At 36.3% G+C, this 288,358-nt stretch overlaps 1 protein-coding gene across 1 annotated transcript; it reads right to left on the reverse strand.

Annotated features, from left to right (window-relative positions):
- Positions 1–14,420: 14,420 nt before the first annotated feature.
- Positions 14,421–205,334, reverse strand: LOC135083359 (zwei Ig domain protein zig-8-like). The gene is made up of 8 exons (XM_063978096.1): positions 205,082–205,334; positions 69,720–69,906; positions 48,315–48,448; positions 34,961–35,038; positions 33,801–33,933; positions 21,707–21,826; positions 17,841–18,038; positions 14,421–15,251 (listed from the first exon to the last, which is right to left on the reverse strand). Exons 2-8 carry the CDS (start codon positions 69,835–69,837, stop codon positions 15,118–15,120), a joined length of 915 nt encoding a protein of 304 aa, XP_063834166.1. The 5' UTR covers positions 69,838–69,906; positions 205,082–205,334; the 3' UTR covers positions 14,421–15,117.
- Between the last annotated feature and the right edge of the window lie 83,024 nt (positions 205,335–288,358).

A 288,358-nucleotide genomic window follows, 5' to 3' on the forward strand; every position in this document is an offset into this window, starting at 1 on the left:
TTAAATCTAATTGCCTCTAAACTGTGAAAAATTCTAAATCAACGCAAAAATTCAAAACGCTGAGGTAGGTACCTACCTATAAATCATACCGCATAATTTTGAAATTCGCCACTACTCGCAACGGAATCAAAACTTAAAGACTACTTCCCGCTGACATTGAATCTTGAATTTTGGTATGAAACAATAGCTTAAGGTAACCTAACAGAAAAACACGAAACCTTTTAAAATTTTAATCACAGTAACTAGTTAAACCAAAACAAAGACCAACACAATCGTCATTCAATCTAAATATTTTGGTGATTAAAATGTGTCCCCTCTCTGTAAGTTCCAAAATAAGATAATATTAAAACTAAAAAAAATATAATATGATGTGCATTACGCATTACCATGCATTTGGTTTGAACGATATCTAGTAAGTAATTTGATTTAATACGTCATAAATTGTAAACCGCTACGTTTGTACGGCGGAACCCTCGGTATGCGAGTCCGACACGCACTTGGCCGGTTTTTTTTATATTGTACTAATATTGGAAAGAAAGGTTTGTATGTTTGTAACTTAAAAACTACTGTACCGATTTTAAGAATTCTATCATTATTAGAGTGTATTATTATTCCAGTCATATTATAGGTTAAAGTAAACCGAAATTCACGCGTTTGAAACTGGGATTTAAGCTAGTAAATAGTTTTAACAAAAAGGATTCCTGTAAAAATGCTAAGACTAGCACGGACTACAATATTATGAAATAAAACAAAGTAACTAAAAAAACGTAATTTTACCTTAACTATTGCCATAAACCCTATTTTTGAAGGTGTTCCATAAAAGTCCTTTCAAAATACAAGCAACAATGTAATTTTATTTTCAAAGCTTAGCAACTAAGTAACATTGCTTATTCAAAGAGTGAAATACTCGTGCTTTTAACAAATAAAACTGGTTTTAATTTTAGTCTTCATTTCAAGGATTTCGTGGAATGTTCTCAATGTTAGAGTTTTGGCATCAAATATATTCAAATGGGATTATTACATCTCCAATATGTAAATAAGTAGGTACTCTGATGTTATGTAAAATTTACTGTTGAGTGGACTGTATAAAACTATGAAGATATATAAGAAAAAATATTGCAAAATGGAAATATTATTCAAACTATTTTCACGCGTACAGAGTCGCGGGCACAGCTAGTATTTGTATTTTTTTCCGTTCACTTTGCTACCTACGTTAACATTAGTGTAAAGCAGAATCTATTTGAAAAGCCTACCTATGTAACCCAAGCCTAAACACAACTTCTATCTCAACTCCCGTGTGTACGTGGTCTAATGCAAAAAGTTTTATTAAAACTACGCCGGGCAATTACAATGAGCTGAAATTCTTGGGCACAAAGAATACCCTAGAGCAATAAAGGTAGGGTAAACACTATATTTTCTGATAAACATGGAAAGTTACACGACTGTTTGGAATAGTATTTATACGAAATATCTTTTGGTTTTCGGATTTTGTAGTCGTTACACTAACCACCAGCTAGATAGCCGGTACGATTTATCATTCCACCAGCTTCTATCCCCGGGGAACCAAACGCGGTTGCTTACCATCCCTATATTGTCAACATTCCACCAGCTCGCACTAAGCGATTCGATATCTCTTTTATAATGCGAACAGCTAGGGACTGGAATTTGTTGCCTGATGCTGTCCTTACATTATAATTCGGACCTTTCCAAGGCGAGAGTGAATAAGCACTTACAGGGCAGATGTACTATCCTAGAGAGCATCTTACTTAACATCAGGTGCGATTGCGGTCAAGTACTGGACTTGTTCCGCATACAATTTTTACTAAGAACTAAGACTAAATAAGACTCCACTTTTAATTATGCTAACAGAAGTCTAAGTATTGTACAGTGGCATGAAAGTACGATGGGGCAACAAGGTTCTGGAGTGAAGGCCACGTACCGGAAAGCGCAGCGTAGGACGTCCACCCACAAGATGGGCCGACGACCTCATAAAGCACTAAGGCGCAGGATGCTGCCACTACCAACCGGCTTTTGTGGAAATCATTGGGGGAGGCCTATGTTCAGCAGTGGACTATGATGATGGTGATAGAACTACCAACACCCCCAAACAATTAGTTATGTAACTTTACTCACTTATACAAAATCATTTGCACTTACCTTACTACAGCACAGCACACACCTTGAACTCCTTTTGCCAAAAGTAGGGTTATTCTTCTGATTCATTGGACTTCTCATTGTTTTTATAATATATTTATCACTTCACTGCACTTTCATACAAATTAACACCAGATTTGTATACTAAAGTCCATTAAATAATAAAACCATTAAAACTGATCACCAGTGTTATGTTTTGATGGTTTAATCACTACACTACACTTTCCACAAAATATCATCTGACGTCCACTCAATAGGCAAGCTTTCCCTTCAACCATTCTGCATAGAATTAGACATAGATTATGATAACGTCAGTAAGTCCACGAAGTCAATTCTAAATAAAACACTGGTATGAGCTAACTGTATGAGCTAGCAGCAAACACGTCCGTACCGTGCGGCGGCCCGACTAAGACTGACCCCCACCGCGCCGTACTAGTCAGTGTTGCCATAGCATACACCCCTTATTTTTGTGTTAATTATTTTATTTTAAAATTGTATTGCAAACACAAAAAAAAAATCAGCACAAAAAGTGAATTTAATGCCTTAAGATATTCTCTCCCAGTTGACTTTTGATCAATTTAAAAGCTACTTTTTTTTTCAAGCAAATTTATCTATTTTCATCTTAGAATAAGGTTAATGGTGTCAGTCAACCACCCTATGAACGCTTTTTAGTGTACATCACGGGTTTTAAAGCTTATAAATACCTTCAAATAAAGTAATTTACGCTACTAACTACCAAAGAAATCATTAAATACCTACCTCTCGCCAGGTTACAAATCCTCTTTAGTATAGAATTAAACGTAGACGTTAAAATAGATAAAATATCCAGACAGACGTTACATTTCGTGATTAAGTTGTCTGTGTTTAATCTTGTTAAGGTGCCGTTAAACTAGCTTAGCTCGTTTAATTTATCGACACTTTCGATTCGAAACGGTATCGCAGTGATTTCAAAAGCTTTGCTTGTCACTGTCAAAGGATTTACTTACCATCAACACCTGTCAACACGCGTACTTGAGCCGTAAAAATATGACACAATTTTTGTATGTAGCTTTGTATGATGGTAGCTGTCATCAAAATACGTAGGTACGACATTGCTAATGTTTATCAAATACAGAAATTTATTTCACCATATTTAATTTTATATTTATTTCTTTCATCCTTAACTAAGAACTTTTATAGAATCCCTAATAGTTAAGCACTTTTATTTCTATCAAAACTATGAATAGTTAATTAAAAAAATGCGTAACTGAAAAATCTAAACCTATAAAAACGAACTTTCCTTTATTTTATAAATTGATGATTTTTTTCAAAAACAATAATTCACTAAATCAGGCAGGTGTATCGCCACCTTTTCTTTACTTCATTACAAGATTTAATATTACCAGAAAATGTACCAAAATAAAGCAGTTGCAGCAAAATGAACGCTAAGACAATATAAGTACCTTGGTGGAGTCTTCAAAATTAAAGTATACGCACTGTAGGAGGATTTGGTAGGCCCTCGATTATCCTTCTGTGAAATCATGATAGTTTGATGACTGTATTTAATTAAAAAACTTCATCATTAGGACTCCCAATAATTTACATATTGACCATTTGGTTGCGGCCTGCATTCTGCATTCTGTGCACCTTATGAGTAGAGATTTGCTCTGACAATATCAAATAAATAGTTAAGTATCTTCTGAGTTCAATAAAAAAAGTAATTATATCAAGCCCCGCGAATCGAGACACAATAGAAATTAATTGTTACGCGGTCATAATTAGGTATTATGCGACCACTTGGGGTTTGATTTTACACTTTTTACTATACCATATTCGTCACATTTTTAAAAATATGTAAAGTTTAAATCTTTTTTCATCCAAATACTCGTGAGACAGGTCAGTCTTTTATTTCTCCAAGATTCTTCAGGAACAATAGAGCAGGAACAATAAACCGTGTCCTAGATTTCCTTAAAAATGCATTTATTACCGCCACTTTCAGTGTAAAAAACGAGCAGGTGCGCAAAGAATCCGGAATCCCCACTCTTTAAAGAGCAATTTTTTAACATCTCGGTTGAAACTGACTTATTAGGCTAAGAACTCACGGCGCGATTTTCACCCACGCCCGCGGCGGTTGCGGGCCCGCAGCTTCTGTAGAAATAAAAAAAAATGCCCAACTCACGACGCGGTTTGCGCTCATAGCGTGCGCGGTTGTATGCGGGTCCCGCGGCACCGGCGGGCAACTACTTAGTAGAATCGCGCGGGCCGCGGTAACCGCAGTCTCGGCGGTTTCTGCCCGTGCACTCTGCGATCGATCGGCGGGCGAACATTTTGTACCAGTGACTTAGCAAGACGCGATTTTTAGGCCCGCAGCCGCCGTGATAATGAAAATCGCGCCGTGAGTTCTTAGAATAACCGGACAAATAACCCCGTGAGTTTTGAAATTAAACCGCAATTCCACAACCGCCGCGGGTGCGGGTGAAAATCGCGCCGTGAGTTCTTGGCCTAACGGAGAACAAAAACGGAGTAGCAAGCTTGTGAACTTCTTATCGCTGGAACCTCTCCCGTATAGTTTTTAGGTCTTATACAAAGTGCTTACACGGCTTTGTGCTTTTTAATTCCTTGCAACAGTGTACTGTTTGCCTTCCTTTTATCATCTAGCCCGCTTTGTGAGCCTTGTTATTATACAAAAAATTTAACACTGTAGTACAGATCTAGAATTGTAGGTAGGAAAAGCCTTGTTCAATTCGAAATAAAAGGTATTTGCCAGAATTTTGGACGGGAATCTTCGGAGATTTCAATCAATCAAGACTAGGTTCCTTTTAGTCATAAAGCCAATCTTTTAAGACCTCAAAGAGGTCGCACAAAAACTCGGAAACACCTAATAGTGAAAAGTTGTACTTGCCCAAATTTGTAAGAAAATTGCGGTACAAAATATAAAGGGCAAGGCCTGTTTAATTCGAAATGAGCGCGGAACGAGGAGTTGGCGCTACATTTTTTTTTAATATTGACAAAACGTCTTTTACATTCTTCCAATTTGGGAAAGTAATTTGCTCTTTTGAGGCAACCCCTCTTTTGTACCTGAACCATTGTGATATTAGTACTGAAATTTATTTGGTCGAATATTGAATAAGGACTTGAGGAGTCAAAGTTGGACGTTTTATTTTTGTTTTGTCCAGTCTTGCGACGTAATTAGAATGAGAAGTGCCAAATGACAAAGTTGAAGGGTCTTTTGTTTGGGTTGATCTACTAGATTGGGGTTTGTTTCATTGTGAGATGTTTAATTGTTTTTATATTTTTAGGTTTTCAACCCTTTTACGTTATATAATGTTTAGTCATATAAGCGGACGCTTTTTGGCGACACGACATTGAAAAAGCTCCATTGTTTTTTCTATCATTGTTATTATCTTTGGTGCTCAAATTGGTGCTTTGGTGGTTTGTTGTTTTATACTAAAAATAATATGTCAGATATTACATTCCCATATTTGGAGGATATCTCTCAAAATGAATAAGGCATTACAAATGCCTTGACTCCGCGTTTTTCATAATTATCTCGTGCTGTTTCATCTTTCATAGCCTATAAATACATATTTGAGCTATAAAGAATAAATAATTTTCCGTAGAGATTCACCATCATCATCATTTCAGGCATAGACGTCCACATAGGCCTCCCCCAATACCTTCCACATCGCCCGGTTGGTAGCGGCCTGTATCCAGCGCCTTCCTGCTATATTTATGAGGTCGTCGGTCTACCTTGGTTCCGTAGAGTTTGGTTATACTATACCTTATTTTTTACAATATTGTCTCATTTTAGTGACCATAACATTTACTACTATTTCAATTTAATATTTTAGACATACCATTTATTGCTCATTGAAGCAGCATATCGCGTAATATCTACACCTTTCCCCAGTTTAATGTTCGGATATCGGAATTATTACGGAATTCCCAACCCAGGCCTACTGCCGCCTGATTTATGGGCTAAACAGTTATTATTATATTGTGGGGCACATAACGCGTGCACTAATGTGCGCCCGCATACCTACGGGTAAATTTATAACCGTAACGGGATGAAACTTCGAAAATAATAATACGCCTAAGGCTGTAGTCCGTGGGACTTTCATTCAAAGTAAAGATTGAAAAAGTAGTTTGAAGAACTAATGGACTTAGGTCATCATCAGCATCATACTAAGTCATTAATATCTTGAGACTACTCATTTTTTCCAAGTTCATGAGTGTGACTATCTCAATTGAGATTTTAACTCTAGCTAAAAATCTCAATTCACAAACCGAGGGTGAGACTTCTAGCAAAAACTGATGATTTTGAAGTTCAGTATCATACTTACTCAGATTTCTATCATAACCAGATTAGGTACCTTCTAATTAGCAAAAACTCATAGCATTTTCTCTGTCTATAATAGGTAGTCATTGGGGATCTGAGAAGCAACTAGCGTACGGAATTTGTAAGTATTTCTTAAAGCCAAAGTTGTTTCCTACAACTCATTTTTTTTTACACGTACTAACTACCAATAGAGCCATTAACTTATAATAGTTAGTGAGAATTAGCTTAATTGCTTAAAGCTAAAAACATAACAAGCCATGCTTAGAAAAGTTAGAAAGTAAACAACATGTAATTTTTACGGTAGCTTTCTTGTTAAGTTCTCTATGAGAAAAAGATTAAGAAGGCTCTTAAAGATATTTGAAGACATTAAATTCCGAAGTGCAAAAACGCTCTTAATGAAGCCATGCGTATTTTAAAAGATTTAGAACTAAAATACCTAGCATTGTAGCAATACCCAGGAACAGTTTTGAAATTCATCATCATCATCATCATTTCAGCCTAGGACGTCAACTGCTGAACATAGGCCTCCCCCAATGCTTTACACGTTGATCGATTGGTAGCGGCCTGCGTCCAGCGTTTCCCTGCTACCTTTACGATGTCGTCGGTCCACCTTGTAGGTGTTTTGAAATTGCTGCGGACTAAAAAATCATGTAGGAACTTTTTGTCTTTAGCAATTTCTGTACAAGCTCAAATTCTGTAAGAACCGCCTTTTCAATACACTAAGGCTGAGTTGCACTCCACTTATACGCGGATGATAGTCAATTATATGTTCATACTGCGCCATCCGAAAATGAAGTCAGGGTCGCTATTGCCAAGTTGAACAAAGACCTAAAAGCTATTACGGATTGGTCAATAAACCATGGGCTTTTTCTTAATCCAAAAAAAAGTATAACTAGGTATTACTCTGGGTACAAAACATCAAGTTCAAAAAATCAAGAGTATCAACCCGGATATTGTGGTGCGTGATACTGTTGTTCCTGGTGAGGGCTGTGTTCGCAATCTTGGGTTATTACTTGATGAAAATTTAAAGTTTGAACAGCACATCCGTAATAAAATGGCTAAATGTTTTGGAGCTCTTAAAAAAATGTACCAATTCAGAGCATATCTTAATAAAAGTATCAGGCTTTTGGTATGTAATAGCTTGGTTTTATCGCACCTTTCATACTGTGACATTGTTTACACTCCTTGCTTGTATAAAAAAACTGCTAAGAACGTGCAGAGGGTGCAGAACGCATGCATGCGGTTTTGTTTTTCTATCCCTAGAAGACATCATATTACACCTACTTTAATCGAAAAAAACATTCTCAGTATGTCCAAACAAGCCACATTAAAGTATGCATGTTTTCTGCACACTTTGCATCATACAAAAATGCCAATTTACTTATGGAGTAAACTGTTTCCTAAACACGTAAATAGATTGCTTAGAGACAGGGGGCATCAGCTACTTATACCAAAAATAAAGTTGGCTAGTGCTAGGGGCTGCTTTAGATTTGCCGCTGCAAAAATTTGGAATGACCTGCCACCACCGGTTCGCGCCGCATTGGATCTTACGCTACCGACCTTCCGCAAAAGATGTCGCAACTGGCTGCTTCAAGAGCAATCTCTGGCACTGGCTAATTATAAGTTCACATAGCAATTTGTAATTTTAGGAAATTGTAATTTTAAGTACCTATAAATTAATATTTATTTACTTATGTATATCTTGGCTATGGCAGAATAACAGGGTTTGTGGGTCTCCTGCAATCACTGAGTCATAGACCTTTTTGTCTCTTATGATTTTTTGTATCTGTGAAAAACTGTAAATGAAACCTGTTTTGAGACAAATAAATACTTTCTATTCTATTCTATTCTATTCTATTCTAACTTTGACCGTAACTGTGACGATAACCGGTGTTTTTTGTATGGAGTTTGACAGATTTTTGACGTTTGTCAAAGTTAAAATGGTGCAACCCAGCCTAACAACGACAAAGAACAAAAGAAATAAGCTACTGGGTGCTTCTGAATAATTAAGAATGTCATTTACCTACCTCTCTTACGAAACTTATTGACTGAAGACTTGTCAACTAAGGCTTTAGTACTAAGTCAGCTTAGTTCATGTCATATAAGTAAACTCACTGTATAAAAGTATATTGTACCATGCAGCTCGGTTTCTAGGAAATGCAATTGTATTGATCAAAGCAAGGAAATTGTAGCGTTCAGTCAGCGAATAAGTGACTTCCTTGAAAAACCAGGACTGGGTATCAGGTAGAAAGCACTTTAACAGGAACGTCTTTATGTAAAGAAATATAACACCTATAAAATATAACGTCCACCCATAAGGTGGACCGACGACATTGTCAAGGACAGGGTTTAAAAAGAAATTAAAAAACAAATAAAGATGTCACTTTCGAACAAATGCAACGCAATACTTTTTTTAATTTTTGCTCTCTTCGTATTAACAAATTATGTAGAGAATCAAACATCATAAAGGTAGCAGGAAGGCGCTGGACGCAGGCCGCTACCAACGCAACCGCGCAACATGGGAGGCCTATGTTCAGAAGTGGACGTCCTATGGCTGAGATGATGATGATGATGATGAAAATATAATAGCAGATACTTATCTGTATATCAAATACTAATGGTTTTCAGTGAAGTTAACTTGTATTTATTGTGAGCCTTCCAGTGACTTGACCCATTTTAAGCTTGGTCCACGGGGCAAGTCGCTGGTTTTTTCCTTAAAAAGAAACCAGGACTGTGTATCACGTTGAAAGCAGATTAACAGGAACGACTTTATGGAAAGAAATATAACACCTATGAAATATAACAGCAGATACATAACTGTTTATCAAATACTGAGGGTTTTCAGTGAAGTTAACTTGTATTTATTGTGAATATTTCAGTGCCTTGGCCCACTTTTAGCTTGGTCCACGGGTCAAGTCGCCGGTTTGAATTTTAAAATAGTTTTCCTACCAGTGACTGGGCCCATTTTCAATATTTTATTAATAAATTAAACACCAAATCAACAAAAATCTACTGTATTATCTTAGAGGCGGGTAAAATCCGAAACAGCGACTTGGCCCGTGGACCAAGCTAAAAGTGGGCCAAGTCACTGGAAGACTCTTATTGTGATTGGCAATCAAAGATTGTTGTTTTTTAACTCTTTAGATAAGTTGGTTTGATGTTTGATGCATTATCTTTTCTTGATTGATGACAGTGTTGATTTATGAGTCGAAGTTTGATGTTAATGTTTCACAAGAAAAAACGAAGAAAGAGGGAATTGTGACCTAAGCAGTGCCCTGATACCTATTGTAATGGGATCCCTCATATTATTGTTGTTGGCTTACAGTGACAAAGGCCGTGACGTTAGTTTTTAGTGACAATAGGATATTAAATTTTGAGCCAAGCTTGGACCGTACTTGGACCAAAATCCAATATTCGTACGTGATACTGAATTATAAAATTTCTCTTGTCCTTCCAAACAAACGAAAGCGGGTTGGGTTACCTATAACGTAGACTTTCTAATTCGTTTAATCCCTAAAACCTGAAACGCATACGAAATTCAATATCTAAAACCGTTTTTGTATCAATTCCGTTCGCCAACAATGAACTCGGATATTCAAACAGAAATCTAACTAAACAATTTGCGATAGTAAACAGAACGGGACGTTTTACAAAATCCCGGGATTCCGAATCAAATCACGCGGAATCCCGGTTGCGTGGCAACACTAATCGTAACGAAAATTGTTTAGCAAGCATGTGGGCTGCATAGTGCTGCGAAAATGGAACTGCGAAGACAAAATAGTCGTAGCATTTTCAATTTTGAGACAGAAGTATTTTGATATGGAAATTCTTATTACTAGATTATTGCTGTTATGAACTAACCTTAACTATTTTAAACGCTATTGACACGTCACATGTAGGTAAGTACTTACGTAATTTTCCAAGAGCATTTTATAATATTGCTCCTGTTATATTTTCAGTGCCTGGCTCGCTTGAATCAACTCTGCCGTCGTTGGTACAAACACTGCATCCTTATTTACCCATAGCACACACGAGTACCTACTCCATTTCACTATTGACACGAAATCCCGGATTACCAATTAGGCAATAATTCTGGAAAGTTAGAAAGTTCCAGATAGTACCGAAATAGTCGAGTTCCATGAAATCTCCGTGACCTTCCAAAGCTTAATCGAACATTTAGTGACATTTGACAACTTTCTGGAAAAGTCCTCACGGGAATTATGTCTGGGATAACGGGACTAGTCCCACCACTTTTTTCCACCCCCGCAAATTCTGCATACTTAGTTAGGATCTACTTACTTAAGTACTTGATCTCTAATGAAATCCAACCAATGAAGGTTGAATAGTTCTTAAGGATAGCTGACTGTCTTAAATTGGAACAAGCAACGAATGTAATCAGAAAAATATAGGAGGAGTTCAAAAATAAATACTCGTATAACGTAAGAGGTCCCCTTAATCTTTAACCCATTTTCCGTGGTGTTACACGTTGGATGCCACACGGCTCACCGGTGACCCTCAAACAATATACCCTCACCACCCTCAATACAATATATTTTATATTGTATCTAGTATCTCGGCAGTCAACGACTTAACTTATTCTTAAAAGGCTTAATACCTTTACAGTCATTTGTCTCCCGCTTTGTAACGGAGGGAAGTCGTTAATATATTTCGAACCATAGAGATATAGAGAGATGCCAACTAATGCGCTGAGTTCGAAACTCAGTGTCGCATTATAAATTCACACTCACAAAGTAATCATACTACATAATCCAATGCGGTATTAGTACTCAACGTTCAAATAATATTTAGTACTACCGTGGTACTACGCAAGCAATGTAAACTGTTTACGTTATGACATCGCTGCTGTCATCATTACTTTGCTTTCACGAGCAATGTGTTCAGTTTTTGGGCATATTGCTGCGACACCGGCCCCGTCCCCTTGTCACATCTCGCTTTAGTTTCTGTGATCTGTGTTTGGAACTAATAAGAAGTCCTAAAATATTATTCTTCTGAATTTCGCCTGGATTTTAGTCTGTCGCCACAATATTCTATAACCCGACGTTTCTAGAGGACTTCCGTGTTCCGGATCTTTACTTCAGCGAAACTCCGGTTACTGCCCTCTTTATGCGGGACTTTATAGGTCGTCTCTTTTAGTGAAACATACTATAAAGTTTTGGCACAAAATACTTTTATTTACCGACCCTATACATTTTGTTTAAGATTCACTCGATTTTACTGATATAAATGGTATTGAAATGTTATTTAAACATCATAAAACTACTAAAATGTAGGTAGTTGTTGATTACTACAATCTTCACGGGCGTCGATTGAGGCAATTCTGCTTCTGTCGCTCGTTCGTAATCAATTTTGAATTTCAAAATTTTGATAGCATTCACCAAGTTTTACAAAGCAATTCTTAGCTCTATTTAAAACAAGTGCACTGGAAAAATGAGTCTGTAGTACGAGTATTATCATTCGATTTTAAAAGAATAGGGGAGGCCGACATATCGAATTACAAATGATCGAAAATTAAAATATCGAACACCTTTCATCGAACGATCAAAATATCGAACGATCAAGATATCGAATGATCAAAATATCGAACGTTCAGAATATCGAATTTACAAATGACCGAACGATCAAAATATCGAAAGATTAAAATATCGATATGGTGGAGGTAACCCGATATGGTGGAGGTATTTAACCCGTTGCAAGCTGATAGTTAATAGGTTTTTAAAAAATCGACAATACTATACAAAATCTCCTCTATTACAACCTCGGTCTCCCCTACATACTATAAACTTAAACGATAAACAAGTTAGATACCTACTGCCACTGCTAAGGCAAAATTTCTCGAACGAGCCAAATAACATTTCACTTAGCCTCGGTTCTTTCAAACAAATGTAATACTAGGTTTTTACTCAAATCCTTTTAGGTATGTTCTGGACAACAGTCGTAAACGGCATACGTCCTATTTTACTTTACGACTAGTTTTATTGCATTACATTTATCTTTCTGAATATAAATGTGCATTTGCGCCTTTATAGTTTCCATGGATTGCCTTGGAAGTGTTACAATGGTTGATGCTTTCATAGTTTGTGATTCATGTAGGTACACATCAAGCTTTACTGTATCGTAATGCGCATCAATATTATTAATGCGAAAGTAACTCTGTCTGTTACTTTATCACGTCTAGACCACTAAAACAGTTTTAGATTATTTAGATAGGTAGTTCAAGACCCAGGTACAAATAGAAGTTTTATTCCAGTTTTGGGATGCCAAAAACGGGCTCAATGGTCTTTCTGTGACAGTGAAATTTACGCGAGCAAAGCTACGGGAAAATGCTAGTCTTGTATAGTTTTAATTTACTTGCTTCAGCTGGATAAACCATAAAAAATGTTTTGATTGCTGCCATTTGACAACAAAAACATTGAGTCGGATATTGCTGTGAACTTTATGATCTAAACAGAATTTTACTCAACTACAAAATATTTAATCTACAAGGAATCAATAAAAGTCCGTTTTAGTGTTACTATCTTTATTTGTCAAAGTTTATCTTAACCCCATAGAATTAGTTACATAACCATTCTGTATTGCATGTCTACTTCAATTTATTCCATAAAATAAATTCTCAGTAATAACTCTCACCATTAGTATAAACTCTATTAAATCTCATTGTATTCTCAACTAAATTGGTTTAGTCATATCCCATAGAAATTACATTAAAATTATTTACAAGTTATTTATTTACAAGTGTACATTTTATATGTTAACAAATTCATATTTATAAATTGTATCTAAAAATCAACATAATTATTTAATTTTCTATTTCAATCTCTTCTGGTGTAGTCATAACAAATTTGTGTGTAAATAATACCTTTTTAAATAAATTAATCCGTATTTAATTCTACAGAAATTATAAATGTAACGTGCATTCAATTGACAAAGTTTGTAACTACCTATTTTTATAGTATAATTTTAGGAAAGATTATACATCAGAAAAATAGGTGAGAAGAAGCCCTGAATCATTTATTATATTAGAAGGCACTAACTCTACCAGAAATTATTATAAAATAATTAATTTTCAACTTTGTCAACGAATGCAATATCAAATTATACCTACTGATAACAATTTTCTACAGTAAAACAAGTGACTTATCAAATACAAAGTGTATTTTATTTTTTAATTAGAATTCGGTGCAATTGTGTGGAAAGAAGTCAAATGCCATAATCTCTATTTAAATTAAATTCTGAAGAAAGCTCTCGTAAATAGAATGAAAGATTTTAATACGTAGCCAAGTCAAGAGCGACGAGCGACTGTTTATTTTTTACTTACCCAAACACATAAATTATTTTGTTAATATTTTTTTTCATAAGAAAATCTATCTTCGCTAAATAATGTCTATTTTTCTCTTTTGCTTTAATGAGATGAAAATTATAAGGTTTTTTTTTAATTACTTTTGATATATTGAAAGTTAATTTAATAAATTGTTAATCATTTCAGTTTATATTATGACATCCACTGTTCAACTTAGGCCACCCCCAATCAAAATCAAATTAATTAAATTAATTTCCGCTATCGCTCGTCACTCACTTCTATCCTATCTAAATTTAATTTAGTTTTTATTTACATTCCTTCCCATTGTATAGACCATTCGACGTAGGTACAGTTTCTGACACATAAAACGTTTTTCTCGAATTTAAGTAGGTTTTTAATACTTAGAGCGCTTTCATATTAGGACGTTAGTAGCGCGACAACAGCGCGGCAGCGGCGTTTTTATAATGTGAAGGCACGCATCCGCTGTCACATAGTATGAAATTTTCGGCAGCGCGTCTGTCGCGCGTTTGACGCGCTGCTAAATCGCTATAGCGCTCTACGCTATTATCCCAATTTTATTTTTTTCTGTTCATTTAAAATAAATTGATCTACTTTATGGTGAACTTAAACTCGAAACTATACCCATGTCTTCATTTGACTAAAAAGTAATTTCGTTTTAAAATATAACATACAATAGAACAGAGTGAGAACTTCATTAATTTAATTTATTTCTAATTAATTAACACAAATCTTAGTAATATCATTTTCACATTAAGCCATTGGCGTGTTGAGGCTAAGATTATGGAATTGGGAAATACATTTTCATTTTTCATAAAATAAATGTATATTAAAATGAAATCAATCCGGGTATTACTTATTAAAATTGGTATTATTAAAATTGGTAACATTGTATACCTACGTATTTGTCTTGACATAAAAAAATCGTACTAATAAGAAACTGTATACTTAATGAAGCCGTCTCGGGAAAAACGTCCCATTATTTTATACAATTCTTTATAATTTAGAAAAACTACTTACTATGGTCAGCTGTACCTAATACATAGTTCAATTTGAATGTGTATAATATGGGTAATCTTGCAGTGAATTGAAATAAAACTAACATAATAAGGAATATCAACAAAAAAAATCTTTGTTCTGAGGAGTCTTCCCAAACCTACTTCTATTTCTTCCAATCGCAATTATTTACAAAACTCTTATACCATGACATAACCTAACCCTCACCACGCCAACCGCATCTTATTGCACCATAAAAAATTCACCTACATTTATACATCTAACCCTCAAATGCCGGCGGGCGTTGTAACTTTCACCTAAACCCGTCTACTGTACTGGTGTACAGCGTAGCGAGAGTACAGTACAAGGAGATGAGGAGGTTGACCGACAGCGCCGTGGGTGATGCTGTGTTTGCATTCCCGTGCTGCATCGCTGCTGGGTGCTCACCTGTTGGAAGAAAGAATGCTTATAAGATACGAATCTATAAATAAATAAAGCTTATAAAGACGAAATATATAAAAGGAGAAACTGACTGACTGATATATCAACGCACAGCCTAAACGGCTAAACGTAGGCACTTGAAATTTGAAAGGGACGTAGCTTAGGTACCGTAGAGGTGCACTAAGAAAGGAATTCCCGAAATTTCCACGGGAACGGGAATTAGCGGGAAAATCCTTTCGTATGAAAAATCTAAACCGCTTGAGTTAGACGCTTGAAATTTGCCATGCAAGTAGGTACCATAGTAAATTTAAAGCTTAGTTACAACAGGATATTGCAAAATTCCCACGGGAACGGGAGTTAGCGGGAAAAAACATTTGTATGAAAAAATCTAAGCCGCGTAAGATAGATAAAGACGGGATCCACGCGAAATCTAAATTCCTATTGTGTGGGTTGTAATGACAAAAGTCATAATCCTGTGGGCTGAGTGTGAGTTTACACTAAACGTCCTCACTAGTGAGCGCGTAAAAAAATGCATGAAAATTTTAGTTCTTGAACGTATCCGCTATGGGCGCTGTACAATCCGTCATACATTTAATGTCATTTTTTTAGGAGCTCAATTGTGACGTTTGACTCAGCCCTCTGGTGTCAGACTTGAATCGCCGTAGTTGAGAAATCAAAATGTAAGAGTTGATCATTAAAATCCAAGATTTTTTTGACATTATGATAGGAATTTTATGGTATGGACTCAATATAAATCAAAGAAATAAATGCCCGTAATCACAAACATGACTATGAGGTCTAACAGTGCGCGTAGACGCACAGTGTCACACACGAACCAATCACAGAGCTCTATTCAACGCTGTGCGTTCGATTTGCTGCTTCACTTATGGTAGTATCGTTTGTGAATACGGGCGAAAACCTTGGCAAAATAAGAGTATTTTCTAAGACAGATTTTATTTCTCTTCAATTAGGATCTAACGGATCACTCAGATTCGTGAAACTCTAAAAATAGTCTGTGACTATAAAAAGGTTAGCAATCCCGACTCCAGACATCGTAACATTACAAAGATCTAATAAAATTACGCTATCTTTTTTTTTGTCGACAAGTGCTACGTTATTGGGGAATGTAAAATGTTTTATTTTATTTTTAGTCCTTAATTGGTACTAAATAAACGTTATTCTTTCTTTTAATACAAGCACTAGGTTAACAGCTATCAAACAGCGATTTATCTTTACTAAGCACATTATTTAGGTACCTACTTATGGTAAACATTTGATCTGAAATTCCTCAGATTCTTTGATTGCCAGCTCTTGCTTCTAAAATTGGATCTGACTAAACGTCTAAAATATTCACTATGCTTATTTCTAAACTTTAATTATTGATACTTTCATTTTAATGCAAACTCATCATTCTTTACATAAAAAATATTGATAATAACTTTGCGTTTTTATCTTAGCAGCAGAAGAGTGGAGAAGTTAGTGTCGGGCCATCAAATTCTACAGACTTTGACAGTCGCGTCGAAACATTAAAATCTGATTGGTTATTCAAAACACTTCTCCGCTCTGCTCCTCTCCGCTCCGCCTTAATGGAAACCGGGCCTTAGTTACAAGAATTGAGACTAAGGTCCCCTTTAACATGCCCTCACTGTAAATACTATCATCAAATGGTGATCAAAGGTTACTTCAGCAACGTTTTTTCTGAACAAAGTAAATCGCTCAATTAGGTTTGTCATCCAGTTCACTAAATTGGGAACACACAAAGAAAAACGAAAGTAAAAAGAAAAAGAATCCCCAATACAGAGAACTGTAGAGAAAGGTATAAACATGTGAATTAAGAGTTTCTTTCTCGGAAAATACAGAATTTTTCGTTCCAGACTAATAATTTGTGATTTTCTAGTAAACTAAACATAAATATTTTCATTTTCGTCGTATTTTGAGAGAATAGTCAGATCAATGATATTATTTGTCGCTCCGACGCGACGCGTTGGTATTTAATTGCCTTGAGCTTCACTTCGAAATATATCTTTCAAATCAAATCAAATTAAATATATTTATTTTGCGAACATGGGTATTACACATAGGTGTTACAAGTATTTTAGTATCTCCATCTTTTATTTCTTTATCAGAATTAATGTCAGATTCAGGTTATTTAATCTCTACTGCAGGAGCACGACCTTCTTTAATTTACCAAAGGCAAATGTAAGATTTGGTCTATACTCCCCCGCTGGCCAAATGAGTTGGGAGCCTTGATGTTTCCATAATACGTTTAGTTAGGCGCAGAATTTCCAATTCGCAGTATCCAGCGCTCGCATATTTGTATCTTAGTCGCCTTGAACGACATCCACAGAAAGAGTGGGGACAGTCTTATTCTATTCTACCAGAGTCGAGATGCCGTTGATTCAAAACGAATCTTTTTGTTTTCCTATAAACTGTTGCTTATTAAGGCTGAATTGCATCACCTAACTTTAACGGTAACTCTAACGATACCCGGTGGTTTTTGTATGGTAGATTTGTCAGTTTGGCAGATTTTTTACTTTTGTCAAAGTTAAAGTAAGATGGTGCAACCCAGCCTAAGTGATATTACCATGAACTTACCATTTATAACATGAACGTTGACCGACGCGGCCTCCGCCATAGTGGGCACGCAGCTGTAGTTCCCACTGTCACTCGGCAGCAGCTTCTCTATAGTCAGCCGTGACGTCAGCTGCTCCGTCCACTCCGTCCTCAACCGGACCCTCGGCTCCTCTGCTATCTCGTTCTCTTCTACTTCCTTATACTCTATTAGTTTTGATCCTGTGGACAAGGGAGTATAATTTACTATCTTTAATGGTTCAAAAACTTGACCTTAATTGGTTGGGTTTGTGGCGGTCAAGCTGTAGATCCTGGCTACACAGGAGTTGCAGTGGTGGGAACGAGAGGTGGGAATAGTCCCGTTATCTTTAATGGTCTAGTTGCTAAGCCTACTGGTTCTGGATAATAGGAGTCAGCAAATGGTCACAAATATGGAAAAAAGGGACTTGACATACGCTGCTGTCATTCCCATTGCAGTTGGAAAGTATTCTTAAAACATAACCTTAGAATTACAGTTGTGATGGGAACATCATCACTATCAGTCGATATTTTTGTCCACTTCTCTGGACATAGATTATCCCCATTTTTATCCTTATTTTATCATGTTTTCAGTTTCTCGCAACTAGAGATGGAAACCTAAGGTGAAATCTGTCATTTGATTTCAAATTTCGAGCTGGGACTTGGAACACGTGTAAAATAATTTATTCTTTATCACAATGCGATTAAAGTAGAGTTTCTGCCCATTGCTTGTATTTTCTACATATTAATAGCTCGAACCTCCCATTTACTCTTGTCCAAAATATTTCATGATAGTCACGTACGATACACATTGTTTTTTTTTAATATTCCGACAATCACGAACAACAAATCTGCGATATTAAATGAAAAAAATACCAAAGCAATGATTGAAGTTTAACTTGTTGTGACACGCAAACTGGTATTTAACTTAAAAAGTATAGGAAACGATCGAATTAGCATTTTTATTCGGAAAAGTAAATTAGTTGGGGTCCACTTAGAATTGGAGTTTTCTCCGAAATGGAAACATGTTCGTTTGATGGCCACCATTTAGGTTACTATGAACATTAATTAAATCCTTCAGAAGGAGTAAGATTTATTTACATTTTTGAATTAATTGCGAATTTTCATAATTCTTCATCCACCCGAGATTGGGCGAGATTTTCATTTTTTTTTTTTTTTTTTTTTTTTTTTTTTTTATGTGATAGGAGGCAAACGAGCAGACGGATCACCTGATGGTAAGCAATTGCCGTCGCCCATGTACACCCGCAACATCAGTGAAGTCACAAGTGCGCTGCCAACCTTTTAAATCATGCATAAATTAACCGTTATTTTTTTAATTTCGTCAGACGATAATATAAAGTTTCTCATGGTGAAAGAGTTATTGTCTATCTGAATTAGATACCTTTACGTAACTAAGGTATTATAAAAAGTCTCTTAAGTTTAGTCTCACTGTGAATCAAGTAAAACAGTATTTTTGGTGCTGTTAATCGATCTTACTTCATTAAAATGTCACACTGTATTTTTAAGACTATGTAGATCTGGCTTGGTATAGCTTGTGACGCCATTAAGTGCTCTTTCAAATTGGATATTTTGATCCCTAAAGCTTGAATCTCGCTAGGCTAATTTTCCAGCCTCATTCACGTTTGCTTCTAAGTAATTTACGCACAATTGCCGAAATATCGTCCATTCGTGACGCTAATCGTTGAGTAGGAAATCGAATTAGTCCAATTGATCGAGTTGTCCGAAACTCGATTTATTATTGATTGGATCACGTCCCGGCTTAGGACCTCGATGAATAATGCCAGCGTCCGTTGACTAAGTGCCTCGAATTTGGTTATTATTATAATAATGATGCCAATGTTCTTTGACTAAGTGCTTCGAATTTGGTTGTTATTATAATAATAGATGAGACAGACAGACATCAGTACATCACTGCTTTTATGGGTGACATTTTATCAGAATTGTTTATTATTTTTCCAAAGTCCTTAATAATGTCTCTTTTTTGTCAGGAAAAATACTGCAATAGAGGTACTCAGTTAATATCATTTCAATTGGATTGTACTGTCAAGACAACATTAACATTAATCGAGTCGTTTTGATTTTAAGTCTATGCCTAATGATTATTTTACGCGACACAACTACTAAACACATAATCTCACAGACAAAATCTAAATATTATGTAGAAAACATTTCACAATCTTCAATTACAATCAAACTCAGGACTGTCGAATGGAGTATAAATATCATAAATGACATTAATGTCGGCTTACTTTTCTCTAATAATAGCAATAGCAGCTAGACTCGCGTCTAGACGGTAAATTGTTAATACTTGATGTCGCTTTCTAAGAAATCATAATACGTTCCTGGTAAGGACATAAGAGGCTTTGTACACAAGCTACAAATCGTTGTGGGTTGGAATTAATAAATTAAATCCATGCACGTTTACGGGACTATCAACCCTATTTACGGAGCTATCCTGCAAACAAATTAGGATTATTGATACTCGACTGTTTATGACCCAGTGTTTGTTCTATCATAGATTACGTAATAAATATGTATTATTATGTAGGTATCTCGCTTCTGCTGAGTTTGTAATCAATAAGCAATTACAAAACTGATAACACCTGGATGCTCATAGGTCATTGTCACAAACATCTAGTTTCTTATTCTGAATCTCAATGAGTATTGTCATTTTATGATGATTAATCAAAATATTGAAATTCAACTAATAATTTTTCAATTGATGTTTGAATTCTAAACAAGTTTTGAGAGTCCATACTATGCATAATAGATTTTGACTAATGATTATGTGTTGATCTAAATTAGAGCTCAGTTTGACATTTCATTTAAGACTGAACTTTACATCGAAAGGTCCAACCAATACAAGTGTATCAATCGTGAAATAAAGAACCTGACTAGTATAAAAGCCCTCTTAGCAACATGTCATATAAAAATATCAACGAAGTCAATAAGTAATATGAAAAGGTGCGCAAACACTTCGTGACCTCATTTCCTTGGGATTAGTCAGTTCACACACGATATTCTGAACCCAATATTTGGATAAGCTGTTTACTATCCCAGGTACTTGTGGTTTGGCAACAAAAATTGAAGGTCTACGAAGAAATATTACTGTTTACGTGTTAAGAAGATCTTTCTTTTCGAAATCAAATCAGAAAGTCGTTGATACAGTCCGACGCATTACCAAGCTGAAGTGGCAATGAACAGGGCACATAGTACGCAGAACTGACGGTCGATAGGGCAGCAAGATTGTGTAGACCACGTACCGGAAAGAGAAGCGTGTGCAAGGTGGACCGACGACCTCATAAAGGGAGGGAGGAGCAGCTGGATGCAGGCCGCTACCAACTGGTCGGTATGAAAATCATTGGGCGAGGCCTATGTTCAGCAGGGACTTCCTGTGACTAAAACAATAATGATGATGATGAAGAAATATTTTCCAATCCAAATACATTTCCCATTAAAAACTAGAAAAAAACTAGGTACGTCAATTCCCGAAGAGGCAACCAATAAAGTTGTTTCTTCTTTTACAAAATGCAGGTGGATTATTCAAACCAATATAGCTCCCAGTTACTATTATCTGGGTCAGTACCTTCATTTGCCTATAAATCGATGTTTCATTTGTTTTCTAACCAATACATTTTGCTTTCCAGTTGCATTTTATGTACTAAATTATTTTGAAATAAGGTTTGCTCATAATGTACGAAACTATGAATTGATAAAAATGTAGTCAAAAATCGACTCAAAAAGTGAATCCAATCGATCAACATGGAAATCATTGGGGGAGGCCTATGTTCAGCAGTGGACGTCCTATGGCTGAAATGATGATGTTGATGTATTTATTTAAATATACTTACCCTTATACCAAAATATGGTGCCCAGGTCATGCGGGCCCTGGCTCAGGATACAGGTTAGCGACAGCGAGCTGCCCGTCTTCACGTACAGGTCTACTGGACCCAGGATGTGCGCCTTCGCTTCTGTTGGCAAGAGAGGGTTACATTGGGTTAGGTGGTTACGTTTGTGCTTCTTTTAGATGATGATAATTTGACTTAATCAAATCTAAGCGAAAGGTCACCGACTGACTTACTCATCACGAAATCTCAGTAACAAGTGCTAGGATTCTCAAATTTTGCATTGGGGTTTCTTTTAGAACGTAGGTGCTCACTAAGAAGCTACACACGAAATCTAATCACCATCGCAATAGCGCACGCAGGCTGCACGCGCTGGTTTGGCCAAACCAACGCGATCACACGCGATCAACCGGCGTGCAGCGATGGCGACCAGACTTAAATGCATTGATCGCTATCGCTGCACGCCGGCTGATCGCGTGTGATCGCGTTGGTTTGGCCGAACCTTAAGAGATGGAGGACAATTGGCTCATTTTTTATTTGGATTCTTTTTGATACCTTGTGGCGAAGCAATGTGTATTATGTATCCTAAAATGTGTATAGGTGCAACATTAGGTCATTCAGCCCCCACTGTAGGATGACAAACCTCTATAATTTTCCAGAGATAAATTAATAATTTGACATACACTTCCCTAGCTGTCAGGCTGATTAAAAATGGGTGAAGAAGGCCCGATATGCGAATACATTGTAATAGCTAAAATATTATTGTCAATTGCTTCCTTTTTGGCACAAAAATATGCGTGTATAGTTTTAAGTCCCATTGTTCTGTTTTTTGTTTTTTTTCTTTTTGTGTCAAATAAAGTTTTTCTTATTCTTTTTTTTTATTCTTATTCAATTAACATCCTTATGAAACTTAACTTTTTTTAAACTTATAAGTTTAGTTAGAACAGTGAAAAATACGACGTGTATCTATTTAGCTTATTTGTCTAAAATTTGTTTTTAAATACACCATAATAGGTAAAATATTTCCCCATTAAATCCCAAAAAAATCAGTGTAAAGAAAATTTGAAAAATTGCACGGCTTCCGAGCATTATATTTTGTTAACAAGGGTATTTGGAAATTAATAATGGGTTCCGTATTTTCGGATCGCATTACAAAGGTCGGAGAAATTCCTTTTTTGGTCCTAAGCAAAGAAGGTATAAGGAATTCAAAGGAAAATATTTTATTATGAAGCCCCATAGACATTCTTTTAAAAGTTGACTTTTCTCTCTTCAAAATAGCTATGTCAATATTTTTGGGAGGATTTCTGTCTGGGAAATCTAAGGCTGAGTTGCACCATCTTACTTTAACTTTGAAAAACGCCAAAAATCTGTCAAACTCCATACAAAAAACATCGGTTATGTTAAGTCACGGTTATAGTAAGTTGGTGCAAATCAGCCTTAGGCTGAGTTGCACCACCTAACTTTATAGTTACGGTCATTACCGATTATCGTTATAGTTACGGACAAAGTAAATGTAACTAATGCAAATTGTAATTCCCTTATTGATAAATAAAAATTGGTGGTCCTCTTCCAAGTTTTTTTTTGTATTTCATCAAAATTGATTCAGTGGTTTACGTGACAAAACCAACAAGAAAATAAGTAGAGAGATATAGTTTTTTTCTGTAAGTATAGGATCAGTAAAATGATAAAAGAAATAAAATTAAAATCACAAAAAGGTACCTACAGATACGGCACATATAAAATCTAAATAATTATGTATAATACAAACTCGAAGGTGACTGACTGACTGACATAGTGATCTATCAACGCACAGCCCAAACCACTGGAAAGATCGGGCTGAAATTTGGCATGCAGGTAGATGTTATGACGCAGGCATCCGCTAAGAAAGAATTTTACAAAACCACCCCTAAGGGGGTAAACGGGATCCACGCGTACGAAGTCGCGGGCGGCCGCTAGTTAATGATAAAAACAAATCAATTGATGTTCAAACTAATTTCTAAGATTTCATTATTCGATTTAATGAATTGATATACTCAATAATTAATTAGATTAGATGAAAATACTGTAAATCAAAGGCAAGAAAATAAATTGCAAATGTGGACTGGTCTATAGTATTTTAGGTTTTATACAAAACTTAGTTAATTACTTACAGGCTTAAGTAATTGATATTATAACCTTAATGATAAGTTATTGGTTGCAAACAAAGTTATGATATCGCAAAATTTCATATTACGACGCTGATATTTTGAAAGACGACTGAAGCTACATACTATAGGTGCTCCGTGTGACGCAGTACCTACGTAGAAAATATATTACCTAACTTTATTTAGTGGCAGCATTTTTACGTATCATTACATTATTATTTATTTAGCGTTGCTGCCGTTACTCATTTGTAAAATTGGATCAAAATTACAGCGTAGTAAGTAGCAAAAGAATATACGAGTACTTACATACAATGTTAGTTCAAATATAATGAATGTTGTCTGACAACGTGGTAAAGTTAAATCTTTGATTATTATAAATTAAGTACCTTCATTATCATTTCAGTCATAGGCCTCCTCCGATGATTTTCATAATGATAATTTGGTAACGGCCTGTATCCAGCGCCTTCTGCCGTTATGTGATCGTTGGTCCACCTTGTGGGTGGTGTGAGCCCTACGCTACATTAAGTACATTATTAGAATAAAAAGCCTTTTTACAAAGCAATCTATGTAATGTCAAAAACTACCCATCCAAAAATCCGTTCAGACCGTAATCACTTTGAGCAAACATCCCAAATAATCCAAAAATGTAACCTAAGAAAAACGTGCAGTGTAAAAACGCCTTTTATCGTCCTAATTCTGTAAGATGTGCTTGTTAAGATATTAAAGACAAGAAAACACCCATGGAATGTGTTCTCGACGATGATACAGCACGTCTCATAGCTATACAGTCACCTACAAAGATCCGACGGTATGTCCCTTGATACAACGGCACAAAGTCCAAAATGCTGTGGTTTTAACACAACTGCGGTAGATTCTCGTTCAGAGGTACTCAAGAAAAAGTGGGGCCAAGATTAAATCTGCAGGGCTCCGCAACCTTGGAGAAGTTTAGCGATTTTTAAACCGTTCAGGGGTTGTGAAGTGGCGTTATCCAATTGTTTAAAAGTAAGACAATTAACGCGCTTATAATCGCAATCAAGGGATTTGAAATCTGTTAGATTAAAGTCCGTCAAGAGTTTGATCAGAATTCAGAATTAACTCAATAAAATTGTGTAAAACCCTGTCCTAATTTTTTTCGTCTACAACCTTCTCACGATGTATCGTCTACTTTTAGATACCTGATTTTCAGTAATACAAGCCTATTTTAGCTTTCTGCTTTCAAAATAGAAATAGAGCAACCGCTGCTCTCAGGATTTTGAGTTATTTAAGTACATTACCACATTCAGAAATTTCTAAACAAGTAGTGCAAGGGCTCGTTCCCACGGCAACCAGATTTGCAGGATCCAGTAATGAAGGATGCCGCAAAGCTGGACTGTAGTGCCACATTGTCATGGTGTGTTTAAGATTCAAATTACAAATTCGGACTAATCGATTTTTTGCGGGACACTGCACACGGAATATCCATGTGAACGCTAATATTAAAACACGTTACTATTAAACGATACCCTGCAAAAAAAATCCTTCAAAAAACGGGATATCTCCGTGGGAACAAGCCCCACGAGCCATTACAGAACATTATAAAAAAAAATAAAACCGACTCCAAAAAACCTACACTAAAACGTAGAAAAATAATTACTAATTACCTACTTATTTATTAGGACGAATTATTAATATTTATGTAGGTATACCATGATTGATACTTCTGGAGTCGGTGCCAAGATTATGAAACATGTAAAGTTTGCCTGCACCGACTCCAAAAGTATCAATCATGGTATACCTACATAAATATTAATAATTCGTCCTAATAAATAAGGTAATTAGTAATTATTTTTCTACGTTTTAGTGTAGGTTTTTTGGAGTCGGTTTTATTTTTTTTTATAAAATTTTACTTATTTCTTGCTTTTTAGTTAACTAATTATTACCTTGATGTTACCACTGAAGGTAGGCAGTACACTGAGACCAAAAAAAAATTGGTTCATAATCGGCGGAGATATTGCGTATAAAAAAGTTCATCCCCAATTTTCCACCCTTGGGGGTGAAATATTTTCTTCAAATTCGCATGAAACCACCCTTTTGATAATACCTATTCAACAAAAAAAAAATCGTTCAAATTGGTTTATAATCGGCGGAGATATTGCGTATAAAAAAGTTCATCCCCTATTTTCCACCCTTGGGGGTTGTTTTTTTATTATTAAATTTAAATGGGACCACCCTTGAGGTATTACCTATACGCCGAAAAAAGATTTGTTCAAATCGGTTCATAATTGGCGGAGTTATCGCGTAACAAACATAGAAAAAAAAAAAAAAAAAAAAAAACATACGGGTCGAATTGAGAACCTCCTCCTTTTTTGAAGTCGGTTGAAAATATACCCCGATTCTGTTGAATGTACTACATTATATTGGCAGGTGGCCGTAAATATCTCACGGGTAGACCTTGTCTGCCCTTGAGATCTAGTATAGGCCCTAGATTTTTAATACTGATACAGCTAGACTTCGGGGTGACATTTATAGCGAGGTAAATCGAAGCAAGATACCCCAAGCTTGGTGGCTCAAAAAATAATGCGGCGATTTGCTATTTTGTTAGGATCGTCTTGAAACAACCTAAAGTTACTGTAAAAGCCTAAGTTTCTGTATTAGCCAAATAGTATCTTGCTACCTATTAGCAGTAACAGTACCTATTAGCTAAAATCAGTATGTGTTGTGATTTTCTATTTAGTAAGGACTGTCTTAAATCTACCTAATTTTCGTACAAGATAAAATTTTTGTTCCTTTAAAGGAACATTAGGGTTTCTTTTGAATTGGATCATAATGCTTACAGCGTTCTGTGGTAAATTAAAGCTTTTAAAGTACCTACTTTTAATGTTTGTGGCTATTCGTAGTAAAATAAAGCTTCTTTAAGTACTATTAAAGGAACATCAAGGCGTTGATCGACTCGAGTCACATTAAATGCGGCAGTTCCTAACTTTTTAAGCGAACAAACGACTGTCGCATTGTGCAACTACCCTAATTATAACCACTCAACCGCATCCTACGTCATCCGCATTCTAACAAAACTCCAATAATCAAGTTCTGAAATCCCCTCTCATTAAACAGAACTTAACTGCAAGTTGCAACTTGCAAGACGGCGCGCGTGGTTTGACATTGTAATTTTGCATGCCTCCGTCTAGTTAATACTTAGGCATAGAACAAACTGATGAGTTAGCACAGTTGACGGTTTGTGGCAGTTTGGAAGTTAGAGAATAAAGGATTTGGCACACTGAATGCGGTCTGCGGTCAGGTCAAATTGAAAGCAGCCCGTATCATTGTCAGTCTCCATACATTTTGTATTGATGCGATCTGATAGTGCAGGCACGAGCAAAGTCAAGTCAAAGTTTTTATTCAGTAATTAGTACGTTCCCAGGGCGCTTATACATGTTCCAAAAAAGCTTGCTACCACCACTTCGGGACAACATTATGAGCTGGTGCTGAGAAAAAATTGGCGTAAGAAAGTCAGTCACTTTTGTCAGCCCCTTTTTAATCGAATACAGCAAATACATTAAACAAGTTAAGTAATAAGTGCGAGCTAGGAAAAGAACTCAAACTAACAGCTGCGAGTTCATTTGACCTGGACCGCATAACGCATTTAGTTTTACAAATGCTTGAACGTCATGAACGTGTAGTTGCGCACTTTTACATTACGCCAGCCGCGCGAAAGCGCTTTAGAAGATGGCGTCACGTCACGTTACAGCGGTTGCAGCGCTAATAACGGGTAACGGTAACGTTGCTACGTTAACATTTTACCGCCACGTACAACGGCTGCAGTGGTACTTAGCCGTTACGTCGGGTAGGGGAGACCGAGGAGAGTTGTATGTGACAGATTAGAATTATGACATTGTTGAATTTTTGGAATTTATTAACTACTATCGAGCTCGTAACAGTGCGAAATTCTTAGGCTGGGTTGCAACCATCTTAATTTAACTTTGACAAACGTCAAAAATCTGTCAAACTCCATACAAAAACACCGGTTATCGTTATAGCATGCATATACGGTCAAAGTTAGGTGGTGCAACTCAGCCTTAGTTAAAATCTCGAGTTAACAAATACGCGCTGTTGCGTGCTTGCTGATAGTTAATAGTTTTACAAAAATCGACAATGTCACATTTCTCCTCTGTCACAGTTTCCTCAATCTCCCCTAGCGTTGCTACAAGGATAAAATTTTTACTAATCCCAAGTTCCTTTAACTTTGGAGCCAGCTGATTCATGTGATCGTATTAGGAACAATATGTTAAACCCGTTTTCACCATCAATCCATAATTTTAAATGACCCCTATGTAAACGAAATTTCTGTTATCCCTCAGGGATCACTTAAAAAATAGGGATTGATGGTGAAAACAGGCACTGGTCTGATAAATGAAAGTAAGCCATAAATTATGAGAATAAAATTACATCACTTGCTTAGATAAATTGTAGATAGATGGTTAAATAGAAAGGCTAATTAATATTGTAGGCTAATTTAAACTGTCAGAGTACGTTAAATTAATAAAGGCAAAATGTTTTAGTCTAAAGGTAAGTTTCCTTCTTTAATTAAACTTTGCAAATTAGAAATGACAAAAAATTTAATGTTGACATAATACCTTTTTTGGTTCCTTCCGTCTTTAAACAAAAACTTTTTAATAGGAAAAACTAGTTTACGAAGGTATATCTTATACATCATCATCATTTCAACCGCAAGACGTCCACCGTTGAAAATAGGCCTCCCCCAATGATTTCCATATCGCCCGGTTACAAGTAGTTATACTTGTTACTCCACTGAATAATCAATCAACATATTTTTTAAGAAGTCATAGTAAAAAAAATGCTTAAAAGTATTTTTCATTTAACAAATTGAGCATTTTAGTCAAGTGTCTGCGGGTTCGCTGACATAAAATGTTTTCGCCGCAGACGATTTATTTGAAGTGGCTGATAAATTTGAACTATAACTTAGTGCCGGGGTAATGACATGGAAAACATTAGCGGAGACAAGTTAGCAACGGCTTTCAAACTGCAGAACGAGGATAGACTGGGGAATTTTGAAATCACTGGAGTGCATTACGTTGATAAAATAGATGGCGCTGTAGGTCGATTGCATCGCGCTTGCGTATTGTTTAAAAATCTGTATACTTGAAACAGATTGAAATATATTGGTACTCTACTTACTACAAGTTTACATTAGTAAGGGTAGTGGCCATTTATTTATTTATTTATTTTATTTGGTTTACCAGAAATTGTTATGTTGATGCTTACACAGTATACTACTACAGCCATAGTGGTAATAACTAAATGCACAATTAATTTAACACGTTGGACGCCACGCGGCTCACCGGTGAGCCTCGAACAATACAATTTCCATTGTGTCTAGCGTCTCGGCGTTCAATGACTTAAGGTAAACACCACATGCAATTGCAATACTTATATTATTAGTAACATCAATTATAAATAATTGAAAAGAAAAAGAAAGTTACAGAAATGGTAAGACTGTTGACAATGAAAACCTATAAACACTCCGAGTGCTGTTAAAGATTAATTGAGCTCTCATAGTTTTCAGGTTCGATTTCTCAATGAAACTAAAATATAGGTCACATTGATAGCTCAGTAGCCTAAAAGCAACCTAATTGACTAAAAGAATGAATGATCCATGATCCATTAGCTTTTGGTAGAATTTATTAGATAATGTCTATGCCCTATTCGCCCTTTAGTTTACAACCTTTTAGGCTCATTATTATGCTTCGGTACCCCTTGCGACCTTGTCATAATACCCGAACTTAAGTGCCCAGACTACTTATTAACTAATTGACACTTGATGAGGTATCACTATCGCGAAATAACAGAAAATGAAATACCACTTAGAATTTGGTATTCTATTAGAATAAGAAGTAAGTAGGTCTCTATCTCTCTCTTTCTTCTGCAAGTTATAAAAATATAATACGTCGATTAAGAAAAAGCTTACTACTAGGTATAACGCTAAAGTCAAGATTTATATCAGTGGTTGCAGCACTTTTAAATTCATTATATCTTGCTTGGCCTTAACTTTTAAGAAAATGACATCACATTTATTAGATTATCGCCCGTATTCACAAACATTACTATGAAGTCTCACAGTGCGGACGCACAAGGTGACACACGAACCAATCACAGAGCTCTATCTCTCAATTTGCTGCTTCAATTAAGCAAGTATGTTTTTTATGTTTTCATACTAACTACTTAGCTAATATTAAAACTAATTACGAGTACCATTCTAATAACTGAAGGTTTATGCCATCATTAGGTAATCATTATCATCACAGTGGTGTGCTTATTTAGGTAACATTTCCATAGCACAGAGTGGTCTGATTTTCTCTGTAACTTTTCCACAAAGAACTGCGTTTAAAATGGTTATCAAAGATAATCTGATATTGATTAGTTCCCAGTGGATTTCGAACACCAACCAGAAACAAAACAGAAACTCGAGAGCTAAGACATTCATCATAAAATATTTCTCACTATTTCGCAGATCCTCATGAAGTAGAACCCCATTTAAACTCCGTACATTTTATACGAGACACTTTATAGAGTAAATAAAACTGAAACGGTTAATTCTACAATTTTATTCTTCTCATTTCTTCTAGCTGTAGCTTCTTTAATACTTACATTGCCATGTTAATTACTTCCTCCGTTATAAATCAAACTTTGAAAAATAATTTCAGCAACTTCAAAAGAAAATTTGAATCCGTAAAAACATCTCATGAAGTAATTTACGAAAGAAAAATCCTCACGATCCTTATTAGAAAAGTTAGAAAAATTCCAAAGAAACGGCCCTAAAATCTGAATCCAGAATTTCCAACTTGTATAACCTCTAAATCATACTGTGTAGCAATTTATAATAAGTTGTGGTAACTTTATCTATATGGGTTCATAGGTAAACCTTGTTTTCAGTTTATGACCTATTTTTTGGGAACATTTAATATTTCAACGCGGTTATAAAAGTTAGTTCGTTCGTGTGAATTTCGGGTAAAGTAATATGTAAAATAGTTTTGAAATATTTTCACCAACTAGCGTCTCGTATATTCTACGAGTATTTCGTATAAAATGAGATTTCGTGGGTTCAATTCCTACAAAAGGTAGGTAATTGATTTTTTCCAAGTTTTAATTTATGAGGAGTTTAACCACCAATACAAACAGGTAGGACCCCAATGGACAAAACTTTTCACTTAAAAATTAGGGATTGTTGGTGAAAACGGGCATAATAATATCATAGAAGAATAATCAATTACTAAGAAGTGCGATGATAAAAATATCCCATAAAAAATATTTTGTCAACACCCAGAAGTTTCCTTAGTCACTCCGTGACTATGGCGCTTGCAAAGTGCCGAAATATCGGAAACTCAAAATTAAGGTACATGGTTAGTAGCAATTCCGTCAATAATAATAATAATTATGATAGTGACCATGAAAGTTTAAAACAATAAACTGAACACTATTTTGAGCCATTAAAGTTTGAACACTCATCAATTAGTAGCAAACATGTGAATCCAAGCTTTGTATATTGCTAAATGCATGACTTAGGCCTGGTTTCCACGAAATTGAAGAGGAGAGATATTGTGTTTGAATAACCAATCAGATTTCTGAAGCTGAGTGGATAGGTGATGTGGAAATAACTAAATCTGCTTCTTAATAAACACATCTCCTCTTCAGTGGAAGCCAGACTTAAAGTAGCTTTATTAGCACCCTAATTTAATGTAGCCATAATATCCACTTTGACTTCGAACAAGTTCGCGATACGGCGAAAAAGTTGATCGACTCGAACTTTGAAATTCGATGTGACGTCACCTCCATGTTTGGAGCCAACATTGAAATATGCTTCAGGGTTGTCAACTATCAAACTATTCAAATGTGAATAAAGATTTTTTATAGTTTTAGTAGAATATACGCACAATGGGTATGGAGAGGAAAAAAACTTAGTAAGTCCTAGTACCTAACATGCAATAAATAATTTGAATTTAACAATTTATTATTTTGTTTCCCCTCTGCAATTTAACTGAAGTCAGTTTCCTTGTATTATTCCAAAACTTTTTAGAAATGAAGCTAGATTGGTTTTGTTTTCCATTTTTTATATTGCTAGTAGTTTTATTAGTTAGCTTTCCTTTATTCTTCAATGTAGGTTAAATATCAAGTAAAGCTTCAACCACACCAACGCGTGCAGATCGTCGCGCGACTTGTCATTGGCCTATGATCGCGCCGGCGATGGCGATCTGCACGCGTTGGTGTGGTAGAAACTCAAAGACCATTTTCAAAGTTAAGGTATTTTTTTACTTAAGACTCGCATTATATGCAGTTTGTTTGAAGTCTGTTCTAATTCAAAACACATTTCCAGTATGGTTTTCAACTAGTTCGCGATACGGGGAAAAAGTTAATTCGAACTTCGATGTGACAGCACCCTCGTTTTGGGCCAACATAGAAATATGCTTTAGGGTTGTCATATGAGTACTCAAGACACGTTTATGAAATGACATTCCCAAGAAATGCTACACTTTTTGAGCAAGTACAAACTTTATCGGGAATTCTTGTTTAGATTGGGAGTAACAATACTGAACGTGTCAGTTTTCTACCTCTTTTTTCTAAACTGTATTTTTGAAACGGATTCACATAATAGGGACTTGCTGCTATTGCATGTGGAAATCAAAATCATTAACATCATCAGTATTTTTCACTGGATGAACAAACTGTCAATGGCTGGAGTGATCAATGAGAGTGAAGTGAAACAATGAACAGATGTAAAATAGAAAACTTACCTACCTACCCTAGAATTTGCAACGAACGACAGCACTACAGGCTACATTTTTTTATATAGCAATCTAACGTCACCGTAGCCAGTGCAAGCTGTCGTCTCTATTAAGTTCAAAAAACCTCGAGCAGACAACCCTGCATAATACGCTCTGAGTTCGAGCGTCTGGTATCGACATAAATCTGTCGTGCGAATGTAGAAGCATTGCCTTAAGTCGCTTTGAGTCTGTCAGTTATGTATTCGGGTTATCGCTTATACTTCTGGAAGAGTTAAATCAGTTTGGGATCGAATTTATTGTGGAGCTATCAATTTCTATTGGCCCTAAAGTTGATCCTTGCGGGATACCATGTAAGGAGATGGAACTATGAAGTCGAAGGCATAAAGTTGGTATAGTTATTGGAAAACTGCAGTAAATAAAAAAGGCAGTATAAAACGCCAAGAAAAACTACTGCTATCTAACCTTGAATTGGTCGTATTATTTTTGTGAGATGTTCCTTTTTTTATGAATTATTTTAGGGTGTACTTCAGCCTAAGTACAAAGTTTATTATGACATACATAGCTACATAAGTTACATGTAATGAGATGGATATACCGTCGTCTGCAAATACCCAGAAATAGATAAGATGGTCGGTATTAGCAATGCCTATCCAGGCAACAGTTTTGTCGATAAAAATCAGTTCTTTTTTGCTTGCAGTGCACCTACCTACTACATATCAGCAGCCTTATTCCAAATGCCAAATTCTCTTGTTGAATAGTGGAAATGAATCAACTGATTTATCAAGGTAAACAGTAGAAACTGAAAATTGAGACGAAGTCAAAGATGATTGAGATTGAGAATCTTGACATTACTCTAAATTAGTTGACAATCGATCAATTCTAGTATTACTATTTATTACTACTAATATAAATCCACTTTGAAGTTTGTGAAGTGTTAATTTATTATCCAAACAAGAAAAACTATTCCCACCTCTCATTCCCACTGCTGCAACTCGTGTGTAGCCAGGATCTACAGCTTGACCGCCAATAAAAACCCAACCAATGAAGGTCAAGTTTGTCCCGGGGGAAAGTTAAGTCATTGGACCCGCAACGAAATTAATCAGAAGAACATAGGAGGAGTTCGAAGTTAAGGTTCAATATAATATAAGGTAAAATCCAAACAAGTCAACATTAATGACTCACCGACAACGTTTAGTTGGAAGGCTAGCGACATCTTGGGCTCCGTGTTGACTTGGCACTCGTATATGCCCGCGTCCCTCTCCTGGGGAAACTTGATCTGCAGCGTCCAGTTCTCTGACTTGTCCGGCCTTATGACCTGTGGGATAAGGGTCTTTATTATCAATGCTTACATAATCATCATCATTAGGTCATTTAGTCTCAACTGTAGGAGCACGACCCTCAGATTTATCAGAGTCAAATGGAGGATTTGGCCTGCGCTTGCAATAATACCTATTTCAAGTAGTGTGTACAAATATCGATATGTTTTTTTTTTTGTATTTAGCTGAATTATGGTGAAAATTTAAGGAAAAGGCCAAGAGCATGGTAGCAATTGGAAAATAATAGCTGAAATAATGTTGCCAAGAAGTAGTGGTAGGGCAAGCTATATTTGGGACGAGTAAAAGTGCTCTGAAAAGGACTTAGATACTGAGGAAAGATATCAGGAATTCAACAATCAATGGACACTTGCAAGATTTGAATCCGTAACTTTCAATTTTATAACACAAAGCAACCAACGATTTATTCGCGAATCTTCACAGAACTGGATTAATTCAACCATCAATTCATATGTAATCTAATACAGCCAGTAAAACGGTTTAAATGCAAAGCTTAACCTTCAAAATAGATTGATGGTTCCGCCATCCAATCCGCCCGTCCCTTTGATGGTTACCGACTTGAACAACAGATCTCCTAAGCTATGGAAATGCCTGTCAAACAGCGAAATCAGACTTGGAGAGGGTATATTACGGTCCTTAATGGGCCTGGGGGCAACGCTTCAATATTTGGGTCAGAGGGTCTAACATGCCATGTATATTTACCCAACTTAGATTAAACTTAGTTCTGTGTTGTGTTGCGACATCGTACATGATTAATAGATAGTCCTTGGCAGGAGATTAAGGACATTGGTCTTTACAACGTTGTAAACAACCACTGTTTTAAGTAACAGGACTCAGTTTACAGGATCTGTCATATTTTTATTTGTATCTGGCCAAACATAATTATTTTTTCTGCTCCTTAATCATTCGTAAACAGTACACGATATCCATCGGCGAAAGAGTTTTTTTATGATCAGCCAAGTTAAGATTAAATCTCTTAGAAAAGTTGGAAGCAGAAGCAATATTTACCTGAAATCTTTGATCCGATGTGTATGTCAAAATCCCAGCTGTTAGTATGTGAAGATCTCTTTTTCTGATCCAGGATACCTAAAACAAAACCAAATTATAATAAAGTTTCATGTTACTATAAGTCATTTTTTTGCTTGAAGATTTGAGTTTGAAAAAATATTCAGAATTCTGGCCCACCACTAGGTGGACCGACGATCTGGTGAAGGTTGCAGGAGGTGACTAGATTCGGGCGGCACAGGACCGGTTGTTGTGGAAATCCTTGAGGGAGGCCTTTGTCCAGCACTGGACATCATTTAGCTTGAACGAACGAATAAACAATAATATGAAAGACTAGCGGCCGCCCGCTTTTGTGAAAAATATTATTGGCAGGTAGTTGCTAATTGCTCATAAGATAGGCCCCCTTAATTTAATTTATTGTCCGTGGTGCATAATCTTTTTCTTAAAGGTTTTAAACCTTTGTTTGTCACCTGTCATCCGCTTTGCAATGGAGGGAAGTCGAACCTTAATTTCGAACTCCTCCTATGTTCTTCTGATTAATTTCGTTGCGGGTCCAATGACAGTTTAACTTTCCCCCGGGACAAACTTGACCTTCATTGGTTGGGTTTTTGTGGCGGTCAAGCTGTAGATCCTGGCTACACAGGAGTTGCAGTGGTGGGAACGAGAGGTGGGAATAGTCCCGTAGCGGCCGCCCGCGACTTCGTACGCGTGGATTCCGTTTTACTCCATTAGGGGTGGATTTTCATAAAATTCCTTCTTAGGGGATGCCTACGTCATCTACCTGCATGCCAAATTTCAGCCCGATCTGTCCAGTGGTTTGAGCTGTGCGTTGATAGATCACTATGTCAGTCAGTCAGTCAGTCAGCTTTGAGTTATATGTATATACATAATACTTAGATTGTCCCAAACACTCACGAACGTTATCACCAATCGTAAGATATTTATGTTCATCTACATTCTACATCGTACCTATAAACAATGACATACATTTTCCTTCATCATCATCACCAATTATTTCAGCCATAGGACGTCACTGCTGAACAATAGGCCTACCCTATGATTTCCAGATTCTTTTCCTGTATTAAGTTACTATTTATTATCCTTGAAGGTATAATAACCTTTACTACTTTAGCAAAAGTGTAGGCAGCACTAAGAACCTCTAACCACAGTTAATTTACTTTCCATTAGAGAGTAATTTAATATTCATGAACGATACATCTAAAAACTATTAGCAGAGCATTAACCGTGTAATTTATTTACGTTTATTTACTTTAAGTGGCTAAGAAAACATCTTTAAAGTAAATTAGCACGTACTTCATTACGAAAACATTACACTAAAATCGGTCCACAATTGACGGAGTAATCGGTGACCAAACATACATAGAAAAAAAAATCATACAGCCAAACATAGTAACCTCCACCTTTTTTGAAGTTGGTTAATTAATTAAAGAAATGAACTTAGCTTGTATTGAAATGATAAGGATACTAATGAATAAATTTAAATAAATTTTAAAAATAATCATAAAATCTACATATCGTCACCGTCGTGGCAGAATTAAATAACTGACACTTTTGGCAAAAATCACTTTTTCCACTTTTTGTATAGTAGAAAGTGTTACCTATATTTTGGTCTTACTCTCGTGGCAATATCTATGATATTTCCAAAGATATCTTCAGTTTAGTGAAACTATTGACCATAAATTACAACTCTGTTTGTTGTAAAATTTACGTGGCAAAACTCAATAAGTGACTTTATTTAATTCTGCCACAACTCACTGCAAAACATTGCTTCAAAATACTTGTACTAAGAAAGTCAATAAGTGACTTTATTTAATTCTGCCACAACTCAATCCGAAATATTGCTTCAAAATACTCGTACAATTGTGTTTTTGATTTATTTCATTTTTGTAACATTACTTTAAATGTTACTTTTAATTTTAATGTTCATTACTTAGATGTTGAATCTGGATAGTTACCTTCATCATCATCATCATTTCAGCCATATAGGACGTCCACTGCCGAACATAGGCCTCCCCCAATGATTTCCAATATGACCGGCTGGTAGCGGTCTGCATCCAGTGCTTTCCTGCTACCTTTATGAAGTCCACGTTGTGCTTTCCGGTACGTGCCCTCCACTCCAAAACCTTGCTACCCCATCGTCTGTCAGTTCTGCGTACTATGTGCCCTGTCTCTTGTACAGAAAAACTGAGCATAGCACTCTTCAAAGCACGCTGTGCAACTTTGAGCTTATTTATAAGGCCTATAGTAAGAGGCCACGTTCCCGAGCCGTCATCAGTGGTAACACATACAGATTGTAGATTTTCGTCTTTAGGCACTGAGATATTTTGGACGAAAGGATGTTGTGTAGTTTCGCGAATGCTGCCCAGCCGAGTTGGATTCGACCTTTTTCTCTACCTAGCTGAAACGTTTGTCCGAGGTAGACATACTTGTCAACAATCTCGAGATTCGAGCTCCTAACCGAAACTGGGTAGGGCGCAACATAGACATTCGACAAAAGCTTCGTTTTTCCATGTTGTTCACCCGAAGGCCTACCTTTTGGGAGATTAAGGTCTTCGAGCATTGTGCCGAGGTCTTCCAGTGATTTTGCCATGACCACACAATATCGTCGGTAAACCGAAGGTGAATGATGTACTCGTCGTTGATGTTTGTGCCGAATCCTTTCTATTCCAGGAGTTTGAAAGCGTCTTCCAATGCAGCGGTGAATAGTTTCGGAGATCTGGAGATATAACATCTCCCTCATGCCTCGCTGCAGAGGAATCGCCCTCGTACTCCACTCCTGTACTCGGACCAACATGGTGGCGTTTCTGTACAAGCACTTCAGCACCTCGATATGTACCGATACTTTTTAGAAACCGGCTTGTTCGGGAGGCAAGAAGTCATCGAACCTACGCGCGAGATCATTCGTGATAACTTTCGAAAACAGCTTGTAGACATGACTCAGAAGCGAGATGGGTCAGTAATTCTTCAGCAAGGTTTTATCCCCTTTCTTGAAGAAGAGTACCACCACGCTTCTGTCCCATGCCTCTGGCGTTGTTCCCTGGAGTAAGACGAAGTTAAATAGTCTCTGAAGGACTTGACTTCAATGTTCAGAAGGTTATCCCGTCATGACCTGGTGCCTTGTTGTTCTTTAGGTGTTTGAGAGCCATCCTAATCTCGTATAGGCTGATAATGCTGATATCCACAATATCTTCGTCGAGGTACATAGCTGTCCATAAAACTTTTCAATCTCACCCAGAACCTCGGCTTTTGTTGACGTTACACCACCTTCCACAGTCTTCAGCTTCGTCAGCTAGTTTCGCTCAATAGAGTTGTCTCTAGCGAACACTTTCGGGCCTTGGTTCCGCTCTATCGCCTCTTTAATACTATTTGTATTAAAGTTGCGAACATCATGTCGCAAGGACTTCCATATCTGTCTATTGAGCTGCGGATGTGCCTTAGCGTCAACGGAGATCTGCAGTGACATTGAACGTCGTTCTGCCATGACGTTGAGGGTAAGGGATCCCTATGGATCCCTAGGGAGAGATCCCTATTACAGTATTATTGTTTTTGGATTATTTTAATTTTGATATTCATTTTGATGTTGGTTCTTTCAATTTAATTTCAATGTTATAGGAATCTGATGTTGATGGTTACCATACCAATTTGTTAAACATTTATAAGTATTTAATAAGTAGGTATATTCTAGTATTATTTACAATATAATAACAATTTTACAGATTTTGACTAAAATCGCATTAACAAAACAAATAAAATAAAATGAATAAATCAACATTTAGGTCAATAAAAGTGTGGCAAAATTAAACAAGTCGATGGGTGCCTGGAATAAAGCCGCAATCGACAAAACACAATTTTACAGGAGAAGAGATTTAGTGAAATTTTTGAATAATAACTAAACTACGAGGCGTATCCAAATGGTTTGTATATCAAACGATGCGTTATTTTTTCTGGAGTAACATATAATGTGCATAAGGTTATAGTACTTAGAATATACCTTAAAAAAGGTAGAAATACATATTGCCGCTTCATACTTTGAAAGTCGGTTCCGTAAGAGTCCATTGTGGTTTTATTCCGGTAAAAAGTGCAAAAGTAATCATACAGCAATAGTGCATTGCAGCGTTGTGCGCTGATCTGAAGGATGTATGGCGAATACAGTAATAGCGGTTTGCTTGAATTTAATGATCGACTTGGAAAATGTACTGGTGAATGCTGTGTACATTATATGTTCATATGGTCCGTATCGAAATGAGTACAAAGTTGAATATCTAGAGTGTTTCGTTAATATCTTTATATAAAGTAGTGGAATTCATTAGTACATAATGATAATATTATAATATTACACGCTTTTGCCCGCGGCTTTTTCGTAGTTTAGAAGTTATCAATAATTTTGTAACTTTTTTTCAATTTCATGACCTAGTAGGCTTTAAAACAACTTATCTTTATTTCGGGTTGACTTATCTCAGATTTCTTTATTTTGACAATATCGCTATTAATTGCAAATGTTTGAAAAAAATATTCACCTTCCTATCTTTGATGCAAGATTCAAAATTTTTGCTAGAAACATAAAAAAAATGCTTTTAGCAGAACATTCTCAAAATTTCAACTTAAATGTTTAAATAATAAAAAATGAGAACTTTCATAGGTCTAAAATAATTTTAAAAACTGCGCAGTTTTCTGGACATTCATAATAATACAAAAAAAACATGTACTTAATAGGGCACTATTTTTGTAATCGCTCCACTAAAGTGGTAAGTCGCTAAATGTTTTTGACTTTCTTAAAGTGAATTAATATGGGCAATCTTCTAAGTTTACATTACGTAGAACAGATTTAGAGACAATAACTGAACAGAACATGTTTTTATTCTCAGCAAGGAAGCTTTTGCCCTTTATCACACCTGGTGGAAACTGTGATCAGGCTCAAGGTAGAAGGAAACTTCAACTACAGAGAAACTATGGCTTCCTACCTCCAATGCCGAAACATATTGTTATTATAAATAAGCTTTAATGAATATAAACCAAATATCCCTCCTTCTTCTCTTCCTAAGTCCCCTTTATCTTCCTAAGTCTGTCGCCATAACAATAATGTTGACAGCATTACTGTGTTCCAGTCCAGCAGTTGTCAGGTAGGTACACAGCATTGCTTAATGTAAATCCAATCAACATATTTTTATTGCATAGAAGAACACCATGAAGTATTATTACTTAAGAAAGTTTAAAGAAATTGTACAAGTAGGTAATGTTTATTGTGACTTGGTACACATAGTTTGTTTCGGGGAACAAAGCCGCAATGGCCGTTACTTGTAGAAGTTTGAAATAAAACTTTTAACATTGAACATGCCACGATTATTCTGGTAAACAAATTTCCGGGAATAACGATTCAATATCCATAGTGCTTTTGGTAAATCAGCCAGTTTCAAAGATAAAATTCTGAAAAAAAATCACAAGGTGTATAGGGACCCCCAGATTACGAAAATCGCTTAATCGGAAAACTGCTGCTATGGCTATTGCGGCTTTATTCCAGGCACCCATCGAAGTGTACTTATTCAATGGAAATATTCGTTTTTGTAATACCTTGGTTGTGGCAAAACTAAATAAGTGACATGCAAAAACTAAATAACTGCAACTTAGTTGTAAAAGGGTAGTATTTAAACGAGTGACTGTAAATTTATGTTGTAAGTGTCAAAAATAATTAATGTGGGCTAAAGAATTACTAAGTGAGCGACTGAGTGCGAGTGACGAAAAATCAAAAGAATAGCAACTTACTAAAAAAAAATGAGTTCCTTAAAATACAAAATGAGAAGCTTCATAATATTTGAGCGACCTAATATTTGATTGAGTGTCAACGTTAGGTCCTGCATTTTTTTCAATATTTGGCAAATGCTTTTTTTATACTGAGCGGTATTTTGAACTTTAATGAAATGTTTCGAATGCAAAAACTACTTTGAAAAATACTTTTATGAGCAGCGTATTATGAGCCCACATTTAAATAAAAAATGATCTTATGAAATAAATATTTGACGGAACACTATTCTAGTAGCGAAAAAAATAAATCATTAAAATTCAAGGGTAGGTAATCAAATGAAACAATGTATTACGAAAAATGAAATAAATTTGTATTTTCTTAAATCGAATCAACAAAAAAAAAACAAAATAAAATAAGTCGCTTCTGTCGACCCAAAAAAAAGTAATCTTATTAATAAGGTTCATTGGTACCTATGAGGATTGAGGAGCTCTACCTACTCATCGTCACTGTATGATAAGTGCTGGGTTGGACTTAGCGGGCCGGCCTCGTTTTCTTTTTTGTCCAATAGGTATCAGTTTTGCTTCCAGTGGCGTTGTTGTTAGTTTGAGCCGAATTGCTAGACCCAAAACGTGTTTGCATACATATTTTGTTAAAAATTCGGGACAGTCGCCCCGCCCCCATTCGAATTCGCGCGCTGTAACAATCTGTAGTTTTCATTAATAAAGCGTATCAAAATAAAAAACATGAGACTCAAATATAATATCAGTAACCAATAATCATTAATAAAGCAGCTCACAAAACTTTGCTTAGAATTAACTTTTTTGTAGTTCGTTCAGTAAAACCTCAATTAGAAAAATCTAATGTATCTTCATATTAAAGTTGCCCTCTCTGTATTTCTAGTCGCTCACTTAGTAATTTAGTCGCCCGGATAGTATTTTTATGTCTGAAATGTAATAATCAAAACCCACATTTTGTAAGCTCGTTCTGGATTTTATTATTGATCAATATTCGTCGTTAGTTTGGTAAATTTTTCGCTTACTCAAATTCATACCGCTCAAGGTATTAAAACAGTATGCCATCATCAGTCGCAAAGTTTTTTTTTAGTCGCTCGTTTTATAATTCCCCGTTGTAAAATACGGTTGTGGCAAAACTAAATAATTACATTTTTATTTTTTTATTTAAAATAATACAAAGTAACATCATCGAAGAATATTGAATTAATAAAGGTAAATTTTGCTGTATAAAATATCAAAAGACCGACAGTAAAATATTGTCACCCTTAAAAGTTATCGCCATTTTTAACGAAAAAAAACACAAAAACGTGAATATCTCGCAACTTTGGTTTTGTCAGTTATTTAATTCTGCCACGACGGTGACGATATACAGTGTGAGTCACGTTAAAGTGTACATATGAAAATAGATGAAACTAGACCTATTTTTATCGACAAAAAAGAGGTCAAAAAATTTTTGAGATTTTTTTTAAATTTTTTATAGCATTTTTTTTCTTCCAATTAATAATAATAATATGGAGATATGACGTCTCCCTGTCTTACCCCTCGCTGCAACTGGATAGGTTTCGTCGAACTGGTCGAATACTTTCGACTTGAGGCACTGCGGTATTTCGGACGTGAGTATATGGCGAAGCTTCCCGAACGCTGCCCATCCGAGTTGGATTCGACGATTGACCTCTTTCTCGAAGTTGGATCTACCTAACTGGACTGTTTGTCCCAGGTATACATAATTATCAACAACTTCGAGTGTAGAGTCTCCAACCTTCAGAGGAGTGGGTGCAACACGGACATTAGACATGATTTTTGTCTTGTCCATGTTCATTCTGAGGCCCACCGCCTTAGTTTTTTCTGTATTCATGATTAATCCAACTTTACGACTCTCTGTATCCAAATCATTCAGCATAGTCTGTAACCCTGCCCCTGATTGCGAGATGATAATCAAATCATCTGCAAATCTCAAGTGCGACAGGTATTCACCATTGATATTTAGTCCACATTTCTCCCAATCTAATTTTTGGAACACCTCTTCCAGAACAGCAGTGAACAGTTTAGGTGATACTGGGTCGCCCTGACGTACACCTCTTTCTATTCTTATTTCCTTACCTTGCTTTTCTAGCTTGATTTTGGCTTTGCTGTTTTCATAAATGTGTTTAAGAATTCTGATGTATTTACATTCTACACCTTGGTTTTTAAGTGCTTGCCAAATCGCTTCGTGTTCCAATGATTCCAATTAGGTACTTATTGTAAAAAAAAACGTAATAACTTTTAAACTAAGTGGTATATCCTGATAAAATAAAAACAGTAATAATGCTAAATAACAGGCGATACTAAAAAAATACATAAAATACACAAAAAATGCCAACAAATAATAAAAAAATTAGAAAAGACAAATAAACATAATGAAAAAAAAATCCATATTTGCTGAACTAACGAAGACATTTTTTTACCGACACCGAGTTGATACTAATATCTGTGCTAATATCTACACTAAAAAGCAAAGATTTCATTATTTTGTTCGTATTTAATAAGCTCCAAAACTACTGGGCCAATTATTTGAAAAAATATTTCACCGTGAAAATTCTACCAGATGAGCGGCTTGAGTGGCTTGTATTGCATATGCATATTGTATTGCACTAGACATAAAAGTGACTAAATTTTAAACAATAAATGAATTTTAAGCAATAAGAAGAAGATAGTGAAACGGAAATTTCACAGGTACCTAAGAGCCTATTTTTGGGGAAAAACAAAATAGTATTAATGTTTTTGGGGAAAAACAAAATAGTATTAATGTTTTTGGGGAAAAACAAAATAGTATTAACGAGATGGAGGACTGTTGTGGACGCCCTCTGCCCCATCTAGGGGACATAGGACCATAAGTCAAGTAAGTCATTAATGTTTATCCCAGCACAACTTTATAAACTAGACTATTCCCACCTCTCGTTCCTACCACTGCAACTTCTGTGTAGCCAGGATCTACAGCTTGACCGCCATAAAAACCCAACCAATAAAGGTCAAGTTTGTCCCGGGGGAAAGTTTATAAAGTGAGAACCATTGAGGGAACAATGCCCCACACAAGTGGATGGATCAAAGAAACGATAGCAGAAAAGCATCCAATTGCGGTAACAGTGCAATAATGAGTCTCATAGCTCATTGACGAGAAAAATGGCGTGGTTTATTTTGAAATGTAATTTTTCCAATACCGCCTGGAGGTCTGCCAATAAACGTTAGTTTAGTGTTGCTTTTCGATAGTACACTATCGATAGTAAAGGCAAATAATAGTATCGATATGGTAGTGTACCAGTCAAATTGTCGCTACGAGTTATTAGACAAAACACTCCTTGACGATCCTTAGGAAAATTACTTAGCAATAAACATGCTTGTTTAAAGCATAATCATAAATAAGCATGCTCAAAACCCAATCAGATGCGCTCTACCCGTGCCTCGGGAAGCATGCTCGAAAATCAAACGTCGGTAGATTTTTCAGCACGCTGAAAATAAGCATGCTTACTGGCAATTTTTCGACACACGTTTACTAATTTGTCTCAAGAGTTGCAGTGGTGGGAACGAGAGGTGGGAATAGTCCCGTACACGTTTACTAATGAGTACTTTGCTCAATAAAAGCATGCTTTCGTACCAGTAATGAGCGAGCAGGTCTGTCTGTACTAACCTGCCGTTATCAATAGTTTTGCTCAGAATGCCCTATCGATAGTAAGTATTGCATTTAGCGATACTATCGATATCCTGAATATTTTCCGAAATCAACATACCGCAACGCTACGTCATACCGTTCCTTTTGACAGTTATTAGTGTTTTCTGTGGGTCTAGACAAAGTGCAAATTATAATCGCAAACCAGTCGAAAAGTGGTCGAAAAGCCCCTTTTTTGTATGGAGTTTTGACGGATTCGATTTTCGATTCGATCAAAAAGTGCGTTTTGTCTAAGGGGGCTGAACGTCTACGATTGGATTTAGAACGAGTTTTTCAAACATGGCTGCATTTTATTGCAGTTGGTCATGAACTGTGGAAATATTGTCTTGGAGACGGTGCGATTTGAATTTGAAATTTTGTTTTTGTTTATAACCAGCGTTATTTTAGAATTTAGGTTATCGTGAAAACACTGAGATTTCAATTCGAATAATTTTATTGCTCGTTTATGTCAATTGTCTATTATTGTTTGTATCTTTATGGTGAAGAACCTTTAGCCTAGGCGCAGACTATCAATTTTTCGTCGGCCGATAGTTTAGTCGGGCAGTTGATCAGTATGGCCATGGAAGAGCGCACATTAACCCGATTTGATATGGCCGATTCTTCATACAAAAATTAAAATCGGGCACACTATCGGCCAACTAAAAATCAATGGTCTGCGCCTAGTCTTACATCTAATTGTATTATTGAGTTACTGATACAAATAACCAATTTAATATGATTACTGGACTACGCTAGAGTTCGTGGGTTCAATGATCGATCTTTGTTTAATATAGTACACACGTTTGTGTACGAATTTATTTCTATTATCCTTATTTCTATGTTTGTTGACATCTACTCCTTAGATACAAACCGTGCTTGATTTGGGACTAATTGGCATTGTGTAACATTTTACGCATTTCCATTTTTTCTTAGATATAAAATCAGTCAACATTTTCAGTATCTGCTTAAAATTGAACGAAACCTTTATAGCCTATTTGGTTTCTATTCAAATTAGAGGATCTAGAATTAGATTCATGTATCCAAACTAGGGCAAGAGCTCTGTCATTCACGGAGTCCGTTTCACGATCGCGAAGGGTCGAAATGGGCCCTTTTGAAGGAAAACCCTCCTCAATGGGCCTCAAAGGTTTCGATAAGATGAGATACAATCATTGTATACTCTAGGAAAGTAGGTAGTTCGGTAATAAAGTGTTTTCTAGAAATCACTTTGGTTGGAAGTGGTAATTTGGACTTTAAAACTAAAGCAGGTGGACCTAGATTGGAAGAAAATTACTTGTGCTTAAGGGAGATTACTACTATTTAATTTGTATTTCTGTCCTTACATGGTTACTGAAATGGTTGAAGTATTCATTCGTATACTGTAAATACCACAAATCTTTTAAGTGTAGATTTGTGGCATTAAAGCCTGTATATATTTGACCAACAGCCTTAGAAAATTAGGCCAATAGAAACGGGCGCTTTGGTAAACATACGCCCGTATTCACAAACATTACTATGAGGTCTCACAGTGCGTGTGGAGGCAAAAGGTCACACGCGAACCAATCATAGAGCTTGATTCAACGCTGTGCGTTCGATTTGCTGCGTCACTTAAGCAAGCATCGTTTGTGAATACGGGTGATAGTATGCTACAAATGACTTAAGTACTTAGTGAAGCTGTCTGAATTATTGTGATGAGGTTTTATTTGTGAGGAAAATTCAATGGTACTCATTGGAATAGGTACTGTTTGTTTATAGCACTGATTCCAATATTTTTGGTGCCATTCAGATATACAACTTCAAAAGAGTAAGTCACTGGAAAATCTATACAACTATAAAAGCGAAAGGTAGGTAGGTAGACTCACTCACTCATCACGAAATCTCAAAGACTACAAGTGCTAGGAGTCTCAAATCTTGCATGTGAGTTCCTTTTAGAACGTAAGTGCTCACTGAGACGGGATTTTCTAAAATTCAACTCCTAAGTGGGTAATGGGGGTCCACGCGTACGAAGTCGTGGGCGGCCGCTAGTATCAAATAAAGATTCAGCTACTATCCACGTTAGCTACCAGAACTATTTTATTGCAAAGTAGCACGTAATAAAACTGCATAAGATGCGTTGTATTTTGACGTGCCGTGTGCCAGGCCAATGAATCCCAGACTTAACAGTGCAGGTCTCAAAGTATTTGCATAACATCCAATGTAAATGGCTCGGATCTAGGGTTACCAACTTCTGAGTATCCAAAAACATACAAAATCTTTCCATAGAACCTAAACCTTTCCATATTGTATGCCCATGCGGTAGAACACAGCTGATTTATTAAAAAATCTTTATGACCTTACTTACCTACTTATGTACCTGTGATTTCACAATAAAGACAATTTTAATTTGAATACATTAAATATTGTGAATATTTTACTCAAATTAAAAAAAGAATTCCTGCCAACATGTCATAGTATCCCTACGTACAGTAAATTAATAATTCCTGTATTAAATTCATCTATCATTTTTATTTTCACGACCATAAAGTTTATTAGTCATTAAGTTTAAATTTCTGAGAACGCTCATCTTTTTCTTGAATTCTGAGTATTTTTTAAAGTTACTTTTTTGCATTTGACGTTAGTAATGAACGTAATTCAATTTGGAAAAGCTATACTAGTTATCATCATACTTCTCCAATGTAGGTAGTCTGAAATTCCTCCATCCTTTTGAAGTACCTCAGAAAGGATGGTATCAATGAGGAAAATTCGTTAGAAAATCTGTCAATCGGTAAAAGTCTTCAGAAGGGCTTTTTAAATAAATAAACAAAACTGTTCAACTGATGCCATAAAAATCTTCATAAATGGAAATAAACTTTCTGCTAAATGTTGAATAGATTTATAAAATAAAAAAATATCAATATCATATAAATATCATTGGACATTTTACACTGCGCCTCTAGTCCCAAACTATGCAAAGCTTGTACTATGGGTATTAGACAACGGATACAAACATACTTAAATACTTTTTTTTTGTAAATACATACATAAATTATACATAAATAACTGATGTTGGCAGCCCTACTGGACTCAAAGCCTTGATCTATTTTCACCAGTCGAGATCCGTTGTTCTAAAATAGACTAATCGATAGACTGTAATGCCTGTTTTCTCACGGCCTATATTACGAGGCACCAGGTCTTTGTTCCAAATAAATAAGGCATATTTCGTTCGTTCGTTTCAGTCAAATGACGTCCACTGCTGCACAAAGACCTCGGCCAAAGATTTCCTTGACAATATGTCCTGCGCTGCCCGCATTCTTTCTGCGACCGTTACTAGATCGTCGGTTCATAGAGAAGGAGGCCTATCTACGAGCACACTAACGCTCGTATTCAGAAAAGATGCTTGCTTAAGTGAAGCAGCAAATTAAACGCACAGCGTTGAATAGAGCTCTGTGATTGGTTCGTGTGTTACCCTGTGCCACGCGCACTGTAAGACCTCATAGTAATGTTTTGTGAACACGGGCGTAAGTCTTCCGATCTGTGGTGGCCACTCGAGAAAATTTCCGCCTCAAGGGCCATCAGGTCTATGACATTTTAATCCGCCTACTGCCATTGAAGTTTGGCAATTTAGTGGGTTTTAGACTATTTTACCGTTTATCTCTTAGCTTTTCGATTCTGCAGTGCAAGAAGAGTATTCTTTACCTACTAGGAAACTAAGTGTCATCATCATAATTTTCAGCCACAGGACGTCCACTGCTGAACATAGGCCTCCCAATGATTTCCACATCGCTTGGTTGGTAGCTGCTTGCATCCAGCGCCTTCCTGTTACCTGTTTAAGGCCGCTGTTTCCCAGTACGTGGCCTCCACACCAGAACCTTGCTGCCCCATCAAAAGTGTACTCTATTGCTAATGTACTAAAGGCTAACTTACCGCTTTATCTCCTAGCTGTTCCACTCTGCAGTGCAGGAAGGCGGTCTGACCCACCACTGTGGTCACATTCCTGGGGACGTTGTACTCGAAGTATGGAAACGAGCCCACGCTGTCCTCGCCGTAGTGGGCACTCCCTGTAACAAGAGAGAAGGAAATAAGTTAGAAGTTTCTAATCTTCTATCTTCTATATAAATAAAAATGAATTGATGTTCGTTAGTCTGATTAAAACTCGAGAGCGGCTGGCTATCATCCTATCCCATCTGGTGAAAACTCAGATTTCTATGATATAGAAGTTTTCGTTATAACAACGTATACCTGAAATCCAAAGTCCTATTTACATTCAAAATAATACTAAGTTAGTTTGTCATAAAGGTATGCGTTTGCACTAATCCAATTTCAATAAAACTTTAGTAGGTATTCTTTAAAGTTATTGAATTAATCAAAGGAATAAAATTCAATGACTACGAAGTCGTAGAAAGAACTAGTAAAAACGAGAACTATATTATTTCAAATGGTTTTCCAGAATATACTAAAGTAAGTGCTTTTAAACGTTTATACGTTAAATTAAAATAATAAGTTCATTAAAAGTTACGACTATCTTAGAATTCGTATTTCTCGCTGTAAATGCAGATAGGTACCCTCTTTTTATTATGGTCTATTTATTTTTACGTTTTTTTTCCTTGAATATGACTGTGTTATGTATAATCAGAAGAAAGAATGCCATGATAAAATCAAATAACGCCAGGTTTTTAGCGATGGCGTTTTCCCTATCTCTTCATACTGGAATACATTTCCAGCTTGCTATAATAAACGTGTGTATTTTTATGAAAAAATACATTTTTATGTCAAGTAAATGTAGCTGTCATTTTGCTTGCCTCATTTTGCTTTTAAGTTATTTAGGTTGTCAGGTACAACAAGCTCTTTTTAACCGACTTCAAAAAGGAGGAGCTTCTCAATGTAGTTGGTATTTTGTTGTATCTATCTGCTTAAGACAGTCGCGGTTGCAGCAACGCAGTCGAAAGGTCCTACTGACTGAAAAAAACACGAAAATAAATTTAAAAACACAGGTTTGTTTTTAAAACAGCTGTTAAAACAAAAGGGGTTCAACTAAAGAGAATGAACAACTTTTATTAAAGGTAAAATCCATCGTGAGAGCAGGCCTGGCTCACTCCGCGCGGTACATCCGATAATTACCTACAGCGAAGCGCCCCGCCGGCGGGTATTATATCAGTCGAGTGTCACGCGCGCGCCCGTCAGGACGCTGGCACAAAATATACGCTGGCGTGCGTTGTGGATGTTGTAGTACCTAATTCTATGATCGAAGTATTATTTAAAAATGGACATAAAGAGAAAGAAATATTGTGCGGCGTTCGGGTGTTTAAATTCGAAAAGAAATCTACCGGATTTATCTTTTTTTTCGCTTCCCAAAGATGCTGAAAGGTATGTTGGCCATGTAGGTAATCAATAATTCTTAGGATAGTATAGGAACCTAACCTACCATGACTACTGCTCAGAATGCGTTCGTTCGTTTCAGCCAAATGACGTCGACTGCTGGACAAAGGCCTCTCCCAAGGTTTTCCATAATGAATGCGTACTTACATACATACGTGTCATGAGGTACGTACCTCATGACATGTAAGTAGATTAATTATTTTTTTCACTAGACAGCAACCCTAACAGCGTAAGAAGAGTTCAGAGGCACGCGATAGAAAGAGACAAAACTTGTAGGTGAATAAAATTGTAGGTACGTAGTGCTGTGCGAGCTGAATTCCACTGTATCGCGTCGCAGCAAGACTCGCATTTATTTAAATCGTCTTGCGGAGTAATCCTTCTGTACCTGTACTATTACTTATTCTGTGGTGAGAGTGAGAAAAGAAAATATCTATTATAATATTAAACACAGTGATGCTATGGTTTAAACCAAAGTGTAGGTCACACAGTCGCAGTATCTCGAACACAGAGCAAGTTTTATTAAATTAACCCATCTATAAAGTAAGCATTATTCCATTACAAGGCATTAACTTGCTAACAGGATTTTTCTGTTTACAACGCAATCCGAAGCCAACAGCTTTAATATCATTTTCAAACACGCATTCAGAGCCCAGTGAAGCGCGAACTTATTTTATGTGCAGACTAGCGGCTGCCCGCGACTGCGTAGGTACGCGTAGATAGCATTTTACTGTGGTTTTATCCCCTTAGGGGTGGAGTTTCGTAAAATCCTTTCTTAGCGGATGTCTACGTCATAACATCTACCTGCATGCTAAATTTCAGCCCGATCCGTCCAGTGGTTTGGACTGTGCGTTGATAGATCACTATGTCAGTCAGTCAGTCACCTTTGAATTTATATATTTTAGGCTATACAATATTTGTTGCAAAATGAATGATATGAAATGTTATGTTCATAAATGTTAATCATAAGAGTATAATAGATATGTTGTTGGTATGCCATATAAATAAATAAATAAAAAAAAAACAACTCCATTACTAAGTATATAAGGTGTCAATGTCCTGTAGTGCTATCATCTGTACAAGGTAATGTCGCTATATCAACCTACCACAAAACTCAAATGATTTGAAACTCTATTTTGTACTTAATTAATAAAGTAAAAAAAATATCAAGTTCATAAATAAAATCATAAGTTGCTTTAGATAAAAAAAAATGTTATACTCGTAGCTCAAGGCCACACATCGTCATCATAATAGGGCAAATCTTCGGGTAATCGCAATGTGTGTGGTGTTTATTTTAATGATCGATTTGACTTATGTAAGTCGTTTCAGCCGAATTACGTCCACTGCTGGATAAAAGCCTCCTCCAAGGATTTCCATAACGACCGGTCCTGCGCCGCCCGCGACCTTCACCAGATCGTCGCGAACTTATTTAACTTATTTAATTTGTATAAATTATTCTTAAAAGCACATTAATAAATTAATTTTAAGCGTTTTATCGGTAGCTTATCTTATCATCCATCAAGAGATTATACACCTAAGAGTTAATTGTCCCAAATGACTTAAACAGATTAACAACACATCTCACGGGTAAATAAGCGAGCACAAGCAAAATAAATTAGTGACTACATGCAAATGTAATGAACGTTCCCCATAGACTAATTATGTGTATAGACGTCACAAAATATTGAGACTCTACTGAGCTTTTAAGTAAAAAAAAAATTATTTTATGGATATTAAGTAATATTTTGTATTGCACAAATTAGTAATTATTATTGTCCCGTTAGCCCCTAGTGCGTTTGTTTCAGCCGAAAGACGTCCACTGCTGGACAAAGGCCTCCGCTAAGGATTTCCACAAAGACCGGTCTTGCGCCACTCGCATCCAGGCACCTCCCGCGACCTTCACCAGATCGTCGGTCTATCAGTTAGCCCTCATACTAAGTAATATGCTTGCGTCACGAGTGGGCTCACCACAATAGTCGAGCTTCAGCGGGGTTCAAATCTGCGTTCCTCGGATAACGAGTCGGCCAGTTCGACCCCTTCACCTTTCGGCTATCGTGGCTATATTGACTTTGACAATTCATCATCATCATCATCTCAGAAATAGAACGTCAACTGCTGAACATAAGCCTCCCCCAATGCTTTCCATGTTGCCTAGTTGATAGCGGCCTGCGTCCAGCGCCTTCCTGCTTTAACAATAAATTCATTGTCATCAAAATACACTAGAATACAGTTATAGTATTTCTACTCATCGCACCAGCTAAAGAATTTACTCAAGCACAAACGGAGCATCTACTAACAAATTGGTCTGTGTATCTTATTCATCCCAACTGGAGTGCTAACAGTATAGGATACGTCGCCCTTAAACTTCTGCTTTTAGAAACGGGTTCAAATAGAATGTTAAATGATACAATTAACGAAAACAAAGGATGGTTAAGAATTATTTAGAGAGTACGAATCCCGAAATGCAAAATGCTTCGCGGAATTTTGCCCTTTATTTATGTTTATTCATAAGGCGTTGACAGAAAAAGTGTCATGGCTTTCTCTGGTTTATAAAGTAAAAAATAAATCTACAAAATACAATGTATTTTCATGTCATGTTACCTAACGTGACCCTCCACTAAATTTAAACTTAAAAGGCAAAAAGATTTCATTATTTTCCAAATAGGTAAATATAAAAATTAGGATGTAAGGATAGTGGAAAATGAACCAAACGCATAGTATGAAATTTAAACACTAATAAGTAATAAAAAAATAAAGAAGTCTTTTGTCCTAACGACAGGCTTTTTTTAAGTAACACATTAGGTTTTTTTGATGAACATCTAAAACACCTGCCAGCTTAGCTAAATGCACATCCTTGGGCTAGGATTGTGTTTTAGTTTACCACAATTGATGTGAATCGAACTAGCGAACTTCGAATCGGCAGTCCAACTGCAAAATCGTTAGGCTATTACAGCCACGACTTTCGGTCATTTCATCTCGAATTGAGGTCACGGCTGAAAAATCCCTATGCGCCATGACATGACCTTGTTATACCTTGATTTCGGGGGTTGCTCGCCCTTTTCACCCGTTTAATGGAGGGCAAATTTGATTCGGATATGACATTTGGGGGGAAGCACTCGGGTCCGTTAAACTTTTGAGGATTGACACTGGCTTTGTGTATGACAGTGTCTAAATTGAGTTGAGATAGGCCAGTTACAATAGACTCCGCGCCCGTAGTGAAGCAGTTTTGTAATTGAAAAAACAAAATATCTAAATATATAACTCACAGGTGACTGACTGACTGACTGACTGACATAGTGATCTATCAACGCAGAGCCCAAACCACTGGACGGATCGGGCTGAAAGAAGAACGGTCATCTGTGACCCAGGCCCGACAGAAACGAGACATACCTCAGTTTTTTTGTCATGTCTTAATTAGTTAAATTATATATTTTTTATATTCGAAATCTATGTATAACACCAAATTATTACCCTTTGTTTTTGTTCAGGCGTCATACAAAAACTAATACAAAATGCCTATTTATCACCAAAATTGGTAAATGTATGTACCTAAATAGCTGCTATGGAATGTATCTAGGTGACCTGGAGATACAGCCGGATTATACAGGGTGGAAACTAGAAGTTACAAAATCCAAAAATTCAATGTTACCAACTTCCATAATCTGTAACCTATTATTGGTACTATTTGAAAGAGCTCGTGAAGCACGTTCAGAATCAGTAACTAGTTTTTCGATATCTTGTATAGTTTAGAAATAATCGAGTGAGATCACTTATCGTTCCATATGTATAACCACCCTGTATAATCCGGCTGTATCTCCAGGTCACCTAGATACATTCCATAGCAGCTGTAATAGACATTTAAGTACATACATTTACCAATTTTGGTGACAAATAGGCATTTTGTATTAGTTTTTGTATAACGCCTGAACAAAAACAAAGGGTAATATTTTGGTGTTATACATAGATTTCGAATATAAAAAATATATAATTTAACTAATTAAGACATGACAAAAAAACTGAGGTATGTCTCGTTTCTGTCGGGTCTGGGTTTTTTTTGTATGGGGCGTGACCGTTCTTCTTTGGCATGCAGGTAGATGTTATGACGTGGGCATCCGCTAAGAAAGGATTTTACGAAACTCCACCCCTAAGGGGGTAAAACGGTATCCACGCGTACGAAGTCGCGGGCGGCTAGTTCATATTAATACCACTCGCGAGCAAAAATATGGAATCAACCTTATTTATTCCGAGCGATCATAAGAACTCAATGACTACGTACTAGAAGATCAATGAAATGGTACCATTTTAAAGGTGATATTATAAACTTAAAATTGATACCATAGATACATACATACAATACATTTGAATGCTGTAGTTCTTAAGACCGCTAGGAACACAAGGGGGTGATTCCATACTTTTGCTCTAAGTATAGTTTTGCTTAGTTTGGGACTAGAGGTGCAGTGTAAAATGTCCATGGATATACACACAGAACAAGAACAAAAAAATAAATACACAGGGACAGTACAATTAATCAATATTTTATTAGTAAGTTTGTGCACATTATTAGAGCATAAAATTTTGCTGTCACTATTAAATTTCTTTTCACTCATGAATTATCTATACTTATAATAAATCTGTAGAGAGGTCAATTGTGTACATGAAATATATTTTCAAAATAACTATCAGGGGGTGATTAGTGATCGATACTGATGCCAAAAATGCAATCAGTAAAATTTTTGTCTGTCTGTCTGTCTGTCTGTATGTTCCTTATAGAAACAAAAACTACTAGACGGATTTTAACGAAACTTGGTACAATTATTCTTCATACTCCTGGGCAGGTTATAGGATACTTAGGAATTCCCACGGGAACGGGAATTAGCGGGAAAATCCTTTTGTATGAAAAATCTAAACCGCTTAAGTTAGACGCTTGAAATTTGGCATGCAGGTACCTTAGTAAACTTAAAGCTTAGTTACAACAGGATATTGCAAAATTCCCACGGGAACGGGAGTTAGAAAAAACATTTGTATGAAAAAATCTAAACCGCGTAAGATAGACTCTTGAAATTTGGCATGCAAGTACCTTAGTAAACTTAAAGCTTACTTACAACAGGATATTGCAAAATTCCCATGGGAACGGGAGTTAGCGGGAAAAAAACATTTGTATGAAAAAATCTGAACCACGTAAGATAGATGAAGGGGGGGTAAAACGAGATCCACGCGTACGAAGTCGCGGGCGGCCGCTAGTAAGTAATAAAAATAAAGTAATACTGAGACATGTAAAAGAGCTTACTTGCAAAATAAATGAATTTGGATTTACGTAGAATACATTTTGATAAGTAAGTGAATTTACTCGTATTTCGTATTAGGATAGTGGAGGTAATACAAATGTACTTCTTTTTGCTGTTTAATAGATCGGAAAACATGTAAAAAGATTAATCACTGTAAAATTGCTTCATTCCATCAATTTCAATAGCGCGTTCAACTAAAACAAATAAAATACAGCGCTGACAGTAAAATTGTGATTCATGCGAAACCTCGTGGATTACCATTATTTATGTATCCGGGGGTTATGTCACCATAAAAATAAGGTCTTGTACAACATTACGCAGAAATTTGTTATACCCCAACATGATATCTCAATTAGGGTTGGCACGTCCACAATAACTTTCGCCATTTTTACATCCCTGCTCACCCTTTAAAATGAAGCTACCATCATTTAGCCAAATTGCTAGACTTAAATCGCCTGGTTCACATCTCATTTACCCCGTTTTTACGAGTTTGGGGGATGTTTTTAAAAGACTAGCACTCTTCAGGCTATTTTGGATCTCGTTGACACACCTTAAGGTTGGTTTTTGGATGGCGTTTGTGCCATTGTCAGGTGTATGACAATGGGAGTAGATGCTCAACACAATTGCGGTTCGCTATTTTGCTCCGCCATTTTCTTCTTTATTTAATTAAAGCTGTATAGTTTTGGACCCCAAATTTGGTTGGCAATAAAAAGTTATGCGTTGATTATAATTAGCTCCGGTAATTGTGTTCACACGCCGTGTTATGATAATTTTAGATGGAAACTCTAGGTAGGAACGGTTCCTGATTAAAGAACTTTCTACGAGTTAGCGGATTAGCAGTTAAAACTGACTACCTGTTTCGGGAATGGAGGCCACGTGCCTACCGAAAAGCGCAGCGAAGGACGTCCATCCACAAGGTGGACCGACGACCTCATAAAGATAGCGGGAAAGCACTGGATGCAGCACCAACTGACCATTGTGGAAATCATTGAGGGAGGCCTATGTTCAGCAGTAGACGTCCTATGACTGAAATGATGATGATGATGTTATCTGTTGATGATGTCTGATGACCAAATTATAGTGAAAATTTGATGTCGATGAATTTGTCACAGACTTTTTATAAGATTAATTTTATAATAAGATGAATGATACTCATCGTTATCATCATTTAGTCTCCACTGCAGGAGCATGACCCTTTCTAATTCACAGAGGCAAATTAAGGATATGGCCTACACTCACCACTCTGGCCAGAAGGGTAAAGGTCTGATGTTCGCATATAATAAGTTCCTTATACGCCTTTTACGACATCCACGGGAAGAGTAGTGGTGGATCTATTCTTCTTCTTGTCGTGTCAACAACAAACCTACACAGCGTGAGCGAACTGGTTGGACTTCGGTTTGTCATCGTGGTGCAGTAATTCGTTTCACGGCTCTGCCGCTACTCACTTACTGGATCTATTTATGTAGAATCTAACCTAATTGAGGAAAAACTTTTATCTCACTCACGTTCTCAAATAATAATAATAATAATCTTTGGACCATTTCACACAGCGCCAGCTAGCCCCAAAGTAAGCAACTTAATGCTTGTGTTATGGGTGCTAGCTTAACGGATATACTACTTATATACTTTTGTTTTTAAATACATACATATTATACATAGTCACACCCAGACCCGTCACAGAAATTAAAATTAATCATTTCAATTTCTGCCCGGCCGGGAATCGAACCCGGGACCTCTCGGCATAGTAGTCCGTTCTGAACCACTACACCAAACGGCCGACAAATATCCGAAACCTGTTAAATACAATAAGTATCTATTTCCTTCAGTATTGTACTAAGGATTACATTAATTCTAAGTACTGCATTAAATATCCGGATTTTTTCACAACTAACCGGTTATGTCTAGTCTTTACCAGTTACCGGCACAGGCTTAGCACAGAAGCCCTCTTGCCACTTGACCTAATACTTTTACACTAAGCAGCTTAGTGCTAAAAGGAAGAAATCTGTAAGGTGCGGTTCACAGTATGTTCTTGGCGCGGTTACGAAGATATACTTTACTTACGCAAAATTTACTTTTGGGGAGTATGTGGGGCGTTAGATATTTTTAGAGGGCTTTGAGAAAATTATTGGCTATTGCAAATTTTATTACTAAGTATGTAGGTAATTATCATTATTCAGAAATTGCTTCTTTCTACGAACAGGTAGGTAATGTCAATGAGGTCAATGAGGGAAATCGTTTTAGCAATCACCAGTTGGCGCTACTATACAGTAAGGTCACTGTCACTTGCTAGCAGCGAAGACAGTGGTGCCAACGGTTATGTATGTATAAAAAAACGATAGTCCTTATTGGCGTGACGCTTTACATGCGAGGCTACAACGTCAGCAGAAGTTCCAAGGTCTTATTAGGAGCAGGACGAATTGCCATAAGATTCTGGATCACCTGAACGATCAGTTTTGTCGCTTTATCTAAATGTTAAACTACTATCCTCAGTCCAAGCTCAAGCCACAAACCAAGTCCTAGTGCATTTAGTGTGAACTCACGCTTAGAGTAATATATCGGTGGTCAGATGACCTAGTAAACGTGTCAGAGGTGTTTTAATTAAATTTTATAGAAAAGATGAGGAGAAAATATTATGTAAGTATGAAGTAACGAACGGGTTCGAAGGAAGTAAACGAGGAGAATGACAACGAGTAGGTATTTTCTATATTGAAAATCTGCCTTTTACCAATTTATTTTTTCAAAATGGTAAAACGTCATCATCATCAAATTAGTTAGGGTTTAGAAGCTCATACAGTCAAAGGCACAGCAGATTTCAAATTCTTATTGCAAAATAACCACAAGTCACGATAGCCGAAAGGTGAAGATCGGACTCATCGACAACTGAGGAACCCTCTGGTTCGAACTCCGCCGCCGCTCGGTAATTGTGGTAAACCCACTTGTAACATAACCATATTTAGCTTAGTACGAAGGGTAAACAGGACTATTAGTCGCGTATATAGTACGCTTTATCAATAAGTAAATAGAACACCATTTGATGTACTAATAAGCAAGTCTTTTCAAAACAGGATGGGTAATGTTACAACTACAAAAGACGCCAGTATTTAGCTCGATGATATTTGTGCGTACACGCGTCTTTATTAATTAATCTAAAATACGCTATACCCATAAGTAAATAGAACACAATTTGGCGTACCAATAAGCGAGCCTTCTCAATACTGGGTGGTAATGTTTTTCGGTCAAGTGAAACGGCCGCGGTTGCGATACCCTCTTTGAATACAGATAACCTTTTTTGGAGAAACTCAAACTTTCTTTCGCTATGAAGACCGGGTATATGAGGGGAGTGGAAAGCTGGCAACACACGTGCGAGGAAAAAAGGTGTTAATCATCATCTTGAAGCCACGATAGCAGAACGGTGAAGGGGGCGGACTGGCCGACTCGTCATCCGGGTTTGAATCTCGCTGACGCTCGACTATTGTGGTGAACTGGTGAGTCCATTTATGACACAAGCATATAAGCTTAGTTAAAGAGGCCAACGGGACTACAAGTAATTTGTGCAAAAACAAATAACTAATATTCTTTTAATATCAATTTAAGCCACAGGACATCTACTGCTAATATAGGCCTCCTCGAATGATTTTAGATCCATAGGCAGATTGGAAATGGAAAATTATACGGCGAATTCAAGACTAGGACATAAATAAGGTAGGTAACAAGAGGTAATTTAATATAACTAAATAAAATCTTCGTAACCTATTGTCAAACACCAAATCAAATCAAAAATCTGTTATGATCCTTTGGGTTCTTTTTATACTTCTTCACTTTGGATATAAACATCAACTTCAATGGGAATTTAATTTTACCGTCAACTACATCAAAGTGCTTCCACTCTTTAATCACAGTCTCAATTAACTTCAGTTGCTTCTATACCTCCGATTAAAGCACCTCCGACCATAACTTCATGCAACATAAACTTATTATATTTCCAGGCTAAAGAAGCACTCAAGGGCTCTGAAACAAATTGTCCATTCTCAGCCGACAAAGAAACTGCTTACAGGCGATTAATCCAGCAAATGGACGATGATATAATGTTGCACTGAACGAACGATCGGAAGAAAAGAGGTTTTGTGAATATTGTACAGAGCGAAGAATAGGTGGACAAGTTACTCATTAATAATAATAAGGTTAGTATAACTGCTAAATTTAATAAAGTTGATAATTATCATCATCCGCTTTGCAAAGGAGAGAAGTCGAACCTTAACTTCGAACTCCTCCTATGTTCTTCTGATTAATTTCGATGCGGGTCCAATGACAGTTTAACTTTCCCCCGGGACAAACATGACCTTCACTGGTTGGGTTTTTATTGGCTGTCAAGCTGTAGATCCTGGCTACACAGGAGTTGCAGCGATGGGAACGAGATGTGGAAATAGTCCCGATAATAAAGTTGACACAGATAGAATTCATCATCATCATCATTTCAGCCTCTGGACGTCCACTGCTGAAAATAGGCCTCGCCCAATGATTTCCACATCGCCGATATGTGGCGGCCTGCATCCAACGCTTTCCTGCAACCTTTAAGAGGTCGTCGTTGCACCATAAGGATGACCGTCTCACGCTACGTTTTTCGGTACGTGGCCTCCATTCCAGATAGTATAATAAAAATATTTGGAAACTACTTACGTATGAAAATACTTGAAATTAGGCTTTATTCAACAGTTTTGATTAACCTGATAGAAAGTAATGGTCAAATTGATTAAGTTCAAAAAACAGTCCTTTGAAAAAACTCATGAATAATATTCACAATTCAACGGTCTTTGTGGAAATCCTTGGGGGAGGCCTTTGTCCAGCAGTGCACGTCTTTCGGCTGAAACGAACGAAAGAACGAATATTCACAGTATGCCAGTTTATACCCTGCCTCTCACCTGATGGAAATCATCATCATCATCATCTCAGCCATAGGCCTTCCCCAATGCTTTCCATGTTTCCCGGTTGGTAGCGGCCTGCGCCCAGTGCTTTCCTGCTACTTTTATGATGACCTGCTACCTGATGGAAAGTGGAGTTCAAATTTTGACAATCCTTTAAAAATTCTAACGAAATGAGCACTAAAGTTTTTACATCGGTTTTTTCCCGTCAACGAGTTGTCAACTTATTGATTTCTAGCAAATAAAAAATATTTTTAATGGTTTTCAGGCCTAAAACGGAGTTTTTTTCCAACATAAGCTGTGCCTTGGAATTTTGTTTATCTACCCAATCCCTCAAATTAAAATCTAAAATGCGCGTCACGTGTACCCAGCCTTACACCGCATCCCGCGGGTGCGAAATTTGCCTTTATTGGACGAGCTAACTTTTTATCATGGAGCTTCCTCCAGGTAAGTGGTAATGGTAGCAAATACACACCTAAAACTTTGTTGGGGAATTGGCAAAAGCGATTTGGATACATAGCTGTTTGCTGATATTAGAGGAAAAATTTCTGAGTGTGGAAAAATGAAATTATATTTTGGTCATTAGGTGAAAATTTAAGTTACCTACCTATAATTATGGGTATGAGGACACACGATTGTGTATTTACTTAACGTATCTTTATAATTTAGCTCTAAAATTGAGGCCCGGTTTCGGAGACAAGATATATGATCTGTCCAATCCCAGAATCTGTCCTGTACCGAACAAAGAGTAGAAAAGACCGAGGGGAGTCGATAAAGTCACATTATAGATTTTTGGAATCATAATAATTATTAACTATCTATCAGCGAGCTCGCAACAGCTAGAATTTGTTAGATGAATGCGCACTAACTAAAATACGAACAAGTTCCAAAATTGGCAATGTCACAACTATCCTTTGTTACAATTTACCTAAGTGACTACTGATGGTAGCTTAGTCTGCTATAACCCGCAAAAGCATTTAGCAAACTGAAAAATTGATCTTTTGTGTCGCACTCTAGAACTGAACTACGGACCTTGGGAAAGGCATCATTAGGTATCCAAATTATCACTTAGATAAAAGAGATAACTTAAACGTTTTCCCATAATCTAGACAATATTATTCCTTAGAATATTCCACAGTTAAAAGCAAGTTCGCTCCCCTTTTGCTGAGCAAATCTACACTAGCAGCTAAATTACATTTGAGGGTTAATAAACCTTTGTAAAGATCCAATATTGGTACAAGCGTTAATAAAAAATGCATAAAGAAATGGCTCGTATATTGGCCCAATCTTCTATCTCATCAGTGTACTGAAGCAAGCTTTAATATATTATTAATGAAAGGATATATCATAGTCACAGTGTAATTAGATACAGTAAGCTTACTCCGCATTATTATTGCAAACAATGAAATGAATTTGGTTGTACAATTGTACATGCCTTATCAGAAAGTACATTAGCTTACCTCATTAATTATTACAAAAGATAAGTTAGAATTTAAAATGTTACTACTTATGATTTCTAAACTAACATTCTTTAAAGGTCATAAACAATTTTATATGGACTAGTACAGTCAGCTTCAAATATTTAGTGACATCCAAAAGTAGCCAAAAAGTTCATAACACATCTTTGATATTATAAGGTTGTGTTGTCAACTTTTTAAGAACTTTAATAGCATCGATTTTTCCCAGAGTTCCTCAAGATTTAAAAAGCATATTTTAGACACTCTGCAAAGTGACCAAATTAAAATTAAGATAAATTAAATGAAAAAAAAAAAACAAAACTAAATTAATAATTAAAAGTCTGAACATAATATTAATTACTTCTTGGTGTTGAGCTACACCGCGTTTATAAGGTGTACCTTAATTGTAATTGCCTCGCTCTATATTACATGGTTTCATTATCAATATGTGGATTACGTAGTGGGATGTGTTACCACATAAATAATACATAAGTCTAGTAGATAAGTTAATTTTTGTAACACATTTGTTTGTAATTCCTAAAATAAATAAATAAATAAATAAATTTTTGGCCACATTGGATGTTACGAACTATTTCACTCTGACTTTACCTCTGATTCAGACTTGAAACTGAGGGTTTTGAAATTACAACGATTTAAAACCCTCAGTTTCAACACAAAAAAACTTAAACTGAACCAGATTCGTTTACTTTGATGGAACCCTGTATTAAATTAGCTTCAAAGTTCTAAATCTGTAACTCAAACCATAGAATCTATATCGAAAATATAGCTTTTAACAAATGAAATACTTATTAAGTAAGTACATTTAACTCATCTCAGGGGGGTGAACCTACTTACTTTATCTTGCCTGTGGCTAAAATTTTGCACCGAGGCATTATTTTGATTTAATGTAATTGAATTATCTGTATCTATATCATAGGTAATAACGGCGTAGTATATTAGTCGTAGAATTAGTAGTTTTGATAAAAAAGTACTGAACAGTTTGTTTTATATACCTTTACCCAATCATTATCCACAACAAAGAGAAAGAAAGAATACCTATACATTTTCTGAAAAAAATTGTGAAGCTAAATTGTTTCATAATAAATTTTATTAATAATTATCTTCTACTTATCCTCTCTCTTTTCATAATTTAAAATAGTCTTCTTGGTTTAGGTCCAGCTTATTTCTTTGTCTTTACTCTCAAAATAAAAATAATTAAGAAAGTTTTATTTTATGCAAAAGTTATCAAAGGATTGCAAGACACATTTCTAGTCAATAAACCGAAGATTATTTAATAATAATAAAGCCTAATTGCTAAAATAAAGTGGCAATGGGTGGGGCACATAGCTTGCAGAGCTGATGGCCGCTGGGGCAGAAAAGTTCTCGAATGGCGACCATGGGCTGGAAGACGTAGTGTGGGCAGGCCCCCCACTAGGTAGACCGACGATCTGGTGAGGGTCGCGGGACCGGTCGTTGTGGAAATCCTTGGGGAAATCTTTGTCCAGCAGTGGACGTCATTTGGCTGAAATGAACGAATAAAACCAAATCTGTTATAGAAATTGTAGCAATGAATTCAAAATAGGCGACTAGTACAGTCCACCGGACTTAATTACGTAATTAGTATGGTCTTCGTCAACGGTACAATGGGTCTTTTCATTTTCGTGATTATTGCTATGACGAAGATATAAATTAATGGATGTGACTTTATTAGCTAAGTTTAAAATAACAAAAAAGGTTACGCAGATAGTGTCTGAAAACAATGTGCCACTTTTTAATGAGAGATTGTAATCGTGTTCCCTATTAAGTTTGGGGATGACAGCAACTAATTTATTTTTTATCTGCCGAACAAAACCTAGAATTACAGACTTGAAAAACTAAGCACTAATTTCGCCAACACCGCTGTCACTAAAACGTTAATTTTGACATCTCCAGCAGGGTTGCCAACAGTGATATGCTAAAATTTCCCACATTTGGGGAAAGAAAAATTTGACAAACTAATACCACATTTAAATGAAACTGGCTATCTATAAAAATAAATTCCTGTTTTGAGTAATGAATTGTAAGAAATAAATCAAGACTAGCAGAAATTTGATGTTATATTGCATTGTTTTCAGGATATAACGTCCACTGATGGACAAAGGCCTCCCCCAAGAACTTCCACAAAGACCGGTCCTGTGCCGCCCGCATCCAGGCACCTCCCGCGACCTTCACCAGACCAATTCTATTGCTATTGTGTTCATACTTAAAATCCCCCAATTTTCCCCAGTCAGCGTCACTTTGCCCGCATCATCGTCATCATCATCATCTCAGCCATAGGATGTCCACTGCTGAACATAGGCCACCCCCAATGCTTTCCATGTTGCCCAGTTGGTTGCGGCCTGCGTGCAGCGCCTTCCTGTACCATTATGATGTCGTCGGTCCACCTCGTGGCTGACGTCAAACGCTGCGTTTTCCGGTACGCGGCCTGCACTCCAGAACCTTGCTGCCCCATTGGCCGTCAGTAAATACTTTCCCCACAGATTGGCAACCCTGCTCCAGACACTTCCAGCGTTCATAATCTTGGCGTGCCTTAATGAAACACATTAATAACATCTGCGCACACTAAAATGTCTTTTGTTTCTTGTGATTTCGGAATTGTACTCTTTGTTGGTAGTTCGTTAATATCCTTTCTTCCGTGTCAATATAATTGTGAAGTTTGCCGGGAAGTGAGTCGGTGTTCATGAAATTGCAGTATTGAGTTGTACCGCTTTTGCTCTTTGAGATACTAGTTCTTTGTGATCGGTTTGTCATGGCTTCGCAGTGATTTTACTCAGAAACTTAAGTTTCTTCTGTTGTTCATTGTTTGATTTTTTATTTCGTTCGTTTCAGTCAATAATGACGTCCACTACTGGACAAAGTCCTTCTAAGGGTTTACATAAGTTTATTCGTCCCAAATGTTTGACTACCATTTTCAATTATGTTTTACTGACTGTAAAACTTTACCACGAAGTTTTACGCCCGTAAACATTACTATGAGGTCTCACAGTGCGTGTGGACGCACAGGGGACACGTGAACTAATCACAAAGCTCTATTCAACGCTGTGGTTTCGATTTGCTGCTTCACTTTAGCAAGTATCGTTTGTGAATACGAGCGATAGACTAATTTCTATAGCATTTAAAGAGTGTGACATTTTCTAGAACTTTCTTTGAATTAAAAGCAATAAATTCGTTTAGTATTGTTTGCAAATTAAAATTGTTTCTTTTATCAACTCAATTAATTCCATTGGTCAAAATAATTCTTAATGCAGATATCAGTTTTTTTCTGTTTCAAACTTTTGACGCTGCCCCTATAAGGAAACAATAATACAAACTCAGCAGTACTTCGCAAAAACAGTCGTTATTCGAAATGAAATCATTAAAATTTACGCTCTCGAATCCTGTACTGTTTAATTTTATATCCAAACAGTGCGGACGTAAATTCCATTTTCAAATACGGCAAACATTGGCACCAACAATGTATTCGGGGCAGACAACTTATTCGAGCAAAATCTATTTGCCTCGATATAATCACATTAGTTGACCAAACATTTGTCGTGTTTGGGCAAATAAACAAATAATGTACCGATATGTTGTTTGCTGATCGAAGGGTTCTTTGTATTGGTCAAATGTTTTGTATCGACTGCAACTGACATGTTATTGGGTTTAGTTTATTATGTAAATTAGTTTTATAGGCTGGATGAATATTTTGGTATAATTCCAATGTTCATTAACATTCGAATTTACTTTTTTGCGAGGCAATTTTCAAATTTTATAATATTGCTACCGTTTTCATTATTTAAAAATATAGGTATTATTAAATGCACAGAGTTATTTTCAACAGTTGAGTGTGACGTCACAATTATTGCGCTCACCAGTATGGCGCCACTGGCGAATGTTCAGCCTTTATTCATGTGCGAGTTAAGGAGGAACGTGACGTCACAAGATATTAAAAATTTACAAAAAAAAGAAAATCACTGGATGAATCCAAGAACAGACAACACAAAAACAAAAGAATCCCTGTTACAAGTTGCATAGAAAAATCTTTTAAAACAGGCTTTCGAAACACTAATCCTAAAAACTGATGAACTCGTTTCCCAGTGGACATCAGCTGGATGCAACCAATCTGGCGGATGGTCCATTTACAAATGAACAGTAAAAAACATTATTAAAATACTGCCGTATAAACTTACACTGGACCTCATAAAGGTAGCGGGAAGGCGCTGAATGCAAGCCGTCACCAACCGGCCATTGTGAAAATAATTGGGGAAGGCCTATGTTCGTGCTATGGCTGAAAATGATGATGATGATGAACTTACACTAGTTACATACAGGACACTAGTCCAGTTTTTCGGGATCCAGTAATGCAGAATCCCGCAAAACTGGATTGTTTGGGAAAAGGCTCAAAGAAAAATCTTTTAAAACAGGCTTTCCAAGCGCTAATCCTAAAAACTGATGAACTCGTTTCCCAGTGGACATCAGCTGGATGCAACCAATCTGGCGGATGGTCCATTTACAAATGAACAGTGCGCAAAAAGAATTGAGCCTCCAATTTGGACTGTCTGTGGTAAAACATAGTGGTTTCTTTATTGGTATAAAAGTTGCATTCTAAAAATGGTGTAGAGAATTTTTGTGAAAGTTTTGGCAGTTTTAACTTAACGATTTTTTTCTATATTTATAAAAGCGAAAGGTCACTGACTCACTCACTCATCACGAAATCTCAGAAATTACAAATGCTAGATGGCTCAAATTTTACATGGGGGTTTTTTAGAACGTATGTGTAAAATTCAATCCCTGAGAAGGTAAAATGGGGTCCACGCGTACGAAGTCGCGGGCGGCCGCTAGTTCTTTTATATCGTTGTCAGGCCTGCCTGAGTTAAAAGCTAGACATATAGCTATAAAATTGACAAACTTTGCAAATTACTACGACTCAAGTAAAATACATTAATCTTATTATTTGCTTTTAGTGGGCTTTTACATAACTACAGTTTTTACATTTTCTTCAAATTAACTAAGTTTTAAAATGCGAAGATACAAACTATGTCACGGAAGAAATAAAGGAATTATTTATGCAAGCAAAGTAAGCGAATAGCAATTAAAAGGGATTCAAACCATCTCCGAGTAGATTCTCGCATTTTAAATCAAAACTTTTGCTGACAATAATGGAATAACGGAGACTCTACTTTAGTTTCCCTTTGTCGGAGGAATAGAAACAGTGTTTTTATTAGACGCTTCTTTTGAAATAACAGATAATGCAGTTAGGTTCACTACGGGCATAGTAGAACCAAATAGGTAAGTATACGCCATCTTCATACATACGCATCGAGCGCGGTTTTTTGTGAGAGCGCTCGTAACTACTGACACTGACAAAATTTATCGCTGCTAAAAGTGCAACAGTCGTGGTTGCGCCGCACTTAATAATACCGTCCGCGCCCGCGGAGCACATAATGCGGAGCGTAATTATTATTATAAATCAAATGCGTTAGGCCCAGAACGTCGTGGATGTCTTGGTGGTTCGGGTACCAGACTACTATCCCGAATGCAAACATACAATGTTTCGGATATTTTTGGAGTAGGTGCCAGTATATTTAGTACGTTTCTTGAGCTTGGCCTTTGGCAGACTGGCACCGACTCAATAACAATCATGGATGACCATGATCGGTGTCTCTAGGATTTGTCCTAATTTAATAATTAACGTAAATATTTTTTAATTTTTAGTGGACTTTTTTTTGAGGCGACTTAGTTTTTGAAGTCGGTTTTTGTATGTTTGAAAGTATAATTATTGAAATAACTGTCATCGTCATCATCATTTTTTATACTACCATCAGTACCTACGACCTCATCTTAATCGAAAATATATCAGATGGGTGGCTCTTGATTGTGTTTGCATTTCTTTTTCTAAGTCGTCATAAATATCCACCGAAAGAGTATGCGTGGTGATGGACCATCTCATTGTATTAAATATTATTAAGTAGATAATAAATAGAAAAAGCTTTGCTTAGTTCGAGACAAGAAGGCGCAGTGTAAAATGTCCAAAGTAATAATATTTATTATTCAAATGTCGCTATACCCCCGAAATACCTTAAGGCGTTTAAACACCAAACCCGCCGACATGCTGACAGCCTTTTGCTTTAACGTTTGAATTTTTGACTCAAACGACATACATAATATACCTACAAACTCTTGGCAAGGACACATAGAAATGCGTCGGAAGTTGTGGCGGGCAAGTTTGATGTACCTAAACTCATACTCAGCCCTCTGCTAACTCCTAGTGCCAAAAATTTTACAGTTTTTCGATCACCATGAGTAGCACAGGGATTTCAGAGTTGCAAGCTTGCAAATAAATTTTAAAAACAAATCGTAAGAAAAAGAATCCTAGGTATTATTTTGTTTAAATAAACGTCCTTAAGTATACGATTGAAAGTAAACTTCTTCCTCCGTGGTTGAGGATTCCGGGTGAAGCTCGCTTCCACCTTCGGCCTAATCGTCACTTACCATCAGGTGAGATACAGGCCAAGAGCTTCCTCGTAGTGGATAAAAAAAAACTTAATCTTATTTTATCTAAATTAACTACGCACTTATTAGAGATTGAACAAATTCTACATAAATACTAGATTTTCTTCGAAAGAATACCGATTTCCACTGCCAAGAAATGTTATTACTTATAATTCCATTGATAAAAACTATACCATCGTTAGTTATTGAACAAGAAGTGAAGTCTAACTTCCTATCACGTATGAGATAAATGAATTGCCACAGATAACGCCCACGTAGTTCAAACCAGAAACTTGGAGGAACTATGTTTAATTGAGGGTAGTATGTAAGTTAGTTATCGGAGGCGGCCAAACCAATTTGTGGGTAGGTTCATAGACGTGTTTCGGTATCCAGATACTGTTTCAATTATAGGTGTTTCTGATCATATCTATTTGTAAGTCGTATTGCACGATCGCCTGAGTTCTTGCTTAGAGTTAGGCCCAGAATACACGGTGAAACGCAATTGCAACGAAACTGCAACTTCTAGTTACTTTTATTACCAGTTTGAAACCGGTTTGAAATGGTCGCGTCATCTGTGGTCTCTCAACGGAATCTATGGCAGAAACTTAGATGCAATTCAAAAGTAATTAGAAGTTGTAGTTTCGTTGCAGTTGCGTTTCACCGTGTGTTCTGGGCCTTAGACCAGGCCTGTTCATCTCCGCGAGTTTACATCGAAAACAAAACACGCACGATGGCCCACCTACAGGATACTATTCGACAAGGCCTCACATACGAGCGAACATTGACTCACGCACGCGTATTCTTGTGTATGATGGAAGAAAATAAAGAAAATGGTGTACTAAATACTGTGCAGTATTTAACTGCCTAAATAATAATAAAAACACAGAATGTACTTTTTTAAGTTGCCTCAAGACACTGAGAGGTTCATAAGTAGTTAATATTATTCATGATAATTCATGCTAAATCATGTATTTCCTCCGCCATTTTCCGCAGTTTGGCACCTCACGTCACATCATTTTACCGAAGTCAGCCCTATAGCTTCGGCGCAGTGCCGATCACTGACGTTTGTCAACAAAATGGTGCTTGACTCTTGAGACAGGCTAAATTACACCATATTGTTACTGACATTGAGCATACATTTTTTTAAATACCTTCGCGAAGTAAAACTTCTGTACGTAGTACTTATTATTATTCTGTGCTTAGACTACAAATTCTACTAGATCGAATATCTCAATGTATTCCGTAATACATGCTTGCTTGAATTCAGTTATCAGACAGTTACTACCAGTAAACCTGATTCAAAAAGAGAGCTCAGTAAGCTAGGTATCAAGTGCTATATTATCGTATCTATCAATACATGTCTCTATTGACAAGCTTTGTTCATTATGAGACTGACTATCCAGTCATCCAGATATTGAAGCTCGTCGCTTTAGTGTCTGTAGCTTTATTGAGGGACAATGTTATCAACTATGGCGTCAGTGTCGCCGACAGATGCGAGATTAAAGTAGACTTAACATTAAAGGTATGCTTAAGCTGGTGATTGTGCGGGCACATCTTCGGTACTTGTAGATGGCATAGCTCAGCCATTGCGCCGGCATGGCTCAGCCACTGCGCCGGCATGGTTCAACCAATGCGTTAGCATGGCTCAGCCATTCAAATTTGACTCAACACAATGATCTAGATACTTTTAATCATCTTGGCTCTTATTAAAGAAGCCTTGCTCCATAAAAAATGTAACCCTAACATAGTACACGCAAAATTCAAAGTTAAAAATCCAGAACTCACCTTGGCTCTCGTTAAAGAATCCCAGCACCATAACCACGATGACGACGAGCCCTGCCTTAAGCTGGTGGCCGAGCGGGCACATCGTCTGCGCTCGTAGGCTCCACACCAGCGCAGGCATGGCTCAGCCATTCATCCATTCGCTGTATGGCTCGGTGGCGGTGGACCGAAATGGATGCGGATGCATTATCTGAGGACAAAAGAGAGTTTATAATGGCTGAAAGGAAACTTCAGATTTATTGCGAAATTATACGCGCATTTATCCAGGCAACTTCAAACTTTAACGAAAGATATACAGAGTACCTATGCATTTATGCAGAAGGCGTAGAGCAAAGTGCAGAACGTAATGGTAGTTTTTGCGCCTATTTTCTATGGTACAGTCAACGTCAAACACATAGTTCGTGACACCCAAAGTAACCAAAAAGTTAATAACTCAACCTTACTTCAATCTCAAAAATCTCAATTCTCTGATTTAGAACTCGAAACATATAAATCTAATGCCAAAATTATATGGACACTATCCAAACACACCTTAACGAAACCAATTATTGCTTTCATAGGAATGTAGGAATCTTAGGGCCCTCACCCACTGCGACTTTTTGTAGCGATGCAGTCGCGCTACTGTAGCGTGTTAGTAGCGCGTTGGCATCACTTCTGTAGTGCGTTGCAAATGCGACTAACGCGCGTTAGTAGCGATGCTAGAAAAAGTCATAAAAGTCGCCGTGAGCGAGGGCCCTTAAACGATGTAGAGCAAAAACATGAAACATAATAATTAACTGCCTCAAAATAAATTTGTGTATCTACGCTTAACTTCTAATTTTTTAGAGATAATTAGAGAAGGGAATAAATTATGTCACAGAAGCATTACGTCATCATATTTATTGATCTATTGGTACTTTTTTATTATTGACCTTGAAGTTCTAATAAATAAAGCCCAATTTTCTCTACCCTCTTAATTATGTTTACCTACGCATAAACATAATATTCAAAACGTCGGACGCTCATTTTTTGGTCGGTTATCCATGAAACTTTCCAATTAGAGAGTTTACCGCTCACAAAGAAAGTTGCGAACTTCCCTTCCCATTAAGACTGTCTCTTAGAATCACCGGAGTTGGGCCTGCAAGTTTTAATGTCTTTGAGAAATTTTCTTTATACGCCAGAATGTTTTATGTGCTGTGCAAAAGGTATAAACAAGGTCGTGGGGAGATATTTTTCTGATTATAATTTGATGATGATTATAATTTGTCATCTTTGAGAAGATAGCCATCAATAGTCGTCATGTTCTTCGCAAAGATTTTTTACGAAGAGCCATCACAGGCCAATAAAAAGAATCGTGTACGTACAAACAATAAAATATGTTTTGTAGCATTTTCAGCCATTGGTTAGTTCAAAATATTAGTGCTAAAATATTAAATTTCAGTAAAATCCTCAGATTATCGGGATTCTGCCGAATTCTAACAAACGTTGAATTTTTTCATATCATGCAAATTAAAACTAGGTATTTATACTAAATAGCTGACCCGGCGAACATCGTACCGCCTATATTGATTAGAAATAATGTAGGATTCTAAAGGTGAAATAAATTTTAGATCGGTCCAGTAGTTTCAGAGCCTATCCAATACAAACAATCAAATATTCTTATATTAGTGTATACAACAGTTTTTGAGTATCAGAATTAAAGGCAAGTAAGTCCAGTTATTCATAAGTCCTGCCTAACCTAATCGGTCATCTATACGAAGATACTCATGACAAGTCCCCAACACTTTGACGTTGAGTGATCCCCTAAACTTATTGTTTTAGAATTATGTATTCCGAAGACAAAAGAAGTAAAACTTTGTACGCAAAGCGGAAAATATTTTATTCACGAGTATTCCCTTTATGTGAGTCGGTAAAAACATCAACCTTTTGGGAATTGTAACCATATACATTGAACTAATCCGTCAGATACAATTTTTCCCAGCCTCCGCAAAAATTGTCTTGGGGATCCGTAGTTAACAGAATTGGGATAGAAAATCTAAATATACATATACCTTTAACTCAAAGGTGACTGACTGACTGACATAGTGATCTATCAACGCACAACCCAAACCACTGGACGGATCGGGCTGAAAGTCATGCAGGTAGATGTTATGACGTAGGCATCTGATAAGAAATGATTTTACGAAACTCCACCCCTAAGGGAGTAAAACGGGATCCACTTGTACGAAGTTGCGGGCGGCCGCTAGTGTACTATATTTTTAAATATAGTGACCCTAATCTTTATTTAATTGTGTGTGGGATTTTTTCCTCATTGAAAATGTTACAAATCACAGAATGAAAGATGGTACCTACTAGGTGAACAAATATTACCTACATTTTTTTTGCCCGATTTGCCTGGACCTCCGTTTTAAGGATCTCTCATTAGATACATTCATTAACTTTAATTAGTATATTTCATTAGTTATAAATCTAAGTACAACACAACAAAGGCCTTCGCGTCCAATCACCTTGTGGGAGCAATAGTTAGTAAAGTTTCATGTTCATAATTATTATTGCACTGAAGGTTAGATGAAGGGAATTATTAACATTTTTATTTGGCTATCTAAGGTTGGGAGGCACCATTTTAATTTGACTTTAATAAACGTCAAAAATCTGTCAAACTCCATACACAAAACACCGGTTATCGTTATTGTTACGGTCAAAGTTAGGTGGTGCAACTCAGCCTAATACTATTTATTAATAATGTAGTACGAGTAAAAATATCAATTTTATAAAACTTTACCTACACACAAAATAACTCGTGCTGACACTTATCGAGTAAGACGGATAGATTACTTTCTCAGAATCAATTTTATTTCGTCTTCTATTTTCGCAATGTCGTTTCTAAAAATAGGTCCTCCTTTTCCTCAGACAAAAGTCTGATTTTGTCGACAGCCGTTTTTATCTCTAAGGGTTGAATAAAAATAAATAAAGGTATTGTCTATGACCTTATTTGCCTTTGGTGAACAACCTATTACGGTATTAGCTTATTAAGCTTCCTTGTCCCTTGAGGCCTATTCATAATACCCTAACTACGCTGAAAGCCTTACTGTTTATTCACTAATTGATCCTTAATAGTTGATGGATATTTGCCATAAAATAGAGCAGTAAAAGTAATTATACTAACTTTTTAGTCCGAATATATCGTCAGTTGCAGGTTCACTTGGGGTAACTGACAAAATACGGTTTTTGAGTTAAATATACAGTTTTTCTTAGTTTTTTCTGCTCTTTCGAATGGTGTACGTAAAAAAATTCTAGCTTTAAAAAAATTACAATTACACGGACATTTTCAGGTGTGAACTTTTCAGATTTCCTTCACAATTTTGGTGTAACTGACATTGTAATAATTTTACCAGGTTGAATTGGTGTATCTGTAATAATGTAAAAATTTTGCTATAAAACTTTGCAATTACACTGATTTGCTAAGGTTTATAACATGAAATAAAATAGGAATTTAGAAAGTTTTAAGGCATATTACATTATTATTATACCAGCAGTATCAGTTAAAGAAGTTAAAGTTAACTCAACAAAAAAAAATATCGAAATTGAGCAAACTATCCAGCCAACTAGGCGTCACTGCGCGTTGCTAACATTAACCTGTTGTTACTCTGTTACTTTTACTGTTGTAGTACACATGACCTTAATTCAACATTGCTATAAAGAGGGGAAATTAGATCCATTTAGTTTTCAGTATAAGTTGCCCCGTAGAGCTAAATACGATATTGGTAAGTCAAAGCTTAAAAAAATATTTAAATTACTTAGTTTCACAGTAATACTTTAGTTATTTCAATAGTTCTGTCTTAAAAAAATTAAATACACATATTTTCTTGATTTTCGTGGCTTTTTTTAACATTTTTTAATGAATAAATAAAAATTATAAAAATTAAAAAAAATAAAGAAAACGACAAAATGTAATTTTTTTCATGAATTCTCTTATTTTTTAATACTTTTACATAAATTATACAGCAACTAAGTAAACAAAACCCAGCAAATACATCAAATTATTTTAAATTTGGCAGTACTTACACCAATTTGACCTATGTTTTTTCCAAAAGTTTGGTGTAAAATTAGTGTAACTGTCAAAAGTACAAAAGTACATTGGTGTAACTGCAATTTATTTCCTTAACTAAGACATATTAGATAATTCTTTTTATTTAATCTAAAACCGCGTAGAATTCTAAGCATTTCTGTAAAAACAGATCTAAAAAAGGTTAAAAAGAAAAAAAGTTATGTCCGATTTAAGACGAAAAAAAACTTTAAACGGCTCTACTGAAAAACTGTATTTTGTCAGTTACCCCAAGTGAACCTGCAACTGACGATATTACGTTTTTTTTTCTTTTGGATTTGTTTATTCTTTAAAAGTAAGGACAAAAAAAGGTGAAACTGTCACCTTTTTTCGCATTAGTTAAATTCTGTTTAGTAGTACGTAATCAATTTGTCTCTAAATTATATTTTTCTTGATCACTGATAGTTTAGACACTACTCTACCGCTGTGGCTTTATCATGAGTTTATTACACCAAATGCTCACTAATGAGTGTGGTAACACTAAAATGATTTAAGTTTTTAAAAGTAACCGCTAGGGGCGCTGTATTATCCCAACTAATCTACACTAATATTATAAAGAGGAAAACTTTGTTTGTTTGTTTGTTTGTTTGTTTAGTTGTAATGGATAGGCTCAAAAACTACTGGACCGATTTTAAAAATTCTTTCACCATTCGAAAGCTACATAACTCACGAGTAACATAGGCTAAGTTTTATTCTGGAAAAAAATAGGGTCCCGTAAAATATTTAGGATTTTCATAAGACGTGGAAAAGCGCCATCTATCGTCATTGGTTAAAATCTTCTTGCGCCTGAAAAACATTTTTGAGGTACGTAAATATTCATGAAGGCAAAGCTGTCAAACGCCATCTATCGACATCATAGTAAATTAGTAACTAAATATTACATGTACTATGAATAGCGCTGTTCGTAAATAATATTGAAAATTTAATAAATAAATATATTTTATGTAATTGAACCATTCACTGTATGTACCTATTTGAATCATTCACTGGGTTTAAACGAGCAAATCAAAGTGTTAATTAGTGACTTTTTACAAACTTCCTTGCAAATTCTTACTATGTGCCGCCATCTACCGAGATGAATATTAGGGTACGGTTCAGCGGCGGACAAATGGGATGGGCGCGTGGGCGATTGTAGTTAAATAGGATAAGAATTACTTCGTTTTTATTTTCTGTATGTAATTTGTAAATTTTTTGATAGGGTCTTTATTTTAATTACTTAGGTTGGTAGGTACTTACTTATTTGATTTGAATGATATTTACTATAAGTACATGTAATTTTAGTAGAAAGAAAGGTCATTGAATGACTAAGTGACTCACTCACTCATCACGAAGTCTCGGAAACTACAAGCACAGTAGATAAATCAAACTTTAGCTCATATATATACTGTGCTACAAGTCTCAAAAGAGTTCTCATAGGGGTTAATGGTCTATCTATTCCACTTTGATCACCTGGCTTTGATCACCAAGATGATCAAAGTGGACTCCAGTTAAATGATTTTTTTAGTGTTCTTTGAAGTATACTGATTTATTAGTTGTACTGTAACATTTATATTCTAATTAGTGACTGCAACATGGTGTCACATTCAATGTGTTGAGTTAGCTATATTTTAGTTTTAAGTAAATTTGTACTTTTCGAATTATTAAAGATTGGACATTCAAACCTTACGCATGTCTTTCACTTAACATACCACATGGCGACCCTGCCTAAAGAAACTGAAGATTCAAGAACAACTGGCGAAAATCAACCGGCAAGACTCTAGAAACTACAAGAAAATTGAACAAATTATTGAAGAACATTATTAGCTGCATTTCAAAATGGGACACAAGCAAAGCAAAGAAGAAGTTATCATCGCCAAACTGCCAGCGGCGACGCCAACACGCAAAAAACTTCGGGTCTACAACTTGCTGAAATTCTGGTGATCGCAGTACTCATCATTTTGGTGGTTTCACTCGCATACTACCTCTTCAAAAAATGCCGTCACCAAGCTATGAAAGCATTGCGCCGTGAGTTGACACGTCTTAATTTGGCCAACAATGCCACGTCAACTCTTGAGCTAACGGCCACACCTTAAAGAAGAATTGAAGGAGCGGAGTCCAGGGATATCCCGGCCCACGGAGTCCAGGGTATAGCCCGGCCCATGTTCGAGCGGAGTCCAGGGAAATCCCGGCCCACGGAGTCCAGGGTATAGCCCGGCCCACCCATCACTGCTGCCAAGGTCTTCGAGCACCAGCCTACCCGTCCTGCAGCGAGCCAACCAGGTCAGCCAGCCCGCCAGCTACGATGACCACAACGGCCAGCTATCGTATTCCTTGCGTTTAAGATGTTATTAAGTAAGTGCTATTTTTAAATATTGTTTCTTTATTTTATTTTCGTGACATAAATGTATAAAAATACACTCATTGTAAGTGCTCTTTGTACGGAAATAATTACTTAATTATTATGAGTGATGATTTAATTAGATTGCGAGATACGTTGAAGTATTATAAAGATTATTTGATCAAACTAGGTCCTGAAAGAAGGAAATCAGACCTAGCCTTGAAAAAGTTATATGAAGTAAAAGTTGAGTATAATAAATTGGGGTGTATTTTGTCTCAAGTGTGTCAGCAAATAGAAAGTTCAGAGATTAGTTCTAAAGGCACTGTTTTTATTAACCAATTAGTAGAGGAAATTAATGAATATTATAATAAAATTGTTTCATTAGTCAGTGTACAAGATACAAATCTTTCAAAAATGGCGAATGAACAATTACCTAATTTTGACATTAAAACAGCCATATCCTTGTTACCTGTGATGACGGGACAGGAGTCAGTTACTAAACAACTAATAGATGGCATTGAACTTTACAGTACTATGATAAATGAACAGTCAAAATTGCAATTAATTACATTTGTACAAAAAACTAGACTGTCCCAAAGCGCTAAATTACGCATGGACTCTAGTTATGACAATGTATCTGATTTAGTGAAAGATATGAAGTTAAAATTACTGCCGAAACTCTCATCTGTTGCTATCCAAAGCCAATTGCTGCATTCGAAACAAGGCCAAAGGTCTATAGAATCATTTGGTAGGGAGTTAGAGAATTTATTTGTGAAATTGACGTTAGCACAAGCCGAAGGCGATGACAGTAAGTTCAAAATATTACGTCCAATTAACGAAAAAATTGCCATAAAAAGATTTTCGGACGGTCTGTCAGACTCTCGACTTAGTACAATTATAGCATCCCGACAATTTTCGTCACTGTCAGAAGCAATAACTACAGCTATTGACGAAAATTCAATGTCAACCGAACACGAGGTCATGAAAGTTAGACATTTTCAAAATTCAAATCGCGGATATCGTGGAAATCGTGGTAATTTCAATAGAGGTAATAGCCGAAATTCTTATCAAAATAATTATAATAGGCAAAATTCGAATGTACGCACAAATAATTTTAATTCGCAGAATTACAGTTACAACAACAACTCAAACTTTCGTAATAATTTCAACCGATCAAATAACTATAATCGTCAATATGTGAATAACAATTGGCGGAACACTTTAGGTAATTCGAATCAAAGCATGAACGCCGGCCGCGGTCGTGGCTATGATGACGCACGATCGCAAGGCGCGCCGCGCGTGCACCTCGCTCAGCAGTCTTCGGACGGAAATGAACCCGAAACCGTTTCCAATAACATAGAGTTTTTTCGAGGCCAATGAAAAAAGTAATTTCATTTTGAGTTACAATAATAATAGCGTAATCTCAAGCTTAATAGATAAGGATATACAAGTTAAGTTACTAGTAGATACTGGCGCCAGTCTTTGTGTAATTAAGTATGAATGGATTAAACACTATCCGAATATAGTAGATAAAATAATTAGAGATAGAATAACCATTAAAGGCATAAGTGGTAATTTAGTTTCAATAGGATATATTTTTCTAGATTTATATTTTGATGGGAGAGTATTTACTCAAAAATTCTATATTTTTGAAAATATGTCATGTTCGGCCGATGGAATATTAGGCCAAGATTTTTTCTTAAAATATGACGCAGTAGTGAACTATAAAGATTGCACCTTAACTTTATCATATAAAGGGTGTTCAATCACAACCGAGATAATTGGTAATAATGGTTATGTTCACACTATACCGCCGCGTTGCGAGATTATTAAATACATTCCTACTAACTACTGTAGTGATTGTGTAGTGTTAGCAAGCGAAATCCCTTCGCATCCCGGAATATTCATAGCGGGAATTATTGCAAAACCAAAAAATGGTAAAATTGCAATACGTATCTTAAATACGACCGATAAAGAACAACTTATTGACTTTTCATATTTAGAAGTGCACAGTTTGAATTCTTTTGAGATGTGTAACTTTAGTGAAAATAACTTATCTGTTAAACGAGTTAAAACATTGTTTGAATTACTTGATTTGAGTTCATATTTAAATAAAGAGGAGCAGATCAGTATTGAAAACATTTGTGCGAAGTACGCCGATGTGTTTCAATTACCAGGAGATAAACTATCAGTTACCAACTTGATGGAACATTCTATTAAATTAAAGGATAATACCACTCCCATTTATAAAAAGCCATACAGAATACCACACGCTCTTAAGTCAGAACTACAAAGACAAATACAAGACATGTTAGATAACGACATTATTGAGGAATCGACATCTGAATGGTCTAGCCCCGTTCTACTTGTTCCCAAAAAATCTGATAAAACCGGTGAGAAAAAATGGCGACTAGTGATTGATTATCGACAATTAAATAATGTTATTCAAGACGACAAATTTCCATTACCAAATATTACTGAAATCCTAGATTCTCTTTCAGGTAGTGTTTACTTTTCAAAATTAGACTTATCACAATCTTACTATCAATTATCCTTAGATGAAAATAGCAGAAAATACACAGCTTTCACAGTCGATAAAATGTACCAACTTTCACTAGATAAAGAATCAAGGAAAATGACAGCTTTTACAACAGATAAGACTTATCAGATGAAAAGATGTCCTATGGGATTGAAAACCAGTCCTAGCGTATTTTCCAGACTTATGACAATAGCCATGTCAGGGTTAAATTATAAGCAGGCATTTGTTTACTTAGATGACTGCATAATAATTGGAAATTCATTAGAATGTCACAACAAAAACCTAATTAGCGTCCTAGAACGATTTCGCAAAGTCAACTTGAAACTTAATCCACTCAAGTGTGAATTCTTACGTAATGAAATTATGTATTTAGGCCATAAAATAACTTCTAAAGGCATTTTTCCCGATCCATCAAAAATTGAGGTTTTACACAATTATCCCATGCCCTTAAACACCGACGACGTAAAGCGATTTGTCGCCTTTGCAAATTATTATAGAAGATTTATCCCACGTTTCGCTAGTATAGCATATCCATTAAATAAACTTTGTAAGAAAAATGTACCATTTATTTGGTCATCCGAGTGCGAAACAGCCTTTCACACTTTAAAACAGGCGCTTTGTAACCCACCTGTACTACAATATCCCGATTTCTCTGAGAGTAATATATTTGTATTACAAACAGATGCTTCAAAAACTGGCTTAGGCGCTATCTTATCAAATAAAAATGGAACAGTTGTTTCATACGCTAGCCGCAACTTGAACCCTGCTGAAACAAGATATCCCGTAATTGAATTGGAATTGCTTGCAATAGTATGGGCTATAAGACATTTTAGACCTTATTTATATGGTAAAAAGTTTAAAATTTTGACCGACCATAAACCTCTTATTTATCTTTTTAGCATGACCGATCCGTCAAGTAGATTAACAAAATTTCGTTTATATTTGGAAGAGTACGATTTTGTCATTGAACATGTCCCGGGAAAGGATAATGCTGCTGCAGACGCATTAAGCCGTTTACCGATGACTTGTACAGAATTAAAGCAATTAAATTGTAATATCGTATCGGTCATTACTAGAGCACAACAGCGACAAATTAATAAAAATAAAAATATCACGGATCTGACAAACCAGAACTCTACGATTTCAAGGCCTGATCAACCTAAAATTGTAGAAATTCTGAAAAAACCTTGTAATGGAATAGAACTTATTATTTGTTCAACAAAAAATGAGTTAGATTTGATGAATTTTAAAAATGATGATAGTATAATTAAAAGCCAATCAGGCAATTGTATTTATGTGACCTCTAAATGTTGTATTTACCTATTTTCTCGATCGTCATCTACTTTCAAAGTGCTGACGAGAGAATTAGTGTTATTATGTAAACAATTTAATATTCACGAGCTCGTTATTGTGAAAAGTAAAGACAATGAAAAATATATTCAATTTTTATTGAAAGAAATGGATACTGTGGAGATGCCACGTATCGTCGTAATTAAAGATGTATTACGTGTTACTAATAGAGAAGATAAAATATTAATTTTGAACGACTTTCATCTGTTACCTACGAGTGGCCACGCAGGCGTTAACAGAATGATAAATAATATTAAAAAGTATTATTTTTGGACAGGATTAACAAATGACGTCATTGACTATGTTAAAAAATGTAAACAATGTCAAATTAATAAGTTTACTAATAAACAAATTAAGGAGCCCATGGTCATTACGACAACGGCTAACACCGCTTTTGAAGTTGTAAGTTTAGATTTAATAGGACCTTTAGATGTAGATAATTTTAACCATAAGTATGCATTGACGCTTCAATGTAATTTAACAAAATTTGTTGAAGCTTATCCATTGCAGAGAAAGGATGCTGAAAGTGTTGCTAAGAGTTTTGTAGATAATTTTATCTTAAGATTTGGCTTACCACATTCAATTATTACAGACCAAGGAACAGAATTTACTTCATCAATAATGACCAATATTTGCAGAATTCTAAAAATAAATAAACTACAGTCAACTGCATACCATCACGAAACAATAGGTGCATTAGAGAACACACATAAAAATTTAGGAGCTTTTCTCAGAATTCAGTGCGAGTCCAATAAACAAGACTGGAGTGCATGGTTACCCTACTGGTGCTTTGCATTCAATACCACCGTACACACTGAAACGAAGTACACACCATACGAACTAGTATTTGGAAAATTATGCTCATTACCTAGTAATTTCAATTTACCAATTGAACCCTTGTATAACTATGATGATTACCCTTTACAAATGAAGTACCGTTTACAGAGAGCACAAATGGAAGCCAAGCAAAATCTTTTAGTTAGTAAGGAAACAAGAAAAATGTATTATGATAAGAATTGTAATTCCATTAGTTATAAGAAAGGAGATTTGATATTGTTAAAAAATCAAGTGGGAAATAAGCTTGATAATGTTTACAGTGGTCCATATGTTGTAATCAAGGACATTTCACCTAATGTCATAATATTAAAAAATAATAAAGAATTTATAACACATAAAAATAATACAAAAATGTTATATACATAAAAAACTGTAATGTATTTTAATTTCATATTGCTTAGACAAAAAAAAAGTAATTAATGCCATTGCATTACTTTTTTTTTTCTTTTAAGAGCCATTTTACATTTTCGTGCGAATTTCTAAGATTTTGGAAGCATGAATTACTATCTTAAGCAACACCCAGAGATTATTTAATAACTGCGAAAGATAGGTCAATCCTTGTTGTTGACCATTAATGAAACGGATTTACTAAAACTCTTTTGCTTAATTCACAGTGCCCCATCTCCTACAACCATTTTACGAAAAAATTGCCGCAGACTCATTTTCAAAGTCCTGTATCTATTATTTATGCTCATATAATAAGCTTAAAAATATATAGTAATCATCGGACATACATTCTTGTAGTCCATTAATGAAATAGATTCTTGAATTTCATTACCATTATTGAGTAAAATCTAAAAATAATTTGGCAAATTTGAAGATTAACGTCACATTTTGATCGTGGTTTTTGGTTTAAAAACACAGCATAAACTGCAATAAAAGTATCCCAAAATAAAGAATATTCATTGTAGAATTAATTTCTACAGTTATTGTTTAAATATTAGTAACCACTTTGTCAAAATATTGATGTGAATATCAGTATAAATTACAATGCGCAAGCCGACATCGATTAGTATGGCGCGAGCGCCCGTCAAGGCAGGACCTGTGTCATTTTTCCCGCCGTGACGTTTACGTGCGTTCGTGTCGTAAAGCGGTGATTTGTACGGCGACCAAATACATTTGATACTATGCCGAGAGGCTGTTTCGAGTCGGCCGGCCGAGCAGAAATTGAAATGATGAATTTTAATTTCTTTGACGGATCTGGGTGTAACTATGTATAATATGTAGGTACCATGTATTTAATTTAATAAATAAATTATAAAAAAGTATATCCATTATGATAGCACCCTTAACACAAGCATATTGGTTGCCTACTTTTGGACTAGATGGCGCTGTGAAATTGTCCAAAGATTTGTTTATTTATTTATCCGCTTTGAGTTTTGTTTCGTGAAGAAGAAAAAGAAGCGTTTTGTTTTGTTGTTAAATCTATACTAATAAAAGAGGAAAGATTTAATTGTTTGTTTGTTTGTTTGTTTGTTTGGAGGCAATAGGCTCCGAAAAAAATTTCTTTCACGATTTAGAATCCTAATTTTTTTCTATGTAGGCTATAAAATATTTTCAAAAACTTTAGTCCAAAATCTTTGATAAAATTCGACGTTTAATAAATAAATTAGATAACATGTTAATACTTTTTTTTTCAGTACGATTTTAGTACTTGTTTTTCAGAAATTCTACGATTTAACTAAACTTCTAAAGTGTTTATATTTTATGCATAATTTATTAACTTCTAAAATATACATTATAAATATCCTATTGATAGATGACGTGCTTCGTATTTTATTAAAATTATTACCTGACTAGGTTAAAAAGGTGTGGAATGTTATTTTGGAGATAACTTGGTTCCATAGAAATATAGAGAGATGCTAAGTAATACGCTGAGTTCGAAACTCAGTGTCGTATTAGAAATTCACACACACAAAGAAATCAAATTATGTGCTCATTATCCATTGCGGTATCAGTATTCAACGTTCGAATAATCTTTAGTACTATGCAAGCAATATAAACTGTTTACATAATGACGTCGCTACTGTCATCATTGCTTTCACAAGCAATATGTTCCAATTTGTCCCTTGTCACATTTCCCTTTAGTTTCTGTGATCTGTGCTTGTTTCTAAGTTGATATCAATGAAATATTCCTTAGTACTTTTGATTTAAATTATTTTTTTTATTTTGACACGTGTTTGAAAAATCAAGGTCAGATTACAATAAAATAACAAGTGAAAACGTAACATTGCATTGCAACTCGCAATTTCGCAATATTGATGAGGAGATTCCATTGGAAAGTCTGTATTCATTCCTAGGATTCCCCTAACACCATCAAATTCAAGAGAATTCAAGAGAGTGCAGTTTCCCATCTCATGCTTAGGGACCACGGTTTAAAATAGTGTGGTTGCATAGAGCCTGCAACGGGCAACCGCGTGCGCAGCTGCTCATACTAATTTTCGATACAAAAGCAAGTGTTGGCACCCTCACGAGTTTTAGCGGAGTTCCATATGGTAGCGGGAGTAGACTTAATGGAAATCTATGCTTCTCCGACGACCAGTTGTATGTGGAATACTCCAGAGTATGCGCACACAATAGCCTGGTGATTTTAGCACCTGAAGGAAAAACAAAAAAACATTGTTTACAAAGAAATCTGCGGCAGGTGTAGTGTTTTGATTTTGTTTTAGAAAGATCTCATAATTTTGTAAGTATTCAAATATTTAAACATAATGATGTGTAGATTTTATATCAAAAAATATAATCATTTAACAAAATTAATTTTCTTAGAATATTTTAATTCTATTAGAACCATTTTCCACTTCATCGCAGAAGAAGTCGCGGGCAAAAAGCTAGTATGAAATATGTAGTATTGCCCGCGGCTTCACCCGCTTGAAATTTAGTTTGTCACAGATCGTCATAAATTATAGCCTATACATTGTTATTCTGGTCGACGCCAGGGATGGATGAGCGTCGCTGTCGCTGGCGACAGGGTCTTCTGGTTCAGGGTTCATGGCGTAGGTCTCAGGCAAAATGAAATCCACTCGTAGAAATTAATAAACTCAGTGTATTAACGAAAATAATTACACACAGCACTAGAGTCGTATCGGAACTGAGTGAACCAAAGGTCTTGCGATAGGAACGTCCGACCCGAGTGATAGTTGAACACAGACTGCCTAGTACTGCTGTACTGTACTGTAAAGTTTCATCAAAATCTGTTCAGTAGTTTTTGCGTGAAAGTGTAACAAACATCCAGACATCCACACAAACTTTCGTATTTATAATATTAGTAAGACTAGTAAAAAGTAAGATAGTAAGATGAATTATTTTAGTTATTTGTTTACTTATAATAATATTTATTTATTTATTTCTTAGCACTGTCTGATAATGGATCTGGAGGAGATGCAATGGCCACCTCCGTAACAAAACAATAGAACTATATGGAGTTTGGGCTTGTGTGATTCGCCTTGACGAATATTTCGTATCCAGGGTCCGATGATGGAGCTGTAAGGGGGCAGATTTTTTTTTCACTATGTGACTGTCTTTATTTTGTACTTAATATATTTTACATATTATACCTATTCGTGTTTCATTATTCGTATCCAGGGTCCGATGATGGAGCTGTAAGGGGGCAGATTTATTTTTCACTATGTGACTGTCTTTATTTTGTACTTAATATATATTTTACATATTATACCTATTCGTGTTTCATTATGAATCGAAATATAAAAGACTTAATAAACTCTATTAAAAATTTAAATTAATTAATCAAGTTTGAATACCTCATTCTACCTTAAAATTAATAACTTAAATCAAGTCTTAATACGGTCACGGCTCAAGATTTTTTTGTCCATTTCAGCGTTCTTTTTACTCTTTTGACGTTGCGTTGACAGCTTTTACCTAAATTCGCGCGGAATATTTTTGTGAAATGGCTCTTAATAGCGGGGGTGTAATATGTACTTTTCGGGGAGGTGAAGTATACTGATTTATTAGTTGTACTGTAACATTTATATTCTAATTAGTGACTGCAACATGGTGTCACATTCAATGTGTTGAGTTAGCTATATTTTAGTTTTAAGTAAATTTGTACTTTTCGAATTATTAAAGATTGGACATTCAAACCCTACGCATGTCTTTCACTTAACATACCACATCTTTGATCACCTATAAATAAATCATACCTCTGAATTGTCACATTACATGTCCAATTTGTTTATTGTGGTTTTTAGAAAATATCAAAAATGTTGCAAAACAAAATATTATGTAGTACAACAATTGGACATGTGACTATTCAGAGGTGTGATTTGTTTGTAGATGATCAAAGGACACTAATTTCAGTCCTCGAGTTTTAAAGTAAGAGACTTGAAAGTTAAAATGTATGCTCACTATGATCTCTAGATATTTTGGAGGTGTACATATACTGTTCGGTACTGTGTACACATCGGTTTGCCGATGATCGTGGTCATGCCAGAATCGTTGGAAGATCTTCGCACAATGCTCGAAGACCTTAATCGATTTTCCTAACAGGTAGGCCTGAGGATGAACATGGACAAAACGAAGCTTATGTCGAATGTCATTGTTGCGCCCTACCCAGTTTCAGTTGGGAGCTCAATTCTCGAGATTGTCGACAAGTAGGTATATCTACCTCGGACAAACGATCCAGCTAGGTAGGTCCAATTTCGAGAAGGAGGTCAATCGTCGAATCCAACTCGGCTGGGCAGCGTTCAGGAAACTACGCAACATCTTTTCGTCCAAAATACCTCAATGCCTGAAGACTAGAGTGTATAACCAATGTGTGTTAACTTATGGCTCGGAAACGTGGCCTCTCACTATAGGATACAGAAGCTCAGTTGCACAGCGTGCTATGGAGAGGGCTATGCTTGGTGTTTCTTTGCGAGATCGAATCAGAAACGAGGAGATCTGTAAACGAACCAAAGTCGCTGACATAGCCCGACGGACTAGCAAGCTGAAGTGGCAATGGGCAGGGCACTTAGTACGCAGAACTGATGGCCGATGGCGCAGAATGGTTCTGGAATGGAGGCCGCGTACCGGAAAACGTAGCGTGGGACTTCCACCTACAAGGTGGACCGACGACATCGTAAAGGGAAGCGCTGGACGCAGGCCGCTTCCAATCGATCAACATGGAAAGCATTGGGGGAGGCCGATGTTCAGCAGTGGACGTCCTATGGCTGAAATGGTGGTGGTGGTGGTGGTACATATACTGAAAATGTATCATTAGAAATCAACTACGGGGGCTAAGGAGATAAAAGGAGGGTTGGAAGTTTATATTATGAAAGTCCTATGTGTTTAAAGTAAGAGAGTTGAAATTTAAAATGTATGCGCTATAGATGCTAAAAGTGGATTTTACGAAACTCCACCCTTAATGGAGTAAAACGAGGTCCACGCGTACGAAGTCGCGGGCGGCCGCTAGTAATATTATAAATGCGAAAGTAACTCTGTCTGTCTGTCTGTCTGTTACGCTTTCCCGCTTAAACCTCGCAACCGATTTTGATGAAATTTGGCATAGAGATAGTTTGAGTCCCGGGAAAGAACATAGGATAGTTTTTATCCCGGTTTTTGAAACAGGGACGCGCGCGATAAAGTTTTTCTGTGACAGACAAAATTCCACGCGGGCGAAGCCGCGGGCGGAAAGCTAGTTTGTCATATTCGTGGGCTGAGTGTGACTTTACATCAAACGTCCTCACCAGTGAGCGCGTAAAAAATGAAATTAAATGTATGAAGTACTGTACGTACAGCTCCCCTAGCGGAGACTTTCAAGAACCAAAATTTTCATATATTATTTTAACGCGCTCTCTACCTAGTGAGGACGTTTAACGTAAACTCACATTTAGCCCATTAATGGCTTTTTTTACGCAGCACAGTGTTTTAGAAACCCTCAAAATCGGACATGATTATGTTAATGCCATGAGTGGATGGCGTCTTATGTTTCAATCACAAGAGTGAAATTTTACTTGGTTTTTGAGAAAAAAATTGTGAAAGTTGTCCGTTTTTAAAATTCCTAAAAATGAAAAAAAAATTTTTTTTTAATAATTAAGAGGGTTAGTAAACTTGTGATATAGCTGATTCGATTGATCATTAAAAGACGCATGTATTGTACTTCATTTCATTTCTACAAGTCAAGTAGTTCCAGAGATTTTAATTATTTTATATTATTTAGACTATTTTTTTTCGGGTAGTATTTAAACGAGTGACTGTAAATTTATGTTGTAAGTGTCAAAAATAATTAATGTGGGCTAAAGAATTACTAAGTGAGCGACTGAGTGCGAGTGACGAAAAATCAAAAGAATAGCAACTTACAAAAAAAAATTGAGTTCCTTAAAATACAAAATGAGAAGCTTCATAATATTTGAGCGACCTAATATTTGATTGAGTGTCAACGTTAGGTCCTGCATTTTTTTTAATATTTGGCAAATGCTTTTTTTATACTGAGTGGTATTTTGAACTTTAATGAAGTGTTTCGAATGCAAAAACTACTTTGAAAAATACTATTATGAGCAGCGTATTATGAGCCCACATTTAAATAAAAAATGATCTTATGAAATAAATATTTGACGGAACACTATTCTAGTAGCGAAAAAAATAAATCATTAAAATTTAAGGGTAGGTAATCAAATGAAACAATGTATTATTAAAAATGAAATAAATTTGTATTTTCTTAAATCGAATCAACAAAAAAAAAACAAAATAAAATAAGTCGCTTCTGTCGACCCAAAAAAAAAGTAATTTTATTAATAAGGCTCATTGGTACCTATGAGGATTGAGGAGCTCTACCTACTCATCGTCACTGTATGATAAGTGCTGGCTTGGACTTAGCGGGCCAGCCTCGTTTTCTTTTTTGTCCAATAGGTATCAGTTTTGCTTCCAGTGGCGGTGTTGTTAGTTTGAGCCGAATTGCTAGACCCAAAACGTGTTTGCATACATATTTTGTTAAAAATTCGGGACAGTCACCCGCCCCGATTCGAATTCGCGCGCTGTAACAATCTGTAGTTTTCATTAATAAAGCGTATCAAAATAAAAAAACATGAGACCTCAAATATAATATCAGTAACCAATAATCATTAATAAAGCAGCTCACAAAACTTTGCTTAGAATTAACTTTTTTGTAGTTCGTTCAGTAAAACCTCAATTAGAAAAATCTAATGTATCTTCATATTAAAGTTGCCCTCTCTGTATTTCTAGTCGCTCACTTAGTAATTTAGTCGCCCGGATAGTATTTTTATGTCTGAAATGTAATAATCAAAACCCACATTTTGTAAGCTCGTTCTGGATTTTATTATTGATCAATATTCGTCGTTAGTTTGGTAAATTTTTCGCTTACTCAAATTCATACCGCTCAAGGTATTAAAACAGTATGCCATCATCAGTCGCAAAGTTGTTTTTTAGTCGCTCGTTTTATAATTCCCCTTTTTTTTCTTCCATCCTAAATGGAATCCGCAATTTTATTTCATACTAAACAATACTTTGGTATAGAATTTTTTTTTCTCAAAAACCAAGTAAAATTTCACTCTTGTGATTGAAACATAAGACGCTATCGACTCATGGCATTAACTTAATCATGTCCGATTTTGACGGTTTCTAAAACATTGTGCGCAGTCGTTTAGCGAGTTCACATAATGTAGCTCATGAAGCATACTGAAGTATAAACGTCAAAATCCCTATATGAAACTATTCAATATTCAAACAACTACCCACACAAATCCTGCCGCTTGAAATGATCACTAAAGATGAGAGTGATGATTAAGCAAATCTTCAAGGAAAATGCCTTTAGCAATACCCAAGGGATGGTACTACGAACCTCACCACTATGACTTGCGAGTTTCTTTGGCGCTTATAAACCACCTTAATGACGTCACTTACAACGTGAGGGTTACCTGATTACACATCTAATGTATTATTTACCCATGTTATATTGATTACGGTGTTCTTTTTTTCTCTGTAAAAGATTGATTGCCAGTTTTGTTCCGCCAATTTCGGGGCATATGAGGAACGTGTAAAATAATAATGTTTGATTGCCGATGTTGTTTTCATAATTGGCATAATATGATGAACGCGAGTTCGAGTTCTAATATTTAGTTAACCACGAGGGGTTAACGGGACTATTAGTAATTTGTGAATACAAGCTCTTAAAGAAAATACTTAATTTTAGTATGAAAATTTTTGAGTACCGCTTTTGTCCTGCAATGGACGTCGTTTGATACCGAAACAAGAATACTAATTTCTTTATTCTTTTCTGTATTGTATTTTATCATATTCTTTTTGATTATGTTAAAAATAACATTGTTAGTCATGGAAAAACCTGCTTAAAATCCTTTTATTAAAATATATTTTTGTACTCAAGGTTTTGAGAAGGAAACACAACAATCGTATTTTCTTACGTCTTCATAAAATAACTGCCTACAATCCACCACTTGTAAGTTGTTCCTTATTCCTATCACTTTTAGAGCTGTTTTAGCTCTTAACTGTTTCTTATGTGACACGATATTTTCTCGAGTGTTACCTTCACGGATGAAATGTGTTACAAAAATGCCTCAGCTTCTGCATAATGCTTTTTCCCGGGATATTTTTTCTCCCGTCAGTACAAAACGGATGTTTTTATGCCAGAGCGAGGAGATCTCGTTTGTATGTAATTTTTCAACTCTATGATAATGGAGGAAGCGCATTGCCGCGTCAAATATTTGGAAATTCCATCCACTTTCCTTAGTTGACACAAATATTTTGTTGTGACGTAATAATAGAACATGACATAAAAAAAAACACATTTGCAAAATTAGGCACTACCTATTTACCTATTTTTAGGGGATAGAGATTTTACATTATTGGTTTAATAGATTAGACCAGGGGTGGCCAACTTGATTAGACATAAGATGTACTGTTTACTAACGAAACCCTGGGCGATCTATCACTTACATACTTCTTGAAATCTTAAATGAAACAGCGTAATTTAGTACACAATCATGTAGTATTTTTTGCCTTGCCACGATCGACTGGACTAATATTCGCGATCGACCGGTTGGCAACCCCTGGATAAGACAAACACAAAAAAACCGAACTGAGAACCTCCTCTTTTTTGAAGTCGGTCAAAAATAGAAGGGCAAAGCTGTACGAATTAATTTTAAAATTGTTTGACGAAAAAAGGTAAATAATTTAAATCAATTTGACTCTGATTGTTTAGTAATACAATAAAATAAGTAAATCGTACATAAATTGCAAATGGCCACCTAATTCGGGCTTTATTCCGTTTCACTACATACTAATTTTAAGTCCACTAAATCTCATTGACTTTATTGCCAATTAACTAAAACCTAATGCTCACACTAAATAAATCGGGGTTGCCATTTTGCACCCATTAATTAACAAAATCATGTATTTCTATGTGAGCCATATAGAGGCTACTTTACGTCATATTTCTGTACTAGCGGCCGCCCGCGACTTCGTACGCGTGGATCCCATTTTACCCCCTTCATCTATCTTACGCGGTTTAGATTTTTTCATACAAATGTTTTTTCCCGCTAACTCCCGTTCCCGTGGGAATTTTGCAATATCCTGTTGTAACCAAACTTAAAGTTTACTATGGTACCTGCATGCCAAATTTCAAGCGTCTAACTTAAGCGGTTTCGATTTTTCATACAAATGGATTTTCCGCTAATTCCCATTCCCGAGGAAATTCCTAAGTATACTATAACCTGCCCAGGAGTATGAAGAATAATTGTACCAAGTTTCGTTAAAATCCGTCGAGTAGTTTTTGTTTCTATAAGGAACATACAGACAGTAAAAAAATTAACTCATGATATAAATAAACTCATAGCTAAGCGCTATGAGTTTATTTATACATATTTAAACGTACAGTAATAACCAAGTTTTTTTAGTTCCTTCTTCAAAGCACTGGCCCCTAGTCTACGTTATTTTCAAGATCTGGCGAAGGTCACGGAAAGTACCTGTCTTGTTGTGTAAATTCTTTATCCAGAATTGGAGGGCATTTGGTTTTAAACAGTCGAACAGAATTGTATATATTTTTTTCTGAAATTAGTTATTTTGATACCAAGCTGAACAAGAAATGGATGAATGTGAAAATGTGTGTATTTATTTGCCAGAATCTCCTACAAAAGTGTTTCAAAGAACGTTATTTGCTCTCTAAATATCGCGTTCAAAGACAATACCTTAAACTCGAATCTCTTCGAATATTGGAAAGAGTTCCCCGGGCCGATCTTACAAAATTTGCGGAATTTATTCATGATGTATACCCAACAGAGCCCTGGGAAATATTCTCTGTAGCAGTGACGGACATGGGATAAGGGGGGATAAAAAGGGGGATAGATAACCTTTCGATAACAATATACGCGGATTCGGCGCTTCTATACATAATTCATTGGCATTTTATGCATTTGGATTCCATCTTGGCCTGTCTGTTGGACGTAAACTGTTGGAATAATATCTAACAGGGTACATATGCGTTAAAAGTAAAGTATCTTATGCCTGCTAGAGAGAGAGAGATAATTTATTTTGTTTTGTGTACGTACAGACGACAGCATCCCAAACTAAATCATATGCTTATAAAAGAGAAAGGTAGACTGACTCATCACGAAACCTCAGAAACTACAAGTGCTAGGAGTCTCACATGTTGCATGGGGGTTCCTTTTAGAACGTAAGTGCTCACTAAGACAAGATTTTGCAAAATTCAACCCCTAAAGGGTCAAAACGGGATCCACGCGTACGAAGTCGCGGGCGGATCTTATGAAGTCGTAATTACTGATATTTTTGCGACCAAAATTATACTTAAATGTGTTGTGGACTGTACCTAAAACGTTGCACGTATTAATGGGCTGCAATTTATGCAAGTTATTTTTTAGTAAACTTTTGAGGTACGTACTAGAGGCTCTATAGCCGTCTATTCAAGTAATTTGGTTATATTCCACGAACCAACGTAACAAATAATATTTTATTCACTTTAAATTACCAATCTAAAAAATGTATAATATCTGAATACTCCATATTTGTCACATGTTCTGTACATTATTATAGTAAGTTTAACTTTATTTATCCATATTTGGATTGAATCCAAATTGCGAACGAGTTTATGGAAGGCACCGAATAATTTAGCTGCCAATGAGTTTTAACGGCCTAAAAGTATTGAAGATTTTTCGATAACTTTGGTTAACGGTGTGTTATTATTTCAATATTTATTTATTAAGGTACAGCAACAGATTGCAAATCATGGCTTAAAATAAAGTACATTGAACAAAGATAACAATTAGTTTGCACTCCGATTGTAGCTGAACACAACATTCGTTTTAGTCTAGCTTTGATTAGTGATACAGTACAGTACAATATTGTATATTGATCTACGATGAGAAAACAATCATTTGTGTAGTTATGTAATGACCCAAATATTTTTTATGCCCGGATTTGACATTCTGTAAAGACAAGATGAAAAATTCGGTCGCAAGATTAAATAAAATAATAAAATTATCCTTGAACATTATAAGTATACCACACTAATCTAGCCACTAAGAGCTTATCCAGATAGACATTCTGAATAAGGCAAAATTTACTGTCACAAAATTAATGGCCTCTGTGTGCGCTTAAATACTTTTAAATATCAATATACTACATAACAGCCTTATTGAAAACTTTTTACGACTTCAGTAGAATCTACAAAACACCAAAATTGAGCTAACTTGCTAATCTGATAGGAGCATTTATTCATAAAGTGTGTAGGTATCGGTAATTCCGAACAGTATTGTCAGTAGGTATGGTGATAAATTTCTTACTGGCAACGTCGCCGTAAGTTCATTCCGAGTAAGCCACGTCTACCCGCATGGGATTCAGTCTGTCACGGACTTTATCGCGCCTCCTGAGGGAGCAACGAATTTAATCGGGAAGAAAAGTATTCCCCGTCCCTCCAGAGATTTCAACATGTCACTCCACTGACTTTTATCAAAATTGATTTCGTGGAGGACTAGGAAGAAAAGGAAAGAAACTAGACTTATCTGTCTACAAGTGCATGATAAAAAGAGATGCTATGTAAGTAGTAGATTTTAAATCCACAACGACGAATCACTTGGGCTGCATATTACCTGATGGAACATTATGATCAGGCTGAAGGTGGAAGCGACTTATCAATGACTAGGCTGTGCCCGAGACTTCGTACGCGTGAAAATCCATTTTCACAACATTTTTCATTGTTGCTCTGCTCTTTTTGATCGTAGCATGATGTTGTATAGCCTATAAGCCTTCCTCGATAAATGGGCTATCTAACACTGAAATAATTTTTCAAATCGGACAAATAGTTCCGGAGATTAGCGCTTTCAAGTGAACAAACAAACAAACTCTTCAACTTTATAATATCAGTATAGATCAATCCTCTAGCTAGGTATCATCATCATCATTTCAGGTACAGGACGCCCACTGCTAAATAAAAATTGATACCTGAAATATTCCGCAATGACAACTCTGCGAGGACATTTCCATTCATTCCGTTTGCGTTTCAATATTCGATCCTTTCAACGTGTATCAACAACTGTCGTACATTCGTAGTATTACGTAGGTATATTTTTCGATTAAAACTTCAGCTCTCTAATTCAGGCTAAACTCGCTCATGGTATGATCATCCGTAGGCCTATTGCAAACGGATACCTAAATATACCATTAATGTACCTAAATTAATAGATAGTGAAATTAATTAGTTGCAAAAATACGAGCTTATAACCCAGTGTGACAGTGGATGCCTTCCTGTCAATATCACATCTGGGACACTGAAGTATTTTACACTGGTATTATGCTTAACGGTTGTTGGCTGGTGATGAGACACCCGCTGATTGTCTCGATTAACCTCTCCTATGCTTTGTCTCAGATCTGTGCAACCTCTGTCAACTGCTATGTCTCAGATCTAAGACAAGACTACTTTGTCATTTTGAAACATCATTTGAAAACCGTAGCAGTTGGGGGGTGCAGTTTTGCGCGGCTCAATAGCACGCCAAAGGTTAATGCTGAGCGGAAACATTTTTAGCACAAAAATACCATAACTATGTTTTTTTTTTCTTTGTTGACTTGTAGGTATTTTCATTTGAAATATTGATTTTCTATTACTACTTATCATCAGTAAAATGAGTCTCCTGTCAGACTAACTTTTCACCTGACTGCGCCAGAGGAGGGTATAAAAAATTTACTGTAAACAAAATGTATAAAATATAAATAGGTACCTACATACATTCAGGCAACAAACTCATCTATCTATTTAAATAAAACTCAAAGGTGATTGACTGACTGACTGACTGACATAATGATCTATCAACGCACAGCCCAAACCACTGGACATATTGGGCTGAAATTTGGCATGCACTAAAAAAGGATTTTACGAAACTCGGGTGGAGTTTCGTAAAATAAGGGGGTAAAAAGAAGTCCACGCGTACGAAGTCGCGGCGGCCGCTAGTAGAGTATTAAATTTTGTTGTAGCTTCATATTATATTACCACTAAATATTGCATGCATCATAAAAGCTATCAGAAGTGGAACACAGTACTTATTCTCTGAAGCGTCTGTATTGGTTTTGTGTAAAATAGGCCACTGGTCTTTAAAATATACCACCTTGGAGTATGCCAATAGTTTGGCAATGCATAACACTACACATTTACTTATGTTAACTAAGCTAATAGATTTACTAATTTATGAAGATTTTCGATCTTCAATATCAAGAAATATTGGCTGTTAAATAAAAGTCACGTAATTTTTTTCCTCCAATATTTCTGGCCTAAAACGCCCAACCCTTTTATTTTTTTTTTAATCTTTAAAAAAAAACGTTGATAAGGTTTATACATATTTCGTGACGTCACAAAATACGTAGCATGTCATAATATTACTATGACGTGTGACATCATGTCTAGCTATATTAGTTTAAACGCTATCTTTTATAATTCTAGTCCCATTTGATTGGAATACCTAAAACACTAATAATTGCTAGAAAGGACTGGAAAATCAACAAATAAAACTCGTTTGCGCCTCCCCTAATGATTCAAAGGGATTGGCTGTGCGGTCGCTAAACAACTATCAACCTGTCATGGCAGTTGATTAAAACCTGAAACGTTGGTCGACGCTAATTGGGCGTTTGTCTTTAACAAATCAGTTTGTTTTATTGTAAATGCTGGCACTGATGAGCGGAATTAGCTGAGTTAGACGAATTAAATACAAGTTTTTCACTGCGGCTTTCCTCGCGTGAATTTTTTGTAAAAGAATATTTTAACGCGTGCACCTCCGTAGATTTCACACTCCTAAACAAATATATTATATCAAGGTAGATACATCTATATCTGTCTGTCTGTCGGTCTGTCTGTCTGTCTGTCTGTCTGTCTGTCTGTCTGTATGTCTGTCTGTATGTGTGTCTGTATGTCTGTCTGTCTGTCTGTCTGTCTGTCTTGCTTTCATGCCTAAACCACTGAACCGATTTTGATGAAATTTGGCAAGAGATAGCTTGAGTCCCGGGAAAGGACATAGGATAGTTTTTATCCCAGTTTTTGAAACAGGAACGTCCGCGATAAAGTTTTTCTGTGACAGACAAAATTCCACGATGGACAAAAAAGCTAGTTACCTATACTTAAAACTCACAAAATAATGATCGTCTCTCCTTACCTTCATCCCTTACAGACAGGTTTCCACCCACTACAAGTTTTATTTCTAGGAAAAGGCAGATATCCTTTTTTCGGAAAAAATGCATTAAATTGCATACCTTCCCTGCGGTAACACGGTAGGCTATGTGGGGCTCACGAAGTCATAAGGACAAGGTAAATATGCCTTGTCCTTTTGACCTCGTGAGCCGAGAAAGACTCCGGTGCTCCGTAATTCGTCTTAAGTAGGAAGGAACTGTGGGATTCCGGACAAAGCTTTAACTACCACAGTCCTTCCCGGAACCTAGGCTTTCCTACAATAAAATAAATTCTGTGGTTTATGCGTACAAGACAGACAATCAGAAATACTTTCGCATATCTAACTTATATATATCACTTACATGTCATTTGTACAACAATGCTACAAATACGTGTGCTAATAAACTCAAGATTCTTATCATAATTTAGTACTAAAATAATTTAATTAACCTAAAGCCTTTCTACTTGAACCAGAGCGTTTGATTCCGATAAAAGGACGTCCCAGGCCATCGAATCGCTTGTATTTGATAGGACTTTACGGGAAGTTCTTGCGTAAGTTCTAAAGACTTATCGGCATACAGAACTAGTGCATGCCTGAACAGGTTAAAGTTAAGCCATTCACCACCAGACTCGCCTATTTATTGCTGATCTACTTTCTGAAAGTGGGTCATTATCTATGAAAAATATTTACAGCTATAACCCAGACGGTTCTCTATTGTCTTCATCTTAAAATTGAAGAATAGACTTACAAAATAATTATAAACTTTCTATATTTTATTTTCAAAGAGCATCGTTAACAAAAGGTCGAATTTAGTCAAGTAATGTTCAAGAATTTTTTATACAATCTCGTAATAAGTAATTCAAAACCTAAAATGAATATTTTAATCAAAAGAATAATATTACAGACTGAATTTCATTTATTTTCATATAAATATGAGTAGGGTAGGATTTTCTTTGAAAGGTAAGACATTTTAACGGTAAAATTTTGTCAATTTGATGCTAAAATTCGATTAAAATGACATCTAAGCGATCCTGAGGCAGAAAAGTGTCTCGTGTGGCAACTACGGGGCGGAAGACGTAGTATGAACAGGGTAGGCCTCCCACTTGGTGTACGGACGATTTGGTGAAGGTCGCAGTAAGTACCTGGATACGTGAAAAGCAGTACCGATCGTTGTGGAAAGGGGAGACTTTTGAAACAAAACGGAATCGATGCTGGGAATAGTAATAACACAGTTAAAAATGACCAAATGCACAATTGAACTGCCCCAAGGAAACTTAGACAAAACAAATATCGAAATAGCTTCTGGCTTTCAAAACGTTAAAAACAAATCAAAACTTTTTCGAACCGAAATATTTCCGAGGGAAAAACATTACGCAGTTTGTTGGAAGCTCGGTCCGTTCAGCAGGGCTATTCCGCTGTTTACGTAGTTTCGGTCTATCTGTCACTGTCACTCATGCTGGCATTTCGCTTTGCGTGAGAGAGACGGCACATTCGAAACTTCGGATGACGTTTTTGGGAGTAGCTCCGCTGATCCATCACTGCCGCTACCGACACTGACGACAGAAAAATTAAGCATCCAAATCGGTTTTTAAACACAACACCTCCTCCATCAATCATTGGACCTAAACCATTTTTCACTGTCTGTTTAAAAATGAACCCGACAACATCTAACGTGTTGCATTGAGATATTTGAGTCTGGGGAAACAATATTAAGTTGCTGATGTGTAACGTGTATATCTTTATTACTTTCTATAATGGATCGATGGATAGTCTTAATTAACAAGATATGTTTATCGAACGTAAGACCTTTTTAGGTTTTTAATACAATTTTATTATTTATTAAACATTGTTGTTCATTTTAGCCAGAAATATCAATAAAGCTGCCAAACTGTGAATAATTTCCTCGATTTCATGATAGTAGTAAACCAACGATACTAAATATATCAAAACATTCAAACACAGAACTCCAATTCTGGTTGTTTTGTCAAAAACGTCATGCTCCAATAAAGGCTCTAACAATGGATTATTTCCTATTACATCGTACGAAAAGTCAAATAAAAAAGCACTGATATTTTTCACGGGGATGCAAAACGACGATCAAAAATCAAACGAATATGCTATTCTGTTGAATGGCAACATTTATGAACGAATGATTGGAGAACGAATGGAACGGAACGAATCGAATCAAAAGCTCAAGTGGGGGTTAGGGCTGGTGATGTTAGAGCGATTAATTTGACTTATCTTAAAATCAGTAATAACGGAAATGAAGCAGGCAGTCCAAATAAAAATATTAACGTATTTCGTTATGTTTTGTGTCAGAACAACCTCAAGTCAATTTGATAAAATTAAGGCCAGCTAAGATTTTGGATTCAAATTTTACCAAAAGCATATTATTTTCACGTTATGAGTTGGTTTTCTGGGAAAAGTCAGTCTTAATTTCGACATCGCTTCATGGAGCCTGAAAACGCCTGGGCGAAGGGATTTCTCTATTACAACTATCTCGTTTGTAACTTTGTTTGGGGGGGGGGGGGGGGGCTGTTATACTAAAAATCATGGTCATTTGTAATAAAATAATTTAATTTTCACTACGTCTCTCAGCATTTTACCAAATTTTGTCACCATTATGCAATTATTCCAGTTGATCAATGTTCGATCCATTTGAAGATGCGAAATATATTTGTTCAGATTCGACAGCCCTAGATCGAGTTGTTTCGTGAAAACTGAATGCCACTTGAGATTTTTGCTGGGTGTTTACTTGCTTGATTCAAAGGCACAATGGATCTGCCCTCAAAATTCTAGATGTCCAACCCTTTTGTGGGAAAAACCGTTTTTCATTATGGAAAGGGAACTTTGAATATGTAAATGACTTCTTTTCACTTATCTCCAGAGGGTCCCAGTTCTGTTTACAGGTAGGATACTTGTAGTGCAAAATAGTTTGTTTAGTTTGATAAGATTTTCTAATGGTTCGAAAGCAATAAATACTATGGATCGAACTTTTTTTTAATCCGCATTTCTAAAACAATCGGTTCTAATTGTTGTAACTCTAACGCTTCGGCCAAACCAACGATGGAAATCATTGCGTGTGCATAGATCGCCGCGACCAATGACAGGATGCGTTGAAGTGAACTCATTGCTACAAATTCATACACGACAATCATCTAAATCGCTATCGTGAGCGCAGGCTGCACGCGTTGGTTTGGCTGAACCTTTTAAGTACGACCGAAGATAGGCGTCTCTAAGGAGACTAGAAAGAGGAGGCTTGGTGATTTAAGCACAAGGGATAGCAGGTGTAAGTCCTAAACATACATAAGGAAGGGGCTCAGGGAATTTTTTATAATGTGGGGTACTATAGATCTATGGAGATCCGTAGGAGAACCAGAGTGACTGACATAGCCCGCAGAATCGCTAAAATCAAGTGGCAGTGGGCGGGGCACATAGCTCGAAGAGCTGATGGCCGCTGGGGCAGGAAAGTTCTTGAGTGGCGACCACGAACTGGAAGACGTAGCGTGGGCAGGCCTCCCACTAGGTGGCTTATTCATTGGCTACATTCAATAATTTTTTAATTTTTTTTATTCTCATTTTAAAGAGCTTTATCATAATTGACAATGTCGCTCCGTTCTTACCAAACTTTAGAATCTAACTTAACCCACTTGTTACTAGCGTTTGATATACGGATCAACATAAAAATTAAATTATTATAAACAATGAGGGTGGTTTCTGATAACATTGTTTGTGTTAAACGATTCCTGTGGGGTCCCTTTGTCCATCAAAAGTGTTCTGTTCTCCATTGGGTGTCACATTTCAATCGTAAGCGTTTTGTTGTTTTCGTAAATTTTATGATGACTTTTTCAAGGTGAATACAAACATGATAAGTATTTATTCTAAAGTATTTCTTGCCGAAATATGAAAGTTTGTAGCCCACTTTTTGTAAATCGATAACATAATAAATTATAAACATTTTTATAGTAACTGTTACTAATTCAACGTTAAACTTAGTGATCCGTATAAGGAACGCTAGTAATATGAACTGCGGTATTTTGTGGTTTTAGCGCCTGCCTTCGAGGCCCTTTCCTTTAAATGAAATCATTGAAGAATTGAAGAAAAATGAAGATGAGTGTATCCCTAACTCACTGACAATTTTCCCGCCGGAAAATCCGGAAAATTGTAATGGTGACTTAACCCAAGAAGAACTCTGGTGATGAAAATAAAGTGCCAATAGATTTGCCTGGATTACAAATAGAAAATGCCCACATAGAAATCACTAGAGAATTCTTCATCCAGTGATGATGAAGAAGACTGCATCCCGTTAGCTGAGATTGCCAATTATGCCCTAGACAGGGTCAGTCATGTTTGAAGATATGAAGAAATTATTGTTTGTAAATGAGATGATTTAGTGTGGATACAATTGCTTCAAATGCATTGAAAATTGCGCCAACTGTCATAACCAAGAGATTTTCTCCGCCACAAAAACAGAGGAGAAGAGATTATTTTCACATCTCAAATTCAGTCACAACACACAGTTTTTATAAAACTCACGCTTTGATACAAATGCAATGTTTTTTGCAAGAAATATAATATTCCCCTTTATCCCAGAAAATGTTTTGGACATAATTATACAGTTCACATTACTGGAATTAAATTTGAAAAATAATCAATTTAACTCTGATTATTATTTTATTAATGAATATTCCATATTTTATGCAAATACTTTAATAACTTACCCAAGTCGCAAAGAGTAGGTATTATCTCTAAGTTCATACAAGTGGCCGTACATATTACTAGCGTTCCGTATATCAAACACCATTTTCCAGCGTTTCCGTAAGACCAATATTTTTTATTTTATTTTTCCTGTTGCTTTGATGCATTAAATAGCCGATATATGCGAAATCACAGGAATCGTAAGAAAAAAGGGATATCCGTAACAACTGGGTTAATTACTATCATGTGACTAATGTGGCTACATTCAATTATAAGAAATGGTTTCTCAAATATGTAAAGCTGTTCTTTTTTTCTCAATTTATTACGATGGTAAATAAATGAGGAGTTGAATGTGAAAAAGTGCTTTACATTAAGGTTTTCAAAATGTTGTCAAGATTTTCCTTATGCGAAAAGATAAATACAACCAAAGGGTTTCTATGGTGAGTATAGAAAAGAGATCAGATATCAACCGCATGGAGAAAAAGAAACGTTTTCTGCGAAAACCATTAGGGGAAGTTCAGTGAAATCTTGCTTGTCAATCAGTATCAATGTCCTTACAAACCAAACACGGAATATCTTTGCAAATATAAAGAAGCAGGAAGTCAGCGGCAAAACAAGTACGAATGATCATTAGTAGAAGAGACCGAGGTGAATAACAGAGGAAAATTTTGACATTGTCGATTTTTGGAAACCTATTAACTAACAGTGAACTTGCAACAACGCACATTTTTTAGCTCGAGACTAAAAACTAAAATAAACTAAAAACGTGTACTGTTAAGAGCTCGATAGTAGTCAATAAGTTACAAAACCGACAATTTCCTCTTTTACAACTCACCTATTTTTTTTTTCATCCTAAGTATGTAAAGAAAAGTCCACTCTTGATGAGAATGATTAATTGGTTCACCTCCAAGTTAAGTGCACTACATCACTCTTTTGATTGAATGCTCTCCTATTTATAAAGTTATCTGTTGCAGTAGCATCTTTTTCCCTATTCACTTTCAATGGATTCAATTTCATTACATTTATTTACTCAGTTACTTTTATACACAACATTGCACACATAAAAAATACTCCCTACCTATGTAGCTTTTTGCCCGCGACTTACCTCGCGTGAATTTCGGTATATTACTAAAAACCTATAGATATACGACACTGTACCGTACACCACACAAGACAACCTAAATCACTTTATTTATTGGCTAAAATCGCATCAAGATACTCTAAGTAGTTTTGCATTTATTGCGAATAGACAGACACGATAGAGTTTATTTTATATGTAGTAATTTGGGCCTCGCGTAGTCAATTTAACGCGGAAAACGTCGGAAAATCTCAAACACATCGTAATGAATCGTATAACCTTTACCCTTGTCGTTTTTAATATCACGAAGGTCGCGTATTTTTAACCTATTCACACCCGAGTCCGTCCTCTTCCATCCATCGTTAAAAAACATGAAATATCGTGATTAAAATTGACGGCACATGTTTACCCCGAGAGATCAAACAGAATAAAAGCCCTAATAAATTTGCATAAATCCACAAAATATTTGGTTCTGCCTTCTGAATTTTACAGGTGACAGAACTTATTAACAAATTATGTTCTGTTGAGTACAGTCACGGAATGAAAAGGTTCGTCAGTTTTCAAATTGATTCCTTCAACGAATCGCGAGCACATATTACCTTTTGAAACTATGTTACAGAATAATCTCGAGTTAGAGAAAATAATCTTTAACTGTTCGTCAGTAAAGTTCAAAATTATTCAGATCAAAGTTTTTTGACGATTTAACTTGTCAAGAAGATTATTATGATTGATAAACTAAAACCTTCTTGTTGGTTTAACCTGCCATTAACTATTAAATAAAAAAACTACATTTTGTAACATTGCACTGATGGGACAGAAAAATAAACAAGCAAAACCTTATTCGTTAGCAAAAGTCATATTTATTTAAATGTTAGCAGCACTGTTTCTTGCACGGTTATGTTGGCAGGTTTGACTCTTACAGTACCTATACCTTAGTTCTTTAGAAATTTCCCTAAATGTAAACAAATATGGCCAACTGACATTGACGAATTTTTAGTCTATGTCAGTTGGTCTACTAGTGATGCGACAAAATCTCTCGTTAATCGCAATTCTGTAAATGTCATTTATACGGACTGCAACAGACGATTATTAGATTTTTAAAGATCGTTTGTATATTATTAAGATCATTCCCTCTTCTGATTGATATTGAGATCAGTAATGTGATCGTCAAAATATGATCTTCTTAATCAAAGAAAATTTAATTTTCCCTTTTTAATTTGTTTAGGAAATATAATTTAAATTATACTGTGGGTTTAGACAAAGTGCACAATAAAATCGTAAACCAGTCGAAAAGTGGTCGAAAGGCCTTTTTTTCGTCTGTATAATAAAGCTGAATTCAAAGACTTCTTCGCAAAGTGTGTTGTTGCATTCATATTCAATGAAGAAAAAATACATTGTTGAATATAACCTCGTCTATATTTTATTTTAATTTAATATTATCAAAGTAATTGGTAATTGAAATAATTGAATACTTGAAATAAAATCGATAAAATTTACAGATTATTATCTATGAATATTGTCTATGACTTACAGATTTTCCAGAGATAGGACCTAAATTTAAACGTCAAATGTCGATTTGACATTTTAACATGAAGCACAAATTTTCACCATCCAAATATTTTGTTAAAATATTTTGTTTTTAATGTTAGATTTCATATTTGTTTCATCATGAGAATAAAGTTGGTTTCATGAGCTTGTGAAATAATGTGTATGATATTAAGAAAACGTGAGTATTATAGTGTAATTGTGTGCACAAGTGTTTGTTTACATCGATGGAAATTTCTAAAGAATTTAGGATTAGTGCATGCGAAAACCGACACTAAGGTGACGAACCTTTTCATTCCGCGACTGTACATCGGAATGTAGAATGAAATGTACCAAAAAAATTATCAGAGTAAATATTTTGATGACCTTTAATACATTTGGAAAAATAGCGTGGATTTTTAGTGAGATATGCAAGTGCAATATTACCTAGATGATGTATGAAATTAATATGCGCAATAAAGTTACCTACGAGTAGATACCCGAAAATTGACACTTATAAGAAATACAAAAGTTTAAACTTCAATAAACCGAGTCATGTAGTTTACTCCGTGAAGTCGGTGTCAGGGCTTTTTCTCATCCGTTTTTGCAGAAACTGTTTTTTGCAAGATTTTAAAACTCACATACACATGAACATCTCGTCTGCAGTGTTCAAACACACACCTTGTGTGTTCACACGACAGTCATCCAGTAATGCAGGATCCCACAGAACTGGATTGCTACGGGAACGAGCCCTAACATGTTTCACAAATTCTCGTATACCTGTCAAATATGTCTTTGCATCATAAATAAATTAAGCTAATACCCAATGAGCTCTTGGCGTTGGCATCAGTATCGGAGTAACACTTGGCACCGCCTCGTGCTTTGAGAAGGCAGTGTGGACTAGTTACTTTCTAGGACACGCTTATTTGTGTGTTGTTTGTTCTATAAAAATGAGAGGTCTCGGCGCCCTAAATGATACATGACTGGACGTCGAAAAAACGTATGTTTAACATAATGGAAATTGCATTTGCAATCAATCAAGTTAATAAAACCAATCGGAAATCGATCTCACTAAAGGAAATACTTGAGACGAATACTAAACTTTTCGGAATAACATTTTTGTCATACGAAATTATTTTGTTATACCTAATGATAATGTAATTATTTAACATTTTCTTAGTAGTCACAGAGAAGAAAGGGAGTACCCTAACTGGTACCATGGATGTTTTTAAAGTCTGTCGAGAGGTCTGACCATAAAAAACTAATAAAACTCATTTATTTCTGCAAATGGGCTTTCAAAAAGCACTTTTACACGTCCCAGTATGAACCCTACCACTGCTTTGGGACAATAAATGGACCAGTGCTAAACGCAACGTAAGAAACTTAGTCACTATTGTCCATCCAAATCCTCCATCTACTTAGCTGTTAAATTAGAGATGATTCTTCTCTTGGACAGTAAATTAACTTGATAACGATGCCGTGATGATTAGATAAGAAATAATTCGTATTATTGTTATAGTCATAATTTTTGTACATCAACATTTCAACGAATGAACGCCAGTCAGTAGGGTAATTCAAGTGCAATCTGTCATTTCAATCTATTCTATTTGTCATTTAGCTTGTTTAATCTGTGCTCAATAAAGTGCACAATATTTAAGCAGGATATGGTTGCACGCGGATTTTTAGAGAGTTAAATCTTTTGGCCAATAGAAAACGTCATAATAGTTATTATATGAACTGGGATTGGTCAATGACTTTTGAAATTAAAATCCGATGGCCTGAAAAAATCGGTTTTCCAACAAACGTCAGTTACGCGCAAGGAGGTTTAGCTATTTATCCATCGAAGTTAATAAGGGAGAAGACATAAGACTAATTTTATTATTTGCCTGCCGCGACCCGGTTTTTACAAACAATGACGATGACGACCGATGAACCAGTAACGAGGAGCACACTTAGCAATGCTTCCAGGTTGCGCCTCGGTATCAATTAAGTAACATTTTTCGTTAAGTTTACTTTATGGTCAACTAAAGGACTTTTGCCGTCTCCATGTACAAACTCGAAGTATGATAACTACAGTCATTGTCAAAATTTTGCACTGCCATTGCCGCTGGATACCATATATCGCTACTATATTCATAGATAATAGACTTTCAGTTAATCGTCAAAATTGACATTGTTTTTTAAATAACAACAAATGGTATGAATTTTTAAATGTGATATTTTTATAAAGGTAAGTCCCCAAAACAACATTTGATAGCCTATTTTCTTTCGTTGGCATCTAAGTTCCTGTTTTCTACATATATGTTACTACTACCTATTTGATAAGTAACTAAAAACTTTGTCATTTTTTCCGTGTGAACAAAAGCCCTACAATAAATCACCTATTTTTACCTAGTAGGTATACCCTTCATATTTATGCTAGACGTTTTGCAAAGACAACAATAATTATTATTAGCATAGCATGCCATAGGTACTACTCGTACCTATGTACGTGTGGAATGGCTCACATAGGTACTACCCGTTCGCGCTAAGTTTGCCGCCCTTCTGACCGACCGCACCAACAAACCACACTACCAGTAGTGTCGTGGGGAATATTTTTTCCCTTCTACACTACCAAGCCAGTAGTGTCGTGGGTTATTTATAAAGACCATACATCTTCATTCCCATCGACACTACTCCATAACTAAACGCGCGTCCCCTCCCCCAACCGCGATTGAAGGCAATCGGTTAGTGATTAAACGCAATTAATGTGTCTTATTTTATGCAAATACACAATTCTTATCAATATTAATAAATAAAAAACATTCTAAATATAGTTTGTTATAGTTATAGACGTTTCCCTTCGAGTGACATCATATCGCCAGCGGCAAACTTAAAGCGAACGGATAGTACCTAATTAAGCTGTAAATACCTATACCCTTGAGCCATGTGCGTGTGGACTGAGTTACTTAGGGCTGTTATGGATATGTAGTTTCGGTTATGGATACGGTTACGGATATAGGAATAATATTATACCGGTTTCGGTTACGGATATTTTTTTCGGTTCATTCATGGCCGCACACTTTACATCGAATAAAAAGTAATAAATAATATAAATTTATACTAGATGGCATTATAAAGGTAAATCAGACTGTTTTGCCTTTACATATAATGCTATACAAAAACAATTAAAACTGCCTACATCCGAAACTTTTTAATCGGTTACGGTTTCGGATAACCGAAAGTTTCGATTACGGATATCCCTGGACAGAGTGATCTTTTCAAAAAACTCATCCAACACAACCAAATTTTGAGAGGATTTAGGATATAACTGTGATAACTTCATAGTAAGGTATTCAATTTGTGAAACCTAAACATAGAAAGCTATAACTAATTTAATAAATCTACTGTCTGGGCAGCGCAGTTCTTTCACAATTATTCAAGTTTTATTTATTCATTCATTCATTTAATTTAAAGCAAGAAGTTATGAAGAAACAAATTTTATGGCTTAACTGCTCTAACTTGCTCAAAACTAAACAAATGTACATTATAGAGCTGCTTCAATAAAACAAGGAGGTATGAATTTTTTAATATTTTCATTTTTTTTGGCAGCCTTTACTAGGCAGATTCAGTGGAGAACCTTCTGTTCTCTATTAAACAAAATCTTTTAATTAATATTATACACACTGATTGCTTCCCTTCTTGCCAGTCTGGTGAATGCATGCGCATTAAGTAAATCAAATAAATTGTTAAAATGCTCCAGAAAAGTGGCTGTTGCAACAGATCCTGCAGGCAGCTCATCTAAAACAATATTACAAGTTTTAGTTAAGTAATCAGATATTTTGACAGCATTTCTTAAAATAAAGAAAAGGGAGAAGAAACTAAAACGATAATAATTTGATAGATAAGTTATCCAAACAATATATTGGGCACTAGCGGCCGCCCGCGACTTTGTATGCGTGGACCCTGTTTTACCCCTATAGCCTATAATGTTATTCTGTGTTATAAAAAATAATACTGTAAGGTTTCATTAAAATCCGTTCAGTAGTTTTTGCGTGAAAGAGTAACAAACTCAAACATCCATACGGACATCCAGACATCCAAACTTTCGCATTTATAATATTAGTACCTAGGATGTTATTATGACGTTTATACAATAATACTATAAAGTTTCAACAAAATCCCTTCAGTAGTAGGTATTTGCGTGAAAGAGTAACATTCATAATACTCTTTTAATTTAATTTTAATTTGTACACCGCAAAGGTAAGACAAATGTTGATACCATTTTAAATGCTGACTTAACACCTTATGTAGGTACCTACACATGTTTGAACAAATAAATGTATCTTTATCTTTATACTCGCATAAACATACATTCACACACACTTTCGCATTTAAATAATATTATGTAAGATATTAAACCTTGGATTCCAGAGAAATTATTGTATTTCCCCGCAAAGAGGTTTCTTGTTTCAATAAATGACAAAGCTCCCGAAATTGGCCTTTGTTAAGCCTGTAACGTTGCCTGAACAGAAGCTCTGGCATATCTTCAAAATTTTCTTCATATCTTCTGGCTAATTCTCGCATTTTCCGCCTTCTCCGCAATTCTTCTCTGTGGGCAGCCCACAAGAAATGTAAAGTATTCATTTCGTTCTCAGAATACAGAACAAACCAGAAGGAGTGTTCGATAACATTTTTACGCGGCAACTTTTTTTTTTTTTTTTTTGGCTTTCGCGGTTTGCGTTTAGCCACAACGGTGTGGGCACGGTAATACTATCTATACAGTATTCCAACTCGGCCATATTTTTGAAAAAAATGTCAAAAGCCCCGCGGTACGTCACGGTATGACAACATGCGATAGGGCTGCTTACCTATAGTACCCATTCTAATAAAATTACATCTGTCTACTGAGAATTTCTATCTAGTTTTGTGATTGTAATTTTTTTTTATTTAGACAAACAAAATACTTTGTGAATGGAATAGCATAAAAATGCGTGTTGTTTTGTGATTAGTAGATTTAATTTAAAAAAATATACTAATATAATTTTAAATCTACTAATCATAATTATAATAAGTACTTAATGACCTGTTACTTTAATTTCAGGCGGACGAAATCGTTGGCAAAAGCTGGTTTTATACAATATATAATTTTCATTTCAAATCAAACAGACTGAAAATGACAATATCTGACAGTTAATGACTAGTTTTTGACAAAGATCGTAAATGACGGTCAGTCAAATTCAATCACCTTAGTCATTTTCAACACTAGGCCATCGACGTCCGTTCGGCACATTCGCGACACCCCTAACTTTTGGATTTCGACCACGTCCCTAGATTTGAAATTCGAAGGAAAGCTCGCGTTTCGTCGGTTTATATGAAGTTACAATACTGTATGATATTATTACCGTGGTGTGGGAGAAAAGGTAGGAAACGTTGTGTCCAAAATACTTCCCCTCCCGCGCCCCTCTACCCCCTTTAGTGTTACTAGCGCCGTGTGACACCCCCATTTTTGGGGTAATATTATGTAATTTTTTAAAGAGATGTTAAACAAGTAAAAAATAAGTAAGTGAAATAAGTACACACGGCCACAGTGTTAACTATCCATTTCCGTTTTTGCTCTCGCTCTCATCAAATGGTGATTCTTTGCGATAGAACGAGACGACATGACTGGCCATAGGCATAGATAGTACCTACCTACCTATGAATTTAATTTTTACTCCGAAGTAACTAAGTGTAGATGATTATTTATTTCTATTAAATAGTGTAATATACTACATGTAGGTATAATATGTTATTTAAAAGTAAATTACAAAAGTCGAATATAAATTTTAGAATGCCAAGTAAAACAAAAAAGAAACTTAAGGTTCTTTATTATGTAAACATATCGACAACAAAACATTTGTTTACGGCGCAGTAGTGCTTTTAGTTTAACTTTTCTTGGAGTCAAAAACAGAATCCAAATCAAAAACATCACCAATACTTGAATTTGATTGCGAGGCAACTCTGGCTGTGTATCCTGAAAGAAAATCAGAGTAAGTATGTAAGCAATAATTAATTACTTAAAATTATTATTAAATATACAAATATTGCTGCTGCTGATCTGTTGATACCAATGCCTTACTTTTGAATAAATGGGAAAGTATGAAATTCACGATAGTAATTTATTATCTCCTCATTATTTAGGGAGTAATATTATAAATTAATTCAAATATTAAAATCAAATCAAAATCAAAAATATTTATTCAGTTTAGACCACAAGTGGCACTTATAATTTAATTAATCAGGTTGTCATGTCATGGATGAAATTACACTAAAAACTAATTAAAACAAAAAGGATGGGGAAAATATTCCATTATTCTGTGGTAACGCTAACAAAATTAACGCGTGAATTTTTTATAGACAAATGTAATTCAATATAAAAAAGTAGGGTAAAATATTCCGTTGACCTGTGGCAACACTTACAAAATACAACCGTGATTTTTTTTGAAAATTATTATTTAATTAAAATGAATTGGAAATGTGCTACTTACGGATAAAACATGATCCCATGCACTTTCTTCGTAATTCCAGTAGCATTCTTACATGTTGGAACGGCACAAGACGGCATAATATAATTATAAAGTGTCAATCTGACGGATATGTAAACAATGCGCGCGCCGGCCATTGACTAATTGCTCTAAAGTCAAATTAGTGCGATTCGGAGTAATTTATATGAATACACATTTACACCGTGCATTTACGCCCGTTGACGGTTTCTGGTTTGTTCCGTATTCTGAGATTTCGTTAGATTTTGTATCAAATAGTAGGATAGGGCTATTTGAAAAATAGCATCTGACAGTTTTGGTGGTAAAAAAAATATGATAGAAATATAACCTTGACATTGGCAGCGGGGCGCCACCGTCAATACCGGATCGCTGGTTCCGATTTTTGCCATGTTGGAAACTATATAGTTGAACGACGGTAGCGCCCCCTTGTCAATGAGTTTGGTGGGACAGTTCAGTTTAGGCATAGAGTTTAGGTCATCTTTAAGATGTTTTTATATGTCATTGGATTGGAGGGAGGAATGATTGATGAAAGTTTACATTAGAGCTATAAAATAATAATTTAGATAAGTAAAGACAGCCTAATATAAGTCCCTCTGTTAAAATTACATAATATATTTACTTTAATGAAGACATTTTTATATATAGGTATATTTAATAAATAACACTGTGATTAAATCAGGATTTATCTTTAATTTACTATAAAGTGAATTTTAAAAACAAACTAATACAAAAACCATAAAGAAAATCGTATCATTTTCGGTCTTAATTAAAACATTACACTAATTGTCAAATGTGACAAATAAAAAAAACTGTACGAATTCGAGCTAATTATTGTCATTGTAAATGGTTAAATCTTTAAATGGTTTTCAGATTATGCACCAAATCAAATGAACACAGTAAATAATGTCAATAATTTAATCTAGGTGGAGAGATGTGGGTGTGCGAGGGAAGGGGTCAATCTTAATGTTAGATTTTATCAAATACTCAATACTCAATACGTTTATTGCTTCCATAATAGTAAGATAGGTGTTACAATGTGATAATACAGTTAAAAACTGTTGTAAAGCCTTTGAAAATGACGAAAAGAGATATTAGCCCAGACCAACATTTATCGTGCCTTTCTAAGCATTAAAAATCATTAAGCTACAAGCACATCAAACAAAGGGTTATAATACTTATACTAGCTTTCCGCCCGCGGCTTCGCCCACGTGGAATTTTGTCTGTCACCGAAATACATTACCGTGCGCGTCCCTGTTTCAAAAACCGGGATAAAAACTATCTATGTCCTTTCCCGGGAGTTAAACTATCTCTATGCCAAATTTCATCAAAATCGGTTGAAAGCAAGACAGACAGAGTTCCTTTTGCATTTATAATATTGGTATGCGTAGTATAAATTTATAGCAGTAAAACTAAGACACAAATCATTTTAGGCACTCTTACACAATTACGACAGCTTCTAGCTGCAACTGCATACTGACAACTGTTTTCTACATACACACATACACGGTACTGCTCGAGCAGTTGTGACTACTTCGGCACGGTGAAATTTCAGTTGCCAGGTATATTTTATACTGACTGCTCGAGCAAATATTACAAAGTAGCAGTGGTTCCTCTTCCTCAAAATCAATGTTGCTACTGATTTGAATGAAAATGAAATTGTGACCTGTTGAGCAGTTTCACTACCAACTACTCCAGCAGTTACCTATCAATGGTAGATTCAAGCTGTTGACTGGCTGCAAAAGCGGTCCGTGCCTTTATGTTGACCACTGGCTAATTGCTCGAACTGTCCGTGTATGGCGGGCCCAAACAGACTAATTTTTGCGCATGATAATTTATTATATGAAAGTTCTGTAGCTCTACCATAAGTTTAACCTTACCAAGTGCGTACAAAATGTATGGCAGATTGCACAGCGCCCCTAGCGGTGAACGGCAGAAGTTTGTGTAAGTTACAGTTAGTAGCAGCTAGTGGTAAAGTTTTTTTGCAGTTTTACAAAACACTCCATCCACTATGTCATCCACTCCATCCAGTAGGTACCTATCCATATTTCTGCTTACAAATCCAGACATAAGTGTAATAAGTTATATTATGGTAAATTTATATTCAAATTTAAGCAAAAAGCATTCTGTGTTTATAAAATATGTTTATTTGCACCTAGTTTATCAATCACCATGTTATTTCCATGCTTTCTATCCAGTCGACTGCTCTAACGACAAGGGTGGGCAGTCGTTGAGATGACAGCGCGAAAATCGTCGGCATCCACTAATTATGACCCTTATGTACCACTATATTGACAAAGTTCTCCGTCTTCGTACGCGATATTGGAAATTTGGCATCTACCATCGGCTGAATGACATTAGGCGTAGTCTGGCTTTGATATTCAATTTTCAACTGTATTACCTTGACAATCAGTTCAAAATTGATTACTAGAAAATTATTTGACAGACGATTTCTACTCTCGACAAATGCATTTGAATTAGCCCACAGTTTTGCTTAGAATCATCCATTCCATTTCCACAATTATTTATTACACCGAAACGCTTCACTAACCTTTAACTACTGACTTTGGGGCCTCTCAGGCCCTGAAAAAGTCAAATTGTTGAATTTCTCCTCTCCCACGTGCACGACACACGCGAATCTTTTAGTACCTTCGAGTTTCATTGCGCCGAGGCTGTCAACAACTGTGCACGTGATTGCACGCGCAATTTCAGTAGGTAAATTAATTTTAAAGTTTCTTGTGGGCCTCTCAGGCCCCCACCTCAGTATTGGCGTAACTTTTTTTGTCTATAGTTTTCATTTAGTTGTCGTCTTTTCTTGAAATAATTTGAAAAACTCTATAATATGGAGCCCATAGTATGTCGTCCGTGAGAAAGCGGTATCTCGGAAGTAAAATTAACCAGCATTTAACGAAAAATAGAAGAACAGTATTTTTTGGCACGTATGTTAGGAAATGATATGCCTGTACCAGTCTATCAAGATTTAAACGATGAAACCAAGTCCCATACATGTCTTTTGAAGATTCAAATGAAATCTTCATTTTAAAAACATGTATGGCTTCCTTCACTGAGCAAAGCAAGTTTATCCAGACTGTGTTTAATTCGCACTATTTGATGTGTGTAATTTTTTCCCCCTTTTTCATATAAGGATTAACTGATTAAATCATTAGCTAAAAAGACTATTGAAAATTAAGATTCTAAGTTCATTTGTTGAATTTATGAATATTTTTTATGATAACTTTGTGAATCATGATTTCATGAGATTTTTGCCAAAAAATGCTACATGTTTTCTAAATATTGAAATAATACGTACTTATTAACAAATAATTTACATAGAAATCGTTTTATTGTATTTAAATATAACCACTATTAATAATTATTAAACATAAAACCCTAAAAAGATTATATATTTTTAAATATAAGCACACATATGTACGGGTCTCTCAGGCCCCCACGTCAGTGTTTACGTGAAATTAAATCCACCTCAGTAGCTAAAGGTTAAACCGTTCGTCTACCATCCGTCCAAATTAGTTGGCCGCAAATTTTAAGCGTTTGATTTGGATCTATTTGATAACAAACATTTGGCGAAACATGCCTCGCGTACATGTTGGCTGCATTAATGATCATAATGCTGTTGTTACATAATATTCACTTGGTATTCGATAATACACAGGCTAATGATACTTGTACTGCTTTATTAACCTCAATGACGTCAGAGAGATGAATTCTGGCTTCATTTCAATATGTAACATATTGTGTTACATTATGGCTTAAGTGAATGTTTGAGGCAAAATCCAGACTATTTATTGTGTAGAATTATTACTAGCTTTCCGCCCGCGGCTTCGCCCGCGTGGAATTTTTTCTGTCACAAAAACTTCATCGCGCGCGTCCCTGTTTCAAAAACCGGGATAAAAACTATCCTATGTCCTTTCCCGGGAATCAAACTATCTCTGTGCCAAATTTCATTAAAATCGGTTCAGTGGTTTAGGCGTGAAAGCAAGACAGACAGAGTTACTTTCGCATTTATAATATTAGTGTAGATTTATAGACCGTGCTAACAGATATTCGTACCTACTGTCATTTTGTAAATTGTATGACAAAATACGGCAACAATTTATTTTTTGTTATTAAGCTATCTTTCTATTCTCTATCTAGATTATGTATTTCACTTTCCAATAAAATGTATGTATACCTACTTTTAGATACCGTCAAATTCATATTTACATGAGCCAGTGTCAAGGTAATTTGGCTTATTATTTTGATAGAAACATTCCAACAAATAAAGCCGATCCAAGTTCCTGTTCATTTAGCATTTCATTATTGTTAATTTAGCCATCTCGCCATTTTTAATACTCATTTAATGCAACATGACTGCCAAAAGATTGTGTCAATTAATTATATCAGAAACATACAACTGGAAGTTTAATTAATGATTTTTTCAGCCAATCATTAACATTTCAAAGAACAGTAACATAAGCTTTTATTGTTTTCTCAAAAAAAAGAACCATTTTCTAAAATAATATGTGATTAAAAATCTTTTTTGTTTGATATTTTTATAAATAAAATACAATTTTAATTCGGTTGAATCTTGGATAATAGTTTGAAAGTCAGCACTTAAGGTATTAAACAATTCTAAGGCTAGGTTGCACCATCTTACTTTGACTGTAACGAACGTCAAAAATCTATCAAACTTCATACAAAAATCGCCGGTTACAGTAACGGTCAAAGTTTGGTGGTGCAACTCAGCCTAAGTGAGTCATAAATTCATTGGATCAAAGTAGCCGCTCAAGCTAAAAGTAAACAAGAAATGAACATCCCTTCGGATTAGTTCAAACAAAATACTGGCAACTCAAACAAAGTCCTTTAATCAAGGAATAAAATGCTTATAATTAAAATCATTCAGGCAAACTGACTTAATTATACAGAGCCAGCCTCCATAATAATTATATTGCTTTAGCGAGATCGTTGACTTTGCCATGTGACTGATCCCAAATTATGCTAAAACATAGTTGTATCATTGTTGTATGACACGTGGCAAAGCGTTTCCAATTTCAATTCCATTTGAAACTCGCTATTGTTGAAAAGCGACAAATCACGTTTTGCGGTTTTTAAACGATACTCACAGTTCCTTTCATGCGTTTTCACTAAAGCCTTCGACACAAAAGCAGCGGTGACAATAGTGGGGTTGGGATAGGTATGCCTCAAGGTTTTGCTTTCGGTCCATTGTTGTACAGCGTAAGTATAAAATGTTTATCTTCAAGAAAGAAATAGTGCGTTTATCTGGTCACTAGCTTTCCGCCCGCAGCTTCGCCCGAAGAAGATTTTTTTTTGTCACAGGAAAAGTTAATCGCGCGGCGCGCGTCCCTGTTTCTAAAACTGAGATAAAAACTATCCTATGTCCTTTCCCGGGACTCAAACTATCTCTATGCCTTTCATAAAAATCGGCTCAGTGGTTTAGGCGTGAAAGCAAGACAGACAGACAGGCAGGCAGTTATTTTCGCATTTATAATATTAGTATAGATAGTAGATTATAAAGATATAGTGAAAACATACACAGTGAATTTAGATTACATTTTAAGCTGAAAATCAGTAGCATCAATTCTTAGAAAACATAACCGTTTTTGGTTCATCTAAAATGTTCTTTTATTTAATAATGAAAATTATAAAACGAACCAGAATCTGTGCAAAGCCACAATAATATTGAACTATGAAACTAGACTCTCGTATTATAAAGTGACACTCCTATTCTGCCAATCCATCCAATTACAGTATTGAATCTAAGCTTAAATTCGAATAGAACTCTGAGCTATGTTTCATAATACAAGCCTTCAGTTATCCTGGAAACTGTATGCTGACTATTACACTAATGCGAGGATATTGGAGAATTCAATATTATCATGTACTTCCTAGACGTAGAATTCGTAATATCTCTGATTGACTGATGTATCGATATTTGAATAAATGATTACACTAATACTAATAGCTTTATTGCTATAATAATAGTCCGTAATAGGTTAAGAATGGTTTACCCCATCAACACATTAAGATATTAACATTATCGAATACAATAGGCCATTGTTTCAGCCATCTCATATTAATTAAGGACAATCATTCTTATTAGAGCACCTCAATTACTTAATTATGTTCAATTACAATCACGTGCACAGTTAAAATAATTTGCACTGTAAATACAAAATTGTATCACTAAAAACTCAAATTCTTAAAATCAAAAACTATCTTTATTTGCATAGACTAATAAAATTATTGAATTAGTAGTTACAAATCGTCAATAATACTCTTAAAAAGCTTATACAATACAAGTCTCATTCGCTTTTTGCCCTACCCGCTTCCAGACAAATTTTTGGCAAGTGTTAAAAAAAAGTGCCGCAACAAACTCAGTCACTACACCACTGCATGCCTGTTTAAAAATGGTAAAATTGGTATTACTAGTACCTATTCCTATCAATTTCATTTTTATAATATGTTTACTTACGCGTACGTAATCAGAAATTATGAATCAATATTAACAGCTTTAGCAATAATGCTAGCAAAGTATCTACACATGCCTCTGAATACATTAGGAAGGCTTGGGACTTGTACATCAATTTAACGTGCTTTGCCTGTGTAGAAGGCCTTATGAATTCAAATTAGCTCCGAAACAGAATACCAATGTTCATGTTTATTGCATTAGTAACGTACACGCAAGATATCCATGACAAATGTTTGTACAGCAATGTCGTCGTTTGCAAAAATGTCGAGATAACATCTTAAGTATTTATGTGGCACACATTACGGTCCATAAGGCGCATTTGTCTTAATAGTTTTATGGCGTGTTCAGTACAACGAGATTTATGGTGCAGCATATGTGTATGGCTATCTGGTAGTATGTAAATTATGTTTTACCATTATACAGTTTATTCGGAATTTGTTCATTTGGTAGTATGATGATTTTCTTTTGTTTAAACTATAAAATATATCGCCATGTAGATCAGGTAAAATAATAAAGTTGCCTACAAGGCAAAAAAGGAAGGCATTTTGAATAAAAAAATCTAATCAGCCATTACAAGCCCAAGATAAATCAAATGATGTGGAAGTAAGCGCGGGCCCAACAAAAAATACTTGAACGAGGGCCTCTCCTGAAAAAGGGCAACGTGAAAAATTTACAAGCAGATGAATTCACTCAATTTGGCACAAAAAATCTGAGAGCCTGTTCAACAAGCACTTATCAAAATAATAACGGCGTAAGAAGTGAAACGAACAAAACAGGTCGATGTCGATTTAAGCAGGAGTCGGTAAGCCGCAAACATCATAAATAATTTGTTATAAAATTCGGAGCTTTTTCGTAACGAAAATGCGTAAAACATCGCCGTGTTTGAACAATAAAACAGCGGGGTAGAAAAATAAACATTTCTCGCTGACATTTCCCACGCAGAACTATTTCGAGTGCTGGAGATAGAAAATGTATACTGATACGTCTAACCATAGATACTCCATCTAATGGAACGTCAGTTCTATAAAAACATAGATATTTGATAAAGGTGAACACGTGAAATATTATCCCCGAATGTTTCTGACAATCCTTTCTAGGTTCGTGTACGATTTGCCTGCAATATTCAATGTTCCTTTGTTTTCTTTGAAGCGTGATACAAAGTGAACCGGGATCCTTTTGTACTATCTTTGATGATTATTTTATTGTTTGATCGTGGATGGTTTCGATGAAATTGACATCTACAATAAATATATTCTATCTATAAACGTTCGGTACTCACCTTTAGAGAAGTGACAGAGTATTTCGATGATATCTTTGTATTATCAAAATTCACGTTTCGTCGAAGTAATTTACGAACGTATTCTCTTTCGATTCTCGTTCGCGTCATATCTCATATTCCTAACAATGTATTGGTAAAACGTTTTTTGTTTTATTCTCATAGTTACAAGAATATGATAAAAGATTTTGTTTGTTAGATAACGCACGATACAATTATGACTTGTCGCGTTTAGTTCAACAATGTTACTGTTTATCTTCAACAAAACTACTAACACAAAGATGAATTATTATTTATAAGTAGAGTTCGCCACTAGTATTTTTCAAATTGTAATCATTTTTACCATTGTAATAGAATCAGATGTTAAGAGAATATGTAGTGCTGGCCAAGGATATACATGTAGATTAATTAATTTAGAATATTATAACATTATTATCAGAATGTTAAGTGAATTGCTTTCAACATTGTAAGTCTCGAGTTTGGTTACCAGCTCTGTTTGTTTTAACAAGCTTACAGTGAGATATGCCTCTGCAAAGATCCGTACATAATACAGTTGAATATTTATTATTTTAGACAAATCTACCTAGATTTTATCTTACGCAAGTCTGAAATTAACTCCAGGCAACAAACACCAAAGTAACAGCTAGAACTAAGAAATCTAGATTGATATGAAGACACAACTTCAAAAGTTCGAACTAAAACTTTGTTGGTTAATATGTGACAAAACTTTCAAACATATCCTTCCTTACTTAGAAAATACAAAACAAACAACAAATCCCACAGTCTAGACGTAATTTGTCAAAGTGCTGATAGGAGCTGTGTCACTAAATTTTGTTACACACTAAAGTTTCAGAAAAACTTCATACCGTCTAAGCTTTTATGACTGATAACCCAGGGTTTAGTTACTGGATCATAGCTGATTCAGACCAGCCAGCACAGTGAAGCTCAAATGCGAATATTGTTCTAAGTTAGAGCAATAATTAATGATGGCTTAAAAGGATAAACTAATGAATAGCTACTGCACATGATTTGTGATAGCTTAAACGTTGATTGATTACAATTTAATTTAAATATTATTGGAATTCAAGACATTGCATAGATCAATCACTCCACGAGTGTACAAGAAAGGCTGCAACGCGGGACGGATTGCGGTGGATAGTAAAGCTTGCAACCAAACCAGGTGTGACGACCACGACCAAAGTGTAGCGACGATTAATGAGTAATAGTACAAAACCATCTATGTATATCTATAAATGCGAAAGGTCACTGATTGACTGACTCACTCATCACGAAATCTCAGAAACTACAAGTGCTAGTCTTAAATTTTGCATGGGGGTTCCTTTTAGAACGTGACTAAGGCAGGATTTTTCAAAATTAAACTCCTAAGGGGGTAAAACGGGATCCACGCGTACGTAGTCCCGGGCGGCTGCTAGTCTGGACTTTTCTCTTTGTTATTTATAGCAATTAAAAATAACAATCGCTGTTTTCTTGAAGATTTCCATCCAACGTCATCCTAAAATACATTTCATTTCAGCTGTTCTCTCTGTACTATTAAGCCAGAAGGACCAACGGCCGGGCTAATTCTGGTAAGCCTGGGCCACCTTTATTAAAAAAGCAAAATCTTATAATCTGCCCTAATCAGTCCAGGCGGCTGATTAAAAATTCAGTTCCTCGGAAACTTAATCACTGAAGACTGAAATTAATCATTGTAGACTGAGGAAGGGTTTTCTGAGTTCCTAAAGCCTTTTATCTTTAGTTTTAGTGAGGTAAGATTAGTTCGTGATGAGGATAATCTTTTGGTGGAAAAAAATGTTAGGGTAAATTGGGCTTAAAGAACAAGTAGTGTCTAATGAAAAAAGTTTTTTTTAATATTTAAGACTTGTTTTTTAATATAAAGAATTGTATCACTAGAAATTGTCAGTAAATGGAGCTACTGACTATTTATAATATCTATCTTTTCATTCTTTACGTACTTATTGTGATAAAATACCTAAAAATCTCCTCCCGACTTAATAAACCTAGGGCATTACAATTTTTTATTTCAAAAATGTCAAATACTCGTAAAAATTAATGATAAAAGAAAAATAGTAGCAAAAGATATTATCACTAGGCATCTTTCTTGCCTATTGTGAAAATAATCTTACAAAAGTCTTAGCTATAAAAAGAAAACTTACGGCAGCAAGAAGACCTTGTACAGATAAAAGCCCTAATCAGAATAATCAGATTATTTAGCCAAAAATAGAAACTACGAAAAAAGAAATCATTGTCAGACTTTTGTTTCAAAGACAACTTGAGCAATCAATCTCTATTATTCTATTAGTTTATATTCAGCACTCCACCTCTTCACTTTCAAGGTATCAACAAACAAACAATGGTAATTAAATTCCCAAACAAACTTCATCACCTTGTGCCAACACGATCAGCATGGTACCAAGTCCCGAATCTATTACAATATCAATCCCAGTTTAATCTAAGACAAGCAATGTGTAATTTAGCTTATGATGGGGTGTATTACCAGAGTAAATACAAATGAGTAGGTCATCTTCATAGAAACGCCCGAGCGCGGTTTGTATGTGAGCGCGCCAATACGTATGCGGCGCCTACGCACACACTGACAAAATTTTGCGTTGATTATTAGCGGTGAGTTGCCCCGAATTTTGTCTGTGTGTGCGTGCGCGCCGCATACGTATTGGCGCGCGCTCACATACAAACCGCGCTCGGTGCGTTTCTATGAAGATGACATACTCATTTGTATTTACTCTGGTATTACGGAGATCATACGGCCAGTGGTTAGAGTGAAACTATCACAGTTCGAAGTTCTGGGTTTGTGTCTATTTTGGTCACAATCATCGTCATTAACAACATTAACGTCATCATTATTAACATCATCACCGTTATTATCATCATCAGTGCAGGAGTAGGTACCACTCTTGCAATTTGCCAGATTCAAATGTAGGATTTTACGAGTAGGGGAGGCCTGTTATTCGCATATTTGTCCCCTAATCGCCTTTTCGACATCGGGAATATTAAGGGGGTGATATCTTACTCAATGGATACTACACTACTTAAATTATTTAGTTATAATTTAATGTAAGGTTTCAAAGCAATCATATTCTTAACATAACCGTTTTATAAAAACTTTTGAACCATTTAGGTACATTAAATTTATTGTATAATATTCCAATATTGAATGTCACTGAGATAAAACAGTGTATGTGTTGTGGTGTAGATCACACAGATTCTACGATCATACATTATTTATAAGTTGCTGGGTCCAATGCGTTGATATTTATGAGTTCTAGATATCATATTTGGAACTAAGCATAGTCAGAATCCAGATAAATGGGTCTATTATGCAGCGAATTACATTTTAGGCTAGATACTGAAAAAATATTTCAGCTTATTTGAAACTCGTGGGCGGGGCACATAGCTCGTAGAGACGACGGCCATTGGGGCAGAAAAGTTCTCGACCACGGGCTGGAAGACGTAGCGTGGGCAGGCCTCTTACTAGGTGAACCGACGATCCGGTGAAGGTCACGGGAAGAGCCTGCTGGATGCGGGCAGCGCAGGACCGTTCATTGTGGAATACCTTGGAGGAGGAATTTGTCCAGCAGTGGACGTCATTTGGCTGAAACGAACGAACGAATGAACCTTGTTGTCGTATCTTATGTACCTAATGCATACAATGGTTATAAGTTCCTCATCATCATCATTTCAGCCATAGGACGTCCACTTCTGAACATAGGCCTCCCCCAATGATTTCCATAGATGACTGGTTGGTACCGGCCTGCATCCAGCGTTTTCCTGCTACCTTTATAAGTTAGAAAACATTATTAAAGATGATGACGGTTGGTGTGGCGTGTAAATAGCCACACCAGGAATAAAAATTGCGGGGAAGAAAGATGATGCGGGGGTCGGCTGGTGACTCCAAACAACTCAAAAATACAGCTGCATAAAACGGAAACCACCAACCTGCGGATCAGAAGACGGAGACCAGGCTTCGAGGGTCGACCCGTCGATATTTCTTGCGGTTTTGATTAATTCAATTTATTCAGCAAATATTCAGCGGATTTTTCACATTGACTTCATTGACAGACGTTCCAAGACAACATAGAGTTTTTTCTTAATTTTCCATAGAGGTTTTTCGCGAAGGTTGGCTCCTGCGAAGGTGCTGGCCCCGAATCCGATAAACAGATTAGTGGGAAACCATCTCATGCAGCTAGATAATTTGAGAGTTGGAGCCACCGAAGAAAAGGAAGAGAAGAAAGTTGGACATAGGCCCAACCATGCTCCCCGCCTTGAAGTTCATTAGGACTTCAATAAAGAAATTTTAATAAGAAAAGAAAGAAAAGGGGGAACATGACGTATTATTGTAATTTGCTAAGTATAAACAAAAACTTCAAAATACATCCAGGAAACCGTATAAGAATCAATTCCCTAAAGAAAACAAAATGTATAAAGTCCTCACATCGAAGAGCTTTAAAGTATTTAAATTAATGCATAATAATAATGCGAATAATATTCAAGAAATAAAATAATAGTTAATGTAATAAATAAATGCGTTATAAGTTGTTATTGTGTAGGTAACGGATATAATTTAGTTACTGGGCGCTTATAGACACCAGTACTGGTTCTAACAGAAGCGACTCTGACCACACCATCGGAACCGGGAAAAACTTCGGTAATTACACCAAGTACCCAATGCAAAGGCGGTACATTATCATTGCCTATTATTACAACCGTACCTAGTTCGATTGAACGTTCAGGTGTGCACCATTTCTGACGAACTTGCAGCGTGTGCAAATATTCGAGGCGCCATTTATTCCAATATGATAAAACAAGCTGGTCTAAAAGTTTCTTGCGGTTGGTTAAAGTTAATTTTTCATCTTTCAGTTCTGTTGAAGGCAAGTAACGCAAAGGAGTGGACATTAAAAAATGTGCTGGTGTCAAGACGTCCGGATGTGGATCAGCTGATATCGCTACAAGCGGTCGAGAATTTAAAATGCATTCAATTTGCACAAGAACTGTTAGAAGTTCTTCATAAGTAAAAAGTTGTTTACCTACAACACGGTACATAATTATGCGTTTTTATACTTTTTATATTCGATTCCCATATACCACCAAAGTGTGGGGCGCGGGGAGGGATCATTTTCCACTCTATGTGATGATCAATTAGCATTCGCTTAATCTCATCTTGAAATTCAGTATTATTTAATACGTTATATATTTCGTCGAGCTGGGCTTTAGCACCGACGAAATTGGTGCCATTATCTGAATACATAACAGATACTGGACCGCGGCGAGATATAAATCTTTTAAAGGCGGAAAGGAACGCATCTGTGCTAAGATTAGAAACTAATTCTATATGAATAGCTTTCGTAACTAGACAAATAAAAAGACATATGTATGCCTTTTGAGAATGTTGTCCCCTTCGTCTAGTGGGAATGAAGCTAATAGGACCTGCAAAATCAGTACCAGTATGTACGAAAGCTTTAGCATCTTGAATGCGAAATGCGGGTAAATCTGCCATTTTGGGAGATGGATGCTGCGGGTTCAAGCGGAAACAAACATTACATTGTCTACAGCGGGCGCGTATAATAGATCTGGCATTTAATATCCAATAGCGTTGACGAAGAATAGACATGAGCAATCCAGGTCCAGTATGACAATTAGCGGTATGATAATGATCGATAAGAAGTTCAACGACGCGGTCACGTTTGGGTAGAAGCGCAGGATGTTTGGCTTCATAGGGAAGGTCTGATTTAGACAGTCTTCCTCCAATGCGAATTACACCGTGAGGGTCTAAGAAAAGTGATAAGCCACGGAGATGCTTTGAAGGCAACTCACCAGCCTTTAACAGTTCAATTTCTTTGTTGAAATGAACGCTCTGAATGCTTTTGAGTATAAAAATCTCCGACTCATTTCTATTGGCTACGAGCTCATTACTCGGCAACCTTTTTGTGAATTTCAGAATATAATAAAACGTGTTTAGAAGCTTATTCCAGGAATTAACGTGGTTCGATATTTCATCAATTAAAGAAGGCTCAGAAGGAGCAGCAACAATAAGCGTATTGCTTTTATCTTTAAACTCTGGCAGAGTTTCACTCTCTAATGGAGTAAATATATCGATAGGCCATTCATTGACAGGTCTTTGAAGCCAGACTCGACCATCCCACCATAATGAATGAGAAATCAGCTGAGAAGGTAACATCCCTTTAGATATACAATCACTGGGGTTCTCTTTGCCCGACACGTGATGAAAACAATGAGGCGGTAAATTTTCTTGGATTTTGGCTACTCTGTTACTAACGAAAATAGACCATCTATGAGGAGACGAATGTATCCAAGAAAGTGCTATCGTGGAGTCAGAAAAAGCATAGATTCCTACAATTGGAATGCGCTCGGATATTCTCTCTCGGACTACTCGCACAAGTTTCGAAAGAAGTAAAGCAGCGACGAGTTCCAAGCGTGCTAGCGTTTGGATTTTACTTGGTGAGACTTTAGATTTAGCACATAGAAGCCTGACAACAATATTACCTGCAGGGTCAGTTATGTGTAAATAAATACAGGAACCATAGCCATTGAGACTAGCATCGCAGAAAGCAACAATGTTTACTGCGCAATCCAAGTTAACACCTATATGACGCGGAATACTCATGGTCGAAAGAGCGGGCAAATCCAATAGGAAAGCAGCAAAACGATTTTGAATGGATTCCGGAGGCACTTCATCCCAGTCTATCTTGCTTAACCAAAGTTCCTTAACCAAAATCTTGGCAAACAGGACGACGGGAGCAACTAAGCCGAGAACGTCAAATAAGCGAGCAACCAGAGAAAGAATACTGCGTTTTGTACATTTACTGTCGACTGCGACAGTAGTGAAGGAAAAATTATCATCAGCAGGTTCCCAGGACAATCCCAGTATTTTAAAATTATTATTACCTGTATCAGAGAAACTGACAGGTGAGCGGTGTGAGTCTGGAAGAGCCTCAAGCAGTGCGGGAGAATTACTTGTCCATTTGATAAGATCAAAGGACCCTAACTTGAACAAATCAATTAAATCGCGGGATAAATTAATTGCGGTCGGTACATCGGGTAACGAATAGACAAAGTCGTCCATGAAAAATTGAGTATTTACTACTTTAGCAGCATCAGGGAAGCGGTCGCTATGGTCGTGCGCTAACTTGCGTATCGTACGCATAGCTATATAAGGACTTGGTTTGAGTCCAAAGGGTAGACTACTAAATTGATAAGTGCGTATAGGTTCTTGAGGATCGAAACGGAAGAGAATTTTCAAATATTTGCGATGGTGTTCATTCACACTTACGCGAAGAAACATTTGTTTTACATCAGCAGTGACTGCAACAGGAAATATTCTGAAGTCTATTAGCAGTAAGAATAGGTCAGACTGTAAGTTCGGCCCAACGTAAAGAATATCGTTAAGTGACAAACCAGATTGAGTTTTACAGCTGGCGTCCAACACGGCGCGAGCGCTGTCCTTTCCAGCTTTAAATACAGCGTGGTGCGGAATGTAGTAACCCTCATCTGAGTCTGCCTCGGGGGCTTCAGATAAATAACCTTGTTGAATATATTCATTTATGGTTTTATTATAGTTTTGACGTAAGCCATCCACTTTGTCAAACTTTCGTTCAAGCATTTGAAAACGTCTATTAGCTACGGAACGGGAATCTCCCAATACAGATGGGTCTTTGCAGAACGGTAAGTCGACACTAAAGTGTTTATCCTGGTAAATCACCGAGGAGGTAAAAATATTTTCGCATTCTGCCTCATCTGGGCTAAGAAAGCTTTTAGAAGGAACCTCTTCTAATTCAAAGAATTTATGTAAACTTGATTCTATTTCAGTGTGCGGAAGTGCGGTAAAAAATGCAGTCGAGTGCGTCGGCAATTGACTAGAGCGAGCCGGTACGTCACCCATAAGCACATAGCCAAAACTAGTAAGTATAGCAGTAGGCGCGCGTGAACCTGATTCCACCTTATTCCCCAAATAAATATAAGGGAATAATTGAACACCCAATACTATATCAATTTCACTAGGAATGTTCCAAGATAACATAGAGTTTTTTCTTAATTTTCCATAGAGGTTTTTCGCGAAGGTTGGCTCCTGCGAAGGTGCTGGCCCCGAATCCGATAAACAGATTAGTGGGAAACCATCTCATGCAGCTAGATAATTTGAGAGTTGGAGCCACCGAAGAAAAGGAAGAGAAGAAAGTTGGACATAGGCCCAAATCAGCAAGCGGTAAGTTATTGAGGTAAGTCATATCCTCTGTTATATCAACATAATTCGCGGGAAGACGATCTGTGATGCAGTCGATCACAAGAGCGTAAATATGATATTTATTATTCGGATCAGTACGAGATTCGATATCAAAATAAGTAAAACCATGAAAAGGTCTCGAAGACTTGCCAACGCCTTGCAGGTAAGAGTCATGCAATTTGTTAACGGGCAAGTTCAATTTATTACAACAATCTAAAGTTATCAAATGATTTTGTGAACCATTGTCTATCAAACAGCGTACAATCTGTTTATTTTTATTAGCGCGGTGCGATGCAAATACTTGAGCGGTGGATAATAATATGGCAGAACTCGGTCTCACCTCCGAAGTGAGAGTAATAGAAGCATCATTCATATTTCGTTGAGTTGGAGTAGTACTACTGCACTTCTCTGTGCACTGTGGCGCGGTGTTTACGGCTGACATTGTTTGTGACGCGGCAGAGGTAGCGGGCGAATATTTTCGCGGTGCGGGCACGTCAAAATGAAGCAGCGAATGATGTTGCTTGCCACAGTTATTGCAAGTGTGTTGTGAATTGCATTTACTTGCAGTATGAGAAACACTAAGACAGTTAACGCAACCGCCCTTAGATTTTATAAATTCGAAGCGTTTTTGCGGGTTAAAATTGTCTCGAAATTGAGAACAAGAATACAACCTATGGTCAGCTTTGCATAGAATACACTGACTGGTCGTTTGAGTTCGCGGGTGCGGATTGTTACTAGAAACGAAAGATTTATAAGTATTATTATTTTGCGGCGCGTCCCGATTATTATTATAATAATTATTTTTACGGGGCTCAGAGGCAGCGGTAGTGTTGGAACTACTATTATTGCGAGTTCTCTCTAATATTTTAACGCGGTCTTGAATAAAAGATATGAACTGATCACACGTAGGTATTTCTTTATCACCTACAGAAATCTCGAAACTCTGAAGCGTTTGAGAATCAATTTTCCTCAAACTACATTGCAAAATAATAAAATCTGCTAAGTTTTCAATATCTAATTGTTTGAGAGCTGCAATAGATGAAGATAACTTCTCAACAAATGGATTAAGACTCGCAGCGGTACCTACACATGTTTTAATGTCCAGGATGTTATTGACGTAGTGAACACCTAGACTACGCTTATCTTGGTACTTTTTGACGAGACTATCCCACAAGATATTATAAGTATCGCCGGTAGGAACGATACCTGCGGTCATTTTTAGGGCGCTGTGTGTCAATTTGCTCATCAAATATTGCACACGTTGTGAATCCGTCAGCTGTTTATTAGAATGTACGTTAGTGCGGAAGATTTCATAGAAAATAGGCCAATTTTCAGCCTTGCCGTCGAACGAAGGCAGTTCGATTGGTGGCAGTTTAATATGAAAGGAACCATTTTGCGTATTACTAGAAGGCGATTTCAATAACAACTTATTGCGCGCGTATTTAACGCTTGAATATAAATCTTCAAACGCGCTGAGCGAACTATAAGTTACGGTAAAATTGGGGTTAATTTCAAGTTGAATTTCATTTATTTCATCCAGTATGTGTTCAAACTTTTCATGTAATTCAGAAATGCTTTCTGATTCCTCTAAAAACTTCTGATTCAATCTTGAATCAAAATTGGAAATATTCTTCGATGAATTGAATAAAGTATTTATTCTTTCGAATATTGATTCTTTTTTGGAAAGCAATAATTTTAATTTCGAATTTAATTTCGTATTTGCCATGATGTCAAAACCGCAAAATACTATGAAAAAATTAGTGCGAAAATAAACAAATTGCAGAAAAATATGGCCGGCGGTGTATGAACGTCACGTTATTTGAAACGAAAATAAATAAGTAAAATATTTGAAAAATAAATAAGCTGGAATATCCGGCTCGAAGGACCAACAAATGGTGTGGCGTGTAAATAGCCACACCAGGAATAAAAATTGCGGGGAAGAAAGATGATGCGGGGGTCGGCTGGTGACTCCAAACAACTCAAAAATACAGCTGCATAAAACGGAAACCACCAACCTGCGGATCAGAAGACGGAGACCAGGCTTCGAGGGTCGACCCGTCGATATTTCTTGCGGTTTTGATTAATTCAATTTATTCAGCAAATATTCAGCGGATTTTTCACATTGACTTCATTGACAGACGTTCCAAGACAACATAGAGTTTTTTCTTAATTTTCCATAGAGGTTTTTCGCGAAGGTTGGCTCCTGCGAAGGTGCTGGCCCCGAATCCGATAAACAGATTAGTGGGAAACCATCTCATGCAGCTAGATAATTTGAGAGTTGGAGCCACCGAAGAAAAGGAAGAGAAGAAAGTTGGACATAGGCCCAACCAACGGTATTGAGATTGAGGTAATATTTTTAAGCAGTTGTTTATCATCACAAAATTTTAAAAATGGTATTTGTAGAGTCATCAAGTCAGTTCATAATTTTATCGAATCTTCTATTTTATTTACAATCTTGATAATACCGCATACTCGACTTCAACGATACAATCCTACGCTCAAGTGTGATACATTTGCATGTGACAAAGTAACAAATCACTTGAACATACCCTCAGAACTAGGGATGTTATGAATATGTAGTTTCGGTTATGGATATGGTTACGGATATAGGAATAATATTATACCGGTTTTGGTTACGGTTACGGATATTTTTTTATTTCGGATATCCGAAAGTTTCGGTTACGGTTACGGATATCTGCTTTAGAATGCAATTTGTAATAGTTTTCCAACACGGTTCATTCATGGCCGCACACTTAATAAAAAGTGATAAAAGAATAAAAAAATATACTATAGGGCATTATAAAGGTAAATTAGGCTGTTGTGCCTTTACATAATGCTATACAAAAAACAATTTAAGCTGCCTACATCCGAAACTATTCTACACTTTTCAATCGGTTACGGTTTCGGATATTTTTTTATTTCGGATATCCGAAAGTTTCGGTTACGGTTACGGATATCCATAACATCTCTGCTCAGAACATAGCGTCTTATGATTTATGCCCATTGTACGATAAATCTGACCGCTCCATGCCCAATGTAACCGTTACATAACGTTACCATTAGTTCTTATTCAGACTACTTAAAGTCCAATATAGAATGGCAAGAAGTTTAAAAGAAAGAGATATTGTTGTTTTTACACGTACGAAATTAATTATGTGACGCTAATATAAAGAAAATTTTAATATGAAAAGGGCCTTATTTTAATTTGTGCGTGTCAAAGCTGGAAGATAATCTTATCAAATTTTTATGTTCTACTGAGGGATGATGTTAAACAGAAATGAGTCATTGTTGATCAAATTAACTTTTTGTGTTCATATTTTATTGTTTTCGATTATCCTTGTCCTTGTTACTTTTGAAGTTTTAAGGTGTCTTGTATTTTTATCATGTGAGCTGTAACAGTATCACACATAAGGTTTAGCTAAGCCGACGCTCCTGAAAAAATCTTTTTCACCAAACTGGGATCAAATTCATCATCATCATCATCAAATTTTAATTCACCATCATTATCAAATCATTTCGTCCCTACTGTAGGAGCACAACTTGGCGCACTGTGGCAGACGGGGCGAAGAAGATCGGCAAGACTTGGAGCGAGATCAAACGCGAAGCTCAAGACCGAATGCGATGGAGGACTGTTGTGGACGCCCTCTGTCCCATCTAGGGGACATTAGGACCTTAAGTCAAGTAAGTCAGTAGGAGCACAACCGTGTCTCTAAGTTACCAAAAGGAAATGGAGGATTACGCTCTTCTCATTGTCTTAAGTTGTTTCTTAATAAGTCCAGTTTTGCGAGATCCTGCACTACTAAGTACCAACTGGATTGCAATAGGAAAGGGCCGTTAGAATCTAAATAGTACAATAAAATACCTTCTCTATATTCACGTAAAAAGTTTTATGACAAAAAGTCCGCACTTCACATGTAATACAAAACAACACCCTGCCTAACAACTGAAACTTAATATTCCCAACTATTTAGTTGTACATGCACATCAAACGTAACACTGTTGCTCTTATGTAGTCGTGATAAAAGCGAATTTGCAACAAAATTGTATGTGCTTTGCTGCCCTTTGAGACCTTTGACATTCCATACCCTTTCTTAGTTGACCTAAGGGTTGTCCCGAAAGGGGTATTACATAAACACATCCTGCTTATAGTTGGTAACAACTTTTTGTGTTGTGGGATTAGTATTACATTTTTATTGTTTTTTAGTCTTTTGGACAACGGCTGTCAAAAAGCATTACTTTTGTTATCCGATTTCAACAAAAGGAGGAGGTTCTCAATTCGATTGGTATGTTTTTTTAATGTAAGTTTTGATACTAAAAAGTGTTGTTTGTAAGTAGGCATTTAAACTATTTTACTTTGTTCTTACCTATACGAAAATGATTCATTCCCTAAAATTTCATCATCATCATTTCAGCCATAGGACGTCCACTGCTGAACATAGGCCTCCCCCAATGCTTTCCATGTTGATCGATTGGTTGCGGCCTGCGTCCAGCGCTTCCTGCTACCTTTACGATGTCAATTTTCCTTATTTTATTCAATTTTAATTTCCGGGTAAAAAGGGTAGCTAATCTTATCTAAATATCATAAAGAGAAATGTATTTAGGTATAGTAATCTTAGAAACAAAGATAAAAACTGTCAAACTTAATATAATGAAGAAGAAGTACCTGTCATTCGCAGTTAAAATAAGTTTCTGGGATCAACAAAGAATACTATAGTGTAAAGGACATCATCCACGTTTCATATATTTTTGGTCCAAAATCAAAAGTGCCGGCCAACAAAAAAAAGTGCTGTATTCTGACAGAATACGTCTGGCTTAGCATTTGTTACTATGGCACCAAAGCCGTAGCTCCACTGTGCGTCGATAGTCCAGTCATTTAAGCTTAAATTAGGTAAGAATCTCGGAATTAGAGATACCCAGCTGTAAGTCTGTAAATACTTGTATATTGACACCCTAAAAGTTGTCTCAAAACCTACATATGGTAGGGTGTAAGCAACTATTAAATTTTAAGGTCAAAGGTCACAAAAATCGGTTTTTTGCGCTTTTTTTGGAAATATCTCATTTCCTATGGGTTTTTTGCTATTTGTATTTATTATCAATATTGTAGAATACTAAATTCTCTACAAATTTTGTTTAAAAAATTTTTTTATACGGTGAACCGTTTTCGAGATAGAGGGCGGAGAGCGCGCGGTCACTGCATCACTTCAGGTCAACTTAAGCGGTTTAGGTTTTTCATACAAAAGGATTTTCCCGCTAATTCCCGTGGGAATTTCGGTAATTACTTGTTGTAAATAAGCTTTAAGTTTACTAAGGTACCTACATGCCAAATTTCAAGCGTCTAAAACTTCCGTTAAGCGTTTAGATTTTTCATACAAAAGGATTTTCCCGCTAATTCCTGTTCCCGTGGGAATTCCTAAGTATACTATAACCTGCCCAGGTGTATGAAGAATAATTGTACCAAGTTTCGTTAAAATCCGTCGAGTAGTTTTTGTTTCTATAAGGAACATACAGACGGACAGACAGACAGACAAAAATTTTACTGATTGCATTTTTGGCATCAGTATCGATCACTAATCACCCCCTGATAGTTATTTTGAAAATATATTTCATGTATAGAATTCTGTCCGTCTGTATGTTCCTTATAGAAACAAAAACTACTCGACGGATTTTAACGAAACTTGGTACAATTATTCTTCATACACCTGGGCAGGTTATAGTATACTTAGGAATTCCCACGGGAACAGGAATTAGCGGGAAAATCCTTTTGTATGAAAAATCTAAACGCTTAACGGAAGTTAGACGCTTGAAATTTGGCATGTAGGTACCTTAGTAAACTCAAAGCTTAGTTACAACAAGGAATTCCCGAAATTCCCACAGGAATTAGCGGGAAAATCCTTTTGTATGAAAAATCTAAACCGCTTAAGTAGACCTGAAGTGATGCAGTGACCGCGCGCTCTCCGCCCTCTATCTCGAAAACGGTTCACCGTATAAAAAAAGTTTTTAAACAAAATTTGTAGAGAATTTAGTATTCTACAATATTGATAATAAATACAAATAGCAAAAAACCCACAGGAAATGAGATATTTCTAAAAAAAGCGCAAAAAACCGATTTTTGTGACCGTTGACCTTGAAATTTAATAGTTGCTTACACCCTACCATATGTAGGTTTTGAGACAACTTTTAGGGTGTCAATATACACGTATTTACAGACTTACAGCTGGGTATCTCGAATTCCGAGGTGAACTTACTATAATGACTGGACTACGAGTATTTGAGATCTAAAAGTCATCGACTATTCATACATTTTTTATTCAAAATCAAAAGTGTCGGCCAATAAAAATAAAAGTGCTGTGTTCTGACAGAATACGTCCGCCTTAGCATTTGTTACTATGGCACCAAAGCTGTAGCACCACTGTGCGTCGAGTATTTGAGATCTAAAATTCATCGACGATTCATACATTTTTTGTTCAAAATCAAAAATGTCGGCCAATAAAAAAAAAGTGCTGTATTCTGACAGAATACGTCCGCCTTAGCATTTGTTACTATGACACCAAAGCTGTAGCACCACTGTGCGTCGTAGTATTTGAGATCAAAGTCAGTCGTTTCATATATTTTTAGAACTCAAATACTACGATGCACAGTGGTGCTACAGCTTTGGTGCCATAGTAATAAATGCTAAGGCGGACGTATTCTATCAGAATACAGCACTTTAATTTTTTGGCCGGCACTTTTGATTTTGGACCAAAATGGATGATGTCCTTTAGGAATTTACACTATAGTATTCTTTGTTGATCCTATCTCACTGTCATATAAATGGAAATCCTTGAACCGAGAGTGTCAAATTTACACCAAAAATCAAGATTGCGACCTTGTTCCTCGCAAGTGTATCGATCGACACTAAATAGAACCCCGTATTAATCAACTGTTGCTAAATTAATATTGACATTTGTATAAAGCACTCTAGAGGATTCATCTACACCATAGCTAAACAGGAAAAGACACTACAATAAAAACAAAACACTAGCAGTTGGCCTCCCCTATGTTTAGGGGCTGTGGTAGAGAAGGCTGTGTAAGGAAACCCACAGTTTCCTCCTACTTATGGCGAGTGATGAGCACTGAGGTATTTTTAGTGGGTATGCCTCGTCCTACTGACTTGGTGAGCCCCACATAACCTACCCTGTCCCCGCAGGGTAGGTATGCAATTCAACACATTTTTTCGTCGTAAAAAAGGCCTATGTTTAGCAGTGGGCGTTGAGGGCCTAACGAAGGATCTCCTAATAATATTCTAATCGAACCAGCAACGATAAATCTAATAACCAATTAAAGTTTATTAACATTACGTCTTGTAAAGAAAACATTTAATTAATTATGTTCTATTTGGTCCGTTATATTTAACAGTCAAAGATTTTTCTCTGTACTGTGTGACATGAAATTTCCATCAAGTTTGGTTAAAATGAGCTGGCTGCTTTACTCAGGCTGTGTTACATCATTCGGAATATTGTTTGTTTGTCTAATTATTGACTTAATAACAGCCCTTTGTAGAGAACCCTCGACAGATGCGGGTCGACACTTTTGGGCACAAATCACTTTAACTATTGATCGTGTTAAGGTTTAAAATAAGAGTTTGTTTGTTACGTAAATCGAACTTATTGTTTGTCCTGAGTTGTTTGTCTATGGTCACGTTTTTGTTGCCAAATAGCACCTATCACAACTACATAGGGTTCTATAGTTTTTAGCTTGATGTAGGTACATTGGGTAAAATAATCTAAAATAGAGAAATTTTCGTTTTTTTTATTCCTGTATGTTAATAGAGGGAGGCGACAGTATCACACTAAGTTCATGCCATGTAGGTACTATTACTACAATGGCAATAATAATAGTTAGGTGAAAAAATAATAAGACCGCAAGCTCTAGAGTTAACAGACCTCCCACTTGGTAGACCGACGATCTAGTGAAAGTCGCGGGAATCACCTATTTGCGGGCAGCAACCGGGCGTTTTTAAAATCTTTGGAGGGTACCCTTGTCCAACATTGGACGTCTTAATCTTTCGAATATAAAGAACCGAATTCATTCCAAAGTTCATAACTTGATCAAGATAAAACGCATAAACTCCCAAGTTTAATAAGTTAGAAAACTGTGTTCTAACAATTCTGCATTGTATCTACCAAAATAGTTGGAAACTTCACCTTATCGAGGAAACTTTGATTTTCCCATGAGTTTGGTTGCGATCATAATTTGGACGGTTTGGGACAGGGGTTCCCAAAGTGTGCGCTGTGGCGCCCTGTGTGCTTACCATGAGTTTACGTTAGGTGTGCACTGTGCATGCTCGCTAGCGACTACGTAAAAAAATGACAATAAATTAATGACAAATTGTACAGCGCCCCTAGCGACTAGGTACTTTCAAGAACTTTAATCTTCATAGATTTTTTGATGCAGTCGCTAGCGAGCTCACCTAACGTCTCATGGTAAGCACACTGGTGCCCCGTAGAAAGTACAAAGGGGCACAGTGAGTCTATCCTTTACGTCACGTTGACGCTTAAAAACCGTTGACACCCTACCACTCTCACGTCTTTATCCGCCCGTCTTTCTACTGTATCTTTTTCAGAGGGTAGGGCGACGTGATAAAATACTAAAGTAACTGCGGGATCAAAAAGATTGGGAACCCCTGGTTTAGGATATAGCTGTGTTCTAAACTGAAGGGTTTAGGGGTTGCTTGTTGTTTCAAATTTTCAGCATCAGCTTTCAGTTTGCTGATTTTGCTTTGGGAAAATGATACATTTTGCATCCTTTGCTGAAAATCTACTTCTACACTACGTTTACATGTTCAATTGAAATATTTAGTCAGGGCAGGGCCAATGATTAAAAAACTCACACAAGGATTGAACTTTTCAATCAAATTAATATTTCAGTACATTAGAGACGGATAGTCCATTTCAACATTATTCAGTTTTATTTATTTACAAATAAAGATCTATTCACTCAAAAAAAATGTGTCTTAGCATATTTTTTTGCACTGAGAATTCAAATGGATGAACTGAAATCTTCTTTCTACATTTTCTCCCTTACTTTATGAGATGAGATTTATAGGGTTATGGTAAATAAGATCGGCGGAGTGCATGACAGAGTAAAAGTAAATCCTCTGTGTAAGATTTTACTGTATTCAGCCAATAGAAGAGAAGGTTTATGTGAACGAACATAGGACTCTTTGATTGGTGATCAACACCTTACATCAAGGACTTCCCTTACTAAGTACATAATAACAATCAGATCAATTCCCCTAAAAGTGGTGTAGCCGCATCAATTGTGTTGAAATGTTTCCCAATTCATTGCACCATAAATTGTTGCCGCCATTAAAAATATCCACAGACCAAAAACCCAAACATTACTAATTCATTACGCAGAGCCATCTGGCGGGTGATTGGGCGATTCATTAATTTTATTACTTGTTACCCCGAACATAAAACACGTTCACACCGTTTTATTGTTCCCATGAATTAAACATACGAATACAAACAAAGTGGGACGGTTGTTGCTTTTTTACGTTTATGTTGGGTCTTGAAGTGGGTAACTAGTACAGTCATAGCTGAGTAAATTACAGAAGATACGGACGAATGTGAACTTTATCTTTAGTGGAAATTCGTTTTTATGTCTTCTTAAACCTTAGGTAGGTCCCCAAAACCAAGATTTTGCTAAAAAGGAAGAAGAAAAAAAAGACATTAGTAGATATGTCACACACAGATGACACAGATAACTTTAAAAACATAATTGACAAGGATGAAAGTGATTCACCAAATGTGTTGCTAAGCGAAGAAGTCACGACTTTCTCCGAAAATTGTTATAAGAATAGACCAAAAAAAGTTATAGCAAACAAAAAGAGACTAGCCAAACAACAAATGAAAAAACACGACGACAGAAGCAATCATAACAAAACAAAAGTTCTTATCTGAAATCACATTCCGAATGAAACTTACGAAACTTGCCCCACAATCGATTACGCAAAGAACACAATGGGGCAATCAGCAAAAAATGATAATAATCTCAAGTAGCTTCCGTCGGAAAAACAACAATGGTCCCAATCTTCGGGAAATCATGCTAATGTAAAGTAAAGAGTAGTACACAAACTCAAAGGTCAAATGCTTGACCCGTTAGGAATTTTGTTAAGTTTTTCCTTTAGACTTACCGCTGGAATTTGTAGTGGTATTTTATTTATGAGGAACAAATTGAGGCACATTTTATTGGCGATTTGTTTCGACCAATTCTATTTATAAGTGGTTAAAATCTTTAGCGAATACTTTTCCAAGAAAAACCTTAAGAATAAGTAAGGCACATTAATTAGTCAACGACTGTGATCTTATGAATTTAGCAATTTTGGAACAAAACTATTTTTTCTGGTTAGTTATTGGCAGTAATTACAAGAATGATATTGATGACTATTCTTACGATGATGAAAGAATCATTTTTCTGTCTCTGTTCAATCATTATTAAAATATTATGAGACAAGTTTGTGTATTCTCTTAATATTGTAAATTTATGTTGGCTCCTCTTCATTTTCACACCATTCCCTTTCACGACCTTTATCATCATATCTCCAGTTGTGTGCATCACCCTTATTATTATAGAAAATAGCCCTGTTTGTTTGTTTACCTTGAGAGCTTCCCGCAGAATACTTAAATTCAGCGAAAAAGTTTCAAGGCTCTAATTTTCCTAGGGTTCCGTTGTGTATTGAGTGTTTTTCCCAGTTGATTTATTATGGTCAGTAACAATTTTCGTTGAATACCAAATGAGCTGGGATGTAAGTTTGTGCGTAAACTCGAGAGAAAGTCGGAAAGATATTTTTGTCTTCAGTATAAAGTTTGAATATTAGAAGTATTATTGTTTCTTCGCTGCGAGACTCGAGTTTTGCGTTATGAATTGCATCGATAGTGGAAATATCAATTACTGTAAGGGACAAAACACGACTTTTCAGGAGAGCCAAAAAACGATTTTTTTTTTTCTTTATACCTCAATATCTTTTTATGTGATGTTACGATTTAAATAGTTTCTATGGCAAAGTTTCTTAGAATTTTCTGTTCTTTCATAATATAAACGCCAAATTTTCGAAAAATGGGTAGTTTAAAAGATAGCATGTCCCTTACATTAAAAAAACGAGCTTGACTGTACCTTACAATGTTGAAATTTCACAGTATGGAATGTCATGTATGTTGTAAGGTACATTTAAGAATAAACACGACAGTAATATTATTGTAACTTGACAATTTTAACATTGAAACCTGATGTAAGTAGAGGTTGCATTCGAGTATTCATTAACAAAACGAAGAGAAGAGATAGAAACAAGACAACTTAGTGTTCACAAATGCAGTTGGAGGCATCAAATACACATCACCAACAAAACATTTAGTCACTGATGATGCCTACATCTGCATTTGTGAACAAGTTGTCTTGTTTCTATCTTTTTCTGTTCATTTTTACGCAGATAGGTTTTTTTTTTCAATCATCGTTCGTTCGTTTTAGCCGAATGACGTCCACTGCTGGACAAAGGTCTTCCCCCAAGGATTTCCACAACAACCGGTCCTGCGCCGCCCGCATCCAGGCACCTCTACAACCTTCACCAGATCGTCGGTCGACCTAGTGGGGGTCTGCAGCACATTACGTCTTCCAGCTCGTGGTCGCCACTCAAGAATTTTTCTGCCCCAGCGGCCATCAGCTTTGCAAGCTACGAGCTCCATCCACTGCCACTTGATTTTAGCGATTCTGCGGACTATGTCAGTCACTTTGGTTCTCCTGCGGATCACGTCATTTCTGGTTCAATCACTACGAGCATAGCACGCTCCATCGCCTTTGACCTTGAGTCTTCTTATGAGGCCCACAGTAAGCGACCACGTCTCAGATCCATAAGTTATCAAAGACTTTTGACTTGAGACAGTGCGATATTTCAGACGTGAGAATATCACGAAGCTTCCTGAACGTTGCCAGCCGAGTTGGATTCGACGATTGACCTCTTCCTCGAAGTTAGACTTACCTAAGGCTGGTTTTAGTGTCACGCAGACCGTCAGTGCGGATCGCTCCGCACAGCCAATCTGTATGAACTGATAGGGAGCGAGCGATTCCTGCGGACCGCATTACTCTAAAACGCTTCCTCGAAGTTTACAGATCGGCTGTGTGAAGCGGATCCGCACTGGACGGTCCGCGTGACACTATAACCAGCCTAACTGGACTGTTTGTACTAGGTACATATAAGTGTCAACAACTGCCGAGTGTAGAGTATCCAACCTTTAGAGGAGTGGGTGCAACACGGACATTTGACATGATTTTGTCTTGTCCATGTTTCATTTTAAGACCCCCTTGTTGAGAGGCTCGACTCAGGCCATTGTGCATTGTGCCTAGATCTTCCACGGTCTCAGCCATGGCTATGATATCGTTTGCGAATCGAAGGTGGGTTATTTACTCACCGTTGATATTTATGCCGAATCCGTTCCAGTCCAGAAACAGTTTCGGAGTTTTCAGTTCCCCCTGTCTGCTGCTGCAACTGGTTTCGAGTCTTGATCCTGGAGACGGAACGACATTGTGGCGTTTTCGTACAAGCCTTTCAACATTTCGATGTATCGATATAGGTAGTCAATTTGACACCGTTGGAGAAACTGTAGTAGGTACTGCCCAGGTCTCGATCGAAGCTTTCTCATAGTCCACAAACGCCAGGCAAAGTGACTGACTATACTCCTCGGTCTTCTGTATAATCTGCCGTGGCGTATGTATGTGGTGTACTAAAGCGATTGAGAGATTGAGAGGCTGGAAGTCATCGAGCTTACGAGCGAGACGATTCGTAATGACTCTCGAAAACAGCTTGTAGACATGGCTCGGAAGTGAGATGGGTCTATAATTCTTCAACAAGGTTTTGTCGCCTTTTTTGAAGAAGAGTGTCACCACACTTCTGTGCCATACCGTAGGCGTTTTTCCTTCGAGGATGACGGAATTGAACAGCTTCTGAAGAGCCTTCAGCCCCTCGGTCAAAAACCCAACTGCGTAAAAATAAACAGAAAAAAGATAGAAACAAGACAACTTAGTGTTCATAAGTGTAGTAGGAGTGGGAGGCATTAAATGCATATCACCACCAAAAAAAGTAATTGATATCCTATATGCATATTAACGTAAGGGCCTAATTATAATAAATCAAAAAGTTTTAAATGAAGTAAGGTTCAATGAGTTCAAAAGTTAAAACCAACAGTTTAGGGTAAGGGCTGAATTGTATTATTAAAAGGAATTTACGTCCTTTAAATCATTTGTTTCCCCAAAAGTCGTATTCAGACGACTAAAAATGTTTAAGGTAAGGGACATTTTTTTAAAGATATCAACATTTCAAGTATACCAATCGATAGAGCCGAAAATTCTGAATGCGTTGGTATATATAACTCATTTTGGCCAAAATGTCCCTTACATTAATTGATACTTCCACTATCGATAACACCGGTCGTTATAGAGAGTTGTATGAAAAGTTCAAAGGACTTGGCTTTTCAACAGAATTTTATCACTTGAACGAGCTTAAGGTCTGATTCTTCCCTTATGTATTACGTAGGTATGACATGACTATGTTTCAAATCATAACTTTTGCTACAACTTAATCTGTGTGGACGTTGTTCTGTTAAAATAGTCATGGTCATTTCATATTAAAGGTATAATTAATAACTTCTAGATACCATCATCATCACCAGTCATTTAGACTCCACCACTGAAGGATTAATAATTTACCAGAGGCAAAATTGAAAATTTAGCCTACTCTCCGCACGCTGGACAGATGGGGCCTGATGATCTGATATTTTATTGGAGATAAAATGACAAAGTCCCTAAATATTATTAATTGACCTCAGTAATGACTAACATCCATACCTAATAGAAAGCTAACAGTACGTTTGATTGCACCTAAATTGCGTCATCAGGCACGATAATTGGCTAATGAGGTATCTTCAGACCCACATTACTATCCAAATGAGAACTGATATCGGGTGACTAGATGATTGTCATTGTATTATCAATATTACCACTAATAGACATAGGTACTTGATATTATTGATTTGAGAGCGTTATTATGATTAAGTGATGCTTAGAGTGATTCTAGGTAATCTCTATTCAAAGAGGTTGATTTGATTGACTATACTATTCCTTAAGTAGAAGCATTGTTGAGATACATAACTTCATTATCTTACCAACATTTTTAGTATTGCTTGGCTTATTCCTCTTTTTTGCTGTTTTATTGTTGTGCCACGTCATATTATAACTGTTCGTTTTTGTGATGACCAATCTTCAAAAATGTTATTAATATTCCTATAAGTTATCTTATAAAGTAGAAAAAAGATTTCCATAAAGACCGGTCGGGCGCTGCCACCATCCTGATGCTTTTAGATCGTTGGCCCAAAGTCAGGAGTTTTAGCGGTTTTTAGCAGAACTTGAAGTTGTAGTTTAAGAAGACCTCCCAGTCAGTCCTTAGGGGAAACTTTTTCCTGCAGTCTTTAAATCGAAACGAATTATTTTCCAGCAGCCGATGTCTTTGTTGAAACGAAAGCAGCAGCTTTTGCGTGAAGTTACAAATATACTTTCTCACAAACTTCCCCGTATGTAATTTTAGTAGCACATAGCACACAACACATCTGCGCAACTCGTAACATAGAGGGCGCGTCCCACGCTGTTTGCCAAATGTTATTTACAGGGAATCGATAGCCAATGCCGTACTGTCAAAGAAATGGGCAAATATTTGCAATTTTTAATGTCAGACTCTGCATTGGATATTGAATCCATACCACTAGATCTATTCTTCTATACTAATACAGTGTGAGTCACGTTAAAGTGTACATATGAAAATAGATTAAACTAGACCTATTTTTATCGACAAAAAAGAGGTCAACAATTTTTTGAGATTTAAAAAAAAATATATATTCTTTTTTTCTTCCGGTTACTTATTGTAAAGAAAACGTAATAACTTTTAAACTAAGAGGTATATTCTGATAAAATAAAAACAGTAAACAAGTGTAAAATTTGACATACGATAGTTTTTATACCGGTTTTTGAAACAGGGACGCGCGCGATACAGTTTTTCTGTGACAGACAAAATTACACGCGGGCGAAGCCGCGGGCGGAAAGCTAATAACAAATATAAATGGGACATCGTTGGACCGTCCAGTCCCAAATTAATTAAGCAACGCTTGATCTCGGCTCTGGTACTAAATGGGTATAAACCATTCTAAACAAAGGTAAAATTATTGGGAATAATTTATGTTTACAAATGCAATATTCTCAAAAGTTATCAGTTCCTTCTTGTAATAATCTAAAATACTAACAGGGGTTTAAAGTGGTTTGGTATTTCTAAGCTTAAAATCACTTTGTTGTTTAACATTGTGGGAGTTGTCTAAATCGAGTAATTTTCCTTTAACCTTTGAATGAGGTTGTGTAATTTTAACATCTGCATAATAAGGCATTTTGAATTTGACCTTCTGAAAGTAATAATGTATCAAAAACATTATTTTGTTATTTTAATTTTCCTAGGAGGTACAGAAAAAGGCACATCAAGCTTATGCCCGTATTCACAAACATTACTATGAGGAGTATGAGGTCTCACAGTACGCGTGGACGCAGTAGGGTGACACACGAACCAATAAAAGAGCTTTAATATACGCTGTGCATTTGATTTGCTGCTTCACTTAAGCAAGCATCATTTGTGAATACGGATGTTAGTTCTATAGTATCTTATGTGGTGGTCAGAGTTGATATCGATGGCTCCTACGTATAAGGGCGAAACTGCCGCTTACGCCTTTTTCCAATTATTTAAGCAATGATTTCACTTTGCTCTAATCTATAACATCAGTAAGAAAAAAAAATTTTTTTTCCATTAGATACAAAATAAAATTTTAGGCAAATAGGCGTATGTGCAAAACTACGCCACGTATAAAGCCCAATCATACGATTCGTCAATCTATACGAGTAGTTGCTTACATAAACATATATTTTTTATAATCCAAATCTTAAATAAAGCCATGAAAATATTTAGCAAATTGTTTTATTTATAAATTATGACACATTATATAGTTATTTAATTTTTAGCGTTAAGAGTCGCATCTCAAACTAATTTGAAAATTATAAATAACTTGAAAAAATCGAACTGCCTAAGGCATCGTGGGTTCAATTCCCGCCTTAGGCAATTCGATTTTTTCAAGTTATTTATATTTTTTAAAAATATGACACATTATGTTAAAAGACCTAACTAAATCTCGAGCACAGTATATGGGCGTATTTGCGTTAAAACGTAAAACGGAACATTAAACGACTTTTTCTAACTGATTTATTATTGATATAGCACATGTTAACAATTAAAATAATTACATGCATAAATAAAGAGAGTAATCGCTTAAAATATTATATTTACGTTGTCATTTAAGTCTCTTTACGTTGAACAATATACATGAAATTATAGAAATATGCCGACGTAAAAGGGCAATGCGTAAAATCTCAAAATATATAAGAAAAATATAAAAATTGATAACAGCAGTAGCAAAAGCAATACATGTTAAGGCTAAATGTGAAATTTCATTAAATTCGTTTTAGTAGGTCAGAAGATATGACCCAAAAATATGGTTCTGGCCACTAAAATGGCTCTCCTGTAAAATTTACTTTTTTCACTTACGCCAGTATACGTAGGAGCCATCGATATATTGCAACAAACATTTAAATTCTGACTAGCTTTTAAGGTTTTAGTCTTAGCTGTTTTCTTGACACTCTAATTTCTGCTAATCATTGTACAGAAAAAAAATATTTCCCATAATAAAACTATCCACTTACGTTCTTTCTAGAGTCTCAAACTATCTCTGTGAGAACTTCGTAATATTACTATCTGTACCTGCTATACTATGGATAGATAAAATACTTATCTTAGCAAAACTTTCACGTAAACTCATCTAGCTTGTAACAGAACCTCGTAACGAAAAAGGCTCGACCTTCGCCACTATTTTTTCACTTTAATCCCCGAGCTCGCACAAAGCGGCTATAGGTTGTCAAAATAAAGTGTTATTCCTGAAGAAATTCCCTTGTTTGCTCCCACGCTGTTCGCTTCTATGAGTTTGTTTTTGTGGTACCCTTTATTTATTCCGTCGTAAGGCCTAGATAATGATCATCGTTTGAGACACATAGCTCCGCAATATCTAACGTAAGAGATATCAGAAGGTTCGTATATTTTTTATCCATCATAATCGTCATCATCATCATTTCAGCCACAGGACGTCCATTGCTGAACATAGGCCTCCCCCAATGACTTCCACATCGCACGGTTGGTATTTTTTATCCACAACGAGGAAACTCTTTGCCTGCTCACCTGATGGTAGGTAAGTGATGATCAGGCCAAAGGAAGCGAGATTCACCTATAATCCTCAACAAGATATGCTGCTATCATTGTTGTTATGGTGACAGACTTAGGTTAGCGGGTGGTAGATAGCCAGGCGGAGTTAAAATAAGCGCTAATAACTAAACCGAGCAGAAAATATTGCTCCCATTGGAAATCGAACCCAGGACGTCTGGTTCTGAAGCAAGTGTTCTTACCACTTGGTCACAGAGATAGTGAATTCGCAGCCAGCTTTTGTATTCTCTATATTGCACAACCCTAAGGCCTTCAAGGCACGAACTCATTTTCTAAAGTAACTTTTGATAATAATACAGAAAATAATAAATTAAAACACCTTTTAAAAGGCTTCAAAAAGTTATGGCACGAGCAATTTGTCAAAATTATTAAACGAAATAAGTAATATCGTGTAACTTACTAGAAAGTTGAATACCCTTGGGCAGTACCTGAAAAATAAAATAGTATTATTAATATCATATCATTATATTACCTACCACGTCAAAATTTTCTTCTTCATCATCAACTCTTATTCCGACAAATTAATATTGTTTTGCAAAAAATAACAACATTACTTAGCCATCTCATGAAGAGTAATATTGAAACAAAAAATGTAAGGGCATGAGCTTCTGCCCTACTGAATTTAACTCTATTGTCTTTATAATACTCGTATAACTAGCGACCCACCCCGACTTTGCACGTGTGCTATGTAGTGTAGATACTAAATATAATTTATGCATGTATATGTATAATGTATACCTTTCTTACGAATCTCTCTATCTTTCTGAAAACGGCATTAAAATTATTGGGTAGTTTAATCTAAGCATGGGCATAGTGTGAGTTTTTCATCAAACGTCGTCACTAGTGAGCGCGTAAAAAAATTACATCTAATGTATAACGGATTGTACCATCGGCAACAGTGTTAACCATCCATTGCCTGTCATGTCGTCTCATTCTATCGCAAAGAATCACCATTATTTTGATGAGAGCGAGAGCAAAAATGGAAATGGATAGTTAACAGTGTGGCCGTGTGTACAGCGCCCCTAGCGGAAACTTTGAAGAACTAAATTTTTCATACCATTTTTTTAACGCACTCACTAGTGAAGACGTTTAATGTAAACTCACACTAAGCCCTCAGATGGCGGAAGCGACATTGTTTTAAACTATCCAAAGATGAGACGGAATATTAATCTTGAATCTACATACATTAGGAGTTTAATTCTCGGAAACGATTCCATTTCACAAATAAATACGGAACGCGGAAGTCAAGAGACAATAATGTTCAAGTAGACGACAGCACATCAGACTATACATTATTTGCTGCAAAATCGACCCTATTATAACTGAATAAGATGCTACAGTGTTTATCTTGATGTGACTTGATTGAAATCACGTGAAAAGCGAAGCGTTATGAAGGAGAATATATTTTTTGGCCCTTCTAGGACCAGCGGCGACCACTTATGGTTCCATCTATAAAAGCGAAAGGTCTCTGACTGACTCACTCACTCATCACGAAATCTCAGAAACTACAAGTGAGGAAGACTCCTAGTCTCTAATTTTGCAAGGGGGTTCCTTTTAGAACGTAGGTGCTCACTAAGATGGTATTTTGCAAAATTCAACCCCTAAGGGGGTAAAACGGGATCCACGCATAGAAAGACGCGAGCAGCTGCTAGTTTGAGAGAAAAATTCAAAAAGAAAGTGCCTAACAACATCCAGTAGTTTCGGGGCTTATTGAATACTAACAAACAATCAATCCTTCGTCTTTATTACCCGACTGCGTGGCGCAAAGGAGTGGTAATGTGTTTTAATATTAGTGTAAATAAATAAAATAGACTTTACCACGAGAGACGAAGGTTTTAATCATACGATAACTAAGTAACTCAAGAACTAAAAATTCACAGAATTGCGCAATGGGATTTTATTTGGTATTATTTTTACTTAACTTTATTTCAAGTTCCAGACGTTATTTGACCTGATAGAATTCAGATGGCTGAATAAATTTAAATTGGAATTCAATCTTAGTAATCTCACACTGACTCTAGACTCAAATAAACCCGTGTTTGGGAATTGGAATAATTTGAGACGGTTGAAACATTTCTCTCTCAATTTCGTTGCATTGAATAGTCTTTTTTCTACGGCATTTTTGCCTTTATTTCAAAGAAAGTGTTAGTTACACATGAGCTCCAGGGTTTAAGTATATTCTGAATCAAAGAGATTTCAATGTTTATTTTACTAGCTTTTGCCCGTGACTTCATTTTGGTCTGTCAAAGACTTTTATCCGCGCGCGTTCCCTTATCAGAAGCCGGAATACAACTATCTTGTTTTTTCCCTGGTTTTCTATTTAAAAAGGTTCTAAAACCTTAAATATTTATTTATACATAGACACTTTTGGCATTTTACAACTAGATGGGGTTTTCGTTTGGTATATTCTTGCATTCAACTTCGTAGCTACATTCCACCACGATTCCACGTGCGCCGTACACGTTTCTACCACTATCTTTAGCATTCTCATTATTGAGGACCTCTTCGTTCCACAGAATGAGGGCTGAAATGATTTCCTCACCAGAATTTATGGTACGTTCAACCATTACATTCGCTATTACGCACACCTGCATGGGAAACTGCAGACGTGCAGATTTTCCAGTTTTCCCCCGATGGGGGTGAAGTGGGAAAATATTTTACTACTATTATAAGGTACACGATAAAGCAATGCGTCATTTCAATATACTATGACATTTATTATGATACACAATAAATAAAAGTAATAGCTACACCAAAAGTAAGAGTTGTTTGTGTTTGTAGATTAACATGTTTTTCACGTTATATTTCGACAATATCGGTAGAATTCCTGGAAATTTTTCCATGAAATGGGAATACTATTGGGAATTTTTCCGAGTCGGTGAATTTTATGGGCACAAATATTATGTAGTATTGAAAGAAAGTTCTTTCGCCAACTCTATTCCATGAAGAAAATCACTTAGGTTATAAGTTTCCGAGACATACAAAATGGCGGATTTTAAGAAACCATGCGCAAAATTACATTCTTACTCGAGCATAGATTCATGACAAGGATTGGTTTTAATGTGAGTAAGCATTTGGTCTAATTTTAAACTTGATTAATCTTTTCATAATTCTCTATAGGTAAGCAGACTAGACACTATTATTAATACCACTACTGACAGAGTGGTGGTTGGAATGAAGGAATAGAAAGAAAGAAAGAAAAATGTTTATTTGGTCCAAAACATACCGCACCCTTAACCCTCGCTGTACGAGCAGGGGTGTGACACACCCCAGTCCTTTAAAAATAGCCACAATTTTAAAAATTTGCAAGTGCTGAATTTGAAATTCTCAGTAGCTGGAATTATGACACTGCTGCTTCGATCAGCGCTGCAAAATCAGTCCAACGGTGACTACCAACTGAGTTACATGCCTTTAAAGTGCGTGTGGGTGTCACACACCCCACCTGGTACGGGACGTTGTTAAAAAGTTTAAAAAAAATCTAACAGTTTTGGTGTAATTTATATATTTTTAGCTTTGTCAATTGAATAAAATTCAATACAAATATTATTTTTCGTGATTTTTACGGTATCTGAAATTTTCAAGCACTTTTAGTCAAATGAGATGACTTTTAGTGCGAATCTGGTAGTTTAGTACTGAGATCCGAAGATGTATGTGAACATACACTTATGGGCTACAATTTATACTTGGTGATACAATTTATGGGCTACTGAAATGGAATAACATATTTTATAAATAAATAAAATTGTTACGCTCCCATTTTATGCATTGAGCATACTCATTTTCTTTCATCAGAATTGTGGTAAATTGAAAACCGATGATCAAAACAAATTTATACCCTTCCAGTTTTTAATTTACTTTTAAATTATAAGTAAATACTTGTACTTTGTTAAATAAAAACGGTTGTCATAATTAAAGGCACTAATTAAAAATTATACATAGGAAACTGATTCCTAAATTACAAGAACAACGGAAATTGTGTCTTTTTGTTTTTTTTATGATAAAAATGTTATAATACATATTTTCAGCTCAGAGCATTTCTTAAACCTAATTAGCATACGTAAATAATCAATATTAAATATTAAATTCCACCTAAAAAAATGTTGAATGAAAATATTATCACTTTGTATATTGGGGTGTGTCATACCCCACCTGGTACGGGACGTAACTTTTAGTCACCTCGTACAATTATTACAATTTTACTAACGGTTAAACTTGCGAAAATGCTATTGATGTAGAGATATTTAGAATGTCTTTACCAAACCATCATTCTAGAAAAAGGTAAGATTTTAAACCTGCGCGTTCGATCACAATAAAAGGAAAAGATCTTTTCCACTTCTTTCTCTCGTACTCAGACACTTTAGTTATACAATCCATCTCTTGAGTTAAATGAATTCTTTAAAGTTTACAATGAATACAAACATCATTAACTGCTTACAAACTGCTGACACGAGAATTAAACTGTCTAACAATCAATTGTAGATAAGTCGTTGTATACAAACGGCAGTTAACACGTCAAAACATCTACGCAGAAACTTGTACAATTATTCAACTTGTTCGAGATATGTTTGCAGTGTGTTCATTTGAGATATGAAGCACAATGTAACTCGAATTGGATTATACCGCCAGAGATACCGTGTAAGCAAGGACTGTCGAATGTATACAGATGAAATATTGTTTTGGAAGAATGTTTGCGTTTGCTTGAGGCTTGATAGCGTTGTTTTAAGTTGGGGATAGAATTTAATTGAATAGATAGTGTACACGTTTTGAGATACAGTAAAGATGGAGGTTGATGACTTAAGTTATTGAACGTGCGAGTTAAAGTTAAGTTAATGTCGTCTAGGTTAAATGCAAAGTCATAACATTCATGTTTCTATGTTTTGGTCCTACGAGCCCGATTTGAACCAGCAACCTATAGAGCTTTAGACACCAAACCCGTCGTGACATGAGTCGTCGACTTTCCACATGTTGTCAAAAGTTAACCCTAGAGTGCTCGCGCTATGAGCATTTTGCCGCCCTCGGCCAAAAAATCGAGTTATTTTCTACACGATGCGTTTGTTAAAGTCAAGCGTTTCAGTAGCTGCCTCCCCATACTTCACCTCCATGTATTAGAAATTAGAAGAAATTTAGTGCGCAGATGACCGCAATAGAGAACGATTGTTGAGCGTATGTCACGTTTTGCGGCAAATTGCTCACTGCGCGACTACTGACGTAAGTAAAAGGATGATGGGCACAAATGTATGGAAAGTGGTACCCGCTCCAATAGCCATAACCAATATATATTTTAAAAGGCCTTTAGATGTAGGAAAATGTCTGCTATGGGGCCAGATCTAATTCACGTTTTGAAAGCAGTAATTCCACTAAGTATTATAATGAAAGTATAACACAATCATCCATGTATACGAGTATGTATTATGACTACAATCTATTAATATAACTAAAAGAAGCACTGAAAAGGAAAGGATTATACCTACGATGAACTACCCAAGCTATTAGACCTTTATTCGCTTTCATCATCATCATCGTGATCATTTTAGCCATAGGACGTCCAGTTGAACATAGGCCTCCCCCAATGATTTTCACAATGGCCGGTTGGTGGCGGCCTGCATCCAGGGCCTTCCCGCTACCTTTGTGAGGTCGTCGGTCCATCTTGTGGGTGGACTTGTTGGGTCTTGTGGGTTTATTCGCTTTAGCAACCCATAATAAAACCCTTAAGAAGTAATAAAACTTTAACCCCTTTATTAATAAAAGTTACACCCTAGTTGAACTCTGGCTTAAATTGTCATTTGGTATGGAAATGTCATTTTAATCCAAGGTTCTTCCTAGGTGTAACTTTTTATTAATAAGGGGGTAGTACTTCTTTAAATAAAAATATTTATTTCACAATAATCCCCATCAATAATTATAGAGTTAAGGAAGGATGCTGGAACAGTAAACCCTTCCTGACTCGCATAACCTAAGTACCATACGATGGATACGTATGATACTTCTTCTTTTTCTTCCTCGGTCTCTTCCTCCCTCACTGATGAGGATCGCGACCACAGATAGTGTTCCTCCACAGACTGCGGTCATAAGCTGTGTGGACCGCACGATGCAAATTCCCGCCTACCGTCTTCCTCACCGCGTCCGACCATCTCGTCGGTGCCCTGCCCCGAGCGCGTCCCCCTTCATACTGTATGATACTTAGGTTACACAAAAAGTATCTTTATCTTCGAACGCAACCAGATCTGAGGCTGGTGGCCATAGTAAATGTTGTTCGTCTTGGTAAGACCTTTCAAATGACACTACAAACATTACTATTGGAGCCGGGTACCATTCTGCAAAAATGTATGTATATCTTCGTACACAACCAGATCTGAGGCTGGTGGTCATAGTAAAAGTTGTTCATCTTAGTAAGACCTTTCAAACGATACTAGACTCATATCTATTGGAGCCGGGTACCATTTTGCCCATTGTCCTTTGTGTGTCTGGTTTTTAGAGTAGTTGGAAGATTATTAGTTTTTATTGCGTATAATGTTGTTTTGACATTAATGACGTCGTAACATTGATAATTACTATTAGTGCTTAATTTATTTCATGTCGTTTTCAGTAAAATTCACGTAAAATACAAAAAATGAAAAAACAAGGAACATGTCGGATTTCGAAGAAGCTGGTGCACTAAAATTAGTGGAAAATGTATACTAAAGTTATAAAGAAAGTAAACATAGTCATTACAATACTGTTATAGAACAATCAGCGGCAGAATCTGAAGATGATGTGCCAAGGGTGCAATAGTTGTGCAAGTTTACTGTGCAACGCACATTAAATGCACATGTGACAGGCCTGTTTTGTTGAAGCACATGTCATATGTAAGGAAAACCTTTAAGTGTGCTAATAAGTTTAATATTTGATGATGTATGTAGGTAAAAACAATAGTGTTTCTAAGATTTCTATAAATATTTCCTAACATTTCCAAAATATATTTTTTTCTTTAAATTTTAACCACAAATCTTTAATAAACGTTATTTTCTAATAGTGTATGCTTTATTCTATCATTTTTAACTGATTTTCATATTTTTAAACTGTTAATTGACACACAACCGGACTTTAAGTTTGGGCGGCAAAATGCTCATACGCGAGCACTCACGTTTCACGGAAAGGCGCGACTACTCTAGGGTTAAAGAAAGTAAAAGTCTTCGACATGTTTTGTCTTGAAATAAAGCCGCCGGGATTGGTGTGTAGAGACCTTAAGTCTTTGATCCGGTCATATGACAAATTGACAAACACCTATATCACAACACACACGGTAGAAGAAGAACTGGGAAATAACCCTACGAATAATAAAATAAAAAAGATTATACCTCCAGCAGCGGCTAATGGCATATTAGGATAGAAAGGCCCATAACAGAAATGTTCCAACATTTTAATAATAAATTAACATTAAAAAAGCACTTCTAATGTAAAACCGGACTCAACAAAAGGATAACAAGATTACACTGTTAAAATTACGAGAACGTTTGTGAGATTATGCAATTTAAAAGTCCTTTTTGGAAGTACGAGTGCTTTATACGAGTTTTAGAGGAATCATACAAAATTTAATTTAGTTCGGCCCGCACAAGGGCCTAGCCTAAATAAACTTACTGCTGGTGTGGTTTAAGTTGTAGAATGAAGCTTAGTTAGTCTTTCGTATACACATTATTCAAAAACACTGTTTCTTGTTGCAAAATAGGTACCATCTATACAGTTGCTGCAATTCACGAAGGCGAGTGAGCTTTACATGTGTGGTGGCTCGCTACTGTTCGTTTTCAAAAGTTTTAATAGACATTACACTATTTTTATGTGCATGTACCTACATACACGTACACATACAAGTAAAGCTCACTCGCTTCCGTGAGTTGCAAAAACTATAAGTACAACTAAGTACCTACCTATTTAAGCAGCTACCAGTATACCGCCGTTTGTTTGTCGTTTGTCCTATACAATAAAATTCCTTTTTCATAAATGTTTTTCTTCTCTTTACAAACATTAACCACAACATTAACCCTGGTTGGTGTGATGAAGATGATGCAAATCTAACTTTGACTATAACAAACGTCAAACTCCATACAAAAATACCGGTTATAGTTACGGTTAAGGTGGTGCAACTTAGGCTAAATCTTGATAAAATCGTTATACATGAGTTTTAATACATTTTAATAGACGCAATCTAACTAGGTATTATGCACTGAAATTACTCAATTTTGTTGTAATTTTTTTACCCTTCTACGGGTGGAGCCAAAAGGAACCTTTTGTCCTCTATAAAATTCAAGAACAAATTGTTCTATTTTTTTAACAAGACAAAACATCGCAGTCGAGTAAATTGGACCCCCGTGTCCGTATTCGAAGTTTATTAAATTACCCCATCTTAGACGTGTATAAATCGTTAAATTTATCGCCTGCCCATGTGTACTTAAATAGGGTTGCCAACTGTTATTTTATTTTAGAAATAACAACTTATCGCAAACTTTTTCAGTGACGCAATTTTTTGTACATTCCAAGAAAATAAAAAAGTAAACTGCACAACAAAACCGTTAACATGAGTTGACTTTTGGTCAAAAGTCAAAGACAGTCAAGTCGTCGACGTGATTCTTTTGAAATTAAAGCTGGCTTAGTGTATAGTCCTTTAGTGTGAATGGTAACCTTAAGTTTACTGCTTGCACCATATCTACACAAAATAAATTGAAATAAATATGTATACGATATTTTAGCACAGTTCCCGTACCATGAACTGAAGTAAATGCTATTAACAATTCAAGCGTTACTACAGTGAAATTGAAACATTCATCATCATCATCATCATCTCAGCCATAGGACGTCCACTGCTGAACATAGGCCTCCCCCAATGCTATCCATGTTGCCCGGTTGATAGCGGCCTGCGTCCAGCGCCTTCCTGCTACCTTTATGATGTCGCCGGTCCACCTGGCGGGTGGACGATTCAACGGTGGACGGTGGGTAATTGAAACATTAAAACAATATAAATGATATTCCTATTTATATAGGAGTGGTAACCCTACCACCTAACTCGTGGTCATCGTTTGATGTACATTTGTAAGGGCTGTTTAAATTGCGGCTAAATGTTTGCCCAAGCCCTTCTAGGCCCAATAGTTGGGCAGTTATTTTGGGATTAAATGCTTGCCAAAATATTGGTAGTTGTTTTAACTACCCAACAGCTGTATTAACAGAACCTGCCCGAAGAATTCCGAATTTTGGCTTGACAAGGAAATATAATGGAATGTTTGACGGTGTCCCGGAAATAAATTGGGTGAACCCAGCCTAATTTGAAATTTCAAGAATTCTTCAACATTGTCCTTTCTGATGATTCACTTAAAGGTGATGTTTATTCAAAATCTCCATCGTCCTCTAATGTATTGTTCAACGAAGTATTTAAAACAACGTCACTACATCTCTCTGTACCTATGCATGCTTAAATCTTTTATGCTACCTACGCAACGGATCAGGCTAGTTGCCTAAAAAAATTTTTTTAGTCCGTAATGTTTAATATCAAAAAATATTGGACACATATTTTTATTTGTCAATCTAACAAATAATTACATAGTTATGGTGCGTTGAAGTTGCGCACGACGTCACAACGTGCGGCATTTTTAAGCAAGCGTTGACGTCACGGGCCTCTTCTTATGAACTTTGGGGCGCTTTATCTCTTTAAATTTTCATTAGTTTGAAAAAGTGAAAAATACATGTAGAGTATTTTTTGATAAGTTAACTGACGGACTAATTAAAACTCTTGCTTTTTGACCCAGGCAACATCCCCATTATTATTGTTATTTGACAACTCATTCGTTCGTTTCAGTCAAATAAATGACGTCCTCTGCTTGACAAAGGCCTCCCCTAAAGATTTCCATAAAGACCGGTCCTGCGCTGCCCGCATCCAGGTACTTTCCGTGACCTTCACCAGATCCAGACCTAGCTAGTGCTTCATTCTCAATTGTTTAGCGCTAATTAACTATCCAATTACAGTTAGGGCTAATTCTGGGACGTGTAAGTGATTTTTAAAAGCCAATTTTATAATTCCTATTTTATTTTAAGCCTTTTTTTAGTTTTCATGTGTTCAGCCCTAACCGTAATTTACCGTAAAAGTGAGTTATTAGGGTATGCCTAACTGATAGGGTTACTAGCCTAAAACAACCAACTTGCAAAGCTAGGTCTACCTCAGTTTATAATTTAATCCCTCTAAAAGTCCCAGGTATACAAGTACATACGTGATAAGATAAAACTTGGCATACAAGTACCTACCTAACAACAAGCAAGTATCATGGTATACATATTTAATGCAAGGGTGTGGTGTACAAACTTTCTTCAGTGCATGTTTAAGTTTGTTTTCGTGAACCATTAAACACACATGATAATTAAAATTTATCTTGTGTGATTAATTTAGTTTTAAGTATGTACCTTAATTATACCAAAAATAATAATACTTTATGAAGAAGGAATACAAAGAAAAGAGAACTGTTTTGTTACCTATTATGGTCCGAATTGACCCATTACAAAAAGTTCCTGGACAAATTACATCTAATTAGACTCAGAAACATTCTCAACGAATTGACTACGCAATTCCATATGAACAAAAACATTCGTGGTCCCAAAAAAAGATTTAATGACATAATTTGACGGCGCATTACCCACCCTCACCCACGATAAGGCGCAAAGTGGCGCAAACCGCAAACTTTCATATAACTCAAACAGATCATCTTTTGACTAAGTGCCTGTAAATCCCGAAACAGACGCGTAAAATATTCGCCATAAAAACTTCGAGCCAACTCAATAGCTTTTAGATAGCAAGTACGTATTAAAAGGGAAACAGGGGCACAGAGCGAAGAGATACGCCAGTGCATTTGAAAAGATAAGGAAGGTTTAATAGGAGCTACCTACTAAGTACTAATTATGTAGTGACTGTTTATTTACGGTCCAAAATATTAGCTTTACGAGTATTGGGCCAGCTACTCTACACGACTTTGGGATATGAATTATCATTTATTGCCTAGAAGAAGTGGTAGAAGAAAATGCGTCACCTTATAAATTTTAGAAAAAAATATTTTTGAGTGTTTGGGATAAATTATCAAGACTATTGAAAATAACTAAATGTAAGTAAGAGTCTACCAAATCAAACGAATAACTTCAATGGCCGCAGGCCGCTACCAACCGGGTAACATGGAAAGCATTGGAGGAGGTCTATGTTCAGCAGTGGACGTCCTATGGCTGAGATGATGATGATGATGATGATGAAGTTCAATGGAACTATGCAATTACGTCTATAGGCTCTATAGCGCTTTCTCAAATACTAACGATGAAAAATGCCGATATTTTAAAAACAAATGTATGTTTATAACCTGAGATGCATCCACACAACAAAACTCGGATGATAATGAGGATGTTCACAACTAAGAATAGAAGAAACGAAACTTCATAACAAGTCTCATTTCGTCAACATTTTCTGGATCCCAAATAAGTTGACCTCAAGCACAATATTAGTACATTTGTTGCAAGTGCCGAAATGTTATCACAATTAACTGGCTTTTATCTTCATACTGTGTCTCAGTGTCGTGAGAGTTGCCAAGTAGAGCGACTATATGGCCAAGTCTTGGCAGCGGGCCGTATTAAAGCAATGTTGTGTCTCCAATTATACTTTTGATTTAAACAAGTGAGTACGATTAAGACAACGAGTGGTAGGTTTTAAATGAAGCAAACTTCTTGCAGTGTACTCCGTCACTTTGAATCATGGTCGAGTTATCTCGGCTAGTAATAAAAGTCGTGTTTCGTGATTTAACGTGAAGTAATTTTGTTTTGTGTCAACAACAGATTGTCTAGTAAATTAGTTTTCACGCTCACATTGTACTCGTAATAATATTTTAAATTTATGTTGTAGATAAGACTTGATCCTACAAATTTTTCAGCTTTATCCATTAGTCACATAGCCAACTGCGGTATTACTATTTAGTTTAGTGTCCGAATGGTAGAGATTGATAAACTGCATTAAATCCAAGTTTCGTCAATTACAGTAAAATTGGTACCATAGTAATCAGTATTGTTGAGGATAAAAGTAAGACCGAGCTTTTCATTTATTATCCACGACGAGGTTCTTGGCTAACGGGACTATTCCCACCTCTCGTTTCCACCACTGCAACTCCTGTGTAGCCAGGATCTACAGCTTCACCGCCACAAAATCCCAACCAATGAAAGTCAAGTTTGTCCCGGGGAAAGAGGTTCTTGGCTAGCATAATTACCTAATGATGATCAAGTCAAAGATGCAAAAAAGTTTCACCCGGAATCCTCAACCACAAAGGAACTAACTATCTTACCTCCAACTCTCAAAACACAACAAAAATAAATAAATAACAAAACTCAATTTATACGCTTTCAACACTTCCAAATCTTTTGAAAAAATCATTTGAGGACATCGCGATAAAAGAAACAGCAGCAATCATTCCAAATATCAGACAATAAAGGCTCCTATTAACATTTGGAAGTACTTCAACACCCTGTGGTATTATAAATGGGGGTCCACAAAATTGCTTTGCCCTTTGCGATTTCTTGAAGTCAAAAGGGACTTACCGATGCTTTGTTTCGGTAATTGATTTGAGCTATACAACAGCTTGTTTTATTGTAGTTTGTTGCTATTTGCTCAAAACATTTCTTATTACATTCTTTGTGAGTCGTTGGTAAAACATTTTTTTAAATTTTGTTTTAGGTATTAAGTTTTTACGTTTAATATCTATTAGATACCAATTCAACTAGTTTAATGACGTCATAGTATTAATCTTTTCGTTTTTCGTTGTAATCGATTTTAAAAGTGTCGTCGAAAACCAAAATTGATAAGCATCTTTCATTATGTCCAGGCCGATCGGAAAGTCGTTGAGAGAAAATAACCAAATTATTACTTCAGGTAATGGGAATGTAAGTGTCCTACTGTCCTTAGAAGCAAATTAGGACAAAAAAATCTTTTTAGGCTCGATAATAACAACTTGGATTCACCGTCTAAGTCATTATGCCATCCAATCTTCCCGTCAATGCTGTATAATGAAAATACAAAACCCAATACACAATTAAATACCCACAAAATAAACTCAAATTCGGGAAAGCAGTAAGCAACCATTTAATCATCATTTAATTTCAATTCTCAGAGCCTTTCGGGTTTGAAATTAATGATTCCTTTTTAGTAATCAGACACCAGGAAACCAAACTTATTAAAACTGGATCCGCAGACAACAAAACCGATTTATAACGTATATTTTCCATAAGCCCACAATTGATGCGGGTCCCTGATATAGGTAAGATCTCGTTTTGTATTAATTATTGTAATTTATATGTGTGTATCCGCAAAGACTACTTAGTATAGAAGACTCCGCGTATGGATTTATCTTATAATCATGGATTGGAATCCATTGGGGATATTTATTGTACCGAGGTATCTATTTGTAGACATTGCCTCTAAAGATACCAATTGTTTGAGGAAACCGGCAGCAGTGACGGTTCTAGTAGCCAATTGTTCGCGAATCGCGATAAAATAGAGTAAGCGAAACGTTTTAGGTGGATTTTGTTTGTAAATTTATATTATGAGGTTTTTGAGGCTGTAACTAGACACATAAACGTTGAAACGTGACGTCATCACTTAAATTGTCAAATGTTTTATTTTAGCCATTTATTTCAGATGTATAATAGAGGTAGGCAGATTTGCCAAGTGAGGTAGGTAATTAAATGTATATTCATTCATCTAAAGAAAAAAACTATGGTGTTTGACAGAATGAGGTATTTAAATAAAAATTTTGCTCCAGTAAAGTCAACGTGACCTTTGACATGACCAACCCAATACCTTAAACGACTTCTATACCTACATCTTATTTAGTTCTTCCTAATATTTTTTGGCATAGTTCAGTTATGCAGTTGTATAAAAAGATAATATTATATGCTAAATGAGGTAATGTTTCAAGAAGCTAGCTATGTGTTTGACAGAATGAGGTAATTAAAATAAAATGTTTTCCTCCATTAAAATCCAAGTGGCTCTTGACATGGCGTTGACCAACCACCCTTGTGCAACGTCTATATCACTAAGCTGTCTGTGATAATCACAAACGTGGGAACCTCAAGCTTTGTTGAATTTGAGTGGTGATTTGTAAGGGATTTTACAACCATTGTCAGATTGCTGTGGTTTTAATTTGTCAGTGATAAATGGAATGTTTCTGCTCTTATTTCGTATTAGCATAGGTAGGTACCTAGTAGGTTTTTGAGGTAACCCGGTTTATATGATTTTCGGATTTTCAAACTTAGATTCCAGTCTGTGTATTTTTGTTATATAGCTTAAAGTTTAGTATGTGTATCATTTAGTACCAAATAAATATTTTTTCTTTCTTTCCTTCTTTCTTTCTTTTTGTCTATGTATATTCACAAGTTATTTGTCGTGCCTTTTCTAAAAGCATGTAGGAAAACTCCAGCAAAACAATGAGCCCTTAAGAATTAGAAAGAGCTAGTTCGTAAATCTGAGAGTGTTTTTTGTAAGAAGTGATCAATGGAACTGCTGAAAAATCTTACACAATTTAGAAAGCTAAATTTTTCCTGACTCATTTATGCTTGAAAATCCGTGAGGGCAAACCCGCAAGCAACAGCTAGTTATCAAGTGTATTGAATCATAAAGCTAACAAAACTATTTCATGGAAATTAACTGTTATTCGTGAAAGATATTGATGTAATGTAATAAGTATTGCTGCCATTTTCCTTTAGTCTTTCAATACACGTGTACAATGTACATCGCTATAAGCTATTCGTTAATGACGTCACTTGTTAACATGATACGTTAAGACAGATACGTGTTTCCTTTATACCTTAGTATTATCACAAGCAATTTATCATACTCGCCAAATTGGTATTGTGGCAGTTTGGGGTGCTGTGTATAATTATTACTGAGATGGTATTGAAGTAAGGGTTTCAACGGTAACTTTCTGATATATTATTAGTTGGTGGCCATACATACACTACTTATGATTATGAATCAATCTTCAATTAAATCTTTACTAATATCCATACAAAAAATCCAACCAATAGGTATCCTACATACACTTTTGTAATACAAACGTTGAAATAGCTTATCTGTATTGGTATAGTGATTGCTAGAGAGAATTTATCCCGTTTTTTTAAAGGACATGCGTGCTATAAATTCTCGAAAGACCAAAATTAACGCGGGCGAAGCCGAGGGCAAAAGTTAGTAAAGTATAGAATTAGTGGACCAATTCCTATTTTACATTTATTACGTATTATTTATATCAACAGCTAAAGCTTCTGACAAACTGGCGCTGTACTCAAGCCTGTGGAAATACTGTGTAGGCTAAAAGTTTAAAGGTTAAACTGATTTTGATCTCATTGTCTCAGTAAAAATAATTTCCCTGTTTTGATAGCATAATTAAAAACTCTTTCTAAGCTTTATTATAAAAACTTGGTTTACGACAAACAGCGTCATAATCCTCTTAAAGTTAGCGTTTAAAATTTTAATTACTAAATGAAAACAGCCGCAAAGTCGTAAAAACGTTTTATTAAGATGCAAAATCTGTTCGGATTTGGTTAAGTTGCCGAAAATAATGGTATTACTTGTATACTTAGTTAGATAGGTATCTTATTTTTAGAATCTTGATTAAGGCTGTAAGTATTCACAAGTTATAATAAAATTCTCGCTACGTAATGAAAAAAAATAATGATCCTTATAACGATATACCTACGTTCAGCTTATACTCGTATCTCCCTTTCAGAAGTTATTAAAACTTACCGATTAGAGTCGCAACCTAAATTATAAATAACTTGGAAAAACTGCCTAAGGCGGGCATCGAACCCACGACGGGTTCATCCAATGTCTAAGTAGCTCAGATGGAAGAGCAGTCACCCGGCAAGGGAAAGTCGTGGATTCGATTTTAGCACTTTTTGAAGCAACGAATTATATTTTATGTTACGCAAAATTACCAACCTGCAATGTCCTAAACAAAATAAGGACTAAAACACACAATATACATAGTATATCAATCAATAGTATATCAAAAACTGATAATCGAACCCAGAACCTTTAGCTCAAAGTCAGTCTAACAACCGTAGCACGTAAGCATACAAATGATAGTAATTAATTCAAATCCCATTGAACAGGGAGAAATAATGTAGCTTACAGACTTGCCACCCACAATAACATATTAAGTCAGGGATTGCAGGGACATGACAGGCTGTTGGGCCAATGCCAAATCGCAACCACAACTCAGAAAGCCTCCTTAAGTAGTGGTCCAAATGAAAAGGTTACTGAGGAAAGTAAAAAAACACTGCCCTAAATTCATGACTGATAAACAAGTGAAAAAAATATTTGGGTAATACGGAAATTTTAACCAACTCAAGATTAAATTTTTGCCCGATAACTCTGAGATTTTGTTATTGAATAAACAAATTAATTATTCACAACAAATGGATTCTAGTTCAAAGAAAACTTGAGAAAACAAATTGGATACTTAATGAGATTATTTCAGTAAAGTGGTTTGTTCTTTGATATCAGTTTTGTTTTTCTATTCCTTATCATCTAGATTAAATTGAATGTAGGTAAGAAATAAGAATATTATAATGCTTATTTGAGATTAGATTTATCACAGAGAGACTAGACTGTAATAATCTAAGTCATAGTTATTCTACGTGCCAAATATATAAATCAAATAAACCGCTGAGGGTCCCTCCGTGACAAGCATCCTAATTTTGGTGTAGGTGATATTGATAAAGTACTGAATTTATTACACAAAAATACATCAAATTAAAACTCTTTCTTCCGCTTATGAATCACTCTTTTTCCAAGCCCCGTCTTAACTTGATTCCCAGCAGAAGCGTCTTAAAATCTGAAACTTTAATTAGCTTTCCGAATGTTTTGGCAGTTGATGTTAAAATAAACCTTAACAATTTTCATTTACACAACAATAGCCTCAATGTAGATACAAATAAGAAGTTTGAAACCATAAACTGTAACGGAATTCGATTGTTGTAGTGATACAACGATGTATAATTCTTTATTAAATAGCGGAGGACTGAACGTAGTGCCCTGGGGAGACCTTTTTACAGTGATAAATTAAAAGTAGATGAAGCGATAAATCCGTGCTACCCTTCTTTGTCGTTAACCATATGTTTGAAAAGGACATACGGCTATTAGAAGGGTTTAGTATGCAGTGTGGATTCCTTGTCAGTGTGGATAATATCGGTTTTAGATGCCTATACGAGCTATAGTGATTGTTTTGGTCTATCGATTGGCATTAACGCGGGTCCTTTTGTTGGTGTAGGGCTCATTGAAATTCAAATTTCTGGTTCAATATGCGATAGTGATAATTTTCGCGTGTGCACGCAGCGTGGAGCAAAGTTGCTTGTTAGCAGCGCTGCGGTTGGATTAATCTTTAATACCGCTACCGGATTTTCGAAAACAATATTTGACTAAATTCAAAATGTAATCTTCAAAACCACTATACAAATTGCATTGAATGAATTACTGTATCTAATGGCGTTGTGTGAAGTGAACCTAAGAAAAAAATTGTACAAGAAATTTTGATTCACAACAGCAAACAATTTTTGTTTGTTGTTGTTGCAGTCGATTAAACTACGAGTAGTACCTACTCAAAATTGTGACACGGATGAAAACTATTCTTCTTTAGAAATCTATACTTTGTCCATACAAAAGCCACAATTTTAGTCCAAAGAGCTCAAACAAAGGCTTGCACTAAAAGGATATCCGATTACGCGACACGTGCATATTCTTCGTATAAAGGCTAGATGGAATATCCACATACCGTTATTTCAGCACGCTGATAAATATTTAACGATACTGGAAGTACGAGACTGGACTAGACTGAAAAATAATTGAGACCATGCAGACAGAAAAGCAAAATTGGCAGTTTGATCTATGAAAAATATGATCCGTAAAATTTTTCAATCAACAATCCTCCTAAATATTAGTTATGTTTTTTTATTGTGAACGCTTATAGTCAGATTCAGGTTTGGATAATACAAAAAATTGCACAACTAAATTTGAAACTTTAACAGTTGTTTTATGTAGTTTATTTTCATGACGTTTCAAAAAGCTCATGCGTTTGGTAAAACATTCGTAAATCAGATGTTTCAAAGGAAATCTCACTGTTTAGTTTTTCCCAACGAGATTTTTACGCTTACATTTCAAGATTTCAAAGGTTGAATAAACTAATACCTTTACAATTCAAATAGCTCGCAGCTCCTCTTGCATTTCCAAACACGAGCCAAACAGTTCTACTTACATAAAAGTATTAGAATTTAAAGCTAACTGAAATAGAAGTAATTACTAACTAATGACTTTTAAGATTTAATCAAACCATTTGAAACTCTAATGCGTCTGTGACTGTGTTTCCTTTATTTATTTATTGATAAAGGTTGTATCAACAAATCAATGATCGACTTTCATGGAAATTATTCATGGGAATTTTTGTTTGATATCTTTAAAACTAGTCAATGTTTAACCAGTTTCCAGATTATCAAGTGACACGTTGTATTTGAAAATGATGATGAACCCAATAAAGTAAGTATAAAAAAATATCACCAAAACACTTAGTCAACCAACAAAAAAAAAACCAGAATGGCGACAAAAAATACTTTACTTATACCAGACTAATCTTCTCGGCAAATATAGGGTGACTCAGTAAACGTTGACATATAAAACATAGGCTATTTATTCAGATGAGGTTACATAAAGATTCTGCTAATATGAAAAAGTAGGGCAGACTATCGGGTCAGCTCGTGATAGACGGACGAATATTGACGGAATAGTATGTATTGTGTGAGATCAAACCTGTATATTTGGGTCGCGGATGCTACGCAAATGACTTTTAGAACTGACGACTAACTACTTAAATTGCACTACCTTTTGCTCGTAGCTTTTTCAATGTAAATTTCGGACTATATAAGTAAGTCTCCAAAACACTTAACATCACTAAGTTGCAAGACTAAGTATAAATACAAAAATGTGCATTATCCCAAACTTAAAATTTTACACCACAACATAGAAGTGTTTGGGCAATATTAGGCAGACTTTATTTTAAGTCCTGCTTGTATGTACCAGCATCCATCAGAAAATTAAAGAAAAGTTTTCATGTTAGTAGATTTGCGATTGGATCTCCTCGTACCTTTGCTTCTTTTTCACATTCAGTTGTATGTTTTCTTCCAGAGTTCATTCCATTATCAGTTTTTCATTCCTCGTCGTCACTATTTCGCATTTTTCTATAATCTATACATGCATCACCATCTAATATAGTATCAATTGTCCTCACATCTCTTTCGTATTCCCTTCAGCTTTGAATCGTCAAGTGTAAAAGCAACAAAACGCCATCCCAACAATGTTCCGCCAACGTGGCGCCACAACGGCGGATCACGACCCGTGTTTGGATCACGAACTTCAGCACTTCCAGTTTAAGGTATTACAGTGTTGCCGTGGTTGGCTTTATGGATATTGTTATAGGACGCGACAGTTGTCTTGGGTTTTGAGTCAGAATATGGGTAACTTATATTTGTTCACTTTTTATTTGCAAAACAAACCGATTGATTTATCAAGTAGGTACACCTATTGATGAGGCCAATTTAATTTTCCTGACTTATTTTTTCAAAAGCAGTATTTTCTTATCGAGAGACGTGAGCCGATCCGTTCAATCCAGCCGATTGTTCATCCTTCCTATCAGACCATCAAACTGATAAAATTGTGATTTGTCCAGATATTCGATACTATTCCCTAATCCGTGGGAGACCGTCAAAATAAGTGGAAAATTTGATATGAATCCTCAAATTTCTGTTTCCAAGAAATAACCGAGAGTTATTTGGTCTACAGATCAAATTACGCTACGTTTTCACTGACCTTTTATCCTTTGGAAGGTCTGCAACGATTTGAATATTGAAACATAATTGATGGTATGGGTTGAATCTTGTGGTATTTGAAATATTATGAGTATGATTCATAATTGGGTTCATTAGGTAATTGTTGTTTTTTTTCATGACTTGCGTCCTGTTGTGTCTTATAGTAGATTCATATTGTGATGCTTGAGCATATTTTATAACGAGACATCAATTTAACAAGGCATCGTAGTTTAAATGTGTCGCTAAAAGGTTTTCAAAGAAACAAAATCTTGATGAGACAGTGTTCGCACTCAATACAGATCAACAAAGACTTCTAGTTATCGCATTTTTAGAACTTGTAGTAGGTAAATAAATAGGTATATAAGTAATGATAATGAATTGACGTTAATGATTATTTACACAATTTCTATGACTATGTTCAACATGCTGTTTGTTCACCTGTCTGTCGTAAAGTTCGTAAACATCTATAATCACACACAGGATTGTCTATCAAGCACCAACCAAATGAAATTTGACCCTTGCTATTGATGCATTACCTCTCCAGGGAATGGAATCCAGAATCTTCGAGTTCGGAATTTCATATTCTTACCACTGAAACGTAGAGGCATCAAAATTCGGTACAAAACAGACAACCTTCTAAAGAATCTCCTCTTCTACCCACTTTATAACCACCCTAATAATGTATTACGGCCATACAATTTGCAACAATACATTAGACGTTATGAAAATATCCGCTGAAAACCATTCGCCGTCGTTATTAGGCGATTAGGCAATTAGGAAATGCTTAAGCGAGAAGCGTACACAGATAAGGGAGAAGAGCCTGTTAACTGCGCTGTAAAAGCATAAGTGCCTAGTTTATTGCAACAACTAGCATACACTTAAAAGAGTTTTATTTTGTTCGTTTCAGCCAAATGACGCTGGACGAAAGCCTCCCCTAAGGATTTCCACAACGACCGGTCCTGCGTCGCCCGCATCCAGGCACCTCCCGCTACCTTTTAACCAGATCGTCGGTCCACCTAGTGAGGGGGCAGGGGAAATAGTTTTATTTGGCACCAGGTAATAAACATTATGTAGGACTTACTTGATTTTGTAATGATAAAAATTTGATAAATAAAATTATTGTTGCCGAAATCACAATGAAACTGTTTTAACATATCGAAACACCAAGGAACGTAGGTACGACGCTAACAACATGCTATGTAGGTACATTAACGTACATTCAAATGAAACTGACGCTTTTTCTTAGAAGTCCTTTAATATCTACGGTGCATATTTAAAAAAAAAGCAAATTGGTATTTTCAAGCCGAGATACGGCACATACGAGCAGTACATATGTATTAAGCAGGTACCAGGTACTCTCGCGGAAGACAAGTTTCTTGACATGCCCTTACGAGCATATCAGGATAAATGCTGAGCGGGAGCCTATTGACACAGTGGCCCACTATTTAACTATTGTGTGATTATTGTATATATTTGTGCTTACTGTGTTAATAAAATCTATTTCTTTCTTCTTTCTTTCTTTCTACTCTTGACTACTAATGGGCCAATTACAATTTTCAAGAAATTAAATACAAATAAAACTACAAGACCTTCCTAGTTGTGGATAAAAAAATGTGAAATAAAAAACTGTGAAAAAAAAGTGAAATACATTATTTGTAACCAAAAAAATCTGGCTGATCTCCTTTCTCTATGTCCGTAGTAAGAAACGCGTTAACTTGCATGTGTTGGGCTTATCTAAAGTAGAGTGCAGTATAAGAGAGCGAGAACGTAACATTTACACGGCCCTAATCGCCCTTAACTGTAACAGGTTACGGTTACGGTAATGTTGAAGGAAATTGTAACGGTTAATTGAATTTATCAGTATATTGGTTCTTTTTATGTCGTTTGTTTTAGTTGTGGTAATCCCAGTAATCAGTATAAAGAGGTATGTCGTTCATTCATGCATTTTTTATTGCACGGTACAAAGTTTGATGGTATCAACAACGTAACCATTCTTCTTCTTCCTCGATGAGGATCGACTGATGAGGATCGCGACCACAGTTAGTGTTCCCTCACAGACTGCGTTCATAAGCTGTGTGGACCGTACGATGCAAAGTTCCGCCCACCGTCAAACCACATGATGACAAGTTCCCAAAAGACCGGTGTGATGTCATGTCATGTTACAAAAAACTAATTTTCTCTAATAATAATGGCTTCTATACATTAATGTGTTAGTGACTCAGTTTTTTACGCTGCTTCTTCTCAGCATGCACTGGCCCATTTATTGTCCTGTCGCAGTGGTAGGGTTAATACTTGAACATGTAAAAGTGCTTTTTATAACCCTACTTGCAAAAGTAAAATGAGTTTTATGAGTGTTTTGCTGTTTGCACATTTAAAGACTAATTGAAAATGTGCTTTCAGTAAAGACTAAATATGTGTCAGAGACAATTGCCAAATCCCATGCAAATCCAAAACATACATATTGTGACTACAGCAGCTGCAATACACATCCAATATCCGGTTCGGACGGACGTAGCTCTCGGAACTTACGGGACGTGTGGTTACCCTATTTGAAACATTTGTTATTTTGGAACAAACTGTCAAAACTGACTGCATTGCTTCTAATTCCATACAAACTTGTGTCTATTATTTTCATTCCATAAAAATGAATGCGTCAGGATCTGTCTATTTCGATAACACTTCTAAACAACTTCTTCTTCTTTTCGTGTCGACAACAAACCTACACAGTGTCAGCCCAAAACTCCGTCACAAGATGACATTTTGTGACGAGCACGAGGTGGAAATGATGCTTAGGTACGCCGGGAGCAGCAAACACTGCGTTACCGTGTTTCTAAACAACTGATCTATATTGATTAATTTTGTTATCTAGAGACAGAATAGTGGTGACGCCTGTATTCACAATCATTACTAATCTCACACTGCGCGGAACGCACAGGGTGACAGATGAACCAATCACAGAGCTCTATTTTAATTTTAACATGAATCGCAAGCAGTTGAAATCATTTATGACCACAGCCCTGCTGGGGCTTGATCATACCGCAACGGAACAACTGCTAATAATCCGAAAATAATAACTTTGAGCAGTGACATCGCTTGCTAGACCGCTTACATATAGCACCCACACACACAAACACACTCACACACATAATCACCAACATAACTACTCACCTCAAAAATTCTTATATTTAGCTAATAGTTACAAGTAATCAGTAGGTATGTAATATAATTTTAAGATTTTATGCAGAGCCCATAGTAGTATTAGAGGTGGAGGGTTGGCAACCTGAGATACAGGATCTTTCCTAGTTCAGGTGTCAACCCGCCATAATCGGTAAAATGTTCCTTTTAATCAGTCTTATGTACCTTATTTGTAAGATTATGGTGAGAATAAAGATATTTTATTATTTATTATTATTATTGTTCAACGCTGTTAGTTCGATTTTCTGCTTCACTTAAACAAGCATCGTTTGTGAATACGGGCGTGGGTCACTAGCGCTGCTTTTCTCAGCGCTGCCCCGGCCATACTGTCCCAAAACAGTGGTAGGGTTGGGACGTGTAAAAGTGCTCTTTGGGAGCGTAGTACTTACATAACGGGACTATTCCCACCTCTCGGTCCTACCACTGCAACTCCTGTGTAGCCAGGATCTACAGCTTGACCACCACAAAAACCCAACCAATGAAGGTCAAGTTTGTCCCGGGGGAAAGTTAAACTGTCACTGGACCCGCAACGAAATTAATCAGAAGAACATAGGAGGAGTTCGAAATTAAGGTTCGACTTCCCTCCATTGCAAAGCGGATGACAGGTGACAAACAAAGGTTTAAAACCTTTAAGAAAAGATTATGCACCACGGACAATAAATTAAATTAAGGGGGCCTATCTTTATCGTACTTACATAAATATATTATAATTATAATAGTAAGTACTAGGCTCTGTTTATACCAAAACCTCGTTATGTCCCTCCCAAAATTGGTTATCATACGAACCACATTAATTTGGCCAATCACCAAGGCAATCCGGCTAAACGATCAGTGCAGTGATCCGTGCCCCATACATCATACAACAAAGCACCGATGAATGATGGCCGAAGATGTAGGTCGGTGCGAAAACAACGGCAAAGTAGGGGAACGGAATTATTTATGGGAGCAGGACGGTAAACAAGGTATTTTGGCTAAATTCTGGGGATGAATCTGAGTCTGTATTAAAAGAAATGTAACATCTCTTTCAGAAGCTGGTATGGGCAGCCTCACTAGTGGATGTCTTCATCATCATCATCATTTAATTTTCGCTACAGTAACAAGACCTTCTAAAAATGTCTTCTAAAATTAATTATGTATAAATTTTAGATGATACAATAAATATAGCACGATCAGAAGTGGACTATCCAAACCTCAAATCAAATTAAAATATTTATGAGTATTCAGGCTCTTTTCGGGGCATTTATACACGTCCCAAATACTTATAGCTTGCCCCAGCTCTTAAAGCCATTTACGAGAACTAGAAGTATTGCAGATTTATCAATTTGAAGAAATCTTCAACTATTCATAGTGTCCTTTAACCCTTGTTAACCTCGTGAGAAAAGTTAGTTACAAAAGTAACAATGGAACCAACCATTGTTACTTTTCTAAATAACTTTTTTTCTTAAATTTTATGACTTCCATGAAGATTTTATATGGAAACAAACAGTAGTTGGGATTACAATTTTTACCTTTATTTCAGGGAACTTAACTCAGTAAAAATCACGAAAACATCTTTATTTCAAGACCACCACAATTCTTAAAGCGAACGCACAATATTTATTTCCCCAAAAACAATCCACCGTAAAGGATAAAGGCTCACGAAAACCTAATCCTGATTTCGCACATTCAACGTTATCCACAGTCTATCCTCAGAGACCAATATCCCTTCATACACAACAGGGATGTTAAGGACATGAAGTTTCGGTTATGGACACGGTTACGGATATCAGAATAATACTATACCGGTTTCGGTTTCGGTTACGGTAACGGATATGAAATCATTTCGGATTATCCGAAAGTTTCGGATAATTTCAGTTACGGATATTAGTATTTTAAAAATGTTAAATTCAAATAGCAAGCTGCGTGTCCCAAATAGCCACTTTATGTACTATAAAGACACGTATGAAAAAGGTAAAACAGGCGGGGATATTAGATGGTGCCCGGTAATGTCAGACAAGTAACAAGTATTAAAAAATATTAAGATTTAGACTCTGCCTTTATCCGAGACTATCCAAAACATCCGAGACATCGTAAAGGTAGCAGGGAAGCGCTGGACGCAGACCGTTACCAATCGATCAACGTGGAAAGCATTGCGGGATGCCTATGTTCAGCAGTGGACGTCCTATGGCTGAAATGATGATGATGATGATGATCCGAAACCTTTGAATCGGTTTCGTTTACGGTTACAGATATTTGTTTATTTCGGATATTCTATAGTTTCGGTTACGGATATCCATAACATCCCTAAACACAATCATAAAAATACGCCAACTCAAGGTACTACAGTTTTCATACGGGAACTACGAGTAGCTTGGCCCATGATGCTTTTTATTTGCCCGGTTAATAAAATATCGCTCAGGATAGGGCAAATTTATTACCCAATAAAACTGTTCATCACATAACCAATTTAATCTGCCCGTTTGATGGGCAAACGATACGCAATAAAATAAGATTAATATTTGGAGAAAGTCAGCATTATAACGAACTTTGAAGTCACGTTTCTGAAGCATTTCTTCGAAAGTTTACTCGTTGCGAAAATATGGCTCACTTAACATTAATCCAAGTCCCATATAGGGTAAACTTCCAGTCATTGGACACTTAAAAGCCATGTAGGCGAGTTATTTGACAGTTTTTATTGAATTAAAAATTGCATTTCTGTTAACACTTATGAGATGCCGATTGATTGACCTAAAAGGGTGATAAGTTGGGATTTTAATTTTTTTTTTATTTCAAAGTAGGTAATTTATTTACAGTTATTTACAAATTAATTTACAATGAACAAAAAAATTAAAACTCTAAGTATACAAAAGTAATATTTACAGAAAATAAAAGTAAAGTTATTTGGATTTAAATAGTATTCATTAAGAACCTTCAAGGGATTTTTTGTCCAATGACTGGTAGCGTCCAATGATTGAAAGTTTACCTCAAAGTTTAATGAGATTCTAGATAGCTATAATAAATAATTCCTAGACCTTTTCTTTGAAACGAGACTCAGTGTGTGAATCTTCACTCAAAATTAGTTGTACCCTTTTCAAATATTTGTATTAAACTAATCTCAAGAGTTAAATACTGACTTATGTCTAAAGTGGATGACGTTACGTATTTTGAGATAATTAAAGCTTTGGCGTGTAAGTTTAATTGTTAATTTGATTTTAATTGAAAAGTTCGTTTGATGAATTAGTGAAGTAAATACTTAACAATAATTGCTGTAGATTAAAATAAAAAGAAGTTGAGTAGATTAATGTGTCAAATAACTTACTTTTTTTGTCGCTGAAAAATGAAATAGGGAGAAAGTCTGTTACTGCGTCACTTACTTATAATTTATTATTATATTTTATTGAACACTAAACAAATACTTTTATTTACCGCATAAACATTGGCGACATGAACATCTTAATCCAAGTCTATAAAGAAAAGCCGCCAACTTCTCGGTAAGGGAAAGAAAACGTCGGAAAATGAAAAAAGAATCTACGCAGCTCTGTAAATATTATCCTACCGCCCTACAATAATAAGTGGCATGAGCTAGCTATAACCACTCTATAGAATATCGGGACGTGTGTCACCGATACAAGAGACCAGTCCTGATTGATCCCTTCCTGTCTTTTGTGGAGGCAGAACAGCAGCCAATATCGAGGGGTGTTAGAATCACCGGAGGTCAAATTATATCGGACGCTTACCACGCCTTATATCTCATTTTGTTTGACAGTTCTGACAGGCGTTACAGGCGTGTGAGAGTGAAAATAAGAAAAATATTGTTATTTCATCAGCAATATTCGGGTGCAGGGGTTAAACTTCAATACAATGATTCGGTGAAATATTGGTATAGTAGCTGTACTCGCGACTTCGTACGCATTTGGATAATATTTACCATTTTTGCAATATTTTCCTTTACTGCTCCGCCCCCATTGGCTGTAGGGTGGTGTTACGAATATATACTTCCTCGATAAATTGGCTAAACAACACAGAAAGATTTTTTAAATCGGACCAGTAGTTCCTGAGATTAGCGCGTTCAAACAAATTCTTCAGCTTTTTAATATTATTATAATAATTATGTAGATTCGGCTTTAATTTTTGCCGGTATGTTGTTTTGGCTATGGGTGACGGATATGAAGGGTAACCAGTTGTTTAGATGTAATTAACTTTGCAAACAACTCATTTTATTACGGCAAACAAAAACTTTGGGCAAACCTTTATATGGAGTAATTGGCTAACCCCAATTTATTTTTGGAACTACATATCGTCTTAGCCAATAAACCTTTTTATTTATAGACTACAACCACTTTTTATGACTGTACATAAATCTTTTTATCTATAATCTTCTATTTATTTAAAAAACAGTTTTTCTTATTTAGTATTGTTATTTATGACCCAATGGAATCCTAAATACATTATTTTCGTGTGTATCGATGTCACTTTTAGATTATGTAGCAGTTATTTTTATTATATTTCATTTACTTTACATTGTTTAATAGAACATTAGGTACCCAAAAAAGGACCAGGGCTAACTTAATTTAGGTTTAATTAAAATTAGTAATGTAGATCCTAAGATGTAGCTTGACCTCTCTCCTCAACGTAATTCCATATAAACAAGAGGTCTATGATAACTGGATTTTTTTTATTATATTTCATTTAGTTGAAACCTATTTTTAGGCGTACGAAGTAGCGGACAGCTAATTATTGATATTTTTTTACAATTTTTAATTATGTTTCTATTCAATGCACTTTTAACCCAAAACACCGTCTCTTAGAATGTACAATTCAATGATAGAAACAAAGCAAGCAAAGTCACAGACTAAAACAACTTACAGAGTACAAATTAGGTACTAAATGGTACGCTGACGCTCCGTCAAAACACTTGAAACTAAATTTGATTAAACCAAGTCAGGTTATTGTTAGCTTTAACTTTAATAACGAACTCTTACCTAAGACCTCTAGGTGCTAATTACTACAAACAATTCAAATACCTATTAATTCGGGCATAAATTAATAGCAGGTCGTGATAAGTCAGAAGTTTCCAACAATGTTTCCAGTTGATTGAATGTAAACAACTAGACCTGTTTTTGAATTGCTTTGATTTGATTTGAAGCAAATTTAAAAGATGATGACTGTCAAAAATACATAATTAACTTGAATTCTTGTAATTGTAATATGTATTCTAATTTTGTGCATGTAAATAAGAAAAATGTTTATAAGATAAAAAGGGTTAGATATGGTTATTTCACCATTCGTCGATTCGTCACACTTTTTTAATCTTCGTAAATTAAAAGTAAACTCGTCATACGTGAAAATTTCACATCAATTTTAGCGAGAAATGTGGGACGAATCGTGACATAATTGTTACGTGAATAAGTTCGCACATTTTTAATAAGGTATGTATGTATTCATACATGAAGTGCGACGAATTTACACGTGCTTTTTCTGTGGCAAAATGAAAACAACTTGATACAAAATTCCTTTGAATATTGTCCTGGATCACTAACAGGTACACGTAGAATTTTGCGTAGGATTTCGAAGTAGGCGGTGGTATTATCACGTTTGAAAATGTACAGTTACAGTCGACGTAAAAACTGGCACCTTGTACAGTTGTAACAGAGCTGATTTTGCAACAAAAATTTGCTTTTGACTATACAAGTCGGTACATGGCTACGAACTTTTCCGAACGTGCCGTTTATGAAAGATATTAACGCCTACGGTACATTCTGTGTATTCACGTAATGTATCTTATACGATTTCAAGTGAGTGGTAAAATGCTAAAAAAGGGGTATTACGACTATATTTATTTATTTGTTTAGGAAGATCAGCAATACCTTCTTTATTTACCTCATAAATAAAAATATTATTTAAATTATACACTGCGCCATCTAGTCCCAAACTAAGCAATTAAGGCTTATGTCGTGGGTACTAGAAAAAGGCTACTATTATAGGTTGATAAGTGTTACGTGGACGTCCACCTACAAGGTGGACCGACGACCTAATAAAGGTAGCAGGAAAGCGCTGGTTGCAGGCCGCTACCAACCGGCCATTGTGGAAATCATTGGGGGAGGCCTATGTTCAGCATTGGACGTCCTATGGCTAAAGTGTTACTTCTCTAAATGTCTTAATTTGGATGAGTTGGACGCGAACAGGTGACATGACCCTAAAATGAGTTCATACTAAAAACTTCTTTTAGTTCTACGACTCAACAAGAATAAGTTAATAGTGTTCGCTTTGAAATTAAAAATGTTTTTTATATTTTCCGTAAACTTGCCATGTGTTAAAGTTTCCTCTTAAAATAAATTCATTTATTGAAAAAAGTAATTTCCATAAGTCGTGAAAATGGGAAACATTAAAATTTCCAATTGTCCCGATTGAATTTTCCGATAAAATTTATGACGACATAAACCGACGTTGTAAAAAAGTAGTTATCAATTTCGTAATGTTGAGATGGAGTTTTAAATATTTAACTGCCAATAACATTTGGGGATCACTTCTCTTTAATAGCTTCAACTTCTTAATAATTTAGGTCATCTACGAGTAGACGAAAACCAGAAGGTTCTTTAAATTCTGGCATTAGAACTTCTTTTACTAATCTATCTAAATATAATATGTATAACTCAAAGGTGACTGACTGACATAGTATCAACGCAGAGCCCAAACCACTGGATGGATCGGGCTGTAATTTGGCATGCAGAATGTTATGACGTAGGTAGGCATCCGCTAAGAAAGGATTTTACGAAACTCCGGGATCCACACGTACGAAGTCGCGGGCGGCCGCTAGTTAGAAGAATAAAACAATGTTCAGGACATAAAAATAGTATGTTATGTGACTTTATCATCATCATCATTTCAGCCACAGGACGTCCACTGCTGAACATAGGCCCAATTATTCCAGACTGGCCGGTTGGAAGCGGCCTGCATCCAGCGCCTTCCTGTAGCTTTAGCGCTTTAGGGACTAGTCTCAAAATAAACAAGGCTTAGGTACTTATGCTGCGAGTAACATACAAAACAAAAAGCATTATATTTTTTGTTAATACAAAACACTCATACCATAATAACCAGAAATTTTGACTATGTAACGACATCATTAGTAGACTAAGAGCTAGTGAACGTCAGACCTACGTCGTTTTATAAAATGACTCATCAGTCAGACAGTTTTGACAGTTCCACCTCCTTGCCAGACAGTTTTTTTAGGATAGCTGCCAAAGCCACGATGACCCAAACTTCATGATTCATCAACATTCTATCCTATATTGGGAGCATACGTTGACAAACTTTCAGCTTTTATAAAATGACGTAGGTCTGGCGTTCACCAGCTCTTAGTCTATAGCAGGAAGGCGATGGATGCAGGCCGCTCCAACCGGCCAATATGGAAATCAGCAGTGGACGTCCTCTGGCTGAAATGATGATGATCTATAGACGGTGGCACATCAAGGTTAAACACTACGGAATCTTACATACCTAGTTGTATTAAGGGCTATTCTGCAACGAAAATGTTGTAGGTATAAGTTTGACTCTATTGAGAGTGAGAAACCCAATAATGATGTACACATTTATGTTTAAAAACACTCGATCAATAAAATCGTCGCTCTCCAAATCTTTTTAGTATGATTAAATGGAGCTATAATCGTGATTTAGTGATGTGGCTGACGAAGCAAAGAAAATGTCGATAAACTTAGTCAATACTGACATAGTTCGTCATCATTATTTCAGCTACAGGACGTCCACTGCTGAACATGGGCCTCCCTAATGGTTTCCAGATTGACCACTTGGTAGCGGCCTGCATCCAGTACCATCCTGCTACCTTTATGAGGTCATCTGTCCACCCTGTAGATGGACGACTCACGCTGATTATGATTATGTAACTACTGATAATAATTTGAACAACCTAGATTTTTATTTAAAAAATGTATAAAATAATCCGTAATAATATGCTCCCTAAAGAGCTTTGTGAAAAAATAAGAAACTTATTTCAATATTTATGAAAAGCTGTCGTAATAAATCTTTTAAGATGAAGGTTAAGGTTTATTGAACGATTTTATGTATTTTAATCTGATTTTGTTTATTATTCTTGAATAAAATGGATGACATCGGCTATCAATTTACATGTTGATGTCATAGGTGTCACGGTGTCACCGAAGACCTTTCTATTGTATCTTATTTCTACGCTATTGAATTTCTTAGAAATGCCTACACAGATCACGGGTATTGTGTGATAGATATTCTATAATAAATTACTTTAACTGTAACTAGTTTTAGTCCGCGGCTTCACCTGCATGATAATTGATCTGGTTTAAGAGTTTTTTTTTGTCACACCCGTGTTTTCCGTATAATAATTATAACTGAGATGATAACTATAGCATGTTTTTCTATGGGCTTAAACTAATATATCTCAATGTCTACCAATTTTTCATTTAAATTTAATCAGTGGTTTAAGCCTTAAAAGGTAACAGACAGACAGTAGCTTTTGATTTTATTTATGGAATAAGTACGGATTTAGGCTATGAATCCATGTGAGCCAAGTATCCCTTTACATCAGTATATTTCCAAATCACTCTATCAAGCTGAATTCTTGGCATAAGTATGTTTTAGGGCAGGGTTTCCCAATTTTATTTTGTCAAGGAACCCTAATTGATTATACGTTTCCTAGCGGAACCCCCGTACTACTCCGCCCGCACGCCCTGCCCCTCCCTTGTGCGTAAACAAGTCGGTGCGAGCGAACAACGTCGGTCACGAAACGTGGGATAATATTTTTTACGGAACCCTTGCGGCCTTTCCACGGAACCCCAGGGTTCCGCGGACCACCTTTCGGGAACCGCTGTTTTAGGGTATTAAATTATGCTTCTTTTCCTTCAGTAGTTGGTAATCTTACTATTGAATATTAGCAACATTGGAACAGATAAACTTCAAGCTCAAATGAGCATAACATTTCGTCCGTCTGGAGTCCATTCAAACTATGCAAGATTATTCTAGCGGAACATCACTAGCTGAAGTCGCAGCATTACCGGTACGAACTGGAAATACCGGTTTGAACCGGTTCAAACCGGTTCGAACCGGTTCGGACAGGCTGCGTCGATAAAATAAATATTACTCTTCAGAATCAGACTTCCGACTTTCATTGAAAGTCACCGTGAAAAATGAAAATTGATATTTATCCGACCATTTAAAGAAGAGCTTTTGGAGATACAAAAAAATGGCGTTGAAATATCCATTGTATTTGTTTAATGGATTGCAGTCGAGCGAGATTGTGTCTGAATATTAAATATTCTAGAATTGGGACTTTATTACTGTTATAAATTCTGAGAAATAATAGTACCTACAAATTAAGGCCTATGTTAAGCAGTGGAGGCCTATGGCTGAAATGATGATGATGATGATGAAACTATTAATGACACCTTTTCAACGTATCACTATTAATCACTATTTTCGTATTCACGAAAACATTCAGCCAAAAACATCACGGAAAATAACAAAAAGCGGATATAATTCAGCTTAAAGCGTTATTTTCGACATAATTACTGCCAAATAAGTCTTTCTCACTATCGGGTCTTTAAAACCCGTTAAAATGCGCAGCGGACAGTTAAAACAATTTAACTGTAAGTTCCTTTATTCGTAGTTGGCACTAAATTAAACCGTGTTTTATTAACTCCAGTCGATATAATCCGGCTCATCCGGCAAACATTGACCCGATTACGTAAAAACACAGTTAAAATATATCAGCAATTTTTTCTTGCAAAAACAACAGTGTAGACATTGAATTTCTTATAGTTTTGAGACACAAATTATGCATCAGGGCTCTCCATCCTTGCAGTGGAGACTTTGATGATTTACATCAAAATTGATTTAAATTAAGGCTGAGTTACACCATCTTACTTTAACTTTGAAAAACTCCAAAAATCTGTCAAGCTCCCTAGGTACATAAAACACCGGTTATCGTTATAGTTGCGGTCAAAGTTAGGTGGTGCAACTCAGCCCTACCGTTTACTAAGCATCAAGTCAATATGGCTCTTTATTACATCTAGGTATTCTCTTACTTTATCGTCGCGTCGTTGAATTTAGATCTTCAAGTGATATTACGGTAATCAATTCCATACATTGCCCAAGAAGTAGCTAGTAGTCACACTAGTAGCACTCTTGACCTTATTACATCAACTGCACTAATTTTGGTCGTTTAACCACAGTGCAAGTGAAGAGAATGGAAATTGAAAATTCATCATTATCATAATTTCAGCTACAAGACGTCCACTGCTGAACATAGGCCTCCCTCAATGAGTTCCAGACTGGCCGGTTGGAAGCGACCTACATCCAGTGGCTTACTGCAATTTTTATCGTTGTTGTCGTGTAAGCAGGACGGGCTCTGTGATGTGCGTACTTATATGTGTTAAGATAGAGATGGATAACTCAGCAGTGTATTTCGATTCTTGTGAATTCAGTGACTCAAACTCATTCTAGTATTTTACAAAAACTCAGTTCTGACTTATCAAAATGTTCAGTTTCTCTTTTTTTATGTTCTAGATGTATTGCAATAGATACACCGAATCCTAAGCAGCAGCAAGTAAAGATGGCAACAGCATAACGGTTTTATGAATGAGGCGCTCGTACAAAGATGTTTTTACTATTCCCTTATACTGTGGTGGAACTGATCTGGCCATACTATGCGATCTCCAAGTCCAAGCACCCTACTAAATAAAACTGAAGCAAATATTCACCATAAAACCGTAGGTAAGACTGTGTTTTATTCCGAGACTTTATTCTTTCCTCAAATGAGATTGCTTGAATATTATAAGGCTATTTATTTATGTATTTATGTAAAGGTATGCGGGGCTCCCTTTTGTTTTTTAATTCGCGCCCATTTTTTATTTGCTCCGAAAAGTTGGGGGTTCGAGTTAATCATTGTGATGGGAGGTGTTTTAGAAAAATACTTCGGCTTAGTGACCTAATTCACGGTTCGTTTGAAAGAAAAGTGTCTAATAATTTAAATAAAATAAACTTTTAGCACATAAAAAGCAGTGTAGAATTAAAATCTTTCGTGATATTGTTTTGTCAAACTTACTTTACGAAGTTTCCTCATCTTTCTTGAAATATTTTGTTCAAGCTCACTTTATGAAGTTTCATCATCATCATTTCAGTAAGTCAGGCCTCTCACAAAGCGCAGAGTGGGATGTCCACCCACAAGGTGGATAGATGACTTCATAAAAGCTTTTGAATGAGACTATTTCTAGCCCACTTCTTGTTCATACCATTGCAACTCCTATGTAGCCAGGATCTACAGTTTGACCGCCAATAAAAACCCAACCAGTGAAGGTAAGTTTGTCCCGAGGGAAAGTTAAACTGTCATTATGAAGTTTAATCTTGATTTGCAAGAGTATTAAGAATAGTCTTAGTAAAAGCTTAAGTTTCAAGTCAGGTATCTACTCTTATTAACTAAAATACACTTTTGCTACAAGTGAAGCGTAAATAAGTAATAAACTATCTTAAAATACATTTCGCTTTTGTCTTAACTTGAAAAATGCACTTGGTAAATGGGACTTGTTTTATTTTTAACTGCGAGTAAGTGAATTTCATTCTTCAGTGGAAATTCATGAACAAAAGTTTAGTAAGTTATTTATAACAAAGTCAGCGGCCTTAGATTTAAATGTCTATTGAAATGATGAGCTACGCAAATAATGTTAAGTTGCACGTGATTGCTTTTCATTTTATCTTTATTGAAATTTTGATAGGTATGCTCTATCTTTTAAGGGTTCATTTTCGTATATTGACATCGCAATAAATGAAAATGCTTGTGAGTTTTATTTTTTAAAGACTCGCACGTTCTATTGACTCCAATGTTGTAAATGATACCATCAGTGTTCGGTGGGAAGCCTTTTCTGCTTTACAAGAACCATAAAATTGCCTTTTTGTATTATGACCCATTAAAACACCTAACGTAGCTGATTGGTTTCAGAAATTGAATTCGCATGAGCCAAATTTTCGATTGCACTTTCGTCGATTCCCATTGTCCTCTGTCGCCATCTCTGTGATTAATTATTTTTAATTAAGCTCCATTAAGGTGATTTAAGTGCTGAGAGTGGTAATTTATCATGCGGAGCAATATCCATAAATTGATAAATAATTTACTTTTGTTTGTTAGTACCTATTCTAGTACGAATATTATTTTGTCATATACGAGTACCTATTCAACTTTTATCAGAATTTGCTGCTCTTATTTTTTGTAGTAATAATAATTATGTAGTACTTCAAATCCTTAACTATTTTATAAAAGTTTCTAAGGAGCGTTTTTATGTCCTATCACTTTTTTGCTCTACCAATCTTTCGAGACGAACATTTGGAAAGTGCTGAGAAAACCCCCAAAAAAAACTTCAATAAAATTGTCTTCCCTCTTTAATGATAAGGAAATTAAATAGCATAGATTCTGTCATCTGAAAAATTAAGTAGATCTCTTCCTAAAAATATCTCGTTTCTTATTTTACGATCGGCTTCATGGGTTCATAATCCTATTGTCGAGGATGGAGGACATGGAATTATTTCCCTTTTATGGAATAATTCTTTCGCTCGTACGACCCCGAATTGTTGTGACAAGTTATGTTCTTGACACTTGTATTGCGTCATCCCGACCATTCGGGTTCGTTTTATTCGCCGATAATTTAACTGTCACAATCATGTTCGAAAAGATATTTAAATATCTGTGTTGCCAGTAACCGAGGTGAATACAATTATTTGACAACTAGCGGCCGCCCGAGACTTCGTACGCGTGGATCCCGTTTTACCCCCTTCATCTATCTTACGCAGTTTAGATTTATTCATACAAATGTTTTTTCCCGCTAACTCCCGTTCCAGTGGGAATTTTGCAATATCCTGCTGTAACTAAGCTTTAAGTTTACTAAGGTCTGCATGCCAAATTTCAAGCGTCTAACTTAAGCGGTTTAGATTTTTCATACAAAAGGATTTTCCCGCTAATTCCCGTTCCCGTGGGAATTCCTAAGTATACTATAACCTGCCCTGGAGTATGAAGAATAATTGTACCAAGTTTCGTTAAAATCCGTCGAGTAGTTTTTGTTTCTATAAGGAACATACAGACAGACAGACAGACAGACAAAAATTTTACTGATTGCATTTTTGGCATCAGTATCGATCACTAATCACCCCCTGATAGTTATTTTGAAAATATATTTTACGTACAGAATTGACCTCTCTACAGATTTATTATCTATCTATATAAATAAAAATGAATTGTTGTTCGTTAGTCTGATTAAAACTCGAGAACGGCTGGGCCGATTGAGCTGATTTTGGTTTTAAAATGTTTGTCGTAGTCCAGGGTATGTCTAAACGGTGAGCAAATAAGGAAAAATTGCGATGGCTTATTTATTGCCTTTAAGGCGGAACAGAGTTCGCGGAGTCAGCTAGGTAGTAAGTAATAGATTTGAATGCCATTTCGTGTGTGTTTAAATGGCCACACCTCTGGAATTTTAGTCCGTCCTAATATGGTAACTTTATTAGGTGCTGCTTTTTACTCGACTACGCCAGAAGGAGGGTTATGTTTTGCGAATTTTGCATGTATATTTCTGGTAAGCTTAAACGGCTCGATAGAAACATTGTTAAATTCAAATCTATTACAAAATTGGCACTGAATAGATGAAAATTATTAAAAAGCCGTTATTGTTGCGCCATTTTAAAGATATTAATGAAAATTTTAATCTAAACATCAAAGAAATATAGGTAATTAGCAAGAGTTGGGATAATCGTTGCCTAATTTTATATGAAACCTTTTCAGAATTAATTATACGTAACTAGTAGGTACCTATATTTCACCCTAATCAAGGAATTTAATCTCAATTACAAATTTAATTTAACATTTCACATTTGGTTGAAAGTTTCCTAGATCACGTGCCGAAGTTATTTCCTTACATCCTGTAATTAGTGTTTGATATGTAATTAATAATGTTGGGTACTTCAATAATTACGTAAATATTTACTAATCTGACGGTTCAGTGTCGAACTACCGAATACTATACTATTATAATACCGAACTATTGGGACCACTTTGGACTATTGTGACCACTTCGAACTATTGTGACCACTTCGGACTATATTGTGGGGAACCTATTCATAACTCTAGAATAATATTTAGATTAGCTGGAGGCGGCTTAACCGGGAATTTCTTTTCTGTACAAATTAATAAAATCATTAAGGCTGGGTTGCACCATCCAACTTTAACTTTGACAAACGTCAAAAATCTGACAAACTCCATTAAAAAAGATCGGTTATCGTCATAGTTACAGTCAAAGTTAGGTGGTGCAACTCAGCCTTAGCCTTTGAGTCTGTTAGTTAACTAATAATTTCAAGGAATAACTCTTCTACATAATTGTAACCTAAAAACCCAGCTAATTTTATATTTCTGGAACAAAAATTGCAAAATTGTACTTGTCATGGTTAGAATTCGACAGCCACAAATAAGCGCCCCTAAAATTCTTTAAGTCATAAAATTATGAAATATCAGTATTATTTGATAATGTACTTAAAGATTACCCTCACTTTGCATAAGAAAAGGCCCCGCGGCGACATTTTCTACCATGAATATCAGTTTTTCCTGGAAAAACACTTCGTTTGGAAATTATAACGTAACTTCAGTATTTTGTGACTCGTTTCCACAGTTATATGGAGTTTTATGATCTCTAACAATAACAGCCTTCTTGGCATAGAAAACATCGTCTATATTTTTCTAAAAATATGGGTTTTTGTAAACACTTCTTCAATCTTTCACGAAATCATTTTTTTATTTTGTTATAGATAGAAGAGTGAGTGTCTACTTAACTAAAATGTTTTCTTTTCAATATTAATCAAATTGCTTAGACGTGCGTAAAATAAAAAGTCTTTAATTTATCTTTTAACGTTGTTATGAATGAAGGAATAAATCAGTAAAAACGAAGGTGTTTATTCTCATTAATGTTATCTATCGTATGAAGTTCAAAATATAAAATTACCTCAGTGTCTTTCGCCGTACAAACACTTCACTTGTCCTACATGGGAATCGTACCCTGGATCCTAAGATCAAGCGTCAAACTGCCCAACCACTTTTAAGTAAAGAGATATCGTTAAAATTTTCTGGCGTTAAGAGACGCCTCTCGATCTACATTAATTTTATTTTTTTAAAATCGAACTACCTAAGATGGGAATCAAATCGACGTCTCGCTTGCCGAACTGTTAGATTTTTACGAGCTATTTAAAAAAAGATACTTTAATTAAAACTGTAATATTACTTCCTAAGAAAACAGCTTTAAATACAAAACTCAGAGCGTTAATATCACTCCAACTGAAGATTTGATTAATTTTGTACATATTTTGTCTTTTCCCTGAGAATTGGGTTGGCACGATTTTAATATTAATTTACCTAATTTATTCTATCGCAATGGTAATCTTCTTTCAAAGTAATACTTGAGTTCTCTTTTCCTGACAACTTTAATTAAATTTAATGGAATAAATTTAAGCTATAATCCGATATCTGGAATTTTTGAATTTCAAATACTAGAATTCAATTTTGAAAGGATTTCTTAGATTTGTGCCTAATTCGTCTTCATTATGAAGTAAGAAATATTTGGAATTTGAGACATTTGCGCTTTGATAAAGGCACTTTGGCCAACTTTTGAGACTTGAGAAATTGAATAACTTTGATTAAATTATTATGAATGATCGCGTTATTAAAGAATGTGACTTATGACTTGACGTGTTCATAGACTACGAAAATTCTATGTATTGATTTTAAAATCAATAGCGAATTATTCAAAGCAATTTCTTGTCTAGCGTCAAAGTCAACGTACTATTGAGAACTAAGGACAAAACATCTTTTAAGTTAGTCGAAGAAAATAAAGCAAATTAAAATTAAAAGCGATCTGCTTTCTTTACCAAGAAAATTTAATTAAGGCTCTTTGTGAATAAAGAATTTAAAAAATACGCAAAATAAGACCATAAATTGACAACGTCCTTGTTGCATGTACATCAGACTGTATTTTTTCCTCCAAAATGGTATTTATTTATTACAACGTAAAATACTACAGTAGGTATTAAGTTTGCTGTACCAACTGTCGTACATGTCATGTACAGATAACAACTGTCTACAGCATTTTTGCGCACGGGTTATGCATAGCTTATTTTTATTGCTTTATGACCTAGAAATAAGAATAACAACAAAAAATTGTTCTGAATTTGCTTTTATGTGTAAAAAATAGAAAAATTCATATCAATGAATGTATGAAACGTGAACATAGAGATGATTCAATTGGTTGCCAAATATATTTTTTTCTTTCTTTCTTTCATTCTTTCTAATTATTAAAACATACCAAACATCCATTTAAGATTAATTCTCACAAGAGAAAATTTAAAATAGTCCAAATATTTATTAAAAATGAAAAGTTCTAATTTCCTGTCATGTTCCATAGAAGATTTTTCGCATAAAAATCTAACCCTATCATGCTTTCAGTATACTGGCCTTGGTAACGTCGTCTCTCAAATCTCACTATATTTTGATGAAAGCGTGCCCCTTGTTCTTGCGAATAAGCCCCCATAATTATTTATAAATATATCCCAATGAGAACGGGACGTGCATCTTTAGAGACATTCTACTATGAAGATGGAAAATTCAAATCGCTATTACTTCTTAAAAAGCAAATATTTTCGATTTGTAATCGCACTTTTTTATATAAATTTGCTTATATAATCAGAATATAATAAATAAAATCCATGCGCAAAAAAAATTTTTTTTTTTGTTGACCGGTGTAATTAATAATGCTTCATTTTTCCATTCCAAAAATAGCTGTATTGAGCAAGTAAAGAAGGAAAGGAAGCTATTTTTTTTTAATTATTACGTGAATAATCCTAAGAAAAATTCAGCTATAGCATACCGATTTCCATATCACAAACTCCAAATAAAACAATATACAGGGTGGAAACGTTAAGTGATCTCATTCGATTATTTCTAAACTATACAAGATATCGGAAAACTGGTTACTGATCTTGAAAGTGCTTCACGAGCTCTATCCAACGGTACCAATAATAGGTTACAGAATTTACTGGATCTATCCGAAAATTAAATGTTTTCAGCCTCCATACTAAATGTATGCCAGCCAAACAATATTAAAAGTATTTTTTTTTATTCAATAATAAATACTTAAAATGAACTCGTAAATTGCATTCCTATTTAAAATTATTCATGGAAAACATTGGTTTTAGGCTTTACTTGCTATAATTTATCAAGACTTGAGTGCCATGACTGTGGCTGTACTAAATGTATGGAAGCTGGAAACATTGAATTTTCGGATGAATCCAGTTTATTTTGTAACCTATTATTGGTATCGTTGGATAGAGCTCGTGAAGCACTTTCAGGATCAGTAACCAGTTTTTGAATATCTTGTATAGTTTTTAATATTTTGTGGTTTTACTAAATGTATGGAAGCTGGAAACATTAAATTTTCGGATATATCCAGTTTATCATTTAACCTATTATTGGTACCGTTTGAAAGAGCTTGTGAAGCACTTTCAGAATCATTAATCAGTTTTTCGATATCTTGTATAGTTTAGAAATAATCGCGTGAGATCACTTAACGTTTCCACCCTGTATTAAACTCACTTTTAACCCTTAAGTAACATCCTTATTTTTGGTTACACATTGAACACCCTGGGGTAAAAAAAATACCCCAAACGGAAATTGAAAATTTTTAGGTAAATATTGAAAATAAATTCAATTTGTGATTTATATGTATTAGCGGGCTCACTAAATTATACGATTGCCTTAAAACATCGTCTATCTAGCGTAAAGAAATATCTTAAATCAATCATAACAAAAAACAAAGAATTTTTCATTTGCAACTAACTAGTGTCTACAATGGTCTTCTAGAAAAATCTTAGAAAGTTATTGTGGGAACCAAAAACTTACACTAATCGGACATCGAATAGCTGATTTATAGACATTTTAAACTCAAACGTGAATAAAACGAAAATTTCTGGACTTATAACAAAGCAAAATAAAAAAAAAGTTTTTTTATAAAATTATGAGAAATTCATTTTTATATTATTTTATTCCTAATTATTATTTTCAAAACACATCAAACACACTGAATTATTACGTAATTATAACTTTAGAGTTCTATAATTTTATTCTGTGTCGAATTTATGAACGCTCTGTTCTGAGGGGATGTCTTCAAAGTTCGAAAAGTATCATGTAAATCAAGGTCTTTTTATCTCTCTGCATTCTCGAAACAACGTGCTACTTGATCGGTATATAAATATTTATTCATTTTGTTTAAATATCATAAAAATCTATTAATTACATGTTAGGTGATGATAAATTAAAGCATGCGCAACTAACACCCTGGGGTAAATTTCTACCCCACCTACCTGTAAAAGCCAAACGAATTATTTTTTTCACATCCCGCGTCTACGAGCTTAAAGCGCACGCTCTGCATTGAGAATACACAAAACGATATTGCTCTAGCTTCACCGGAAAAAAAGATATGCCAATTTTTGTACGTCTGGGGTAAAAAATTACCCCACGGTGTTACTTAAGGGTTAAAATAAATGTCACTAACAATATTTCCGAGAAAGAATTCCATAAAAGTCAATATTGAAATGACGCAACAATACGGAACGCAAACACCAAGTGTGAATGCTCCATCGCCCCGCACTGATCTTGAATTAAAAATTTAAGTGAAGGGCTCGCTCGTTGGGTTAACAGGAAAATTGAAAATGTGAGATATTTTATTTTTCCACGACAAAAACAAACATGGCTGTTTGAAACGGAATGTGGAATTTTTAAGCTTTATTTGAGGACAAATAATACAAATTTATTTAGGTTAGGTTATTTTTGCGATAGCTAGTGGATAAATAAACATAGCTGTATTTAATCTTAACTAGGGTTTTCCCTATAAATTGTTATTTTGATGTCTACACAATAATACTGTTAAGTTTCATTTAAATCCGTTAAATAATTTTAGCATACAAGTTACAATCCATACATCCACAAACAAACCTCAGATTTTATAAAATTATTAAGTTTCCTATTAAATCTAGGAAGATCCATGAAGCAGGTTAAAGGGATTCTTGGTTCTACCAGGCCTGTTCATCTCCGCGAGTTTGCATGGAAAACAAAACACGCGCGACGGCACCTACTGGGATATTTAATCGACAGGACACTCACGAGCGAGCATTGACGCACGCACGTGTGTTCTTCACCCATTTGCATTGTAAAGACAATAAACTATGTATGATGGAAAGTAGAAAAAAAAACGGTGGTGTAATTAATGCTGTTCAGTATTTTAACTGCCTGAATAATAGAAACACAAAATATAATTCATGCTTAATCATGTATTTCCCCCGCCATTCTCCGCACTTTGGCATTTACGTCACACATTATTTTACCGAAGTCAACCCTATGGAATCGGCGCTGTACCGATCACTGACGTATGTCCAGAAAACGGTACTCGACTCTTGAGACAAGCTAAATTACACCATATTGTTGACGACATTGAGCATACTTTTTTTTTAAATACCTTCGCGAAGAAATTCTTCTGTACGTAGTACCAGGCCTGTTCATCTCCGCGAGTTTACATCGAAAACAAAACACGCACGATGGCCCACCTACAGGATACTATTCGACAAGGCCTCACATACGAGCGAACATTGACTCACGCACGCGTATTCTTTGTGTATGACGGAAGATAATAAAGAAAATGGTGTACTAAATACTGTGCAGTATTTAACTGCCTAAATAATAACAAAAACACAGAATATACTTTTCTATGTTGCCTCAAGACACTGAGAGGTAAGTAAGTAGTTAATATTATTCATGATAATTCATGCTAAATTAATCATGTATTTCCTTCGCCATTTTCCGCAGTTTGGCACCTCACGTCACAACATTTTACCGAAGTCAGCCCTATAGCTTCGGCGCAGTGCCGATCACTGACGTTTGTCAACAAAATGGTGCTTGACTCTTGAGACAGGCTAAATTACACCATATTGTTAATGACATTGAGCATACATTTTTTTAAATACCTTCGCGAAGTAAAACTTCTGTACGTAGTACTTATTATTATTCTGTGGTAGTACTTATTATTATTCTGTGGTTCTACTCGTAATAAACAATTCCAAGTACAGTTGACAAAGATATTTCTTACTAATAATTTATAATTAATTAGTTACTAGGTAATTATTAGTTCCAAGATTTGTAATAAGATTACAATATATTATCCTTTGTAATTCCAAGATTTTATTAGTTTCGGATGTGTAGTTTATTACTAAGAACCGAAACTAATTCTGGTAACTAAGATACTATATCTTCCTGGAATACTCTAACTACACTTATGTACCTACAGTGTTAAGTTTTATTAACAGTCATGCGTCAAACCCTCGCTTTACAGGAATTTCATTGAAGGGAACCAGTAATTTGAGTGTTCTTGTTTCAATCCTTTATCATAGTACTTTATCCTTAATTGGATTTCAATCTTAAGACATTTGAGTAAAGTTCAAAGTTTGATAGCTTCAACACTCATCAGTGTTGATGTTCCTATTCTTAACCCTTTACGTGGTTACTTTGAAGTAGTTTTGTACCGTAACTCAAACCCGTAAAGCTCGATTTACACTAGCAGTTCATAGCTCTGTATTTCAGCTATTTTACAAACGGTACTACGTAAACCTAAACGCTACAGTAATAATAAACCTCAGTTCATTTCGAAGCCACAGTCTTGGGGGAATAGATTTCGATCAGCGGTACTCAAACTTGTGTTATTTAAGTCATAGATTTTAGTTAATCCTTAGATTTTTAGCGTAAAGGTCCAGGGCATTTCCATGACACAGTCAATATTTTGTATCGTTATTTTTGCCAAATGAAAAAAAAGACAGATGCAATTTTCTTTGATTTTGTACATTTGTAAATTGATTTCAATAAATTATATCCATAGATTTTTCTTCAATGCAAATACAGAATACAATACTAAATCTCTGAGGAAAGTGTGTTGGGCCGCAGCATGCCTAAATTGATTTAATATTGTTAGTAAGTATAAACTATTCATGAGCTACACTTACAAAGAAGCAAAACAACAGTTGCGAATTTTATTTACAGTTTTGCCTTCAGGCGGCTATTAAAGGACGTAGCACATTAAAAGTTATCAACCCGGAAAGCGATCGTAACCTTATCAAGTCGAGGCGGTCAGTATTCTTTGTATAAAACTCCATACTGCAACGCACGCTTATTCGCATCACACCGTAACGTAAACGCCTCGCCTCGGGGTTGACAGCACGCAAAAGGCGATGACAGCTTGCGAAAGGCGATACGGCGTTGATCCCTTTCCGAGTTTATAAGTCTACTATGATCTTAGATCCGCCATAGCAAATCATCACTTACCATCAGGTGAGATACAGGCCAAGAGCTTCCTCGTTGTGGATAAAAAAAGTTTGAAATCATTAACTTTTCTACCAGGTGAGCCACAGAGCCACTTGCCAACTCTGTGGATTAGAACTACAGATTGAGAACCGCTGGCTTAGATTGTGGTATCGATTTCCAGACGATTAGCGACTGAGCTCAAACAGTGAACAACAGTAAACACTCCGTTGTAATGTTTAGCGAAATCAACTATTTGATTACCCGTTTCGAATTTCTTAAGAAGCAATCAAATTAAAAGGTAGCCAAGAAATGAGGTCAGATGGAAAATTTGAAGGTAGAGTCACGTTTTTGATTCCATAAAGGTCAATCGAAATACATTATGTAATTAAAATTGTATTGACTCACATTAAAGAGTACGAGTTTAAACTCGTCTACCTACCATAAAGAAACAGAGCTTAAAATTATGTGACATGTAACACGTGGAATAAATAACACAGTTAAATTCTCGCTGGGATCAAAACTAAGTGCGATGAGAATTTATACCCAAAATTCAGTTTATTATAGTTACGTGTATCAGCAGAATAGCTTATATATTTTTTTATCAAAACCTTTTATCCACGAGGGCGAAGCTACATGCCAAAGCTTGTTCTTCCTTAGTCCCTCACTGTTGAGGATCGCGATCACTAGTGTTCCTCCACAGACTGCGGTCTTAAGCTGTGTGGACCGCACGATGCATACTTATAGAAGCTAGATAGTCAATACCAAATAGTCAATATAGTTTACTGCGTCATATTGTCTAATATAGTCCTTAAGCTATTCCAAAATCCAACCCTATCGATCACCAATAACCCCAAAAGCTAGATTCTGTCATACATCAACGGGAGCCGGGCTTAGAGTTACCACAATCCGTTTGGCCAAACGCCATGGCTTATATGAATAAATAACGCCGTTTAGGGCCCTTTGCACTTCGTTGAACGGGTCCGTAGCTGCCAAACTCGCCCCATATATGCGTATCTTCGTTTTTGTTTGGAACCGAGCTAGTGTTGTGGGAATACTTTCGATTAATCGATAATTGCTCGAAAAACAGGTTAGAGATGCTACTGAAAAGAGTCTAGAAAGATATTTTGCTTTTATTGCGTAAGTGAAATCTTTATACATAAAAGATAAATACATTAACTTCAAGGTCGAAAGATATCAATAATTACCTATCTGTTCAAAATAACCCTACCAAATACATTTTCATGTAAATTAACACCAAGACGAGTACCTACCTATTCTTATCAAATCCTAAGGAGAGCTTAGCTCCTAACTGCCATGATAACGTTCTAAGTGAATCCTAGTCATAAGATCTCTACAAATCCTATACTTTAGTCAAATGTCAAATTACTTTTTGATACGAAATAAATATTTTTTCTTTCTTTCTTTCTTTCAAATGCTTGGCCATTTCGAGTGACGTATGAGCTTATGAACTGAAAGTCATTAGTCCACTAACTAGATGTTAATTTTATGCCAATAGTTACTTGAGTAACGAAACAACCAAGCCACACATTTTAACCAAGTTTTACAAGAGATTAATGCCCACATAAAATATGTTTCGATAAAATAAACTATCGACTATCGATATACAAACAGCCTGCAACACTGGACCCACCAAATAACGAACTTTGCGATATTTGTTGGTTTACGTTTCTTTTTGACTTGTATTTTTCCAGTCCCGTTACACGGACACTATTTTGAAATAACACTTTTAGCAGTGTCAAAGCAGTATTTGCACGAAGGCTCAAAACTGTGTTTTATCAGTTTTATTTGTACTATTTACATGTGAACGAATCAAAAATGTTTTTTGAAATGGGCAAAAAATATCTGGGGATTTTTATTTACGTCGCTATTCACAATATGGGTTATTTTTTATTTCATTTACCTACGAGGAAGACGCTTACACTCTCACGTGGGATTTATATTATTTTTAGTCAAAATCCGTTTGTAGTATTTTTAAAAGTTGATCATAAAAAAAAACCTGTCTACCTTTCGACTACCAACTCAACTTTCTTAAAGATTTTGTATGGCAATTCATTGATTTCAAAGCTAATCAATGAAAATCTAGCCCAGTTTTGATTGAAATAAAAATGTTGATGAATTTGGAATTATTTTAAATATTAAATTTTGGTGTCAACGTTAACTGGCAAGATAAATAACGCAACTATTTTAATTCTGCTTGTTTCTTCTTTTTCATGATTTATTACAATCCAAAACAAAATGGAACTATCTGGCAATACCATCCCCTGTTTAAATTAATGCCACTACACATTTTAACTTATTCTGATACAATTTATGAGTCCTTGTATCCCTGGCACCAATTAACTGGCCTTTTGCCTAGGCCAGCCCACGGACTTTGCCTGGGCCAAAATGGTGGGCGGCTGACTTAATTTTTGGACGAAGCAGCCAACATTCTGATGCAATAACTATGGTAATTTTTCATCAGATTCAAAAATTAATAAGTCTATTGTGTAGTTCGAGAGTTGGCTTTAATTTTTGTTGCAACCAAAATACACTCGGCATCAAATAAATCGCACCTCCCGCGACAAGCACTTATCAAACGTATGCATCCCCACTTCCCACCAACATTGGTACCATTTGAAAGCCTAGTTCTAAACTTCATTTCATTAAAGGAAAGGTTTTTACCCCAAAAATGTGTCTTTACAAGGATCCAGAGTCACTTCTTCAAAAAATAGGTAGTTACGCTATAGCCATTTTTTATGACTATAAAACTGTTAAGTTGGGATTAATCGCTATCTATCTGTTAAAGAGGACACGTGAGATCTTTATTTGGTTTTATAACCATAAAAATTGGTCTAATTGATCCCAGAGGTAAGCCCAAAGTGAGGTCTATTTTCAAGTCACATTTATGGTATATGTTAATCATTTATTTAGAAATGAAATGTATTTTTCTTTAAGGATATTTATTGGGCTTTCAAATAACACCAATATTGTTGGGGTACCATGATTGTGTCAGAAGAAAATCTTTAAAGTTCGCGTCGCGGAAGGTGCGGTTTATTTGATGTTGAGTGTAGATGACGCTATGGCGACGTGGTAATCACACAGTCATAAAAAAAGAAGAAGGAAAATAAGTACTGCTTCAATGCATAACTATTGTGACTATGTATTTTTAAAGACTGTCAACCCTTGAAAAGGAGGCTGATAATAGTGACTGAGTTTCTTGCGCTGCTTCTTCTCAGCACTGGCCCATTTATTGTCCCAAAGCAGTGGTAGGGTTAATAATGGGACGTGTAAGAGTGCTTTTTAAAAGCCTATTTCCAAAAAATAATGTTTTTTATGCTCATTCGACTAACGGATAGCGTTAGACACTTATAATTTTTTTATAATACGGATGATAAAGGCCAAGGAAATAAATCTTAGATAATTTACTACTAGCTGAATTTCAAATTCAAAATATTCACTAGAAACGCTAGTCCAGTCGTTCCTAGAACGTAAAAGTCGGTTTAGATCCGAATATTTGCTTTTCAAAGCGTATATTCTAAGATAAAATTCATAATCTCGCTGAGAACCTCGTTTTGAAATAACCCAGATGTTTTCGGGGAAACCAATTTTGAGCAAAGCCGTAGCATTATTAATTAAGACTTCCTGAGATGTACTGTTATTGTATATGTCATAGAAAGTACATAGGTACACATTGTGTGCCAATAGAAACAGAAAATTTTGTAAATATAATCTGCTTAAAATCTCAGAGATGTTTATTTTCTCAGTATTCCTGATATTTTTTTAGGGTTCCGTAGTCCTAACAAGGAACCCTTATAGTTTCGATATGTCTGTCTGTCTGTCTGTCCGAGGTTTTGCTTGGAAACTATTGGCACTAAAGAGCTGTAATTTTGTGGAGGTATGTATATTAATCATGCCAACAAAACGGTAGAATAAAATTTTGAGAAAAAAAAATTTTTAGGGTAACTCCCCTACATGTAAAGTGGGAATGATTTTTTTTTTTCATCTTCTACCCCATCGTGTGGGGTATCATTGGATAGGTCTTTTTAAATGACTTAGCTAGTGGGTTATGTGGGGTTCTCCCTTCCAGAAGGGCAGGGCCTAACCGCTAAAAACCTAACACTGCCCTCGGTAAGTAAGGGACATCACTATAGGGACATCACTATCGGCGTTTTGCTTCAAGCATTCGTCCGCATTCCCTGCTCGGCAAGGCGAAGCCCCAAACCAAGGAAGGCGTCGTTACGCCTTCGGCCACCAGCGAGCGGCACGCAAGATACGTGCTGCACCGTCGCGGCCTCTTTAGACGCCACCAGACACCCCCGTATCTGATGGCCGAGGCCTCAGTACTCCTGACATGTCTTCAGTTTGCAATCGAAGATTAGTATATTCAATCTCATAATCTGCTATTTAAAAAAATACTGCCAAACAGTGACGTGCAAACAGAGTTAATGGTATGTACGAACTCGTATCCCAGTATTTTTAGTTTTGTGTAGTTTTGAAAATATTGGTAGGCATCTTTGAGACTTTACAACGGTAGTTCTAGGTCACAGTTAGCGACAATCAAACTCGAGCTCGGTAAGCCCTTGCATTCAATTTGCATATCAAGTGTTGCTTGTTTGGTCATAAAACCGTCTGTCAAGACGTCAATTTTAGTCTTGAATCAACGGCAATTGTAAAATTACGGGATATTGTGGTGTTAAAACCAATTGATGGATTTTGAAGAACACAATGTATTGTTTGGTGACCTTAAACACATAAGGATAATGACATGTGATATAATATTATTCTGGCAAATAAAGAGATAGAGGGTCGAGGGTAGTGGAGACTAAAGGACGTCTTTGTATGAAACTTCATACTCTACTACTTCATAACAGCTCGCGAAAGGCAATACGGTATTGATCCCTTTCCAGGTTGATAAGTGTACTTCTTTTGCCTTTGTCCAGCAGTGGACGTCTTTCGGCTGAAACGAACGAACGAACGAACGAAGTGTACTTCGTCCTTTAATGACCTGATGATGATTAGAGAGGGTCGCCCTCCTGTAGTGGAGACCAAATAATCTGATGATGATGATTTCTTTTGAAAATCTTAAGGATTATTTTAATGATAGATGATTTCGTTACAAATAAAACTCAACTGTTTTAACTGTAAGGTCGTCCAAAAATGACAGTCATTAGGTTAGCCAGACGAGATATTTTTCATCAACATATTTTTAATAATAACATCAAAAAAGAATTCTCCGAACTAAATTCCAAGCGCTAGGTACACCAACGTCCAACATTCCACGAATTGCAACTTAGTAGGAAATATGCATCGACTTTAAACGTTAATAAAGTTATCTATACTAATATTATAAAGAGGAAAGATTTGTACCTATTTTTGTATGTTTGTAATGAATAGGCTCAAAAACCACTGAACGGATTTTGATGAAACTTTACAGTATTATTTTTCATAATCCAGAATAACATTATAGGCTATAATTTATGACGATCTGTGACAAACAAAATTTAAGCCGCGGGTGGAAAGCTAATGAGTAATAAATAAACACATAGAATTTTGTAAAAACATAGAATTTTTTAAAAACTTTTATTGAAATCGAACTGGAAACAAAACGGTTACAAGTGTTTAATCTTTGTAGGTATGGGAAAAAGCTAAGCATGACGTCAAATGTCACCCGCCCAAAGTAACTTGTATGGGACTCGGCGTGTCCGTCCCGGGAAAGGACATAGGATAGTTTTTATCCCGGTTTTTGAAACAGGGACGCACGCGATAAAGTTTTTCTGTGACAGACAAAATTCCACGCGGGCGAAGCCGCGGGCGGAAAGCTATTATTAGTATAGAGTAGTATAGATTCCCAATGTATTATGCAACAGTTATTGATAAGCATGAGGCAGCCGCGCTAAAATTGTAACACGGATTGACTTATCGGTGTCAACGTGTTCCCGATCCATTCAGCCGGCAGAATAGCTTCGTTCATCTTGCTATCGTCCTCCATTATTAACATGCATGCACGATGTCTGTTAGCTTGACAGCGCTTGAAGTGTCAACGTTAATGCGCTGAAATGTTTGAATAAGCTAATGTTGGGTGTTTGAGAGTTAGGCTGGGTTGCACCATCTTACTTTAACTTTAACAATTAATGTCAAAAATCTGTCAAACTCCATACTAAAAGCACCGGTTACCGTTGTAGTTAAAATTAGGTGGTGCAACTCACCCTAAGTATTAATTCATTGTTGAACAATTTTTTTTGTGTTTACAATTAATCACTAAATCGAAGATAACATTTCATTGGAATATTATCAAATAAATAAATCCTTAGAAAATTATTTGGATGGATAGATGGATCATCATCATCATCATCATTTCAGCCACAGGACGTCCACTGCTGAACATAGGCCTCCCCCAATGCTTTCCATGTTGATCGATTGGTAGCGGCCTGCGTCCAGCGCTTCCCTGCTACCTTTACGATGTCGTCGGTCCACCTTGTAGGTGGACGTCCCACGCTGCGTTTTCCGGTACGCGGCCTCCATTCCAGAACCTTTCTGCCCCATCGGCCGTCAGTTCTGCGTACTATGTGCCCTGCCCATTGCCACTTCAGCTTGCTAATCCGTCGGGCTATGTCAGCGACTTTGGTTCGTTTACGGATCTCCTCATTTCTGATTCGATCTCGCAAAGAAACACCAAGCATAGCCCTCTCCATAGCACGCTGTGCAACTTTGAGCTTCTGTATAAGGCCTATAGTGAGAGGCCACGTTTCCGAGCCATAAGTTATCACTGGTAACACACATTGGTTATACTCTAGTCTTCAGGCATTGAGGTAATTTGGACGAAAAGATATTGCGTAGTTTCCCGAACGCTGCCCAGCCGAGTTGGATTCGACGATTGACCTCCTTCTCGAAATTGGACCTACCTAGCTGGATCGTTTGTCCGAGGTAGACATACTTGTCGACAATCTCGAGAATTGAGCTCCCAACTGAAACTGGGTAGGGCGTAACATGGACATTCGACATAAGCTTCGTTTTGTCCATGTTCATCCTCAGGCCTACCTGTTGGGAAACTCGATTAAGGTCTTCGAGCATTGTGCCAAGATCTTCCAACGATTCTGCCATGACCACAATATCGTCGGCAAACCGAAGGTGAGTGATGTTTATGCCGAATCCTTTCCATTCCAGGAGTTTGAAAGCGTCTTCCAATGCAGCGGTGAACAGTTTCGGAGATATAACATCTCCCTGCCTAACGCCTCGCTGCAGTGGAATCGCCCTCGTGCTCTGCTCCTGTACTCGGACCGACATGGTGGCGTTTTTGTACAAGCACTTCAGCACCTCGATATACCGATAGTCAATACGGCACCGCTGGAGAGATTGTAACACTGCCCAAGTCTCAATCGAATCGAAGGCCTTCTCATAGTCCACGAACGCCAAGCATAGCCAAGATAGATGGATGGATATTTATTTATTTATAAATTCTTTATTTAGAAAACATACTCATTACTCTTTCACGCTCCAATCACTGAACCGATTTAGATGACATTTAGAAAGTAAAGGTATAATATGATCAAAGTCAAAGTAAGCTGGTGCAACCCAGCCTAAGAGTTTTTGTGACTGACCAAAAACTCACGCGGGCAAAAGTTTGTAAGAACTAAATCTTCTGTCTTTCCCTCTCTCTCTCTCTTTTTCTCTCTCTCTCAAATCAGAGTGAAGTCCTACTAGTCAAAAAGATTTTAAAGACGTAAATATGACATCAACCGTCCGATCGAAGTCAAAAGTTAAAACAGATAGAAAGAGCTTACTCCAATTAGCGCAAAAGTATTTCTTTCTGTTTATTTATACCGATTTATGAGTATTTCAAGACCGAAAGATTTTTACAAAGTGGAACAGACTGAAAATAATATTTCCAGGTCAAACAATGGTTAAAATAAAAAATTCATCGAATTCAAAATTACGTATTACTTTGACGGGAACTTTAACGATAACCAATACATAAAACATAACTTCCTCGTTGTGGATAAAAAAAAATGTTTTTTGTAAGCAGTTTGATAGATTTTTGACGTTTGTCAAAGTTAAAGTAAGATGGTGCAACTTAGTCAAGCCTTAGTTTACCTAAACTTATTAAAGTCCCAAATGCGACTCCTTTAGTCAAAACCACGATTGTACCTTTTACAGTCCTTCAGATCCAGAACTTGCATAATTCACCGACAACTATCGAGTGGGGTTTACATTCCCAAGATCTTTCTTCTTTCTTTCTTTCTTTTCAGCCAAATGACGTCCACTGCTGGACAAAGGCCTCCCCCAAGGTTTTCCACAATGAACGGTCCTGCGCTGCCCGCATCCAGGCTCTTCCCGCGACCTTTACCAGATCGTCGGTCCACCTAGTAGGAGGCCTGCCCACGCTACGTCTTCCAGAGAAGAGAGGGAGAGGACACCATAATTCTCAAATCCGGAAACCTGCTCTATAACCGGGAGGGCGACCAGCAGTCCCAGGGTGGTGTCGGGTTTATCGTCCACAAGTCCCTTGTCAACAACGTGGTCCAGATCGAGAGTGTTTCGGCGAGGGTAGCGTACCTGATACTCAGAATCACCAAACGGTATTCGCTGAAGGTCATACAGGTATACGCACCGACCACGGAACACCCCGACGACGAAGTGGAGACTATGTATGAGGATATTTCCAGAGCCATACATAGCTCCCGGTCCCATTTTACCGTTGTGATGGGGGACTTCAACGCGAGGCTAGGTAAACGAAGCGATAATGAGCCGAAAGTGGGGCAATTTGGGTATGGAGAGAGGAACGCACGTGGCCAACTGCTGGCTGGCTTTATGGAGAAGGAGGGCCTCTTTATGATGAACTCCTTCTTCAGAAAGCCAAAACAGCGAAAGTGGACATGGCTGCATCCCAATGGCGCTACAAAAAATGAGATAGACTTCATCTTGTCGACGAAGAAGCATATATTCAATGATGTCTCTGTGATCAATTCGGTCAAAACAGGAAGCGATCACCGAATGGTAAGAGGCACATTGAATATCAGACCCAAGCTCGAGAGATGTCGACTGATGAAGTCTACGCTCCGCCCAGCGCCCATCCAACTCCAAAACCCCGAAAGCTTTCAGCTCGAGTTGCAAAATCGTTTCGAATGCCTAGGAGACTGCGAAAATGTGGACGAATACAATGACAGGTTCGTGGAAATTGTCCAAACGACTGGGTCTAAGTTCTTTAAAACCCGTCGTTCAAAAGGAACCAAAAAGATCTCTGACCTCACCAATCAACTCATGGAAGAGAGACGGAACTTGGTTTTGCAGTCCTCTGAAGATGCTGCTCAGTATCGGCGCCTTAACAGACAGATCTCCAAGTCTTTGACTCGCGACCTACGCCAATTTAATACAGACCGTATTAAAGAGGCGATTGAGCGAAACAAAGGCTCTAAAGTGTTCGCAAGAGATCTGTCTGTTGGCCAAAGTCAACTGACCAAGCTGAAGACAGAGGATGGCAGAGCCATTTCGTCGGGGCCGGAGATATTGGAAGAGGTTGAGAAGTTCTACGGACAATTATACACGACTGTACGCGCACCTGTCACAAATCTAGCCGAAGACCCAAGAGCTAGACTGACCCGACACTATACCGAAGATATCCCGGACGTCAGTCTGTACGAGATTAGAATGGCTCTCAAACAGCTGAAGAACAACAAGGCACCGGGTGATGATGGAATCACGGCTGAGCTTTTGAAGGCAGGCGGAACGCCGGTACTAAGGGCTCTTCAGAAGCTGTTCAATTCCGTCATCCTCGAAGGAAAAACGCCTACGACATGGCACAGAAGTGTGGTGGTACTCTTCTTCAAAAAAGGTGACAAAACCTTGTTGAAGAATTATAGACCCATCTCACTTCTGAGCCATGTCTACAAGCTGTTTTCGAGAGTCATTACGAATCGTCTCGCTCGCAGGCTCGACGACTTCCAGCCTCCCGAACAAGCCGGTTTCCGAAAAGGCTTTAGTACCATAGACCACATACATACGCTAAGGCAGATTATACAGAAGACCGAGGAGTATAATCAACCACTTTGCCTGGCGTTTGTGGATTATGAAAAAGCCTTCGATTCGGTCGAGACCTGGGCAGTGCTACAGTCTCTCCAAAGGTGCCAAATTGACTATCGATATATCGAAGTGTTAAGGGGTTTGTACAAAAACGCCACAATGTCGGTCCGCCTCCAGGATCGGGACTCGAAACCTATCCAGTTGCAGCGAGGGGTAAGACAGGGAGACGTCATATCTCCAAAACTGTTTACCACCGCCCTGGAAGATGTCTTCAAGCTTCTGGACTGGAACGGATTTGGCATAAATATCAACGGCGAGTACATCACCCACCTTCGATTCGCGGACGATATCGTAGTCATGGCTGAGACCTTGGAGGATCTAGGCACAATGCTCGATGGCCTCAGTAGAGCCTCTCAACAAGTGGGCCTCAGAATGAACATGGACAAGACAAAAATCATGTCTAATGTCCGTGTTGCACCCACTCCTCTGAAGGTTGGAGACTCTACACTCGAAGTTGTTGACAATTATGTATACCTGGGACAAACAGTCCAGTTAGGTAGGTCCAACTTCGAGAAAGAGGTCAATCGTCGAATCCAACTCGGATGGGCAGCGTTCGGGAAGCTTCGCCATATACTCACGTCCGAAATACCGCAGTGTCTTAAGTCGAAAGTATTTGACCAATGCGTGTTGCCAGTGATGGTATACGGATCTGAGACGTGGTCGCTTACTATGGGCCTCATAAGAAGGCTCAAGGTCACCCAAAGGGCGATGGAGCGGGCTATGCTCGGAGTTTCCCTGCGTGATCGAATCAGAAATGAGGAGATCCGCAGGAGAACCAAAGTAACCGACATAGCTCGCAGAATTGCTAAAATCAAGTGGCAGTGGGCGGGGCACATAGCTCGTAGAGACGATGGCCGTTGGGGCAGGAAAGTTCTCGAGTGGCGACCACGGGCTGGAAGACGTAGCGTGGGCAGGCTTCTAAGCCATATCATTCCCAAGATATTATTATGATAATCTGGTTTCAACAACTTTGAAGTTGGCAAAGTGCGATTCTGCCAACAAATGGAAGAGGTTTCATTTTGTTTTTAGGGTTCCGTACCTCATAAGGAAAAAACGGAACCCTTATAGGATCACTTTGTTGTCCGTCCGTCCGTCTGTCAAGACCCTTTATCTCAAGAACGCGTGAACGTATCAAGCTGAAATTCACATGAAACACTCAGGTCTATTGTCCCTTTAAGCTGTGAAAATATCAAACTTCTAAGCCAAGCCAATCAAAAGATACAGCCGATTATGTCGATATTTTCAACAAATTTTCGACACTCGCAAAGGAATCAAAACCTACAAGATACTTCCCGTAAACTCAGAATCTTGAAATTTGGCATAAAGCATTGTCATATAATGCAAATATAGGAAAAATTGCGAAAATTTCATTTTTTTTGTTATATAAGGTGTTATTTTTTATACTGATCATACTTTACCAACGCATCTAATAAAATCATACAAATACAACCCAAGTGTTTTTAAAAAAAAATTCAGGCTAGTTTTTGTTTTTACTTTTCCTAACAAAAAAAAGATATTATTTTTACAACCATCCTGTCTTCACTCACTGCCTCTCTCTCTTTCTTTACTCATTTCATTCATACGCGTACGAACAATGGCCGAGCGCGTTCATTCAACGTTCACACACATAAAGGTTAGATTACACTAAACCTACGTTACCAAAAATTATCACTCGTGAGTATGTACGATGTTACGTCATGTTAATAGGTACTACGCGCTGGGAGAAACAAAATCTAGCCACATAAGTAGGTAAATAAGTGTATTTTCATTAGTGTAAAAGCGGGGGACTTTTCCAACGAACCGAGGCGAATCATCCGCGTTAAACTAGAAATTTAAAAAAGGATAGAAATTGGAATTCAATATCTACGGTTTCGTAATGCCTACGCAATTTATTTAGAGACGTAATAAAAAATTGATAGGTACATACCTATGACTACTTCGCTTCGCTTCAGTGGAAATGCACCCTAATATTGAATATGAATAGGTGTTGTAAATAAAACTCACTGATCAATTTTCCTGGTTTTAATTCCTAAATTATGATTTGCCATCACACTTTAGATTCATTGATTTTACTTATTCACACATTTACCTATTTTGAATGTTGTTATTTAAAGTTCCTAGGTTATTATTACACTAATCACAATACATTTTGAACGTCAAGCCTTTGTTGAATGTTCACGTAAACACTGTCTTGCACTGTCTAATCTAGCCACGATCGAATTGAGGTAATGCTTTCGGGCTGCACACTTGCTTGCTGTTCACTAGACACCACGTCGGATGTTGTATTCACAATTCGCGCACTAACTTTTTTACGGAAAAAGTCCCTTTCGCGTAAACAAGCACTCATCTGTCCAAATCACACTGTAGGTATGTACCTAGGTAGACTTCCGCAATAACCATCGATAGAACTCGGTCGCGGTCGTGGCCCTCTGGCAACAACTCCTTGATAAGGCATTCCGTATTTTTACGCAAAAGCCGCCGTCTGCGGCGCTCGCATCTGGGTACCGCCAGCACTGTGCCGGTGATTGAAATTGAAATCCAGAACTTCGTCCTCGAAGCGCACGGGATCTCGTCAAGTCAGGATACGGCTGCGCTCCCTGAAGCGTTGCGCGGCTCCAAACAAGCAAGGTGTGAAGGTTTTCGACTCGTCAATGTTTCTCGTCGGCCAGTTAGTGTGCCCGAAACATAATTTCACCTGCTGCGTTTTGTTATTGATCAAGCGCGGCATTGTAATAACTCGCACATACACTGCAATACGTTTGGGCGCATTGGACGGACTGGGACGATTATTTATGTTGTTGCGCTCCCGCATGCCGATCGGCGGCTCGGCGCGGGCTGTGGGCGCGGAGCGACTGGCAGCGATATCAATATGGCCGACTCACGCGGCGCGGCACGTGGCAGCGGTCGTTGCCCTCGGCCGGCTACTACGATAGTGCGTAAACGAATACTCACCGCGCTCAAAGGATGATTTATTTTTTATTTTTTTCGAAACATTCTTTGTCGTTTTACTCGAAAACTAGCCTGAATTTTTTTTTAAAAACACTTGGGTTGTATTTGTATGATTTTATTAGATGCGTTGGTAAAGTATGATCAGTATAAAAAATAACACCTTATATAATATAATAAAAATATTTTAATAAAATGAAACTTACTACCTTATTTCTCACGAACGAATAAAGGTATCAAATTGAAATTTACACCAAATACCTAGATCTATTGTCCCTTTAAGAAGTAAAAAAATCAAACTTCTAAGTTAACGCGATCAAAAGATACAGCAGTTTATACCGACACCTTAGACGAATTTCCGTCACACGCTAGGGAATCAAAACCTACAAGGTACTTCCTGTGAACTCAGAATCTTGAAATTCGGCACGAAGCAACGTTATATAGTACATATAAAGGAAAAATTGCGAAAATGATAAATTTGAAGTTATATAAAATTTAAAATATTATTTTTGCTTACATGACATAAAATATTTTTTTAATAATTATAAACTTACTACCTACCCTTTTTCACATGAACGCGTAGAGATATTAAAGTTGAAATTCATATCAAACACTTCTTTAATCTAATTGCCTCTAAACTGTGAGAAATTCTAAATCAACGCAAAAATTCAAAACGCTGAGGTAGGTACCTACCTATAATGCAAATATAGGAAAAATAAATAAATAAAAAATAATCATACCGCATATTTTGAAATTCGCCACTACTCGCAACGGAATCAAGTAAGTAATTTGATTTAATACGTCATAAATTGTAAACCGCTACGTTTGTACGGCGGAACCCTCGCTGTGCGAGCCCGACTCGCACTTGGCCGGTTTTTTTTATCATTTGGACGGTAATAGTACTGTCCAAGTTTGTAATAGGGTCTATTGCCAGTCGATTGAAATTATATGAACTGCTAAGTAGTATACGTCGTGTTTTAATAATAACGTTCACACGAATATTCCGTTTTCAGTGTCCCAAAAAATACAGTCTAGACGTACGAATTTGTCATTTCAAGCACACCGAAGACCGAGTTGCACCATCTTAATTTATAATAAACGTCAAAAATTTGTCAAACTCCATAAAAACACCGGTCATAGTTACGGTTAAAGTAAGTTGGTGTAACTCAGCCTTTATGTTGTTAACAGATAAATTTTCAAAGTATTTCGCATATTAAACTACGTTTTATTACACTACTAGCTTTCCGCCCGCGGCTTCGCCCCCGTGGAGTTTTGTCTGTCACAGAAAAACTTTATCGCGCGCGTCCCTGTTTCAAAAACCGGGATAAAAACTATCCTATGTCCTTTCTCGGGACTCAAACTATTTCTATGCCAAATTTCATCAAAAACGGTTAAGTGGTTTAGGCGTGATAGCAAAGCAGACAGACAGAGTTACTTTCGCATTTATAATATTAGTACAGATTCTGTTAGCTGCTGATTTTCTGATTCACCATAATTTCAGTCACTATAATTCGAACTAGCATTTTGTCGCAAAATATTGATAGCGAATACAAACAATTGCAGTTCGGTTTCCAATATCTGACTCGTTGATTGGAAGCCAGTTTATGCAAACATTTTAGAGATCTGCCTATCTTCCTTGACCTATAGTTAACTAGTAGACAATGCCTCCTGGGATTAGTCCACTATTTGTAAACTTTACGTGCAATAAGGATTTAGGCTCAGTTGCACTACCTGACTTTAACTGTAACTAAAACGATAACCGGTATTATTTGTATGGAGTTTGACAGATATTTGACGTTTGTCAAAGTTTAAGTAAGATGGTGTAACCCAGCCTTAGTAAATAAAGTTCGTGTTATGAAAATATGGTCAAAGTCTTTAATATGAAGCGAATAAGCTTAGCTGAGCTTGTAAAAGCTTTCGGCTTTCCAAGGATAATGCGGCGTATGATCTACTATAGACGGATTCCAAGTCACGATAAAGTAAGAAATAAAACAATATTATGTCAAGACTTATTCCTTTGTATTTTATGTTTCTACTAGCAGCCGCCCGCGACTTCGTACGCGTGGATCCCGTTTTACCCCTTAGGTGTTGAATTTTGCAAAATCCTGTCTTAGTGAGCACCTACGTTCGAAAAGAAACTCCCATGCAAAATTTGAGACTCCTACCACTTGTAGTTTCTGAGATTTCGTGATGAGTGAGTAAGTCAGTCAGTCAGTGACCTTTCGCTTCTATAGATATAGATTTATTGTATTTCATTCGAATTGACAAATAACGGGATATTGCTTTCCCAAGTCAATTTGTCTAATGACGTATTGATTTATTCTAATACCAGCTGGTAAACATGAAAAATAACATTTTCTTCCGATATTTTAAAGATATTCTGCTATTCGAAGCGGAAAGAAATCCAACAAGACGCTCCGACCATCGGAGATCATTAAAATCGGTCAAGCAGTTGTATATTATAACTGTTACGGTTAATGTGATAAATTGAAAATTATTAATAATAACCGGTTATTATGAATAATTACCGACAGTCGCGGTAAAAGTGATAAATTAATCACATTTAACAGTGATTATTTAATAATTCAACCTTAGTACTAACAAATTTCATAAAAGAGAACAACATTTGTGTACGTGCTCGTGTACAGCCAAACTTTTGAACGTTTTGATATCATATATTAATATAATTTGGCATAATGAGTTTGTAATGTTTCTTGCATAATATTACTTTTCCATGATGCCTATAACATAATGTTTTGATTTAAAGTGAAAAATAGGTTAAGGTGCGGCTGGGGTGGCCCTTGGGCCACCCCTAAGCCGCCTATTTAGTTTTATACACACATAAATGACCTCATATTAATCACATTTACCAAATCATGCGGTGATTACTCATAATAACCGGCGATTATTCATAATTTTCACATTTATCACTTTGACCGTAACATAACTAACATGATTTTGTTTCATATTTTACTAGCGACCCGCCCTATCTTCGCGCAGGTGCTATCTGTGTATAAACCCCTCTCTTGAATCACTATCTATTGCTGAAAGTGCATTAAAAATCCTTCATGTAGCTTAAAAGATATAATAAGAAGTAGCCAATTCATTTTAACTGTGTATTCTGTATTTTAAGTAAGTATGTTGCTTTAGGTATAGATGAAACAAAAATGATTGATTGTACTGCTCAAATGCAACAATATTTTTTCAATCTTGTCGAAACTAGATTGAGACAAATATCAACATTTACCTTCAAGGCAGGCAACACCCTAAGGCTGAGTTACACCACTTTATATTAACCGTAACAATAACAATAACCGGTGCTTTTTGTATGGAGTTTGACAGATTTGACGTTTGTCAAAGTTAAAGTAAGATGGTACAACCCAGCCTAAGTCTAGCTCTAGCCACAATTAACGGCACTGTCCTAAACTCCTAGCCAGACGCAGTTAGACTGCGTAACGTCGTTTGTGAGGCGTAGTGATCTCCTAGCTACGTGGGGAAATGCAATTTTCCGAACATCTATGATCTTGGGAATTTCTGGTGCTTCAAATTTTTCCGAATAAGTATCTTGGGAATTTTGGATGTTCTCCAAATCAAAATCAAATCATCAGTAATTATTTATGATTTTAAAATTTCGCGTTCCATTTAAATAGTAGGTAAGCCGTGAGTACATAATGAAACTCATTAATAAACGTCGCGTTAAGACCCGTGTCTTACTATTTTAATCAGTAATTATTATTAGGGTGGGTTGCACCATCTTACTTTATGACAAAAGGAAAAATCTGTCAAACTCCATACAAAAAGCACCGGTTATTGTTAAAATTACGGTGAAAGTAAGTTGGTGCAACTGAGCCTTAGTCTCCACTGCAGGAGCACGACCCTCTCTAATTCACCAGAGACAAATGGAGAATTAGGCCTATATTCTCCACAGTGGCCAGACGGCCAGATAAATCAAATCAATTTTGTGATTTTTTTTGCCATTTTCACTTGATTGATTTGATAGTCTTGATTTGTCCAAAAGTAGCTAGAGAATATCTCATCTTTAAAGATTAATGCGAATATCTTCTATGTCTTTGAAAAACTAATCGAAAATGGCCTGAATTGCTTCGAGAAAAGGATGGTACTCGACTTGGTGGCGGCACTGCCATGCCCCCATATATACTCGTACCTACATACTTCCATAAAATGAGTAGCCCATAAAATATATTTTTTACAAAAAGTACTTAATTTTTTGTCGCATACCATGCTTAGAGATAGTGTTATATTTATTTTATTGATTTGACATTGTCAATGACACTTCTAGATTTGGATAAAACCTGTCCAGCAGCGTGATATCTCAACCTTAATAAAAGAATCACTATTATCCTAATAAGATGGGAAAATTTGGAAAAGTTCCGATATCTTCAGTTGTACTCGTTGCACAAGAATTTCGGTTCTGAGAGTAGTTATGCGCATATTTTATACTCGTATTTACCTATCACTACGTTTAAATTATAACAAAAAGTCTTCACTAAGAAAATCCTAAAGCAAGTATTTCTTTGCCTATTATATTATTTTTTGTCAAGATGAGCTTTCACGTAAAAAATACATCTTATTATTTCTGGAACAAGTGCTCCTAATAAATCAATAGCTGGAATCTAACTTTTCGATATATTCGCTGATTACTAATACGTTTTTCCTGTTCCCGTAACTTTTCTAGGAAACGCAACTGACAAAGTATACGGACGTTATTAATCATCCTAATTCATTAACGTTCACGATGAAGTGTTTGAAAAATTAATTAACTCTCTAATGAGCTTCTAACTTATCAAGTACGCTGGTCAACATTATCGCTAAAGTTGTAAATAAGTTAGTTCTAAATTACCTGAAAATTATCCAACAAACATTAAGGTCTTCTCAAAACTTCCTTCAACACTTCAAAGTATCAACCTCACTTTTTCCACTTCACTCCAAAACTCAATCCGAGTGACTACACAATCCGTTTCACGATCCAATAAACTCTTTTATTGCTTATTATGTCTTCGTAAAGCCGTTATCACTTTTGTATTCCGAATTGAATTTGCCGCGATCGTCTTTCGAACGAATTAAAATCGCGCGACGTCCATCCGAGACGACGGTTGCCGCTAAACTGACGTGTGGTCTAGAGCCAGGGTTGATTCTGTTTTAGTATGCGTGAGACACCCCTATCCGTGAACGGTGTTCTCACGGGGAGATGCCTGTGTGTGCGTGATTCGGACGATTTTGCGCCGTTGTGATATAAGATTTGCGCGAGTGTGATACTGTATCACCTACAATTGCGTCTGTGTGCGCACCCGGGGAAAACTCGGAACGTACAACGCATGCGCGCAACCTCTGAAAAATAAAATCGTGTTTGGCGATATTTAAATACTGATGTGAGAGGACAGATTATAAATCCACTGTGTCGTCGACAAAAGAGGTAATTTTCGGAATGGGGTTTTCATTAAATCCTATGTGATCCTCCCTTCAAGGAATGCCTTATTGTAAGGCCTTGCTCGGAAGATTGTGATATTTTACCACGTGTTTTGGAATCACTGAACATAATGTTTTCATCTTAGATAATCAAGACGTTTTGGGGTTATCTTCTCGAGAAAAGAAAATATAGGTAGGTACTCATAAAGGTGCGTCTTTATGTGAGTGAAGAACCTGAATTCGTTGAAAAATTTATTTGCTGGCTACAATCTGAACAACGTCAATGAAAATTTTCTAGAAATTTCTGAAATCTTGATGAAAATATTGTATTTGATACGAATACAATATTTTTGTGATGATCTATTAGAGGCTTAGAACACAATTGTTCATTATAAACACATTATATGTGTTTTTTAACTTGCTAAACATAATATTGCAGGCTGAATCAACCAGTCACCTATAGCTGTTCTTTGCAAAGTTACTAAAACAATTTTACTTACACTTCTTTGTTTGGTTTTCTGGTCAAATAATAAGTGCCTTTAAGAAGTTGATATTATGTAGCCTTAAGAACTATATTTTAAAGTAACTGCACAACAAAACTGTTCCAAGAATTCCAACGTTATCTATCCATTCTTAATAACAGTTTTTTGTTTCGTTAAATTTATTATTCTCGCATCACACTCAATATAAAACTTTTTCAATCAGGACAAAACGTTATCCAGAAAAATCAATACTTGAACCTTAAAAAGCCCATTTAACTTTCAATGGCTGTATAATACAGGTTGATCCGTACCGTTGCCAAACCTCAAGTGGTATTCGAAGACAAAAACCTCTTGAAACTTGGCGATATCGGGTGGTCCAAGCTAAAGTATATTTGCTATTGAATTACCTTCTAATTACGAGTGGCTTGGTGGCCACTACTAGGTTGTAAAGTGCTGACTTACAACCTAAATTCGGGTACAATAAACCTGACATTTTCTGGGGTAGAGCCGGCGTACGTACCGGAAAACGCAGCGTGGGACGTCCGAGGTGGACCGTTGACCTCATAAAGGTAGCAGGAACACTGAAAAAAATGTTTGGTTACTGCTTACACAACAAAAGTGACCACCGAACTAAGTGTTAACTAACTATAAACCAAACTAAGTCTAGCTCACTACAGAATTATTTGTTTAATTTACATAACATTTTGTTCCTCATAACCAAAGTGTTCGGTGGTCACTTTTGTTGTGTAAGCAGTAACCAAACATTTTTTTCAGTGAAGGCGCTGGATACAGGCCGTTACCAACCGGGCGCGTGGATATCATTGGGGGAGGCCTATGTTCAGCAGTGGACGTCCTGTGACTGAAATTACGATGATGATGATAATGATAAACCTTCTAATTTTTAGTTGGCTTGCTGGCTACTAAGTTTTTAAGCCGGCTGAAATTTCGGGTGCGAGTAAATGATGTGTTTTGATTGTGAATATTCCCGGAATATAAACGTCATACCTGGAATTACACTGGTGACCTGAAATACGGGTTTCTCTGAAACTATATCAGGCACCAGTCTCTCACACACAAGATGCCTCAAATATGTAATACTTATTGTAAGAATGTAAATTGTTTGTATGTGAGAGAAATAAATATGATTTTATTATTATTAGTATTAATTATGGACATTATTATATTACAGATGTGTGTTTGAATCAATTTGTGAATATTTTAATAGTAAAAGCTGTTTGTGACTAGGCGATCAATTACAACAATTCGTTTTTACAACTGGTTAATACATCAAGAAATAACATAATTAACGGTTTAAGTATAGAACTGCCAAAGAGGACGTGAGTTAGTATTTTTTTCGACCGCTATAATTCTTTAATGAATCCAGTCCTAAGATAAGTATTGATACCTATATTTATTTTAACTTAAGACGTGACTAACGGGAAAGTAAATTAATAAATCAAGTAAAACGAAAACAATTGCCAGTGTTCATTTTAAATTCTCCTTTTTTCTTTTGTTCCATGACAATGCCTTAGACTTCGAAAAGCACTATTTCGCCAGTAACTATCAGAATAGACAAACAAAAGTCTAAGAAACAAGGCATTTTCATTTACTCTTAAATACCCACTCCATCTTATAACTTAACCCAGCCCACAATGGAGGCAATCTGAACTCTTCATGTTAACAAGAGGCACTCAACAATCTCCGATAGCTATTGTTTAACATGAGCACCCCAATTTAAAATAACGCCCCAAAATCTTCGACACAACATCTAAGTTATCTGACCTAATTAAAACCTAACGATTACTTGTCTTCGTGATGCTATAGAAGATGCTACAGCTCTTAGTTACGGCGGTTAGTTATATTGTAACTGTTAATGATTGCATTAAGTTCATCAAATCAGAAATGAGGATATCCGTAAACGAACTAAAGTCACTGACATAGCACGACGGATTAGCAAGCTGAAGTGGCAATGGGCAGGGCACATAGTACCCAGAACTGACGGCCGATGGGGCAGCAACGTTCTAGAGTGGACGCCATATACCGGTAAACGCAGCGTGGGACGTCATTCACAAGGTGGACCGACGACCTGATAAAGGTAGCAGGAAGGCGCTGGATGCAGGCCGCTACTAACCGTGCGATTTGGAAGTCATTGGGGGAGGTATATGTTCAGCAGTGGACGTCCTGTGGCTGAAATGATGATGATGATGATGATGATGATGATGATGATGATGATGATGATGAGTGATTGCATTATAACACTAGAGAATCTAAACAGTCGCAGTCACCGTTTCAAATTATTAGCTTTACATAAGTTTTGTTAATATGTGAATTTGTGTTAGTGAACTATTTTGATTACGTTTCCAGACTAATGAATTTTAAGCACAATCATAATAACCATAAAATATGAATGATGAATTCTTCGTTTGAGCAAGTTTCAGTGTAACCTATAACCTAACGACTATACGACCATTTATGCCTAAAATTAATCAGCTTAAGAAAGTTTGATTTGATTTGAATTGAGTGTTGTTAACCGTCGCTGAATCAAGACTAGTATTATTAGCATTAAATTATTTTTCAAAACTTGATCGGCCAAAAACTTTCATCTCCGACAAGTTAGCAATCAATTTAATACTCCCCAGTAAAGTCAATATCGTTCTGTTTGCCGACTTTTCCAGTAAATTCAATACTTATTACAAATACAAATCCGGGGGTAGTGAAGGCAAAAGCTTACTCATTAGGTACGCACGTAAAGCCGCGCATTAATTGGGTGCGGAACTAGCAGTTACCACGCACCTGGCTGCGTATTGACACTGCTGGCTGGAGCCATGAAGAAGTGAATGTGCCTCATCCACCTTAATAAATAAATAAATATCTTTAGACAATTTCACACAGCGCTATCTAGCCCAGCTATCTAGCCAGGAAGAGATGGATGAGGAGTACGATGCGAAAAGGTTGAATGAATGAATGATGGGATTAACAAACGAATAATGAGTGAAGAATGAATGACAAGGCACTTGACTGTTTATTGTTTCTAGTGGGTGACCGGAGTTTTTAAAGGATGAGGGAGACGAACTGTGGAATTCGTGAACAAGTAATTTAAAAAAAACTGAATGAATGACCACGCACCTACCTGTGTATTTATCAACACTGCTGTCTGAAAGCATGGAGTGATTGTCAAAGGATAAAATAGAATGATTGAATGAATGTAGGTACATGACCTGGGTGAAACCTGCAGCCCCAGCTAAATATCATTTAGCGAATGTAGAATTACTGATATGCTAAACTAGCATTTAAATAAAAACATGTCAATATAACTTCGCATTTATTTACGTTTTGTGTGCTAATTGGGATTCACCCCAAAAGCTCTAATCACCGATTACTGAAATGAGTTGTCACCTACAAAAAATATTTATTTCCTCTAGAACTTTCGTTGCAATTTTCTATCTCATTTACTTTTTTGTTCCTATCCCAAGATCCCCAATAAATAAACTACAGGTGCCGCATTCATCTAATAGTTTTTCGTACCTCAGTCCCCCGGGCCGCCTACAAGCCGCATACAAATGCGTTGATTATTTACGAATAGCCTTATTCCGTGATTCGGAAACTTGTATTGTCCATCCGTGTCCAATTGTTAGGAACAGTCGACCTGGGATCGAGTGTTACTGGAATTCGAACCTTGCTCCTTTGGTTATAGGACTCAAAAGGTTTCTTTGAGCTTTTGGTAGAGCGGAGCTTTGTGCAGGACTTTGCAACAGTTTATTGGGGCGAAGATGGAAACTAACGTTTGGACCTAGCTTATTACTTTATTTCTATTCAGAATTTATGCCATTTAATATTGTGGTAACATTATTCGTTGAAGCTGTTGGTTTAGTTTTTCAAACAGTTAAATTACTTAAAATGCAGAAAATAAACTAGAACAGCTCAGTTACTTTTTAGCTTCAGAGTTTAATAAAATAAATATTTTGCATGCAAGTTCTGTACAATATTTACTCGCATAGGTACTAACTGAAATGAGTTTGTGTTGAATTTGAACACATATTTAGTAATGGTGTACCGTCGTGTTTCTTTTTTTTTACTGTACTTGAATTTCGTGTTTTGTGATTACTTTGCAAAGTGGAGTACCTATAAGAAGAAAAAAAATAAAAAATAAACGTTTTCTGATTAAAATTATTTCTTTATTAGCATTTGCCCGCAGCTTCACCCCCGCGTGAAATATGGTTGTCACAGATATCCACATAAATTATAGCCTATATCTCATTCTGGGTTATAATAAACAATAATACTATTAAGTTTCATCAAAATCCGTTCAGTAGTTTTTTTTTATGCTAGACAAGGCAGGTATTTTGCTTGAAAGAGTAACACAAACATCCAGAAATCCACACAAACTCTTACTAATCTCTTCTCTAAGTCTTACTAATAATTAAATCGCATTTTTAACATTAGTAAGACTGTCATACTTTATTATTGGCAGTCAGTCGCTGGTTTTTTTGGTGACTGAGTCATATTGGGGGACTTTTTATCGATTGAGTAGCTTCGTCCATTCTATTACGTGACTATTTATCACCATTCCTTCAATAGGCGGTGGGTTTTAACCGTATTAATGCTGCTTTGGTTACATTTTATGACGTATCCACACGCATATTAAGCTATCATTACAAACCCCCTTTATAGCCAAAGTTGTTGGTTGTTTCAACAAAACAGCGGTTTATGCGTTTAATTTTAATACAATTTTCTACTTTGGTAACGTGTTAAGAGTTTTATAATGGTCTGGTTTTGGTTTTATAGTCGATTGGTGATAATTGTATTTTTAATTTCCTTGTACAAAGTTGCTCTAAGCTAAAAATTATAGGATTTTGAAACAAATCAACAAAGTTTGCCACAATTTGCTACGTCATGGTAGGTACATAACTTTTAGATGTTTATTTTTTATTTAAAAAAATACCTTTACTATACAAGTGCCATCTCATGAGTCTCATCTCATTAAGGCAGAGTTTAACCATAACTATAAAGTTTTGGTTATGGTTATCCATAACCAGTGTTTTCGTATGGAGTTTGGCATTTTTGACGTTCAAACCTTTACAGTGCCAGCCCAAAACTCCGTTACAAGAGGGGCGTTGTCAGTAGCACTCATTAAATCATTAATTAAATAATCAAAGTGAGATGGTGCAATCTAACCAAACTCTACAACTGCTTTTGGACAGTAATGTGTGATTATAGAGAAGAAATACCTAGCGCAGTGAACTGAGTCATTAATGATCATCACAATTATAACACCCTAAAATACATATTTTTCTAGGATAAGCATAAAAGTAAAATAAACCCAACAAAGACTTGACACGTGCGTACTAATGACGGCAAATGTTGGCCCAACTCACCCCAACTTTACATTAGGTCCAACGTTTGGCTATAAGGTCATTGCTCCCTACTTTTAAAAGGTCTTTGCCCGACATGTTAATGTGTTACAAAAAGAGGGATGTTGTCAGGCCACGGTCAGCTGAACCACAATGAGGTCCGAAATTTTGGTTTTGCGCCGTTATGTTGAGGTTTTACAGTTTTTTTAATGCGTAAATAACATTAAGAAACAATCGACGTAAATACCACCATTATGGGCAGTACAAGTTTAAATGAAATTTAGTTTTTCGCCATAACAACAATATTAACAGCACTTTTCATCAGGTGAAATGCAGGCCAAGAAAGTACCACAGCCCACAACGGAGATGTAGGCAAAAAAGTTTGTTTGGAATACTATTTCTGAGTGTAAAAAATAAAACCGGTTAACCGATACCTATGGTTTAATGGTGATAATCTTAGAAAAGACTTTAGTAAATGAGATTTTTCTGAAAACATATTATTTTAGTACGCCCTGTGGAAGCCATAAGAACTTCTATTCATCAAAATGTGAGTAACTCATTCAGGCAAAACTTAAAAAAAACGTTATATTTTCAATGGTATCAGTTAATTTAACATGAGAAAATACATTTTTAATTTTTTTATTAGTATGTAGGCTCTTTTCATAGCACATAATAAGTACACGTCCCAAATTAGCTTGCCATACCACCACTTCCGGATAACATATTGGCTGATGTTGAGAAGAAGTGGCAGAAGAAACTCCGTCTTTTAGTAATATACTAAAAATATTTTTATATTATTGTATTATACCTACTAATTAATGTCAGTAGTAAAATCTGAATGAACAAAAACAGTATTAGATACTGTGGTATTAGCAAGAACTATGATAAAGTATCATTATGATTCTGTTTGTGTCCATGGATCATCTTTTTGTATGCCCTAGTACTTGTAGGTTCGACAAAGTACGGTCAACAGAACTAACCGATTTTCTCGATTTTCTTAAATCTCAAAGAGATGTAATACCTAGGTATCTTTCAAATTGTACTATATTTTTTTTATTAATTTATGAATTGGGTTTCTAATGATTTCTTCGTGGATCAGGACATAATTACAATTCGATATCTTATATTGAAAAACTCACTGGAGTATACATGACTATTTTTTTATGCAAGACAAGGCAGGTATTTAACCGCAATCGCACTGGTGTTAAGTGAGATACACTCTAGGATGGTACATACTTATCTGCTCTGTAAGTGCCTATTCACTCTCGCCTAGAAAAGTATTTATTTTGTTATTCAAATTAACATTTAAAGAAAAATTTTCCATGTCTTTCAAACATTTTTCTCTATTAAGTTTCCAAGAAATCAAAGAAACGTAATTGTGACCAATCCGTTAGAAGTAATCACTCTTTTGTTAATTATTTTCTGATGAAAACCAGTTTTATCCTGTACAAAACTAGTTTACACCAGATTTTGAGCTGGCACGAGGCAGGAGGAAGCCTAGAGATTGTTTGCCTTAATATTAATTGGAACTAATCCGTCAGAACTATTAAATTTTCCACTCTTTTGATGATTAAAACCAGTTTTATCCTGTACAAAACTAGTTCACACCAGATTTTGAGCAGGTGGAAGCTATCTCAAAATCATTTATCCTAACCGTAATTGGGGCCAATCCTTTCGAACTAATCAGTTTTTCACTCTTTTGTTGATTAAAACCGGTTTTTTGACCGAAACTGGTTTTCACCGGTTTTTTCAGAAACAGAAAGATATCTAGAGATATTCGCCCTGACCGTATTCGGGACCAATTCGTAAATTTCTTAATTACTAGAAATTAGTAGTTAAATTTCCGCTCTTTTGTTCAATAAAACCAGTTTTAGTCTGTCCAAAACTGGTTTATACCAGTTTTTAGAGGCCGAAAGCTAGAGATCATATTATTTCACACTGAACGTTTTAATACGAGACTAATGTTCGTAAATTAGTAAAATACTATATTATAAGTAGTGTATTTCCGCTCTTTTTCTGATTAAAACCAGTTTCATCCTGTCCGAAACTGGTTTACACCGGTTTTTTAGAGACAGGAAGCTATCTAGAGATCGTTCGCCCCTCTGACGTTGGACAATGACACACACAACAATGGCGGCCAAACATTAATTACGACGCTTGTGAGATCGCCGCGGTCAGATAGTACAGGGCAAAAAGGGGTGGTTTCGCGCTGATTTCGCACTTTTGTAGCGCCACTAAGTGGGGTGATTATGAGAGAGACGATATGGTTTTTATTAGTTTTAGACAATACTTACTTAAGTACTTACTACTTTTGTTCTTGCATCATAGGCTATTGACATGGTAAAATTTAACACAGCAGCTGCACACTGCATCATGTAAAAGTAATATTATGCAAGAAACATTCTAAACTCATTATGCCAAATTATATTAATAAATGATATCAAAACGTTCAAAATGTGTGGCTGTACACTAGCACTAATTAATACACGAGCCGTTGTTCTCTTTTACGATATTTGTTATTATTAAGGTTACATTATTAAGTAATCACTGATATGTATTATTGCTTTTACCTAGACTGTCGGTAATTATTCATAATAACCGCAGATTATTTATAATTTTCAATTTATCACATTTACCGTAACATATTATACACTACTTAATAGCACTTCAATCGTGGGTTCAATTCCCGCCATAGGAAGTTCGACTTTTTCAAGTTATTTATAATTTTCAGTATATCACTTTGTTAGAATTGCAAAAGACGCAGTGTTCACCTTGATATGCCGTCCGTACCATCCAAATAATGGTACCAATTTTACAAAAACCTTTTTTTAAGTCTGTTTAATTCAAGCAACGTTTAAAGCATACTTTGGCTGGGTTGCACCATCTTACCTTGAATGTAACAAACGTCAAAAATCTCTCAAACTCCATACAAAAATCACCGGTTACCGTTATAGACGGTCAAAGTTTGGTGGTGCAACTCAACCTTAGAAGTTAAGTATTTTTTCAATTTTAGTATCATCTATCATGGGAGCTAAATTATTTCATTAAAATTTAATTTTAATTATCATAAGCTCACAATTAGATAAATAGGTACTTAAATAAATTTTACAATCACATCAAGCAATAAACCAGACTGCTAGAGTAATTCAATTCCTTTATCTACTCTATTATTGTAATAAATGTAACTTTTCTGCTACAAAAATAACACGCAATTGTGAGTGTGGGTTTTTAAATAATTGGATGAGAGAAAGAGAGGTATGTTCGCTATCTCCAATAGCAATAAATCCGTGTTCATTTACCTAATCGAACGACATTGTTCAACACTTTGTTTGGCTTCTAATTCACAAATCCCTATTTGTGTCAAAGCATTAATTAGATTATGTTTATTCGCTTGTTTTACAATGTTGTGGATGTCAGTATACTTTATTTATTAAATAACTAGCGGCCACCCGCGACTTCGTACGCGTGGATCCCGTTTCACCCCCTTGGAGTTTCGTAAAAATTTTTCTTAGCGGATGCCTACGTCATAACATCTACCTGCATGCTAAATTTCAGCCCAATCCGTCCAGTGGTTTGGGCTGTGCGTTGATAGATCACTATGTGAGTCAGTCAGTCACCTTTGAGTTATGTATATTTAGATTGGTATTGTTGTACAAAACCCAGAGCTATGTGTACACGAATTAAATTTTGACTCTCTACAAATCTACTAAACCAACATTTAGCCTGTTTAATCACTAGATCTACCTGATACGAGGCTAGCCAGACCGTAAATTGGGGATAAGCAAATATTAATTAACATTTACTTTTAGTTAATTGCTTTTATATTAGGTTGAGAGGTGTTTGAATGATACTACTTACCTGTATTTTAGGCAAAACTTATTAAAATAATTACTAGGTAATAATAATAGATAATAGGCCTTTACTGAAATTAATTTATTGAGGCTGATTGAAACAAAAATCTGATTTTAAACGTTGATTAGGAGCAGACATTTCAAGAATTCAAAATAAAGAAGCTGGATTGAAATAAAAAAGGAAGTTTTTATAATGTCTTAAAATATTCAAAATTAATTTATGTACTTTCATAAGAGTAGGTAACAGGTAATGCTTGTAGATATAGAGTATTGAAATTATTTTACATGAGAGTGAACAACTAATTAAGTTTAACATACCGTGTAGTCAGATTCTAATATACACAACAGCAAATTCAATTAGGAAAGTTAACAGCCTACTGAAATATTCAATTAAAACCTAATTAATTAACATATGAAATTTGAAAAGCGAATAGTTATGACGCTGCATTAAAATCATACAAAACAATAACAAAAGCTTTCAAAGCTCGCTCCATTTCATAAGCGATGTTCTTTCACAGGGTGTAAATAAGTGAACTAGCACACTAATAAACAATATTTCCAAAGCCTCCATTGTTTATACCGGATGCGTGGCAACAAAGACTTCCGTTTCCGGAAGCTCAACCGGTCACGTAATTAAATTTCGGTCAATAGGCTCTATTGAGAGTGAAAAAGTGGAGAATTTTTAATTTTCTCTTTTACATTCTGCGGTTGGTGTCGATTGGATTTTTTCGTCGAAAGCATATTGTTTGAAACTTCAGTATTTCAGCACGCAAATACAATAGCTTTAGTTCTGATGATTTTTGTGATTGAAGATATTTCATGAAACCCGGTTAATTCAGAATTTAAAATAAAGAAAATTATCGTATTGGAAAATGTAACTCCTCTTTAAAAATCCCGATTAACATTATTAATTTCGTGTAATTTTCTTCGAAAAATGTCCTCAAAAACTAAGTCTGAAAAGATACAAAATTAATTTAATCCCAGTTTGAAAAGAAATCAAAATATTTCAGCGAAAACTGAAACCGAGTGAAAGCATAAATCATGAAATAGGAACGGAAATCTGAAATTTCAAACATCGCCTGAAAACATTATTAAATGCCTGAAACGAAGTTAAAACAACTGGTTCACTAACACGCTATCAAAGTTTATGAGTGATATAAATGGAGCTTTCAAGCTTTTGGTAATGAGAAACTGCTTTTTTAATGATCACACCTATTTTGGCAGTTGGATAGCTTTTCACTTTTATTGTGCTCTTTGGACTCGTATTATAGGTTTTTACGTAAAATCAGTTTGCATTTTGGCCAGGACATAATAGGGCACAAACCAAGGAGGTAATGTGAGGTAGGAAATATCGTGAGCTTACTGCATATTGGTAAGACATCAAAAGTTAAGATTAATGTCCAACAATAGTGACTGAGTTTCTTGCGCTGCTTCTTCTCAGCACTGGCTCATTTATTGTCCCGAAGCAGGGGTACGGTTAATACTGGTACGTGTAAAAGAGCTTTTTAAAAGCAGAAATAAATGAGTTTTATGAGGTTTTTATGAAATTTCAAATGATTTTCAACTTTTGCAAGTGTGCTTGTGATTGTGTGTTTAAGTAAACCGTGAGTTTTACCGTTAAGTTCAAACCTATTATCACTTACCATCAGGTGATCCGTCTGCTCGTTTGCCTCCTATCACATAAAAAAAAAAACCCGATACTATGATTGTTGTGTATTTTTGAAACATGACTGGCAATAAAATAGCCGGAGTTCTTCAGTCCTGCTAGAGAAGACGACCAGTCTTCTCATATTTGTGAGGAAGTCCTTAACAACAGAGCCAAAACGTCAAGCTTCACCAACCCAAGTTTTCAGTTTTACCAACCTTATATTTGTTGCCTTTTTTACGTTTTCTGATATCACCACAGGCCTATTCCAACCTCTCGTTCCCACCGCTGCAACTCCTATGTAGCCAGAATCTACAACTTGACCGCCAATAAAAACCCAACCAGTGAAGGTCAAGTATGTCCCGGGGGAAAGTTAAACTGTCATTGAACCCACAACGAAATTAATCAGAAGAACATAGGAGGAGTTCGAAGTTATCGTGCGATATCCCTACCTATCACTGTTTTTAATAAGAATATTATTATTATTTTTTAGTAAGAATACCTACTGCTTTTCTTCTTGGTTAGCTTAAAACATGCAAGAATATTAATTTATTATCGTAAAGGAACGTCAATCCTCCAGATTTGAGCCTATCCTGTTTGTTCTGTTTACACTGTGCCTTCGGCTTTTTGTCGTCGCATCCTTTCACGAGAAACTTCTGAACCCTCGAAGTGATGAACGGGCCGTTGTTTGGCTCTCATTATCTTGGAGTTTTTGTTCACTTATCGGTTGAAGGCCTATGTGATAAATAGTTCAGATTTAGCACAAATATCTGGGGCGGAATACAGGGTGACTTTGTAAACAGTATCCAAGTAATTGTCAAGAATCAGTATTAACTTAATCGATTTACGTAAAGAAAACATTTTTTTTTCTATTTAATTATTTTTATCCACAGTGCGCTGTTTCGAAATTGGCACACGTGGATAATTTGCTTCGTTCATAGTAAAATACGTACACACAGTTAACTACAAAACTTAATAGACATAATGGTACGTGAAAATAAGCCTAAACCTTTAAAAATTAAGATGGGTTAATTAAGTTTTTAAAGGTTAAGGCTTATTTTCACGTTCATTTTTTAATTTTTCAATCAAATTAGATTTTCAATAATTGTTTTCGCGAAAAACACTATGATTAAAATAATTAAGATAAAGTTTTATTGTTAAATTATTCTATAAAGTTTATTTCAAAACTTTGGATTTTAATTGCTAATTCACCCTGTATTTGGGTCACAAAAGTTTTCAGAGTACTATGAACAAAAGAATCTCTGATAAATCAAAGAGTTCCTGTAATATCACTCACTGTAAGATTCTTGGGAATAAGCACCTATTTAACTGCCACAAGGTAAATATATTTAGTACATATTTACTTACGGCACGTGCCAGCTTACACCTATTATCCAATACCTTAAGAAATCTATAGATATATGGAGACATACACATACATATGCGAGAGCTGGTTCTAGAATTAATTAAACTCGGTTAAAATCAACGTCGTCTTAAAAAAATCTTAAAGTTGACACGTCTTATACAGCTTTTCTAAATAAAATCTTTACGTGTTACACATCTTAAACCACTCACAACCTACAAGTTTAGTGGCTCCTCTTTTAAACTTTTAACTACTATTCTCACTCTTAATCCTCATTTCTCATTCTCATTCATCCTACATATAAGCGTAGGGCTTTATTTATAACCTTTTTTTTTATACAAAGAAAGAAAAATATAATTTCATTGTTTCGCAGCTATTATTGAAAAGATGATCTGCCATTATTTTGAGAGAACGTAATAATGTTAAACGTAGAGAATTAGGAATCGAATTCATCGAAAATCATATTTTCGTTAATTAAACACGTCCATACTGAAATTGATTGATAATTTCCCAATTTGTTCCCAAATTAACTTACCACTCTGTTTCGAGGGGTCGGAATATCTGTATTATAGAGAGATTAGCAAAATAGACGCCTCCTTTAGCAAAATAGTTACAACTTTTCAATAAAAATGTTGTGTTGCTATTGACTGTATATTGTTCTGCTGCTACAATAGATTTATCTTGTTGCAGGTGTACGGCTATTAAGTTTTTTATCACTTTATTTTTGATCTGCTGAAATCTGATGATATCGAAATTCAGTCGACGTTACTGTAGCACTGGATGGTAACTTCTCTAACTGCACTCAGACACTGTGTGTGTGTGAAATTAAATATTGTTGCTTTGTATGTTTTTTTTACCTTATTTGATTTTTTTTAAATATCCCACTTGACTAACAAAGCCATGCCTTAATTCATTTCTGATATTTATGACCATGTCATGACAATCATGGCAATAAAGCAAAATAAAGCCTCCTTTTAAAGCGGTGTGCAATTGCTATTAAACAAAAGAAGAAGAAAAGTAATAATATAATTATCAGCCAAATACACCATTTTTCTTTTTAGAAGTTATTGGTGTATCGTAAACGATACAGTAGAAGCAAGCAAGCATTAAATCACCTCCTCATTATTAAATACCGTTTTGCGGCTTCTACAACATGAAGTGGTCTGAGCCCTTCACGGATTTCTTCATGTCAAAAGTTAAGCTATTAATTGAATCGGTCAGTTGAGGTGTTAAATGGAACGGAGTTTGGGCAGAAGCCTCCGATAATCGGGGTCCTTTTTGTTTGTGACATACGAAAGGGATTGTGACATATTTAGGGCACGTGCGTATAAGTATGAATTTACAATAATGTTCACTTAATTTTGTCGTAAAATAAATATTTTTATTGCTATTAATTTTCCGAATTGCCAAAATCAAGTGGCAGTGGGCGGGGTAGAGCTGATGGCCGCTGGGGCAGAAAAGTTCTCGAGTGGTGACCATGGGCTGGAAGACGTAGTGTCGACAGGTACCCCATTAGGTGAACTAACGGTCTGGTGAATAAGTAATGTCGCGTGAAGAACCTGGATGCGGGCAGCGCAAGACCGGTCGTTATGAAAATCCTTGGAGGAGCTCTCAGCAGTCAACGTCATTCGGCTGAGACATTTTGACACTATGACACTTTAACCTATCAAAGCTGGTCTAATGGGTCTAATTGAATTCCATTATAAAGGAGGGTAAATCTGACACAAACCACATAAAAAGAAGAAGCACAAAGACATTTCCACATCACCAAGTGATAATGTCTCAAGATACCGTTCAGAATCACATTCAATTCCAAACTTCAACTTGGTTTCCATATTTTATCGAGCAGTGTGTCCCATAATCGATGTCCCGACTTTTCGGATAATGACCAATTCCGACCTAGGACCGAACAATAATCGAACTTGTATTAAACAGGGCTATTAAAAGTTTGCCACCGTTTCGGGCCCGCTGTTATTTTTGAAGCTTATAGCATGTTTGGATTAGCCTCCAACACGAAATAAGACTCTATCACAAAGCGGTAGAGTTCAAAATTGTAGAGAAGACTTTCATATTTGGTAACATTTCATAGGTACGTTTTTCAGATTTATGCGACTCCGAATGTTACTACTTGATAATAAATTAAAAACTTGATAACGCGTTCATGGGTGGCGCCGTCAGAACATCTCTCGAATAGAAACACTTAAAAATTTTCCAAATTAAATGCCAGGGTTTTTATTTATATGTAGTTCTTTCGGAACACTTATACACGGCCTAAATGACGTTTGGCCGAAGTAACCTAAAGGTCATAGCAGACTTAACAACGAAAGGGATCAACACCGAATCGCCTTTCGCGCGCTATCATTACCTTTCGCGCGTTATCATTACCTTACGCGCGCTATCATTACCTTTCGCGCGCTATCATTACCTTTCGCGCGCTATCATTACCTTTCGCGCGCTATCATTACCTTTCGCGCGCTATCATTACCTTTCGCGCGCTATCATTACCTTTCGCGCGCTATCATTACCTTTCGCGCGCTGTCAACCGCGAAGCGAGGCGTTTGCGTTGCAGTATGGAGTATCATACAAAGAATACTGACCGCCTCGATTTAATTCGGTTACGATCCCTTTCCGAGTTGATAAGTATGCTACGTCCTTTATTTACAAAGACCTGCCTTTTCAGGCTCTTGTATTTCAGGAAAAATATTCCAAATATAGTACTTTTTCATACATAAGCGTCCCAAAAGTAACAGTATTTTACCACTTTAGCAGATTCTCAGAATCAGTGGAGCATGAATAGGTAGTCGGCCATTTTCAGCTTCTTGTATATTACAGGAAATACATAATATACATTGTAGTTCTGCTCATGGCACTTACGAGTGTAAAGTATGGATATCCCAAATAAAGCTTTTCGAAAGCTTTCCGAGAAACAGAAAAGCTCGAATGGCCAGGAATTTCAGCTTAAAAAGACTTAAAAGCGAGCTGGGCAAGTAAATCCACGAACTCCTGTCATTTACATTCCTACCTTCACTTTAAAGTATCCTTTCGGCAGAATGACAGTAGGAATCTTTTGGCTTTGACCTAGACAATCAGTTCAAAATTGATTACTAAAAATTATTTGACAGACGTTTTCTACTGTCGACAAATGCATTTGAATTAGCCTGCTTGTTTCATTAGACTTTTTTAATCTATTATACGCATGTAGAAATTATTAAAAAAAAACATTATTTTATTTATTCTATTATTACTCGTAGTTTAATTGAATTAAGTAATGTATCCCAAAGACAATGAAGTAGTCAGTTGATATTAGGTGCTATCTTTCCAGAACACTAAACTTTATTCCAGGCCAGCAAGAGAGTGAGTTACAGGGCAGATATAATATGTACCATTCTAGACTGCATCTCACTTAACACCAGGTGCGAATGCGGTGAAATACTTGTCTTGTTATGCATAAAAAAACCAAAGCGTTGCATAAAGGCAAATAGTTATGAAAATCAGTGGTTACATTTGATTTAAATACTTTTAAAATAAACCACCTGTTAGCTAAAGAGATAATGCATTAGCTGATGTTAAAAATCTGTTATATATTTTATTTATAACCTCTCAGACAGCCAGTACAGTTCAGCTAAGAGATTTAAAATTCCAAACTTTGTTTCTTGATGCTCGCAGTAACTAAGTCTTCAAGCGTCGTAAGATACTAGACTAAGAGCTAGTGAACGCCAGATCTACGTCATTTTATAAAACCTAAAAGTTTGTCATCGTATGCTCCCAATAAAGGTTAGAATGTTGGTGTATCATGAAGTCTGTCTGGGTCATCGTGACTTTGGCATCTACCCTCAAAAGATTGTCTGGCGACTTACGTTGTACCATAAAAGCTGATTTTTATGTATAGTAGGTATTTGGGCAATGATTAGAAGTTGTTTCCTCATCAGCCAGACAGGTTTGACAGTTCCAACTCCTAGCCAGACAATCTCTTGAGGGTAGCTGCCAAAACCACGATGACCCAAACTTCATGATGCACCAACATTCTAACATAATACTGGGAGCATACGCTGACAAATTGTCGATTTTTATAAAATGACGTAAGTCTGGCGTTCACTAGCTCTTAGTCTATACTGTGAGTTTTAAAAGTCTTGTGTTTGTCAGTTTATCCAACAGTTCCGACTTCGGCTATCTTTTATTTTTCACTGCACAGAGATTATTGTTATTTGCATTTTAAACCGTGTTTTTGCTTAAAAGTGTTTTAAATATTGGAAGAGGTTTACTTAACAATTTTACTTAAAAGATTTAGTCCTGAAACAGTGGTAAGGTGTAATATTCGCATTATAAACACTCTTTTAAAGCCTTTTTGCAGAAAATAAATTACGTATAAACCGCGGCTTCGCCTGCATTAAATATTGACTGTCCCAGAAAAACTTCTCGCTCGTGTCCCATAATAAAAAATAAAGAAAAAACTATCGTATGTCCTTTCCGGCATTTAAACCATCTCTATACTAAATTTCATCAAAATCAGTTCAGTATTTTAGGCGTGAAAGCGTAACAGATAGACAAAATAATAGGCAACTAAAACCGAACCGAAACGTTTAAAAACTAACGCCTGTACAAACGATACTTGCTTAAGGTAGCAGCAAACCAAACGCACAGCGTTGAATAGAGCTCTGTGATTGGTTCGTGTGTCACCCTGTGCGTCCACGCGCACTGTGAGACCTCATAGTAATATTTGTGGCGGGCGTAAGTTTATTTACGATTCAAACTAAAGATGGCGCCTTCAAGGAAGAAATAAGGCAAGTTAATCGATTGGCCTATAAACCCATCCAACCGGAATGTGAGGCATGTCGTCCACCAAACAGTTTGTAGTTACGAAAACAAGACCAACTGTGATTTATCAAGGAAAAGGTTGACTTGTAACTATTGCATTTACTGGAATACAGGTCTAAGGACGTGTGACTTGTAAGCTTTTTTATACAGTTCTGTTTATTAATTTTATTGGTTTTCATAATGACTCAATCGCATTCCAGTTTTTTTTGTACCACCCGTTCGCGCTAAGTTTGCCGGTCCGTGGAATGCGCGTCCCCTCCCCCAACCGCGATTAAACGCAATTAGTTAGTGATTAAACGCAATTAATGTGTCTTATTTTACGCAAATACAAAATTTTTATCAATAATAATAAATAAAAAATATTTTAAATTTAGTTTGATAAAGTTAAAGACGCTTCCCTTCGAGTGACGTCATATCGCCAGCGGCAAACTTATAGCGAACGGATAGTAGATAATATGTTACTTTAGCACTCCGTCAGTTATGATTTTTTTCTATATGTTCCCGAGTTGGTGGCATTTACATTTCATACATTATTTAAAATCTAAGTCTTAAATGTCAGAAGCATTTTTATACCTACTCCAATAGACCCTAGCCTTATAAAAATATTCTATACCTTAGTTTAATTCAAACTCATTTATTTATGCAAGTAGGCTTTTAAAATGCACTTTTACACGTCCCAGTATTAACCCTACCACTGCTTCAGGACAATAAATGGGCCAGTGCTGAGAAGATGCAGCGCAAGAAACTCAGTCAATATTGTCAGTCTCTTTTTCAAGGGTTTACAGACTTAAAAAAATATTGTGAATAAGCAATAAAAAAAATATGTTTTTGTGGGTTTTAAGCCATTTTATTGTACCAATACGAAACGAAAGAAAAGACCTACATTTATATATTTTTGCAACTCACGAACCGTTGTTGAAACTAAAGTTTCCAATTTTACCTTTTGTTCGAAAATTCAGACCAAAACGTTTATTGTTTTCAAAATAAAAGCAAAAGCCGACAGTGTTTTGTTTATTGAAATTAGCAACTCATGCTGTTGACCTAAAACAGTGGATGTACAATTAACAAAACAGAATTTATAATTTCATTGCAAAATGGAACCAATTACAAGTACAGAAGATAACACATTGTATTAACTTGATGTGCTGACGTCTGTAATATTAGTCACGTTGAATTTATCGATATTCTATTTATTATTTTTAATTGATGAAGTCTCATTTGATTGAAAGTACGAGTAGGTACACACAAACTTTATTTCCATTATTTGACCCTGTTCAAGATTTTTTCCTCTTTAATCTACTAAGCATGAAATAACTACAAAGAGGACGCTGATCATTTTGAAACGACCTACTAGCAGACGCGAGAATTACCTACCCGCGACCTGCTGTGTTCAATAAATTATAAATGCTGTGAATTGTGTCTTGTATGTGAAGCAATCCGTAAACGAACTAAAGTAGCTGACATAGCCCGACGGATTAGCAGGCTGAAGTGGCAGTGGGCAGGGCACATAGTACGCAGAACTGACGGCCGATGGAGCAGCAAGGTTCTGGAATGGAGGCCGCGTACCGGAAAACGCAGCGTTGGACGTCCACCCACAAGGTGTATCGACGACCTGATAAAGGTAGCAGGAAGGCGCTGGATGCAGGCCGCTACCAACCGTGCGATGTGGAAGTCATTGGGGCCTATGTTCAGCAGTGGACGTCCTATGGCTGAAAATGATGATGATGTAAAGCAAGACCTACTAAAACGACTAAAACAGATGTAAGCCCCGGTCGGGCAATCCCAAAACCCAGGACTTTCTCAAGTAAGCGTCGACCGGCAGCGTTGGCCAAGTAAGTCTCAAAACTTGTCTGTCTGTAGCGGACCACTCAACCTAGAATCTCCCCCAGATTTAATCTTTCTTCAGAATATTTAAAAAATGCAATTACAAAATGTGTTTAATATAAAATAAATTAATTTAAATAATTTTATCGATAGTGGCACATCACTACCCAGCTGACGGTGGCTAAATCAAAACACAATTACAGTTGTGCGCAAACAGAGTATACTATAGGGGCATCCTAAAACAATACGGAAAGTTACAACTACCTACGATATACGGGGACTTTGAAAACTTTAATGTTACGTTTGTCTTTTGGTTTGGCTACTTGAATAAACATTGATGCTGTTCTTTAGATAAACCTTAATTTTAATCTAAAATATTTTATAATAAAATACAACTTCTAGAAATAAATATAGATTTTATAAAAAAAAAACTTGTATTAACATCACTTATCACTCATTATAGTCACTTATTACAATCATTCGATCGGTTCACTCACTTATTCACTCGTTTACTTTATGGCGATTCGAGTACCAAACTGTCAGTCGCTCTTGAACCTCCACAGTGAAAGGACGTGTCGAGGCAAAGTTAGTGAAGTGTTGTGTTAAAAGGGGCAGAGATGCTGATCGAGCTGCTCTTCCAGGTTAGTGTACATTTATTTTTATTGTTATTGTTATTTAAATACATTGAATTATAATGTTAGTTATTTCTTGAATTTTATTGTAAAAAGTATATTGTAATGAATGCATACTTACAATGTTTATTGTTAAACTACCTTCTGCCTACGACTTCGTCAGCGTGGAATAGTTACTTTGGGCTTACGCTAACTTATTCTTCATTGGTGTACCTCTCCTATTCGTCTTAGCGTGATAGCCTATAACATTTTTCGATAAAGAAGCTATCTAACACTGTTTTTTTTCAAATCGGACCAGTAGTTCCTGACATTTATTTATTATCTTATCATATTTAGGGCCGCGCATGAGCGCAGTGCACGTCGACCCATTGGGATCTTTTGTGCTTCCCTATACCTTTATCCCCCCTCATCCGCAAAGATCCTATCCATATAGTGGATCAAGAGCTTGGGTGAGAAGGACCTATATTCTTCTGGTGTCGGATAAGCCGACCCCAGGAGACCCATTCTAGTTCTAGCTAGCGCGTCATATTCGCACAGTAGGTGTTTCATGGACTCCGCATGTTCTCCACATTTATTTATTAATTAGGTACCCGACTACGCCAGAAGGAGGGTTGTGTATTTTATTAACGCATTCAACGAAGCAAACTCTTCAGCTTTATAATATTAGTATAGATAATATTACCTACTATAGATAAACACCATTACGAATGGGCAAACGTACTATAGTCTGGTCCGGGAGCACGTAGAATTTTGTCCAATGACCCCAAGCTACCCATCCTTATCGCTCCCGCGACTGTGCGACGATATATTGCTATACAGTGTGAGTCACGTTAAAGTGTACATATGAAAATAGATGAAACTAGACCTATTTTTATCGACAAAAAAGAGGTCAAAAATTTTTTGAGTTTTTTTTTTAATTTTTTATAGAATTATTTTTCTTCCAATTACTTGTTGTAAAGAAAACGTAATAACTTTTAAACTAAGCGGTATATCCTGATAAAATAAAAACAGTAATAATGCTAAATAACAGGCGATACTAAAAAAATACATAAAATACACAAAAAAGGCCAACAAATAATAAAAAATGATACTTTTTGAAAAAAATCTGCTTTTAAATTCGTGTTTTTTTGGTTATTTGATAAATTTCTCCAAAAAATGCCCCTATAACCGGTGGTTTTTATTACTTTGTATTATTCTCTATCGTATTACCTTCGTAAAACCAAAAATCGCATGTCTCTATCCCTATCACAACGTTTGCAATGATCGTTTGAACAAAGGCCTGCCACAACATTATTCTCCGCTACAGGTAGAGACAATTTTAATTTTAACTAAAATGCTTATTTTACTTCGAAATCTTTTGTTTTTATTTGAAATCTAACTTGTCTTTATCAAAATTACAAATCTAGAGCCATTTTCAGTTTCGTTGTTAACGAAGCGTTGAATGGCACGCCCGGAGAGGCTTAGTTCAAACGATCATAGCAAATGTTGTGATAGGAATAGAGACATGCAATTTTTGGTTTTACAAAGACAATACGATAGAGAATAATACAAAGTAATAAAAACTACCAGTTATAGGGGCATTTTTTGGAGAAATTTATAAAATAACCAAAAAAACACGAATTTAAAAGCAGATTTTTTTCAAAAATTATCATTTTTTATTATTTTTTGGCCTTTTTTGTGTATTTTGTCTATTTTTTTAGTATCGCCTGTTATTTAGCATTATTACTGTTTTTATTTTATCAGGATATACCGCTTAGTTTAAAAGTTATTACGTTTTCTTTACAATAAGTAATTGGAAGAAAAAAAAATCTATAAAAAATTAAAAAAAAATCTCAAAAAATTTTTGACCTCTTTTTTGTCGATAAAAATAGGTCTAGTTTCATCTATTTTCATATGTACACTTTAACGTGACTCACACTGTATATTGCTGTCGCGACTGTGCGACGGGCGCCCGTAGTGAGTGTGCGAGCGTGACAGTGACATAACATTTTTTCATAAGCAATTCTTGAACTAAATAATCATACTACGATGTCTATGACTACGAAGTTGCTACGGCGTAGCAGTAGGCAGTCGTAGCGATCAAGCTACGAGTAAACTACAGATTTTGTATGACGCAGTTAGACGTAGTTAACCCTTAACCAGGCTCAAAAAAGTATTTGGTTTTCAACCGTATCTTCACAGCATAATGTTCAAATTGATGTAGGAAGCACACGACCGTGGCCTGCTTATGGGCCTGCAGTAACGTTTGAACAAAGATGTTGTAAAATTACTCAATTTCTCTACAAGGATTTTGTCTAACCACAATATTCATGTAATTTTAAAAGCCCAGTTTTAATATCTACTGACCTTTGGGCGTCCTACCTTACAAAAGTTCATCTACATACGAATAAAGTTAATAAAGGACTGTTGTCCTGGCGTAGGTCTGTAATTTGTGAGCTAGTGTATTTTGCGGGCATGGAGGATACAGCGTGTTTGACAGAAAATTAACCCCTAAACATCAAGGCTTAAAGTAGATCTAGTCAGTAAAATAAGGCCTAAAATCTGTGTAAATAAATCTTCTATAAATAACTCAAAGGTGACTGACTGACTGACTGACATAGTGATCTATCATTGCACAGCCCAAACCACCGGGCGGATCGGGCTGAAATTTTGCATGCAGGTAGATGTTATGACATAGGCATCCGCTAAGAAAGGATTTTACGAAACTCCACCCCTCAGGGGGTAAAACGGGATCCAAATAATATTCGTTTTAAAGTCTCAATAGATAGAAGAGCAGTGGTGACTGAGTTTGTTGCGGCGCTTCTTCTCAGCACTTGCCAAATGTTGGTCTCGAAGCGCTGGTAGGGTAAAAAGATTATGAGACATGTAGAGGCTCCTTAAGAGCAAAATGACGATTTGTAAGAACTATTTATTAGTCTAAACAAATAAAGAAATGTTTTGACTTTGACTTGGAACTATTAAATCCACTTTCATACTTCTTGTAGCTTGATATGCTGTCGACAGTACGTACAGAAGCACGAGCTTGTGGCTTTGCGAAGTATTCTACGACACCCCTGCGGTCTTATGGCGAAGTTAGAGCACGACCCCGTTTAACTTCCATTGTAGTGGTTAGCAGGTTAGTTGGAACGTCTCAGATTTACAGATTTGATTAAAAGTCGGTCAAATCAATTGATTTGGAGTTAATCAGTAAGGATTGTCTTGAACAAATTTCAGGTGTTTTGTGGTAAATAGTGACTGAGTTTCTGGGACGTGTAGGTGCTTTTTAAAAGCCTACTTGCATAAATAAATGAGTTTTAAGAGAGTTTTAGTTTTCATGCACTGATATTATTTTATCGTTAGGAAAGTTTTAAGATCATCTTTTTCATACAAATAGCTTTTCATTTTTGTATGAGAAATACATCACCTATAGGATAGAAATTAGTACCTCAACTACAAGTCATAATTATTTTATGATTACTAAAATCTAGGACACAAGATTTTTTCTTTCTGAATAAAAATTTTTTAAGGTCTTTGATATAAAACACCTTTATTTTTTCTACGAGTTAATAAAAAATCCATAAAACTAATAATTTTGAATACCTTTAAAGACATTTCCACACCGCCAAATATCCCACCCACAAACATCCGAGAATAATATTAAGCAAAGCAAAAAGCAACTTGGCCAAGTGCCACTTGTAACTTAGAAAACAATGTGTTCGCAACAAACTTGCTTGCAAGATGGCCGCCGGAAGTTGGAGCGAGATCATGGCCGAAGCTGCTTCCGGCACACGTTTTGACAGAACAGTGATGGATTGCGGTTATCTGTGGATGACCTAGTACGGATAAACGAGGTTGCGGGTTAATTTTAATGCCCATTTTTGTTGGGCAAATGTTTTACTTCATAAAGCGAAAGGTCACTGACTGACTAACTCACTTATCACGACATCTCAGAAACTACAAGTGCTAGGAGTCTCAAATTTTTCATGAGGGTTCCTTTTAGAACTTACGTACTCACTAAGAAGAGATTTTCTAAAATTCAAACCCTTATGGGGTAAAACGGGGTCCACACGTACCTCCTCGCTGGGCATTTTTAATTCGAGCTCTTTAGAGTCTTCCAGCGACAATCAAAATTAAATTCAATCGCGCCACTTGGCCCGTGGAACAAGCCAGAAATGGGAAAAATAAACATATATAACTCAAAGGTGACTGACTGACTGACGCTATCTATCAACATACAGCCCAAACCAGCACTGGCCGGATCGGGCTGAAATTTGGCATCCAGTTAGATGTTATGACGTAGGCATCCGCTAAGAAAGGATTTTACGAAACTCCACCCCTAAGGGGATAAAACGGGATCCACGAGTACGAAGTCGCGGGCGGCCGCTAGTCTTAAATAAGAAGCTAAATCATTCGTGGTGTTTATTACTTATGGAAAAAATCGTTTAACCCGGCGTCAATGACGCTGGGTCATATTGACCCGAGGCATTTTCAAACGTTCATAATTTTTTTTTGCGTCCATTTTGTGGTTCGAGCGTTCGTATAGCTGGAGATAGAACCTCCCTAAATCCATTCCGTTAGTTAACGTATTGTGACTCCGCTTGCGTAGCGAGATACACAGGCTTCAAATTAAAACGGGTCATTATGACCCGGCGTCATCGGTGGCGCGGTGATTTTGTGACTTACTTTTATTCGCTTATTTTGTGTTTAGTGCTAGCTTATGTTGTTCTTTTTTAAGTTTTAGTCAAAATGTCTTTGTTAAATGACCCAGCAAGAATGTAGCGTTGCTGGAAGAGTCGGATTCCGAGATTGAAGAATTTCAGGCTGTAATAGCCAGAACTTAGAAATGGCAACGAATGTGAAAAAGACGCAAATAATGGGGACTCAGTGTTCGGATAATCTCGAACTTGCATTAGTACGACGCCGGCAAGTGCGTCATGCCACATTTACATGCCCAGACCATTTGATTACATACTGCGCCAGTTGCAGCAGTTCCATGGCTCTGAATGATGAAGTAGAAGACTGATCTCATTGTATCTGCATATAAAAAGTTGATTTTATCTCTTTTTCACTATATAACATTGTTGTTTCCTATTAATACTAAAAATCTTTACCAAAAACAAAAAATGTAGACTTAAATGTGTTTCTATACATGATTTTTTCATGTTTTGTTTTAAAATTCATAAAAAATTATTTATTTCATGCATTCGTTTTATTTTTGTTTTATTAGCTCAGTAAAGAACCCTATATACATAGACAGTAATTAAAATTAAGCTTACTTGTACAATTTCCTGAAAAATGATCGATGAAATGTGGGTCAATATGACCCGGGGTCATCGTCTTTGCAATTATTTTCACGTCATTGGCGCCGGGTTAATTACCTAACCTAACCAACCAATCCATCCATCACCAGTCAAAACAATCATTACGCCACTCCACTATCAGGAAGTCAACAAAACCCTTTATACATAACCCGCTTATGAACTTACAAAGTATTTGCTTACTCGTGCCAACACTTGTATAATCCGAAGAGGAGTTAACAACCTTGAAAACAATATTATAGCTGAATAATTTTGACAGGTTATTATCTATTTTCTTTGGGAAGTTAAATAATAAAACATTTATACTAATGTATACTTCTATACCTACTAATATTATAACTGCGAAAGTAACTGTCTGTCCGTCTTGCTTTCACGCCTAAGCCACTGAACCTATTTTGATGAAATTTGACATAGAGATAGAGTCCCGGGAAAGAACATAGTTTTTATTTCGGTTTTTGAAACAGGGACGCGCGTGATAAAGTTTTTCTGTGATAGACAAAATTCCACGCGGGCGGAGCCGCGGGCGGAAAGCTTTGATTTTAGGGTTGGATAAGTTAAATATCTATTTACATTACTAATAAGTACTTTAATTAATGATGAGAATTAATTACGTGCTATCAACATACGTACGACAAAGTTTAATAAAGCGTAAAGTGTAGGTATTTATTAAGAATGTAACTGGAGTATACGGACTCTCTACTTACTTCTCAGGAGAAGTAACGTAGAATTTCTTCTCGATGGACGGACGATAATAATAATATGACGAATTCAAGATGAGCGGCAGGGCGAATAAAAAACGGATTTGTTTCGTGACGCTCCTTATTAGTAGTAAACTGCCATTAACTGAATAAATGATTTGAAAATTATAAATAACTTGAAAAAATTTAACTTCCTAAGGCGGGAATTGAACCCACGACCTTCCACTTGCCGGGCGACTGCTCTTCCAACTGAGCTACTTAGACACTGAATGAACCCGTCGAAATTTTCAAGTTTAGTTTGAGATGCGACTTTTAACGCTAAAAATTAAATAACTATGAATAAAATGATGATCAATAAAAGGATGGTAGCACACATCATTACTGTCCAGTTTTGCGTGATTGAGTATTGCAGGACCCCCCAAAACTGGACTATCATTGTTAACTACTTCGATAGCTTATCCGAATATGAGTTCCCCAGTGTCGTCCAGGCACAACACAATCAACAAAACACAGAAACAATCGAACAGGTACCTTGTCTGCCGCCGCGCTGCTGGTAGGTACTCTGTAGGACGCCGCCGGCCGGTAGTTAGGGCTTCGCCCGGTGTCTTCGGTGGTTCACTTGAGTCACTAACTTCAAGCAAAGTACGGTGGAGGCCTCACACACAAAACATTTCCAAAAAGTCACCAAATTTCACATTTCCGTTGGAGCACACAATTAGCGTGGCACTCGCGATGCCGGCCCAAACGCGAGAGAGCGCGTTGCATAGTTTTCGTTCGTTTGCCGTCGTGGAGCGCGGCGCTGCTGTAGTCGCGCGCGCTCACCGTGTAAGTTTTGGCGGGACGGAGTTGGCGGCAGATTTAAATAGGTCCCGCGCAATCGTACCGTGCTCATTGAAAGCATGTGTGCCTGAACAATCATGATGTATGTTTGAACTTGAAATTGCAAGTTTTTTTTAATCGAACAGTTCCTGCAAAAAACGGGATGTCTCCATGGGAATAAGCCCTAAGTAGATGACAATGATACTCCTTTAAATTAATCTTAAGTTTTTTGAGGTAACTTAACTAACTCCCGTATTCACAAACGATGCTTGCTTAAGTGAAGCAGAAAATCGAACGCACAGCGCTGAATAGAGCCACGCGCACTGTGAGACCTCATAGTAATGTTTGTGAATATGGGCGTAAAGCAACTCAATATTATAATCCTATTTATAAGAGACCCCTAAATTCCATCGGCGCCAATAAATAACAATCTAATCTGCGACCTGTACAAACCTTTTATTTGCATAATACCCTCACAAAGCCGAAGCTGCTTATCACATTTAATAAATAGGCATAATCAGTTGGAAATTTGTTCGAAGGGAAGTCTGAACTTACAATAAATTTGTCCCGAGTTCAGTCAGAACAAAATAGCACAAAAAGGTTTAGTAGGTCCGTTAGTATTCACTAAAATGTTTGACAACAAAATAACATGAAGAGGAGAGCGTATCTTCACCTTATAGGCCGGCAACGCACCTAGTAACGCCCCTGGGTCTGAGGGTGTCTACGTGACGGTAAATCACTTACCATCAGGTGATCCGTCTGCTCGTTTGCCTCCTGTCACATAAAAAAAAGAACATGGTAGTTCACGTACTGGACAATAAATTTCAACTGTGTTTGTGGATTGAAATCCTTCAGGCGACTTCATTCTTCCAAAATTTTCATTAAGCCTTTTTATCTACTTTTGTTTCTATTAGTAGGAGAAAGTAGTATCTAGACATTTTCATTACTGTTTGGCCCTAAAGTTGGTTGCTTGTGAATGCATTAGTTCAACGTTTGTTCTGACTGAATTTCGGCCTGACACAGATGTGGCTGTACTAAATGTACATATGGCAGCTAGAAACATTGAATTTCCGGATAGATTTTATTCTGTACCCTATTTATTGATGCCGTTTGATAGAGTTCATGAAGCACTTTCAGGACCAGTACCCAGTTTTTCGATATCTTGTATAGTTTAGAAATAATCAATTGAAATCACTTATCGTTTCCACCCATATAGTACACAGATTAACATGCCTGTTGGCAGAGTAAGTTACTTTCGAATTCATAATATTCGCACGGATGGTACCTTTAGGTAGGATACATCGACTGAAGTACCTACTGAATCCAATTGCACTGTGCCCGAAGTCACGATAAATTCGTCCCAAGTTGAGGTGCTAAACGGATTACTGTTCGGAGAGAACTCGGCCCTTTCATTAATCGAGACGAAAAGCCAGGAAGCATTTGAATAGGCCCATTGTGCTCAAGTTATTATTTATCAAAAATAATTACTCTTGACTTACTAACTTAGCTTATATTGGTTTATGCTTTGGTAATGAGATGAAAATGTATTAATTATTTTCGTTTCAAGACTTGATTTTATTGTTCTTACTAGCTAGCGGCCCCTTGCGACTTGGTACGCGTTGATCCCGTTTTACCCCCTTAGGGGTGAACATTCGTAAAATCCGTTCTTAGTGAGCACCTACATTATAAAAGGAACTTCAAACTGCTAGCACTTGTAGTTTCTAAAATTTCGTGACGAGTCAGTGATTTAGTCAGTCAGAGACCTTTCACTTTATATAGATTTCGTTTGACTTGATTTTATTTTATTGTAATGGCTGAAAACAACATAGTTAAACTATTCTGAAACATCAAGTGGAATAAATGGGAATTATTAACCCAGTCACGGTAATATTATCTCTATTATTATCAGTATTGGTAGTAGCGCCCTCTTGACAGTGTCATAACTGGGACAGTTCAGTGTTGGACAACTACAGCATTAGAAGATAAATAAAATTTATGTTTTCAGGATTTCGTCCGTATTCACAAACGATTCTTACTTGTAAAGCAGCAAATAAAACGCACAGCTTTGAATAGAGCTCTGTGATTGGTTCGTGTGTCACTCTGTGCGTCCACGCGCACTGTGAGACCTCATAGTAATGTTTGTGAATACGGGCGTTTTTTACACTGGATGCGTTCTGCGGTCTGCAATCAGGTCAAAATGAACGCAGACCATATCATGTATGAATAACAAAGTTATTCAACTTTGTCGATCTCCCTACATTTCGTATTTATGCGATCGGATGATGACTTAATTTTTTAATAACTTGAAAAAAGGAGACCTGCCTAAGGTGGAATTCGAAAATTCCATCTGAGCTACCTAGATGTTTACAAATTCACATAGTAGATATTTTTCTAATAACTGAATTTGTATTCTTTAGAAAAATAAATGTCTAAAACCATAAATCCGCAGAAATCAACGAACCTTCTTATAAACCCATTACCTTTAAAATTAAGGCAGTTTCATTATTACAGCTTTATTATAGCTATGATATAATAAAATTATTTAATGACTCCACTCTGAGTACTGAGCCTTTAATTATCTTTGCGGCTCCAACGTTATGGTATGGATACGTTATGGCTCGGAGAATGTATGGCTCGAAAAATTAATGGCCTGATTTGGATGGCGGGTGTGTGGCGAGAAATAAGTTAATGATGCCTATGGTGATGATTATTATAGTCATACTAGCGGCCGCCCGCGACTTCGTACGCGTGGATCCCGTTTTAGCCCCTTCATCTATCTTACGCAGTTTAGATTTTTCATACAAATGTTTCTTCCTGCTAACTTCCGTTCCCGTGGGAATTTTGCAATATCGTGTTGTAACTAATCTTTAAGTTTACTAAGGTACCTGCATGCCAAATTTCAAGCGTCTAACTTAAGCGGTTTAGATTTTTCATACAAAAGTTTTTTCCCGCTAATTCCCGTTTCCGTGGGAATTTAGGGAATCCCTTTCTTAGTGCACCTCTACGGTCCCTAAGCTACGTCCCTTCCAAATTTCAAGTGCCTACGTTTAGCCGTTTAGGCTGTGCGTTGATATGTCAGTGAGTCAGTTTCTCCTTTTATATATTTAGATTAAGCCCTTGTTCTTAATTAAGTTATTTCCGAAGCTTAAAAAGCCTGACACACAGTTTTTAAAACTCTCACAAAAGAAAAACTCCGTCGAGAGTAAAAACCTTGTAGTAAATTAGGGTAAACCAGAGAGTGATTGCCCACTGGTAGTGATTGCCCGCTTTAAGAATAATATTGTCAGGTGCTGACTTTGAATCACTCTAGTTAGATTTGAATTTACTAAGTAGATGGCTCCGAGATCAATGTACAGTAGATTTATAATTTACAATAGGAAACACTAAAAAAAAACAGTTATGGCGGATTTTGTCAAGACGGGTGAAAATGTTACTCAAACAGGTAAAGACTTTAACAATTTTACTAAGGAATTACTTGCTTAGAGGTTAAATTTTTTTTGCAAGTTATTTAATATTCAACAAATGGTGTATAGTCATGATGAAATTACAAGTGTTTTCTCCATTATCAATGAAAATAACTGATAAAATTTGATTTCTAACGGTCATTTTAACGGTGGGTAATCACTGCACGTAAATCTGTATATTTTTAGTTATTGCCCACCATCATTTCAGTTATTGCCATATGTTAATGTATAGTTATTGCCCAGGGCAATTATTATTAGAGTGTTGCCACAATGCAGTAGCAGTGTTTAAGTTGCTCATTGCTAGACTTGTTTTGCAATTTACAGGCATAAATATTGAAATGGCTTTTAATGTTTCATTTTCAGTATGCCAAAGACTCCAAAAGTTCAATATAGCATAGAAAATTTGCAAAAAGCGATCAAAGCTGTACAAGATGTATCCAACAATTTATCTACAAGATAAATTGCTGAAAAGTATGGCTTGGCTTCAAAAAATTGATAAAAATTCAAACGCAAATACAAAAAATGAAAAACCTACGTTAAATCTACTAGTGAAAATGTTAATTGTAAGGAAATAGATACAACTTTAGGGAAGAATATCCAACAGCTAATTGAACATTCTGAGCAACCACTTGAACTGATATCAAACAAGATAAAAAAATAAATACATATAAAACTTACAAATAAAATTCATCATCGTCATCTATGTTTTGAAGTAGATGATTCTGTCTCTACCGATTCTGACTCCTCAACATTCAGCTCAAGAAATATTTGATAATATAGTTAATAAGGCCAAACGCATTTTATTTTTAAATTTTGAAGACTGTACTACTAGAATTTAAGTTTAATGTTTTGTTTTGTTTATTTAAAGCCTATTTTGTCATTTTAAAATTGATTATTTTGTTTTAAGATACTGGGCAATTACTGTGCTTTGATGTGGGCAATTAGTGTAAGTAATGGGCAATGACTGTACTTTTTGGAGGATTTTAAATTTATTTCAATATTTTCTAAGTTACGTAAGTTTTAACTAAAAACTGTTAATATTCTGTTTAACAGTTTATTGAGTTATAAGAAAAAAGTCATAAATGGTTGATAATTAAAATACTTTCTTAATTTTTCATCTCATTGGTTTTGAAATCTTTAAGTGGGCAATAGCTATACGGTTTACCCTACTTACGTAACAATGACATTAAAAGCGTAACATCATCATGTCATTTTATAACTTCCATTGCAGCTGCAATATCCTCTCTAATTTACCTAAAACAGTCTTTTAGAGTATTCGACATAAAGATACCATCTATCTAAGCGTATCATTGAAAATACCTTTATTTGTAAAAGTTCACATAAAAACAAAACATTTCTCTAAAACTCTAAAGAATAAAATACTACACTTAAGATCTCAATCGAGCATTTAACTCCAATATTCCCTCCATTACCACTCAGACATGATTAAAATCGAAAACTCTACAAGAAAACTTGCAATACTCCTAAGTACCTTGAAAATGGCAGTAACAAACCAAAACGTGTAAACAGACAGACAAAAATAAACAAAGACCTGCTCGGGTGTTGAACTGGGAACTTAACAACTAAAGGGGTAGTTACGTCGAGCTGAACGTTCGCGAGCGTTAGAGTATTATCCCAACTAATATTATAAATGCGAAAGTAACTCTGTCTGTCTGTCTGTCTGTCTGTCTGTCTGTCTGTCTGTCTGTCTGTCTGTTACGCTTTCCCGCTTAAACCTCGCAACCGATTTTGATGAAATTTGGCATAGAGATAGTTTGAGTCCCGGGAAAGAACATAGGATAGTTTTTATCCCGGTTTTTGAAACAGGGACGCGCGCGATAAAGTTTTTCTGTGACAGACAAAATTCCACGCGGGCGAAGCCGCGGGCGGAAAGCTAGTAGCTTATAAAATCAAGAACTCTTTTATTTTGACTTTTGAACGAGACAATTAAGTGTTGTAGAAAATTATCAAAAATAATATTTTAATAATTTTAAGAAATTAATTTTAATGGGAAATTAATAACTTACTGGTTAAAACAATTGGAATCTAATTCTAATAAATTGCTAACTTTAATTTAATGAATTAATTGTTTATCTTATGATATGTGTTTAACAATAATACACGTCCCAGTAGAGAGGTTATGGAGTAACTTGCGGTTCTGTTTAAAGCTTACTGCTTCTGAAGCACTGGCTTAGCTTGCACGCCACCAGTGACTACGGACCCCGGTCTGACAATTTTCAATTTCAATTGGTGTTCTGCTGTGACAAATATTCTGCGAATGCTCTCTTGACGAAAACGCCCCTTTAACCAGACACTCGCAATTTGCACCAATGATTACGTTAGGGCACGGAGCGGAGTGACTTCGAGTAATATCCTGTTTAGCGGTTGACTTGCACACCGATTGCATTTTAAGATAACATTTTTGACCCCACTGGGAATCGAACGCGAACTTACAATTTCAGAGTCATTGTGATTGTCGCTTTAACAGATATGTAGTTCAAATGAGCTGTAACGTAAACGAAACGCAACTGCGTGTTTGTGTAAAAGCTGACAGAAAGCTATTATTTCTATAAACGGAATCAAACCCTTCGCGAACATTTGCTGTGTTTTAGTGATAAAAGGTGGAATGTGTATGGTAGGTGTTCGAACTTTTAATGGAAAGTGCTTAAATCCGTTGTTTCGTCTTTGTTTGCGCGTGAAATTTATCGCGATACTGAATTGCTGTTCAGCTGGAATTAGAATGGAGCGTGACTGGAGTGTGGGCTAGAGATGAAACGCGATTGAATTGGAGACATCACAAATTAGCGCAATCGGGGCGCAGGTTCAGATGATGAGCGCTCAAGACTCGTTTTACTAACGCGCGTTTACAAGTAGGTACCTACTTGTATTAAATTTTATTCTCGGAGCGCTTGAGCGCTCATCATCTGAACCTGACCTTATAGAAGTGCATCTTCACGCAATGACATATCCCACACTGTTACCTGTAAATTTAAAACCAAACCTTTAAATCCTTTTTTCCATTCGCCAGGATATCTAAATCTGTTTGAACGATTGACACGCTTTCATGTTTAATGGATCACGCATTTAAATATCACAGGTTTAGTCAAATCACGTGGACGGATTTTTGCGTGTAAATGGACAGTGTAAAACCTATCAGGGAATTGAAAAAAGCTTTTTAAAATCCAATAGAGCTATTTGAAACGTCATTGGACTGGACAGGCCTTTTTTTTCTAACTGTATCGTGTAGGGTTGAAATCTACAGTGTAGTTTACAATGTATACATCCTCTAAGAGCTTCGTGTTAAAGACAGACTATCTTCAACTGTGTAACTACGAACACTGAAGTTCTTTGGTCACGTCTTTAAAAATGAGAACTCGATGGAGAGACTGGTTGTTCAGGGCCAGGTTGAAGGCAGGAGAGCACGCGGTCGATCGCCAACCCGTGGATAAACGCCATCACAAAGGCCACTGAGTCCACCATGGTCCAGTGTACCGCGACGCCTCTAACCGTCAAAAAAGGAAGCACATCGCCAGGACAGCTACCCTCGGAGATAACATCACCCCACCATGTACCTTGTCAGCGCAACCACGACCACTCTGACAAGAGTGCCCGACTCAGAAGAAGAAGTTTAGTAGTGCAGGGTTGATATTGTTCTACAGTGATAACATGTAACTATTGTAACTAACAAACTGCCTCTCGAGTCTCGATGTACAAACAATCTTGTGAAAGTCGCGGGAAGTCTCCTGTCATCCACTTTGCACTGGAGGGAAGTGGAACGTTGACTTCGAAGTTGAACTATGTTCTTCTGATTAATTTCGTTGTGGGTCCAATGACAGTTTAACTTTCCCCCAGAACAAACTTAACCTTCACTGGTTGGGTTTTTATTGGCGGTCAAGCTGTAGATCCTGGCTACACAGGGGTTGTAGCGGTGGGATTAGCCTCGTTAATAGACGGCACATTAGACTATACATATATTTTTGTTGCAAAATAGTTCATAATTCAACAACATATTAAGATGCCACAGTGTTTAGTCTCTCCTGCCTCTATACAGGATGGAATTTTGTAATGCCACCTGAAGGGAGAGTACTCTCTTAATACTGCAGATAGAAAATTTTACTTAAAGAAAACATTCCTTTATTTTTGAAAATAAATAGAACTGAATTCAAATATTCCCAAAAATGTTCTTGCTACAACCGGGAATCGAACCAACTAAAATATGTAAAAAATTACATCCTGTATTTTTATTGCATCGATCGTAGAATGAAATCTCTCAAACAAACTTGATAAATCAAATTAAAGGAAAACCATGAATTCTTAAATTATTGTAATTATTTACAGAAAATTTTATGGTATGATAGTGAATTTTCGAAAATTTTTCGAAAATCTATGAATACAGTTCTCTTTCTTTCCAAAAATAAAGGAATGTTTTCTTTCAGTATTAAGAGTACTTTCCCACCAGGTGGCATTACAAAATTCCACCCTGTATAAGATACCCCAGTATTTAGCCTGACGTGCCTCTGTACTAAACTGTAGTCATGAGATTTATTACTTAAATTATTGCACTCCAAGTTTGTGTATTAGATTCGTCAAATTAAGCAATAACCACTGGAGCAGAGTTACCAGTGCACACAAATAAACTTATCAAGACAAGTTACAAAGCCCTAACGATAAGGCTTTCAGAATAATTCTAGCTACATTTGTATCTATCTCACCAAATTCAATTATTATAATGTGCTCGCTATTATTGAGAGATTGGTAACAGATACGTAGCTTGACTTACTTGACTTATGGCCCTATGTCCCCTAGATGGGGCAGAGGGCGTCCACAACAGTCCTCCATCTCGTCCGGTCTTGAGCTTCTCGCTTGATCTCGCTCCAGGTCTTGCCGATCTTCTTCGCCTCGTCCGCTACAGTGCGCCGCCAAGTTTTCCTGGGAATCCTGGGTCGACCACGTTTGCGTTTTCCTTGGGGATTCCAATCCAGAGCCTGCTTAGGGATGTGATCGGGGTCCCTTCGGAGAGTGTGGCCAATCCAGTTCCACTTGCGGCGCTTGATCTGCTGGTCGATCGGAATTTCGTGGCAGCGTTCCAATAGCTCGACGTTGGAGATTTTCTCGGGCCAGTATATGCCGAGAATTCGGCGAAGGCAGCGGTTGATGAAGACCTGCAGCTGGTGCGAGATAACCTTGGTGACCTTCCACGTTTCACACCCATAGAGCAGAACGGATTTAACGTTGGACCCGAATATTTTGATCTTGACCCTTCGGGTCAATTTCCGTGACTGCCATATGGGGCGAAGTTGTGCGAAGGTAGCTCTGGCCTTGGCAATGCGCGAAGTGATGTCCTCTTCGGTACCTCCAGTTTCTGACACGACGCTCCCGAGGTAGGTGAAATTGTGGACTCGTGCCACATCCTCTGCACCAAACCGTAATGGCGTGCAACACCGTACAAGAATATTTCCTGTAGATGGCCTTCAGTAGGTCGATGATTTTCGGCGGGACACCAATGTCAGCGAGTCGCGACCATATACTTGCCCACTTCAGCGTATCAAAGGCTTTTTCAAAGTCTACAAAGGTTAGGTAGACTTCCCTTTGCCATTCTGATGCCTGCTCCAAAATGATACGCAAAGTATTGATCTGGTCGGTACACGAGCGGTTCGGGCGGAAGCCAGCCTGTTCCCTACGCAAAAGAGGTTCAACGGCCCCCGATAACCTATCCAAGATAATCTTGCAGAAAACCTTTGACGGTATCAAGAGCAAAGTGATACCTCTCCAATTGCTACACTGGCTTAGATCCCCTTTCTTTGGCACAGTAATTAAAAGCCCCTTATTCCAGTCGTCTGGGAGTTCCTCTTCCATCCAGATGTTTTCGATGAGAGGTGTCAGAACGTCGGCGGCGGAGTTTACGTCGACTCTCAGCATTTCTGCGGTGATAAGGTCGAGTCCTGGGGCCTTGCCAATCTTGAGGGATAGGATAGCTTTGGCCACTTCGTCGTGTGATGGTGGTTCCACATTGATGTCGAGCAGCCTAGGTGGAGTAGAGGTGTGCTGCGGTGGCTCAGGCTTGGTGGTGGCTGTAGTCAAGGTAGGGCGGAAGACCTCCTGAAAGTGTTCACGCCATCGTTGCAGTTGCCCTTCAGACGACACAATAAGCTCTCCATCACTTGACTTAAGAGGCTTCTTCTTTGGTCTGCTACTTCCTGCCAAGGTTTTCGTCGCTTTGTACAGCAAAACAGTAATAATAATTGATCAAATTATTTGCAGTAATTATAATCACATTTAAATTCAAATTGTATGACTATCTAGTCATACAATTTGAATACAAGGCTCAGAAAGAACTCATGGCGCGATTTTCACCCGCGCCCGCAGCGGTTGCGGGCCCGCAGCTTCTGTAGAATTCAGTACTTATGTAAAAACTAATGCACAACTCACGAAACGATCGGCGGGCGACCATTTTGTACTGGTGGCTTAGCACGCGAGTTCTTAGAATAACCGCGCAAATAACCGCTCCCGTGAGTTTTGAAATAAAACCGCAATTCCACAACCGCCGCAGGCGCGGGTGAGTTATTAGCAGTAGGTAACTTTTTTTTAAAACACAAATTCACGGCCTAATAGCAAGTCAAGTCAAGTTAACATACCACATTATCGGGACAGAACTGCACAAGGAGTATAGTAATATTTGAAGGAAAGGCGACTAATCCATTTCTATATTTTATTTTTTATTCGCTTTTACTAGTACTACACTATACTAGGTGATCATTAATTTAAGAAATCTGATGTTTTATTCGCCTAACTCTAAAGAAAAATCACACGTACTCTCAGTACTGAAAATGCCCCGTATTTTTGCAATATAAAAGGCCAGGTGCATTCACGAAATCGGCGTTTTATGGCTGCGTATAATGTGCGCCGTCAATTCTACTTTATGGCCTCGCTGCGCGTCAAAGCCTCATGGGCACGCTCGTTTCGTGGCCCCACGTGATTTCTTCTGATTAGTTTCGAAGGCTCTTCAGAATTCGATTTGAGATTTTAAGAGCACGGTAAAGAGTTGGATTTGCTTTGCGCTTCTAGTAAAAATATTTTTTTAACTTATCTAGATAATGTTTTTATTGTGACTGACTACAGTTGTACTAGGCTATAAAAAAATATTTTTCTATAAGTAAGTGCCAAAATACTGGTCAACGTTGAATAAAGGTTTTTGATTGATTTGATTTGATTTTGCTAATTGACACCGAATTCACAAACATTACTATGAGGTCTCACAGTGCGCGTGGACGCACAGCGTGACACACGAACCAATCACAGAGCTCTACTTATTCATCGCTGTGCGTTCGATTTTCTGCTTCACATAAGCAAGCAAGCATCGTTTCCTTACCTTACCCTCCGCGCCTCAGCGCTCAAGATCCTAAAATATATGAAAAGGACTGATTCTGCTGCTTTAATTAAATTAATAATTATTATTCTTGGAAATTAAAAGTACATACCCGACAACGGAAAAGTACTAACGGCAGAGTAAATACAAATGAGTAGGTCATCTTCATAAAAACGCACCGAGATCGGTTTGTATGTGAGCGCGCGCCAATACGTATGGGGCGCGCACGCACACACTGTCAAAATTCGGAGCAACTCACCGATATAAAAGACAATGCCGGAAATTGGCGTCTTTTTTTTTTCGCGCGGCCATCGACCAAACTTGTTTTTTGATTACAAAATAGTGTAATAAACCAAGCTTACTATGACATGTATACCTCTAAACTCAGTCTGAACTGAGTTACGAGCATCAGAAGTTTGATGATTTTACATACTAGATTTGCTTTTTGCGCGCACGTTTTGTAAGAAATTGCAACAAAATAGTGACATTGTATGTTTAAATAAACAATACCATCTATTAAAGGCTCCAGTCATCAGTATGGAGCAGAATCAGCGCAATAAAAAATAGCGCAATATTTTGTTGCAATTTCTTACAAAATTTGCGCGCAAAAAGCAAATCTAGTATGAAAATCATCAAACTTCTAATGCTCGTAACTCAGTTCAGACTGAGTTTAGAGGTATACATGCCGTAGTAAGTTTGGTTTATTACACTATTTTGTAATAAAAAAACAAAGTTTGGTTGATGGCCGCGCGAAAAAAAAAAGACGCCACCTTCCATACAAAATCTGGCATTGCCATTTTGACAGTGTGTGCGTGCGCGCCGGATACGTATTGGCGCCCTCACATACAAACCGCGCTCGGGCGTTTCTATGAAGATGACCTACTCATTTGTATTTACTCTGCTAACGGGACTATGAGACAAATAAGGCCCATTAAATGGTAACACTTTACCTGAGTTTTTATTAGGCTGAGTTGCACCATCTTACTTTGACCGTACTATAACCATAACCGGTGTTTTTTGTATGAAGTTTGACAGAATTTTGACGTTTGTCAAAGTTAAAGTAAGATGGTACAACCTAGCCTTAGGCTGAGTTGCACCACCTAACTTTAACGGAAACTATAACCATAACCGGTGTTTTTTGTATGGAGTTTAACGGATTTTTAACGTTTGTCAAAGTTAAAGCAAGATGGTACAACCCAGCCTTAGTCTGTTATTTTTAATAATGTACAAAATTCTACACAAATAATTAATTGTTTCCTACTTTGTTTTCAGGATACATTTAACAATTGCTTGTTATTGTTCCTTAATTTGTTTCATTAAGGGAATCTCAGAACTGTCGGGGTCGTGTTTCTATAATAATTTCAACAAACTTATGAACAACTAACTTTACTAAGTTGTACCTTATAGTTAAGTTGGGCAACTCATTAACAATGGTTTTATTATAATAACATGTTTATTTTCAGATTATTTCACTTGAAATATCTGAAACTTTGTCTGGGTACACTCAGATGTAATGAAATAAAAATGTGTGAATAGAACTGTAAGAAAATGTACTTTTAAGATTAGATAAAGCAAGATAAAAATAGTGTTGCTTAAGAAATTGGATAAGACTTTTTTTAAAGGTCATAACACACATATCAACCCGGAAAGGGATCAACCATATCACCATTGGCCGCGATGGCGAGACGTTTACGTTACAATGCGGATAGTATGCGGCAGTACGGAGTTTCAAAATACTGACCGCCTTGAGTTGATACGGTTACGATCCGTTTCCGGGTTGGTAAGTGTGATTCGTCCTTAACACAATCGTTCGCTGGACAAAGGCCTCCCCCAAGGATTTGCACAACGACCGGTCCAGCGCTGCCCGCATGCAGGCTTTTCCCGCCCTTAACATACTAAAATGATTATTAACGAATGTATGGTAAAGTTTTCCACTTTATTATTGTCGGCCGTTTGGTGTAGTGGTTCGAAACGGACAACTATTCCGGAGGTAGCGGGTTCGATTCCCGCACAGTACAAACATTTGTGTGCATGAACATATTTGTTTGTATTGGACTGGGTGTTTTCTATGTATAATATGTATGTATTTACAAAAAAAAAGTATTGAAGTATGTTTATATCCGTTGTCTAGTACCCATAGTACAAGCTTTGCTTAGTTTGGGACTAGAAGCGCAGTGTAAAATGTCCAAGGATATTTATTTATTTTATATTTTATTCGCTGCTAATACCTACTTGGTGTTAGAACTTCGTTCGTTTCAACCGAATGACATCCACTACTGGACAAAGGCCTCCCCCAAGGATTTGCACAAAGATCGGTCCTGCGCCCGCATTAAGGCACCTCCAGCGACCTTCACCAGATCAGTGTGCTTACCATGAGTTTACGTTAGGTGTGCTCGCTAGCGACTGCGTAAAAAAATGTCATTAAACGTATGACATATTGTGCAGCGCCCCTAGTGGCAACTTTCAAGAAATAAAATCTTCATAGATTTTTTTGACGTACTCGCTAGCGAGCTCACCTAACGTGAACTCACAGACTAAAACTTAAAAAACCAACATAACTGACAATAAGTTTTACTGTGAAAAAAGAACCTAAAATGCTTGTAGATTATTTTATGTAGCGTACTAGTGATTACTTTGCCCATTACATATTATTATGGAATTACTATTTAATTTAGGGTCTATTAAACCATAATTTAGTGTTGATCCATGCTGCTTTTTCTCAATTAAAATTAAATAGATACTGAAACTGATAGAGAACTTCGTACAACTACAAAGTAGAGCTGTGTCCTGTGGAGGCCTGCGTCGTAATTATTATACGAGTGATCACAAAAGTCCTAGTTTATTTTATAGCGTGGGGTTTATAGGTAAATAGGTAGGTATTAACAAAAACGTTGCGTAATGTCTTTCAACCGACTAGTCGCCCGATCAATCGGCCGATTGTCTGTCAGTGCGCAGCCGGCCGATCTCAATATAGCACTCGTCACGTCTGCTGTTGACGGCTTGTTTCCAGTTTTCGGATTCGTTTGTTTTTTCCCTTGTCTTTTGTTTCTGTTGCAATATGACTGGTCGTTATGGGATTGATATTCGATTCATAACAATAGATGTAGGTCACTCAACAAATATTGAGGCAGGAACACTTACTCATACTGAGATTAATTTTTGAATTCAGAATGCACAAATTAGTCTAAATACGAAATTTGAAATTCTTTGAAAACTACCAAGCAAATACCACACCCAAACTTGCGTTTTTTCTAATAGCTTCCCTCGTTTGCTTCAGCCAAATGACGTCCACTGCTGGACAAAGGTCTCCCTCAAGGATTTCCACAAAGACCGGTCCTGGGCCGCCCGCATCCAGGCACATTCCGCGACCTTCATCAGATCGTCGGTCCACCTTCCCCACACCACGTCTTCCGGCTCGTGATCGCCACTCGAGAACTTTTCTGCCCCAGAGGCCATCAGCTCTGCGAGCTATGTGTGTGCCCCGCCCACTGCCACTTGATTTTAGCGATTCTGCGGGCTATGTCAGTCACTTTACTTCTCCTGCGGATCTCCTCATTTCTGATTTGATCACGCAGGGAAATCCGAGCATAACTTCTATATGTATAACTTCCCTACCGTCCACATAATAAATACCAAGCCAAAATACATAAAAACCATTTCTACAAATAACAATATCGTCTACATATACCTAATTCAATTTGCCCACTCAACATTCACAACACGTGCGAAAAAAGGTCGCACCAAGTCGAACGGCATATACCGAAGAATTCATATAATCGCATACCGATTATTATGCATCGGATGCCAATCGAATAACTCGATTGGAACTTGTAAGGAACTCGGGACGCGATGCGAAATTCAGTTATACGATTTACTTCAATGCGAGAGAACTATTCGAAGAAGCGGGATTAAAAATCTTGGAGATGTGCGAGCGTAGGTACTTTGTAAAATTAGTGGTAGGTATAAATAGTAAAGGTACTCACAGCAGGAAGGCGGTGGATGTAGGCCGCTACCAACCGTGCGATGTGGAACTCATTGGGTTTCTATGTATGTTGCCTATGTTCAGCAGTGGACGTCCTGAGGCTGAAATATGAGGCTGAATGATGACGATAAAAAGTAATCACTTTCTTCAGTTATTACAGTTACCAACATTGAAATCTCAGTATAATATCAATCAGTCGTATGAAAATGAAATCATGTTTTCAGGATTTTAATGATAATTAATTATAGAACCTACAATAGATCAATGGTGTTGGCCGAAGCGCCACTTTCCTAACATAATCAATAATATCCGTGTCGGCTATTTTATGCGAACATACATATTCCATGGAGTCATGAACGTTTTTATCATTCATAACATCACTTACCATGTTTTTTAATGTTTCATAGAAAATACAATGATTCTGCATTTTATTGAAAACCTACGATTTGGTATTTCAATACCAAGCATTGTGTGTTACAGGAATATAGCAACTTCATTCATAAATGTACAAATGTACAGTCTGCAGAAAAAGAACATTACATTAATTTATTATTAAATGGGCATTTCTACGGGGACGACCGATCGACCTACTGGGGCGAAAAAAGTACCTTTAAAATTGAAGTACGGACTTGAAAAAAATCACACGTATTTATAGGACTCTTGACTTGATGGAGAGCATATTTAGAAGACCGCCAGGTTTTACATCTCGCCTTGAAAAAATCCGAAAGTTCAAAAACGGGCGAAATTTGGCCTAAAATGGAGTGTCCGGTTTCCAGAATTTACTCGTTTTTGCTTCATGACTTTTGAAATAATAACTTCCCCATTATGAAACCCACATTCACAGAACAAGGGATAGTTAATAAAGCTATATAAATGAGTTTCTCTATTGCAAGTCCTTGGGTTTTAATACAGTAAAACATTTAAATTTTGTCCGACGTGTGTGCCTCAATTCCGTGATTTTTACTTTTGTGCTCCTATATCACTAACAACGAACAATACGAACACCCACGCCTGATTCCCATAAAGTAGCAGTTGCATTCGAGTGGTCGAGCAGTATAAAAGAGGGATCAGTCGCTTTGAGGAGCATTTTTCAGAGGTTTGAAATCACTCAGAATTTTTGGTCACTGGTCATTTCTCAAACCGGTGTGCGACATTAATAATGTTCATGAAGTATTTATTGAGATTACTGCTGGATTAATTAAGTATTTAACTGATATCTGCCATTACGTTTGGTAGAAATCGTTGTAATTTATAATATTTTCGAGTAATTTGATGAAATGTGATTTTTCCTCAATTCCGTGGATCTCAATTCCGCGGAATATGGGGCATCGAATTGAGAAAACACGTACACCGAATTGATATTAAATGAAAATAGATACTTTTATTGTGCTATAAATTGTTTGTGTAACTTAAAATAATAATGAAATCAATAGAGCATAATAATAGGGTGAACTACCAATCATTGGACCGTACCAGTCATTGGACAGAAGACAATAAAACTTATTTTTTTGAGGTTTCATTAAAAAAAATACACTGCTATTGCTATCTTATTAAAATAATTCTTCCAGGTTCTTCCCTTGACCTTCACCAGATCGTCGGTCTACCTAGTGGGGGCCTGCTCACTGGTCCGTGGTTTCCACTCGACAACTTTTCAGTCCCAACAGACATTATCTGTACGAGCTATGTGCCCCGCCCACTGCTACTTGATTTATGCAATTTTACGGGCTATGCCGGTCACTTTGGTTCTTTTGCTGATATTCACATTTCTGATTCTTATTAGGCTCATAGTAAGCGATCAAGTTTCACATCCATACACCATCACTGGCAACACACACTGGTAGAAGACTTTTGTCTTAAGACGCTGCGGTATTTCAGACGTAATAGCGAAGCTTCCCGATCGATGCTTAGCTGAGTTGAATTCAGCGATAGACCTCTGTCTCAAAGTTGGACCTAACTATCTGGATTCTTGTCCCAGGTATACACAATTGTCAAAAACTTCGAGTGTAGTCTCCAACCTTCAGTGTATTTATTTGTTTTATTTAAATAAAATTAAAATAATATATAACAATTAAGAATTTATTATAGTTCCTTATTAAAAAATTAAACATATTGATTATGATTTTTGTTATATTCCATTGGTATTTCAGACACATAAACCTAAGATGAACCATCTAACTAATAGACCAGCAATCAGATATCAAAACGTTTTAAGTATTTATTATATTAATTATTGAAATACATTAGGCATTTCTTCATAATGTCATCAATTCTAAGTTTGCGGAGCGATTTTTATATTTGGAGATTCATTTCTCAATTCCGTGATTCATATTCTCAATTCGGTGCTCTCTCAATTCGATGCTTAACATTTCTCATAAACCACTTCACAATATTTAGTGACAATGCTATTTTTACATTCAGAATGGAGTAACATTTATTTTTTTGTATTGAAACTACTTAAAAAACTAAATATAAATTTTAGCACCGAATTGAGAAAAAATACACCGTACAGTAGAAATGCCCAATACATATTGACGATCAGCGATTGAAACTGTGGCATAATTTTAGTATGAATTTTGATCTATGCTGTTTATTTCATTCTTTTTTTTTATCTTAACGCCTGAACCTAGTCGATTTTCATGAATATGATTTACGATATTTCTACGGGTGTAGCGATCTTGGAAAACTAATCCTACTACAATAATATTTTTTTTCTACAAGCTATAAATTCTTATGAGTAAAAGATCAAAAATTTGATAACGATTGCTCATCTGATCAATCAAATGCAATGTAGAACTAGTAAAAAATATGACATAACCTAACTTTTATAATGATATCACGAATTTAATCAGAGATTTTGTCCCTTCTCTGTAGTTTTTCTGCCAACCGTACACACAACATCAGCTGAACTTTCCATAGCTGCGGTGACCGTTCCGTGCGTTATTTATCGCTCTATGCTCTTTGAGTTCAAAGTTTGTTATTAACAATAGTCTGGGTCTTACTGCTCACTAGGCGTTCAGCAATCTAGCAAATATGTGACGAATGGTCCCTTTTATTAGCTAGAAACATACATGCATTATTTGTTGATGGATGAAGCAGTTTTACGCCCGTATTCACAAAAGATGCTTGCGTGAATTGCATAGAATAGAGCTCTGTGATTGGTTCGTACTATGTCACCCTGTGCGACCAAAAACACTGTGAGACCTCATAGTAATGTTTGTAATACGGATGTTAATATACAGGAAATGAGAGATAAGAGCAAGGGTCTTCAAGTAAAGACTACTACTAGCTTTTTCCCACGGATTCGAATGCGATTTCGGGCTATGACAGAAAGACGTTATCCTTATTCTTTCAAATGACAGTTTCACTTTCCCCCGGGACAAACTTGACCTTCACTGGTTGAGTTTTTATTGGCGGTCAAGCTGTAGATCCTGGCTACACAGGAGTTGCAGCGGTGGAGACGAGAGGTGGGAATAGTCCCTGTCTATGACAGACAGCTTCACATCCCTATCGTTCAATCTCATTCGGTCCGCGCGCGCGTTCACTCTTCCATTCACTGTATCCCTCTCTCGCCTATCAGCCACCGAACCGGCTTGACGTGCCGGCCGGCACGTTAACTCGCAATTTATTTCAATGTAATATTGTCCAAAGTACAATAAATTCTCAAACTCAAGAATGCATTTTATTAACTAGTTCTGCGTGAACAGTCCCGTTTCAAATAGGTACTGGGATCAAACTGGGATAGATAAGATAGCCAGTTCCTCTGTGGTTAAGGATTCCGAGTGAAGCTCACTTCCTACTTAGGCCTGATCATCACTTTTCATAATGTAAGATGCAGGCCAAGAGCTTTGCTCGCTGTGAATAAAGAAACTATCCTGTGTTTTTGTAAAAATGTGCAGAGACACTAAAAATAAATTGTAAAATATACCTACAATCTACATATTTTGGCAGCATTTTAAAAATAGCAGTCTGTTTTAATTACTCTCCAAACAACCGAGCTATGGTTAACCTAGTTTTGGCAAACAGTATTAGTTTCCCGTAAATGGATAAGTGAGATTTAGTTATTTTGCATTCGGCTATAAAAATCATAAGATTTATATAAAATCGCGCACGGTTTTTTTAAAAAGTTTCACCTTTTCAGTCAGTCCGTGATAGCAGGTTTAGATCCCGTTGAGGGCAAATGTTATGAAAATAATTCTTGAAACTCACGAAGGCGAGTGAGCTTTACTTGTGTGTGTACGTGTGCATGCACATAACGATAGTGTAGTCCATCAAAACTTTTAAAAAACGAACAGTAGCGAGCCACCAGACATGTAAAGCTCACTCGCCTTCCTGAATTGCAACAACTAAATTCACCTATATAAATCAAGACGGTTAAAGTAGTAGTTATTGAAATTTCTACTTGCGTTGATATTCCATATTCCAGGTTTCTGAATTAGATTGTCAGCTCATTATCTATTTAAGTATGGACTTCATAGGCAAAGTTATAACTTAATTTAGTAACTCAAACTAAAGATCTCAATTCAAAAACAAGGGGATAGTCTGCCATACTTTGGCGGGGTTGCCCCATCTTACTTTAACTTTCACAAACGTCAAAAATCTGTCAAACTCCATACAAAAATTTATACGAGTAGTTACGGTCAAAGTTAGGTGGTGCAACTCAGCCTTATATATTGTTTACTTTAGCTGTAAAATTGCCATCTTGAATTATCCTCGTTCATTCATTATTCCTTCAAGTTTAAACCTCCACTCCCCACATTTCCTTCATATTTGGTTAGAAGTTTAGTTTGCGACTAATTAGTTCCTGGAAACAATTCGAATAACATTTATGAGTTGACAAAAGTACTCCGTACAAAGTCAGAGTGTAATCAACCAAACTTACGCCCGTATTCACAAACCTTACTATGAGGTCTCACAGTGAACGTGGACGCACAGGGTCACACTTCACACACGAACCAATCACAGAGTACGATTCAAAGCTGTGCGTTCGATTTGCTGCTTCACTTAAGCAAGCATCGTTTGCGACTAATTGTTTCACAGAATCAATTAGCCACAAATTGACAAAGTAGAATAGAAACGTCTAGACCCGATATTATCAGCATCTTATCTTGCAGGCCTAACTTAAACTTGTATCAATAAGATGGTCCGACAGACCTTACCTTTACTTAGAATTAGTACAGTGGAGATAGAGATAGTAAACTCTCTACATAAACGTGACAATATAAATGAATATTAATGATGAAGCACACGGAATCGGATCGAAACCGTATCAACTTGAGGCGGTCAATATTCTTTGTATGAAACTTCATACAACGCACACTTATCCGCACCGTAACGTTAACGCCTCGAAAGGCGAGAGGCGTTGTTGATCCCTTTCCGGGTTGATAAGTGTGCTATAACCTTTATGAAGTTGACACTATTATTGACATAAGTCTTCTGTCACACTTTAGACAAGTTGGTAATTTTTTGCTTACTGAACTTTAGGGGAGACCGAGGTGAGTTGTAACAAAGCTCATTTTTATGCACTGGAGTGTCGAACGACATTCTTTTATCATACGTTAATTTATTTTAGTTATTACGAGAAAATTAATCTAAGCAAATAAATCTATCACACAGTTTTGGATTAATTCTAATGGAGTAGGTAGGTTGACAATGTAGATCATTCGATACTTAATGTTAATTTTTATCAAGGTTTTCATTTCTTTAAGAAAAGTTCTATAAAAATTTGCGTGAACTCACTGCTCAAGTTTCTGCGATAAAATTACCCAAGTCTATCACGCAATTCAAATGGATTAGGCACGTTTGACAATATAGCTTATTCGATTCAAAATTTCATTTTAATCAAGTCCAGTATTTTTTTTTTTTTTTTCATTTTAAGAAACGTATAAGAAATTTCCGTGAGCTCACTGTTCAAGTTTCCGTTACACGCTCACGTTTTGCCTAAAGGCCTACTTTGGGTTTATTAATTAAGATAATATGCTTGATTACGGGTAAGTAATTGAAATTTCAAAATTAAACTAAAGCAATTTATAGAGGTGGACCGCAGTGCCATAAGGTTGGTGTTGTAATGGAATCTCTGCTTATAAAGTTTATGTATCTTAACCTATCCGTATGTTTAGTATCTATATTAACCGGCAGACAGTGGTGACTGAGTTTGTTGCGGCGCTTCTTCTCAGCACTTGCCAAATGTTGGTCTCGAAGCGCTGGTAGGGTAAAAAGATTATGAGACATGTAGAGGCTCCTTAAGAGCAAAATGACGATTTGTAAGAACTATTTATTAGTCTAAACAAATAAAGAAATTTTGACTTTTTTTTTTGACTATGGAAAGATTGACTTAAGGAGTTTGTTTCAAGTCTTTTTAATACACTATTATAGGTTTAATGCTAAACTTAGTCAGTGCCTGGGATATGGGAGCGGCACGGGAGGGGTGACATTGACATATTATGACGTGACAGAGCATACAAATCTGAAGCATATTATTATCTGAAGTCTCTCTGACGTTTGACGTGCCGCTCTCATACCTGCCCACAGACTGAGTTAAGCGCTAGAGATATACAGGGTGTTAGGTAAATGGGTATATGAGCCGACACTAGCCCATGTTAACATGGGCATATAAATGGTACGGTGAAGTCAGAAATTTGATATCATCATTTAATTTTTTTAAATTTTCATACAAAATAAATTTTATAAAATCCGATTTGTATGAAAATTAAAATAATTAAAATGAAGACATCAATTTTCTGACTTCACCATACCATTTATATGCCCATGTTAACATGGGTTAGTGTCGGCTCATATACCCATTTACCTAACACCCTGTATTCATAACTCAATTTAGTTCATATTATTAGTACTTTTCTTATTTTATATCATCCATTCAGCTTTAGTACTTATTTCTGTTTTCTATCAGACCCAGAATAAAAACTATTTTCGAATGAACTAAGTAAACTTTGTAAGAGATCACAAAAAAGAAAAAGACAATAGAACAAAACACAATTTATAGCATTGCGTTCTAATTCCTTCATAAAATAAACAAGAAAACAAACGGTAGTTAATTAAAGAACGTACACCTTACAAGGGGAGAGCGGGGTAACGTGAAAAATAGACCAGTAAAGTTGCATCGATTTCAGTTTTTACACGTAGCTACAGTAGTAAATAGGTATTTATGTTATCTATTCCATTGAAACATGTAAACTGTACTTATTAAGGAAAAGTTGAATTTATTACAATTAAATGTTACTTTTTTTAGTCTTCATCGAATTTCCATCTAATCTATAATATAAAAATTAATCGGAAATACGTTGGTAAGCGCATAAGCGAAAATTGTTCGTTGAAGTCCAATGATGGTTTTTACGGCGAGAAAAAATCTAATAATTTCCGGGAAAACCTCGGGCGAAGCCGCGGGCGGAAAGCTAGTAAATTGTAAGTTTTGTTTTATGTACATAATATCTGTTTACCAAGACCAAAGTATTAAAGTCCTAAGACTTTTAGTTCTTATTTGTTGACATGATTGTAGTAAAAAGGATATAGGATTTACCCGAGTTTTTATTGAAGTGGTCCCTTGTTATTGATAAGACCACCTGAATCGTAACGAATCTCACTCTAGGATTCACAGTTTTGTGTAAAGCCCGGTCTGTGAGCACATCGAATTTTATCCAATAACCCCAAGCTACTCATCCTTATCGCTCGCGCGTAATTATATTGCTGTCGCGACTGTGCAACGGGCGCCCGCAGTGAGTGTGCGAGCGTAACAGCAACATAATTACGCGCGAGCGATAAGGATGGGTAGCTTGGGGTCATTGGACAAAATTCTACGTGCTCGCAAACCAGACTATAGTACACAATAAAGACTATCTTATAATGTATGGGAAGTTATTACCCCTACCTCCTCTTCTGAGCGTAGCTCATAAATCTTCTACGAACGAGGCAAAGCATGCTACCCACCGTGACCGCATTCGCACCAGGGTTCTGTGAGCACGCGTAGGGTTAAACCGATTTTCGACTTTAACCCCCAACAATAAGAGCCACGAAGACGCCAACGACACAGTTCCTGATACCGCAAACGCTACCGTTTAACCTGTAAATGCTCGTGGGTACAATAAACCAAATAAAATTTTGAATGGTATTTTTGTTAATGATTTCTCTAAAAGATGTCGCTGTCATGCCCCAAAAAGGCTAAGGTAAATCATTGATAGGAAAAAATCTTTCGTTCCTCAGTCAAATGACGTCCACTGCTGGACAAAGGCCTGCCCCAAGGATTTCCATATTTCCATAGCGACCGGTCCTGTGCTGCCCACATCCAGGTGCTTTCTCCATCCAGGAAAATGCTAGAATTTGCAGCGTTACTATTATTGAGTCGTGTATCTGCTATGTTTACCTAAATTCACATTCACAATAAAGTTCATTTATCATTAAAAATTGATTCTCAGCAAAAATTTTCAAATGAAAATAGAAACTGACATTCACATCTTACTTATGTAGTTGTATTACGAGTTATTTTACGAGAAAAATGTATAGTCTTGTACTTACAATGTATAGTTAACTTAATAAAATTGTTGCCATGTAATAAAAATGTGTTAAAAAGAAACACGACAGCAGCATTTTCGCTCTGGGGAGTGCCTTAAATGAAAGCTTTAATTAAAGGTAAACCCAATGATGTGCAAAAACTGTGCTTTTGCTGTTATTATAATTTTAATGAGATGCTTCGCTAAAATGTAATTATTTGGTAAAAATTAACAACGCGTATTCGTTCTGTTTATTTTATGGCTTTCATTAAAAACACTGACAAGGTTATTAAAAATACAAAATGGTTTGTTTATTAATGTTATTCTTTGTTAGTGAATAATATTTATTATTCAAATTCTACTTGCATTATGCCCATAGCTCTGCTTTGTGGATTTATCATTTTGTTATATCTAACTAGCGGCCGCCCGCGACTTCGTACGCGTGGATCCCGTTTTACCCCCTTTTCCCGAATTTTCTTTGCTATAAACCTCACGGAGCCCGAGACCTTTCCAACGAATGCAAAACCGTGGAAATCGGTTCGTGCGTTCTGGAGTTATAGCGTCAGGGAGGAAAACCCGACTTATTTTTATATAGTAGATTTACCAGAGGCAAGGATTTGGCCTACACTCCCACGTTGGCCAGACTGGTTGGGGATACTATATTGATAATTAGATTTTATTGCTTTACAATAATTATGTATTGTAACGAAAATGCACAATAATTTATTGAAATTTATCCAAACGCAATATTTCACAGACATTTAAACCAACTCCCAAAACATAACAGCCAGTTATTAGTAAGTGGTAGCAAAACCTTTGGCATTAGAACATTCATATTTTGCATGCATTTGTCTATGCTAAACGATGTAATTTACATTGTCAAAACGGTGCATAAATAATGATCGGCCACAACGCCGCAAAGCCTTGGAATGCCAACTCTGAGTCACAGCCCGGATAGAACAGACTTTCCGTATAATTATCTACTCTTCACCAGCTCGCACTAAGCGTTTCGCTCTTATAATACGAACAGCTAGATACTGGAATTCACTGCCTGCTGCTGTCTTTCTCAAACGTTACAATAGGGACTGACATGTACCATCCTATAGGCCTAAGATGCGCGCCGTGATAACTTTTATCGACGTTAAAATGTATGGGCAAAATCGATAAAATAGCGTGATAGCCAGTTAACACGTCGCGCATCCTAGGCCTATAGACTGCATGATTATTAACATCAGGTGAGATAGCATTCAAATACCTGCTTTGTACTGCATAAATAGTAATGACAATATTAACTTGCGACCCTTAAAGGTTCACCTTACGTAAATAGTCTGTTTATAACCGTTATTATTGACAGAAAAAACTTATTAAGGTTTAATTTTCCCAATACAAAATAATTGGATCATAGTTAAGTTTAACAAATTCAGGAGTACCAAGACAAAACCAAGGTAAGTCGCTATTATTTGTTATAATTTACCTCTTACACACCTTAGAGTGAACTCTGATTTTTTGTCTTGACTGTTCTGGCTGTTCTATTCACACTGTGCTCCTAGTGCAGTAATTAGTACCCATTTACAACGAATTTGCGACGAGGTTCACATTAATTCTGCAGTTGAAACATGGCTTTTCATAATTCAGTACATAATTTAAACGCGTTTAGATAATAACGAATGATTTCACATTTCGGGATAAGTCATAAGGTAAGTATATTTCATTTTAATTACTGGGAGATTAATAAAATATTTTTAAGCATTCTTGTTCATTAGAAAATAATTAGTAAATGTGAGATAGGGAAACAAAGAACTCCTTAAGGAAATAATTTTCTTGTAGTTTTAATAAAAGTGTAATATCCTTAGTACAGTCAACAGGACATTCGACTAACATACTTTAGCAAAAAAATTAAATATAAAAATATATAAAAACCAATTACTAAAAAAGGTCACTAAAAAAATTCCGCTGCATAAAACGCTACAATGTCGAACTTGGCGTACCCAAAGGCAATAATTAAGAAACCGGTTCGAAGTTACCCTTCAGCGTTGCAAGGGTTAGTTACAAAAGCGAATCAATTAGACACATAAATGTTTGCAGTGTCGAGAAAGACAGAGGGCTTAGTATGAGTTTACATCAAACGTCCTCATTAGTGAACGCGTTAAAAAAAAAGGAAAATTTTAGTTCTTGAATGTTTCCGCTAGGGGCGCTTTAAAATCCGTCATACATCTAATACCATTTTTTACGCGGTCACTAGTGACGACGTTTGATGTAAACTCACACTACGCCCCCAGTGTTCTTACGCGAATGCATATGGTATGGTTGGACATGGTAGGGTTATTTTAAAGACTTCTTAAAGTGAAAAGAATATTGCATGCTTTGGAAGGCTCATTAAACTATCAGTCCAATCAAAGCCAGTTAGGGTTGTGTTGCCAGAGGCGGTACAAAACTACCCTTCAGCATTGCAAGGGTTAGTTATTTAGACTTAGACAGTGAGTCAGACGCAGATTGTGGGTGGTTACAACGGTTTGATAGCGCCGCAAAGAGCCCCATAAAGCATATTGATGGTGTGTTATTTCTAAGTTCTCGCAATACCACTGTTGGTATTTAGGAAAGACTTCAGCAAAAGATAGTACTATTAAAGAGAGGTTTTCCTTAAGTAGGGTCTTTATAAGATAGTGGTCTGGTCAGGGGATTCTTGCATGGCTCAAACATGGAGTGCAGGTGCGGTTTTCTTCCCCAGTCGATGAAGCACGTGATGTCGTGCAATGAGTGCCCGAGCAACTGCACGCAGGAGGATTTAATGAATGCTGCTGACAACGCTACTCTTGTAGGGGAGTTTTGGGCTGACACTGTGTAGGTTTGTTGTCGACACGATAAGAAGAAGAAGAAGAAGATAAGATAGTTTGTTTTAAAAGACTTTCAATTCATAACACACTCATAGTTTAAAACAGCTTTATTAGTATTTGGTCTAGTAAAGATATGAGCTTCATAAAGCAAGTTCCCAATAGAGACAAAATAATCAGAGTTGTGAACGCAGTTGCTACTGGCTCAAGATTTCAACGAACGACGATAAAAGCAATCGAGTGGCAAATTCGGGCTCTTAGAATTTATACATACCCTAATATTATCTTAAACGAAGAATATAATAAAAACCTAACAGTTACTTACGAGAGTTTCGGGAAGCGCTTGGGTGTGAACAGCGGTCGTTGTGGAAAATCTTGGAAGACGTCTTTGTCAAGGAAAGGAAGTCTTAAAAATAACTATACTACCCTGCTTGCTACACATTCTAACAATAGTACTTGTATCTTTTATTACAACATTATATCCAACAAAGAAACTTTACAAAAGTCCGATATTAGAATGGCACTCATGACCAAACAATTTTGAAAACCACTTTCCCACGAAATGGATGGAGCGATAAAACTAAAACGGCAACGCCGATATGAATGTGAAAACAACGGGAATTTTTACTTTTTTTGCCCGATCTATTTTTGATAGTCTGGCAAATATTCCGGTATCTACCCGTTTGTACAAAATGGCGCAATTTTTCAGGTTTTTTTTTTGGAAACCGAAAGGTAGCTGAAATCATTTGGCACTGCACTCTTCCATAATTGTATTTTCTTGTGCTTCTTTTGTGTTATGTAGTTCTCTGATTCTATTAGTATGATGTCTCATAATAATTAATGTTTCTTTTCTTACACTGATATTAGTCCGCGTCTATGATTTTGCAATTTTGTAGTTATAGGAGACGATTAATTCACTGAAGCAGATATTATTCAGTGTTCTGTATTACAGATATTATTCAGTGTTCTGTACTATTTAGACTGGCGATAAAAGCTTGAAACTAGTAGTTATGCGCTCAATTTCTATAAGACTAGCAGTTGTTAATTGTTTAGTTTTACTAACGATTTAAACTTTACTCTATCTCTGGTGGGACCTATCATAATCATCATCATAATTTTGAAAAGAGGCACCTAGAAGCGAACCCAATACCTTCCTCTTCTAAATATAATGCACTACTACTACCACTAGACCGAATAAGATTAGATTCTTTTAAAACACATACTTGTTTTATAAACTTTCTTCCTGACTGAAAAAATAAGGAAAAAATGGCGGCTTTATTTAGATGTGGGAGCAACCCACTCTAAGTGGAGTTTTGCTTCATTTTGCGATGGCCGTTTTGTTAGTACAGCAAACAGTCCGATATTTTGATGGATAGTCCTAATGTTTGTTTTCTTATAACAAAAAAGATGTGGATTCTGTGTGCGTGTCCCGTAGTGCTTGTTTTTGTATGAAAATAACTCTGGGTACATTTTGTTCCATATTTGGGCCTCGAAACAGACACGTACCGTAACTATTCTGATGGCAAAAAAACATTGACGGCCGTCTGGTCTAGAATATTACGTATTGGATACCTAATCCTATCTACTATGCCAGAGGTCACGGGTTCGATCCCCGCGCAATGCAAACATTTATTGGATGTTTTTACAAAAATGTAATGTATTTACAAAAAAGTATTGAAGTATTTAATTGTGCCTGCCACATTCTTAAATACCTTAGGTTACTGTGGTTCCTTTGTATTTTTTCAGAAATATTGATTTTATTCACGAAATATTTCCTGCTCTCTTATGGAACCCTAAGAAATCTTCGTGGGCAATAAGACGACAGTAAGTACCCACCTTTATGATCCAATACGATGAAACGTATCCAATCTTTGAATCATTCGAATTCCAAATCTCACATAAAATTATTAAAACGCTATTTTTAAATTTCATTTCATGCATTCTTTTGAAAAATTTCGTTTAAATAATTCGGATAGCAGAATATTGGTCTCCAACGTTTCAACCGAATTCCCTTAGGCCACAGATATGTCCCATCCTAAAGAGCATCTCACTTAACACCAGGATTGCGGTCAAATACCTGCCTTAAAAAAAATTGGACGTTCTGTCTGTATTTTAATTCAATATTCAATTCCAACGCTTCACAAATACGTCCTCTGGTCCTAGCGTGAGTGTGTGAGACACACTAGTGTGAAGTGTTATCCCTCTCGGCATTCTATCAATATGGACCTTCCGAGGTTTAGTAGTTCATGAGTACCTATCCCCAAGTTATTTACTTGACTTGAGATTGCTACTGAAACGTACTTGTACTGAAAAGATATGTGAGAACGGTTTGAAAATTCGGTACGGACGACAGCATATCAACCTAAATACAATGGTATATTTTTTTATCCACAACGAGGAAGCTCTTGGCCTGTATCTCACCTGATGGTAAGTGATGATCAGGCCGAATGTGGAAGCGAGCTTCACCCGGAATCCTCGACCATGGAGGAACTGGCTATCTTACCGCTTAACTGCTGGAACACAACAGTGCTGTTAACATTGTTGTTATGGCGACAGACTTAGCCCACCACTACCTACTATCTTATCTGGTTGTAATACAGGCAATTTTGCAACAAAAATCCATAGTCTGATGTAATGGTAGAATGGTGTTATAAAAAGCTTTCTAGTTAGGTTCTCCCGGTTGATTAATAAGATACTTAGTTCCAGAACTAGGCCGACGTTAAGGCATTTATTTTTTGCAGTCAGGCTTATAAACGGATATTTTACATAGATAAATGTAGTGAATAGCTTAGGTAATAGAAAAACAAACTTACTACACTAAGGCTGGGTTACACCATCTTCTTCTTCTTCTTCTTATTAATGGCGATGAACTTGTGTTTTTCGCCACAGGGCACACTGTTCCGCCAATGTCAGTTGCACCATCTTACTTTAACTTTGACAAACGTCAAGACTCTGTCAAACTCCATACAAAAAACACCGGTTATCGTCATAATTACAGTCAAAGTTAGGTGGTGCAACTGAGCCTAAGTATATTAACGATCATTCTATGTTCTAGAAAGGCTTACAGTACAGTAGAGGTATAAATGTCATCTAAAATGATGATGATGAAATACAATAATAAAATTAACAATCTACATAGATCGCCAATAAATAGCCAATAATTATTTTGATATACATAAATCATTTACCATCAGGTGATCCGTCGGCTGGTTTGCCTCCTGTCCCATAAATAAAATTACAAATGATATAAATTATACATAAATTAGTACATAATGTACTATAGAATATTAGCCCTTTTCGTCTTTACAAGAAATATACCTGAAAAACTATTCTTGTGAACATAACTAGATCAATCAAAACAGCCTGTCTTTATATTTTTGTGGGATCAGCACACCAATGAATATTTACTTAGACGATACAAAATAATATTCTCCTTATTCATACCCATTAATAATATGAATGTTTGTGTGTACAGATTATATCGCTGGGGTGATCTTCTCAAGTTTGAAGCAGGAGACTGACGGCCGTATTCACAAACGATGCTTGCTTCAGTGAAGCAGAAAATCGAACGCACAGCGTTGAATAGAGCTCTGTGATTGGTTCGTGTGTCACCCTGTGCGTCCACGCGCACTGTGAGACCTCATAGTAATGTTTGTGAATACGGGCGTGAATGTGAAACCACACAAGACCCAAGCAAATGGCGATATTTATCGGAGGCCAAGACATCATACTATGGGGTCGTTGGGACATCGGAATAGTAAGGTAAATAAGTTTTAAATGACTAGAAAAAATCTCACCACCTAAGGTGGGAATCGAACCCATGACCTTTCACTTGCCGCGCGACTGCTCTTACCATCTGAGCTACTTAGACATTGGGAGAACCCGTCGAAATGTTTAATGTAACCACAGAATAATAATAAGTACTAATACTAATATGTACGCTGTTACGACCAGCGTTTGTTTCATCGATAATGCAGGAAGTAGGTATGTATAATCTACACAAGTATTCTTATAAATACTTTTCCAAGCTAATTGTTATATACTTTCCAAGCAAACAAAGTCGGCAGTTTTCACTAGTGCCTCATATAAGCAGGATAATAAGAAAAAGTATTAAGTACACAATTTTCCTGCTTCATAACAATAATAACTCTTTATATTATTATACTGATACTACGTTTGTGAACCGTGTTTGTGTTGGCGTAATGAAAACGAAAATAATAACCGTGAAAATAATTCCTTATGATACACGAAAACTCTTTTTTTTTTGTTTATCTGTGGTTATCTAATTTTGCTGTGGATGTGTGTCACACCGTTAATCTAGTAGGACTATTCCCACCTCTCATTCCCACCGCTGCAACTCCTGTGTAGCCAGGGTCTACAGCTTGACCGCCAATAAAAACCCAACCAGCGAAGGTCAATGTTCCGGGGGAAAGTTAAACTGTCATTGGACCCGCAACGAAATTAATCAGAAGAACATAGAGAATTCGAAGTTAAGGTTCGACTTCCCTCCATTGCAAAGTCGATGACAGGTGACAAACAAAGGTAGTAGTAACCTTTAAGAAAAGATATACAGCTATTAACTTTGCCGTCGACTACAAATGACGATGAGTAATTTAAGGAGAGAAAAAAATAATTCAGTACACCTAGTTTTTTTTATGCATAAAAAAGCAGGTATTTGACCACAATCGCACCTGATGTTAAGTGGGATGCAGTCTAGGATGCCCTATTCACTCTCGCCTTGAAAAGGCCCAGATAATAGTCTTCGGGAAAGACAGCAGCAGGCAGCGAATTCCAGTCCCTAGCTGTTCGCATTATAAAAGAGTCATCGATTTCGCTTAGCGCGAGCTGGTGGAATGTCAACAATATAGGGATGGTACGCTAACCTGCGTCTGGTTCCCCGATGATGGAAGGGGGCTAGTGGAATTAGTTTATTCCGGCTGGTGACTGAGTTTGTTCCGGCGTTTCTTCTCAGCACTTGCCATATAATATTTGTCTCGAAGCGCTGGTAGGGCCCAAAAGATAAGGAGACATGTAAAGTGCCCCATAAGGGCTACCTTTTCTTTTTTATTTTTACTACATTTTGACGTTCATAAGTGCCACTTGTGGTCTAAACTGAATAAAATTTTTTGATTTTGATTTAGATTTTGATTAGTTTCGGTGTTACACGAGTAACAACGGTGTGACACTCAGCCAGCCACCAATTTGTCTGTACGCGAAACTTTATCCGCTTTGATACGGAATTTCGTTGGCGTTTTCACAGTTGGGAAATTGCTGCCATAAAACAAATAAAATTAATATCACATCATAGTCAAGGAGAACCGTCACTTTTCTACAGAATCTAGGCGAATTATAATAAAATTGAAGAGTCAGTGTGTATATCAAATAAACAGCTTTAATATAGGTATGAAGGTACCTTTATATGAAGCTTATTATCAAAAATTATAGGTATGTTGTCTGATAGTCTTTGAAACTGCTGGATCTATTTTGTGAAAGCCCTGTTTCACTGGCAGTTATTTGATGTTATAAAAGTTTACTTACATTTTTTTATTAAAAAGTATTTCGAGCAAAATAATATGAAATTGTGAACAACATTCTTGTTCTACATAATAATATGCCGGCGAAGACGCAGACGAAAGCTAGTTCCAAATATAAAAAATCTTTTTTTTTATTTTATGCCTATTTTTTAATTAGCTTTCAGCCCGCGGCTTCGCCCGCGTTTAATTTTGTCTGTCACAGAAAACCTAATCGCGCGCGTCTATGTTCCAAAAACCGGGACTCAAACTAGGGGTTCAGCGGTTTAGGCGTGAAAGCAAGACAGACAGAGTTACTTTCGCATTTATAATATTAGTAAGCATTTCATACGACATGATATCACATACGGCTTCATAAATAAAAAATGTAAGTTATTATTATTTATTTTTCCACAGAATCTAGTCATAGTACTTACTTTGAAGTTTTTTTTTGGACATACCTAAGTACCTTTTTTATTGGACATACATTATTAACCTACCTAAGTGGAACACCACTTAGGTAGGTAATTCGTTCAAGTAAAAAGATAATGAGCCGTATATTTATTCAAAAGAATATAATGTCAAGGACTTTTTTTACAATTCCTAAAAATTTTAACGGACCTTAGTTACACAGACCATCTAATGGATATTATATTAAATCTAACAGGTATGTCATTTGGAGATTATTTTTAGAACAGTAAAAAACTGTTTTTAATTCTAAATTAGTTGTTGTACTCTCATATAAAAAGCCTACGATAAAATTTTTTGATTAAAGATTTACTGCTTCAAAAGATAACTTACATTATTTTTACCTTGACAACTTTAAAAACAATTTAGTGAATTTAGTTGGTATTTAAAAGTTTCTTTAAACATGAATGCGTGGGTGTCAAAATGTTATCAAATCTTTGTAATTTGCTGTAAGAAAGTACGAAGTTTTGTACCTAAGTACCTACTGCCTACTTTACAAAATCATTCTTTTTTTAATTGCAACTCTTAATATTGATTTCCCTTTGATAAATATCAAACTCTAATTTATAATTCAAAAGCTTTTATTGATAACAATCTAACTGTTAACTCTTCTTAATTTAAACTGATTTTGATTTAATAGTCAAGTTGAAACAATTGAAGTTCTAGAATTTTTTGAAACAAAACACTATCCAATCTTCAGCGCAAGTTGGAGAAATTGGCCAGTCCATTAGCGAACTATTGCAGGTGCGAGTCGGTTGGCGTACTTAGGGTTCCGTACCACAAAGGCTTAGTTGCACCATTTTACATTAACTTTAAAAAATGACAAAAGTCTATCTAATGTAAAATGCCATACAAAAACACTGGTTATGGTTGGTATGGTATGGTATGTGGTTAAAAGAGGGTGGTGCAACTCAGCCTAAGGATTTCACCATTAAATGAGGTGTATCGAACCTAGTTATAGAGCTATCATCGTCATGATAACGGATCATTTGATGTCAATTTGCTGTTAAAATAGCGTTAACGGGAAACGGGACTATTCCCACCTCTCGTTCCCACCGCTGCAACTTCTGTGTAGTCAGGATCTACAGCTTGACCGCCAATAAAGACCAAACCAGTAAAGGTAAAATTTGTCCCGGGTGAAAGTTTAACTGTCATTGGGCAAAATTAATCAGAAGGCGTTAACCATTAATTGTTGGCGCAAATCAATTAAAAAATAATATGTTTCTATTTTGACAGCCGGTTAGAGCAAAATATGGTATGTTGTCATAACCATGACAGCTCTTAAATAAGTTCAATAGAACTCGTTTAATGGTGAAATCCGCCTGAAGTTTCTGACGGAAAAATCCCTAAACTAAGCAGATCTTCAATAAGCAATGATTTTCCTGAATACTGCCAATTATTGCCAGAGTTCAACATCGTGAAAACTGTTGCCATAACTTTCCCTGAAGCTTGAAACAACTAATAACTACTAAGGCGCAGTTTTTTATCCGTAGCTAAAGTAACCAATATTGTCAGTTTGTTTTAGTTAAAAATTGTACTAGAAATCACGCTAAACATTAAGGACGTCGCACATTTATCAACCCGGAAAGGGATCGTAACCGTTTCAACTCGAGGCGGTCAGTATTCTTTGTATGAAACTCCATACTGCAACGCACACTAATCCGCACCGTAACATATGACATAAGCGCCTCGCCTCGCAATGAGGGCTATCGTTTTAGCGCTCACCAGTTAGCGCCACTGTAGAGTAAGGTCCTGTCACTTGCTAGTAGCGAAGACAGTGCCACCAATTGGTGAGCGCTAAAGTGGTAGGAGGACTATCGCATTTGCACTCATCAAGATGGCGCCACTGTAGAGTAAGGTCACAAAATATAACAGAAGGTAAACTCATGTATGTACCTCGCTTTGCATACCTCTCTCGCTCGCACGCTCGGCCGTCGCGCTAGGGTTGTCTTGTCATGTGTTGCGTTTATTTCGTTATGATAGAAAAATGTTACTCTTAATACTATGCAAGAAAGACAATAACAGATATCCACGTATACTTATTTATATTTAGTACGTTATTATAGTAATAGTTTGCAAACAAATACACGAGAAGGAAGTAGTATTTAGTTGAGTGGTTGACACTATTATCCAACTAATATTATAAATGCGAAAGTTTGGATGTCTGGATGTTTGTTGCTCTTTCACGCAAAAACTACTGAACGGATTTTGATGTAACTTTACAGTATTATTGTTTATAACCCAGAATAACATATTATAGGCTATAATTTATGACGATCTGTGACAAACTGAATTTCACGCGGGCAAAAGCTAGTTATCCAATAATTCATAAAACCTCTCTAAAACAATTCGATATTCCTAATAATTGAGCTGGCTTTCAATTTCAATTGAAATTCAAATAAATAACTTACTTACCTCCCCGAATCAACTGGTAATTTAAAAAATGAAAATTCGGTATTTAATGATGAGTTTAAGCAACCAAATACCGAACAATTATAATATGACTTTTTCTGTTCACTCATTTTCGTCAATTTCGCAAAACAAAATAATATCACAGGCGGTTGACCGGCGCGTGACTCAAGCGAACCACAGCAAACGTGTGGCGAACGTCTGTCGCGCTCGCGCCACGTCGCGCTCGCATTCGTCCAAGACAGTCTTGCTAGAGCGGTGTCTATGTGTGCGTGGCTCGAGCGCGTTTAGTATGGAGTTTGTCTTCTGTTATATTTTGTGGTAAGGTGCTGTCAATCGCCAGGGGTGCCAACTGTTAAGTATAAAAACGATAGCCCTCATTGACAGCTCGCGAAAGGCGATACGGTGTTGATCCCTTTCCGATTTAATAAGTCTGCTATAAGCTTTATTCAAAAAACGCATTTTTCTGATTTTCATCCACTTCTCATTCAATTTGACATATTGACAAATGGCTATTTTAAGTACGGATCAAAAAACTACTCCTAACTTTCTTACACGGAATCGAACCGAACTGTGTAAATATAGCTACTGAAAATAGAAAATTCGCCTCTGAAAGGGGCAAGCGGTCTTATCTGTCCCTTTTTGGAGACATTTAAAATGTATCAAGACGTCATCGAGCGGTCCCTCTCTAATGGTAGCTATTACGGAATTTTGGTATTAGGGCCGCGATACACTAGCGGAGATATCGTTTAAAGGACGATTGAAATTAAATATCTTTATTTTTAGACCAATAATTTTATTTTTTATTTTATTTATTTATTTATATTAGGGAAACAAACAATTTTGATATACAGACAAATAATCACACAAAAAATAGGACATAAATCAGCAAAGTTTCCACAGTTAAAATTAATACAGAGTGCAGACTAAAAATTAATTAAATAGTAATAAATTATACATTAATTTCTAAATGTCAAATAAATACAATGTCAATTTTATAAGTATTTGGCATTTATGAATGTATGATTCGAGCATGCTTTTTTGGCTCAATTTGAGTACCGTGGTACCGTCAACAGAATCTATGTCATTTAACTATTCACTTAAAAAAAATTGACGTGATGGATATTATGATGTGTGATGACTTTTAAAATACTTCTTTGACTTTCAGTCTATAAACTGGAATCCTGCAACATCAAAAAATAGAAGAATTAGGTCATGTACGAAAAAACGAGGGTTATTAGTTCAAAACAAAATAAAAGCTTAGTACTTTATTGATTAAAAAACGCGCTTTTCCAACTATTCTGTCTGCAAAAATCGGATAATGTCAGATAGCTGTCGCTAATCTGAGTATTAAGCCCGTGATGCGACAAAACAAATGAATTCCACGAATCACAGATCAGTTTAGTGGATCTCCCGTGGGCGGCGGGCCTAAAGAATTCGGCCTAAATTGGGGAACTTAATGAGAGCCTAAAAGATTTATTACGAAACTCATTACAACACCTCGATCTATATTTAGGTGATTGAGAGTATTTTTTTCTAAAGGGTAGAAACGACAAGAGATCTCACTCGATTCAATATCATCATCTCAGCCATAGGACGTCCACTGCTGAACATAGGCCTCGCCCAATGCTTTCCATGCTGCCCGGTTGGTAGCGGCCTGCGTCCAGCGCCTTCCTGCTACCTTTATGATGTCGTCGGTCCCACGCCGCGTTTTCCAGTACGCGGCCTCCACTCACTCGATTATTTTTAAACTATACAAGACATCGAAAAACTTGTTATTGATCCTGAAAGTGCTTTACGAGCTCTATCAAACGGTATCAATAATAGGTTACAAAATAAATTAGATCTCTGTAAACGAACTGAAGTCGCTGACATAGCCCGATGGATAAGCAATCTGAAGTAGCAATGGGGCACGCAGAACTGATGGCCGTTTAGACAGCAAAGTTTTGGAAAGTTAGAAGTTATGGATCCATCCACAAGGTGGACAGACGACCTTATAACGGTAGCAGGAAGGCGCTGGATGCAAGCCGCTACTATCCGGCCAATCTGGGAATCATTGGGAGCGGCCTGTGTTTCAATGGACGAATGAATGTAGTTGAAATTATGGTGTTTAATCTTACGCCCGTATTCACAAACATTACTATGAGATCTTACAGTGCGCGTGGACGCACAGGGTGACACACGAACCAATCACAGAGCTCTATTTAACGCTGCGCTGTGCGTTCGATTTGTTGCTTCACTTAAGCAAGTATCGTTTGAGAATATGAGCGTTACTTAACATTGATTAATATTCGACTATACAGCGCGTTTCTACTTCTCGTAATTATAATTCATTAAACTTTTATGTCATCTGCGCGATTCTAAGAAGTAAAATAACGTTTAATTATAATTAAAACAGAATAATCTAAGCCAAATATTTTCATTCATTTATTATATTTGCATTATAATACCTATACTTAATTCGGAGAAATCTTATTGTACGAAATACATTTCTTTTAATTAAAGACAAGTTCTACGAATTTCAGCATTAAGGATGAAATAATTGTAAGGCTAATTAATGAAAATATGAAATGAATAGATTTATTAATATTATATCTGACTACTCGCCTAAATAAGTCAATATCAATATTGACATTCGATAGGTACCCAAAATTCTCTTCGAAACTAGATTATCTACACTAATATTATAAAGAGGAAAACTTTGTTTGTTTGTTTGTTTGTTTAGTTGTAATGGATAGGCTCAAAAACTACTGGACCGATTTTAAAAATTCTTTCACCATTCGAAAGCTACATTACTCACGAGTAACATAGGCTAAATTTTATTTTGGAAAAACATAGGGTCCCGTAAAATATTTGGGATTTTCATAAGACGTGGAAAAGCGCCATCTATCGTCATTGGTTAAAATCTTCTCGCGCCTGACAAAAATTTTTGAGGTTCATAAATATTCATGAAGGCAAAGCTGTCAAACGCCATCTATCGACATCATTAGTAAATTAGTAACTAAATATTACATGTCTGTACTGTGTACTATGAATAGCGCTATTCGTAAATAATATTGAAAATTTAGTAATTATAAAGATATTTTATGTAATTGAACCATTCACTGTATGTACCTATTTGAATCATTCACTGTGTTTAATCAAATCAAAGTGTTAATTAGTAACTTTTACAAACTTCCTTGCAGATTCTTACTATGTGCCGCCATCTACCGAGATGAATATTAGGGAACGGTTCAGCGGCGGACGAATGGGATGGGCGCGTGGGCGATTGTAGTTAAATATGATATAAATTACGTCGTTTTTATTTTATGTAATTATGTAATTTGTTAATTTTTAGGGTTCCGTACCTCAAAAGGAAAAAACGGAACCCTTATAGGATCACTTTGTTGTCCGTCCGTCCTTCTGTCAAGACCCTTTATCTCAAGAACGCGTGAACGTATCAAGCTGAAATTCACATGAAATACTCAGGTCTATTGTCCCTTTAAGCTGTGAAAATATCAAACTTCTAAGCCAAGCCAATCAAAAGATACAGCCGATTATGTCGATATTTTCAACAAATTTTCGACACTCGCAAAGGAATCAAAACCTACAGGATACTTCCCGTAAACTCAGAATCTTGAAATTTGGCATAAAGCATTGTCATATAATGCAAATATAGGAAAAATTGCGAAAATTACATTTTTTTAGTTATATAATATAATAAAAATATTTTAATAAAATGAAACTTACTACCTTATTTCTCACGACCGAATAAAGGTATCAAATTGAAACTTATACCAAATACCTAGATCTATTGTCCCTTTAAGAAATAAAAAAATCAAACTTCTAAGTTAACGCGATCAAAAGATACAGCAGTTTATACCGACACCTTAGACGAATTTCCGTCACACGCTAGGGAATCAAAACCTACAAGGTACTACCAAGGAACTCAGAATCTTGAAATTCGGCACGAAGCAACGTTATATAGTACAGATAAAGGAAAAATTGCGAAAATGATGAATTTGAAGTTATATAAAATTTAAAATATTATTTTTGCTTATATGACATAAAATATTTTTTTAATAATTATAAACTTACTACCTACCCTTTTTCACATGAACGCGTAGAGATAATAAAGTTGAAATTCATATCAAACACTTCTTAAATCTAATTGCCTCTAAACTGTGAGAAATTCTAAATCAACGCAAAAATTCAAAACGCTGAGGTAGGTACCTACCTATAATGCAAATATAGGAAAAATAAATAAATAAAAAATAATCATACCGCATATTTTGAAATTCGCCACTACTCGCAACGGAATCAAGTAAGTAATTTGATTTAATACGTCATAAATTGTAAACCGCTACGTTTGTACGGCGGAACCCTCGGTGTGCGAGCCCGACTCGCACTTGGCCGGTTTTTGGTAGGGTCTTTATTTTAATTACTTAGGTTGGTAGGTACTTACTTATTTGATTTTAATGATAATTACTATAGGTACGTATAATTTTAGTAGAAAGAAAGGTCATTGAATGACTAAGTGACTCACTCAGTCATCACGAAGTCTCAGAAACTACAAGTCTCAAAAGGGTTCTCATAGGAGTTAATGGTCTATTCCACTTTGATCACCTGGCTTTGATCACCAAGATGATCAAAGTGGACTCCAGTTAAATTATTTTTTTAGTGTCCTTTAATCACCTATAAATAAATCATACCTCTGAATTGTCACATACATGTCCAATCTGTTTATTGCGGTTTTTAGAAAATATCAAAAATGTTACAAAACAAAAAATGTAGTACAACAATTGGACATGTGACTATTCAGAGGAGGTGTGATTTGTTTGTAGATGATCAAAGGACACTAAAATAATAATTTAACTAGAGTCCACTTGGCTCACCCAGAACATCGTATCCGTGGGTGATCAAAAGGCACAGAATAAATTCAAAGGACACTAAATTGTCGCTGTAAGTCCACTTTGATCACCTAGCTGATCAAAGTCAGGTGATCAAAGTGGAATACACCTCCTTTTAGAACGTAGGTAGTCACTAAGACGAAATTTTGCAAAATTCAACCCTTATGGGAGTTAAAAAGGGGGTTGGAAGTTTGTATTGTAGTCCTCGGTTTTTAAAGTAAGAGACTTGAAAGTTAAAATGTATGCTCACTTTGATCTCTAGATATTGTGGAGGTGTACATATACTGTTCGGTACACTGTGGTACTGTGTACACATCGGTTTGCCGACGATATATGGCAGAATCGTTGGAAGATCTTGGCACAGTGCTCGAAGACCTTAATCGATTTTCCCAACAGGTAGGCCTGAATATGAACATGGACAAAACGAAGCTTATGTCGAATGTCCATGTTGCGCCCTACCCAGTTTCAGTTGGAAGCTCAATTCTCGAGATTGTCGACAAGTATGTCTAATTGTCTACCTCGGACAATCGATCAAGCTAGGTCCAATTTCGAGAAGGAGGTCAGTCGTCGAATCCAACTCGGCTGGGCAGCGTTCGGGAAACTATGCAACATCTTTTCGTCCAAAATACCTCAATGCCTGAAGGAAGACTAGAGTGAATAACCAATGTGTGTTAGCAGTGATAACTATGGCTCGGAAACCTGGCCTCTCACTATAGGTCTTATACAGAAGCTTGCTGCTTGGTGTTTCTTTGCGAGATCGAATCAGAAATGAGGAGATCCAGAAACGAACCAAAGTCGCTGACATAGCCCGACGGATTAGCAAGCAATGGGCAGGGCACATAGTACGCAGAACTGACGGCCGATGGGGCAGAAAGGTTCTGGAATGGAGACCGCGTACCGGAAAACGCAGAGTGGGACGTCCACCTACAAGGTGGACCGACGACATCGTAAAGGTAGCAGGGAAGCGCTGGACGCAGGCCGCTTCCAATCGATCAACATGGAAAGCATTGGGGGAGGCCTATGTTCAGCAGTGGACGTCCTATGGCTGAAATGGTGGTGGTGGTGATGGTACATATACTGAAAATGTATCATTAGAAATCAACTACGGGGGCTAAGGAGATAAAAGGAGGGTTGGAACTTTATATTATGAAAGTCCTATGTGTTTAAAGTAAGAGAGTTGAAATTTAAAATGTATGCGCTATAGATGCTAAGCGCGGATTTTACGAAACTCCACCCCTAATGTAGTAAAACGAGGTCCACGCGTACGAAGTCGCGGGCGGCCGCTAGTTTTTAAAATAAAAAGCGGACTTGGCGGGAAAACCAAGCGTCATGTTCATGTTTTTTCTTGACACTGGCCGTTTGCAAACTGCACGAAGCCATAAAGGAAAAAAAGAAAACAAAAAGATGTTCCAAAGCCATTCCATTTTTGAAATTGCGAAATCTGCAAACAGGCATCATACGAAAGAGAGAGGACGATCGATTAAGCATTCGGATTGGGCCTGATCACCGTGACGCGAGGTTTTCATTTTACGAATACACTAGGGATGTGTAGAACGTGTGATTCGGTAACGGATATTGTATCGATTACAGTAAACGTTTACGGGTATACGATAATGCTACTCAATAATGTATGAGAATAACATGAAATTAATTTTGTTCGATCACCCATAATGGTTCTGAATTACTTGCCGAGGTAAAATTACCCCTAACAATAAAACAAACACTATCACACGCACGTCAAAATTAGTATTGTAATTACGTGCCTATAGTCCGTAATATTATTCGGGCATAAACGTATTTTATGTTAATATACCTACCTAAATGTTATAACCTATTTTCCAAAGCAGGCATAATTAGAATACCTTAAAGAATTGAATATATCGCTGGGTGACTTTCTGGTCTAGACTAAGCAAACCTTATATTAGTACTATGCGTATAAACTAATTTCTTATCTACCTGATAATCGAGCTAAATACCTACAGCTTTTTCACTACTAGACTGCAAAGGTGCAATCAATGCATGCAAAAACTTGACGGATACAAAAAAATATCCGTAACCCAAAAATCCGTATCTTCCTAACCGCATATGCATACAACCCTAACCACTTGCGTCGAATGGCCACGATTTGGGTTCCCTCTGGGATCATTTATCTTTTTGTTTTTACATGAGTAGATTAAGGGAATTGTTTAGAGATAGCTTCAGGAGAACGTTTTAGAATACGAATGATTTGAGAAACGTTGTCCTTTTTGCACTCTTTTGTTCTGTGTGCTTACCATGAGTTTACGTTAGGTGTGCTCGCTAGCGACTGCGTAAAAAAATGACATTTAAATGTATGACATATTGTGCAGCGCCCCTAGCGGCTACTTTCAAGAAATAAAATCTTCATAGAATTTTTTGACGTATTCGCTAGCGAGCTCACCTAACGTAAACTCATGGTAAGCACACTGTTCTGTGTTTGGTTTTAGTAATGTGCCTACTAATTGGTAAGAAAGCAATATGATTATTTTAATACAGTGAGGCGAAAATTATGAAGTACCTTTTTACTGCGGCTTAGTCCGTACGAAATTCAGTTTGTCTCAGATCTTTATAAATTATATCCTATATGGTGATGACGTGTAAACAATAAAACCGTAAAGTAATATTAAAATCCATTCAGTATTTTTGCATAAAAGAGTACGACTAAGGCTGAGTTGCACCACCTAACTTTGACTGAAACTATAACGATAACCGGTGTTTTCAACCGACTTCAAAAAAAGGAGGAAGGTTATATTTTAAACTATTATGTTGCATTTTTTACTATAAAATTATCACTTCACGGGATTTATTGCAACAATATCTATTTTAACGGTAAATAATATTTACCCTCCCGACGTTTCGGCTCGGTTGCACGAGTCATGGTCGCGGGCAGACTGAAGAGATGCGGCGTCGTCTGCTCCGGCGCGATGAGTTTTCTTCACCCACCCGCATTTGCACAATATTTTCGTCAGTGGTACAGTCAGTCCGACAAACTACACTAACAGTGTCCACACTACACTAATAGATATTGTTGCAATAAATCCCGTGAAGTGATAATTTTAAGGAGGAAGGTTCTTAATTCGATCCGTATGTTTTTTTTTCTATGTTTGTTACGCGATAACTCCGCCAATTATGAACCGATTTGAACAAATCTTTTTTCACCGTATAGGTAATACCTCAAGGGTGGTCCTATTTAAATTTAATAATAAAAAAACAACCCCCAAGGGTGGAAAATTGGGGATGAACTTTTTTATACGCAATATCTCCGCCGATTATAAACCAATTTGAACGATTATTTTTTTGTTGAATAGGTATTATCAAAAGGGTGGTTTCATGCGAATTTGAAGAAAATATTTCACCCCCAAGGGTGGAAAATTGGGGATGAACTTTTTTATACCCATACCCTATTTTTTAACTTTTTTGTAGTTCAAATTTATTTATAATCGGCGGAGATATTGCGTATAAAAAAGTTCATCCCCAATTTTCCACCCTTGGGGGTTGTTTTTTCTATTATTAAATTTAAATGGGACCACCCTTGAGGTATTACCTATATGCAGAAAAAAGATTTGTTCAAATCGGTTTATAATTGGCGTAGTTATCGCGTAACAAACATAGAAAAAAAAAACATACGGGTCGAATTGAGAACCTCCTCCTTTTTTGAAGTCGGTTGAAAAGTAGAAAATAATGCAGGCAAACTTTACATGTTTCATAATCTTGGCACCGACTCCAGAAGTATCAATCATGGTATACCTACATAAATATTAATAATTCGTCCTAATAAATAAGTAGGTAATTAGTAATTATTTTTCTACTTTTTTTTAGTGTAGGTTTTTTGGAGTCGGTTTTTTTTTTGTATGGAGTTTGACAAATTTTTGACGTTTGTCAAAGTTAAAGTAAGATGGTGCAACCCGGCCTAAGTAACTATCTTCTTCATTATCAAAATTTCAGTCTATGACAGTCCACTGTTAATTGCAGACATCACAAAGAACAGCAAATATCAATGTTCTCCCACTTTTTCCATCCAGCAAGAAGATTTTTGAGGTTGTCTAATATTGTGCACATATTTTTCCTCATTTTCGTTTAGAAAATGGTACTAATTAGAGGTATTTCCATATCTTTTAATCACATGGTCACTCTAATACCGTCCACCGATGTATCGGCCTTTATTTCAGCGAGGTGGCCATAAATCAGCTCACCATAGACACTCCGCCATAGAATATAGAAGCGAATACACAACCGCTATAGCACATGATTGCGAGAGTGCGTTGTTTTTGTTTTAGTTCGTGGTCTAATATTTTCTGATGTCCTTGGAAATAAGATTTTACTGACTTAGCCGCAGACTTTTTGCCGGCCGATGCCGCAGACCACAGACTTTTTGCCGGCCGATAGTTTAGTTAGGCTGTTAATGATTAATACCTGTTCAAGGTATGAAAGTGCGCACCGATTTGGTATCGACCGATGCCTCATAAAAACTATAAGCCGGCGAAACTGTCTATCAACTAAAATTTACGTAGTTTGCGGGGTTTCTACCGTGTCAATTATAATTTCAAGGGGAAGCCCAATCGTGTTGAGAATGGACTCCCGATAGATTCGCTAGATAACCTACTTCACTTATAACAGCATAGTGACTGCAGTTGTTTGAAAAACAAAATATCGTTGGTTGAAGTCCCATTCTTCTTCTTCTTCCTCGGTCCCTCACTGATGAGGATCGCGACCACAGATAGTGTTCCTCCACAGACTGCGGTCATAAGTCCCATCGAAGGCATTAATTGATTATTTCTTTAAATTTTAACAGATTTAGAAAATAAAAAGTCCAAGATACCCAATAACTGTTCCCAGTTTATCTACAGTTTATCTTTTAAAATAGTGGAAGACGTATTTTTTCCTAAAATATTACTGGCAATTTAAAATCAGCCATAAAGATATTAAAACTAAGCAAAAAAGGTCCTGCAGGTGCACGTCCAAAATATCAATACACGTGTTACAAAATGCAATATCAAATATGTTGCAACCCTCGTAAATTCAAGGGTATCCAGACCCTTTTTATGAAGAGGTACACAAAATATAGGGTGTCCAGTGGCAGATTTATGTGTTCAAAAGTTAATAAACCGAAAACTTTGGGGCTTCCTTGTTTTATTTGGAACTGCGTCTAGTTCCAGTCAGAATTGGTTTTGAAAATGAAAAAATGATTTTTGTAGAACTCCTATAAATGCACATACAGCTAAAACAAACTATTGGGTTTCATGCACCAAGCTTTTGTAAAATCTATGGATTTGAAAGGCTCCAATGTACTTTTTCCTATCAAATGGAAAATATGTATCAGAATTCTCGGTATTGAAAATTGACTGTTAGAGTGTATAGGTACGAAAAACTGTTGAAAGATGTGTTGAGTAACTTACATTACGTTTTTTGTATGTATCTAAATAAGAAAGTAATACATGAATGAACTGATTTTGATTAACCCTCCGTGTACGAGGTGACTAAAAGTTACGTCCCGTACCAGGTGGGGTATGACACACCCCAATATACAAAGTGATAAAATTTTCATTCAACATTTTTTTAGGTGGAATTTAATATTTAATATTGATTATTTACGTATGCTAATTAGGTTTAAGAAATGCTCTGAGCTGAAAATATGTATTATAACATTTTTATCATAAAAAAACAAAAAGCCACAATTTCCGTTGTTCTTGTAATTTAGGAATCAGTTTCCTATGTATAATTTTAAATTAGTGCCTTTAATTATGACAACCGTTTTTATTTAACCCTTAAATGCATGATTTTTTATTTAGTTATGAAAAAAATATTTCAATTATATATTTAGTCACAGATAGGGGGAAAAATAATAAAAAAAATCTTAGTACGAAAAAAAAAGTATATTTTTGAAAATTAACAGTATGTAGCCAAATGTCTACACCATGCGTTTGTATGCCGTAAAATTGTTCTATGGTTTGTATATTTGGCTTTTCTTTTCAGCATGTTTGGCTCGCTATCTGAAAAGGAAATTGAGGCAGCTCTTGCTGCTTTAAATGATGGTGCAGTCTCAGAAGATGATGAAAATTTAGATGATGATGACATCGATTATTACCCAAACGTACGGGATTTGTTGCATGATCGGGATGAAGAGTCCATAGATCATAATCTACCCTTGGACACAACGAAGACCCTGGAACATAACCCTCCCATAGTCTATGAAGAGGAGCATATATTAGATCAGATCTTCGTTATGTTCCAAGGGTAGATTATGATCTATGGACTCCTCATCCAGATCATGCAATAAATCCCGTACGTTTGGGTAAAAATCGATATTATCATAATCTAAATTTTCATCATCTTCTGAGACTGCACCATCATTTAAAGCAGCAAGAGCTGCCTCAATTTCCTTTTCAGTTAGCGAGCCAAACATGCTGAAAAGAAAAGCCAAATAAGCAAACCATAGAACAATTTTATGGCATAAACGCATGGTGTAGACATTTGGCTACATACACAAAAATCAAGTCGAAGGCACATTCGGTATAGATTACCAAAAAAATAAGTTATAATAATGAATTCTTACATTATTTCTAACACGTATGTATTTTTTTCCAATCGTTTTAGCAATTAATTCTCACTGAATCCAAAATTCAAATACCACAAATTTTAACACTTCCAATTTTTTCTCTTTCGCAATCGCTACGTCAAATATCGGTTGTTTTTTTTTTTCAAATCTACCTTTATTTGCGTTTTTATTATTTTTATTATGATGTTTTCTATGATATTAGCGTACGTTCAGAAACGCTTATAAAATGTGTTACTTTTTATAATTAAAAAAGTACTTCGTAGACATATGGCAACACTATGCATTTAAGGGTTAACAAAGTACAAGTATTTACTTATAATTTAAAAGTAAATTAAAAACTCGAAGGGTATAAATTTGTTTTGATCATCGGTTTTCAATTTACCACAATTCTGATGAAAGAAAATGAGTATGCTCAATGCATAAAATGGGAGCGTAACAATTTTATTTATTTATAAAATATGTTATTCCATTTCAGTAGCCCATAAATTGTATCACCAAGTATAAATTGTAGCCCATAAGTGTATGTTCACATACATCTTCGGATCTCAGTACTAAACTTCCAGATTCGCACTAAAAGTCATCTCATTTGACTAAAAGTGCTTGAAAATTTCAGATACCGTAAAAATCACGAAAAATAATATTTGTATTGAATTTTATTCAATTGACAAAGCTAAAAATAAATAAATTACACCAAAACTGTTAGATTTTTTTTTTAACTTTTTAACAACGTCCCGTACCAGGTGGGGTGTGTGACACCCACACGCACTTTAAAGGCATGTAACTCAGTTGGTAGTCACCGCTGGACTGATTTTGCAACGCTGATCGAAGCAGCAGTGTCATAATTCCAGCTACTGAGAATTTCAAATTCAGCACTTGCAAATTTTTAAAATTGTGGCTATTTTTAAAGGACTGGGGTGTGTCACACCCCACCTCGTACAGCGAGGGTTAATTTTGATACAGAGTTCGGAACTTAGAATGGAGTAGATAAAATTTTCCCCCAATACAGACAGCTTCGAGAAAGCCAAGTTCTTGAAATAATTCTGCTGTAGAGCTCGTGGGATGTGCTTAACTGCTTACTATAATTACTTTCAAGCAAGTAAACCCACGAGCAGACACTTATAGTATACTTTTGCAAATATGAATAGCAGAAGAAATACCAACATAGTTTTGCTAACATCAACGCTGGCACGAAAAGCATGACGAATGTTTGTTTCATCAAATTAACTGTGTAAATTCGAATAATCTAGAATAATCCACTAAACCTCCCACTAAATAAACAAAGATTGAGGTTTCGTTTAGTCATAATCCAAATAGCGAAAAGCCTAGATTTGCGTGTTCATGCCTACAGTCGCAAAAGCTTTCAGCCACAGTCTAAGGATTACAGACAACTCATCTTGACTAAGTACAGATAATTTCATGCTAAGCGGTCGGAGATTCTAACTATAATCCCATTATTCTTTGAATAATATTTATTTTATATTGTCAGTCTACCAAGTTTGAAATAAAGATCACTTTATTTCATCTTCTTATCCATGCACCGGAGTCGTGTTGACTCCTTAATTTACCAGAGGATCAACGCATGAACACGACACTCTCAATTTTGAGAATTTGACCTACACTCCTCACGGTGGCCAGACGTTATTGATGCCTGAAGTGCCCAATCTCTTAACTTTCCCTTAGTCACCTCTTACGACATCCACGGGAAGAGTGGGGGATCTTTTCATAGAGACGGAAGAGGTCTAGTTGTTTTATTTAAATCTGCACGGTTGTCTTACGACATAGAACTGGAATAGTTCATAGTGACCAAAAGGCAATTGTTTCCTTTACAATCTGTGGATAATAATTATGGTGAATGGCTGTTCTATTTAGGCTGGGTAGATCGCTGGAATCCGTCTCAATTTACTCGCAGTTATTGCATTTTAATTGTTTGTTGTTGCTTTTATCATAACAGCTCTAAATATTATTTGCCTTTTAGAGAAATATTTGGATTGAACAAATATTAGCCTTACAGTTATTATAATATTATTGAATTGTTTGCTCACTGAAGATTTTGAGAAAACTCAGCTTACTATGTTTTCAAAACATTGAGTAGGTAATTAAATGGAGAGATAAAATATCTGTAGTAAATATCTTAGAATTGAAGCGAAATTAGCCAAATAGTGTCGGTATCAAGTTAAATCTGAGGAACACGGGTTCGAACCCCGAGTGACCTAACTCGTAACACTATAGCATATTTAGATTACCACGAGGGTTTAACGAGACTTAAAAAAATATGCGGTGAGGAAGACGGTGGGCGGAAGTTTGCATCGTGCGGTCCACACAGCTTATGACCGCAGTCTGTGGAGGAACACTATCTGTGGTCGCGATCCTCATCAGCGAGGGATCCGAGGAAGAAGAAGAAAAAAATATGCTCATGCTTAATCTCTTGAGGAACTAATTTCATCATACAAGCAAATAATATGGCGTCTAATTGATAAATTATTTCAATTCATTTAACACACATTTACTGATGCGTATTTCCATTTCCTGTGTCAATAAGAAACGTTCAGCATTCGTACTTCTATTCTTATGTAGGTACAGATGACGGCACATCAAGCTTAACCCTGGGATCTTTGTGATGGTAATAGGGGTGATTTTGCAACAGAAATCTGTAGTCTGACGTGCTGTTACTATGTTTGCTTCGAACTCATATCCTGCCCCTTTGTGCGCTGTGATGTTGACCGCATTAATTCGTTGGGCAGCGCCGGGTCACTTATAGTAAGTTCCATTATACGAATTTCAATTGTATCGAAGTTGTGTTCCGTCCATGTATGAAATGCTCGCAGATTCCAAAAAGGTAGTTTGATAAACGGATCTAGGTAAGTTTTGAAAAATTTCTATTCTGCTTTACAAAATACCCTTAATATTATTTGGAATTAACAGTGTAAACTATGGTACATCGTGACTTGACTTTACTTAAGATCCTATATGTCCCCTAGATGGGGCAGAGGGCGTCCACAACAGTCCTCCATCGCGTTCGGTCTTGAGCTTTGAGTTTGATCGTGCTCCAAGTCTTGCCGATCTTCTTCACCTCGTCTGCCACAGTGCGCCGCCAAGTTTGCTTGGGGCGACCACGTTTGTACGTTTACATTGTACATCGTATTCATTCATAATCATCATTTTGAATGGTGTTATCGAGTCATTCTGTGAACCGACCGATCTGTGGGCCAAGGCTGTTCACCGCGATAAGCTATGTTGCACCATTTTATCTATTTTACGCGACAAGACCATACATTTGTCATCCAAAATCATCGATAAGATTTTTTCACGGCGTGCAAGCGCATCCTAGCCAGGCTGGAAAAGATCGCTGGAAGCACCTAGATAGACGCAAGCAGGACTTTGTTTAGCAATAATTATAGACGTCTTTCGCTTAAAAAACACTAGGCTAGGGATACAGCTAGGGACTGGAATTTGCTGCCTGCTGCTGTCTTTCCTGAACACTATAATCCAGGCATTTTCAAGGCCAGAGTGAATAAGCATTTACAGGGCAGATGTGTACCATCCTAGACTGCATCTCCCTTAACACCAGGTGCGATTACGGTCAAATATGCCTTGTCAAAAAAAATTCGCTTTTACTACAAAATTGGCACAACAAAAATTCAGACAGACTTCGCAAAAAAGATATTGCCAGCTCACGCCAATCAAAAGGAAAGTCCAGCAAAACACGCAGATTCATAAATTGAGGATTGTCCGGAAAACTCTGTCTTTCATTTGGGATCCAAAGTTTCTTTGCTCGCTTTAATTTAAAAACTTGGATTGATGTCCCAGGAGCGAATGGCGCTTGCTTTTTTAGGGTTCCGTACCCAAAGGGTAAAAACGGGACCCTATTACCAAGACTTCTGCCTGTCACCAGGCTGTATCTCATGAACCGTGATAGAACAACCGTGTTGCCACTTTAACAAAAAATACTAAAAACAAATTAATTAAATATTTATGGGAATACAACAAACGTGATTTCTTTGCCGTTTTTTGCTCACATATTAATTACGGCGACAGGTAGACGCTGGGAATATTCACAGAATATTTAGCTGTATATTCACTTTAGAAATAAATAATTAAATGAAATGAATATTTATGAGGAGCAATATTGTTTTAAGCTTTCATAGACACCAACATTATAGATCGTTTCATCCACGAAGACGCGCCCCACCATTCTTCCACTAATGTTTGAGTGTTATCGGTACATAGTGCACACGCACAATACAATAATAACGCTCGGATTGCTCGGATCAAACTCCCCGCACCCCGCGCTTCCCTAGACCAAAAATTGGTGGATGAAAAACGATCCATAGAATAGAATAATTATAAACGGGATTGCTACCATGTAAAGCGTCGTACGGAACCCATCATTCGCGAGTCCGACTCACACTTGTCCGGATTTTATTTGACAATGTTTATGGAGTACAAATTACGGGGCCCTCTCCGCTTTGATGAGTTTCGTCTAAAAGATTTACGTATTTGTTTTCCTGTAGTTTGTGTGGACAGCTTAGGTGTGACCCAGTTTTTGGGGTAAATAAAGCAGATATTGAACTTTGGGTGGGGAAAATATGTGGGAAAGTTGTGTGTCGTTACAAATAATGTCTAAGGACAAAACGTTGACGTCTACACTCAGGGCTGTCGAGGCCATTTTGGCTATAAGGCTTTTAATATCGTTTGAAGGATTTTATACTTGCCTATCTTTAACCACTTTTAAGTAGAAAGAGTGTTATGGTTTTACATGAAACATTTCCCTTGCAGAGTGCAAATCATAACACTTTGTATAAAAACACATTACAGCACATACAGGCACATTATGTTTACTTTGTCACTAATCTACAAATAACATTACCAAAACAACAGGACAAAACTTTAAAATCCGTTTCTTTAACTTATGAGTACATTTAAATTACGAGTAACAATACTTACTTACAGATTGCATAATTATCAACTTTAAGGGTTAAACCTTTTTAGTTTTTTCCCACTAGCAACTCTCATGAAGTTGCCATCACTATTTTCGCTTTCAGCACCTCCCAAAAGTTGTCTGAAAGGAATTTATCTGCTCTACCAACTACACGTTTAATAGATTCGCTTGTTCAACTCCGAACGAACTTGTTTCTAATTTTTTCTTTGGTGATTCTTTGTTTTTTATTTGGGCAAAGTTTCTTTGGAAGGGTAAAACCCTAATCTTATCGATACCTTCAGGTTCAATTGTCGTATAAACCAAAACCCTACTTTTCAGGAGAGCCAAAAAACGTTTTATTTTTTAATAAAAAAATCGTAACTTTTTTATTTGAGAAGTTATAAAAAAATGACCAAGAGAAAACATTTTTCAATTCTTGCGATGAAAAAGTCTAGATATTTAAAAAATGGGTATCTTCAGTAGTTTTAAAGTTAGCTTGGAGTTACGTCCTTAAAATAGGCACTCGGTGGTTTATACGACCCATTATATTGGACCTAAAAATAACTCTTTACGTCGTATTTGATTTTTTAGTAAACACGAGACTGAAATTGATGGCTTAAAGACCATTAGATGTAATTTTTTTGGTTTATATACCCATTGATAAAGTGATTTATTCAAATGTATTATTAAAACTATACATGTCCAGGCTTTTGTTGTTTAGAGAATTTGCACAAAGATATTTAACAGTGTAAAAACTATATTTGGTTGAGGTAGAAATAATAAATTTGCTTGCATACGAAAAATAACAAGTTTATTGTTTTTTTTTTATAATTTTGCAGGAAAATTATGGAAAAACTAATAATTTTAAACAAAACTAATCACCATAAATTTTGAACAAAAAAAATACAATTACAGCAAAACATTAAGACAGCTTTCCTGGTTCTCTGCTGACGCATATTGAATTCGTTTGGTTATGATAAATTTTGCATAAAGAGAAGAGCCCCAGTATGCTCAGGAGAAGGATTTGTAATTTTTTGAGAATTTCTTTAAGGAATTTATATCTTTACAAGAAACCCAAATTTAAATTACAGCTAAAAGTAAAGGCTAGATGACAAAATTTCAATTATATGTCCGTCAGACAGATAATTAGAAAATATTAGACTCATATTTTTTATTTTCTTTCATAATTAAATAATAACAGTGCTACATCGAGTTGAAATGGCGCGATACGTCACGCTAGAGTAGAATTTTTACTCAAAAGTGACGTCACGCGACATTTCAACTCAATATAACACTGTAATTATTCGATTATGGAAAAAAAATATGAGTAATATTTTCTAATTATCTGTCTGACGGACTAAATAGAATTTCGATTTCATTACCTAGTCATCATCCCTAATAGTACTTGTAAAGTAATAAATTATTACAGAGCATATCAAAAGGGTATAAATAGCCTTCATGAGCACACTATGGCTTGTTTTCTTTGTTTAAAAGTCTTGAATTCATCACATTTAGTCGAGATCAATTCATGAATGTACTGGACCTGGAAAGCAACCTTATATACCTACCTATCTAGTTATTATCTTTAAAAGTAGAAACAATCAACTTTATTTAACTTTTTAATTAAGAAAAACTTACTTACTGTCCATACATACATATGTGATGCAATAAACAAATGAATATGAATATGAAACAGATAATTACCATATTGAATACGTGGACTTACGACGTTGGATCCAAATATCTGGCCATATGTCTTTGGGCGTAAAAACCTTTTTTTAATTACGAGAGAGTTTTACATCCTGGCTTAAAAAAATGTATGGTTGATACATCTTAGCAAAAATACCAAATACAACCATTCGGTTTTTACATCGTTTATAAGGTATTTATTTATCTTTTAGGCTATAGTTTTTTGGGGCGTATAAACATTTTTTTAGCGAATTTCAATATATCGAATATACAGCTCGATAGAGAAAAAAATTCTGATTAAAATGGTATATATAACTCAATTTGGCCAAAATGGTTTATACGACAATTGAACCTGAAGGTGTCGTTATAATTTTTAAAGAAAATACGGGGAAAATTTTACTTACCTGCAATTATGGTTTCGTATGTAATATTAGATGTATACTATACTTGTAATTTTGTTTATGGCTTGCTAAATCTTGCTTGATATAAGCTTCCTATATGAAATGAATTCAAACCATTTTCTAACTTAAAAGTCAATAGATTCTTAAAATCTGCCAATTCTATATTTTCCTACCTTAATATTTTAGTTTGTTGGCGTCAGCTTTTGGAAAATTACCTCAGATTAAAAATCCAGATATAATTTAAAAACTAAAAATCAGTTCTATTGAACTCCGAAAACAGTTGTGTTGGATTAAGGGTTAAAATTAAATGACCAAAACCGTTAAATTCGTTTCCACGAAAATAACTGATCATGTTAAGTTTTTCCTTTCATCCTGTATTAATTTGTTAATATAATACAGAATTTATATATGTTACGGCTAAAGATAGGAGTGAACATAAAAATACATTAAACAAAACATTATGAAAGTTGGTAATAAATATTTAATCATGATCAATAATGATCTGTTTGGTCCCTGAAATTACGGCGAAAAATAAAATGTCAATTAACAATAATGAATGAAATGAATCTGTAAGGCAGTCAGTCAAAAACGTATGCGTAAAATGATAATTCTATATTTGGGACTCTGGCAACTGATTTATTACCTAGACTGGACTGTCCTAGATCCACTGCAGACTAATTTACTCTAGGATGAAGACAAAAGACTACTAGGTGGACCGACGATCTGGTAAAGGTCGCGGGAAGAATCTAGATGCGGGTAGTGCAGGACCGTGCATTATGGAAAACCTTGGGGGAGGTCTTTGTTCAACAGTGGACGTCTTTAGCTGAAACGACGACGACGAACGACGACTTAATCTCAGACTATCTTGAATGAAATTAAATTACCTACCAACAGTTAAAAACATAAGATTTAAAGAGATGCCAACCAATGCGCTGAGTTCAAAAATCAGTGTCGCGTTAGAAATTCACACACACAACGCCCGTATTCACAAACATTACTATGAGGTCTCACAGTGCGCGTGGACGTACAGGGTGACATACGAACCAATCACAGAGCTCTATTCAACGCTGTGCGTTCGATTTGCTGCTTCACATCACTTGTCTGATGTGAAGCAGCAAATTCACATCATTTCATCATTTGTGTATACGGGCATAAGTAATCAATATAAAATAAAAACAATACTTCGCGAACAGTGTGTGTCATGCACACATTGCATTCAGTGCGACTATTCGTTCGCATACCAGGATGTAAGTAATTTACATAATATGGTCAGAAACGTAATGATAATGAATTATTTTGGATCTGATTTATTACCTAGACTGGACTGTCCTAGATCCAATGAAGACTAATTCGGTCTAGAATGAAGACAAAAGCCTGAAGACGGCGAGTACAATTGAATAATTTTTCAAGTGAATAAAGCGGTCCAGTGAGGAGCACTGTTCCTGAGATCTTGTCAAGAGCGAACTGGTTCGTGGAGGATGAGTTGATGCGAAATAGAATCAGTTTCTGTGTTCCGTACATTAAAAGGACTTTTATCGTCAATTTTCTGTCCTTTTTTGCATCAATAAGACCTTTTTGTTTTATTGTAGGTACTGGTTTTTTATTTTTGGTACCAAATAAATGTTTTTTTTTTTCTTTCTTTTTTAGTCGAAAACACGTAGAGATATCAAGTTGAAAGTAATATCAAATAGTTACTTATATTTTTTAGTTATTGATGATGTCAAAATATAATGTTTCTTAGTCATTACTTTTTGTCATTTGTAAGTAAAGCAAAACTCATTAAAAAACTCTCTCTTTAAAACTCATTTATTTCTGTAAATAGGCTTAAAAAAAGCACTTTTACACGTCCCAGTATTAACCCTACCACTGCTTCAGGACAATAAATGGGCCATTGCTGAGAAGAAGCAGCGCAAGAAACTCAGTCACTATTGTCAGCCTCTTTTTCAAAGGTTTACATGCTTTAAAATGTACAAAGTTATAAATATTTATGCGAGCTGGGCAGTAACGTATCCCAAACATTTTTATCTTTTAGATAGTCATCGACTTTATAGTAGCCCTTTTTCATTAAGGTACTTTTAATATGTGCTTTGAATTTATGAATGGGTAGTTCTACAACAGTTTGTGGTAATTTATTAAAGAATTTAATACATTTTCCCATAAATGAATTACCAATCTTATGCAATCTGAAATTTGGAACGGCAAGTTTATTTTTGTTTCTTGTATTAAAGTTATGCAAATCGCTCTTTTTCGTGAATTGCTCTATATTTTTGCGGACATATAAAAGGTTTTCATAAATGAACTGTGAAGCTACTGTCAGTTATGTTTATTTCCTTAAAAAAATCTTTCAAGGAAAATCGGGGTCCAAGGTTATAAATGGCCCGCACTGCTCTCTTCTGCAGAGAACAAACACAGTTTCAATGTCCGCGGCTGAGCCCCACAACAATATGCCGTATGACATTATACTATGAAAATAGCTAAAATATACTAGCCTTGCCGTTTCAATGTCAGTTAATTGCCTTATCTTTCTCACTGCAAAAGCAGCCGAACTGAGCCTTTTTGACAAAGTTTCAATATGAGGACCCCATTGAAGTTTAGCATCTAAAGTGATTCCCAGGAATGTTGTGGAATTTATGCTATTTAATGGTTCATTCTTCACCATTAATTGCGTGGAAACCTGCCTCACATTAGGTAAGGTAAATTTAATGCACTTAGTTTTGTTTGCATTTAACAATAAGTTGTTAACAGTGAACCAATGTAGAACCTGTGAGAGTGTGTTATTAATATCGTCAAAATTTACTTTACCTCTATCAACTTTGAAAATGAGAGATGTGTCATCAGCAAATAACACAATATCACACAGATCTTTTACAAAGTAAGGAAGGTCATTAATGTAAATAAGAAATAGCAAAGGTCCCAATATTGATCCCTGCGG

The sequence above is a fragment of the Ostrinia nubilalis genome, chromosome 23 (genome assembly GCF_963855985.1).
Source record: "Ostrinia nubilalis chromosome 23, ilOstNubi1.1, whole genome shotgun sequence".
Lineage (NCBI taxonomy): Eukaryota > Metazoa > Arthropoda > Insecta > Lepidoptera > Crambidae > Ostrinia > Ostrinia nubilalis.

Bases quoted from the DNA above. Each gene is read 5' to 3' on its own strand.
- LOC135083359 (XM_063978096.1), bottom strand. From the start codon at position 69,837: ATGCCTGCGCTGGTGTGGAGCCTACGAGCGCAGACGATGTGCCCGCTC. The intron at 35,039-48,314 runs GTAAGTTAGCCT...GTTTTGTTTTAG, and splicing joins AACAGCTAGGAGATAAAGCG to GTATCCTGGATCAGAAAAAG. The intron at 21,827-33,800 runs GTGAGTCATTAA...TCTTGCCAACAG, and splicing joins CTTCCAACTAAACGTTGTCG to AAGCGAAGGCGCACATCCTG.